The sequence below is a fragment of the Microcaecilia unicolor genome, chromosome 1 (genome assembly GCF_901765095.1).
Source record: "Microcaecilia unicolor chromosome 1, aMicUni1.1, whole genome shotgun sequence".
NCBI lineage: Eukaryota > Metazoa > Chordata > Amphibia > Gymnophiona > Siphonopidae > Microcaecilia > Microcaecilia unicolor.
Genome location: NC_044031.1, coordinates 151436866 through 151725223, shown reverse-complemented (window position 1 = coordinate 151725223; position 288358 = coordinate 151436866). Strand labels below are relative to the sequence as shown.

The window sequence follows — 288358 nt, the reverse complement described above, 5'->3', positions numbered from 1 at the left end:
AAATTTTAAAATTTGAGAGATTTTACTTTTGATATTGATATAATATATCCATTGTTTGAAAATATTGCTTATCCTGATTATGATGTTGATATTTTCAAAACTTAATAAAAAGAATTGAAACAAACAGAAAAGGAAGTGACTTGCCCATGGTGCCAGACAGCATCAGAAAGACAAGTAGGATCCAAACCCAGGTTTTTCTGGGTTTCAGATGGCTGCTTTATCCATGAGGCTAACACTCCATGTCTTTTAATGTATACGTTTTCATGCACATTTTGAGCATTATGACCACACTCATCTTGTACTTGTATGTGCCTGCCCATTGCTCTTGCTGTGTCTGATTTATGTAGGTTCATGGAAGTGGATGTGATTCAAAAGAAGGAACTTGTGTACTCTTTCAAACACAAGTGTCTGTCTGGGAAAAACGCATAAATCAGAAAGGAGAATCTTGATGGTTTTTGCTTGAGTAGCAAGAAGATTTTCTAAAAAAAGGTCTTGCCAACCATTCTGCTATATATAAAACCATTTTAGGACAAAAACACAGCTAATAAAGTGAGAAAACAACAACCTAAGAATGTGAAAACATGCTCCTTCTTTTCAGTGTGACAATAATGTGGATGATGAGACATTTCCAGCCTGCCATTAGGAATTTCCAGAGACGACTTGGATGTATGTTCAGTTATGGTCATTTCTCTGTTTCAAACCCATCATATAAATGTGAATAACACTATTATACTTCATTTCTAATAACTCATACAGGAATTTATTTCTCTCCCTCTCTCTCTCTCTCTTTCTTTTTTTTTTTTAACATATGAAATATTCTCTGCTGAATCCAGACAGAATGGTCACCTTGGGTTTGCTGGCTGTTACCAGGTCTTGTAGTCCCTGCAGTTCCCAGAAAGCTACAGATGGTCGACCCAGCAGGAAGCCCTTCCCCCTTCCTTAACGGAGCACATGGGAATACAGGGATCCTGGAACCAAAGTGTTCCTTCCCTTCCAAACCTCCTTTCCAAACTCCTACTGAGAGTTCAGGGGAAAAAAAACACTCCCCACATTGCTGGAAACATTTAAGCATTTATGCCAACCAGTGCTTTAAGGGAAGGAGGGGGAATTTCATAACTTAACCACTTCACGCCTGATTATATTAGTATATTATTATGGAAATGATTTCCCTTTTAGATCACAGAGATCGTTTCGATCAGCTTTTTTGAAGTTCATCGGTTGCATTTGAATTACCATGCGTGTTTTTCATTATGCAACAGTTTCAAATAAATAAAAAAAGATTTAAAGTCCTGAATAATTATGATTGTCACACATATAATAAGACAAAAATCAAAATCTTTCAATACCTAGGTTTGTTTGCTTGTTTTCTTTAAAACAAAAAATCAAAACACACTTCCAAGTCCTGTTTTCTAAAGGAATTTTGACATAGATATAGAAAAGGGCTCTATTCTTTTAATTGGCAAATGATATTTTTCCAGATGTACTCCAGCACACTGTTTATAGCATGCATGAAGATTTCTAATGTAAGAAAATGAAAGCAGCTCAAAAAATTCTCGAATCAATGGCTCAGTGCTGACAATTTCAGAAGTGTGCCATTTATAGTTAGTTGAGCATAGCCCTTGATAGAGACAGAGGTATGTCTTCCATGAAAGTTGTTGATATTTACATTTGGTAGACAATATTTATTTATTTAGTTATTATTTATTAAGATTTATTTACTGCCTTTTTGAAGAAATTCACCCAAGGCTGTATATAGCAAGTATAACTTGTATATATTTCCTTGTTAATGGGGGTTGAAAGAGAATTCAACATAGGCTGTACTTACAGCCAATCAACGTATCATGTGATTTACGTGCTCCAACTTCCTATTTATAGGGTACTTCCGCTATCAGCTGGAAATTAAAAAATGGAGGACAGATACAGACATACACTGGCGTCCTGAAGAAGAGTCAAATGGTGTGGTAGCCATGTTAATTCACTTTTATAGGTAATAAATAGAAATAAAAGAAAATAAGATGATACCTGATTTATTGGACTAACTTAATACATTTTTGATTAGCTTTCAAAGGTTGTGCTTTCTTCAGATCAGAAATGAGCAAATGTTGACAAATACCAGAATATATAAGTTAGCATAAAAGCATTCCAATGACAGTCTCCCAGGAAGAAGGTAGGGGTGGGTAAAGTAAGACACTGAGTGCATGTACTGTCAGAAAATTAGTAAAGGAAAGCAAATTTGTGATCTTTCGAATAGTGGCATGCTGCAACATTTGCAGAAAATACACCTTTCAAGCTAGGATCAAGGCAGCACACTGATAGGCTGGGGAATTCATTCAGCAGTGGAAGCAGCAGTAATAAAAATGCTATAGAAAAGAGTAAATCCAGCTATTTCTGCCAATGCCTTGGCTACATACTTCCACCAAAAAATTGAAGGAGATCATCCTACATTTCCTTCTATGCCCACGTTATTGTATTCTGGCATCCCCCTTCCCCCCAACTTCTGGACAAGACTGCCGTACTAGATCAACTCCCATGCAGGCATTACAGTTACTCTCATCCTTTCATCCCTTGTCTCTTCTATTTCAACTGCAATTAAATCAGTCCGATGTACTACTGCCCCCTTAATCCTTGCCTCTCTAGCCTGCTGGCCTTAACCTTCCCCATCCTTTACCCACTGATTCAGACCACGCTGACTTGCAGCTTTACTTTGGGTCAATTTCCCTCCCTATGAAAGGTGGCTGTTATACATTCGCCCCCCAAAAAGGATGATGTTGCCTGCTGACATTATCACCAACTATTGTCCAATAGGTAACTTGCCCTTCTGGTTTTACTGCAACTAATGGCACATGATGAAGACATTTCTGCCTTTCAAATTAATCAAACAGGATTCTGGACATCTTATAGTACTGAATCGGTTCTAGTGGCTCTTCTTACCACTATACAATCAGCTTTGAACCGTAAGCAGGCTGTCCTGCTCTTATCTATTGATCTATCATCAGTGTTTGATCTGGTGGACCATGCCTTGCTCTTGGAAAGATTACAGCAAATAGCTATTACTGGAGTTGCAAAGCAATGGCTAGAATCCTATTTGAGCCAACGATCATATCAAATTCTTTGGCGAGACACTCTGTTGGCACCCTATCCTATATCCATGGCTTGTTACTGGCCCCAATACTTTTCAACATATTTCTAGCCCCTTTAGCATTTCTCATTGTTGACTTTGGTTTTACTCCTTTTATTTACACCGATGACATATAGATTCTGGCTTCGTTCATTTCTGATGATCCCTCAGCGCAGGCAATTTTAGAAAAAATACTTCTATGGATTGAATTAAATTAGATGAAATTAAATCATTCCAAGTTGAAAGTTATATTATTTTCTCGTAGTTCTTTCCATCCAGAATTAACTCGATGGTGTCTCTTGGGAGATGCTATTTCCATCTCTGACTCCCTCAGGATTTTAGGGGAAACCCTTGACATAGGCCTCACCTTGCAAGCCACATCTCGATTGTGATATCTAAATGTTTTTACAGATTACATTAGATTAGATCTTTAATTCCCTTCTTGGAACCAGATGCACTTCATATTCTAATGCATGCTCTGGTCTTCAGTTTGTTTTGATTGTTGTAGTGCTTTATTTCAAGGGTTAAACAAATAGGAACTCCAACAATTGCAAATGATATAGAATATCACAGTAAAATTGATACTGGGAGAACAAAAATACGACCATGTCACCCCTCTGTTAAGAAGGGAACACTGGTTTCCTGTACAGTATCATGTCCAATATAAAATCTTGGCCTTAATCCATAAGACTCTTATATCTGATCAACCACCAATCCTGACTCAGTATTTGCTGCCATATTCTCCTACTCGGGATTTACGTTTTGGGACATAACATCTTTTGGTGGTGCCAGCTCCCTGCTTGATTTTACTGACCACCTTGTTGAAATCAATGTTTTCTAACACTGGGCCAGTTCTCTGGAACTCTCTCCCCATTGAAATACGTCAGCTACGATCTCATTCAGAGTTCAGAGCAGCTTTAAAAACTTACTTGCTTAGACAAGCATCTGGGAATACACTTTAATGCATGAACCTTTTCAGTTTTTCACTGCTAGGATGTGAAGCTATGACTGTGTGCCTTAGGTTTGATGTTTTTCTCTACCTCTCCATCTCTCCTATGGTTATTGTACTTCCTCTCTTGAAATCTCTTGTATTATTTATTTTGTGAACCACTATGATGGCATGTACCCTTTTGGTGATATATCAAGAATAAAAAAGTTTGAAACTTGAATTCAATGCTGAATCCCCAGCCTCTTCCCACATTGTGGTGGCAGAGGAGCAGGGTCAATGCTTGATTAAGTAGGCCCCAATGGAGGAGCTAGAGTGGTGATCAGCATTATTGTCCTGAGGCAAATGTCAGGAAGCAATGAAGTTGATGATATGGTGCATCAGGGAAATGATTGCCCTGGATGATAAGCACCAGAAGGTGGTTGAGAATGCGGGGTTCAAGAGGTTACTACATCTTTAGTCCCCAATTATCAAGTGTCCTCCAGCACACATTTTACTAGGCAGGTAATCCCCATCCTGAATTGTTGGAGCTGTGCTCACCTGTAAGAACAACTTTAAAGTTCAACAAGGTTTCATAAGATGAATTTGTTACTATTGAAACAGTTCATATAATTTCTCTTCTTTTACATCAAATTCTTAATATCTTTATTTTCCAAAATGCAACAGAAATCAAGGCAGAAGGTAGTAGTGAGTAGTTGTGTTTCATCAGTGTCATCTGAAGTAATCATGTAGGATGTTGTCACCAGGTAGAATTCCACCTGTCTGATGCTAAGGGCGTTAGTAGAACATTGGGCCATCCTTTGATAAAGATTGCTGTGTGCTTTGTTCTGTTCATTGTAATCTACCTTGATTCTGGATGAAATGGAAATGATTAAACCATAGCTATCAGAGACTGAGATTAGTAATGAAAGTTCTCTGGGTCATTAGGATTGGATATCAAATAGGGTACCTGGTCAAAATAGCCCTGACAAAATGGCACCCGAGAAAATAGCTCCAACAAAAAAGCTTCAAACAAAAAAGTTCCCAACATAATAGTCCCTGACATAACAGCCACTGTCAAAACGGCCTGCCCACAATATAGCCCTTGACAAATTAGCTCCCCGACAAAAGGGCCCGATCAGGCTGCCCAGAATATGGCATTGCATTTTTTTCCTAATAATCTTACCTTGCCAAACAGGATAAGGTTGGTAAGACTACGAAAATGGTGACAATATTGTTTTGTTTTTAAATTAGCATGTTGACGGAAGAATAGTTTCCTTAAACAGCAGAACAGATCACGAATACCAGTTGGTAGCTATAGAATTTTGTTGATTTATATATGTTTTATACGATGCTGGTAGGAGCCTTCATCTGTGAAGACTTCACTTGTAGTTTATTATCTTTTTTTGTGATGTATTATTTTTTTCTAGGGAGCTATTTTGTCTAGGGGCTATTTTGTCAAGGGTTATTTTGTGGGAGGGGCTTATTTGTCAAGGACTATTTTGTTACAAGGCTATTTTGTTAGGGCTATTATGTCGGGATGCCATCAAATAGCAATAGCAGCATGTACATATATGTATGTCTTATAATGTTGCCAGCTGTGAAAATACTTGCTCCAGTGTTAGGCCACATACAAACCTCCCCCCCCTCCTCCTTCCCTATGCTTTGGCTTCTACCACACCTTCTGTCATTACCTTCCCTGTCTGTTCCATGCAGTTCTACTGCTCATTCTGCTATCTTGGTTCAGTGCCATGCGTACTTTAGTTTCAAGTTTATTATTACCTACTATACTGCCATACAGACATGCCATCTAAGTGGTTGACGATATTTAATAGAAAAAGTAAAAAATATAAAGAAATAAGTAAATGAAATGAACACAAGTGAATATAAATGCAAACTGGAATGTGAGGGGAAGAGGGTAGAACTCGGGAATGTCCCAGGTAAGTCTAAGGAATGCAGAAAAGGACTAACTAAAGGCATTCTGAACCACAGAATTAACTGACCTACCATGCTTTTTTTCTTCTGCACTGTTTTGTCCCAAAAAGAAGAAAATGGGAAAACCCCAAAAATGAATTAAAAAAAAACATTTTCCTTCTCTTGCATTCTTGCATTACTGTCTTTGGCTTTTCATGCCACTGTTATGCTTTGCCCCAGTTTTGATGAGTTCATACCCCCTTAGCTGCAAATTATCAGTTGGGTGAGCTAGAGGCCTGAAAATTGAATGGGTCACAAGACTGAAGGAGAATTAATATCATTGAATCATCCTTATCTAAAAGGCTACTGCCATAAATGTGGTGTACCCATATTATAAAACAAACTGACTTGCTTTAGATATGTATTCTCATGATCAGCACTGATGGACAGTTATAGAGGTCTTGCCTTCAATATGTAAAGAGATGCAGACATAATTTTTTTTACCTATGCAACAATATCATGCAGAGCATCCACTGGAGAATGAGGACAGTCAGATAAGGACTCCATTCTACTTTTGACAGTTGGAAGAAACCACCAGAACAATTATTGCAGATAGTTATGGTCCCTCATTTTAGTCCCTTTCACACTGGATGAATTTCCCTTTTAAGTTCAACAAGGCTTCTTAGAATTTCTCTTCTTTTACATCAAATTCTTAATATCTTTATTTTCCAAACTGCAACAGAAATCAAGGTAGTTGAGCAGCAGTCAATGAATAAGCAAATCAGCTTTGCTTTCACTCAAGTTGAAGTAACCAAAGTTTTAGCTTCAGTAACCCTGCAATTCAGGAAAAAAACCCCACAGTCTTCAAAGAATTGCAAATATATATCATGTCTATCAATATTTTGCAGCCTGACAAAATCTTAGAATGAGGTCCTGGCTTTTAGCAGGAAACTGGAGACTTCCACCCTCTTCCCATTTATCAAAGAACCATTTAAAAAAAAAAAAAAAGAACTTTTCACCAGAGAAGTCTCCAACATAGTGTTTGCGCTGCACTTTTTAAAACACTTTGGACATATCTTAATTCAGTTTCATTTTTTCTTGTCCTGGATTCTCCTGGTTTATTTCTCAAACCATTAAGGTACACAAGGCTTGGGGTTTTGAGTCACAATCTATAAGTTCCTCCTGGCTGGCTTCTTGACCCAACAACCTGCCCTCCTCCTTTTTGCCTTAAGGAAGTATTTTATAGTGTGCCAGGGTAACTTTGCTCCCCTCTTGTCTCTCAGAGGCCACTAAGCTGCCTGATCCTTGATCATGTGTTTGAGCAGAGTATACACTAGAGAATGACATGGAACCAAAGTTTGTCCCCATCCCTGCCCCATCTCCGCAGACTCTGTCCCCGTCCTGTTCCTGCAAACTGTGCTCCATCCCCACCCCATCCCCGCGAACTCTGTCCCAGTCCACAGAAGCCTCAAACAGTTGATTTTATATTTAAATCTTTTTAATACAGTATAAAAAGGAACAATATTTGGTTCAGCCTTAATGCCAAATGTGACTGAAGCAAGATTTCAGAGAATTCCAACAAAATGCCATAAGTAAATACACATTCAGTTTCATAGTTTCTCCTGTCTTATAATAAATGTCTCGACTGGAGTGCCCTGCCTGTGATACCAAGCAACTGAGGTGCACAACAGAAAGGATCTTTTCCTTCTGCTCAGCATCAATTAAAACATCAATTAAAACAATTCCTTTTTTTTTGGTCATCTGAGACAGGGAGTAAGATCAAGGATTTTTCATAACAGCTATTTAAAAATGCAAATTAATTAATTAATAATAATAATAATAAATATGTTGTAAAAGTATGCAACCATATTTCTTCAGCACTGAAAGTAGCCACATGGGGAGCAGGGATCGACAGAGAGACAGAGCTCGGCTGGCTGGAGTCGGGGAAGGCAAGACAGCATGTAGTCAGTCATCAGCCAATAATTAAAATTGTTAAGATCATTCACAGTTGGGGGAGGGAGGCACCTTACTATGGTCTTCACAATGTCTGTGTGTTTCTCCTGTGCTCACGCACACTATGCTCTTTGATTAGTCCTCTTGGTCCTCTAGCCAAGTCCAAAGTCCATCCTCCACTCAGACTGCTCTACTGCCCGCTATTCTATTTCTTAACGCCACACTGAATAACCCACAAAATGGTATGCTATGGTGGTATGCTATTTCACAGTGTGGTGGCAGCGCAAAATGAAAGATGAAAAGTAGCCAATAAGGGTCCTCTTCTGTTTGATGTCATGCATGGTGGGCGGGGAGGGGACTATTGATGTGCCGCTCCAGGGAGGAGTTCGGGAAGGACTGTTTGTGTGCCTGCACACGTCCACTGCAGGCAGGGAGGAGCAGAATGGGAGGACAGGAGGCTGCATTACAGTCGGAAGTTACCTAGCGGTAAAACAGAGGTAAAGGTAGGCATCCATTTTACCATGGGTGCAGGGATTATTATTGCTCCTGTGGGGCAAGAAAATAATTGCTGTATGCATCTGCAGTAAACCACGGAAAAATTTTGCCATTCCTGTGGTGTAACCGTGGATTACCATGGTTTACCATGACTACCCGTTCCCGTGTCATTCTCTAGTGTGAACCTCTTCCCACCCCTTCTCCTTGAGAGACAGGAACCTAACTAGGGGTCAACTTTAAATCATTTCTAGGTGTTACCATCTTCCCAACTTGCCCTCTCCTTAATGTCTTCTCTGGGACTGGGAACCTTAAAGGTGTCTGACTTTTTTCACTGTTACAGCAAATAAGCTATTAAATGTGCTTTGTTATTCCTATTAATGCTAACAGATAAGTTAACAAACAGTTTGAAAATTATATATATATATATTTTTTGTTGTTACATTTGTACCCCGCACTTTCCCACTCATGGCAGGCTCAATGCGGCTTACATGGAGCAATGGAGGGTTAAGTGACTTGCCCAGAGTCACAAGGAGCTGCCTGTGCAATGATTACAGCTATGCTTCAGCTTGGAGAGCAGGTTTTATTCTTTATGTTGCCTCATACTGATGTTACTGGGGAGGTTCCAGCATATATGTTATTTAACTGTACAAAGAACTTGCCTTGAGTTTAGCAAACCATCTATTTATCCCAACTGACTCTATACTACCCATCTTGTTCCCATCTATATATCTGCACATGGCCCCTCAGCTATATGATAAGTTGTATTATAGAAAATCATTAGCATCATGTCTATTTATTTAACACATTTATATCCCACATTTTCCCACTTAGTTGCAGGCTCAATGTGGCTTACACAATGCCGGAGAGACAGGCTCTGTTTTGATAAAATACAAGTACACCAGTGGCGTTCCTAGCCTGGATGGCACCCGGGGCGGATCGCCGATGCGCCCTCCCCCCCCCCCCGGCTGCAGTGCGCCCCCCCAGCGAAATGACACCTCCCCCCCGTGAAGTGACACCCCTCGGGTACACGCCGCTGGGGGGTACCGCGGCGCGCGCCTGTTGGCTCCAAAAAGTTCGCTATCTTTGCTCGTTCACTGCAGCTCCCTCTGCCCCGGAACAGGAAGTAACCTGTTCTGGGGCAGAGGGAGCTGCAGCGAACGAGCAAAGATAGCGAACTCAGAGCCAGGCGCGCATCGCGGCACCCCCTAGCGGCTTGCACCCGGGGCGGACCGCCCCCACCGCCCCCCCTTGGTACGCCACTGAAGTACACAATATAGAAATCAACTTGAAAAAAGACATAAGTATAGAGCAACAAAGAAATAAAGAGGGGGTGGTGATAGAAGTCCAAAACAGTCCATAGGTTTTCTGTCACTGGAAGTAGAAAGTTAATTTGGGTCAGGGAGATAGGCCTTCTTAAACAAGTTGGTTTTCAGTAATTTCCTGAAGTTAAGATGGTTATGAATAGATCTATGTTGTTTGAATGTTCTAATGTGTGCTTATTGGATGTTTCATTAGTATTATCCTGACATCGTATTATATCTCTGGTATTTCAATTTCAGTGTTGTTAAATGTGTATATTTTTGATCCTGTTTCATGGTAGTCCTTTCATTGGGCTTCAATTTGCAGTCCTCAAGTTTACCTCATTTATTGTATTTATGTTTATATTTGGTCTTTTTTATTTTTGTTATACTATTAACAAAAATTGTACGTTTTATGTTAAACTGTCCCTGCTGTACACTACCTTGGGCGAATCTCTTCATAAATGCAGTTAATAAATTACAATTAAATAAAATAAAGCTTCTACTGCACCATTTTCTTTTCTCTAACCTTGCCATCCACTTTTAGCATTGCACATGACCTAAAGAGGACTTCTACTAAAATTTAGCTCAAGTTATTTGCAGCAGGGCCCATTTTATTCCTATGGGCCCTGCTGCAGATAACTCAAGCTAAGCTTTAGTAAAAGACCCCCTAAGTGATTTACGATAGTTTACATCCTCAGAAATCAATGTCTTTCTACAAAGATGCCAGTCTTCCACCACTACTTACTTTATATCTTCATTGCACTGCTACTGGTGCTGCTTTACCTTTCAGTGATGCCTTGGTGATTTCTTCCCCCCATCACACAGAGAGGAAATGACTTTTGTCCTTTATATACTCCATTTACCAGCTGTCATCTAGGGCAATGTGTCCTCCAGCTAAACGAATTTTATGCACCCAATTACCTCAGGAGACCTTGAATATCGATGCCACTTCTAATGTTGGCCTACCACTGAATTTCAAAGGCCTAATTTTTTGGGGGGAGGGGAGGAGGTGTAACCTATCCACCCCCTGAATACTAATACCCAAACTTTCATCCTCCTTTTAGTGGCCAATATATTATCATTTTGTTGTGTACATAATGTTTGATTTCCTCCATAAACACGAGTTGAATGACACAATGCTGCTATGGCAGCACCAATTCACTTTTTCATTTCAGCTGTTGAGGCAGCTTTCTTCACCTATACTGTGGAACCAAGGTATTTGAATTGTTCCATTTGTTCTAATTTTACTCTTTTCAGGTGTATGACCACTGGCAAGCCATAAGAACATAAGTGTTGCTAAACAGGGACACACCAAAGGTCCATAAGCCCGGTATCCTGTTTCCAACAGTGGCCAATCCAGGACACAAGTACATGGCAAGTTCCCAAATGTAGAAAGTGCTTTCATCTTCTCCGCAGTAATAAAAATATCTAGATTTAATAACGTGCATTACAATATTTAATGTGCATTATTTACTGTAAGGTCCCATGTTATGCACTGAGAAATGTGAATTAACAGGATTAGGGGCCCTTTTACTAAGGTGCGCTGAAAAATGGCCTGCTGTAGTGTAGGCGCGGGTTTTAGGTGCATGCAGAATCTTTGTTCAGCGCACCTGTAAAAAGGCCTTTAAAAATGTTTTGCCAAAAATGACATGCGGCAAAATGAAAATTGCCGCACATCCATTTTGGGTCTGAGACCTTACCGCCAGTCATCGATCTAGCAGTAAAGTCTCACACGGTAACCGGGCGGTAAGGACCTACACACGCCGAATGCCACTTGGCGCGCATCCAATACGCGCGGTAGAAAATAAAAATTATTTTTTGGCTGCATGTATTGGGCATGCGGCAAAAATGAAATTACCGCAAGAGCCACATGGTAGCCATGCGGTAACTCCATTTTGGTGCACGTAGGGCACATGTAGATGCTTACGTGGCTTAGTAAAAGGGCCCCTTAGCGTATTAATATGGTAGTGTACTTTAGTAAATTTAGCCAATAGCAATGGGGAAAATGCAGTACTGGGTTAGCCCGCTGTAAGTAAATGGAACCAGTTAGCATTTCTTCATGGGAATTAATTTAATGGAGATTTTCCTATATGTACAGGATAAAAGAAGAACCGTTAACAAATCAGGCCAATTATATCAGATCTGACCCAGCAGTATAATCATTAAACTCTGTTTATTCCACATTTGTAGTTTTAAATATGCCTTGCAAAGTATATACCACATACATATGGCAAATGAAGTATTGGAAAATCCTCATTTTGGACCTCTTCAGAGTTATGGTCCTATTGGCAAAGCTAGAATTCCAGCTAATGATCCAGAAGTAGGATACTGCCAATTCTAAGGAGCTCTGAAATATTTATGGGATTTCACTCCGGCTCAGTCTCAAACATAACACATGCTTTGCTCTTTCATTAAGAGAAACTGGCACCTAGAATTTAACATATGTTCCTCTATTCTACATCAGCTTCTGAGTACAAATATGTATTTTCCACCATAAATTTGTCCCTAAAATACCCTTACTTTGAAATATTGTGAACTGAGTCACTTTATTGCCCCCCAGGTAGAATTTGTGTTTTCAGAACTTTAGCTTCTGTGCTAAGATTGACATCTCATTATTATTATTATTATTAGAAGTAACTAACTTGCTAGTCTCACTCACACACACAAGGATTGACTCGGGCTGCACATACTGCAGCGGGACATGTTTATCCACTCCTACCCTAGCTGAGATGATATTTAACCATCTCTTTGACCTCATGTGCAACTTCCTTCAAATCAGTCACCTTACTTTCTAATTCTTCCTACTTTCTTATTCATCTATATGTTATAACTTTGCCTTACCCTTCACTACCAATTGTAATGTTCTATTACGTATTGTGTAGTCATTGCAAGTATTATACCATGCCATACTTTGTATTGTTACTTGAATATTTTTACTGCTGTAATTGGCTATTGCTCATGTTTGATCTATTCTTACTGAGTGAATTCCTTCAAAAAGGCGGTAAATAAATCCTAATAAATAAATTATTATTATTATTATTATTATTATTGTCTTTATTACTATAACTCTCAGTTTCTCCTATATTTCAGTGGTGTACATTTTGATCAACCTTAGCATGGCAGTTTGATGAGCATAAGCCAACATTTGGAAGGCTGGTATTTTTTAATGCTGGGTTCTTAAAATTATTTTAGAAACTTTGCATAGCAGCTGAAACAAGTAAAATCAGTAAGCTCCCTCTTTTGCCTTTCTAACTTTGGTTTTCTTTTTTTCACTTTTTGAAAAAAGTTAAAAGCCCATTTATTTAGGCTGGCATTTAATAAGGTGGAGATAATGAGCATCCACAGCAGTATGGTTCCAATATGGGAAGCTCCTTTTAAAATGAGCTCTTACGCTTATGTTTACTAAGGTGCGCTATTGGCGCGGTAGCATTGTTAACGTGCATTAATGGTTAATGTGCGTTAAATGTTAACACACCCATAGAAATGTATAGGCGTGTTAATGTTTAACATGCCTTAACTTTAAAGGTGTGTTAAAAACGCTAATGCACCTTAGTAAACATACCCCTTAGATTCCTCTTCCTTTTAAGTTCCAATACCAGATTCTTAAGCTCCTATTATTAGAAGTATGGACTTCTTAATTCTGGAGAATCATGGCCTTCCATAGGAACTCCAACCCCCCCCCCCCCCCCCCCCCCCCCCGCTCATTAATTGTGAATGCATTTACTGTCTGGCAAGAGAAGCATCCATCTCCCTCATAGATCCTAATTTCTGTCGCTATACAGTGCATAGCAGAGCTGCTGTCAAACCCCTTGAATACATGACCCCTTAAGCCTCACATCCCTGTCAGGTAATCAAACTTCATTTATGCTTTAAGCAAGTTATTGGGATATGGATAACTGCCTGTCAGAGTTTTGGTTTGGTCCATCTTTGGTTCAGTCATAAAGTACATCAACATTGGTTGGAAAAACACAAGGCACCAGAAGAATAGTATTTTATTTATTTATTTCCATACATTTGATATACCACTAGGACTACACATTCTATAAAGCATGACATAAGATACGCATGCAAATCCAGTCATGTTCTGGATTTGCACATGCAACATAATTAGTTAAAAAGCCAATCAGTGCTGATAATTGCCAGTTAACAAGCAATTATTGACACTAATTGGCATTAATTAGAATTTATATGAAGAACTGTCTAAGCTTATTCTATAATGTGATACATATAAATTCTAAGTCACGTGTGAAAAGGGGGCGTGGAATGAGTGTTTCTAAAATCTATGTCCATGCATAATTTACGCATCTGCATTTACACCAAGTTTTACTTGGCATAACTGCCCATGACTAAATTTAGTCACACAGATGGGCGTTTGGTGTATTCTATAAACCACACAGATCTTTAGGCTTATTCTATAAAGTACACCTGAATTTAGACGTACTTTATAGAATACACCTAGGCACATTTTATTTTGGCCCTGATTTTTTAGACGTGATATAAAGAATCGTCCAAAGTGGTTAACACTAAAAATGAAACATAGCAATACATGAGTTAAGAAGGAAGGAGAGTAATAGAAAGTAGGGGATGGGCTAAGAAGTGGAAGGGAAGACAGAAGAGAAGGGGTGTGCTTTCAAAGCTTGTATGAAGGAAATGAAGGTGGGTTGGTTTCTGATATGTGGGGGGAGATTGTTCCATAACCCAGTTCCAAGGTAACTGAAAGCAGATCTTGGGTTGAGGAGAGTTGTATGAGTAAAGGTGGGGGAAGAGTGAGGAGGTTATTTTCCACTGAGCGGAGTCAGCAGAGGGGATTGTAGGGGATAAGGAGGCTGCTAAGGTAGGAGGAGGCCAATGATGAAATGGATTTGAAGACAAGGAGGAGGATTTTGAACTTGATGCAAGCAAAAATTGGCAGCAATTGTTCTGAGCGGAGTAGCAGAGTGACGTGGTCAAATCTGTATGCATTAAGTAAAAGTGTAACTGCAGTTGATTGAACTAATTGTAGATGTAGTAGAGCAGCACTAATATTGGTAGGAAGATACATTGCACTTTGGTAAATATATTGGTCACTAATATTGCCAGTGCTACTGTACAGAACCATATCATGGCCACTTCTCCAGTCAGACATCCAAAAACTAGAAAGCTTCCAAATGCACTGCCTCCAGTGGATCCTTGGCATTACTTTGAGAGACCGAAAAAGGAATTAACACTATCTGCCAGCAATGCTGCAAGCAGCCAACCATAGCTGATGAAATCCAAAAACAACAGCTGAAATGGTTAGAGCACATTTGTAGAATGGATCCATTATGATATTCACAAAGCTACACTGGAGAGTCTATCTGCCCAGATGGAAAGTGCGCCAAGGAAAACTTGGATAAAACAAATTGAAACTGACCTAGCTCATTGTAGACTGGATTTGGAACAAGCTAAAATCTCATCAATGGACAAATCACACTGGAAAAACTTTATGTGGTTATGGTTAAACATAGACCAGGAGAGGGACCTTGGGGTGATAGTTTTGGAGGATCATAAGGCATTAGTGAGGCCCCATTTCAAGTTTTGTGTTCAGTTTTGGAGGCTGTATCTCTCTAAGGACATCAAAAGACTTGAGTTGGTTCAGAGGAAAGTGACAAAAATGATATGGCGCTTTTGCCAAAAGACTTATGAGAAGAGTCCTAAAGACTTTAATATGTACACCCTAGAGGATAGGAGCGATATGATATAAAAATTTAAATATTTAAAATGTATTAATATGGAACCCAATCTTTTCAGAGATGGGAAAGCAGTAGAACTAGAGGTCATGAGTTGAGGTTGTAGGGTGGGAGACAGGAGCATTGTCAGGAAATGCTTTTTCACAGAGAGGGTGGTGGATGCCTGGAATGTCCTCCCGTGGGAGGTTGTGAAGACAAAAATGGTGACAGAATTCAAGAATGTGTGGTATATATACAGAGGAACACTATATAGAAAAAGGATGAAATCCAATTAAAGCAAAGTTAAGGTGTCTTTTTACTAAGGCTCATTGGTGGGTATCACATTGTACAATTTCTTTTGATGAAGGTAGCATGAACCTCCCATGGCCATGCTCCATTTTTGGATCTCTGCATAAACTTTATGTGCAGATCTGACTGTGTAAATTTACTACTACTACTTATCATTTCTATAGTGCTACTAGATGTACGCAGCGCTGTACACTTGAACGCATGCAAATTTAAATTAATTACAATTAGCATCAATAATTGATTGTTAGAGCTCAATTATTCAATTAAATTGTGTGCCTAAATTGGGCATATGCCCAAATTTGAGAATATATATATATATATATTTATATATATATATATATATATATATATATATATATATATATACAGTGGTGGAAATAAGTATTTGATCCCTTGCTGATTTTGTAAGTTTGCCCACTGACAAAGACATGAGCAGCCCATAATTGAAGGGTAGGTTATTGGTAACAGTGAGAGATAGCACATCACAAATTAAATCCGGAAAATCACATTGTGGAAAGTATATGAATTTATTGCATTCTGCAGAGGGAAATAAGTATTTGATCCCCCACCAACCAGTAAGAGATCTGGCCCCTACAGACCAGGTAGATGCTCCAAATCAACTCGTTACCTGCATGACAGACAGCTGTCGGCAATGGTCACCTGTATGAAAGACACCTGTCCACAGACTCAGTGAATCAGTCAGACTCTAACCTCTACATAATGGCCAAGAGCAAGGAGCTGTCTAAGGATGTCAGGGACAAGATCATACACCTGCACAAGGCTGGAATGGGCTACAAAACCATCAGTAAGACGCTGGGCGAGAAGGAGACAACTGTTGGTGCCATAGTAAGAAAATGGAAGAAGTACAAAATGACTGTCAATCGACAAAGATCTGGGGCTCCACGCAAAATCTCACCTCGTGGGGTATCCTTGATCATGAGGAAGGTTAGAAATCAGCCTACAACTACAAGGGGGGAACTTGTCAATGATCTCAAGGCAGCTGGGACCACTGTCACCATGAAAACCATTGGTAACACATTACGACATAACGGATTGCAATCCTGCAGTGCCCGCAAGGTCCCCCTGCTCCGGAAGGCACATGTGACGGCCCGTCTGAAGTTTGCCAGTGAACACCTGGATGATGCCGAGAGTGATTGGGAGAAGGTGCTGTGGTCAGATGAGACAAAAATTGAGCTCTTTGGCATGAACTCAACTCGCCGTGTTTGGAGGAAGAGAAATGCTGCCTATGACCCAAAGAACACCGTCCCCACTGTCAAGCATGGAGGTGAAAATGTTATGTTTTGGGGGTGTTTCTCTGCTAAGGGCACAGGACTACTTCACCGCATCAATGGGAGAATGGATGGGGCCATGTACCGTACAATTCTGAGTGACAACCTCCTTCCCTCCGCCAGGGCCTTAAAAATGGGTCGTGGCTGGGTCTTCCAGCACGACAATGACCCAAAACATACAGCCAAGGCAACAAAGGAGTGGCTCAGGAAGAAGCACATTAGGGTCATGGAGTGGCCTAGCCAGTCACCAGACCTTAATCCCATTGAAAACTTATGGAGGGAGCTGAAGCTGCGAGTTGCCAAGCGACAGCCCAGAACTCTTAATGATTTAGAGATGATCTGCAAAGAGGAGTGGACCAAAATTCCTCCTGACATGTGTGCAAACCTCATCATCAACTACAGAAGACGTCTGACCGCTGTGCTTGCCAACAAGGGTTTTGCCACCAAGTATTAGGTCTTGTTTGCCAGAGGGATTAAATACTTATTTCCCTCTGCAGAATGCAAATAAATTCATATACTTTCCACAATGTGATTTTCCGGATTTAATTTGTGATGTGCTATCTCTCACTGTTACCAATAACCTACCCTTCAATTATGGGCTGCTCATGTCTTTGTCAGTGGGCAAACTTACAAAATCAGCAAGGGATCAAATACTTATTTCCACCACTGTATATATATATACACACACATACAGTGCACTCCATTTAAGTGCACATCGGATAAGTGCATGCTCTATTTAACTGCATGCCATACTTCGGTCCCGTTTTTGGCACCATCAATTTCTATGGGGACAAACTTCAGTTTAGTGCACCACTGATAAGTGCAAGATTTGCTTATATGCATGGTTTAAGACCGCTTCTCTGCAGGAAAGACTCCGCATAAGTGCACACATGGGATATGGAAGCCAATTGACACGTGACAAAGGGGCGGTAAATTTGAAAATGTCACGAGGTGCAAACTTGAATGAGTTTGCACCTTGTGACATTTTCAATGCTGACGAAAATGGTCTCTACTGGCGAGCGATCCCCTGCTGAATATCCCTGGTCAGCGGCTAGCAGATGGCCAGTTAGTTATATTGTCTGATATAACTGGCTATCCGCCTATTTTTAAAGCTAGTTTAGTAGCCATATTTGGTCATGTGAAAAGTTGGGATATCTTTGGTCAATTTAAAGATAACTGGCTAAGTCTGAATATCAACTTAGCCGGTTACCTTTAAACCACCCAAATAAACCACATATTCAATGCTGGTCACCGGAAACAGCCCGGCATTGAATATCCAGGCTCAGTGCCGACCGCAAGAGCTAGCCGGTCTAACTCCCGCGATTTCAATATTGCCCCCCTTGAGTTTAAGATACTGTGTTTTGTATTCAAAGCTTTGTATTTGAAATGTTCAGTGTATCTATCTAGGAAAAAATCTACATATTCTTCGTTATGAGCTTTACACTCGGCCTGGACATTATAAAGTTGTCTTCAACCAGAAAGCATACATTTTCTTACATCAGTCCATTTTTATGGAATTCATGGATGGATGGATGGTCTTCAGGAAATATCTTATTATTCTTTTTGGAAATTATTGTAGACTATGGTACTACTGAGTTATATCCTTGATTTTTTTGGAATGTATTTATTATCTTTTTGTATATATTTTGATTTTACTGTAAACCACTTAGGCACTGATGTATTTAGCAGTATATCAAATTATTCAATCCAGTTTTGAGGGCTATAGGATGATTGCTTTTCAGATTATTCCTTAGTACCATCCTAAGGCTAGAAGGAGTTGCTTAGTATCAGAAGCCACCTTCTCTCTATTTCTCTGCTCGTGTGCTAGTTTCTTGTAACTTAGAAAAATATTTTTCAGTATTTTCTGAATGGAAAAATGACTTTCCAGCTTATTTTCCAAAGAGAAAAACGCCTATAGTGCGACCTAAATCGGGAGATAGATGTTTGTCTCGCAAAGGCGCCCAAATCGGTATAATTGAAAGACGATTTTGGGCTTTTCCAACTGCATTCCATCGCGGAAACGAATAAAGTTGACGGGGGTGTGTTGGAGGCGTGGTGGAGGTGGAACTGGGGCGTGGTCATCAGCCGAGGAGAGATGGGCGTCTTTAGCTGATAATCGAAAAAAAGGCATTTTTACCGCGATTTTGGGTCTCTTTTTTTGGAACCTTTTTTTTCACGAACAAGTCCCAAAAAAGTGCTCCAACTGCCCAGATGACCACTGGAGGGAATTGGGGATGACCTCCCCGGACTCCCCCAGTGGTCACTAACCCCCTCCCACCAAAAAACCCCCACTTTAAAAACTTTTTTCCAGCCTGTATGCCAGCCTCAAATGCCGTACCCACCTCCATGACAGCAGAATGTGTTCGATCCTGTCACAGCCTTTCCCTGGGTCAGATGTGGCTCTCGGGTGCAGTACAGGGTCACATCAGCATTGCATTGTGGTGGGTGTAGGGTATTGGCCTCCGTGATTTCATTAGCTTGTGTTACAGTCTCACGATGTTGGTAGTTGGTAGGCTCTTCTCCCATGGTGCTTTTCCCCCTGCCTACTGGGTCAGAGTGTACCCTGTTGTGTTTCCTGTTGTAGTCCATGCAGTAGTGGCCATTTTTGTAAGCCAGTTTTAGTTCCCTTTCCTGTGTTAGCCACGTTAGACAACTTAGTTCTTCCCTTGAATGTGGCTGAAAGAGAGCATTGTACAGCATTCTGCCAGCTTGACCTACTGCTCATCTCAGTACCGGGGAGACTTGTTGCCAGTGGGGCACAACCTCTGATCTGCAGTTAACTGTGAGTAAATGCGGTTATTCCAATAAAGGACATTTTTGGAGAGATTAGTCTTCAGGTGTCAACTGGTGTGCCAATGTTATATAGCAGCAACCAGTCCTAGAGGCCTGCGTGTATGCAGGTCCCGGGAGCACGTTTAGTGGGTACCGCAGTGCACTTCAGCCAGGTGGCCCCAGGCCCATCCCCCTTCCACCTATAACACTTGTGCTGGTAAATGGGAGCCCTCCAAAACCCACTGTACCCACATGTAGGTGCCCCCTTCACCCCTAAGAGCTATGGTAGTGTTGTACATTTGTGGGTAGTGGGTTTTTGGGGAGGGGGGTTGGGGGCTCTGCACCCGTGGTAAGGGAGCTATGCATGTAGGAGCAATTTCTGAAGTCCACCGCACTGAGCGCTAGGGTGCCCAGTTGGTGTCCTGGCATGTCAGGGGGGGTGAGTGTACTACGAATCGTGGCCCCTCCCATGACCAAATGGCTCGGATTAAGACGTTTTTGCGCTAGGCGTTTTTAGTTTCCATTATCGCTAAAAAAAACAAACGCCCAGCTCAAAAAGTCAATTTTTTCGAAAATTCGGTTCGGCCTGCCCCTTCACGGACCCGTTCTCGGAGATAAACGCCCATGGAGATAGGCATTTCCGTTCAATTATGCCCCTCTTTGTGAATGATCCTTTCAGATATTCATAGTGGAAATGGAATTAGTAACTTGGGACAATATAGAGATGTACTAAAGCAATGGTTCCCAAACCTGATCCTGGAGACACCCCAGCCAGTCAGGTTTTCAGGATATCTACAATGAATATTCATGAAATAGATTTGCATGAGTTGGAGGAAGTGTATGCAAATCTCTCTCATGAATTTTTATTGTGGAAATCCTGAAAACCTGACTGGCTGGGGTGCCTCCAGGAACAGGTTTGGGAACCACTGTACTAAAGACTTGACAGCAAAAGTTATTTGGACCTATGATGAAGTGGACCCAGTAGAACAATTTGCTTCATTGGCATTACCGCACAGGAACCGGTAGTGTGGCTTGCTAAAAGAGGCCCTACATTTTTTCACAGTGCTTGTTTCCATCATCTTGAATATCCAGTGTATTATAAAAGAACAGCCACCTCTCCCAACAGGAATTCATATTTCAAAGTCCTTCATCAGGATTGAGGCACCTTAAAAAAGTAAACACGTGAGGAAACCATTCCAACCATCTTTAAAAATCTCCATAAACTTACAGTGGGATTACCCTCATAAGATTGTTAAGGCTGCCTTCCTTCAGGCGAGGTATGATCACCATGAATTGCTAATGCAATACATCCGTAAGGAAGAGGAAACAACTTTGACATTCATTCACAAATGCTCTCCTTTGTCCACCCAGGTAAACTTCATAATTTTGCTACACTGACACGTGATTGAACTTTAAATATTTATTTGGTGAAATTAGTGTGTGCCTTTCAGTGAGGTACAAATATAGGAAAGATGTTCAATACTATGATTCAGTTAAAAAAAGAAGAAATCAGGATGGGCAAGCATGAGGCATGTGGTAATTGTCTATGGTGTCAACACACCATTGGCGGAGAGAGTTGGAACCATCCTCTTACTGGTCAGACTATTTTTTTGCTCATTTTAAAACATCATGTTCTACAGCTTGGGTAATATATTTGATAATTTGTCCTTGCAATCTATCCTCTGTGGGTTGTACATTATGCCCCATCAAGTTGAGATTGAATAAACACAAGTCAAGAGTGAACACAGAATCTGAAGTGGCCCCACTAGTCAAACACTGGCAGGAAGCACATTGTTCCCTTGCTGATTTTAAATGGTGTGTAATTAATGCAGTTGACTAAGGGTGGGTGGGAGGGGATTTAGAATGTTATCTGAACTTCAAAGAACAGCGTTGGATTTTCATCTGAAATTCTGTCTCCCCGAAGGGTCTTAATGAAGAATTTGAAGGGTTATCCTTGATGTAAGATTGTATTTTAAAGCAGATGACATCATCATGCTTTTGTAAGGAAGAGTATAAAATGTGGAGTGAGACGCTGCCACCATATTCCCAATGAGGAGTACTGGCCACGCGTATTGGCCAATGAGGAGTACTGGCATTATGCTATATAAAGTTGTTTGTGATAAAATTTTTTGGGAAGTTTATAGAGATTTTTTAAAGATGTTTTGGAATAGTTTAAGAACAAGAATTGTCATACAGGGTCAGACCAATTGTCCATCTAGCCCAGTAGACAACCACTCAAATGTGGAAGAACACTCAATCCCTACGAGGGTTGTCAAAGAAAGTCCAGACAGCAGGTTAGACTGGCTCTTCAAGAAAAAAAAAAAAACAAAGGGAGATGCTTACTCAAAAATAAGATCTTTATTAAAAAATCATGAAACGACTCGACACAGTTGCCGTGTTTCGGCGCCTAAGCTCCTACCTCAGGAGTATAAAACATATAATACTGGTATAAATATATAGACCATAATACAAAACATAAACTCTCTGAACTTTCTTCCCACCTAGCCTAGTATCCTGGGCTAGATGGATCATTGTTTCCTAATATGTGTTTATTTTTTAGGTTCTGTGACCCTGATGAAAGACTGAAACTTGAATTCATGTCAGGAGAGCTGACTTTTCTTATATTATTCACTAGATATTCAAGATAAGTGAAAGAAGCACTGTGAAAAAAAATTAGAATTTGATACAAAAAGTTGAAAATATAAATTATTTGGAACTATGAGGAAGTGGACCCAGTAGAGCATAACAAGTTGCTTGTGCACAAAGGCCCATCTGAGGATCCATTTAAGCTACTACATGTTCTACAAATGGTGTTCTATTGTTGATATACTTAATTGCATGACTCCAGCAATACAAAATTTGAGATGTTCTTAGATTCATTTAGAACATAACCTATTGATTAATACTTTAGTAATGATATAAGGACAACTGATATGCAAATTAGATTAAAGGACGATGAATTAAGATTGTACAAAATTGCAGTACCATCTGGGGTTACGTGAACTGTAAATCAGTGTTACATACTGTAAGCTCCCATCTAGTCAAAATCTAGTACAGCTGTTTGTAATAAATTAAAATGAAATCCACAAATAAAGCAAAAAAACTTCTGTTTTAAAGCAATTGGATTCTTTCCAGTCATGTAGAAGGTGGAAAATGCTGATGCTCAAGAATATCTACTTTTGATATGAACTGAGAGAAAAATAAGGAAATCAATTTGTAAAACTCGGGTTATACTAGTGTTCTGATTTGGATTGTAGCCCAGTAGTTAAGGGGATGAGCAAGAAACCCATCATCACCTCCTAGTGTAGGTTTAAATCCGGCTGAATCTGTTCTCTGAGCACAAAACTGTGTTAGAAGGCTACACTAAGCTCTAACGCACACTCTAAAAAATATTTTTACTCCTGATGCAGCAACTAATGACTTGAAAATTATGACTGTGTTAAAAATAGGCATTGTCAGAAAGAAACAGTGAGCATCACATAAGTGAGATGCATCTATTTGCTACATCATGAGAGAACATCTCTCTTTCTGTCAGTGCATGAGCAGGGATTGGTGTACTCATTGCCAGGAAGGTCAGTAGAACTCCCTTTCCTCTCCTTTCCCCCTTCAACTTTCTTGTTTCCTACCTCCAATCTTCACATTCCCCTCTCCCCTAACCCCCTCCCTCCAATACTCTCGCTCTCTTGTCCTCTGTTCCGTAAAGAACCACAATGGTGACCCTGACCCCACAAAGGCTCCTCTGAATTCCATATCCCATAACTTCACAAATGGCCCTGGTAACTCCTCCCAGCACTCCTCACCCCCCCCAAAACTCCCAAAATGTCCCTGGTGGCCTCTTACAACTGTCTGAGGTAGCCTAAGTGGTCCTTCTCCTATACTTCTGGCCTCCCGTATGTATCTAAATTGGGATGTAGGCATGATGCCCACTCTTTCCTGCCTCTACAACTTCATCTTGAAAAATGGTAGTGCCTGATCATGCATCAGAATGCACCATGTGGGGTCCAGCACCCCCATTTTCCAAGATGGAAGCATAGAGGCAGGAGTGAGATGGCATCACTCTTACCTCCTAACTTAGAGGTGCATGGGGGCAGAGCAAAACGTATGGTAGAGGGGCCTGCTTGGGCTGCCTCATTTGAGTGTGGGATCAGGGGATTGGAAGATCTGTGGAGAGGGGCATGAGAACTATTTGTGGGCTTGGTGGGGTAAGGAGCTGGGGATCCAGGGGTTCTTGGATGATGTTTGATGATCTGAGGTGAAGTGCGGCACTTCACCTCAGATCACTCTAGGCTCTACTGCTGCATCTTCATGCCAGCTTGAGATTCACTGTTACAGAAAGGGTGAAAAACTGTGCTACACTTTAGTACAGATTTCTACATTGGTAGCAACTTATTAAGCAGCAATTTGCATGCATTTTGCATGCCCATTATGCTGCCCTTTAGTGCAATGGTTTTATGCTGATTTTCTCACACTAAGGGCCCTGTTTACTAAGCAGTGTTAAGGATGCATTAGCGTTTTTAGCATGCACTAATAATTATGATTTGCTAAATGGTAAGTTGCCCATAGGAACATAAGGGTGACTCTAGCATTTAACACACACTAAAAAATGTTAGCATGGCTTAGTAAACAAGGCCCTAATCTTTCTTCCTGCATTGGGAGTTGGAACATCAAGCATAAACCACAGCACAAATGGGTAGCACAGTTTCTGCATCAGTCCCTCTGATGTAGGAAGAAAGGTATACTGGGTTTAAATTCATCCGGGGTCTTGCATGCTCTACTACTGCCAGAAGGAATAAAAGTTCTGATTATTCACTAACCCCTGTAACTTCCAAATTTAATTAGGTTAAGTTATGCAGTAAAAAAAAAAAAAAAAAAAAAGAACATGAACTGCACCTCTCTGCTTGACTGACAAGGCAGGAGGATCCAGTCTTTGGGAAGGAAATTGGGCTCCCATAAATACCTAGCTAGGGGAGGGCTTTTGGCTTTGGCTTACAGGCCCCAGCCATTGTGGTCAGGCTTGGCTCTTACCTTACAAAATCCATCTACTTTATAAAGGGAGAGAGAGGATCCCTGGCCACTCGGGTCGAATTGCTTGAAGAAGTGAACATGGGGCAAAAAAAGCACCAGAGTCTACACAGAGCTGCTGCATTTGTTAAAGGAGAAACTTTGGACCAGAGATCCAGATTTGTACCCCCCCCCCCCCCCCCACAATGAAATCAAGGGCACGTCTTAACCATCTAAGAAACCACTGTGTTCCAGGGGAGAAGGATCATACAAAAGAGACCCTGTGAATAAAAGCTGAGAAAGCTTACAATCTCTGAATAAAGAACCAGAATAGCAAGGGAGCTCCCTCTGAGGCAGAGCCCAGCAGGGGAATAAAGATATATCAGTGCTACAACTTAGTTATATAAAGAGGGAATAATTTACAGATAGTTGTGCTAAAAGCATTTAGTCTGTTTTGCCTGAGAATCCAAGTTCTAATAAACCCAGATCTTAGTGTGGAACAAATATACTGCTCTAAACTGTTTATTTGGCTTAACGAGGAGTGTAGTGTTAAGTGGATTAAGTACCAGCTGGCCCCATAGCTTTACTAGCCCTGGCCCTGACCTTCAGCTAGTCCTACCCCCAAAAAATATATTTTTGTAGCCCCTCTGATACTCATAACCAACCTGGAGTTACATAAGCAATATATATATATATATATATATATATATATATATATATATATATATATATATATATAATTCAAATGCAAATGCTAATAGTGCTATGCATAGAACAAGGCAAGACCCAGTTCTAATTCTGTGCACAAGTAGATGCTGGAGACAGAGAGGAGCAGGACGAGAGACATTGACTAGAAGGCAAAAGAGGGAAGAGTCATCATGAGTGAAGTACAGAAAAAAAAAAAACCGAGCAGGATGAGTGAAATGAAGGGAGAAAAGAGTTAGTGTGGAGAGATATAGTAAATGAAGAAAGGCAAACCCCCCCCCCCCCCAGGCAAATAGATATGTAAGCCTATTGACTAATATGGTAAACCACTCTAAAATGATATGGGTCATGTTAATTTTAACCTGTGTTAGCGTACACAAGGGTCATTTCACTAAGGTGCGCAGAAAAATGGCCTGCACTGGTGAAGATGGGTGTATTGGAAGTGCGCAGGTCCATTTTTCAGACCTTTTTTTTTGGCCGAAAATGGACATGTGGCAAAATTAAAATTGTCACGTGTCCATTTTGGGCCTGTAACCTTATCGCCATCCATTGACTTAGCGGTAAGGTCTCACGTGTTAACCTGGTGGTAAATATCAGCACAAGTACAATGCCAATTGCCGCCCACTGGAAAATAAAAAATATTTTCCAGTGCACGTAGCATACGCATATAAAAAATGAAGTTACCGCCCGAGCCACATGGTAGCCGGGCAGTAGATCAAAATTGACACATGTAGGACACGCGTAGGCGCCTACGCAGCTTAGTAAAAGGGCCCCACAGTTTAGTGAATCAACCCTATTAAAATTAATAGGATGACACAGTTAACACACAGTTCAAGCTATGTTAAAGTTAAAATGACCCATGTTAATTAGTGAGTAGAGGTGATGATGGCATCTAAAAGGGAATGACTGTCTGGGTATGGCCTAACATAAAAGAAAAGACATGGAGAGTAGGAATGTACCAAATATTCATATTCGATTCAATTTGGCTATGAATTGTGCCCCAAATATATTATTCATATTCGGCCGAACAGTGGATTAAATTCAAACACGAATAATCCGGGCTCTACTGTGCTAAATCCTTCTGAAATAAACACTTGATCTCTGATTTCACACTGATTCTTTTATTATTTGTTATGTTAAAGTTCAATTTGATTATTCATATTTAGTATTCATATTCAGCTGCATAATATTTTTCATTATTCACATTTGGTCAAATAGTAAGATATGCTATTTGGTACAGCTCTAAAAAAGTGTGAAGGCAAAGGGACAAAGAGAATGGGAAAGTAGGAAGGACAATAAGAAAGAAAACTGGACCCAGAATGAGCAGAAAAAGCAGCACAATTTCTTAAGAAACTGCCTGAGTCTCCAGAAAATAAAGGCCAGCTGGAAAAAAAAAATGGGTAGGGAAAATGTCAAACACATTAATTTTAGGTACTGAGAAGAAAAGGAGTGAAGCAAGAGGGTTAATGCGAAAATTCTTGGAAATGAGCTAGCCAGCATAAAGAAGTTCTGATTGGAATGACCTGTGCAGAGGCCGCAGACAGCTCAGTTGGATTTACTCCAGGCTAAGACAGGACTAGATATATGCAGCTCAATGCTTCACCAGAGCAGAGGGATGCTGTCCAAAAATGTTAACTTGAAGATGACTTGCTGCAGGGCAGAAGTGAGGGTGTCTTTTTAGAACCAAAGGAGGCCAGGCTCCCACCAGGTCTAAATACTATTGTGAGGCCAACAATACAAATCTTGAATGTTTTTGGTCAGTATCTTGTATTCTAAAAAGATATCTCAGTAAAACTCCTCACAAGTCTCCAGATATTTGCCTAAAATTGACCAAAACTAATTTATTTGCAATATGGATTCACTTCCTTAAGGAAATAAATATTTATTTACAATAAGGATCCAAGCAGACAGAAACCATACATGGCAAATAAAGAGGAGAAAGAGAAATAGTAAAAAATAGTAAAAACAACGTACGACCACCTAAATTTCCGGAAAGAACTAAAAACAAACCTGTTCAGAAAGGCATATCCCACTGACCCAACATAAAGCCTGAGCACCTGCAACACAACAAAACCAAAAATCGTTATGGACACACCCCAACTTCCCTCTTCCTCCTTAGGTTCCCTAACATACCTACCTTACATGAACCTATTCTACTACAATAACACCTGTATTTGTTCATTCTGGAACTGGCGAACGCCACTATGGTACTATCCAGCTTATAATCGAAAGAGAAAAATGCCTATATTTTGACCCAAATCGGGAGATGGGCGTTTCCAACTGCACTCCATCGCGGAAACAAATAAAGTTGATGGAGGCGTGGTGGAGGCGGGACTGGGGCATGGTTATCAGCCGAGGAGAGATGGGCGTCTTTAGCTGATAATCGAAAAAAAGGCGTTTTTACCGCGATTTTGGGTCACTTTTTTTGGACCTTTTTTTTCACGAACAAGTCCCAAAAAAGTGCCCCAACTGACCAGATGACCACTGGAGGGAATCAAGGATGACCTCCCTGGACTCCCCCAGTGGTCACTAACCCCCTCCCACCAAAAAAAAACCCACTTTACAAACTTTTTTTCCAGCTTGTATGCCACCCTCAAATGCCGTACCCACCTCCATGACAGCAGAATATGTTCGATCCTCTCACAGCCTTTCCCTGGGTCAGATGTGGCTCTCGGGTGCACTACAGGGTCACATCAGCATTGCATTGTGGTGGGTGTATGGTATTGGGCTCGGTGATTTCATTAGCTTGTGTTACAGTCTCACAATGTTGGTAGTTGATAGGCTCTTCTCCCATGGTGCTTTTCCCCCTGCCTACTGGGTCAGAGTGTACCCTGTTGTGTTTCCGGTAGTCCATGAGGTAGTGGCCATTTTTGTTAGCCAGTTTTAGATCCCTTCCATGTGTTAGCCACGTTGGAGAACTTAGTTCTTACCTTGAATGTGGCTGAAAGAGGGCATTGTACAGCATTCTGCCAGCTCTGACCTGCTAATCTCAGTACCAGGGAGACTTGTTGCCAGTGGTGGGGCACAACCTCTGATCTGCAGTTAACTGTGAGTAAGCGTGCTTATTCCAATAAAGGACGTTTTCGGAGAGATTAGCCTTCAGGTGTAAACTGGTGTGCCAATGTTATACAGCAGTAACAAGTCCTAGAGGCCTGCATGTATGCAGGTCCCTGGAGCACTTTTAGTGGGTATCGCAGTGCACTTCAGCCAGGTGGACCCAGGCCCATCCCCCCCCTACCAGTAACACTTGTGCTGGTAAATGGGAGGCCTCCAAAACCCACTGTACCCACATGTAGGTGCCCCCTTCACCCCTAAGAGCTATGGTAGTGTTGTACATTTGTGGGTAGTGGGTTTTGGGGGAGGGGGTTTGGGAGCTCAGCAACCGTGGTAAGTGAGCTATGTATGTGGGAGCTTTTTCTGAAGTCTACCGCACTGACCTAGGGTGCCCAGTTGGTGTCCTGGCATATCAGGGGGGGGCGAGTGTACTACGAATCGTGGCCCCTCCCACGACCAAATGGCTCGGATTAGGACGTTTTTGCGCTGGGCGTTTTTAGTTTCCATTATCGCTAAAAAAAACCAAATGCCCAGCTCAAAAACGTCCATTTTTTCGAAAATACGGTTCGGCCCGCCCCTTCACGGACCCATTCTCTGAGATAAACGCCCATGGAGATAGGCGTTTCCGTTCGATTATGCCCCTCCACGTAAGCCACACTGAGCCTTCAAATAGGTGGCAAAATGTGAGATACAAATGTAACAAATAAATAAATACAAAAATAAGGAGAGAAACAAACTAAGGTGCCCTTTTACAAAGGCGTGGGAGGGCCAACATGTGGGTAGCCCTTGCCCAGTCGGCACTATCGCAGAGGTAGCATGTGCACCCAGCAGTAATTCTGAGTTTGGCATGCGTCAAATCCAGCGTTAGAAAATAATTTTCTATTTTCTACCGCGGAGGCGTTCTTGGTGGAAACCAGCAGCGTGCCCATGTTGGCGCATGCTGATTTGTATGTGCAATTTACTAGAATAATGACCCAGTTAATGCCAACAATTGTTTTTTTTAACAGGCAATTATTGGTACTAATTACATTTAATTGGGACTTATGCACATAAAAGGCCCGGTTTACTGAGCCGTGCTAATGTTTTTAGCGTGTACTAAAATTTAGCACACGCTAACGCTAGAGACACCAATATATTCCTATGGATGTCTCTAGCATTAGCATGTGCGAAAAACGATAGCACGCCTACAGCATGGCTTAGTAAACAGGGTCCAAAGTTAGGCGTGGGATCCACGTCTAAAATTTACATGTGTCCAGACAAAAGAGGTGGAGAAATGGGAGGGTCATGGGTGTTTTGGGGCAGATTGGGGGTGTAGTTTTGAGTTACTTGTGTAATTGTAGAATAACGGTGCTCTGCTGTAAATTTAGGCATGGGATTTGCACCATGTTTTCACTGGTGCAAATGTCAGTGGCTAAATTTACACGTGACCTCTCTGCTTAAATGTTAATTCCATAAACCACACTGGACTTTAGGCTTGGCTTATAGAATACTACTTAAGCGGTGGGGGGGGGGGGGGGGGAAGGGGGGTTCAGCACCAATTTTTTAGGTGCCATATATAGAATCTAACCCTTACTGCAGTTACATTGCTGCATGATAACTGATTAGCTTGGGATTAGCGCATAAGCTCTTACTACCTACAAAAGGGCTCACGCACTAAGGCTTAATAATGGTCACATGTAAATGGCAACATTAGCGCATGGCTTTTATTTGGAAAATGGGAAATTGGCCATTTTCCAGCTGCAACGGAAATGAGCCCCGTGTAGAAAGACACACGTAAAGGCATACTAAGGCCACTTTCTAGCACAGTTTTGTAAAAGGACCCCCTGGTGTTGCTTGAGAGATCTAATATATATCGGCTGACAATGAAAAAGGCCAAAAATGAAATAAACTATAGGGCTCCTGTACAATTATGTTGTTTTAAAAATGTGGTGCAAGATGGCACATAACTGTAGAGTAGTTGTGCTCATGGGAAAAGTGTGGTTAGAGTGTGGGCAGAGTCACAATTTATGCAACTATTTTATAAAATGCCTGCGTATGTGTATAGTGTGTGTGCTGTAATTTAGGCCTGCTCTCAAGCAGGTATAATGTCTGCACCTTTAATTTAAGCATGATTTCTGCAGGATTTGTGCTAGTATTTATAAAGACACATAAGCAATTAGGTGTCTTTATAAAAGAGGCTTAAAATAAGCACCTTCCTGCCCTATTAACCTTAAAGTGCATTTGCATGAGTGAATTAGTGCTTGCTAACTGCTAGGGCATGAGCACAGTAACTGTTTTGTGCAAGCATAAGAGCATGTATTACTTTCCCTGCTAAGTGTGTGGTGTAATTCTATAAATTGGCACTGGGATACTGCGAGCGAGGGTTGAGGTTGGGCCTACACAATAACATAGCTGGACAAAGTAAAACTGAAAATAAGTGCTTTATTCACAGAAAACCTGAGGCCTATTATGTTACAGGGACAGGAACACAGGGTGAAAAGTCTCTTTGGTTTAAAAAATATAGTCTTGACTAGGGCCTGTGGCTGACAGGGCCCAAATACAATTTGAGGCTGTTGGCTGCCATGCCCCAAACACAGCCTGTAAGCTCTTCTCTTTCTCTTTCTGAGTTCCAGGTTTGGCTCTAGCCAGACCTCAGGGCAAGCCTTAGAAGTCTCAAATTAACTATAAGTTGTTGAGGCATATGGTGGGGCTTCAACTCTTCCTTCCCTGGGCCTCCTTAAACCTAGTCTAGCCCTTACTTTCATACTTCCTCTTTCCTGTACCTTTGGCTCCACCTCTCCTGTCTCACTTCCTCCCTGTACAGGACTAATGGATTTAAGGTGGCTCAGATTATCTGAGGGACTATCCTTAAAGGTGAGGGGCAGTATTCTGTATACTCCCTCACAGGCACCTAAAGACAGGTGCCAATTGTACATATAAGGTATAGAATAATAGCAATTACAGATGAGATTGGCACCAATAATTGGCAATTATGGGCTTATAATAGCAAAGATGAATGCCCATTCTAGAATAGCATTGAGTTCTGATTTTGATGCCCAAATTTAGGCACCAGGAATTACGCCTGAAACCAATCTGGGTGCATATTCACGGTATTCAATAACACTGTGTGCAAATTTTAGGAATGCTCCTAATCTGCCTATGCATTTCTCATGGCCACGCGTCCTTTTGGGTTGCACATTATGGAATTTGGGTATACATTGTTATAGAATAGCACATAGCAAGATGTGCAATCAAATTCAAAGTGGTGCCAATTCATGTAAATTAGCACCTAATTATTGGCACATTAGCCAATTTAGTTGGTGCACATTTTGGATTGGTGCCCAAATATCAGACATCCAATTTTGGGCACCATGTAAAGAATCTGGAGGTATGTGTGTAAGTGCTAGATGCTGTTATACTTGTGAAGTTTCACAGAGCTCAATATTAGCTCCCGCTCTCTTTAATGTTGTTCTTGCACCTTTAGCTACATTTATTCATTCATTCATTGGGAATCATGGCTTTCATTTATGCAAATGACATCCAACTATTTTGTACAGTGTATCTTAGGAAGTCTAGTACAATCCAGGGTGTGAATGAGAAGCTGTCAAGACAGGAGAATGAGGTCCAAAAACAACAAAACCAAGGAGTCTGTAAAAAACTTCTGTTTATTCCAAATTGTAGATATAAAGTCCAATGAACAAAGTCAAACCTTGTAGTTAGAGGAGCACAACTCAACACGGCTGTGTTTCGGTAAAGGTGGCTGCATCAGGAGTCCAGTGCACTGCAACTAATGCTCCAGCCTCTGATGGTGAACAGCCAGATATCGCTGCCCATGAGAACCTGCTCTCTTTGCTCTTCATGTGAATGAGAAGTTGATATCCATTGCTCAATGGTTTCATAATCATAGGCTTAAGCTGAATCCTGATAAAACACAAGAAACATTTTTTTTTTTTTTTACGGGAAGCAGAAATGTCTTTACCATGTCCTTTGCTGCTAGATAGTTCTCAGGTTCTGTTGTTTTCTTCAGTGAAGATCTTTGGTGTCACCTTTGTCAACAAATTGACTTTCCATTCTCATATCTCATCTATCATGCAATGTAATTTCTTTTTGCTGAAGCAGATCCATTCAATTAGGTCATACTTTGATGATAAGACTCTCCGCATACTCCTTCATGCATTAGTTCTAAGCTGTTTAGATTACTGCAATGCCCACTTTTTGAACCATCGGAACACTGAGGGAAAGAGACTGCAATTAATACAGAATACAGCCCTTAAGATGCTTACTGGAGCAGGCCAGTGGGGCCATGCCATCTTTCTTTTACAGGCCTAACTTTGCCACCCCTCTTTTACAGTCCTAACATTGGCTCCCAATCATGGTGTGAATCACTTTTAAATTCCAATCTGTGGTTTATAAGATCTATTCTACAGGTCTTCCCTTATTCTTGTCCTGCCTGCTTGTTCTCTACATGCCAGGTTGCACCTTGCAGTCATCTCAGCAGCACTTGTTTGTGATACCTTCTTTCTAAGAAATGTATCATGCAATTGTCCATAAATATAGTTTTGATGTTTTAAGGTCAACTTTGTGGAATCAACTTCTGCTCTTTCTATTCCTTACCAAACATTTAAAATGGGTCTTAAGCCATTCTTTTTTTTTTTTTAGCAAAGCTTTCAGACCAATTCATATATTTTTAAGTTTGGGATTTGGGTAGCAGGATGGTGTCTGGGCAGCAGTGCACTTGATTACAGGGTCAAATCTTTACTATCCTATTTGGTTTTTATGGCATTCATGATCTTGTCATATGGATTTTATATATTATACACCACATAGATATATTTGATGCATGGTATATCAAATTTAATAAAACTTGAAACTATTCTATAACGTATGTGCCTGTGGTGAAATAGTGGATTTTCCAGCATGTGAATTATAAGACTATTTCATGAAGTGTATTTCTCTAGTTTGGCCAGCAGGTGGTGCATGTTTAATGTAAAGCAGTTATAGAGAGAAATGACTGTTCCTTCTTTAGTTTAACACAGTTTGTACCTCAGGCAATGGAGGGTTAAGTGACTTGCCCAAGGTCATATGGAGCAGTAGTGGGATTTGACCTGGCCACCTCTGGATTGCAAGACTGGTGTGCTAACCACTAGGCCAATCCTCCACTCCAATTAGCTCATTGTTCAATTAAATCACATGTGTAAATAGACATATGATTTCAGCATTTGGGGGTTGATGTCTATGAATACCATGGGGTAAAACCAGGACTGAAGTGGATTGTCTGGGGAAATGGAACCAGGTCACAGCTTTACTTCTGAGCTTAGTGTTTCTGTAACCCACTTTGATTTCAATTTTGGATTAAGTGGGATATAAGAACCGGAAATGAAAATCAAATGAAATGACATAGGAATGAAAATGAAACTGGTTGAGCATCAAACCAATACTATCCAATAGTTAATATTTTTATTGGACCATCAGTCTCAGTGTGTGTTCCTTTGAGCAGCAAAACGTTTTATAGACAAAACTATATCGTCATTGGTCCTTTGTATTTATATTTATGTTCAATAGAAAATTTACTTAGCTTTTGGCTTTTAGCTTGAGACAATGGACTCACTGCCAACACGACCACGTTTTGCAAGCTTCTTCATGGAAGCAGTCCATTTCAGTACTCAAATTCTCTGATATGAGATTTCAATATACATCTATTTCTGATCCTTTCAGAAAGAGAAATACTAACTGTACCTAAATATATGACACCTGCAAGTCTGAAGGCTATTTAAGTAGTGTACATTCAAGTACTATAGGTATTTTTCAGGTCCTGGAGGGAACACATTTACAAAAAAGCATCACAGTGGGATTTGAACCTCTGCCCCTTGGTTTGCAATATACCACACTAACCACTAGGCTACTCCTCTGTTCTACATGGATGTCTGTGTGGCCATATTTTTGAAAATGATGCCAGACAAACATTCTTGTCCCTGTTTTTTTGTCGTTCAAAAGTTGGATGTTTCACTTTGAAAAATGGCTATTCGTTTTGACATTTTTAATGCAAAAATATCCATCTCACAGTCATAATCAAATAGGAAATCTAGACATTTTTCCTGTTTTATTATTTATTTATTTATTCTTGTAGACCACTATTTTCCAAAAACAAGTTTCGGTTCAAAGTGGCTTATAATTTGCAGTTTGGCAAGATTTCAGTAAAGTTTCAAAGGAAGTAGTGTAGAACATCGGTGTCAGGCTGTTATAAAATGTTTTGAAAAGAAGGGTCTTCAGTTCTCTCCGGAACTGTATATAGTTAGTATTGGTTCTTATGGCTGTGGGTATTGAGCTCCACCATTTGGAACCCAGATAACCAAATCCAGCTATGTAGATTGTTTTGTAAGTTATGTTTCTGCAGTTGGGTAGGTGAAGAAGTAGGTAGCTTCTAGTTTCTGGGCTTATATTTCTTGAAGATAGTTCAACCAAATCTAGCATATATTCTGGAGACATTCCAAATATTTTGAAAATAAGGGTGCTAGATTTGAAGAATAATCTTGCCTTGAATGACAGTCAGTGTAGCATTTTAAGCAATGGGGTTGCTTTTTTGTATTTTGATTTTTAAAAATATTAGTCTTGCTGCAGTGTTTTGGACAGTTTGTAATGATTTTAGTGTGTTTTCTTTACACCCTACATATGCTGCATTACAATAGTCTAGTTTTGACAGTATCATTGATTGCACTATTAGTCGGAAAGATTGTCTAGGAAAGAAGTCTCTAATCCTTCTCAGTTTCCGTGGTGTTCTGAAACATTTTGATGTGATTGTACAGAGATAGATGTTTGTCAAGGATAACTCCCAATATTTTTAGTTGTGTTTTGATTTGGTATGTTTGATGGCTGAATGTGAATTTTTGGTAGTATGTGAAATTGTGTAGACTGGATAGAACCAGGAACATTGGTTTTGTCTCTGTCATAAAATGCCTAGACCCACCTGGGGTTACCCCACGGTCACTTAAAGGGTCTATCCCCAGCACAGCTCAGGTCTGCCTGCACCTGCCGCTTGTTCTCTACACTACCACCCTCTTCCCACTGACTGGGTCCCAACTGCCTCTGGGTGAGTCTCCTGCTCTCAAATTATCCCCAGTGATTTCTGGGTTACTGAGGCCACACTCCCAGTGGTCCCACAGTTGCCAGAAAGCACTTACATACCCAACACACAAATCATCAGGATTCTTTATCAGTTCAGACAGGCAAAGTAAACAAACTGAAAATTATTGTCTTAAAAATATTGAACAATGAATAGAAAAAGTGCAATCAGCAAACAATAACAGGTATCTGAAATATGGATCAATTATAACACTAACTAAACATTTGTTTACTTTCTAAAAGGTACCTGAAGAGATCAGGAAATATGCTGCTTACAGATTATCAAATGTAACTGATCACAGGGCCTCAGCAAAGAAATCTGTCTCTCTCTTCCCCTGGACTAAGACTGGGGAAAAAGCCAGTAAAATCCAAATGAAATGAGCTCCTGAGCCAATCAAAACCCAGAACACAATCTTTGAAAGTATACTGCAGACTGCCTTTCCAAAAGGCTTAAACAAGAAAACAGCTTTGGTTCTGTAGCAGCTTGAAAACATAAATATGCACTACCTGCTGGCCAAACTAGAGAAATATACTTCAGGAAATAAGGCAGTTTAACAGGCTTAAAACACACTGTTCTGTCAAAGTCTCTGTTTAGCTTGAGTTTGAAAGTTGTGGCCCAGTTTTCTATTGTGTCCAGACCTTTTTTGACCTTGTCCAGTATTTCTGTAATACTGTAGTTGAAAGCTATGTAGATGGTGACATCATCTGTGTATATGAATGGGTTGAAGCCCATTAATTCCAGTTTTTTGCCAAGTGGGGCCATCATAACATTGAACAGTATTGGTGATATTGGTGATCCACGTGGTACCCTGCACTCAGGTATCCATGAGTTTGATAGCTGGGTTGACATCTTTACAGCCATGCTGCCACTGTGTCGCTGATTCCCATGTTGTCAAACAGGGCCATTAGTGTTGTGTGGTCTACTAAGTCAAACGCCGTTGACATATTGAATTGTAGTAGTAAGATTTTCTGTCCTTGGCATATTAATCTTCTGAACTTTGTTAACAGAGTGGTTATGACCGTCTCAGTGCTGTGTTGTGGTCTGAAACCTGGTTGGGAGATATGAAAGATTGAAAATTGTGTCATGTAGTCCAGTAATTGTTGTGCTACCATATCTTCCATTGTTTGTCTGTAGTTTGTGATATTGCTGATGTTGCTAGAGGTGTTTTTAGGGAGTGGGGTAAGTACAAAGTCACCCTTGTTGGATGGGAACTGTCCATTTGAAAACATGTATGTAATGTGTTCAGTGAGGCATTCAGTGAACCAGTCTGGTGGATTTTTCATCGTATAATTAGGGCAGTTATCTAGCAGACAGTTTACATGTGCATATTTTGTCAGTAATGTCTTAACTGTGTTGGTTTTGGTTGTTTTAAAGTTGGACCAGATTCTGTCTGCCGTGACGTGAGTATCATTGGTTTTGCATTCATGTAGGAAGTCTGTGACAGATGTTTGTGTTTTCACAAGGTCTGATCTTGTCTTTGCAGTTTTTTGTTTGAAATATTGTGCAAGCTCATTTGTTGTTGGTGGTGTTTAAATTGATGCCAGTACAACTTGGGTTTTCAGTAGACTGTTCATAAGTTTGAATATGTTTTTCATATTAATCTGTCCAGGGTTCACATATGTGCTATAGTATTCTGCTTTGGTTTTCTTTATGTTATTGTTGTATGTTCTTATGGCTTTCCTCCATATGGTTTTGTTTGTGTCTGTTTTGTTTTTGGCCCATTTTCTTTCTAATTTCCCGCAAAGTTTTTTTTATTTGTAGTAGCTCATCATTAATCCAAGGACGTGGTTGTTTTTCATTTCTTGTTTTCATTTTGAGTGGTGCTATTTTGTTCAGTATGTTTTCGCTGGTTTCATCCCAATTTCTCATGAAGTGGATTTTGTTGGGTGATATGTTTTCATGTTCATTCAAAGCTATTGTCCAGAAGGTTTGATTGTCCACCTTTCCTCTGGGTGTGAAAGTGTGTGGTGTTTTCATTTCTCTGTTTTTGTTGGTCTCTTTCCATTGTAGTGTGAACATGAGCTTCCTGTAGTCACCATAATACTTTCCAGTTATGATTTTCTACTATATGGTTATTGTTGGCTGAGAATCTGTGAGCTAGTATGTCTAATAGGTGGTCTTTTATAGGGGATGAAGTGGTTTGTTCTGATTTAAAGTTCATTGGTTCAGGAAATCAATTAAAATTCTGTTATTGGTGTCTTGCTTTTGTTCTAGGTGCAGATTAATTTCTCCTAGTAGTAAGACATCTGATTGGGTTGTGCAAATGTTTGATACAAAATCTAGGAAGTCATCTTCTGCGTTGGTCCAGCTTCCTGGGGGATGGTAAAACATTATGACACGTGGAGGGGCATAATCGAACAGGGCACCTAAGTTTTCCTGAGGGCGTCCTCGCAGGACATACCTGCGAACGGGCAGGGAAACCCGTATTATCAAAACAAGATGGGCGTCCATCTTTCGTTTCGATAATACTGTTGGGGACACCCAAATCTCAACATTTAAGTTGACCTTAGAGATGGTCGATATAAATGTTGAGATAGTCGACCTTAGAGATGGGTGACCTTGGTTTTCGCCAATAATGGAAACCGAGGACGCCCATCTCAAAAATGACCAAATCCAACTCATTTGGTCATGGGAGGAGCCAGCATTCATAGTGCACTGGTCCCTCTGACATGCCAGGACACCAATCGGGCACCCTAGGGGGCACTGCAGTGGACTAACTGATGCAGTAACTGAACGGAAAAAGCCCTTCCTTTACCGATCCCTTAGCGATTAGGAAATTGCATGTAAATGAGCTGCTCACTATTAGCTCATTTGCATACGATTTCCTTCCTAAGGAGGGGAAGCCAGTGCAGAGCAGCCAAGCATTATGCGTGGCTGCTCTGTGCATGCCAAAGACGACTTCATACATGCAGGCAAGCTGCATGTATAATAGCTGTCTACAACCTTAGAAAATTGCAAGCCCAGGTGAAGACATCCAGGTGCTTGTCAGGGACGTCTTTTTTTTTTTTAGAGTATGGGTGAAGGACGTCCTTCGCTATGCCTCCGTCCCTGTGACAGCAGTTGAGGACTTCCAAAATGTGAGAAGGACATCCATGCCTTTGCTATGCCTCTGACACCCCTTTTATTTATTTGGAAGTTGGATCACAAATAGCAGTAGTGGGATTTGAACCAACCACCTCTGGATTACCAGACCAGTGTTCTAACCACTAGGCCACGCCCTTGAAATTTGGCTATCCCTGGGTGGGGGGCAGTTCAGGACATCCAAAATGTTTGAAGGAAGGACATCCACGCCTTCGCTATGCCTCGCTGACACATAAATACCTCCACCCCAGGGACCTGCATACTGCTGCAATAGACCTGAGTATGACATTTCAGGCTGGCAAAAAAAGTTTTTAAAGTTGTTTTTTTCGGGTGGGAGGTGGTTAGTGACCACTGGAGGAGTCAGGGGAGGTCATCCCCGATTCCCTCCGGTCATCATCTGGTCAGTTCACGCACCTTTTTGAGGCTTGGTCATAAGAAAAAATGGACCAAGTAAAGTCGCCCAAGTGCTCATCAGGAACGCCCTTCTTTTTTCCATTATCGCTTGAGGACGGCCATCTGTTAGGCACACCCCAGTCCCGCCTTCGCTACGCCTCTGACACGCCCCCGTGAACTTTGGTCATCCCCGCAACAGGAAGCAGTTGGGGATGCCCAAAATTGGCTTTTGATTATGCCAATTTGGGCGACCCTGAGAGAAGGATGCCCATCTCCCGATTTGTGTCGAAAGATGGGCACCCTTCTCTTTCAAAAATAAGCCTGATAGTTGACCATTCAGTGTGGTATTGGTGATTTTGCATGCCAAAATTTCAATTGCTGGGGAAGTATGTTTAGTGATAGGCTTAAGCGTTATGGTTATGATATGGACTTTATTTTTTGGACTTAGACATTTTTTTGAAAATTCCCCTCATAACTTCTCTATCTGTATATTTTTTGAAATGATATGGATGTTATTGGGTCAAAAATTCAATTGAGCAGAAACAATCTATGGTGCTATTTTCAAAAGAGAAAAACATCTCAAAAACAGTACAAAGCGGCAGATGGACATTTTTCATGGTTTCCTCTGTAGTGTGCTTAAATTACAAAGGGGTGTGTTAGGGGCACTTTGGGCAGACCTAGAACTTGGGCATTTTTCAAGGATAATGAAACAAGATAAAACCAACTAGGGCAAAAACTGGGTTGTTTTTATCTGGACCTGTTTCAATCATAACTGAGTCACAATAATGTTGCCCTAAATGACCAGCTGACCACTGGAGGAATTAAGGCATGATCCCCCCTTAGTCCCCCAGTGGTCACTGACCCCCCCTCCCAACCTCCAAAGATGTGACAGTGACAGTACATACTAGGCTCTGTGTCCGCTTCAGATATTATGGCCATTCCTATTAGAGCTAGTCCCAGGAGTAGGCTAGTGGTCAGTGCAGTGGTCTGTAGAGAAAGGGACCTAGGTCCATATCCCACACTAACTAGTACACTTGTGGTAGAAATTGTGAGCCTTCCAAACCCCACAAAATACCAACTACACCTATAGATAGGAGACACTTGCAGACCTGTGGGCTTTTGTACAGGTATACAGTTAGGTACAGTCAGTGGCATTCCGAGGAGCGCTGACACCCGGGGCGGATCGCTGTTGCGCCCCACCCCCCCGGGTGCAGCGCCCCCTGTGCAGCATGACCCCCCAGCGAAGGGACACCCCCCCAGCAAAAGAACCCCCCCCCGAGTGCACGCCACTGGGGGGGGTGCCGCGCGCCTGTCAGCGTAGTTGGTTTCCATGCTCCCTCTGCCCCGGAACAGGTTACTTCCTGTTCCGGGGCAGAGGGAGCAAGGAAACCAATGATGCTGGCCGGCGCGCGGCACCCCCCCAGCGGCGTGCACCCGGGGCGGACCGCCCCCACCGCCCTCCCTTGGTATGCTACTGGGTACAGTAGGTTTTTTTAGGTGTTCCTGGAGGGCTCACAATACAAAATAAGGATGTTAAGGTGGGATTTGTACCTGGGTCCCTTCATATGAAGTCCACTGCACTGACCCACCAGGCTGCCCCACTGCTTTTCTGGAATGTGTGTGTGTGGCCAGTTTACTGAGATCAAAATCCTCTGGAAAATAGTGATTTTCAAAACAAAAAAATTGACATTTTTCTAGTTCAAAACTTGCTATATTCAGGATAAGAATATTAGACATTTTCAGCAAAATGTCTACAACTGGACATCATATTGAAAATGCCCCTCATGGGTATATATGAGTGCATGCATTTAGATGCATATACTTATGTAAGCTATAGATCTGATGTAAGGATTCACATCTAAATGCTGGAGATACATGCGTAGTTTATAGTATTCTATAAATTATGCCCATGCTCTGCCCAGAGTCTGCCTATGTGTACAACTGCCTGTCTAATATGAGCTATGCAAGATATGTGTGTATTTAGAGACAAGCAGAGTTTTAGCATTTACATGCATATGCGTACACATATGTGTGCATATATCATTATTCTAGTCATTTACATGAATAATTGGTACATAACATTTAGTAAATGGCTCCCCTAAATGGAGGAGTAGCCTAATGGTTAGTGCAGTGGACTAAAAGCTTGGGGAACTAAGTTCAGTTCCCACTGTGGCTCCTTGTGATCCTGTGTAGATCAGTTAAACCCCTCCCCCCCCCCCCCCCCCCCCCCCACACCATCACCACCCACCAGGGACTGAAAAAGTAACTGTACATAATATATGTAAACTTCTGTTGTTGTACCACAGAAAGGCAGTATAACAAATCCATGACCTCTTTACCTTTATTCAAATTATCAATAGAAATCAAACAAAATAAAACATGGAAAAGAAAATAAGATGATACCTTTTTTATTGGACATAACTTAGTACATTTCTTAATTAGCTTTCAAAGGTTGCCCTTCTTCGTCAGATCGGAAATAAGCAAATGTGGTAGCAGATAGTATATATAAGTGAAACATCCAAGCATTACTTTGACAGTCTGACAGGGTGGGAGGGTGGGGGTGGGTAGGAGGTATGCATGGGGACATCAAAGCATTTCATTGATATTCTAACTGGATAGGTGAGAGGAGGGTGCTAAACAGGGAAATACAATTTTATGGTTTATAAGTTCGATTCCCACTTCAGGCACAGGCAGCTCCTTGTGACTCTGGGCAAGTCACTTAACCCTCCATTGCCCCATGTAAGCCGCATTGAGCCTGCCATGAGTGGGAAAGCGCGGGGTACAAAAGTAACAAAAAAAAATAATAATAATAATGGGCTAGAAAACCCAGATCCTTGTTAAGTCCTGTCTGTTGGGTGTCAAAATATTCAATCATTCTTATTTCAAAGGTCTTACGTTCCTGTATTGTTTTAAAGTTACCTTTCAGGATTCTAACTATGAAATCACTGGTGCAGTGTCCTGGTCTTGTAAAATGCTGGCCCATCGGGGTGGGAACCTGACTGGCACCGGCTATCTTCATGTGATGTCTATTCAGATTGAATCTTGTCTTAAGCATCTGGCCTGTTTCTCCAATATAGCATCCTTCGTTACATTTTTTACACTGAATGATATATACCACATTGGAAGATGAGCATGTGAAAGATTCCTTTATGTTGAATATTTTTCCTTTGTGAATGACTGTGGGGTCCTGTGAAATGTTTTGGCATAGCTTGCAGCTGGATATATTACAGGGAAATGTGCCCTTCTTTTCCTTTTCAGTCTATGTTGGGAGTTTACTTCTGATTAGCTTGTGTTTTAAGTTGGGTGGCTGTCGGAAGGCAAGCACTGGTGGGGATGGGAATATCTCTTTCAGTAATTCATCTTCCTGGAGTAGAGGCTGTAGGTCTCTTATGATTTTCCTCAGTTTTTCCAGCTCTGGGTTGTATGCAGGGCCGGTCTTAGCAAGTGCGGGGCCCTATGCAGACCAATCTGATGGGGCCCCATCCTAGCCCCGCCCCCACCCTAGCTCCAGGGCCGGCCATCCCTCCCTCCGAGCTCCCAGGCCATCCCCTGGGCTCCCCAGCTCCAGGGCTGGGCTCCCCATCTCCCTCCTTCCCAGCTCCAAGGCCCCCCTCCCTCCCAGCTCCAAGGCCTCCCAGCCTCCCACCCAGCTCCAAAGCCGGTCTCTCTCTCTGTCTCTCTTCCTCCCTCCTACCCACCCACCCACCAGCTCCAAGGCCCCCCTCTCTCCCAGCTCCAAGGCCTGTCTCTCTCTCTCCCACCCAGCTCCAAGGCCCCCCTCCCTCTGAATTTTAAAAGTTACCTCGTCGTCGACGTCAGAGCGGCCGTCAGGTAGCAGCAGCAGTGAAAAGCGTGAGAACTGCTGGGCGGCGCTTTGGGAGCCTTCCTTTCCCTCGCTCAGCTCTGGTCCCGCCTTCAAAATGAGGGCGGGACCAGAGCTGAACGAGGGAAAGGAAGACTCCCGAAGCGCCGCCCAGCAGCTCGCACGCTTTTCACGTCTGCTGCTGCTACCTGCCGGCCGCTCCAACGTCGACGATGAGGTAGCTTAAAATTCAGAGGGCGGGGGGACTGGAGCTTGGATGGTCGGGTGGGGCGACTTCAGGCGCGCCGCGCGGGGCCCCCTTGAGCACGAGGCCCTATGCGGTGGCCTCGCCCTAAGACCGGCCCCGGTTATATGTCACTACAAGGGGGATTCTGTCTGTGGCTTTTTTTTCTTTGTACTGTAGCAGATTTTCCCGGGGTGTTTTGAGGGAGGAGGCAATATTCTTGGAGATTATTTTGGGGTTGTAGCCTTTCTGTTTGAAGGATGCAGTCAGGGTTTCAAGGTATCTGTCTCTTGGTGTCATCTTGGTGATGGCATCAGAAACTGAAAAAAAGGATGGGAGGATGAAATTTATTATGTGTCTTCAGGCACACTGCTAAATAATTTGGGAGAGTGGAGGAGTGGCCTAGTGGTTAGTGCACCAGTCTTATAATCCAGAGGTGGGTGGTTCAAATCCCACTGCTGCTCCTTGTGATCTTGGGCAAGTCACTTAATCCTCCATTGCCTCAGGTCTAAACTTAGATTATGAGCCCTCCTGGGACAGAAAAATATCCATTGTACCTGACTGTAACTCACCTTGAGCTACTACTGAAAAAGGTGTGAGTAGAATAATAAAGCTCTGGCTTTTAGTTACTACTACTACTACTTATCATTTCTATAGCGCTACTAGATGTACGCAGCGCTGTTGTTAAAGATTCAGAGTATATCTACAGCTCAGTTATCATGAAGTCAATGTTCAGTTGCATGGTCAACATATAACTTGAAAGGTCTAACTCAGATGGTTTCAAACCATATGTACATTTAAAGGGTCTTTTACTAAGGTGAGCTAGCATTTTTAGCTCATGCTAAAAATCAGCTGGCACTAAACCCTGAGACACCCATCATATTCATATGAGCATCTCAGAGTTTAGTGCCAGCTGATTTTTAGCATGAGCTAAAAACACTAGCGCGCCTTAGTAAAAGACCCCCTAGGCGAGGCTATCCATTTAGATGGTGCCACTGAATATCCACATACAACTGAAAATTCCTGAGTTAAGCATTTTAAGATACATCTGCTATGTGTATGGGCCACTTGGATGTTTGCAGCATGCTAAAGAGCTGTTTGTTTTTGTTTTGTTTTTCACTTTACAAATCTTCAAATATATCAAATGTCTTTGAGCCTTATTTAATAACTAGAATTAACATTGTGATACAATGCAAACCTTAGTATTCTTAGTGGCAGGGCTGGCCCGATCATTAGGCAAGTCTAGGTGGTGGCCCGGGGCAGCACCTTCTGAGGGCCAGCAAAGAAAAGATATAGACAAAGCAAAACAATAAATCCTGTCAACCATACAAGTTCAAAGAACCGTCAGTGTGCACTTTTACTTGCAAAAGGCAATTTTCAGACAGCCCATATATCCCGCGTGTATGTGCGTCTGCATACTTATTGACATTTCCCTCTTAAGAATATATAAAAGATCCTATGAATTTCTGAAAACACAGACTGGGTTCTGATGAGAATACCTGCAGCCAATACTGCTGCTGTTCTTGGATTTGCCACAAAGGTCCAGGCATGGAATTTCCAAACACAGGGAATTATTTCTGTTTTCTTTTGAGATCAAGCAGATGCATAATTTGTAACTACCTCAGCATCTATATTTTTTATGTATGCAAAATAGGAGCCAGGATATACAGAAAATCATGTTTGTGTGCAAAGATCAGTTTCAAAGGAATGCTTAGAAAAGTTTGGAGTTCGGACAGCAAAGGCATGACTGAGAAAATATAATGTAAGTGGTTGTAGGCGAGGTTTAATTTAGAATCATCAAATATGATGTTATAACTGTAAATATTTAAAGAAGAACATAGGTTGTGTGTACTTTTACTGAGCAGCCTATTCTTAATTACTGTAAATAGGCAAAGAATATTTACACCAGTACTGGCCAAATAAGAAATGCATTCCCCAGTTCCACAGCCTGGGCAGACAAAATCGTATGCATCTACAGGAAAATGTAAGCTTTCAGCAGTAAAAATACATCTCAATAAGTCTCGATTTGAATCTCGCCAGAGAAGAAATTTAGGGGTCCATTTAACTAAGCTGCGTAGGTGCCTACGCACACCCCACATGTGCCAAATTGGAGTCACTGCCCGGTTACCGCGTGGCCCTTGAGATAATTTCAATATTGGCGCGCGTCCCCTATGGACGTCTGAAAAATATTTTTTATTTTCCTGACATGCGGCAACTACGCGTGTCAAGTGGAATTTGATGCGCATAGACCATTGCCACCCGGTTACCGCGTGAGACCTTACCGCTAGGTCAACGGCTTGTGGTAAGGTCTCAGACCCAAATTGGATGCGCAGCAGTTTTCATTTTGCCGGACGTCTATTTTCGGGGGGGGGAAAAAGGCATTTTTTGTATGTGTGCTAAAAAATATTTCTACACGTGCCCAAAACACGTGTCTACACTACTGCAGGCCATTTTTCAGCGCGCCTTAGTAAACGGACCCCTTAGGAAGTCTATTCCAGACATCTGGGCAGCAAGGTAAAAAGCATGGTGCTAAGAATTAGTCATCAGAAGAAGGGCAAAGATAAAGTAGCTTGCCTTATGAACACAATTTGGGAAGAGGAGAGTAAGGGGAAAGAAGAGAGGATGCAGAATAAGGAGTTGCAGAGAGAATGCACTTTTGAGTAGTTCAAGAAGTCTGAATTGTATGTAGAAGCAGATAGAGATCCAATATAGTGATATGAGCAGAGGAATTACAGCATCATGACAGCATGTAGATAAATTGTACCATGATTTTTGAACAGACTATACTGGAGATACATCATTCAGTGGTAGACCTGTGAGGAGCAGGTTACATTAGTTCAAACAGGGATGATAAGAGAGTGGATAAGGATCTTGGTAGGATGTTCAAAGAGGGAGGGATGAATTATAGACATGTTCCAGCAGATATTCAGTCTGCAGCAGGCAACATTATTTTAATTGCTGACTGCTATGGGCAGAATTAGATCTGGGCACTCCATTCCAGGCCCTATCCAAATGCCAGTAATGAATATCTGACTCTTTGGCGGCTTCTGGAAGGTCTCTAGATACTGGTGATATTGAATGCCAGTATTCGGATAATTATCCAGACATAGGGCTCCTTTTACTAAGTGGTGGTAAGCCCAATGTGGGCTTACTGCCACTGTACAGGAAGTAACATCGTATCAACTGCCTTAAAGCAGCTCATGTGACAGGTCTTCTGACCCCCACCACTCCATACACATTTCAAGTAGTATTGCTCCTATCTCTACTTCCCCTCCCTCACCCCGGACATACATTACAAGAAGCCTCACTCCAATCCTTTCTCCCCCTCCCTGACACACATTTCAAGAAACCCCGCTTCTATCCCCTTTTCCCTCCACCCTGACACACATTTCAAGAGGCCCAGCTCCAATTCCCTCTTCTTCCCAATCTTAACACACATTTCAAGAACCCGTGGCTCCCATCTCCTCTTCACCTCACTCCCCAACATATATTTCAAGAGGCTCTGCTCTGATCCCCTCTTTTCCCCCACTCCTTTGACACACATTTCAAGAGGCCCTGCTCCAATTCCCTCTTCCCATATTTCAAGAAGCCCCAGTTCTATTCCTCTCCCCCTACTTCCTGGACCCTCCAGTTCCCTCAGTGACTTACCCAGAAAGGATTCCTGGTAGTCTAGTGGGATGGAGCAGGATAGCAGCAGCCTCACAGTACTACCAATAAGGGCAGCCTATGCCGAGCATATTGAAAAGTTGGAATAGAAAGCCTACAGAAATAGCTAAGTTCACAGTTATATCCATCATAAAGTTTTAATGAAAACATTGAAATATTTGAATAAGATAAAAATATTATAGAAAAAAATCAAAAACAACATAAAAATTGTTTATAATAAAGAGCGGAAGGAGGAGGTTTTTGACTGATGATGGCTATATATTGATTTGCCTTAAATATGTCAACAGACTAAGAAGACATTGATAGTACACTGAAGTCTTCCTCCAATTAATCCTAATCAGATTAAGTTGATTGTATTCAGCATTTCTAATGAATTAGCCTATTGTTCTACTCTGTTGTTATTTGAATAAATCCTTGGTTCACAGCAATATCAAACCTGGACTGATTAATTGAGAAGGGAAAGGAGTAGATTTTGGTGTCAACAGATTCCCAGTTTTACTGGTCCTGATCTGGAACCCAGCACAAATTCTCAGAGAGTTAAACCTACAAGCAAAAACTACTTCCCTGAACTTGGTGTGCCTGGTCTGCCAAACAGGCCAAAAAAAGGGCTGGGGGTTCTTACAGTTTTCATCAAGACTGTGAAACTGAATATTTACATAAAACAATCAATTCATGATCTCTATATTTTCATTTCAAAATTTTAAGGCATTATGTCATTAAAAAAAAATTGACATTCTAGACTATTACCAAACCCAGTGACTGACTTGCCACATCTACTTTTTACCAAACACTCAAGTTTTGTGCAACTAGAATTTGAGTGCAACACTGGAACACTGTGTAACTGAAAACCAGAGATGGGTAGTAGCAAACTACTTTGTTACAGTACTTAAGTACAACTGGCAGTACTTTTACTTGTATAGTTACTTTTTTTGCAACAATTTTTACTTGTAACGACTTACATTTAAGCTGTACTTTTGTACTTAATAACAACGTACAAATTTGGAAAGTAGTTTTTAAAAAAGTATTTTCCATCTCTCCATCTCCCCCTCTACAGGATTTCCAAATGATGTCAGATGCAGCTTGCAGCTGATTGAGTCCGACCGTCCATGCTCGCACTAATAAACTACCATGGGAGACGTGCGGGGACCCGGCTCTCTGTGCACTGCCGCTACTGCTTCCTGCGCCAGGCCTGCCTCCTCTGATGTACACTTCCAGGACTGGCATAGGAAAACTAGTGGTGCTGCAGAGAGCCAGGTTCCACCTGTCTCCTATGGTAATTTCTTAGCAGAGGCCCAGCGGAGGTGCACAGGTTAGTGAAGACTGAACGGGTGGGAAAGAAAGAGAGAGTGTGACAGAGAGAGGTGGAGTGATACTGGATAAAAGGGGGAGGAGAGACAGAGGCTATGGGCTGGAGAGAGAGAAATTGGGCAAGACTGGATAGGTGGGGAGGGACAGAGAAATGAGTCAAGACTGGATGGGAGGGGAAGGGGAGAGAGAGAGTGACAGAGAGGTGGGACAATACTGGATAAAGGTGTGTGTGTGTCGGTGGGGGGGGGGGGGGGGGTAAGAGACAGAGGCTATGGGCTGGGGAGAATGAGAGAAATTGGGCAAGACTGGATAGGTGGGGACATAGGAGTCAACTTTTCAAAATGATTGGGGATGCTAAACCCAATAGAAATTACCCCTCCATGGACACAAGGGGTTTGCTCAATTTTGGGGTACTAAAGCATCCCCAGCACCCACAAAGCTGGAACAGATTAGTGTTGGAGTTGGTTATAGTGGAAGAGGTGAAGACAGAAGAAGAGAAAAAAATGACACATGGACAAGAAACCCTTAGAAAGAGTTAAAAGAAGACAGGAAAGCAGTAACCAGAGATTGGGACCAACAAAATTAGGGCTCTGTTTACTAAGTCGCGTTAACCATGTATGCGTCTACAATATCCCTACAGGCGCCTACACGGTTAGCGTGTGCGCTAATTGTAGGTGTGTTAAAAACACTACCATGCCTTAGTAAACAGGGTCCTTAGAAAAATTAAATGGCCGGACAGCAAATGTAGAAAAAATTATTTTATTTTTAATTTAGGATAAAGTAATGCAGTAACGGTGTTAGTCCACTTTAAAAGTGAATAAATATAAAGAAAAGAAAAAAAAATAAGGTAACACCTTTATATTGGACTATATACATTTTTTAGCTAACCTTTGGAGACCAAGCCCTACTTCTTCAGGTTGAGACAGTATACTGCTGTAATAGTATATTTGTCCTGACTTAAGGAAAGAAGTTTTCGCCTCTAAAAACTAGCCCAAAAATGTAATAAGTTAGTCCAATAAAAAAGTATCACTTATTTTCTGTTTTTGTTTTATTTGTTAATTTTTAATGCAGCAATTGAAATATGTAAATTTTTGAAATTTATATCTGCTCTCTTTATATTTTGCACAGTACAAATGGACGTGTCACTGTTTCTGTTTCTTTGGTTTTGCACTGTATGCAGAGTATGGCTTCTCGGGGGTTCAGTTTAATTTTTGTCTACATATTTCTATGTTTATTTTACGGTTACTTATTCTATACTTTATGAGGGGCTACCTCTGTTCATGTGCGAAAAAGGCTGGGCATGCTGTTAGCATCAAGTGTTTGTGTAGGACTGATTTCTACTAATCCACCTTGCTTTGTTTTCCAATAGGTGTATTAATGTTCTTCTGTCCACTGCAGTGCTCAAGGTGTTTTTTTTTCTAGGGAGGACCTTGTGTGACCCCCCCCCCCCCCCCTTTGGAAGTTTGCTTGTAAGCATACTAGATTCAGTGGTCCAACTTGTTAATAATACTTTTTACTTTGTAGTAAAAAAAAAAAGTAGTTTTAAGAGCTGTACTGTTTCACTTTTACTTGAGAGTTTTTTTGAATAAGACTTTCTACTTTTACTTCACTACTTTTGAAGCCAGTACTTTTACTTTACTTTTAAAAATTAATGAACCCATCTCTGCTGAAAACAAGAAACAGTGGTCAAGCATGATTTTCCATTATTTTGCTTGGGACAGAAGTGTGAGAATATTTTTGCATCAGAAATGAAAATAGCACAAAATGGCATTGTTATCAGTGTATATTTTAGCATATAAACACTCATTTTTATTTGCTGGTGATTTCAATGAGAGATATTATGATGAACAGAAGACATACCAGTGAAACCGCAGATCTGTGGAATTTTTACTTAGCTGTTCTGGGGCACATTTTTGTAACAAAAGGTAATATGGAGAGACAGAGTGCAACAAAAGGATAACAGGCAAAAGATAAGAAAGAAACCACAGTGAAGGAAAAAATGATAGGAAGCAAATGGAACAGAGATTAAGAATTAAGAGAAATAAAGAGATGAGGAGGTAGTAGCTTGGATTATAAGTAAACTGGCAAAGGCTATATGTACAAAAGGAAAATGCAAAGCAGGAAATAGCCACAGGGATAGCATTAAAAAATCAGTGCAATTCAGAAGAGTGAAGAAGAAAAGGAACACAGAGCACGGGTGGACTGAGAGTACTCTGGGCCCCGGGCACTGAGAATACTCTGAGCCCCCCCCCCCCCCCCCATCCCCCTGCCATGTTGCTACTTCCACCACCAGTTCCCCCATCACCATCATGCTTCCTCTCTCCCATCGTGTTGCCTCTGTCCCCCCCACCTTGAAGAGCCCTGGTGGTCTATTGGCTGTGGCTTCTTTGGGGGCAGGTAATAAATCCTCTCTTTCCTGACCACCCGCTGCCTCTACTCTACCTGGTGCAGCACCACGTCTACTTTTACCTGAGTGACCCACTGAAATATCCAGATATCTGGGGGGGGGGGCTACATACACATGGGGGGATTCAGAATTGTGGGGGAGAAATTTGTGTAATAATGTTGAGATCCCAGGGGAGCCTGGAATTGAGAGAATGAATTTGTAATGGTGTTGGGGTTCGGGGGAGGGGGAGTCTTGTCATTTTGTGGTGACTTAGCTATGCAGACCCCAGCACAGAATATTGCCAGCACCTGCATAGCTGTCTGCTCCTCCCCGACTCCACCCTCAGATTGCCCCTCTCCAGCCCATTTCAAAAATGGCTGTTCAGAGCCAATATTCATTGGCACTGCCCTATTACGTGTGCCGCTGAATATCGGCGGCTGGTCCACATAGTGCAATTTAAGCCGGCAGGAGCCTCTCCTGTCCACTTAAATCACTTTGAATATTGCCCAACTCATTTCTAACAGGGCACCTTCACTAATAATGTGTGTTAATCCATATTAATGGCTCCTACAGTTTACTGCAGATTAGTGAATCAGCCCTAAAGTGCCTATTCCAGCAAGTTAGAGGAAACATGCCAATTCTCCTTTCAAATATATGTCATCCTTTTGGGACCTAATAAAACCTTAGCTCTGATTCATAGAAAAAATAATTAACACTTTATAAACAGTCTGGCATGTGGCTGGCCTAAGAAGCAAAAATCAGCATGTAAAGGTAAAATAACACTTCTCATCATTCAGAATTTCTTCCTGTGAGGTTGTATAGAGCAAACCATATCAAAGAAACCCCTTACTTGAAGTAACAAAAAATATTTTATCTTTCTGATGGAAAGAACTTTTCAAAATAAACTATACCCATTTGGAATACCATTTCGACCACCAAAGTGGCTTTAGCTGGAGGCAAGGTTAAGAGACACTTGGAGAAAATATATCCTTTTCTAAAGCCTTGGTCAGTTAAGAGCAACACCCTTCATTCTCATGATATATCCTTGTCCTCACTGAGAGAATGCTGTAGGGAAAAAAATCCCCAAAATATATAAAAATGCCAAAATTTCAAGTCTTGTGTATGGATTGCTTAAAATCTTGCTTCCAAAAAGTTGAGTTTTTCCTTTTGCAAGTACAAAAAGTTTGTTTATACATCTAAGAGTTATCCCCTTTCCATCACTGACCTGATGAAAGGATAACTCTTGAAAGGGAGAGGAATGGCCAGTAGGTAAAAGGAGGTGATGATGCCCCTGTATAAGCCTCTGGTGACACCTCATTTAGAGTACTGTGTACAATTCTGGAGACCACACATTCAAAAAGATATAAACAGGATGGAGTCAGTGATCGTTGTCATAAAATGTATGGGGACAGACTTAAAGATCTCAATACGAATACTTTGGAAGAAAGTTGGGAGAGGGGAGATGCACCATAAATGCAGAGGAGGCGAGTCTCTTTCAAGTGAAAGGAAGATCTGGAACGAGGGGGCATAGGATGAAAGTGAAAGGGGATACACTCAGAAGTAACCTGAGGAAATACTTCTTCAAGGAAAGGGTGGTAAGTTCGTGGAACGGCCTCCTGGTGGAAGTGGTAGAGATGAAACAGTATCTGAATTCGAGAAAGCTTGGGACAAGTACATAGAATCTCTAAGGGAGTGACAGGGAGAGCAGATGGCATGGATGGGTAGACTGGATAGGCCATATGGTCTTTATCTGCCTACATTTTTCTATGTTTCTTAAAGAAACTTTAAGAGGCCCTTTTATTAAAGTGTGTAAAGCATATAGGACTAAATTCAGTAAATAGCACCCAAATTTGGGAGCCAAATAAATTCCCACTGAGCGTTATTCTATAAATGGCTGTCTATAGAATAGCAACTTTTAGGCCTGAGGATATACATCAACTGAACTCTGATGTAAATCCCCGTGTCTAAATTAGGCACAGATTCTATGAATTCTAAAATAGTGCTCAGTTCTTTAGTGAACACCCATGACATGCCCATGCCCCTCCCATGGCCAAGCCCCCTTTTCAGTTGTGCACTAAAAAATTGCACACATCTTTATAGAATAGCACTCAGCAAGATGCATGCGTAAATCCAATTGTTACCAATTAATGCCAATAATCGATTGTTAGTGCCCAATTATTGGTGCTAATTGGCTCATTAAATTAAATTGCATGCACATATTGTGCATGTGCCCAAATTTGTGAGCGCTATTTTAAATGCCATTTATAGCATTCCCCTGAAAATGCACAGTTAACACCTGGAAGGAAGCTACCACGCAACCGTTTTAATGGGTTTTGCATTAGTTTGCCTGCTACTGTGCATTAAACCGTGGAAATGTGCACACAAGATTATAGAATGAGGGCAATTCAATAAGTGAACACTTCCTTTTAGGCACCCTGATGCCATGCTGTGAGAACCCATTCCAGGGGCGTAGTCAGACTTCGGCGGGAGGGAGGTCCAGAGCCCAAGGTGAGGGGGCACATTTTAGCCCCCCCCCCCCGCCGCCGCCGACCCCCCGCCACTGCCGTCACCACCACCACCAACTTTGACCCCCCCTGCCGATGACTCTTTCGACCTCCCTCCCGCCGCCAACCCTCCCTTGCCGCCGCCGTCAGCTACCTTTGCTGGCGGGGGACCCCAACCTCGGCCAGCCAAAGTCCTCTTCTTCCGGAGCAAGGCTTGGTTCTGTTTCTGTGAGTCTGACATCCTGCACGTTGTACGTGCAGGACATCAGATCAGCCAGCAACGCGGCCGCTGGCTGATCTGCAAGGCTTCGTTCTGTTTCTGTGAGTCTGACGTTGTGCAGGACATCAGACTCACAGAAACAGAACGAAGCCTTGCACCAGAAGAAGAGGACATCGGCTGGTGGGGGTTGGGGTCCCCCGCCAGCAAAGGTGGCCAACGGTGATGGCGGCGGTGGGGGAGGGTTGGCAGTGGGAGGGGGGTCGAGAGGGTCATCGGCAGGGGGGGACAGGGCCAAATCTACAGGGGCCCAGGCCCCCGTGGCCCCACTTAGCTACGCCACTGACCCATTCTATAACAGTATCCGGCCACCACTGTTCTCTCTAAGCTGAGCGGGAGTCCTCCATATACAGTCCTGTCAGTGTGTGTGTGTGTGTGTGTGGGGGGGGGGGGGGGGTGCTGTTTCACTATCACATTTTGAATAGCGAGGGACAGGCAAGTTCTGCAGGGAACCTGCCTGTCTCTAGCCATTGAAAACACAATATTGAAACAGCACCCCCCCCCCCCCCCCACTAGCAAACATGCAGTTGGAGCTTAGAGAGAACAGTGCCTGGAACCCTTTAATGTATCCCGGAAGGAGTGTGTCTAACATTCCTTTCCTACTCTTCCCCATTATCTCTTGTAGGTTTTCTGCTGTATTAGCTTCATTTTACTGCATTGGCGTCTGCCTCTGTGGTGCATTGTAAGCCACATTGAGCCTGACACTGTTGGGAAACTGTGGGGTACAAAAGAGATAATAAATAAATAATATGCCCTCACTTATGCCAGCCTTAGGGCTGGCATAACTGAAGTTGCCTAAATGTACAGGGACTACATAACTTGCAGTATTCTGTAAGTTCCACATGTAAATAGGAGCCCTGCCTAGATCTCACCCTTGCTCAGTGGTGTGCTGGTAAATGTTTAACAACAGGCTCTCTCCCCAGTCCCCCTCTGCGCCCCCCCCCCCCAAATTGCAGAGCTGGCTATAGCCGGGGAGAGAGCCTGGGGGGGGGGGGCAGTGACAATGCATTCCGCCAGGAAAAAAAATTAAATGATTCCATGTTCCAATCTAATTCATGTTTAATGTGCGATAAAATGCTATAAATAAGTAAATAAATATAAACTTTTAATGTTGAGCACCTGATTCTCAAAGTGAACATATTCCAAACACTATAATGAAAATAAAATGATTTTTTTCTACCTTTGTTGTCTGGTGACTGTTTTTCTGATCATGCTGGCCCAGTATTCGATTCTGCTGCTATTTGTCCTAACTCCCTTTCCAGGGCTTCCTTTCCATTTATTTCTTTCCTTTCCTCCTTTCTTCTTCATTTCTGGTCCTCAGCTTCTGCCTATTTCTTCATCCATGTGCAGTTTTTCTCCTCTCTTCCTTTCCCCTCATCTCATCTCCTTCCTCACTCTTCCCTCCCCTCCATCCATGTCCAGCATTTCTTCTCTCTCTCCCCTCCTCTCCCCTGCCCTGCATGCACCCATACCCAGTGACCCTCCTTTCCCCTGCCATCCATCCACCCATGTCCAGCAGTGACCCTCCTCTCCCCTGCCCTCCATCCACCCATGCCCAACAGTGACCCCCCTCTCCCCTGCCCTCCATCCACCCATGTCCAGCAGTGACCCTCCTCTCCCCTGTCCTGCACGCACCCATACCCAATGACCCTTCTCTCCCCTCCATCCACCCATGCCCTGCGACTCTCTTCTCTCCACTGCCACCCCCTCCTGAGTTGTTCAGCGAATTCTCCTCCCTCCCTCCCTCCGGATCTGGTCCCTTACCGACTCCTTGTCCTTCTAATTCTTCGGGGCAGGCAGTCTTGCCTGCCCATTGCCAGCTGACTCTCCCCCGCTGCTGGTTCGTGCTTTAAAATGGCCACCGAGACTTCGGCAGAAGTCTCGCGAGGCCGCCTCTGGAAGTCTCAGCGGCCATTTTTAAAGCACGAATCAGCAGCGGGGGAGAGTCAGCTGGCAATGGGTAGGCAAGACTGCCTGCCCCGAAGAATTAGAAGGACAAGGAGTCGGTGAGGGACCAGATCCGGAGGGAGGGAGGAGGGAGGGAGGAGAGCCAGAGCCGGCTCGCAATTTTTAACAACCGGCTCGCAAGTCGGTAGAAAGGTTAACAACCGGCTCTTGTGAGCCGGTGCGAGCCGGCTCCAGCATACCACTGCCCTTGCTCCACCCCTATATATGCCTGCTTGCAAGTGCACGCTATGCCACTTAGGTGTGCTGATACGGAATCGCTCTTAAGTGGAATATTGACATTTATGCACGCAGACTTGTCAGTGTCAGCATTCTGTACATTTACATGTGTAACACATGCATCAATGAAAGCATCCTTTACATGAATGGTAAAGAACTTTTTTTGTGTACTAACTGCATAGGAACATCCTGAAAACGCTCCCAACAGTTAGCGCACAGGTGCACTCAAAAGGCAATCCTAGAACTGAGTAATTGCAGTTAGGCACACCTTGTGCACATAAGCACACAGAAAAGTGTCACTCATGCATATAAGTGCACTACATACTATTCTATAAAGGCAAGAGGGCATACACATAGTCAAAGCATGGGAGGGGCATGGTCAGCACTGCCAGTTACACATACGACTTACAGAATGCTATTAGTTATGTGTGTTGCATACCGTGCTTAGGTGCATCCATTGATACAGATGTCGTTATACAGTAGACTCTCTCTCTCTCTCTGCGATGTTGAGGCACCTACTGTGTATTCATAGAAAAAAATAACTTTTGTAAAGCTTTGAAAACCTGTTTTGAATTTTTTGGTAAGATATGAACAATTTTAGTTTTTACGTAATGTAGTTTTTGTTTTAGATTGTTATTTTTTCTTGTTTTGGAATTTCTTATGTAACTTCCATTTTGTATCAGCTCCTTTATCTGTATCTCACCTTGAATCTCAAATTGAGGGAGTGGGCGGGTGATAAGTCTACTATAACGTAACATAACATAACTTATTCATTTTTGTATCTAATAAGGAGTATCGTGTGCCTGGAGAGTGCCCTGTGTGACCTACTCTCCAAATGCTCCCAGCGCTCCCCCACCCTGCCTACTGTTGATGTGCTATCAAGGAAAGCCAGTGGATGGGGGTACAATTTATTTATGCCCCAGCTTCCCTTACACCCTGTGTGCCTCCACCCAGCTTTGGCCCTGCTTCTAATACACACTGTGGTGCTCTCCTAAATGAGGATCATTATTTTTATTTGGATTTTTATTTTGTTGTGAATTTGAAAGTTAATGGTTTGAGCTAGTGGAAAAGGAAATGAAAGCTTAAAATAATGTATGTACTATTGTAATTATAGTGTGGATTGTGGGACACCATGGGGCCCTTTCACTAAAGTGCAGTAAAATTTGGAGTTACTGCGGCTTAACGTGAGACTTTTCCGCACGATATAAATTACCTCCATCTTCACAAGGCTCAAAAACATCTCCTAGGATGTGAGGAGGACTCCCGAGTGTGGCAAAAATTGCCATTTAAATGATCTCCACATGTTCCTTGTTAAGAATCTCTCTTGATTCAGCTCTGGATAATTCATTTGTGGAGCTTAGTACATAAGTACATAAGTAGTGCCATACTGGGAAAGACCAAAGGTCCATCTAGCCCAGCATCCTGTCACCGACAGTGGCCAATCCAGGTCAAGGGCACCTGGCACGCTCCCCAAACGTAAAAACATTCCAGACAAGTTATACCTAAAAATGCGGAATTTTTCCAAGTCCATTTAATAGCGGTCTATGGACTTGTCCTTTAGGAATCTATCTAACCCCTTTTTAAACTCCGTCAAGCTAACCGCCCGTACCACGTTCTCCGGCAACGAATTCCAGAGTCTAATTACACGTTGGGTGAAGAAAAATTTTCTCCGATTCGTTTTAAATTTACCACACTGTAGCTTCAACTCATGCCCTCTAGTCCTAGTATTTTTGGATAGCGTGAACAGTCGCTTCACATCCACCCGATCCATTCCACTCATTATTTTATACACTTCTATCATATCTCCCCTCAGCCGTCTCTTCTCCAAGCTGAAAAGCCCTAGCCTTCTCAGCCTCTCTTCATAGGAAAGTCGTCCCATCCCCACTATCATTTTCGTCACCCTTCGCTGTACCTTTTCCAATTCTACTATATCTTTTTTGAGATACGGAGACCAGTACTGAACACAATACTCCAGGTGCGGTCGCACCATGGAGCGATACAACGGCATTATAACATCCGCACACCTGGACTCCATACCCTTCCTAATAACACCCAACATTCTATTCGCTTTCCTAGCCGCAGCAGCACACTGAGCAGAAGGTTTCAGCGTATCATCGACGACGACACCCAGATCCCTTTCTTGATCCGTAACTCCTAACGCGGAACCTTGCAAGACGTAGCTATAATTCGGGTTCCTCTTACCCACATGCATCACTTTGCACTTGTCAACATTGAACTTCATCTGCCACTTGCACGCCCATTCTCCCAGTCTCGCAAGGTCCTCCTGTAATCGTTCACATTCCTCCTGCGACTTGACGACCCTGAATAATTTTGTGTCATCGGCGAATTAATTACCTCACTAGTTATTCCCATCTCTAGGTCATTTATAAATACATTAAAAAGCAACGGACCCAGCACAGACCCCTGCGGGACCCCACTAACTACCCTCCTCCACTGAGAATACTGGCCACGCAATCCTACTCTCTGCTTCCTATCTTTCAACCAGTTCTTAATCCATAATAATACCCTACCTCCGATTCCATGACTCTGCAATTTCTTCAGGAGTCTTTCGTGCGGCACTTTGTCAAACGCCTTCTGAAAATCCAGATATACAATATCAACCGGCTCCCCATTGTCCACATGTTTGCTTACCCCCTCAAAAAAATGCATTAGATTGGTGAGGCAAGACTTCCCTTCACTAAATCCGTGCTGACTTTGTCTCATCAGTCCATGTTTTTGTATATGCTCTGCAATTTTATTCTTAATAATAGCCTCCACCATCTTGCCCGGCACCGACGTCAGACTCACCGGTCTATAATTTCCCGGATCTCCTCTGGAACCCTTCTTAAAAATCGGAGTAACATTGGCTACCCTCCAGTCTTCCGGTACTACACTCGATTTTAGGGACAGATTGCATATTTCTAACAGTAGCTCCGCAAGTTCATTTTTTAGTTCTATTAATACTCTGGGATGAATACCATCAGGTCCCGGTGATTTACTACTCTTCAGCTTGCTGAACTGACCCATTACATCCTCCAAGGTTACAGAGAATTTGTTTAGTTTCTCCGACTCCCCCGCTTCAAATATTCTTTCCGGCACCGGTGTCCCCCCCAAATCCTCCTCGGTGAAGACCGAAGCAAAGAATTCATTTAATTTCTCCGCTACGGCTTTGTCCTCCTTGATCGCCCCTTTAACACCATTTTCGTCCAGCGGCCCAACCGACTCTTTGGCCGGTTTCCTGCTTTTAATGTATCTAAAAAAATTTTTACTATGTATTTTTGCTTCCAACGCTTCTTTCATCTATTGCCCTTGAGCTTACAATATTAAGGATCTGGAGAAGTTTCTTCACCATACAACATACAGGGCTACTTAGGGCCCTGTTTATTAAGATGCGCTAGCATTTTTAAAGTGCGCTAAAATTTAGCATTCGCTATTGCAAGAGACACCCAAATATTCCTATGAGTGTTTCCAGTGTTAGCGTGCGCTAATTTTTAGTGCACGCTAAAAATGTTAGCGTGCCTACAGTGTGGCTTAGTAAACAGGGCCCTTAGTCTCTAAATAACTCTCACTGTTAGAAACCACACACAAAATTTACTACAATTCTGAATTAAGGAGCTGCTGTAATGAGGAACAATAGAGACATACATGGGGCTACAATTTTGGTTTGCTTTCAGATTTTGTCTTCCCCCCCCCCCCCCCCCAATTTTTAGATTCTTTTCTTTGCACGTCCATTTTCACCAAAACCTTTAACCCATTCAAATCAACTTTACACAAATAAATTCATATGTTAGCACTTTTTTATAATGTCAATCAAAAATGTGCTCTTATAAATCTAATTTTGTGAGACAGAAAAATAAAAAATCCATACACACTACCCCCTCATCTTTCATTCTTAAATGAACCATCAGAAGGTGGTTACCAACACCTTTATATCCTCAGAGATATTTTTTGTTATTTAATAAAACACCTATCAATTTTCAAAATTCAGTTTAATGGATATTATAATTGTTTAAAAAAGAACATTAAAACATAAGAATAGCTACACTGGGTCAGACCAAAGGTCCATCTAGCCCAGTATACTGCTTCCAACAGTGGCCAATCTAGTTCACAAATACCTGGCAGAAACCCCAAAAGTAGCAACATTCCATAATACCAATCCCAGGGCAAGCAGTGGCTTCCCCATGTCTATCTCAACAGCAGGCTATGGACTTTTCCTTCATGAACTTATCCAAACATTTTTTTAAACCCAGACACACTAACCATTGTTACCACATCCTCTGGCAACAAGTTCCAGAGCTTAACTATTCTTTGAGTGATATGGAATTGATTCTCAGGTCAGATCTTTCACTTCCTGAAATGACTGGTACAGGGAATACTGTACAGTTAGACGTCACAGCAGATGAAGAAATCTTAGTTATCACACAACAGTGACACATCATGACAGAATTTAAGGCCAGTGACAACAAGGTTCCAGAGGATTCCCAGTACATGGCCCTGGCTGTGTTAGGTATCTTTATATTTAGGAAAGGTACAGTCTCTGATAGAGAATGTATCTTTGTTTTCAGAGTTTGCACTGTGACAGCTTTCTTTTTATCTGTGTGTAAAGGGATAGTGTGCTATGCAGTGCAGCAAAGCAGTAGAAACTGTAGTCTAAAAATTGATGTGCTGTAGGAAGACAGCCACACACACACACACACACACACACACACACACACTGTTGCAACCCTTTCTTGCCTGGTGAGCATTAGGCAGGTTCCTGCCTCCTGTTCCCGATCTTGCACAAGGCACTTTATGCCTACTGCTACATTTTACCTCTGCCTCCCGTTCCTGATCATGCACAAGGTGACGTCACATCCTGCTACCTACTTGAGCTCCTCACCATCTAGACGCTTGTGCTGCAGGCACGCCGTCCTGCTCCTTGGGACACCCTTGTCCATGCCCTCTCTCTTGCCACTTTTCTCACTTTCATTCCTGCCCCTTCCTCTTTAATCATATCTCAACACCCCGGGTCCTTCCTTCATGAAGCCATGCCCCCTGTAGATCGCAGTTATATTACCTACCAAATCCTGGTGATCTGACCATATTGCCCCCCCCCCCCCTCTCTCTGGCATCCCCAACCTGCTTTTCACTATCTCACCTCTTAACCGCTTCTCCACTCCAGTCCCTCTCGTTCTCGTGTCCCCTCTTTGTCACCGCTCAAATTAGGTTTTCTTAATGCTCACTCCCTCTGTTATAAGGGTCATCTCATTTCCAACCTTATCACCAGGTATGGTTTTAGACATATTGTGTGTGACCGAGTCCTGGCTTCAGCCCGGTGATACAGCCTCACTCTTGGAATCTGCCCCCCCCCCCCCCCCAGTTTCTTTTACTCGCATACCCCACGCCCTTCAAGGTGCAGTGGTGGTGTATCATGTATCTACTTATTGACCCTTGCGGTGACCTCTTGCCCATTTAAGCCCCTGGCCATTTCTGATGCCATCATTTTACGTGTTTCACATGCCTCTTTTCATTTCCACCTGGCTGTTGTCTATCACCTTCCCCTCTTCTTCTGCTTCTGCTTCTATCGAGGAATTGTCGGCATTTGTATCTGAATGCTCTGCCTTATTTTCCTTGTTTTTACTTCTTAGATATTTCCATATCCCTTCCCCTCCTATGTCTGATTCTTTTCTTTCTTTGACCTTCAGTTTAGGCTTTACCCTGCATGTTAATTTCCCTACTCATTCCTCTGGCAATATCCTTGATCTGGCTTTCTCCTCTGATACATCCTATCTCTCACCTGTGCTCATGTCATACTTTGCCCTGGACAGATTTTTTTTAGTGGGTTGATATTTAGAAACACTAATGCATTTGGCAATAATAAAGACCACATAGTACATAAATACTTTTTTAAAAGATATATTTGCAGCACCAAAATATATATATTCAGATATTTAAGGGGGGGAGTTATCAAGATGCAGTGAAAGGTACACCTTGATTTACAATGGTTGACTACTGTGGTAAATGAATAACATTGCTTCTGAGCCACTTCACAAGCAGCATTGTTCCAGTGGCCTGAGAACATTGGGCCTCAAAGCGCTGGTCCGATTTTCCTGGTCTGCATCACAGCTTTCCCCACTCCCCAGATCCAAGCCCCCACCCCTTTCCCAAGCCCCCAATTCCCCAATCACATCCCTAATTCCCACCAATCTAAGCACCCACACCCCAATCACTTCCATAACTCCCCTGGATCAAGGCCTCTACCTCCTCCCCCCCCCCAATCAAAGCCCCCATCTTAAGAAAGAGCCTATCATTATTTTTATTAGTAGTCATGTGAACATTGGGCAGGAGCAATACCGTTATAAGGAAATATGACTCCTAGCATTAGTAGCATGAGAGTATCACTAGGGGCACCATTTTGAAGATGACACTAGCCATGACAGGAGCAACTGGGGATTGCTCTGGCCTGATGACCACTGAATCATCAACAAAAATAATGGTAGGCCCTTTTACAGGGTTGAGGTTTCTTAATGAGGGGTTAGGCTCCTTGATCAGGGGGGTTGGGGATGTGATTGGGGGTGCTTGGATCAGGGGGATGGGAGCTTGATTGAGGGGTGAAGGATGTGATCAGGGATGGAGGGTCATCACCACAGTCCCTTTAAGTTCTGGCTGGGAGCTCTGGGCCATGGGCTTTGAGGTGCAATGATCTCAGCATAATAAAATAACCCCAGATTATGGCTGGAGTTATTTTACTATGATTTTCTGACCATAATTCAATTTGTGATATAGATCCAGTGCACACCATAAGTCGCTTTATGGTATTTAGAGGAGAAGTTATCAATGTGGGCTTCTGGTAAGATAGGTTATTTTACCATCAGTTGTGCTATTTTAGCACAGGTTCCTATTTTATGCAATGAGACCCTGTGCTAAAATAGTATAACTTGTGGTAAAATAACCCATCTTAAAGGTAACCCATGTTGATAACTTGCCCCTTACATAGTAATGAGCTGCTTTACATGCATTAGTATGCTTTGCGTCTTATTACTACGTAACCTGTGGTGACCTAAATATCACTGAAGTATGAATAGCAAGTTTAAATGGATATGGTTTATGTTTAAAGTTTATTGCACACAGTTTATTATTCCACTTCAATGAAAATATCAACACAGTTTACAGTACAAAATCATTCATCAGAAAACAGAACACACATATACACATAAACACCATATGAAACCACAACAGGAGGGAAAGTGAATCGGAAAACCATACAATCCTACAAATAAATGACCACTTAAAACACAAGGGAAAATCTTGATTTTAAAAAGTCTAAAACTCAACTCAGACTTCATGTCCTCAGCTGCAAGGTTCAAAAAAATAAATAAATAAAAAACCTCCTCAAACTCATGTTGAAGAATAAAAAGATTGCTTTAAAATCCATACTTTGAGGCCAATTTTAAATTTCTTATAAGATATCGCCTGTCTAAGTTCTAAAAGTGCCACAATGCTAAAGGCCGTGTGGTGAGAAATCAAACCAGAATTTTTTAAGGGACAAAGGGGTCCTTTTACTAAGGTGTGCTGAACAATAGCCTGCGGTAGTGTGGGGGCGTGTTATGGAAGTGCACAGATTGATTTTTCAGTGCACCTGTAAATATGCTTTTTTTTAAATTTTGACCGAAAATGGACGTGGGGCAAAATGAAAATTGACTGCATTTTGGCTCTGAGATCTTACCACCAGCCATTGACTTAGCAGTAAGGTCTCACGTGTTAACCAGGCAGTAAAGGTCTACACACGCCAAATGCTTTTCACCGCCTGGTAGCGCTGCAAGCCAGAAAATAAAAATTATTTTTTGATGTGCGTAGGGGATGTGCGCCAAAAATGAAATGACTGCCCAGCACACATAATAGCTGGGCGGTAACTCTGAATTGGCGTGCATTAGGTGCGTGTGGGTCCTAACACGGCTTGGTAAAAGGACCCCATAATCACTAAGAGGTTGTTTTACAAAGGTGCACTGAAAAATGGCCTGCAGTAGTGTAGGCATGGGTTTTGGGTGCACGAAGAATCATTTTTCAGCACAACTGTAAAAAAGGCCTTTTTTGCCAATAATGGACATGTGGCAAAATCAAAATTGCCATGCGTCCATTTGGGTCTGAGACCTTACCACCAGCCATAGACCTAGCGGTAAAGAATTTGGGCGGTAATGACCTATGCACATCAGATGCCACTTAGTGTGCGCCCGCTATGTGCGCCAGAAAATAAAAAATATTTTTCAGACGCACATAGCAAACGTGCACCAAAAATGAAATTACCGCCAGAGCCACACGGTAGTCAGGCAGTAACTCCATTTTGGTGCGTATTGGGCAGGGGCGTATCTGCGTGGGGCCTCAGGGGCCTGGGCCCCCGCAGATTTCGCCCTGGACCCCCCTACCGCTGCCAACCCTCCCCCTCCGTTGCTCGCCTACCTTCGCTGGCGGGGGACCCCAACCCCCGCCAGCCGAGGTCCGCGTCCTCCTGCCGCTGCCGGCTGCCTTTGGTCCTTTAATTCTTCCATTGAAGCTGGCGCCGACGAAAGTTTCTTTTGAGTCTGACGTCGCTGCACGTTGTACGTGCAGGACGTCAGACTCAGAAATTGTTTCTGAGTCTGACGTCCTGCACGTACAACGTGCAACGTGCAGCGACGTCAGATTCAAAAGAAACTTTTTCGTCGGCGCCAGCTTCAATGGAAGAATGAAAGGACCAAAGGCAGCCGGCAGCGGCAGGAGGACGCGGACCTCGGCTGGCGGGGGTTGGGGTCCCCCGCCAGCGAAGGTAGGCGAGCAACGGAGGGGGAGGGTTAGCAATGGCAGCGGCTGGGGGGAGGGGGATCGGCAATGGCGGCGGCGGCGGGGGGGGGGCTATAATGTGCCCCCCCTCTCTGGCCCTGGCCCCCCCTACCGCCGCAGTTCAGATACGCCCCTGGTATTGGGCACACGTAGGTGTTATGGTATAAGCCAATCATCAGAATTAAATGTGTAGCATGATGTTGTGTTGGATCAGATACATATATATATATTTGTGCAGCTTTTAGCAGAACTGGCTTTCATTCCAAAAGCCCTCTTCCCTCTCCCTTTGGGGAATATTTACAAGACAAAGGTACTGCTGCAGTGGCAGGGACCTCACCTTGCCTTTTCTCATTCCTTAAACAAAAGAGCTTCCTCTGCCCTCCCACCTAACAAAAGATGGTCTAAGGTGGGCACCTGAATACCCCATTGAAAACAAAGAACTCAGGAAAAGCATAAACAGGACATTTGCTTGTCAAAGGTATACCTGCCCCTCCCATCAGCTTTCAGACATGTGCAGAAAGGAAGGACTTGTAATGTGTATCTGCCCCAGAGACTGAGCAGGACATCAAAAGACCATTTGCCAGCAAAATCCAGACTGTAAGTCTCGTGATGTCATAAGACATGAGACCAAGACTCAGGGGTCGTGTGCAGACATGAGACCAAGACACCACAATGCTTTGCAAATGCCCAAGGGTCGTGTGGAAACCAGGACAAAGATCCACATGGCATATCCTCCTGCAGCTTGCAAGGTATAAAAAGACAAGCTGTTTCCCAAGAGTCAGACTCTCTTCAAGCAACTCAGATGATCCACTTACTGCAGAAGCCATGTTCCTGTCCTGCAAATATGCGCTTACCTAATGCTGTTCATACTGTGTAACAAGGACTTGTAAGTAACATAACTTTTGATCTAGACCTGCTACTTTGTTCTATTTTATGCACAAATTCTCTGTTCTAAGATCCTTTTTAAAACCTACCTCTCGTGTGCAATTGTATATTAAATCAACCTTTTTGAAGCTAAATACGGTCTCTTTGTGTTCTGAGTATATGGTATCTTTTATATATACTTAATTTATTTAATTTATTGCAATTATCACCTTTGGTGATTGGTGGAGAAATTAATATCCTAAAACTTATAAATACAGCACCTGCTCTTAAATTATAAACAGTAGCGAGTTGCTCTCGAGCTATTTTCCCCAAAATAAATCATTTCTTGTAACATATTGATAGGCACCTACATGGCTTAGTAAAAGTGGACCTAAAAGGTTTATCTCTGCTGAGCACAAGGTTTGAGATAGCTGGTATGTGAGAAGTAAGAATGTAAGTAAACCGAAAACCGAAAATAAAAAAGCCAAGTGTGTCATAATCAAAATGTTTAACTTTAGTTGAAAGAAGACCATGAGTCAATGTTACTCCTGCATTAAGACAGTAACATGCTCAAAAGGTTTTACATTATACTGCAATCATATGACTGTATTCTGGATCAACTGGAGTCATTTGAGTTGATACAATGGACAAGCAATCAATAAAAAGGTACAGTAATTGATTGATACATTGATGTTCAGCGATCCGATTTATTCATTGAAAGTTATTGTTCTTTATGTGGGTCTCAGTTGCAGCTAAATGTTTTCTTTCTCTATAAAGTCACGCCTCCAGATTGTCCTACATATCGTTGATTTCAAGTTATATGGCACCAATGCTGCTAAAAATTGATATCTAGGATCACAAAAATCTTGTAAAACACAGAGGCAGAGACTTATGAATCATGTTGATATTTTTTATGCCAACAAAAGGGATTATCGAAACTTGCCTAATCTCACCAAAGGTAAAATAATACATTTAGGACTGGATTCAGTAAATGGTGGCCACATATGGATGCCAAAAAATGACTGCTGAGTGCTATTCTATAAATGTCACTCTGAGTTGGACACTGTTTATAGAACAGAGCATAGCACCGGGATCTGCATCCAACTATGGGCAAGAGGATTTACATCAACAGAAACCTGGTGTAAACCCTCATGTGTAAATTAGGCATGGATCCCCAGAATTCTAGACTACTGAGTGCATCTTTAGTGAACGCCTCTGACCCGCCTATGCCCCTCCCATGGCCACTCTGCCTTTTCAATTACAGACCAAAAAATTTGAATGCACATCTTTATAGAATAGTGCACAGCAAGATGTGTGAGCAAATGCAAATTGTTGCCAATTAGCACAAATAATTGATTGTTAGTATCCAATTATAGGGGTTTATTTATTTATTATTAGGATTTATTTATTTATTAGGATTTATTTACCGCGTTATTGAAGGAATTCACTCAAGGCGTTGTACAGTAAGATTTGGCTCATTACTCAATTAAATTCCATGTGCATACTGGTGCATGCCCAAATGTGCACATGCAAGTTTGAACGCTATTTGTAGAAATCAGGGGATGTTGTTTTGCTCTAGTTGAGTGGAGGTATTTGTGGAGGTGGAAGATAGGGTAGGGAATGCAAACAACACATGCTACTATGCAGATTGTTTTTCAGAAAAAAGGTATTTCTAGAAAAAGCACTTTTCCCTTGAAAGCTATTTCAAATGGAAAATATGTGCACATTTCCCTTTCAGAACAGGTATAAAACCCACAAGTCAAAGTATTTACGGATTTTGCATCTACTCATGGACATTTGAAAACTGCACCCATAAAGCATAGTCTGGCAGCTACACTTGGCAACTTTTGTGCAAATTGATTTAATTACCAGTATTTAGCCAGACATTTTGAAAAATGTTCTTTTCATGAAAATATTGGTGTAATTCTACCATTATATCTAATGGAGGAAAAACCACAACTCATTCTAAAATGTTTTAGCAGAATGTTTAGGGATTTGAAATTAAAGAATTATGAGTAAATCCAAAGAACTGTCACTTCTCTGGCTTTTTTATTTTTATATTTTTTGCATGAAAAAGAAAGCAGTGTTGAAGCTGTTATATTGAAAACAACAGGACCTTTGTAATAAAGCTTGATGTGCACAGTAACAGATTTTGTACACACTGAAAATACTGTGCTATGGAATAAGGTCTTCTTGTCACGTTAAGATGGTCCCCCATCTTGATGTGGAAATTTGACCTTACTATGTACCACAGACCTAAGGGGTCCTTTTACTAAGCTGCGGTAAAAGTGGCCTGCAGTAGTGTGGGTGGGTGTATTTGGCACGTGCTGGGTCATTTTTTTACCGCTGCTAGGAAAAAAGGCTTTTTCTAATGGGGACAGTAAATGGCCATGTGCTATAATTAAAGGTAGCGCGTGGCTATTTACTGCCTGAGCCCTTACCACCACACACTGACCTAACAGTAAGGGCTCACGTGCTACACACGCAGTAATCATGCAGCACGTGCCAATGTGGCTGTGCTGCCAGCTACTGCTGAGAACGCCCCCTGTGGTTCCAGTCTTTCCCGATCCTATTTAATTTTACATTATCCAGATTGCCATGGCCTCAAATACAAATCTACCTACGCATCAAGCTTCTCCTTCATAGGAACTCAGATATGGAATGCATTGCCTAAACTCTTAAAATGAACTCAGAATCATCTAAACTTCAGGAAATTATTGAAGACCACCCTGTTCAAGAAGGCGTAACATCCAGACGTTACTTAGTTTCTTTCTTTTCTGTTCAGCAAAATGTATGGACCCTAATGCTTTTCCATTATCTTTTATTATCTTTGTTGTCTTAGACGATACGTTTACGATTAATTTTTTACTATGACATTGTTTAATGATATTATACTGAACTGTAGCCTACCCATGTTATTGTGTAAGCCACATTGAGCCTGCAACTAGTGGGAAAATGTGGGGTATAAATGTGTTAAATAAATAAATAAATAAATAAAATAAAACAAATATTGCTACTGCGGGAAACAGCATGTGCCAACTTCAAAATTACCACTGGGTGGGCATACTAACCAGGCGGTAGTGTCGATTTGGTGCATGCTACACATGCAGTAGTCTACCACTGCTTACTAAAACGGCCTCGAAATGAACATGAGAGAGCATCAGATCCAGATATGTAAGCTGGCAACTTTGGCAAATGCCAGAAGGGTCAGCCCAACTTTAAGCCAAAGGAGCTAAAACCAAGGCGAAAATATAATTCGGCAAAGAGTTTACAACTTGGATTTGGTTTGGTGTGGTGTAAATGCCAGGACCAATATTCAATCCTTATAATTGGGGTATATCCTATGTAAATAAGACTTCAATGCATGTATAGCATGTAGTGAGATCATCACCGTATCAAGGCTTGAGCAGGTGGTATGGCCACACAAGACACAAGCAAGGTGGAGGCACCAAAATTTCTCCCTAACTATTGACTTCAATTATTGGACATAGTACAATGAGTGTGGTGGGGTCACCAGAGGGCATATCGCAGAGGGTATGATTCCATCTCAGTACAGTCCTGAGTATGATATGCACTCCTCATGCATGATTTATCATGGGTTTGCTAATGTCGAACATTTAACACTTCTAAACTTCCTAGATCACTGCTTATCAATCTTTTTGTAGTCATGACCCTATTGTTGTGGCCACATAAAATTGTGTGCCCCCCCCCCCCATCCGGAGGTGCAGAATAATGATGCACCTATAGAGATCTCATCCAGGCCTCTAATGAAACCATGTTGCCTAAGGTCTATTGGATTCCAGAGACCTCACTATTCTATATTTTAGATCAGTTTCCATTAATTTATTTACCGCACAGGTCAGACTGACTGATCTGTAATTCTCAACCTCCTTCTTTCTTCCACTTTTGTAGAGGGACCACATATGCCCTTCTCCAATCCTCCAGGACCTCTCCCAACTCTAGAGAAGTATTGAAAACGTCAGACAGTGGACCCGCAAGAACTTCCTTAAGGAGCCCTTTTACAAAAGGGTTGGTGCGCAGCAACGGACTTGCCGTGCACCAGTCCAGAACTACCGCCAGGCTACTGCAGGAACCCGGCAATAGTTCACACCCGCAATATGTGCCATTTCCGGTGCTACAGGAATTTTAAAACTTTTTTTGCAACACTGGAACTTAACCGGCGATAATTGGGCAGTGCAATGTGCTGTCTGGTTACCGTCGGGTTAGTACAGGAGTCCCTACCACCATCTGAATGGGAGGCAGTAACAGCTCCCCACTGAAATGGCTGTGAAGTAAGTGGTTCATTTACCGCATGGCCATTTCTTTTTGTCAAAAATGGAAAGCCTTTTACCCACTGAGGTAAAAGGGGGCCTCAGCATTCTGCTTAGTAAAAGGGCCCTAAGTTCCTTCAGTACTCATGTATATTTGCCATCCTACCCCATCACTTTTTTCACTTTTTGTTTAGTTAGTTCCTCGTGACCAGAATCCTCTGAAAATTGTTCAGGGTCTTAGACACTTTCATTCCTCTTTGTATTTTTCTTCTGTCCCAGCCCTTCATCTGTGAACACAGAACAGAAGTATTTGTTAAGTAATTTCACCTTAGCCTTATCAGTTTTTGCATATTCCTCCCCTTCACCTTTGAGTCTCATAATGCCACTTTTGTACATCTTCCTATCACTAACATATCTAAAAAAAAATGCCCTGTCCCTTCATTTTATAATATTGGCATTTTTTTTGTTCCATTTGCATCTTTGCTTTCCTGACTACTTTATAGATGTTAACAAATGTACAATGGTTGCTCCTGCCACACGTAAGTGGTGCTTACATGTGCATTCCTGTATATATAAAATTAGTATGGGAATTAGCCACATCTCAACATGGATGTCTAAATTCTGATTTCTACATTCTATCTAAAATGGGGCTGCTCATTTACACAATAGCCCTTTGTCTTACAAAATAGTTATGTTGAAATGTCTAGGCATTCAAGATGAGCTATCTAAAACAGACTCTAAATTGAATATTCTGATATCATAAGCTCTTAAGGTAATTTTTCCAATTTGTAAAAGTAACAATTGTGTTGCATTTAATGCTTGGTGGAATACAGTATGTCTGTGTACAATTCTAGTCACCGGATCTCAAAAAAGATATAGTAGAATTAGAAAAGGTGCAGAGAAGGGCGACAAAAATGATAAAGGGGATGGGGCAATTTCCCTATGAGGCAAGGCTAAGGCAGCTAGGGCTCTTCACCTTGGAGAAAAGACGGCTGAGGTGAGATATGATAGAGGTCTAGAAAAAAATGAGTGGAGTGGAACAGGTAGACGTGAATCACTTTTTACTCTTTTCAAAAATACTAGGACTAGGGGGCATGCAATGAAGCTACAAAGTAGTACAATTAAAAGAAATAGGAGAAAATATTTCTTCACTCAGCGGTAGTGTAGGCATGGATTTTGGGCACGCGCAGATCCATTTTTCAGCGCGCTTGTAAGAAATGCCTTTTTATTTTTGCTGAAAATGGATGTGTGGCAAAATAAAAATTGGCACATGTCCATTTTGGGTCTGAGAGCTTACCGCCAGCCATTGACTTGGCGGTAAGGTCTCACGTGTTAACCAGGTGGTAATGACCTATGTGCATAGAATGCCACTTGACGTGCATAGCTGACGTGTCAAAAAATAAAAATTATTTTTCGGACGTGTGTAACAGATGCCCGTCAAAAATGAAATTATCGCAAGGGCTATGTGGTAGCCAGGTGGTAACTTCAAATTGGTGCATATAGGCACCTATGCGGTAGTAAAAGGGCCCCCCAAAAAACTTTGTGCACAAATTTATATACACAGTTTTTTTGAAAGAAGAGGCCCAGTTACACCTGCCATAGAACTGGCATAAATGGGGGCACCTAAATGTAACAGACACTTACAGTATTTTGTAACAAAATGATGTGTTTCCTGACATATCACAAGCAATATAGCAGAAATGGAGGCAATTTTTATTGCTATCACTTGTCCCCAAGGGGCCCTTTCCCTAAGCTGTAGTGAACACTAACGTGTGTGCTTCCCACATGCTAAAAAATAGATTTTGGGGCCCTTTTACTAAGCTGCGTTAAAATGTGGACAGTACTATCCCCAGCACGGGTCTTTCTCACGTGCTGAGGCCAGTTGTAGTGTGACAGTAAAATGGCTGATTTTTTTTATAATTCCCGTTAATGACCATGTGCTAATTTTCCCATTAGCACAAGGGCACTAGTGAGTGAGCACTTACCGAAACCTATTTTCTAGGTAGTAAGGGTTCACAAACTGACCATGTGCTAATCAGTTAGTATGCAGTGATGTAGCTGCACTAACTGATTAGCACGGTACACACCTACTCTCCACCCCAAGACATGCTCCCAGCGCTAAAAAATAAAATCTAATTTGTAGTGCCTGGGAAGCAAGCCTTGATCCCAAAACTACCACTGGAAGCCTGAGTGAGCCCTGTGGTACTGGTTTTACAATGCGGTAAGCATGCGTTAGTGCTTACCACAGTGTAGTAATAGATCCCCTTTATATTTTAGCACTGGGGGGCGTGTCTTGAGGCAGAAAGTAGACTTTACTAATCGGTTAGCACAGCTACATCACCACACAATTACCGATTAGCTCATGGTTAGCACATGAGCCCTTACTGCCTAGAAAATAGATGTCAATAAGTGCTCACATGCTAAAGGCCATGTGCTAATGGGAAAATTAGCACATGGCCATAACAATGGCAAGAAGTTGATGACTGTGCATATTGCTGACAGGAGAGAACCCCTTGCAGGTCCTGGTGAATGTCGTTATTAATAGTGGCCCTTAGGAGCACTCCACCTGTATTGACAGAGCTGTAACGGTGAGGCGGCATGATCTATATGTCCCATCTATGTAGGGTTAACCAGGCTATCTAGCTGTTGTGCACTGAAGCCCATGAACAGGGGCGTAGCTAGACAACAGATTTTAGGTGGGCCTAGGCCAGAAGTGGTTGGGCACCAAGTGTTCTCCCTCCCCCCCACACCACCACCAAAAACAAAATATCTCAGCTGGCGAGAAAACGCTTCTTTCCACCTTGACACTCTGCAGCAGGCATACGCTGAAGACTGAGCATGCGCAGGTGACAGTATCAAGGAGGGTAGCATTTTCATTACCATCAGGGGGAGGTCTTCAGCTGGTGGAGCTGGGGATCCCCACCAGCTACCACTAAAAGTGTACTACTGTTGGGTGGGCCTGAACCCTAAGTGGATGGGCCCTGGCCCACCCAGGCCCACCTGTGGCTATGCCACTGCCCATGAAGCTGCCTTCTGTAATATCAAAGCTATTGCTGAATGCTTATAAAAACATAAGCATTGCCATACTGGGACAGACCGAAGATCCATCAAGCCCAGCATCCTGGTTACAAGTACCTGGTTACAATCTAGGTTACAAGTACCTGGCAAGATCCCAAAACAGTACAATATATTTTATGCTGCTTATCCTAGAAATAAGCAATGGATTTTCCCAAAGTCCTTCTTAATAATGGCTTATGAACTTTTCTTTTAGGATGTTATCCAAACCTTTTCTTAAACCCCACTAAGCTAACTGCTTTTACCACATTCTGTGGCAATGAATTCCAGAGTTTAATTAAACGTTGAGTGAAGAAATATTTTCTCTGATTTGTTTTAAATTTACTACTTTGTAGCTTCATTGCATGCCCCCTAGTCCTAGTATTTTTGGAAAGAGTAAACAAGCGATTCACATCTACCCATTCCACTCCATTCATTATCTTATAGATCTCTATCATATCTCCCCTCAGCCGTCTTTTCTCCATGTTGAAGAGCCCTAGCTGCTTTAGCCTTTTCTCATCAAAGCAGCCAAGAGGTCCTCCTACTCGTTTGCCATTAAGAAGAAGGATGAGCTGGAACGAGTGACAAATTCCAATCAAATTGTTTGATATTCATCCTGTTCAAATAACTTGGCTGAGTTTTGTTTAAAAAAAAAGTGGCCTGAGCACATGAGAAAGAACCATGCTGGGCATAGCACTGGCCACTTTATAGAGTATAGCTTAGTAAAAGCCCCCCCCCCCCCCCCCCCCCAGGTTTGTGCCAATTTAAGATTACTTAAGTGTTCTGCTTTCCATTCAAGCATATCTTAAAGTATAAGCAAGTTTCATATATATTGTATGATCTCTTCTGTGTGTCAGCTTTTGTTTATTAAGTGTTGCCTTTCTGCTCCTACCACCCATTCTTTCGAGATGTCCGTCATTGATCCACCTTGATACTCATATATTTATAGATGCCAGTGTTCACCCTCTTGAGTCACCTGTTTGATTTTTCTTGCTTTTTCTCCTTTAAAGCTAATCCTTCTCTCTGTCAGTGGACTAATGTGTGCAGAATCATTGTATTTATCCTTTTTTTCCAGAAGCTTATCCACTTTTATTTTTCAGCTTAATTAGCTTCCTTGATTTGGATGAGCTTCTTAATGATTTTGTTGTTTCATTAAAACAATGCATTACTAGCATGATTATGTTAAAATGTGTAGAAAGAAAGAGGAAAAAAAGATACCCCAAATTATGAATGATATTAGATTGTAAGCTCTGTTTAGTACGGACTGTCTCATATTTGGTTTTGTACAGTGCTACATGTAGAAATGATAAGCAATATATTAAAATATGAAGGCAAGGATTACATAATAAATGAAATATACTTTGCATCTCAAAATAATTTACAAACAAATTAGTCATTCTTCCTTTGCTTATGCCATCAGGGCAGGATTCAGTAAATGGTACTGAAAAATGGGCGCTGAGAAAAATCTGTGCTCACTCAGTGCTGTTTTATAAAGAGTTCTCAGGATTGAACGCTCTTTATAGAATAATGCTAACCCCTAGATTCTATAATAGAGCACCTAGAGATCCATGGTGAAATACAAGCGTATTCTGTAACAACGTACGTAAATTAGCTTAACAAGCCAATCAGTGTTCACAACAGCAGTTAACAAGCAATAATGAGCACTAATTGGCAATAATTAGAATTTACACACATAACTCACTAAGCGTATTCTGTAACACAGTGCACCTAACTTCTAATGTGTGCAGCCAAAAAGGGGCATGATTAAAGGTGGGGAAATGGGTGTTTTGTGGGCATTCCAAAATGTACACACATGTTTTTGTTGGTGTAAACGGATGTGCGTAGTTTTAGGTGCTGGGAAATTAGCTAAACATATACTATATGTTGTGCCTAAATCTAGGTGCCACTTATAGAATATGCTTAGGTGAAAATGTTTTCTGCGCGGATTTGTTAGGTGCCATATATAGAATCCCCCCTGTTAGCATGGATTCCTGTGCCCAACTTTGGACACGCAGACTTTTGTTAACTGAAACCTGGTGTAAATCCTGGTGCGTAAGTTGGGTGCACATTCCCCAAACTCAGTAACACTGTGTGTACATTTTTGGAGCACCCCTTACTCACCCATGCCCCTCGCATGGCCACACTCTCTTTGAGTTTGTATGCAAGAAGATTTAGGCATGGTTCTTTATAGAACTGTGCATAGGCAGTTGCACACAGAACTCCCAATTAGTGCCAATTAGCACCAATAGTTGATTAATCACTAAAACCTAACCTGTTCAAAAAGGCATACCTCACCGATCCAACGTTAAATGCCTGATCCCTGCAACACAACAAAACTAAAGTACATAATGGACAAAACTCAACTCTTCCGATGTATGTTTCCCCAATGTGGCCATGCCACATGAACTTAATCTTACCATAACATCACTTTGTATTTGTTCTCACCGGAGTCTGCAAATGCCTCTCCGGTACTATGTAAGGCACATTGAGCCTACAAATAGGTGGGAAAATGTGGGATACAAATGTAAGAAATAAATAAATAAATTATTACTAACCAATTATTGATTGCTATTGGCTCATTAACTAACTTAGCTGCACGCACATCTCAGGATCATACCCAAATTTGGATGACCTTTGTAGAATCCGGTGGTAAATGTAATAAGTACGTAAGTACATAAGTATTGCCATACTGGGACAGAGCGAAGCCCAGCATCCTGTTTCCAACAGTAGCCAATCCAGGTCACAAGTACCTGACAAGATCCCCAAACAGTACAATAAATTTTATGCTGCTTATTTTAGAAATAAGCAGTGGATTTTCTCCAAGTCCATTTTACTAATGGTCTATGGACTTTTCCTTTAGGAAGCCATCCAAAACTGTTTGAAACACCACTAAGCTAACTGCTTGTACTACATTCTCTGGCAATGAATTCCAGAGTTTAATTACAAATCGAGTGAAGAAATATTTTCTTTGATTCATTTTAAATTTACTACTTTGTAGCTTCATTGCGTGCTCCCTAGTCCTAGCATTTTTGGAAAGAGTAAACAAATGATTTACATCTACCCGTTCCACTCCACTCATTATTTTATAGACCTCTATCATATTACCCCTGAGCCATATTTTTTCCAAACTGAAGAGCCCTAGCCACTTTAGCCTTTCCTCATAGGGAAGTCGTCCCATCCCCTTATCATTTCCGTCACCCTTCTCGGCACCTTTTCTACTTCCGCTATATATCTTTTTTGAGATGCAGTGACCAGAATTGCAATCTATTTCTCTGAATCTACATCTTTGCTGTTAGGCACAGAACAGTTCTACTCAGTGAGTATATTTAGGGTTAGAGACATGAAAAATGCAGTTTACGCCTGTGAAGTGGTCCACTCATCTTTCTTCTAGTGTTGCATGAGTTTCTTCATCACTTCAAGACAAAAAGAAATGACCAGTACCTGAGCATTGTGGTAGCTGGATAACCTGCACTTGAGTCTAAGAAGGAGAGTGGGGTGGAGCACTGTGCCTATAAGAGTCCTGCCCTTCTATAGTAAGCATTACATCCTGCTTTAGAAAGATAAGCCAGAAATCCTGTCTGGCATTTGTACTTTGGTTTCATCTCAACAAGCTGTGGACACATCAAAGTAAAGAACACAAAGCTCCTACAATAGATGAAATTGCTCAAAACAGTCATATCCTCTCTCTTTCTTTGAAGATCATGACATGGCTAATAGTTTTTGGTTATAATAGTCAGTCTCTTTGGAATTGAAATATAGCACTGTTATTTGGTAAAGTCACGCCATCCAGTAAGATGACCTGCAAAACAACATTATTATGGCCATCCAAAATGGTGCTGTTTACAAAGTTGTCTGGGTGTTTTTTTATGCTTAGAAGTGGTCATAATTCACACAGCCCTCAGCAGAGCATCTGAAATTTGCCTCCCGAGGTTTGTGCAGCTTCTAAGTTAAACAAAAATAATTGGAAAGGCATCTGTAGCCTGCTTCCATTTTAAAAAGAATTACTTATCTTAAATCCTCTGGGCTTTCCCAATTAGAAAATAACTTTTTGACTTAATATCCTTCAATTGTTAAAAACTTGCGTCACTGAGAGATCATAACGAATCATGGAGGTCCCAACTCTCAGCACATTGGCATTTGATTGTGAAGGAATGTGATTGTTCCACATTTAGACTGGAAAGGGTTAGGAACTCGGCTTCCCTATGTGCTTAATGAATGAAAGGAAAATTGCACCCCTGAGCCAGAGTCAATGACCTAACTGAGTGAAAAATGTTTTCAGGTTAACAAGGGCAACTGTTCCTTACCGTAATTCCCACTGGAGGTGAATGACAAAATTCAGTAATGCTAATAATCTTCTAGTTGCCCCTCTTTCTTTGAGGAAAAACAGCTTACTTTGTATTTTGGAAAATATTATGGTAAACTCAAACACAGTGCTACTTCAAGGGGAAAAAAGAGTAACCAAAATGCTTGATTTATTTATTTCAAAAGTTTTTTAAAAATGCATCTGTCATCCCTAATAAAGCAAATAGAATGGCGAAAGAATGTAGCAAAATACAGATTATCAAACACTAAAATAAAACCTAGAGATGTATATAATATAGTAACTTGAAGATATTTGATCCTCTTGGAGAGCATAGAATAAAGCTTACAGTTATTTACTAAGCTTATATTTCAAATACAATTTTTACTTTTTACTTTTCAAATATTTAAAGCACTTGATAAATTGTGTTAATACCTTAGTACAGGGGTGGTCCTCGAGGGCTGCAATCCAGTCTAGTTTTCAGGATTTCCCCAATGAATATACTTGAGATCTATTTGCATACACTGCCTCCATTGCTGAGATAGCACTGGCTTTATATACTTTTGAGGATAGAAGCACATTGTGTCACTAAGTGAGATTATGTAGTGACAGTGAAACTGGTGGCATATATATATATATATATATATAAAGTTGCACAATAATATATTGAAATAACAGCACCAGTTTGGTAGCACTTGTATTGGGACTTAGCATTTTTATAAAATACATAGGAGCAACCCGATGAATGAGATGCTACACCACTATGTCACAGTAATTTACTGTGCAGTATTCTTAGTGGGATTATCTGAGGGTGCTCTTTAAGCAAATTAATATTTTTTTAAAAAAAATATCACTGGTTGAAGATTATTGTTCTGGTTCTATTGAGAGTCCATTGTATGAAAACATATCTCATTCATATTCATTGGGGAAATCCTGAAAACCAGACTGTGTTGTGGCCCTTTAGGACCGAGGTTGCCCACCTCTGCCTTAGTACAGTGTATGAAAATAATGCACAGCTTTAACCAGCAAGTAAAATCAATTCAGTGCATGTCAAATACGTGAAGGGGCCTTTTTACTAAAGTGCATTAAGTGGAAGTGTTCCACACAAACGTTAATGCAGGTTAAGCAGGTAACACACATTTAAAAATCATTAAAACATAGGGCTATGTGTACTAAAATGTACTAAGAAGTTAGCATGGGATTTAACCTGTGCTGTTAGCACTGACCCATGTTAATACCTAATACATGCTAAAAAAGAGCCAGCACATTAAGGGGTCCTTTTATTAGGCTGCAGTAAGGACTAATGTGTGCTTACTGCAGCTTCAAGGGCTTAACGCATGGTGTACTGAGGTGTCCCGTGGTAAGTTTCAAATTTCTGTGCATTACCCATGCGTTAAATTATATTTTTTATTTTTTGGTTGAGAGGGTGTGTCTGGGGCAGAGAGTCGGCATTTCTGCGCTAATCAGTTAGCATGTTAGAATTGCTGCGCGGTGGATTAGCACAGCATTAGCACATGAACCCTTACCACCTACAAAATGGGTGGTAGTAAGGGCTCATGCACTAATTTTTGTTAATGGCCGCATGCTAATGGCAACATTAGTGCATGGCCATTAATTTGGAAAATGAAAAATCCACCATTTTCCGGCTGTGTTTGAAAGACTCACGTAAGAGCACAATAAGGCCACTTTCTACTTGCAGCTTTTTAAAAATATCCTGTATGAACTGCTTAGTGCAGCAGGGGACAGGGATTAGGTGGGGAATGGGGAGATGGGGCGTGGACTGCATATTGCACTTAGGAGCCCCTTTACTAAGCAGCATTAAGAACACCGCAGGCTTGCCACACACTAATTCAGAACTAGCCCTGCAGTAGTTCCCACCCCTAGTGCACGCCATTTCCAGCACTACAAAAATATGTCCTAACCCAGTTACTGCCGGGTTAGTGCAAGAGCTCTTACCACCATTTCAATGGGTGGCAGTAAGGGCTCTCCACTGTTAAGTGCTGTAAAGCTTGTTAACATTGTGGACACTTCTTTGCAAATGCCATGCAAGTGCCTTATCACTCCTAAATGTAGAAACATGGAAAAATGAAGGCAGAAAAGACAATATGGCCTATCCACTCTGTCCATCCATGCCTTCTTCTCACCCTGTCACTCCCTTACAGATCCTATATACTTGTTCCAAGCTTTCTTGAATTCAGATACAGTACTCACCTCCACCACCTCCACCAGGAGGACATTTCATGAATTCATCACTCTTTCCATGAAGAAGTCTTTCCTCAGGTTACTTCTGAGTCTGTCCCCTTTCACCTTCAGCCTATGCCCCTTCATTCCAGAGCTTTCTTTCAACTGAAAGAGACTCCCTCCTGTGCATTTATACCACATAGGTATTTAAATGTCTCTATTGTATCTCCCCTCTCCTGTTTTTCTTCCAAAGTATATATATTGAAATCTTTAAAGTACATAAGTATTGCCATACTGGGACAGACCGAAGGTCCATCAAGTCCAGCATCCTGTTTCCAAAAGTGGCCAATCCAGGTTACAGAGTAGGGCAATGAAAATGAAAAATGGGATGGGACGACTTCCCTGTGAGGAAAGGCTAAAGTGGCTAGGGCTCTTCAGCTTGGAGAAAAAATGACTCAGGAGAGATATGATAGAGGTCTATAAAATAATGAGTGGAGTGGAACAGGTAGATGTAAATCATTTGTTTACTCTTTCCAAAAATGCTAGGACTAGGGGGCACGCAATGAAGCTACAAAGTAGTAAATTTAAAATGAATCAAAGAAAATATTTCTTCACTCGATGTGTAATTAAACTCTGGAATTCATTGCCAGAGAATATAGTAAAATCAGTTAACTTAGCAGGGTTTAAAAAAGGTTTGGATAGCTTCCTAAAAGAAAAGTCCATGAGCCTTTATCAAAATGGACTTGGGGAAAATTCACTGCTTATTTCTAGGATAAGCAGCATAAAATGTATTGAACTGTTTTGGGATCTTGCCAGGTACTTGTAACCTGGATTGGCCACTGTTGAAAACAGGATGCTGGGCTTGATGGACCTTTGGCCTGTCCCAAAGACGTCCAAATTCTAAGGCAGGGAGAAGATCATTTTTGAAAAAGATGGACATTCATCTTTTGTGTTTGAAAATACCATGGACGACCTTGGATTTGGACGTCTTTGATTTTCGGACATTTTCAAAAACAAAAACGTCCAAGTCTAAAACGTCCAAATGCAAGCCATCTGGACGTGAGTGGAACCAGCATTTTTAGTAGACTGCTTCCCCTGACATGCCAGGACAGCAATCGGGCACCCTAGGGGGCACTGCAGTGGACCTCATAAAATTCTCCCAGGTACACAGCTCCCTTACCTTGTGTGCTGAGCCCCCACAACCCCCCACAACCCCCCAAAACCCACTACCCCCAACTCTACACCACTTCCATAGCCCTTACAGGTGAAGGGGACAACTATATGTGGGTACAGTGGGTCTCTGGTGGGTTTTGGAGGGCTTGCTGTTTCCTTCACAAATGTATCAGGTAGGGGGTTATGGGCCTGGATCCACCTGTCTGAAATGCACTGCACCTACTACTAAACTACTCCAGGGACATGCATGCGCTGGAATGGACCTGAGTATGACATCTGAGGCTGGTATAGAGGCTGGCAAGTAATGTTGTTCATCACAATTTGGGGGGTTGGGAGGGGGTTAGTGACCACTGGGGGAGTAAGAGGAGGTCATCCCCAATTCCCTCCAGTGGTCATCTGGTCATTTTGGTCACCTTTTTGTGCCTTATTCATAATAAAAACAGGTCTAGCTGAAAACGTCCAAGTTTTAGTACTGGACATCTTTGCTTTGTTCCATTATGGCTCAAAGACATCCAAGTCTTAGGAACGCCCAAGTCCCGCCTTAAACACATCTCCGATATGCCCCCTTGAGATTTGGACGTCCTTGCGAAGGACTTCAGAGAAAGACGTCCTAAATCAGGTTTCGATTATACCAATTTCAACGTCTCTGTGAGATGGACGTCTAAATGAGTCTGTTATGTACTTAGATTGGTCACTGTTGGAAGCAGGATACTGGGCTAGATGGACCATTGGTCTGACCCAGTATGGCTATTCTATGTTATATACACTGTGGTAAAAGGGGCCTTTAAGTGTCCTTGGTGAGTGGATTTGCTGTGTGCTGATGCCCCTATTACTGCAGTGGGGTTTTTGTAAAAAATGCAATCAAACATATAAAAGGCGAGTGTCGTACTCACTCGCAAATGCGCAGTAGAGACTTCCCTCTCTGCCCCGCCCCTGCATCAATACATGATGAGGGGGGCGGGACAGAGCGGGAAGTCTCTACAGCGCATGCTGCAGACGTAGTCGCAACCGCTCCGCCCTCTCCCTCCCCCCACCCGGAGTCGCCGCCACCGCCGCCCCTCCACCTGGCCCAAGCACTGTCTTTCTTATTGAACTTACATCGCACCACGCAGACGCAGCAGGCACATCAGCAAAGCTGCCGTCGGGACGGGCTTCCTTCTCTGCCTGTGTCCCGCCCTCGCTGCGTCACACGAGGGCGGGACACAGGCAGAGAAGGAAGCCCGTCCCGATGGCAGCTTTGCTGATGTGCCTGCTGCATCTGCGTGGTGCAATGTAAGTTCAATAACAGACAGTGCTCGGGCCGGTGGGGGGGGCGGAGCAGTGGCGACCTCGGGGGGGGGGGGCTCGGAACCCCCCCATTCCAAAACTAGCCCGTTTACAAGGGCTCAACGGCTAGTAAGTATATATTTGCCATGTGGCCATTTTAAGGGGAGACTCTTATTGCGTCCTAACCCAGTGGAAAAAGTAAAAAATAATTTCAGGCGTGCCAGAAATGGTGCGAAGTGGTAGCAGCACTACCACCGGCTCCTGCGGTGAGCTGGCGGTAGTGCTGAATTGGTATGTGAAAAATTGGCGGTAGTTCTACAGTCACTTTATAAAAGGGTCCATTAATACAGTATAGCAAATCAGTTAAAAAATAAGTAAATAAATAAGAAATAAAGAACAGGAGTGGCATGGATAGCTCACAGTCCAAGAACATTGAATAGCCACCTGACTTTACTGTTTGAGAGGATTTGGATTTTCTATTGCTCATGCCTTTTCAGTATTGGTCAAAGTGAGTTACATTCAGGTACAGTAGGTATTTTCCTATTTGTAGAAGGCTTACAATCTAAGGGTGGTAGTTATCAACTGTGTTATGGTCATAACATTGAGGATTAGTCTAGTGGTTAGTGCAGTGTGCTAAGAACCTGGAGAGCTGAGTTTGATTCCCACTACAGTCCCTTGTGAATCTGGGCAAATCACTTAACCTTCCATTGCCACAAGGACAGAGAAAGTATCTGCATATAATATATGCAAACCACTTTGATTATACCACAGAAAGGCAGCATATCCAATCCCATTACACTTGCTTAAAAGGATTACTAACACAGAGACCCCAATGCTCAAAACTCCAGTGCTGTTCAGAACAGCGCTGAAAAAGAATGGTTCATGGTATGCAAATTTTATGCACGCTGTTAGCGCTGCACATTGGGAAGTTAAGGATGGGGAATGTGTGTCTGGCACACGTGCACAAGAACTGTGCAGTAAGAACAGCTCTTGTGCGCATGCCTAGTCAAACTGGGGACCCATGCTATTAAGATCTGCAGAGTTATCTCATGGTTTGTTTTGTAGGGAATAATCTAAAATTGCTTTTCTGCTCACTGCATGATCACAGCCTTGATTATAATTGATTGACTTGAGCTGCAGAGTTTTGCTGATCGTATCGATCAGAGAGGAATTCTTAAGTGCATTCAACTTCTATACCAGAATTTTCTATTTTAAAGTGAGGAGATCGGCATTCACTTTGAGTATACGGGGTTATCCTGCTTGCTGTGTCTGTACTTTTTCTGCAGTGTATTTTTATATATTGCACTGCCCAATACCAGATGGCGTTTTCTGTTCATATCTACTGAAGCCTGCTGATGCAGGCCTATTAGGCCGAAACATGGCTCCTGTCGATTCTTGGATGCTAATAAACATTTGACACCTTCGCATCTTCTGGCTATTGTTTTTAGTGAACACTGCAAACCACATTATTAACAGTTTAGGGGTATTGCATAAGAACCTTGATGTGGAGGAGTAGCCTAGTGGTTAGTGCAGTGGACTTTGATACTGGGGAACTGAATTCAATTCCCACTGCAGCTCCTTGTGACTCTGGGCAAGTCACTTAACCCTCCATTGCCCCTGGTACAAAATAAGTACCTGAATATATGTAAACCACTTTGAATGTAGTTGCAAAAACCTCAGAAAGGCATTATATCAAGTCCCATTTCCCTCTTATTTAGACATGGCATTGTGGCAATCCATTGACTTTTAGTTTTACACATTGAAATATGCACAGACATGATAATGGGAAGATTTGCACCAAGGTCAGATCCCGTGGCTTTTCTAAATATATACCAAATGTTTTTACATATTTCAGTTGTATTAAGTAGGAATAGAGAGAATACACTTTTTATTAGTGTTTTATTTTTAAACCATCGCTATGGAGATTAGTGTGCTTGAATATGCATCCATAGTAATGTGCAGGGTTTTCTGCCATGATTAATATTAAGGTACACATGCTGTGATGTTTTTATTTTTTAGTCCCTTAGAAGTATTTTTACTATGATTTTTATAAGATTGCTGTAACTCTGTTGTTGGATAGTAATTTTATACTGAGTGGACAGAAATACATTGGTGAGAATGAACTCAATTATATAAACATTTTTTGTTCACTAATTATCATTTCAATAGAATGTTGCTCACAAATGGTTGATTTCCATGTTTAATCTTGCACTTTGTTAAAATTATTCACATGAGGTTTCTTCCTTTTTTATTACTTCATTTGTAATCCTTGAATGTTCAAATATTAAATATACACATCACACATATGATATGCGTATTTTTAACTTGTGTTTAGTTTGTTTATTTATTTATTTATATTATGTTTTCCAGTCTGTCTCAGATCTTACAATAAAGTTTTTAACTCCCCCAATCAAGGCAATCCCCAATTCAGACTCCCCCTCCCCCGCTTTGAGCATTCCACCTTGCCCCTTGCCCCTCTATGCCTGCTTAGACAAAAAAGGAAGCAAAAACAAGTCTTCAGCATATAGCATACCCCTAACATAAATTCATATTTCGAGTAAAAACTACTCTGCATCAATGGGACACAACCAGTCCTCAAATAACTTCTATCATTAGGTTCCCAGATAACTGCTGTTCTAACCACTTGTCAGAAAACGTTTTGCATTTTGGTCTGTTTATTGGTATAAAATTTCCCATAATCCACTCAGTTTTGATATAATGGTCCTCTATATGTTTTGAAAATATCTTCTGCAAATACTAATATTATATTTGAGTTGCTTTTTGATATTGTAGATTGTTATTTGCAATCATTAATATTTGGGATTTTTTGTATTCAGTATTGTCAGTTATTCAGCATATATAATCAGCACCAGGGTTTACCTATAGGGCACATGGACATGTCTGTCCACATTCTGCTCTAAAGATGTGATGACGTTAATGAGATCAACACTTCTTTTTACCATATAGTATCAACTTTTCAGCTTCACCTTCTCCTAAATTGATGGATGAACATACCTAACCTAGCAATGGGTATGCCTTTTAAACCATAGCAGCAGCATTAAGTTCTCACTACAGATGCCTTGAATTTTTATAAGAGAAGTGGTCAAGATATGAGTCAACTCTCTATAATCAACCACTTAGGATTCAGAACAGTTGTCTAAGCCCAATGAATATTCCTTCACCATCTACATAGTTCCTTTGTACCAATTATGTAAACAATAGACTCTCTGTGTGTCTGCTGAGAAGCATCCAGAATCTGGTACTTTTCAATATCTAGCTCCTTTCAGATAACTGCTCACAGAATCAGTTATCTGTCAAGTTCATCAGCCTACTTCACCCATGTGAATTGTCTGTCAATGTAGATGCTCACCTTTCCAGTATATTTTTAATACTGTAGTTCTACTGTTAGGTTTCAATTTACTATTTTCAAGTTTACTTCATTTATTGTATTTATGTCCTCCTAGTGGAACTGGTGGAGACAAAGACAATATCTGAATTTAAGAGAGCTTGGCACAAGTACATATGATCTCTAAGGAAGTGATGGGGAGAGTAGATGGCATGGTTGGGCAGACTGGATAGGCCATGTGATCTTTATCTGCCTTACTTTTTCTCTGTTTTTATGTCATTCAAAGAACATCATTCTAATGCTTGAAAAGTCCTTCGTACTCTCACCTGCTACATAAAAAAGAACTAGTTGATTTAGAAAGTCAACTCAGCTATTTGTTTAATTTGAACCAAACAGAACTGGAAGGCCAGTTGTAAAAAGAGCCTTAGAAAAACTGCTTCTCTGTTGCATACAATTTTGCTGTGAAAAAACCACATATTCTTCTCAGCTCTAAGGTCAAATCATATCAGTGGCGTACCAAGGGGGGGGGGGGCAGTGGGGGCGGTCCGCCCCGGGTGTACGCTTCTGGGGGGGTTGCCGCGCCTGTGGGCTATTCGTTTTCATGCTTCCTCTGCCCCGGAACAGGTTACTTCCTGTTCCGGGGCAGAGGGAGCATGAAAACAAAGAGCCGGCAGGTGCGCGGCACCCCCCCCCCCCCAGCGGCGTGCACCCAGGGGGGGGGGTTCGCTGTTGGATCGGGTTTTTTTTTCACTGGGGGGGGTCGCGCTGTTCCGGGGGGGCGCTGCACCCGGGGGACGGGATGCATCGGCGATCCACCCCGGGTGTCAGCCCCCATAGGCAGTGTTGCCAGGTGGGCGGTTTTACCGCCCAATTGGGCAGTTTTCCGCGATCCGCCGCGGGAAATTTTTGCCCACGGCGGGTTGCGGGTTTTTTTGGCTGCTTTTTGGGCTTCAGGGCGGTTTTTTGGGCGGCTTTTTCGGCCGCGGGGGCTGGGTTAGTGACATTTTTGGGCGGGGTTAGTGACATTTTGGGCGGGGCTGATGACGGGGGAGGCGGGGCCGATGACGGGGGAGGCGGGGCCGGTGACGGGGGAGGCGGGACCGGTGACGGCAGGGGCGGGGTTGATGACGGCGGGGGCGGGGGTGATGACGCGGGGGTGGGGGTGTCAGGGGCGGGGTTTGAGTTTGGGCGGGTTTTGGGTGGTTTTTATGCTGGATTGGGTGGGAAAAAAATTTTCCACCTGGCAACACTGCCCATAGGAACGCCACTGAATCATATCAAATTAGAGTTAGAGCAACTATAGTAGACTTCTTGAAATCTGCCGTATTCACTACAGTCTTCAAGGCAGCTACCTGGTCCTCTCTTCATACTTTCAAACTTCATGCTACTGTTTGGATCTGGCTTCAGCACAGGATAGCACCTTCAATTAAGCAGAATTGACCTTGTCCTTGTCACCTAATAACTCTCATACTTCACACTGCGGGCTGCTCTAAGGACTAAGAAATACATTACATAAGGCTCACCCACCTGTGTGCCTGACAGTTTTGCTTGTCGACAGAAATGTTGCTCACTTGTAACAATGTTTTCTATAAACAGCAGGATTATAGGGCACACAATCCTTCTTACCTCCCTGAGAATTGTCTTTGTTGAGCTTGAGAACCAACTGAGTAGCTGAGAAGACTGATGTGCACAGGAAAGGCTGTGCATGCTTAGAACTTTGCATAAAGTGTAGTATGGGGCCATATAGGGCCACTGAAAATAGATAAGGCACTCACATGTTTAATATCCACTGCTAAATGTATAAGTGCTTTTGAATATTGGATCATAACTATATGTATTGTTTTAATATCTGAATCATACGCTGTAAAACAATTCTCTGCTTTCCAGTATATCAGCAGATTGATGATGTTTGCATCAGAAATTATTGGCACAATAAAATCTTTTGCACCTTTTTATTGGCATTTCCAGTTTCTTGTCCATTTTAATCTGTTGACACATTTTCCATTTTCATGATCATATAAATCAGTAAAACAAAACTCCTCTGAAATATTAGTCACAGTTCTCAAGCAAAAACTATTCTAAGCACAAAAATAGGCCTTTCACTATCCCTAACACTGTCTGAAGGACTTAAAGTTCTTTCAGAAATCAAGATTTATTTTTAAAGTTCTGGACTGCAGACAAATCCTCTGTGGTTCTTCTTTATTGGTTACATCTAAGTAGTAAGCCAGCTTAGTTTACTGAGGCAGACACAATCAAGGGGCAGATTTCTACATAGTAACATACAATAACATAGGGGTCATTTTACTAAGGTGCACTGAAAAATGGCCTGCGCTGTTGTAGATGCGTGTATTGGATGTGTACAGGTCCATTTTGCAGTGCGCCTGAAAAAAGGCCCTTTTTTGGGGGGGCCAAAAATGGACGTGCAGCAAAATAAAAATTAGTGCACATCCATTTTGGGCCTAAGACCTTACCGCCACCTATTGACTTAGTGGTAAGGTCTCATGAGTCAACCAGGCGGTAATCGTTAGCACACGTACACTGCCAATTACTGCCCGGTTAGTGCCACACAGAAGAAAATGAAAAATATTTTCAGACACGCATATCAGATGCACGTAAAAAATAAAATTACCGCCCGGGGCTCACAGTAGCCGGGCAGTAGTTTGAAATTGATGTACATTGGACATGCCTAGGCGCCTACGCACCTTAGTAAAAGGGCCCCATAGTTAATGATGGCAGATAAAGACCAGCATAACTCATCCAGTCTTTACAGAAAGGCAGCCAGGGTAATACATGTGACTCTGTGCAGGGTACCCCCTCTCCGTCTTTCGTGTGGTACCTGACATTTGGTGTAATCTGTTCCCCCTCTCTACCTCTTTCCTTTTAATTCTTTAAAGTGTGAAAGTTAATTAAGTTTCATTTAAGTGGAAATGCTCTACACTTTTATTCCATCTTCATGCAATATAGGGAACCTCTGATTTTATTCATTGCCTTTTTGAATTCCATTACTGTTTTCAGTTCCATTGGTTATGGGTAGAGGGAACCTTAGAAGGATTGTTGCTGGACATGGGGAACAGAGAAAGAGAGGGAGAATAGACACTGGTTATGGAGGAAAGCTAAAGAGAGGAGGAGATGCTAGGCATAGGGCAAGAGAGAGAGGTGAAAGAGAGACTGAGCTCAAGGGACAGAAAGAGAAAAAGGGGAATGCTGGGCATGGGAGTACAGCTAAAGAGAAGTGCGGCAAGCAGGGCATAGGAGGAGCTAGAAAAAGAGGAGAAATGCTGGACATGGGGAGGGGCTAGAGAGAAATAGTGCCAGAACAGCACGGGGCTGTAATGCCCCATGATCAAAGCTAATAGCATGCACATTTATGTGCGCTATTAGCTCTGATCACGTTTGGCAATTAAAATTCAATGCGAAGAAATGCAAAGTGATGCACTTAGGGAGTAGAAATCCAAAGGAGATGTATGTGTTAGGCGGGGAGAGTCTGATAGGCACGGACGGGGAGAGGGATCTTGGGGTAATAGTATCTGAGGACCTGAAGGAGACGAAACAGTGCGACAAGGCGGTGGCAATAGCTAGAAGATTGCTAGGCTGTATAGAGAGAGGAGTGACCAGCAGAAGAAAGGAGGTTTTAATGCCCCCATATAAGACGTTGGTGAGGCCCCACCTGGAGTATTGTGTTCAGTTTTGGAGGGGAGTAATGGGAAGGCGGTAGAACGAGAGGACATGAAATGAGATTGAAGGGGGGCAGACTCAAGAAAGATGTCAGGAAGTATTTTTTCACGGAGAGGGTGGTGGACGCTTGGAATGCCCTCCCGCGGAGGTGGTGGAGATGAAAATGGTAACGGAGTTCAAACATGCATGGGATATGCATAGAGGAATCCTGTGCAGAAGGAATAGATCCTCAGAAGCTTAGCTGAAATTGGGTGGCGGAGCAGGTGGGGGGAAGAGGGGTTGGTGGTTGGGAGGCGAGGATAGTGGAGGGCAGACTTATACGGTCTGTACCAGAGCCGGTGATGGGTGGCGGGACTGGTGGTTGGGAGGCGGGAAATACTGCTGGGCAGACTTATATGGTCTGTGCCCTGAAAAGGACAGGTACAAATTCAAGGTAAGGTATACACATATGAGTTTGTGTTGGGCAGACTGGATGGACCATGCAGGTCTTTTTCTGCTGTCATCTACTATGTTACTATGATACTTCTACGGGTTGATTGTGCCTGGGCATGGGCCCAAGGCACAATCCTCCTGCAGGACTTGTTTGACAGGTGCAGGATTTTCTCCCAAACCTGTCAAACCTAGGCTCCCCCCCCCCCCCCCCAAAACACAAGACCTGGAGGTCCTGTGGACTTGCAGGAGTTTTTTGACAGGTCCATGATTTTTTCCCAGACCTGTCAAACCTAAGCCCGCCCACCCAAAAACCCTGGTGGTCCAGTGGGATCGCTAGCTTCCCCCCTCCCACCCCCTACATCGAATAAAAACCACTATCATCTAGCTAGCCTGTCCTCTCTCCCTCTCCCCCCCCCCCCCCAGCAGGTTGCCTCTCCATAGTAGTAGTAGTTGGAGGAGTGACGGACTAGCACTCCCTCCCTCCTTTTCAGCTGCCTTCTCAAAATGGCAGCATCTCACCCTTCCTGGTGCATCCTGGGATATTGCTGGGTAGGGTTTAACCCTTATATGGAAGTTAAGCCCCACCCAGCGTATCCTAGGATGCACCGGGCAGGGTGGGATGCCGCCATTTTGGGAAAGTGCCCAAAAATGCTAGTCCCTCCCTCCTCCAATTACTACTATAACAGAGAGGTAGGTCACCAGGGGGGAGGAGGGAGAGGAAGAGAGGGTGGGCTAGCTAGATATAAGCTAGCAGTCCCAATGGACTACCAGGGTTGTTGTGTCTTGGGGGTCCACTGGACCTCTAGGTCTTGTGCTTGGGTGGGCGGGCTTAGGTTTGACAGGTCTGGGAGAAAATCCCAGACCTGTCAAAGCTCTTCAGTGGGTCTCCTCAATTCCTCCCTCACTGGCATACCCTAACACCAGCTCTGAGCTGGCGTAGGATTTGCAGTGGAAGCAGCGCCCTTGTTTGGTACGCTGCCCGCTGATCATGAGGGAGGAATGTGGGAGACCCTTGTTTGCATGCATTTGCATGCAATTAGCGTTCAGAGCCAGCGAAAGTGTTATTTCATGTGCTCGCTGGTCCTGATCATCAAGCGGGAGCAAACGTGGGCGCTATTACAGTGCTATTGGCCTCTAGCGCCCATGTTTGCTTCTGATCATTGGCCCCAAGATGAGGTATTCTGTAAGCATAAAGTTTATGTGCAGGAATGGCATTTGCAGGTGCAATCAAGACAACTGCCTTGGGCTGCCATGCCACAGGTTGCCCAAAACATGCCTAAAACTGAGGAAAATACAATGTGCTAATTAGCTTTGGTGTCTCACTACAATTTCTGCCTTTGGCCCCTTCATCTCTAACAATGATTCTATTTCTATGTAAGAATCTGTAGTAGTCCAGCTTCTTCAGTTTTCCCAATAGGTACATTGATGTTCTAGGCCCCACTACAATATTTATAGTGCTTCCTTTTCTTAGGTGGGGAAAGCAAATTGAATGTTAGGAACTAAGAAAGGAAACCGAATGTTAGTACTTATTAGGAAGGGTATAGAGAACAAAATGAGAATATTATAATGTCTTTTTATTGTTCCATGGAGCAGAATTAGAAAAACAGAGAAGGGTGACAAAAATGATAAAGGGGATGGGACAATTTCTCTATGAGGAAAAACTAAAAAGCCCTTCAGCTTGGAGAAAAGACCAAAAAGTCTGTTTATAGAAAAGTAAGCTTCAGCAATCCTTTTTGATATCACAGTTTGGACATGACTTCAACTGCCTCCTGCCATTGTCACTGTTCTTTACCCCCTCTCCCTGAAGTTTGCAGTCCAGATGGCGCCAGCACGGTGGCACCTCTCTTCAGTGCTGCCTTGCTGCTATAGCTTGAAGCTTTCTCTTCAGCTGCTGTTGCTGCTGTTCCTAGGGAAGGTAAGTAAGTAAAATTTTAATTGCCCCAAACTACAAACTCTTTGCCTACTTTTCTGTAGACAGAATTTGTTTGTGCTGTGTCTGGCAGGGATCCCTAAGCCCCACCAGACAAAGAGATTGTCCATCAGTGATCTCTCAACTGCTACTGCCCTCATGCATGCGTGAAAACTGAGCAGGGGGGAGGGTACGAAGAGCAGCCAGATGGAGATAGTGTACAGTAGAGTCTCAGGTTATCTGACTTTTCACTTATCTGACAATGGGTTGGTCCCATTTACGTCAGATAATCGAGATTACTGTATTCTGAAGCGGTGAAATAACTATCCAGGTACCAGCACTAAATATCATCAGTACTAGACATCTGGGTATAAGCCAATTGCTGGAAATTATTTATTGCTGTTATCTGAGTACCATCTGGCACTAAATATCTGGGTATAACTAACCACTGACAGCGGTATTTGCAGTGCGTTTTTTCAATAAAAAAGGTGCTGGTACTCAAATGCTAGGACACCCTTCAGAAGTGGGGTGACCCACCCCATAATTGTCAGGCCCCCTGCAACCAGTCACAGAATCTATGACAAGGCAGAATTGGTGTGTAGAGCCTGAGCTCTTTCATTAAATCTTGGGGTCCATGGGTCAATTTTAGCAGACAATGGAAAAGGTGCCGGTACTCAGTACCCCCAAGTACCCCCTCAAAAAAAGAAAGCAATGCAGACCTTGGAGTTTAAATATCAGGGAGTTAGTATTTAAAATCTGGGGGAGGTAGGCAAAGGACCTTCCTTAGGTTCACTTAATTCATTCAAATATTTATATACTGCTTAGACCTAAGCAGTTTACAGTTTACATTTTACAACTACTGGGCCTGTCCCTAGTGGGCTCAGAGTCTAACTAGTACATTGTAATGCTGTTGTACCAGGGGCAATGGAGGGTTAATTGACTTGCACATGGTCACATGGAGCTGTAGAGGGAATTGAACCTGGTTCCCCAGAATCTCAACCCATTGCTGACCATCAGGTAGCAGCAGGAATTGAACCCAGTTCCCCAGGTCCGCAACCTGCTACACTAACCTTTAGGCCACTCCTCCATGGGCAACAATGGTGGACACACGACCACTGAGAAATGAACAAACATCAGTTCAATTCCCATGGGCTACCGCTATCAATCTAAACTGATTTGTACTGAGTTGTAATGTGACTTAGGTACTCTTTCCACACTAGACTGTGTAGTATAGCTGTATTCTAAAAGCAGGAGCACTGCTAGATCTTTGTTCCTGGAAATTAATGCAATAAATACCTTGCAAAGTCTGATTTATCATGATTTGTAGTCCTGTAACTAAGAATACATGAAGAATACATAATGGTAGATCATATTTTTTGACAAAAGAATGCTAGACATATCTTCATGAATTATCCTAAAAAATAACAAAGTAAATCTTGTTGAATTCAAAGCAAAGATACCTGTACTAAACATCTAAAATGAAATGTTATTGAAAGCAATTGTTATAGCCAACATAAGTTTTATTTATTTATTTATGGATGTATGAAATATATTTCTGCATACGGCAAAACACCCATTTGGCATGAAGATCATAATATTACTACATTACCCAGATTAGGCCCGGCTCCTGCCTGCTTAAATTGCCTGTGTAGGACTATCTGGAGGCACTTGACTGGATAGTGCTGCTGAATATCCCCTCTAACTGCCTAAACTGAAACCAGCTATATTGTGGGTGGTGTGGGGGGAGGAGTCGGGGCAGAGTCAGCACATATGTGGTTAACTCTACAGGCACAACAAACAGGAAAGACCTACACATAGACAGTACAAGCAAACAAAAGTAGAGGCTGGCCAACAGACACTCCAACATAGGACATGGTGCTTAAAGGACACTTTATTTGCTTTTTGGACAAAAGGACCCAATATGGTCCGTGTTTTGGCGCAATCAAACGCCTGCCTCAGGGGTCACGTTAGTGTTCAAGAAAGTCTTGAACAAATAAAACTGGCCAAAGGACTCAGAAGGGTAACTATGTATGTTTAGTTTTTCTCCTGAACGGAGTCCTTTGGCAGTTTTATTTGTTCAAGACTTTCTTGAACACTAACGTGACCCCTGAGGCAGGCGTGCGTTTGTGCCGAAACACGGACCGTGTCTGGTCCTTTTCTCCAAGCAGCAAATAAAGCATCTTTTAAGCACCATCTCCTGTGTTTATTTATTTATTTGTTGCATTTGTATCCCACATTTTCCCACCTCTTTGCAGGCTCAATGTGGCTTACAATACATAGTGAATGATGGAGATATATGATATTTAAGAAAATATACATTTTGTATTACAAAGGATCTTGGGTAACATAATAGTTACAGTACATGATAGTAGTTTAACAAGCAAGTATTGTAAGACAGTCCTGGATATATGTATAAGGAATTTACGTTTGTTGATCTTTGTGGTATGCCTTGTTAAAGAGCTGGGTCTTCAGTAGTTTGCGGAAGTTGGCTAGTTCATAGATCGTTTTTAAGTTGCGCGGCAGCGCGTTCCAGAATTGTGTGCTCAGGTAAGAGAAGGTTGACGCATGTGTTAGCTTGTATTTTAGACCTTTACAATTGGGGAAGTGAAGATTAAGGAAAGTGCGGGATGATTTTTTGGCATTCCTGGGTGGTAAGTCTATCAGGTCTGACATGTAGGCTGGGGCTTCTCCGTGAATGATTTTGTGAACTAGGGTGCATATTTTGAACGTGATGCACTCTTTAAGTGGGAGCCAGTGTAGCTTTTCTCGGAGGGGTTTAGTACTTTCATATTTTGCTTTACCAAATATGAGTCTGGCTACAGTGTTCTGAGCTGTCTGAAGTTTCTTGATTATTTGCTCTTTGCAACCAGCGTAGAGTGCATTGCAGTAGTCTAGGTGACTGAGTACCATTGGTCAGGGCCGTGCCTAGGGTCTCTGGCGCCCCCCTGCAGACTATCAGTTGGCGCCCCCCCCCCCCCCCCCGTGAAAATGATCCCGACCCCCCCCCCATGAAAATGATCGCTCACCACTTGCCACACTGAAAGGAATTGTCAGCAATATTTTTAGAAACAAATTGCTATACATTGCAAAATAAGATAGCAGATGTAAATTCTCAAAGTGGACATATTCCAAACGCTAAAATGAAAATAAAATAATTTTTTTCTACCTTTGTTGTCTGGTGACTTTCTTTTTTCAATCATGCTGGTCCAGTATCTGATTCTGCTGCTATCTGTCCTCTTAACTCCATTTCCAGGGCTTCCTTTCCATTTATTTCTTTACTTTTCTCCTTTCTTCTTCATTTCTTGCTCTATATCCATTTCCAGCAATTTCTCCTCTCTCCCTGGGTCCTGCCCTCCCATCCATGTCCATTCTTGTCCCTCTCTGCCCTTCCCTCCTCCATCCATAGCCAGCAATCCTCCTCTCTCCCCTCCCCTCCATTTCCAGCAATTTGTCCTCTCCCTGGGCCCCCATGTCCATCCTTGTCCCTCTCTGCCCTTCCCTCCTCCATCCATAGCCAGCAATCCTTGCCTCCTCTCTCCCCACCCCTCCCCTCCATTTCCAGCAATTTGTCCTCTCCCTGGGCCCCCATGTCCATCCTTGTCCCTCTCTGCCCTTCCCTCCTCCATCCATAGCCAGCAATCCTCTCTCCCCTCCCCTTCCAGCAATTTGTCCTCTCCCTGGGCCCTGCCCTCCCATCGATGCCTCTCTGCCCTCCCATCCATGCCTCTCTGCCCTACCCTCCACACCCTGGGGCCTTTAAATCTTTTACTTCCGGTCGCAGCAGCGTCAGTTAAAGTGGAGCGCTGCCGACGTCTCCCTTCCCTTTGCGCTCTTGGTTCCCTCAGTGTCCACCTTCTTCTGACGTCAGAAGAAGGCGGGACACTGAGGGAACCAACGAGTGCAAGGGAAGGGAGACGTCGGCAGCAGTGGCGTAGCTAGGGTAGTTGACACCCGGGGCCGGTCATTTTTTAACCCCCCCCCCCCCCCAAATCCAGTACTAGGCATACCGAGAATACAAAACACTCACGACCTATAGAGCAATTTTACCATACCATAAGCAGTCGTTTCTACAAGTCACACAAGGAAAGCATCTTAGTGAGCACTAGAACATCAATTCACCTATTGTAAAACGAAACCAGACAGAATAGTACAGATCGTCGATCCTGCACAGTCAATGCCAACTGAAAGCCATGTCTTTTTCACAAACACAGATACACCCTAATCCACTATAGAATAAGTAATCATAAACTTTCTATTTAGACAAAAATTAAACTGAACCCCCGATGCCAGACTCTGCATACAATGCAACACCACAGAAACAGAAAATGTCTCCTAGTACTGTGCAAAATATAAAGACAGCAGATGTAAATTTGAAAAAACTAACAAATACCAATCACCACTTTACAAATTAACAAATAGAAATAAAACAATTACAGAAAATAAAATAATACCATTTTATTGGACTAATACATTTAGCTTCCAGAGGCCAAAATCTCCTTCCTCAGGTCAATACAGTATAGTGCTGTTACAGTATCCTATCCTGATCTGAGGAAGGGGGTTTTGTTCTCTGAAAGTTAAGTCAAAATGTATTGAAATTAGTCCAATAAAAAGATTACCTTATTTACATGTTCTATTTATAAACATTTATTAATACAGCTAAAATACTATATCCTAAAGCAAAATAATAAAAATATATATTTACTGTTTGTTGTCTCTGGTTTCTGCTTTCCTCATCTTCTTTTCACCATCTTCCTTCCATCCAGCATCTGTCTTCGCTCTCTCTCTGCCATCCAGTGTCTGCCCTCTCTAATGTCCCTTCCATCCACATCTGCCTCTATTTCTGCCTCTTCCATCCACCATCTGCCCCAGTCTGCCATCTCTCTCTCCCCCTTCCATCCACCATCTGCCCTCTCTCTCTCCTTTCCCTCTAGCATTTGCCCTCTATCTCTGCCCCCTTCCATCCACTGTCTGCTCTTTCACTCCCTTCTATCCACTGTCTGCTCTTTCTCTCTGCTCCTTCGATTCACCATTTGTCCTCTCTCTTTCCCCCTCCCATCCATTCAGGGTCTGCCCTCCCTCTCACTCCCCATTCCATCCAGGATCTATCCCCCCCTCTCTCACTGCCCCCTCTTTTCGGCTCCCAGCAGTGGCATAGCTAGGGTAGTTGACACCCGGGGCCGGTCATTTTTTAACCCCCCCCCCCCCCCCCAAATCCAGTACTAGGCATACCGAGAATAAAAAACACTCAGGACCTATATATAGAGCAATTATACCATACCATAAGCAGTAATTTGTACGAGTCACACAAGGAAAAGGAAAGCATCTTAAACACTACAGTGAACACTAGAACATCAATTCACCTATTGTAAAATGAAACCAGACAGAATAGTACAGATCGTCGATCCTGCACAGTCAATGCCAATTGAAAGCCATGTCTTTTTCACAAACACAAATACACCCTAATCCACTATAGAATAAGTAATCATAAACTTTCTATTTAGACAAAAATTAAACTGAACCCCCAATGCCAGACTCTGCATACAATGCAACACCACAGAAACAGAAAATGTCCCCTAGTACTGTGCAAAATATAAAGACAGCAGATGTAAATTTGAAAAAACTAACAAATACCAATCACCACTTTACAAATTAACAAATAGAAATAAAACAAATACAGAAAATAAAATACCATTTTATTGGACTAATACATTTAGCTTCCAGAGGCCAAAATCTCCTTCCTCAGGTCAATACAGTATAGTGCTGTTACAGTATCCTATCCTGATCTGAGAAAGGGGGTTTTGTTCTCTGAAATTTAAGTCAAAATGTATTAAAATTAGTCCAATAAAAAGATTACCTTATTTACATGTTAAAGCAAAAAAAATAAAAATATGTATTTTATTTACAGTTTGTTGTCTCTGGTTTCTGCTTTCCTCATCTTCTTTTCAGTCTTCCTTCCATCCAGCATCTGTCTTCGCTCTCTCTCTGCCCTCCAGTGTCTGCCCTCTCTAATGTCCCTTCCATCCACTGTCTGCCCTCTCTCTCTGCCCCTTCCATCCACTGTCTGCCCTCTCTCTCCCTTCCATCCACTGTCTGCCCTCTATTTCTGCCCCTTCCATCCACCATCTGCCCCAGTCTGCCATCTCTCTCTCCCCCTTCCACCCACCATCTGCCCTTTCTCTCTGCCCCTTCAATCCATCTGCCCTCCCTCTCCCATCCATCCAGGGTCTCCCATCCATCCAGGGTCAGGTCTCCCATCCATCCAGGGTCTGCCCTCCCTCACACTCCCCCCTTCCATCCAGGGTCTGTCCCCTCTCTCTCTGCCCCCTCTTTTCAGCCCCCAGTTCAGCCCCCTTATTCCACTTGCCCCTAGTTCCAGCCCCAGCCCACATCTCCCACCTGCCCCCCTTTTCAGCCCCACTATCCCACCAGTCCCCAGCCCTTTTCTTCCATTAGTCCCGAGCTTCAGCCCCCAGCCACTTCTCCCTATCCCCTTTTCAGCCCCCAGTTCCAGCCCCCTTCATCCACCACATGCCTTGCATCCCCCCTTTTCAGCCCCAGACCCATTCTCCCACCTGCCCCAGGCATGGACCCATTTTCCCTCTTGCCCCTTGTCAGACCCCAGTTCCAGCTTCAGACCCCTTCTCCCATCTGAGCACTCCCCTCTGAGCACCCTCACCCCTCCCCAATCCCCTTCTTCCCTCTGAGCACCCCTCTGAGCTCCCCCACCCCTTCTCCCCTCCGAGCACCCATCTGGGCTCCCCCACCCTCCCCAATCCCCTTCTCCCCTCTGAGCACCCATCTGAGCACCCCTCTGGGCTCCCCCCCCAATCCCCTTCTTCCCTCTGAGCTCCCCTCTGGGCTCCCCAATCCCCTTCTCCCCAATCCCCTTCTCTCCTCTGAACACCCCTCTGGGCTCCCCCACCCCTTCCCAATCCCCTTCTCCCCTCTGAGCACCCATCTGGGCGGGCTCCCCCACCCTCCCCAATCCCCTTCTCCCCTCTGAACACCCCCCACCACTTCTCCCATCTGAGCACTCCCCTTCTCCCCTCTGAGATCCCTCACCCCTTCTCCCCTCTGAGCTCCCCCTCTCCCATCTGACCCCCCCCCCCCCCGCCCCGGTCCCAGTCCCGGTCCCATCCCCCCTCGTGGACAGCCGACAAAGCCCTTGTCTCCTGCCATCACCCTTCGTTTTTTTTTTATCCATCCATTGCAGCGACACAGGCAACGCTTCGCGTCTGCCCTGCGTGTGCTGTAAAGAGAGAAAATCACCTCGCTGGCGTAGGGCCTTCCCGCGTTGTGTCCCGTCCTCGAGGAAATAGGAAGTTACCTCAGAAGAGGGCGGGACACAACGTGGGAAGGCCCGACGCCAGCGAGGTGATTTTCTCTCTTCACAGCACACGCAGGGCAGACGCGAAGCGCTGCCTGCGTCGCTGCAATGGATGGAGTTTTTAAAAAAATGAAAGGTGAAGGCAGAAGACGAGGGCTGTCCGGAGCACCCCCCCCCCACCCGCTGACACCCGGGGCGGACCGCCACCACCGCCCCGCCCTTCCTACGCCACTGGCTCCCAGTTCCCACCTGCGGCTGCCCCTAGTTCCAGATCCATTGATTCTCCCATCCACCCCGCCCCAGGCATGACCCCATTCTCCCTCCTGCTCACTTTTCAGACCCCAATTCCAGCTCCATGCCCCTTCTCCCATCTGTCTCCCACCCAGTCCCTTCTGCCCATCCAAGTCCCTCTCACCCCATCTGTCTCCCACCTAGTCCCTTCTGCTATCCAAGTGCCCCCCACCCTCACCCCATCATCTGTCCCCCACCCAGTCCCTTCTGCTATCCAAGTGCCCCCCACCCTCACCCTATCATCTGTCTCCCACCCAGTCCCTTCTGCCCATCCGAGTCCCCCTCACCCCGTCTCCCACCCAGTCCCTTCTGCTATCCAAGTGCCCCCCACCCTCACCCCATCTGTCTCCCACCCAGTCCCTTCTGCCCATCCGAGTCCCCCTCACCCCATATGGCTCCCACCCAGTCCCTTCTGCTATCCGAGTCCCCCCCACCTTCACCCCATCTGTCCCCCACCCTCACCCTGCCTCGTCTTCTCCCTGCCACCTGGTCTTTAAAAAGAAATTGCCGACGCGATAGCGAGCGCAGCACCTCGTGTGCAAGTAAAAGAAGCGGATTCGATCATCTCATTGGGCCTTCCTTCACTGTCCCGCCCTAGAGGAAATAGGAAGTTGCGTCAGAGGAGGGCGGAACAGTGAAGGAAGGCCCAATGAGATGATCGGATCCGCTTCTTTTACTTGCACACGAGGTGCTGCGCTCGCTATCGCGTCGGCAATGTCTTTTTAAAGGGCTGGTGCGGGGGGTGGGGTGCCAGGATGAAGAGCAGCGGGAGCGGCGGCACCCCCCTTTCTGGTGACACCCGGGGTGGACCGCCCCCACCGCCCCGCCCTTGCTAAGCCTCTGGTCGGCAGCGCTTTCACTGACGCTGCTGCGACCAAAAGATTTAAAGGCCTCGGCGGCGCGGGGCGAGGGTAAGCTCCGCGGCGGCGCCCTCCAGAGGTGGGCACCCCCCTGCGGCGCTTACCTCGCTTACCGCATCGGCACGGCCCTACCATTGGTTGTACCAGGTGTTGGAGTGTCTGTTGGCCAGCCTTTACTTTTATTTGGTTGTAATATTTATTTATTTATTTATTGCATTTGTACCCCATATTATCCCACCTTTTTGCAGGCTCAATGTGGCTTACAGATATTCTAATATTCTATATTATAATATATATATTATTCTAAATATAATATAATATTCTAAATATTATATAATATTCTAAACTTAACAGGATAAGGTAAGTGGACAAATCAGACCACACAAAATACAGTCCTATCTTTGTCCGCTTTTACCTATACAATTAAGGGGTGAATTTTTGCCTTAATTGGATAAATGCCATCTGTCAGCACATACCTGGATATTCAATGCTGATACCTGGACATGACCCAGCACTGCATCTTGGGCAGCTAAAAACTTGCATATCAGAGGCTGGAAAACATTGCTCACTGCCTCTGACTGAATAATTATTCCATCCTTATAAATTTAAGCCTGCCATTTATTTGCACAGATTAATGAGCCAAATTTATGTCTAGTGTTGAAAATCAGTCTAAGCTCTGAAAATTTTTCCTTATCCTAAATCCACCCCTGTTGCTACTCACTTTTTATGATTCTAAAGTTAGTAGTTTAGTGACATTTTGGGGTCAATATTGAACATAATTTAACTGGCCAGAAACAGCTCCTGGCCAGTTAAATGGCCTCTTTGGGGCTAACTGGTCATTTTCAACAACAATAAATGACCGATTAGCATTTAGAGCAAAACAGTTATTGGGGGGAGGGCGTTGTGGGGCAACACATTATCCATGCAAGAACTCCTTCATCTGATTACACAAGTGATCCTGGATTATCCTTGGATGGTGATCATGGGAGATTTCAATCTACACAGGGTTCAAGGGGAGCAGGTAGTTGCTTGAAGGTTTCTTAGGATTTTGTCAAGGCCCTCCTCTTTATTGGGTTAAAAGAGTCCCATATGTCTGTGTCAGCTAACCTTGAGCGCACAAACTCACCCTCTCCTGACACAGACATATGGGACTCTTTTAACCCAATAAAGAGGAGGGCCTTGACAAAATCCTAAGAAACCTTCAAGCAACTACCTGCTCCCAGGTAGTTAAAATCCCCAGGGCGGTAGGAGCAAAAACAGGGATGTTGGGGGGAGAAGAGGGCGGGCAGGTGGACATGGTAGCGGGAGGGCAGGGGAGAGAGGAGCATCGAAGCCATCGATGGATATGGATGGGAAGTCAGGGCCCAGGGAGAGAGGAGAAATTGCTGGACATGGAGAGGAGGGGAGGGCAAGGGAGAGAGAAGAGTTGCTGGATATGGATGGATGGAGGGGGGCAGAGGAAAGAGGAGAATTGCTGGATATGGATGGATAGATGGATGGAAGGCAGGGGAGAGGAGAGTTGCTGGACATAGGTGGATGGAAGGGAGGGGAGAGGAGAGGAGAGTTGCTGGACATGGGTGGATGGAGGGGAGGGCAGGGGAGAGAGAAGAGTTTCAGGACATGGATGGAGGGGAGGGCAGGAGAAATTCTGGACATGGATGGAAGGGAGGGAAGACAGGAAGGAGATGCACATGGATGGAGGGAAAGGGAGAGAGAGAAGAAATGCTGGACATGGATGGAGGAGAGGGAAGAGAGAGGAAGTGAGATGAACATGAATGAAGGGGAGAAAGGAGAAATGCTGGACATGGATGGCAGAGAGGGAAGGGAGAGAGAAGAAATGCTGGACATGGAGGGAAGAGAGAGGAAGGAGATGAGATGAGGGGAAAGGAAGAGAGGAGAAAAACTGCACTTGGATGGAGAAATTAGGAAGAAGCTGGATCTACTGGACAGTCAAGTCTGCGGAGGACCAGAAATGAAGAAGAAAGGAGGAAAAAAAGAAATAAATGGAAAGGAAGTCCTGGAAACGGAGTCAAGGGAACAGATAGAGAACAGCAGAATCAGATACTGGGCTAGCATGACAAAGACACCAGACAACAAAGGTAGAAAAAATTATTTTAATTTTAGTGTTTGGAACATGTCCACTTTGAGAATTTACATCTGGTATCATATTTTGCAGTGTATAGCAACATGTTTCTTTCTGTTTTTCTGGTATTGTGCTTTTTAAAGAATTTGAATAGGGGTTATCTTTGTTCTGCATATATGACTGCAAGGCCAAGTGTCTGAATAGGGATCTGTTTGTTAGGTTCTGAGATTTTGATAACACATTGTTTTTCAGAGTTGGCAAGACTGTAAGTTCTCCTAATTCCTGGTCTGTATGCTAATTTGGTTTGTGTCATTTTGGGTATACTGCAGAGATTTGTTTTCCTGGTAAAGGGCACCATGTTTTGAGAATCAGGTTCTCAATGTTAAAAGTTTTGTATTTATTTACTTATTTATGGCATTTTATCCCACATTAAACATGAATTAGATTGGAACCTGGGAGCATTTATTTTTTTTTCCTGGAGAGAGTAATGCCTTGCCGCCGCCCCCCCCCCCCCCTCAAGCTCTCTCCCCGGCTATAGCCAGCTCTGCAATTTGGGGTGTGTGTGCGCAGATGTGCACAGGTGGGCACAGAGGTATCACAAGGATCGATACTGTCACCTATTCTATTCAATATCTACCTGAAGCCACTAGCCAAGCTGATTCTGTCAATGGATACTCAGTTCTACATCTAAATGCATGTTGTGAGGCTACTCATACCCATTGAACCTGACATCCACAGCTCTGAATAAACTAACTACCTGTCCAACATTGATTCAAGAATGGGCTAAAAACAACAAACTGCCTGAACCCAAGTAAAACTGAACTTCTATGGGTCCCTAACACAAGTGGGGACATACCTGACATCAAAATCTCTTTAGGGAAATATGAACTCCCCCTTAAATCACAAGTCAGGAACCTTGGAACACAGTTCAATTCAACACTTACTGTGATCCCCCAAATCTAAGCAACCTTCAAGAGCAGCTTCTATCACTTGTGACAACTATGCTGCCTGTTTCCTTACATTAAGGTAAACCTTGTCTCAGTTGTGCCATGATAACATCAAGACTGGATTATTGTAATGCACTCTACACTGGTCTGACTACAAAGGGTTGATTCAGAATGCTGCAGCAAGCCTACTAGAAAGTTGTAAGTGATGGGACTACATCACACCATTTTTGCATAAACTTCACTGGCTACCAGTACAATACAGAGCCAAATTTAAAACTCTATGCTTGACCCTCAAGGCCCTTAAAGGAAATGGCCCAGAGTAGTTGAAAAATAGGATCTCCCTCTACACACCACCAAGGTCACTAAGGTCCTCCCAAGGAGTATACCCTAACCATACCCTCTCCAAAAGACATCACACAATGTGATACCCGCAAGCTAGCCTTCTCTGGAGTAGCCCCCAAGCTTAACTAAAGACTATCTCTTCAACCAGGCCTTTAACGGAAGAAGTAAATGACACTGGCTGCACATGTTTATCCACTCCTACCCTAGCCAAGATAATGTTCAAGCACCTTTCTGACCTAACTTGCAACTCTCTTTAAACTAGTCCCTTATTTTCTTACCCCTGTTTCTCTATCTTATCTATCTATATGTTCCATCTTTGCTTACACCCTATGCTGTCTATTAAAATGCTTTATTGTGCATTGTGTTGTATCACGAAATGCCTAGCCACTCACCTGGGGTTACCCTGCGGCCACTTAGTGGGTCTATTGTTTATTGTCTTAAAAATTGAACAGTGGAACAAAGTGAAATTAGCAAACAATAACAGATAACTGAAAGTGGAGGAGTGGCCTAGTGGTTAGGAGTGGCCTAGTGGTTAGGGTGGTGGACTTTGGTCCTGAGGAAGTGAGTTCGATTCCCGGCACAGGCAGCTCCTTGTGACTCTGGGCAAGTCACTTAACCCTCCATTGCCTGCAGCATTGAGCCTGCCATGAGTGGGAAAGTGCAGGGTACAAATGTAACAAAATATGGATCAATTATAACACTAATTAAACATTTGCATACTGTCTAAATAGTACCTGGGAAGATCAGGACCTATAATTCACTGAGCCTCAGCAAAAAGATCTATCTCTCTTTTCTCCTGGGCTAAGACTGGAGGCAAACTCAGCACACTCTAAAGGAAATGACCAATCAGAGCCTTGTCAACAAGATTTAAAAGTATATTGCTACTTGCTTCCTGCTTGTGTTATAGAAAAAGAACATTCAGTTCCCTATAACAGCTTTACAGCAAAGAAACACCACCTGCTGGCCAAATAGGAGATATCAAAGCAGGAAAATATCTAATACATTTTGGCTAGAGCAAGTCAGATGACCCAGCCCAGGCAGTGTTTCCTAGGAAATGACTCTCCTGACTGTTGCTCAGAAGAGCAGAGGTAGCTGAGAGAAGCAGATGTGCTGTGCTGGGCTGATTGCACAAGTGTGTACAAGGGCCTGAATTAATTGGGTGATTGTGAGGAAAAACATTTTAAAATAATTTGTGAGATATTGAGAGTGTTTTGAATGTGATTAATAATGATTTTAGGGAAGTTTTGGGTCCAATACTGGGTAAAGGATTTTAAATTTGAGTAGATTAGAGTGTGGGGAACAAACTAAAATAGAACATATTGTTTGTTTTACAGAAATAAGTGCCTGAAGTTTGGCTGAGCTGGTTTGAAGTGAGTGAGTCTAGGACACTGAGCTTCTTTAAGTAGGTGTATGAGAGCAGCTGCCAGAATATGTGTGTGTCATGGAGAACAACTGAGCTCTTCATTACTGCAAGGAATCAGTTTTAAGAATAGGATCTGGAAGGAAGGGCATACAATAATTACTTTTATTTACTCTAGTAAGGAAGGCCACAGTATATGACAATAAAACCCAGATTAAAGCAGCTGGAATAGGGTAAGAAGAGAGGGTTTTACCTCCTTTTATTTTGAGAAAAGCTAGGTTAATAGCTACTGAAGAAGATCAGCAGAGATCACCACTGACTTTGGGCCCCCATGCAAGTGAGACCAAAGTGTTTGTGTAACAACAGAGCTCTACAGCTAAGTATAATTGCATCAGTACTACACCAGCACAAAATTTTGACAGAGGAAAACATAGTGTAAAACACTTACCTGAGCCAGGTTCTGGGTGGGACACAGTTCCTGAAAGAGAGGACAAAAAAAAAAAACAACAACACAAAGACTCAATTCTTATGTTAGTTAAGTAAGAAGATTGTGACTTTATAAAGAGCTTATTTTTAAAGTAGAGGAAAAATACAAGTTTAATACTTATCTGATAATCCACTTGGTAATTGCTCCAAGAATCTTGTATGTAACATAGTAGATGACGGCAGAAAAAGACCTGCATGGTCCATCCAGTCTGCCAAACAAGATAAACTCATATGTGTATACCTTACCTTGATTTGTACCTGCCTTTTTCAGGGCACAGACCGTACAAGTCTGCCCAGCAATATTTCCCGCCTCCCAACCACCAGTCCTGCCTCCCATCACCGGCTCTGGCACAGACCGTATAAGTCTGCCCTCCACTATCCTCGCCTCCCAACCACCAACCTCTCTTCCCCCACCTGCTCCACCACCCAATTTCGGCTAAGCTTCTGAGGATCCATTCCTACTGCATAGGAATGTCTCAAAGTTAGTAGAAATACTCTGTGGGGAAAGCAAAGTTGTAAAGCAAGTTCAGCTGAACTCACACATTTGAAAAGACTTTCTTGGGTTAAAATTGTATTCTTTAGTTTTTAAAAGAAATTGTTTTGAACACCAAACACATTTAAGTTTGCAATAACCTTTATATACAACTAATTGGTTCTGAGCTTTATTTTCTGGAAAAATCCTGAACTTAGTTTCCTTTTCCTCTTCTTAGTTTTGAGTTAGGAGGATGTGGATTATTTGTCCTCACCTGTTTTAGATGTGCAGCTTGAGCTATTAGGCATGACTACTAACATCAGGTACTGTAGAGCTGGATGGACTCTGAAACAGAGTGTGGTAACAAATTTTTGATGTAATTTGCGGGATTTTTCCAGATTTGGTGGGGGGGGGGGGGGTAATTTGGCCTGTTTTTCAATTAAGGGGTAAAATTGGTTCTCTGAATTTTCTACCACTTCTTGGGATCTCTGAGGTTCAAGTAAAAGGAAACGTTTTGCAAATTTTGTTGTGCTAATAAAATAAACATGTTGGATATTTTGGTGTGCCTTATTTTTATGGGACCTTTTATGTGAAGTCCGCTGCAGTGCCCCCTAGGGTGCTCCACTGCTCTGCTGGCTCCCTCATACATCCTAATGACTTGTTTCTGTACATTTTTCCAATGGACTTTTTTTTTAATGGTTCAAAATGGTCGAAAAAGATAGATGTACTGAGCACAAAAACATCTAGCAAATGACCATTTTGAAAACAAAAAATTGGAAGTTTTTCTGGTTTGAAAATGGCCATGCTCATTACTGGATTTTAGGACGTTTTCCACAAAACGTCCAAAATTGAATTTAGATGTCCTATCAGAAATGCCCCTCTATATGACTTATAAAGTATCTGAAATGGATGGGCATTCCTGATCTGAAGGAGAGAAGTATAGAAGTAAGAATTAGACATTGATTATTAATATTAAAGTGGCTATATAGGCAATCTGTACAAGCTGTCTAAACAGGGCTGTGATTATGTAAAGGCTAGGTTTGATTACTGTAATTCTCTGAACATTTGGTTACCAACATCAATACTTAGGAGAATACAGTTATACTTAGGAGATTACAGTTGTTACACAACATAGCAGCCATGGTAGTAGGACGTTTGGGGATTAGAGATCATGTTTCCTTTCTTCTGATATATTTTACTGGTTACCAGTTCAGTGCTAGTGTCAGTTCTAATTGTTATTGCTGATATTCAAAGTAACAAAATAGACCATGTTCAGAACATTTGAATGGGAAATTGTTTTGCTATGCACCTATATGCTAACTTAGATCTTCCTTGGACAATTAATCATTCCTTCTAATCATGATACTCATTGGCAGACAACAGAGAGGATATTTGTTTTTTCCTTTGGTAGGCTATCATCTCTGAAATAACATACTAAGGGAAATTAGCAGGAGAATAATTCAGTCTATCATAAATAAATAAATAACATCACAGTTATTCACCAAGCATTCTCTGTATCTGGACTGGTTTGTTAGGTCAGGTAGTAAAATGGAGGGGTCAATGGAGTGACTGATTCTTCCTTTCTTTGCTTTTATTTTCTTTATAGATGATTTTGTACTAGTAATTATTATTGTATTTTAGCACATTGTTTTATTGTAGGACATTGGTTGATAGGTTATATCATGATATATTGTTATTTACACGTGCTTATATAATCTGCCAATAGCTACTGGTAGTAGTGGTCAATAAATGTAAAGGAATAAATAAATGCAGAGACAGCTTTGTGCAGTATCCTGTGGCAGCTCAGGAGTAGATTGTGTCATTATGTCGTAATTATGCAGCACTTTTCCATAATTTTTGTTATTTTGAATATTTAAAATGGTAGCACTACTTAGCTTCATAAAATTAAACTGGGCAGGATTCAGTCCATGGTGGTCAGTGGTTTTAAAGCTCCTGACAGCCATGGGCTGAATTAGACCTAGGTATTCAATGCCAGGCCATGTCTTGGCACCGCCATTGGGATATCTGGGTCTTCAGTGGCCCTAGATGTTATGCAGGTGTTGGCTGATATTCAATGCATACCTAACTGGACATAAACAGGACTGCTTTTATATTTAAATTTGTTTATTGATTTATCAATTAATCAAAATAAACTACATCCACAAGAATAATCTTACAGTAACACAGCTCCATATGCAAAACATTGTTGTTATATACATAGGTTTAATACATTTAAGGTTAGCTTCCTTAGACCACAACAGGTGGGGGCACACTGAATTTAGGGAAGATTTCAGAAAGAAAAAAAAACTTATGTCCAAACTTGACGAGTGCATGTCTCTATTTATTCTATCTAACATCAGTTCTGTTGTTTAGCATCCAGAAAAAACTTGAGCTGCTCCGGTACAAAGAAAACATGTTTGACCATCCCTATTTTCACTATACATTTACAGGGGTATACTAACAAAAAGGACCCTCCCAGCTCTCAAGTCTTTGATTTTAAGTTCAAAAATGCTTTCCTCCGTTGTTGTGTTTGTTTAGTTATGTCTGGGAACATCAATATCTTTGCTCCACCAAAAGGAGTTTTTACATTTCGAAAATATAATCGTAGTATGGAGTTCAAATCTTGTTCAAATACAAAGACCACAAGAAGAGTGGCCCTTTCTGTCACATCCTCTAGGGACTGCTCCAATATTGCGGAAATATCTTTTAAACCTTCACTTTTATCCTCTACCATAGGACATTGAGCTCCACCTCTTATTCCTTCAATATTTCTCTTAGGAATATAAAAGATTTTACTTATTGGTGGTATAGTCTCTCTCGACATTTTTAAATTCTCCATTAAATATCTACGAAATAAATCCATTGGGGTATATCCTAATAATTTTGGAAAGTTCAAAAGTCTTAAATTCAACCTCCTATTGAAAATTTCAATTTGTTCAATTTTTCTCTGTATAACAATTCTTTCTTTTATCACTGTTGATTGAAACTCTTTGAACTTTTCCATTTCTTTTTGAAGCGGTGTCACGCACGTTATTAAATCAGATTTAACAGATTCCACAGTAGTTTTTAAGTCCTCAAACTTTTGATTTAAAAGACTTACTTCGCTGGAAGATCTTTGAAGGGTTTGGTCCATCTTAGTTAGCATCTGCCAAATTCGTTCTAGATTTAACTCCGGCTGATTTTCTGGGGCCTTCATTCGGGCCTCTTCTCCCAGCATTTTTGTCTGCGTCGGTAGTTCCCCACTGAATCGCATCCCTGCTTCACTTCCGGAAGGTGGATGTTTCTCCTCAGTTAGGAGGGACTGTCGGTGCAGGGGGGGAAAGCGATGTTTCTTCGCTCAGCAGAGGGTCCTCTTCCCTGGGAATCGCCGCATCGAGTTCCTCTACCCTGCTACTCTGAGAGACTCCGGAGAAAAAGTGCTCCAAGGTTGGTTGTTGTTGCGGGGAGGAGGCCGAGGTCGGAGGGGGAACTGACCTCACCATCCCCTTCCTTTTCGTGTGAGGCATATTTGTTTCTTTGCAGAATATGTGAAGAAAAACAACACAAACTCTCGGAGCTAACTTAAAACGCCTCCGGTCACGTCGCCATCTTGGAAACGCCCCCACAGGACTGCTTTTTATGTGGTCATGTCTGCCTGGTTAGGTATGGGGGTACCAACACTGAATATTGCCAGTGCCCCCATAACTTCCTAGTCTACCCTAACTCCACACCCGGACTGCCCTGGCATACCCAGGTTTTGCATGGGATGTTTACAGATGATATTCAGCTGCACTGGCTGGTTAAGTAAAAATATCAACAGCCGGCCTGCTCAGTGTGGTTTAAATGGGAAGGAGCCTCTCCTTCCCACTTAAACCATGCTGAATATCATCCCAAAGTTATTTCCAATCTAGCATTATGTCTGAATAATTTATGATGGCATTTTAGGGAGATTCGGGGTTGTGAATGTCAGATATCACTGTGAGGGATGGGATGAGGAGGCACCATACCCACACCCACACCCTCTTCTACCTTCTCCCAGCTCCTCTTTCACATAAAGCCTAATCTCCTGCTTTCAACCATACACTATTCCCCAGTGCCTCTCTGAAAAAAGCCCCATCGCCTCTGACCATATCCCACCCCCTATTTATGATTCCTTTAACTAACCAGCCTCATTCACCAGGTTATTTCACAACTTCTGCCAGTCTCTTTATCAAATCCCATCCATTTCACATAGCCCCATCTTATCTTTTTTTTTTCCTTGCCCCAAGATGATCCAGTGGAAGAAAGGCCAAGGAGAAGAATGGCAGTACACAGGCTGTGTCTTCTTCATCCACTCCCTGGACCCTAACTCTTGCTCTGAACTGCAGGGGACACTGCATAGTCATGCCATTCAAAGCAATCAGGCCCTGGGCAGCAGAAGAGAGGACATGGCCTGACATGTTGCTGCTCTCCATCTCCTCTGTCTGTTATTCAATCAAATTTCAAGTTTATTTATTACCTATTATCCCACTCATTGAACAGGCCTTCTGAGTGGCTTATGTAATCATTCTAATACAAGTAAAGGCAAAGTAGGAAAAGAGAAAGTTAAATCCATAAAAGGAGAGTGAAAGCAAGTACAGCCATGCCTGAATAGAGACTTCAAGCATTTGCCGTACAGCTTCTGAGATTAGTACTCAATACCTTCAAGGTAAGGAATAGACGTGCCTGGAGACCTGTCGTGAATTTCTCAAATGATGGTTCTAGCCATAGAAAAACAAAGACAGCATGAATCAGTGCTGGTGGGGAAAATTAACTTAGGGAAGGAGAGCAAAGTTACCAGGTGGGCGGTTTTACCGCCCAATTGGGCGGGTTTTCGCCAGCGGCGGCGGGAAAATTTTGCCGGCCACGGGATGCGGTTTTTTGGGCGGTTTTCCCGTTGCCGCTGTGCGAGTTCGGCAGTTTTTTCCGGGGCTTCTATTGGTCCAATTTGGTCCAATAGAAGCTTTTCCGGGGCTTCTATTGGTCCAATTTGGTCCAATAGAAGCTTTTCTGGGGCTTCTATTGGTCCAAATTGGACCAATAGAAGCCTTTCAGGGGCGGGGTTGACGTCAGGGATGATGTAGGGGGCGGGGCTAGTGACATGGGAGGCGGGGTTAGTGACATGGGAGGCGGGTTTAGTGGCACGGGGCGGGGTTAGGTGATGCGGGAGACGGGGATTGGCTAAGGGCGGTTTTTGGGCGGGTTTATGGCTCGTTTGGGGCTGGGAAAATTTTTCCCAGCTGGCAACCCTGAAGGAGAGGAAGGAGTGAAAAGCACAACACCTCCACTTCTTGGTTCAAAGAAGAGCGACCAAAATTACAAAGGGGATGGAACTGCTCCCTTATGATGAAAGGCTAAAGAGGTTAGGGCTCTTCAGCTTGAAAAAGAGATGGCTGAGGGGGGATATGATTGAGGTCTATAAAATTCTGAGTGGTATAGAATGGGTAGAAGTGAATCGATTTCTCACTCTTTCAAAAAGTACAAAGACCAGGGGACACTCAGTGAAATTACATGGAAATACTGTACTTTTAAAACAAATAAAGAGGAAATATATTTTCTCTCAAAGAATAGTTAAGCTCTGGAACTCACTGCCAGAAGATGTGGTAACAGCAGTTAGCATATCTGGATTTAAAAAAAAAGGTTTGGACAATTTCCTGGAGGAAAAGTCCATAGTCTGTTATTGAGCTGGACATGGGGGAAGTCAGTGCTTGCCCCGGGATTGATAGCATGGAATGTTGCTACTATTTGGGTTTCTGCCAGGTACCTGTGACCTGGATTGGCTACTGTTGGAAGCAAGATACTGGGCTAGATGGACCATTGGTCTGACCCAGTATGGCTATTCTTATGTTCACCCCAGCCCAACTCTTGGTCTCAGATGGTGACTCCATGAGGCCCAGCAAATGCCACCAGAAGGGACAGCTTTTGAGGCCCTTCCTCCAGATGCAGAATCACAAGAAGCCAGTGTGTGCCTTTGGCAATATAATTTAAATGAGAAATGGTGTTTCAATGAAAATATGCTTGGCAATAGCCTTCTTTCCAAATATTCCATATGGAGTAAATATTTTCAGAAAGGCTTGATTTTCATGGCGGTAAAGTATGAGCAGCCACATCTTGGCTCTAGGTACATGCTCCATGCGGACATCCTGGTTTGAGAATGCTCAGGGTGCTTCCTCCACCTGTACCAGATGTGCATGATATCATCTGGGCCAAATATCTGAAAAGGGATAATGAGAGGGATATCATTATAATAAGGCTAATAATGTATTTTGCAGGTTACAACTAGGTTTTGTGCAAAATTGCTGAAATATGCAGCCTCTTTCTTCTCCAAATCCAGCCAATATTTTAATAGCAGGTCATAAATTTCTTTAATCTTTCAGCTTGGCAAATCTTTGGCCATGAATTCTTTTCAAAACAATAGAAATTTGCGAATTGGGGCCAAATAATTTGTCTTTAGGAATGTGCGTAATTACAAATGCTGGTCTCAAAACTGATGATTATTACAGTGTTATTTCAGCTTTCAATTTCCAAAAAAGAAACAGTGTGTGAATATCCTCATTTCGCCATACTAACAAAAATTTTTTTTTTTAAAAACCCCACTGGGATTATGACCAGGACGGAACTGAAGAAAACAAAGGCATTTTCCCATTCCAACCAATAAAAAGCTTGACCAAAGAAAACTGGACATCGAGGCAAAGAAATAAAACTCAAAAACAGCATTAATGCAAGTGTCAGAAACAAACTACTGTACCATTTTACATAATTTTTATGGAGAGAGAATATTTTTAAAGGGGTGATTTTATCAGGCATCTCTGCAATGTAAAATAGTATTTTCCTATCAGAAATCACTTTTTTCAAAGAATCCTAAACGTATCCTTGCGCTAAAAGATAAAACCTATTTTTTAGCGTGGGATTGGCAAGCACACATAAACCCTGTAGACACTTAAGTTTGAACTGGTCAGAGGCATTCCTGGGGACAGGGTGTGGGAGAGATTTGCATTTATGTGCATATTTGGTAAAATATATGCATAAGTGCATAAAATATACTGGCAAGTGAGCATTTACCCAAAAGGAGATGTGTGGTCCCTTTTCATGGAGTAATGTGTGGGCACTTTGGATAGAATAATTTTATAAACAGTAAAGCATGTGCATATAGTAATTTCTCTCTCAACTCTGGTGTGAATTATGTTCATTCTTTCTGTACAAGTTAGATCTGTTATCAAATGACTGCCCAAAAGCCCATAGATGCAATTAGAGTCTAGGATGACATTGACGGAAAATTTTAGAAAAAAGTCACTGTTACAGCAGGTTCCACTGGTTTGATCAAAAAGAACTTCCAAGTACACCTTGGTATGTTGCCTGAATATATTACAGCATATGAAGTACAAAGGAGTCATTTTACTAACAAATTTAGTGACCCCTTTACTAAGCTGTGGTAAAAGGGGCCCTGCGCTAGCAACGGTGGCCATTTTTGCCACGTGACAGGGCCCCTTTTACCGCAACGGGAGAAAATTAGAAAAAATGAAATAGCCGTGCGGTAAGTTTGTTCTTTCCACCCACCTATGTTGGAGGAGCACTTACCTCCACCCATTGAGGTGACGGTAAGGGTTCCCGCACTAACCCGGTGGTAACCAGGAAGCGCACAGCACTACCCGTTTACTGCCAGGTAACCCCCTGCAGAAATATTTTCCATAATTACCGCTAACAGCAGAAATGGTGCACACTGGGTGGCGGAACTACCACCGGCACTCACATTGGGTTGGTGGTAGTTCCAGATTGGCATGTGGCAAGCCCATTGCCATGCTCCAATCCTTTAGTAAAAGGGCCACTTAACACATGCTAAATGATAAGATGCCCATAGGAATATAATGGACATTTTATCATTTAGCGTGCACAAATCATTAGCGTGCACTAAATCCATTTCTGCACCTTAGTAAAAGGACCCCTTAGAACATAAGAGTAGCCATACTGGGTCAGACCAATGGTCCATCTAGCCCAGTATCTTATCTTTTTTTTTTGGTTACATTTGTACCCTGTGTTTTCTCACTCATGGAAGGCACAATGTGTCAGGCAATGGAGGGTTAAGTGACTTACCCAGAGTCACAAGTAGCTGCCTGTGCAGGGAACCAAACTCAGTTCCTCAGGACCAAAGTCCACCACCCTAACCACTAGGCCACTCCTCCACTTTTTCCAAACAGTGACCAAGTCAGGTCACAAGTACCTGGCAGAAACCCAAATCGTGGCAACACTCCATACTACAAATCCCAGGGCAAGCAGTTGCTTCCCATGTCTGTCTCAATAGCAGACTATAGACTTTTTCTCCAGGAATTTGACCAAACCATTTCAGGTACACTAACCGCTGTTACTACATCCTCCAGCAAAGAGTTCCAGAGATTGTGAGCCTACTAGGGACAGAGAAAGTACCTGCATATAAAACATGTAAACTGTTTTGGTTGTACCACTGAAAGGTGGTCTATCAAATCCACAATCCCTCTTTTTTAAAGAGTAAACAAGAGAGGATTACAAGTACATCAAGAAACCAAACCAAGCCAAAAAGCACAAATGGACCTCTAGGAACAGGACAAAGGGAGACTTTATTGTAAAGACCCGATATGGGCCATGTTTCAGAGACCAAGCACCTGCGGCAGGGGTCACAAAAGAATCCTATAATGGTAATTTTAGCAATGACACCACTGTTGGTACTTCAAATTGAATCCTAAGTGCTCTTGTAAATAGTCACACAATCTTGAAACGTCCTGCCTAAAATCTGAGATTAAAAGTGCTTCTTAAGTATAATGCAAAGACCTCAGTCCTGAACGCCAAGAGCATTATCTAGAAAGAGTGCCAAACTAGCGAACTATTTTTAAAGATAATTTGGGGGGGGGGGAACATCATTAATAATGTGCACTATTTGCAAGGAGTGTGCACTATTAGTAACACAGGAAAAAGAAACAACATTTCTGGATTCGTTTCCTGTTGTTTTGGGCTTTAAAAAAAACACTACATTTCCTATGTACATCCTTAGAAATTAGCACACGCTAACAATTAAAACACTATTAGGCTTATTTTCTAAAGTGATCGCCGGCCATTTCCCGACATAAATTGGAAGATGGCCGGCGATCTCTCAAAAGCGGCGAAATCGGTATAATCGAAAGCGGCTTTTTTGACAGCATTGCTGCTTTCCTGTCACCTCGCCGGTGAAAGTTCAAGGGGGCGTGTCGGCGTAGTGAAGGCAGGACATGGGTGGGCATGGGCGTGGCTACCAGATGGCCAGCTTTCGCAGATAATGGAAAAAAAAAGCGGCGTTAAGCAGTATTTTGCCGGGTTTACTTGGTCCTTTAATTTTCACGACTAAGCCTTAAAAAGGTGCCCCAATTGACCAGATGACCACTGGAGGGAATGGGGGATGACCTCCCCATACTCCCCCAGTGGTCACCAACCCCCTCCCATACAAAAAATTAAAATAAAACACTTTTTTGCCAGCCTCTATGCCAGCCTGAAATGTCATACCCAGCTCCCTGACAGCAGTATGCAGGTCCCTAGAGCAGGTTTTAATGGGTGCAGTGCACTTCAGGCAGGCAGACCCAGGTCCATCCCCCCCTACCTGTTACACTTGTGGTGCTAAGTGTTGAGCCCTCCAAACCCCCCCCAAAACCCACTGTACCCACATGTAAGTGCCCCCCTTCAGCCATAAGGGCTATGGTAATAGTGTAGAGTTGTGGGGAGTGGGTTTGGGGGGGGATTTGGGGGGCTCAGCACCCAAGGTAAGGGAGCTATGCACCTAGGAGCTATTTTTATATTTTAATTTTTAGAAGTGCCCCCTAGGGTGCCCGGTTGGTGTCCTGGCATGTCAGGGGGACCAGTGCACTACAAATGCTGGCTCCTCCCACGACCAAATGCCTTGGATTTCGCCGGGTTTGAGATGGCCGGCATTTTTTTCCATTATCGCTGAAAAACAAAACCGGCGATCTCAAACCCGGTGAACTCTGGAATTTGGCCGGCCTAAACCGTATTATCGAAAAAAAAAGATGACTGGCCATTTTTTTCGATAATACAGTTCCGGCCAGCTGTTGCGCCATCGCCAAAATAGATCGCCGGCGATCTATTTTGCCGGCGACGTTCGATTATGCCCCTCCATGTTATGCAGAGCAATTCTCACATGGCACAGCTGACACAGCTTAGTAAATGGGCCATGATGTTTCCCATGAAGGGCAAAATCTAAGCATCATTTGAAATATGCTGCTGTAGATGTTAAAAAAATTAAAGCACAGGCAAAATCTACATATTTGGTACAATACAAGTATTAAAAAGAGACCTAGCAGTAAATTTCAGAGACTAAGATCATACCCAACATAAAAGTGGGCTCGATAGCACAGTTTGGTAAAAGAGGCCCTTTGTAAGCAACCAGGTTTCAACATTTTTTTCAAAAATTTCTATAATCATTTTAAAATATTGTCCACATTATACTTTGCCAATGCCCCCATTTACTAAAGTGCACAATCCCCTAATTCTATAAAAGTTGCCAAAAATTGTGTGTGCAGATTTGGGCATGCCCCCAATTTATGCGTGCAATTTAATTGAATAGAGCACAAATTAGTGTCAATAATTGGAGTTTTAACAAGCAATTAATGACAATAATTAGATTTAATTGTTTCTCCTGAATGTAAATTTTGACACGGGGCATGCAAATAGGAGGGTCATTGGGGCCCTTTTACTAAGCTACAGTAAAAGGGGGCCTGCGCTAGCATTAGAGTGTGTCTTTGACGCTGCCGGTTAAGTTCTGGCGCTACAAAAATTAAAAATATTCCTGTAGCACTGGAAATGGCGCATGCTGGGGGTGAGCACTACCACCAGGCTCCTGCAGTAGCCCAGCGGTAGCTCTGGATGTCTTGCAGCAAGCCCGTTGCTGCACACCGACTCTGTAGTAGAATGGCTACATTATGTTCTGTTGCCATACTGGGACAGACCGAAGATCCATCAAACCCAGTATGCAGTTTCCAAAAGTGGCCAATTCAGGTCACAAATACCTGGCAAGATCCCAAAACAGTACAATGCATTTTATGTTGCTTATCCTACGTACGTCTGCACCACATTCAGTTGGAACAAATGGCTGCTTCTAAAGCTAGGCGCAAATCCTGGGTGTAAGCACTATTGTATAAACCATGCCTAACTTTAAACTCAGCTTATAGAATAGCACTTTTTTGGTGCTGATTTTTCTGCACCATTTATAGAATTCACCCCAATATGTGCTGCTAAACTAACTTCCATATTATATTGGGAAACACTTTTTCCACCAAGTGAGGGACCCTGTCCTCCAACATAGCATTAGCATGTGAAACACAGCTCACACTGAAGGAAGCCATTTTGTGCATTTTGATCCTGTGTTGGGACTTTTTCTGGTAACTACCTTCTCACATTTAAAATTCCTGCCAGTTCTTTGCATTTATCTAAGATGTTTTAAAGAGTATATAGTCCTTATACACAGAAACAGCACGTTACCAGTGTTTTCTGCTCTGAGTATGTCATTATGATACCTCCAGATATTACAATTCTTAATGCAAGTATAAATAATAAGAGAGCTCTCCTAAAGTATACAGGGTCCTTTGTAATAAAACAAACAGTTTCCGTGATCTTTTTTTCCCATATACGGTAGTGGTTTGCCGCACTGGACTCTTGTTCTTAGGTTTACAGTGCGTCTTTGTTTTACTTTGATATATGGGCAAAATAATCCCAGTTGGAGACACTGTCCTTTGAGAATTCTGATTGATGAAACTTTCATTCTTCTACTTCACGCCCTTAACAGCTGTCCAACATTTATTTTACATACAGTTATTCAAAATAAGCAAATACAATTTTTTTTAAAGTTTGGCTATTGATTTTTTTCAGCAAAATATGGTTATGGAAAAGAATCTAAAAATAACTCCAATTCACAATACATGGATTCACAATGGAGATTTGTTGGTCGAAAAGGTAATAAATAAGCTAAAAGCAATTTAAAACCTGCACACTATTTTCACAGTGCAGGTTTTAAAAATTCAAAGGTTTCCTGTATATAATTTTAATAATAATGTGTGAAAAATAAGGGCTATGAACAAGCGATAGTACACAAGGCAGTGGGAACGGAGGAAGGCTAGACAGCACTCAGGAACAATACAGTTAACATTTAACTGCTTAAAATATGCAAAAGTGACATAAAATAATTGCTCAAAAATAGCTCCCTTAGGGGCCCTTTAGCTAAGCTGCTGTAGGCGCCTACGCACACTCAATACATGCCAAATTGAAGTTACCACCTGGTTACTGTGTGACTCTTGTGGTAATTTCAATTTTGGCACGTGTCCACTACGCACGTCTGAAAAATATTTTTTATTTCTGGTGCGCGGCAGCTATACATGTCAAGTGGCATTTGACACGCATAGACCATTATCGCCCGGTTACCGCATGAGACCTTACTGCTAGGTCAATGGCTTGCGGTAACATTTCAGACCCAAAATGGACACGCGGCAATTTTCATTTTGCCACATGCCCGTTTTCGGCAAAAAAAGGCATTTCTTGTAGGTGCACTAAAAAATAATTCTGTGTGTCTACACTACCACAGGCCGTTTTTCAGCACACCTTAGTAAAAGGACCCCTTAGTCATTTAAATAACAGTTGGCACAGATGTTTTACTTTTCCGAACAAAGAGATTCAGCCTTAAACGCTGTCATTTCCCTTACAGAGTATTTGTCTTTTTTTGAGAGTACTGCTCTTCACATTGTGCATTTGTACACACATGTACGGTCTTTCTAAAGACCCCCTCTGTTCTTTATACATAGCACACTTTTTGACATACCCATTGTCAGACTCCTGAGGCAGGCACATTACATGCCTAAACACGGTGCCATGTCGAGTCTTGAGCACTGATATTACATTTAGTGTACATCACTGTACTTTTAGTATATTTATTTTGTTGTAAATTGTCTTATTAATGCTATTTTTGGAGCAATTATTTTATGTCACTTTTGCGTATTTTAAGCAATTAGATTTTAATTTTAACTGTATTGTTCCTGAGCGTTGTCTAGCCTTCCTCCATTCCCACTGCCTTGTGTACTATGAAAAATAAGGCCTCCGTTTAAAAAGCCACACTAGTGATTTTGGTGCGGCAAATGCAACAAAGCCTATTCAATTCCTAAGAGCTTAATCACATATTCCACACCAGAATCGCTAGCACAGCTTTTGTAAAATGAACCCTAAATGTTTTCTTTTACATAATAATAATAATAATAGTAACAACAGTTTTTATAGACCGCCCAAATCAAAAGCTCAGGGTGGTTTACAATATAAGAAAAAAATTATAAATTTTAATTCCCAATAATAATACTTAATAAATGAATGAATTTAGGGCCTCTTTTACCAAACCACACCGGTGATCCCAATAGTAATGCCGACAAAGCCTTAGTAAAAGGGCCCCTGCGCTGATAACAGCACTTAACAAGCAATAATGAGCATTAATTGGCACTGATTAGAATTTAGGCACATAACTCGCTAAGCGTATTCAATAATGATGTGTGCTGAACTTCTAATATGCACAGGCAAAAAGGGGCGTGTTTATGGGCGGGGAAATAGGCGTTTTGTGGGCATTCCTAAATTTACATGCCTAGTTATAGAATATAGCCTAGTGCGCCTAAATCTATGTGCAGGGATTTACACCACGTTTTCATTGGTGTAAATGGATGCACGTAGATTTAGGCTCTGAAATCAGTGCCAACTAAGCATATTCTATAATCAGAACCTAAATCTAGATTATATCGATTATAGAATACGCTTGGTTGGCACTGATTTCAGCATCAATTTTTTTAGGTGCCATATATAGAATCTCCTCCTAAGTGTTGGAGGTGTTTGCAGTATTTTGGGAAGGCTGTTTTGCAGTTAACATGGAGAAAGAGTTGCTACCACGCATTAGCTGCACAGCAGATAACAAATAAAGCAGTTGCCCGCACATCTTGAAGTGGTATTAACTGGTCTCCATTGTCTTCCTTGTTTGCCGTTAATGTATGATAAGAAGCTCCACACTAACTGCAAGGCATAGCCCCTATTTATTCCCTGCTCCGACATTCTATTTTTCATAGCAGCTGCTTAATGCAGAAATTAGTAAGGGAGTGCAGGGCAAACATTTTGAGTGGAGGAGTAGCCTAGTGGTTAGTACAGTGGACTTTGATCTTGGGGAACTGAATTCAATTCCCACTGCAGCTCTTTGTGACTCTGGGCAAGTCACTTAACTCTCCATTGCTGGTGTAGATGTGTGTATTGGACACACGCAGCTTCATTTTTCAGCGTACCTGCAAAAAAGGCTTTTTTTTTTTTTTTTTTAGCCGATAATAGACGTGTGGCAAAATGAAAATTGGTAGGCGTCCATTTTGGGCCTGAGGCCTTACCGCCACCCATTGACTTATCGGTAAGGCCTTATGTGTTAACCAAGCGGTAATCGTCAGCACAAGTACAATGCCAATTACTGACGGGTTAGCGCCATGTGCCGGAAAATTTCCGGCGTGCCTACTGGACGTGTGTAAAAAATGAAATTACGACTCGGGCCACGTGGTAGCTGGGCGGTAGTTCTAAACTGGCATGCAGGCGCCTATGTGGCTTAGTAAAAGGGCCCCTTAACCCTCCATTGCCCCAGGTTTAAAAAAAGAATAGGGGGCCTTTTACTAAGGTGCGCTAACAGATTTAGCGCCTGCTAAATGATAAGATGCCAATCAAACATATAAACGGCGAGTGACCGTACTCACTCGCAAATGCGCAGTAGAGACTTCCCTGTCTGTCCTGCCCCCGCGTCAATACGTGATGATGGGGGGGGGGGGCGGGACAGAGAGGGAAACTGCGCGAAGGGGAGGGAACCGCCGAGGTTGCCACCGCTACCCCCCGAGGTCGCCGCCACTGGTACCCCCCCGGAGTTGCTGCTGCCGCCACCCCTCCACCCAGCCGTCTCTTAACTATTCAACTTACATCTCCGCAGCAGGCAGATCAACTGAGCTGCCGTTGGCCTTCCTTCCCTGCCTGTGTCCCGCCCTCGCTGACGTTACGTCACACGAGGGCGGGACACAGGCAGAGAAGGAAGGCCGACGGGAGCTCAGCTGATCTCTGCCTGCTGCGGAGATGTAAGTTGAATAGCGACGAGACGGGCCTGGTGGAAGGGCGGCAAACTCGGGGGGAGGAGGGGCGGCGACCCACCAGCCTGTTTTAACGGGCTCAACGGCTAGTATGAATATAATGGGTGTCTTATCATTTAGTGTACACTAATTATTAGTGTGCGCTAAATCCATTAGCGCACTTTAGCAAAAGGACCCCTCAGATTGTGAGCCCACTAGGGACAGAGAAAGTACCTACATATAATACAGGCAAACTGCATTGGTTGTACCATAGAAAAGTGGTATATCAAATCCATGATCCCTCTTTTATAAAGATCATTTGGCTGAGGAAGGGCAACATCATTAATAGTGTGAACTATTAGCAAAGAGTGTGCACTGTGTGTGACACAGGAAAAAGAAACAACATTTCTGGATTCTTTTCCTGTTGTTTTGGGCTTTAAAAAAACACACACAAAGCAGATCGTTGATGGATAAAAATGATTTTAATAATAAATTAGAATATGCATACAATAGCCCGACACAGGCCAGTAGGGCGAAACACGGCCTGTGTCAGGCTATTGTATGCATATTCTAATTTATTATTAAAATCATTTTTATCCATCAACGATCTGCTTTGTATATTTTCCATCTTGGAGCTTGCAGATCGTCTGCCCCTTTGTTTCCTTTAAAAAAAACACTACATGAAACAATATTTCCCATGTGCATCCCTAGAAATTAGCACATGCTAACAATTAAAGCACTATGTTGTGCGTAGCAATTCTCACACGGCACAGCTGACACAGCTTAGCAAATGGGCCGCGAGGTTTCCCATGAAGGGCAAAATCTAGGCATCATTTAAAATATGCTGCTGTAGATATTTAAAAAATGAAAGCACAGGCAGAATCTACATATTTGAAATAGGGATGCATGACACCTCTTACTTTTTATACTTTAAGCAGTGAAATGAATGCCAATAGATAAAAAGAAAGAAATATAAGGAGACTATCTTAATATATTTCTTCTCTAGATTTTGGGAGCTGACACCCCTAGTTCCCAAAACCTATCCAACAAAAAGGAATCACCTTATAATATTTTGTTGCTTTGTTTTAATGTAATCTTTATATCATATTCTAGTGGATGAATACAGCAACCACACTCATTCTACTACTACTATAAATCATTTCTATAGCGCTACCAGTCGTACGCAGCGCTTCACAATTGAACTTGAAGAAAAGACAGTCCCTGCTCAAAAGAGCTTACAATCTAAATCTGGACAGACAGACAGGACAAATAAGGGATAAGGGCAGGAAAGACAAAAAGGACACATAGGGAAGGGGACTATTGAAGAGAGGAAGACAAGATAAAGTTTACCAGCAAGTGTCAAGTTACTACTACTATAAATCATTTCTACAGCACTACCAGTTGTACTCAGCACTATGAAATCAACAGGGAGATCCTGTGTCAGTTTCCTTGCACTGTTAGAAAATAGTTCATCTTTTGCTCAAAGCTGCAGGATACTGCACTATCTAGAAAAAGATAGAAATCCGTAGGGAAGACAATCATAGCAATAAGAACTCCCGGCTCATTTGCTTCATTTTAAAACTAGCAAGTTGAGGAAAAAAAAAGTCCTGAAGTGTTTCTAGAAGATATTTTGGCTGGCATTTGGTTTTGATTTGATTTTGTTTTTCTTTCCTGAATTTCCAGGAAATAAAATCCTTTTGGAAAGAGATGCGCTATTTCTGTATCTTTTATTTTATTTTTGTAAGTTTCCTAGTTCAGCCAATCACTGCTGTGTCTGTCCAATCAGCTGTATTTTAGCAGCAGCAAAAGACACCACTGCCATCTTCCCTCATGCTTAGTATGGAGTGAGAAGAACTGAATGTGAGTTACTGCTGTATATTTTGCTTTGCAATATTCTTTATGAAAATGGACATTAATATTAGGTTTTCATTTTAGTGAACCTCTTCCCTGAAGAAGAAAAAGGTTCTGTTTTTGAAATTTGAAGCTAAGTAGCTTTATTTTTTCCTGCAATGTTATTTAAACAAAAAATTCTTGAAAAATTATTTTGGAGCAATGGCGATTCACACTCGGCTGCTTAAGATAAGCTGATTCTGCAGTACCTGTGTTGTTATATCTGAAGATCCATATTATCAAAATGATATGTTTTGCAAAGTAATTAGATATGTGAGTTGTGTATGATGCTGGGAATAATTTGGGGCATGTTTTAAGGACATCAGACGTGCAGGACATCAGACTCACAGAAACAGAAGCCTGCGTGGCTGCGTTGCTGATCTCCAAGGGCAGGCTTCTGTTTCTGTGAGTCTGACGTCCTGCACGTACGTCAGACTCACAGAAACAGAAGCCTGCCCTTGCAGATCAGCAACACAGCCACGCCGGAGAAGAGGACCTCGGCTAGCAGGAGTTGGGGACCCCCGCCAGCAAAGGTACCCGACGGCGGCAGTGGCAGGAGAGGGTTGGCGGCGGGAGGGGGGGTCGAAGGGGTTGGCGGCAGGGGGGCCAGGGCCAAATCTACGGGCGCCCATGCCCCCGTGGCCCCACGTAGCTACACCCCTGCCTTTAACTAAGGCACATAGGCGCCTACATATGCCCAACGTGTATCGAATTGGCACTATCACCTGGCTACCGTGTACCCCGGGTGGTAATTCCAATTTTGGAGCATGCCCAAAACGTGGTAGAAAATATTTTTCTATTTTCTACTGCATGGTGCTTACCTGGTGGTAGTCGGCAGTTGACGCGCATTGAACGCTTATTGCCCAGTTAGCATGTGAGACCTTACCGCTAAGTCAATGGGTGGTGGTATGGTCTCAGGCTAAAAATGGATGTGCGCTGGTTTTAATTTTGCCACACGTCCATTTTCTGACACAAAAAATGCCTTTTTTCCAAGCGCACTGAGGAAATGGACTAGTGTGCATCCAAAACACATGCCTACACCAGCGTAGGCCACTTTTAGGCATGCCTTAGTAAAACAGCAGTAGCACATTGGTTATTTTAGCACATGCTTCTGCAATTTGGTTTCAGGAAGAAAACATTCAGCTGTATATGGTGCCAGAAATTGTCCTAGTCACATCAAGATATTCTGTAATCATTTTGGGGGTGACTTTGGAAACTGACCTCTGCCTTAGGGCCCTTTTTACTAAGCCACGCTGTAGGCATGCCAGCATTTCTAGTGTGTGCTAAAAATTAGCGCACAGTAATGCTAGAGGCATCCATATATTCCTATGGGTGTCTCTAGTGTTAGCCCGCTAAAAACACTAGTACACCTTAGTAAACAGGGCCCTTAGTTATCAATCCAGTAGGATATGGAATTTGATTCCAGCATTAATATGGACAATGTTTAACTGTTATTTTGAATATTATTGAATACCTATTTGTTCAACAAATATTTTGGTATGGAATTGTGATTTGTTTCTTAATAAGTATTTCATATGTGTTTTTTGGGGGTTAATTTTTTATGACCCACTTTGATTTTCTAGTAGAAATAGGCAGGAAACAAATGTTAGAATGGAATTGAACTCAACGTGTAATTAAACTCTGGAATTCGTTTCCAGAGAATGTGGTAAAGGCAGTTAGCTTAGCAGAGTTTAAAAAAGGTTTGGATGGCTTCCTAAAGGAAAAGTCCATAGACCGTTATTAAATGGACTTGGGGAAAATCCACTATTTCTGGGATAAGCAGTATAAAATGTTTTGTACTTTTTTGGGATCTTGCCAGGTATTTGTGACCTGGATTGGCCACTGTTGGAAACAGGATGCTGGGCTTGATGGCCCTTTGGTCTGTCCCAGTATGGCAATGCTTATGTACTTACGTAACTCCAAAATATGATTTAAAGAAGCATGCACATAACAACAGATTACCCTGACACTATGCAGATTGAACTGGTTTCCAGTGGAAGGGATATGGAATTTAAGATTCTTTGTATTATGCATAAGATTGTATACAGGGGCTCACAAAAACATATTTGGCTGATATTTGGTCAGATATGTTCCAACCAGACCAGTTTTGCTCTTCTCTATTGAGGTTGCCATCCCTGACACAGATCTGGTTAACTATTGTATGAACAACTACTCACAATGGACTCCACTTCTGGAACCAACCTATGAACTGAATGAAGAAATCAATTATCATTTGCTTAAAAATAAGCTTAAAACATCGCTGTTGGCTGTAGGGAAGCAAGATGGGTTGCCAGAAGGAAACACTGAGAGGAAGTTCCTGGGCTGCTTCGATTTACTTTTCTGTTGTGCTCATTTTCCAGGAATTTATATGTCCAAGCGGCGGGATAAGCAGCGTCCTTTCCCTGCTGAGACTGTTGCTCCTCTTTGTGGCCCAGTGGATCACTTTTTGTCGTCAAGCATTGAAGCAGGAGCTGCTGCTTTGCTGTAGGTAAGGCCGCTGGAAGAGGAGCTCCCCTGCATGCGGGAAGCCAATGTCATCTTCAGCCCTGAACTGCGGTTGCTGCCGTCTATGCCGGCACAGAGAGATGCCCTCAGTGGACTCCAGATTCCTTTGCAGGAAGAATCTCAGGAGCCTGTAGTGGGGACAGAGGATGTAGGATCTGCTTTATTTTTATTTTTTTATTATTACATTTGTACCCCGTGCTTTCCCACTTGGGAGTCTTACTGGCTGGTGAGACTCAAAGAGGAAACAGCATTTTGGCTGATCAGCGGAATGGAGTTGGAGGTCCGGCTCAGAGATGATCTTTGCAGTCTCAGGAAGAAGTGACCAAAACAGTTTTACCAGCCAAATCATCTGTTATAAGAAGAGGCAGCTCCCTGCTCAGCAATCTAGAACCCGATGATGGGCAACTTCTCCTACTTTTCAGCAGCAGAGGAAGCCCTCTGGGGTTCCAAACTGCTCAGGAGGGAGCTACCTCTTCTTATAACTGGCTAGGCCTTGTACAGAGAGAGGAAATTCCAACTTGGCCTAACAAAGGAGAGAAGCTGAAAAGCGTGGAGGCCAAAGGAAGGTTTGGCAGTGATGGTCTAACTATAGTAGCATTCCATTTGGGATATTGTTCAATGTTTTACAGAATAGAACCGATTTATGAAAGCTCATAAAGAAACGACCCCTGATGCAGGTTTTTTTTTTTTGTTATTTTGAAAATTGCCATTTTCAATATGTTTTTGTGCTCAGTGCGTCTTTCTTTAGGTACCATTTTTAAAAAACGTTCCTAGGGAAAAACGCACAAAATGGAGCCATTGGGATGTCTGAGGACTAGCATTTTTTAGTAGTCTGGCCAAACAGACATCCCAGCAGAGCAGTGAAGCAGTTAGGGGGCACTGTAGTGCACTTCACATAAAAGGTTCTAGGTATAACTTTCACTGTACCCCCTCCAGGGCCAGAAAAAAAAAACAGTACCTCATTGTGCACCACTAAAATAGCACTGAACTGCAGGTGTCACCTGTATATGGATACAATAGGTATTTAGTGGTTTTTGGAGGGCTCACACTTTCCACCACAAGTGTAACAGTTAGAACAGGATATGGCCATGGGTCCCTTTCTCTATAATCTACTGTATTGACCACTAACTTACTCTTGGGACCAGCTTGCTGCTCTAATAGGAATGGCCATTATATCTGAAGTTGTCATAGAGCCTGGTATGTACTGTCACTGTCACATTGGGGGGGGGGGGGTTGGAAAGGGTCAGATACCACTGGGGGATTAAGGGGGGAGTCATGCCTTAATCTCTCCAGTGGTAATTTAGGACATCTTTTTGTAACATAGTCGTGCTTGAAACAGATCTAGACAAAACCGTCTCAATTTTTTACCCTAGACATTTTGGTTTTGTTCCATTATGGCTGAAAAACATCTAACTTTTGGGAACATCCAAATCACATCCAATGCACATCCCCTTGAAATCTGGACGAACTGTGGAAAAAACAAATCAAATCAGAGTTTTAAAAATCGCAACATAGACGTTTTGGTGAGAAAAACATCCTTCTGCTGCTTTATAATGTTTTTCAGACATTTTTCTCTTTCGAAAATGAGCACCATAATGTTTTTTGCCAGCTTTTTTATTTTTGATACAAATTAGAAAAAAATCCTAACATCTTTAGGAACAAGCTCAAAATGTGGCTGTTCTCACAGTGGAATGATATTATATCTCTTCTGTTTTAGTATCTGTTAATATTGTAAATTTTGTATCAGGGTTCTGATTATTATTATGGCATATAAAATGGATATTTGATTTGATAATTTATATGATATACAGTGGTGGTAAGGCAGTATTAAGCATATTTTTTATAAGTTATTATGTAGTCTTGTCTCCTTTTTACTGTAACATGCCTCAACAATTTTTGGATAGAAGTGGACTATAAATGCTGATTGAATTTTAAAAAAGCAGGGACGTTTAAACATAAAAGCAGGGACAAAATAAGGACCCTGTTTACTAAGCAGTGCTACTACTACTACTACTTAACATTTCTAGACCGCTACTAGGGTTAAGCAGCACTGTACAGTTTACCAAAGAAGGACAGTCCCTGCTCAAAGGAGCTTACAATCTAAAGGACGAAATGTCAAGTTGGGGTAGTCTAGATTTCCTCAATGGAGGTATAATGGTTATGTGCCGAAGGCGACATCGAAGAGGTGGGCTTTGAGTAAGGATCTGAAGATGGGCAGGGAGGGGGCTTGATGTATGGGCTCAGGGAGTTTATTCCAAGCATAGGGTGAGGCGAGGCAGAAAGGGCTAAGGGCTAAGGGCACATTAGCATTTTTAGCACATGCTAATGATTAGCATGCAATAAATACTAAGAGATCCTTTTACTAAGGTTTGCTGAAAAATGGCTTGCGGTAGTGTGGGTGCGGGTTTTGGGCATGTGCTGATTCATTTTTCAACGCATCTGTCAAAAAAGGCCTTTTTTAATGTTTGCCAAAAATGGACATGCGGCAAAATCAAAACTGCCACGCGTCCATTTTGGGTCTGAGACCTTACCACCAGCCATTGACCTAGCGATAAAGACTCACATGGTAACTGGGCGGTAGTGACCTACATGCATCAAATGCCAATTGGCACACATCTGAAAATAATTATTCTTTGGAAACGCATATCGGACACATGCCAAAAATGAAATTACTGCAAGAGCCACAAGGTAGCCAGGCGGTAACTCCATTGTGGTACGCATTGGGCCCATGTAGACACTTAAGTGGCTTAGTAAAAGGGCCCCTAAGTCACCCATAGGAACATATGGGCGACTCTAGTGTTTAGCGCAAGCTAAAAATGCTAGTGCCGTTTAGTAAGCAGGGCCCATAAGATGCAAGGAGATGGTCATGATTCTGTGAGGTAGGAGTGCAGGTTCTGGCTCTTTCTATAGAACTGTTCAGTTCTCTTAGAATTTTAAATGCTACAGGAGACTGGGTGGGTGGGGGGGAGGGTCAATCTGAGTCAAGCAGGCATCTGATGACCAGTGGTACATTGCATCTCTTCTCCTTCCCACCATAGCTCCTTCTTTGTCTCCTCCTCCCTCTATTCTTCCCTCTTTACACTCAAGTCTTCCATCTTCTCCTTTCTTGATCCTCCTTTTTTTTTTCTTCTCACCTCCAATATCCCTTTTTCCTTTCCTCTCCCACTACTTAAGCCCCCCTCCCCCCCCCGCATCAACAAAACAACCACAAAATAATTTATTCAGGCACAAAACTGAGGGACTGTTTTTTACATTACTAAATAAATTTACAGTATTTAATATGAAAATCATTCAAATGTATGCAAATATGCTATCAAGGTTCAGAAATATTGCTACAGAATTCTTTAATTCTATTACAGAATAGACCCACTAGTTCACAGGTAACAAAAAGCTGTGATATTAGCAGTTTCTATGACTTGTCCAAAATATGCAAAATATGCCCCCCCCCCCCCCACCTTTATATGACACATATTTTATTCACCAAATTAGAAAAATGTATGGAAGCAAATGTTCTAAGTCCTAATTTAAGTGACAAGTACAACTGGCTGTCAGTGAAACACTAACACAGTGATCTTACTTGGTACAGGTTTTTCCTCTTTTTCAGAAAAAAACAAAACAAAATGAGTAACTATTTTATGATTCCAAGTTTCCTTGTTTAGTACAGTAATTTGCATGTTTATAACTACTAATCTATAGCAGGGCAGCTTTCAAAATCCAATATAACATTTGAATGTGCTCAGAGCTCCCTGAAATTTCCTTTTTTCCTCTGTGCAAAGTGTTGATTTTTACTTTGAAGAGATGCTAAGTGGGAAAGCTATTAACATGGGCTACTATTCAGATGGGTTATTTTACCACAGTGACCTAGTTACTAATAACCTGGGTTAGCAGTAAAAATAACCCATCTTGACGGAAGTCCATGTTGATAACTTCTGCCCTAAGATGTGTAGCTATAATTATGGTCTATGGGTTTATACAACCACTAAGTGTGTGTGTGGGGGGGGGGGGGGGGGGGGGAGGGAGTTATCAATGTGAGCTACTGTTAAGGTGGGTTATTTTACCACATGTCATACTGTTTTAGTACACGGTCTTATTGCAATAAAATGGGATCCTGTGCTAATTTTAGTAAGAGTCCCATTTTGTACAATGAAAGCTAATAACTGGGGTTAACAATAAAATTACACTTCTTAACAGTGGCCCACATTGATAACTTTCCCCCCTTAGTGGTTTACTTTGTACAGATAATAAGCTGCAGCTATATATTTGGTTATACTCCACTGCAAAAAACTGTACATTACACTAACCTGCGAAATTTGAAATCCTCACCCTGAGCACACCCTGACTCAATCCCTTTTTGGTCTGACAAATCCGTATGCATATCTATTTTTGTGGGGAGGTTTTTAACCTGTTGGATTTATGAAGTTAAAAGCAAATTATAAACATAGAAACCTTTTGAATATTGACCCCTGTATATCCAGAAACCTTTAGGTACTAGCGAAGGGTAGATCAGCTTTACAAATGCTTGATTAAATCAACAGTGCTGGTTTCTCCAAGATGACAACTGAATTGGCCGGTTTTTCTGTAGGACACATAAATTACTAGTGTAAGCTGAGAGTCACTGAGGGAGGAATTCTGTAAAGAGTGCTTAACGGGGTACTAAGAATTTAGCACCAGCAATCCTGATGGGTAAGTACTGTTACAAAATACAGGAATAAGGTGCCATTGACACATGCTAAAGGATCTTCATTAAAACAAGAAAATGAGGAAAAGACCTCAAACAACCCACTTGTCACTGACATCTTCATAGGGAAAGGGGCAATGGGACTTGATATACTGCCTTTCTGTGGTATTTTGCAACTAGGAGTGGCCTAGTGGTTAGGGTGGTAGACTTTGGTCCTGAGGAACTGAGTTCAATTTCCACCTCAGGCACAGGCAGCTCCTTGTGACTCTGGGCAAGTCACTTAACCCTCCATTGCCCCATGTAAGCTGCATTGAGCCTGCCATGAGTGGGAAAGCGCAGGGTACAAATGTAACAAAAAAATATATACAGGTACTTATTATGTACCTTGGGCAATGGGGGGTTAAGTGACTTGCCCACAGTCACAAGGGGCTGAGTGGAAATTGAACCCAGTTCCCCAGGATCAAAGTCTGCTGCACTAGGCTACTCCGCCACATAGCACCCACCAGGCTATTATATCATCATTGGCCAAAAACCTCCTGCAAGTATATTTTAATCTTTTTTAATGCACAAAAATCATCATATTTAGGTCAGTATATGAATGCCAAAAAATTGTATAGCACCTTAGCTTCTTGTCTGATCCGGCTGCTTAACTCCCAGTCACATAACTCTACAGTGTTTTGCTGAAAGTGATTTTGAGATTCTGGAAAAGGGTTTGTATATTTGGAAGCCATTTACACACGAACAAGCAGCCGCAATCACTTATACCACGTCTACAGCTGGTGTAAGTGTTCCTGCTATGTGGCAGCATATTTGCACATATCCGGTAGAGGCACCCATTGCCTGTCCATGCTCCGCCCACATAAATGCCTCTCTTTCACATACGTGCTAAAATTAATAAGCGCATATGTTATAGAATAGAATCTAGCACATACGTGGGTAAGTGCCAATGTGTGGTACCTCTTAAGCAGCGTACAGTATATTATGTTATACCAGTTCTTGAATTTTGCCTATACCTATTAAGATCAAGGAAGGAATACATACAGTAAACAAGAGCTGGATCGATCTGTACAGAGCCTGCTAATGATTAAAACAAATAACATATACTAAACATTAAGTAAACCCGTCCTGATGAACCATAAATTTTATTTATTACATTTGTATCCCGTGCTTTCCCGCTCATCGCAGGCTCAATGCAGCTTACATTGTAACAAGAGAATAAACATTAGATAGACCTGCCTTACAAAAGAAAAAAGTTTTCAGGTACTTTCTAAATTGAAGATAATGGGTACAAGACCTCAAGGACACTGGAAGTTGGATCCGGAGATTAGCTAGTTGATATTGGATAGACAGAGTAAGATGTTTGATATGTACTAGTATTCTGTAACATATTTGGTGCCTACCTGTGGGCTTGAACTTATAGAATTGTCTTTCACGTGTTCTAGTACCCATGCAGACAATTTGAATGAATTTTGATGAATGGTTCAAGATTTATTAGTGAGGAATTCACTTATGGGGTGCAGGTGAGCAAAGAAATATTATATTCAGGCTGATGATCTTAGACCAATTAGGGATTTTTTTTTCTGAACAAGACGAGGCTAAAAATATCCAACTGGTTAATAAGACTGAACAATTCACCATCAAATTCAAACCAGATGAGTTTCAGTCTGGTGCAAGTGTGATGGGAAATGTGAAATTTCTGCACATCCACTGGGAAAATCCACCCGACTTTTCTTGACAGACCTGGAGGAAACCCTAAGCAGATCAGCAATAATTCTGAAAAAAATGTATCTGCTGTTTACCATAAAACTTGTGGATTTCCTTGGGTTGAATAAATTGGCTGAAAACCTGCAAATGTTCCTGAGTTCACCAGACCTCTTTCAGAGAGACAAATCCTTACTCCTTATGTTGATTTAAGGACACTTAACTCTGATAAAGACTGATAAAGGTAATAAACAGAAATAGAAGGAAACAAAGAAAATAAAATAAGATGATACCCTTTTTTTATTGGACTAAATACATTTTTGTAAAGCTTTCAGAGGTAACCCTTCTACTTTCCACTGGCAAATGTATGATTTGCATACCTTTTCTCTGCTGAAATGGTCAGATATGGAGTTCTAAATTCAATCCTAGGCATTTTTCCTTATAGTCACAGCCTGGAAGGAAGTCCTTACAAATCTGGCTTTGTGAATGAAAACCAGACAATTATTGTCACACAAAAAGTTGCTCACTAAAAGCTATTAGTTTATTATACATTTAATGTGAAGCAGAAGGAAGGAAGCATTTCTATTTCTCAGTGTTTTAGTAATGAAAATCAGGTGGGTTTTCATTTTCACTTGCTAGATTCTGACATAGGGCTTATCCTGTGGGGGAGATATAACTCTTGTGACTGAAGAGACTATCCTACAGAATGATGACACAATTTAAGTTAATTGAATGGGATATTAATATTAATCTCTGCTTCCGAGAATGCAGGAACAAAAGTCACTGGGCTGTATCACTTTTCCTTCAGATTTGTTCTCTATGTATTTATTACTCTGTAATTCACAGGGAAGTGCATTGGTTAGCATGTATTCAGTTTATTGGCACAGCTTAAACATTTTGAGTGCATGAAAATGATATTCTAATGGGTATAGTTATTTTCATTATACTGAGCAATGAAGCAAACTGGAAAACAAATGCCTGAAAATTGGGGAAAATTCAGAAAATGACCAAAACAAATTGTGCCATTCAGTTCCAAAAAGTAGTTGTTCCTGAAACAATGGTTCCAATAGTTAAAAAAAAAACATAAAGATTACAGACTGATCAAAGCATAAAAATGGAAACCCTACCTTAAGTTTGTTTTTGCTGTACCAAAATATAGAGTCAGAGGTGCAGGACTGCAAAAAGGGGCCGATTGAAATGCAGTTGAAACAGGCATTTTTTTTTTTTCTAAATGCTACCATAATGTTTCTGTATCAGTTCACAATATATTCTAAAGGATGATCAGTTTTGAATTCTTCTTGTTTTCATTGAGCAAGACCATTAACACTTTTTAAAAATCGCGCTTAGACCCCTAAATTTGGAGTTCAACAGTGGATAATTTTAAGGAGGATGTTTTGCTACTTAAGTCAAGAATTACAACCTTGGAAATTTTTTTTGTGTGTAGGGGGGGGGGGCAGAAAAGCACAATTATGTGGAATGGAATTTAGAAACTCTCTTGTTATCGTTTCTGCGCGTTTAAGCAAAATACCTCCATTTTGGGCTGAAGTGGCAAAAAACGCGTCATAAAAGTTCAAAGGCCGCATAAAAATGCCGTGACCTCGAGTGCATTCCTTCGGAGGAACAACTTTGTGGTCCTCAAAGAGTGGTCCTTAATTAAGACACGGCACCACCAGATATGGAAGCCTGATTTGATAGAACTGGAAGGAAGGTGCCACGAAAATTCCGAATCTGTGAGATCTCACGAGGCTTCTCCAGTGTAACATATTGTTACAATTATTGCTGCGTAAATCTTCCAATTACATAAAAATGTCCATTTGCTTCTCCGAGACCTTCAAAGTCAGAAGTTCTCGTAGAGTGGATGTCCTTGAAAGTCCCTTTTCTAGACTACTGGCAAGCGTTCAGAGCATGAATCAGCCTGCCTCTCGTTAACGGTGTCAGTAGAAAGAAACTGGTGGATTTCAGCCCCTTACTCGTTACACACACACAAAAAAAATGCAGTAGCATGTCTGCAGTTTTGATACAACTGTTGTCTGCGAGAAAATAGTTTGGAATAAAATCAGGAAACTACAAATAAACAAGAAGGCCCACCTCTCCTCCATCATCACGTTAGCAAGGATTATTAGTGGGAGGTTCGGTCCAGAGGGGGGAAATGAACACGAAACGACGAGTCGTGCTTTTTCTTCTCCTGCAGATTGTTTTAATTACAAAATGCGGGTCTTTTCTCATTCCTGTTCTAAAGGATGAGATATATATGACTTCCCTAATCCACAATACAGCACATCCTATCAAGCATTTTAGTGTTTTATTCCCAAGGCTACTAATATATCCACAATAAAATAAAGAGCATTGCTTGGCTATTTTAATCTTCTCATTTGTTTTGAAGTTTTAAGCTTTGCTTCCTCTCTCTTTCTCTTTTCCTCGCTGCCAGGTCTATTTTTCCCTTCAAGACTTCAAGTTTCCCGGTGCCACATTTTCCCCCCTGAATGATTGACAGGGACAGGTTGGTAAAGGAGTTTCAGGTTGTGTTATTAATCCTGGGCACTGCAGAGCCATAAGCAGGCCGATCCCCGGGCAGAAAAAGCAGTTGCACCTAGATGAAAGTGTCTTTCATAAGAACTCACTCAGAGAAGCCAACTGAATACTGTACAACTGAGGTACTGAAGGCCTTTCCTGCAGATCTGGCACTTTTTAGCAATCAGTGCACATTTTGCTTTTGTATTAAAGCATGCAAGGCCCGATGTTCTTAAGGGAACCAAAGAAATGCTATTAAAAAAAAAAATCCTGGGGCATCTAGCTCGGGTTTTTTCACACTTGGCAAGCGTTCAATTCGAGTACCCTCACCATTTTTTTTTTTAAAGTTTAGAAATTGAGCATCCAGTTCCTAAATCAGCAGAAACAGTTGTGCGGTTTGACCAACTGCTTCAACGTTTGTTTTATATGGTCTTAAAAACACATACGAGGAAGAAAGCGAAAGGAAACAGATGTTTTTAAGGGCCCGGGTTCCACTGTTCTCAAACAAAAGATACGCTATGAATATTCAAATTTTATGTTCTGATTGCACTTTTTACAGTTTATATCAGAGAAAGCAAATAGGCACAGTACAGAAAATAAAATGGCCACAAATACTCTCTCTCTTACAGTTGTGACTACCTAGGATCAAGCAGCTCTGTCTGCCTCTCCTCCTCCTCCTCCTCCTCTATCCCACCCCCTGCAAGCAATAAGCAAAGATAAAGGGGAATTATTTCACCATAAGCAACAACAATAAAAGAACGTCAACGCTGTTTTAAGAAGACAGTGAAGGAAAATGCAGTCTTACCGCTGAAAGACTCCCGGTAGGGTTCAGGTTCAGTCAGACAGACACTGCAAAGCAGGCTGGAACAGCTGCTAGACAAAAGTTTAGGAAGAAGAAAAAAAAAACCCAAGAAGAAGAAAGCCTGCAAAACTAATTTCCCTCAAAATAGGGTTCAATTTCCGCCGAAGAAACTAGCCCTTGGTATTCTCTGAATTTGGGCTTTTCCAATAGCAGGCAGGCGTATCCTCCTGTGCACTACAGTTTCAGACTATCCAAGGGAGCCGGGGAGCTTTTAAAATTTACAGCAAACAGATTTGCAAACATTAAATTCAAATTTATCAGGAGAAACTGTTTTAGCGGCTGGGTTGATAAATGCTTGATTATAATTTGAACCAGATGAATACTTCCCCCAGTCAAGTCTCGCCACTGTTATTATGAAGCATTGCAAATGTATTAACACGCTCTCGGTATATGTTATGACAAGACATAGGTAAAAACGCGGTGCGAAGAATACAAAAAATGGCCATAGTAATTTGTGTTTGCTTGTCATCCCTTGACGATGTTCTAACTGTGTGTAGATGATTCCCGTTGTGGGGAAAATAAGGTGCCTGCTACCTCTCGAGATATACGATGATCATTTCCAGCAATTTAGTCCTTACTTTCCTTTCAAACAAGGCACGTGTAATTGGTTTTAAACGCATTCTATCGTGAGTGCGGATAATTTCAAACCAGCTTCAAACTGGTCTGTAGTTTCATGGATGCTCAGTGTTTCCTCTCCCCCCTCCCCATGAAAATTATGGGACCATCAAATCGATACTGTACGATTTGGACTGGTGAAAAGCTGATTAATGAGCCCCACACCTAGATAAGGAACGAACCTTAAGTTAAAAACGTGTTCTGTGTTTCTAACACTCGGGGCGACAGCTTGCTAGGGTTAACTCAAGCGGGCGAAAGTGACACATTTACGGTGGTTTGTTAACAGATAACAGGAGGGGAAAGTGATGTGTTAACAGTCCATAAACTCTGAGCACAGAACTGCTGACACTTGGAAATCTACCACAGAGAGAGCTGGAAAGGTGCTCGGAGTTAGACTGCTCATTCCACTTGGCTGCTTTGAGTTTGCTTTTTTTTTTTTTTTCCTCCCGATTACTTTAAACAAATCAGAATTGATAAATGCCCACCGAGGTTGTCCTAATGATCAGACCCAACAGAACTGTAGTTAAGTCAGGCTTCCAAGAGTGAGGAAGCCCGTGACTGGTATTTAAAACATTCAGCTTTTGTTGGAGAGGGAAGGTCACCTCAGCTGGCTGAAAAAAACAACTGCTGATTTTTGGACAGAAGAAATAAGGTAGCTCCTCAGCCTTTATAGAAAATAGTTTTTGCACAGAACGGTACTGCCAAATGTCATTAAAAAAACAAAAACTAAATGATAAGATCCGATGATATAAATTGTTCCAGTGGAAAGCAGGCAGAAAAATGTGTGAAAAAAAAAAGCCTGCAAAGAACTGGGAGCCTTTAGTCTACCAGAAGTTTCTGTAACATCGGGAAATGGGGAAACAATTATCAAGAAAATTGTTCAAGCAAAAACTTTTGCACAAAGTAGTAGAGAGGATATTTTTAGGAAAGGGATAATTTAAGTCTTGGACCGTCATCCCACTGTTCTTTTTGCCCCCTTTTTCACTTGAATGTCTTTTTTTTTTCGTTATGGATTTCCCGCCCTTGCAGGATGTGGAGCCTTTTTGCTTTTTGCTCATGTTTGATTTATTCTTATTGTACACCGCCTTGAGTGAATTCCTTCAAAAAGGCGGTAAATAAATCCTAATAAATCAATAAAATGCTTTTATTTTTGAATCTGTTCAAACAAACGGACTTGTAGGCTACCCCCCCCCCCACACACACACACCCAAAAAAAAAAAAGAAAGACCCCCTTAAACCTGGCAGTTTCTTTTCCTTGCAGCAATAAAATAAACGGACAGAGCTGGTCAAATCATCCTAGAGTTCGGAAACGACTGCCCTATGTAATATATACAAACATATCCAGTTCTTTATGCATGTGCTTGTGAGGTGCAGGTGCACATAATTGAGAAGATATGTGGATTATGTTAGAAAACATCTCCACATGTAAATATCTGTATTTACGAATGCACATTCAAATAGTGATTTTAGAAAGCTGCTGTTTGCAAGTAGAGATCCACACCACACAGTGATTTCATGCCGGTTGGTTTGGGCATGGTTTACATAATATATTCTAAACAGCATATAAATGGACCGTTTTGGACTCTCTTACCTTTCCCCTTTTCCCCTTTTTACCTTGTTCTTTCTAACCTCTCTGACTTCCACAATATATTGTAATTGTATAACTACTGGACTGGTGATAGCCTTTTGTTTTATTGTAAGCCACATTGAGCCTGCAAACATGTGGGAAATGTGGGGTATAAATGTGATAAATAAATAAATGAGTATGGCCATACTGGGAAAGACCAAAGGTCCATCAAGCCCAGCATCCTGTTTCCAACAGTGGCCAGTCCAGGTCACAAATACCTGGCAAGATCCCAAAAAAGTACAAAACATTTTGAGGAGTGGCCTAGTGGTTAGAGCACAGGTCTTGCAATCCAGAAGTGACCAGTTCAAATCCCACTGTTGCTCCTTGTGATCTTGGGCAAGTCACTTAACCCTCCCTTGCCTCAGGTACAAACTTAGATTGTGAGCCCCCTTGGGACAGAGAAATATCCAGTGTACCTGAATGTAACTCAGCTTGAGCTACTACTGAAAAAGGTGTGAGCAAAAGCTAAATAAATAATACTGCTTATCCCAGAAATAGTGGATTTTTCCCCAAGTCCATTTAATAATGGTCTATGGACTTTTCCTTTAGGAAGCTGTCCAAACCTTTTTTAAACTCCGCTAAGCTAACTGCCTTTACCACATTCTCTGGCAACGAATTCCAGAATTTAATTACATGCTGAGTGAAGAAACATTTTCTCGCATTCATTTTAAATTTACTACATTGTAGCTTCATCACATGCCCCCTAGTCCTAGTATTTTTGGAAAGCATAAGCAGACGCTGCACTTCTACCCATTCAACTCCACTCGTTATTTTATAGTGCAAAAATCTATCCTGTTGCTCCCACTTTAGAAAGGGAATATTGGTCTATGAAGGAAAAAGAAATATCTCTGTTGGTTTTACACTAGCTCAGATCCGGGCATAGATTTTTAAATAGTATTCCTTTTGGCTGGAGCTTTACAGGAGGAATTAATGAATCTTTCTCCTTAATCTCCAATTAAAACAAAATTCTGTCTCCAAAATGTAACCAAATGAAATTGCTTTAAAACATGGGACAGAGACCTGTGGACGTGCTGCTACACACACATGAAGGCAGCAAAGTTGCCACTTCCATATGTAGAGAGAACCTTTGAAAGCTAATCAAGAAATGTATTAAGTTATGTCCAATAAAAAAGGTATCATCTTATTTTCTTTTCCATGTTTTATTTTGTTTGATTTCTATTGATAACACTTCCATATGGAAACTGCTGGGTTCTGGCTGCTCATTTTATCCATGTGTATATTTCTCAAATGGCTGCTCCCACGGGTCATGCTGGCAGGGTATTCCTGCACCTCTGCAGGTATTTCACAAAAAGCTCTGGGTCTGCAGAGCCTTTACTAAAATATTACCAGCCTGAGCACATTCGGATGTCTCAGTTCTGATCTTTAAATTCTCTCTAAAATGGGCCTTCATACTTTATCAGGCACAATGTTCAAGACTATGCACAATTATTCACAATTTGCTAATTGCACTAAGGTAGGACAGTTTTAGGAGAAAGTGTGAATAGATATGATGCACTTCCTTCACTTTCTCTTTTTCTTGCAGCCTTGTGCTTGTTGGAGCACAACAATTTGTACTATTGAAATAAACTTAGGGCATCTTTTACTAAACTGAGAAAAACCCTCTTAAACAGTATTCTAGAAGCTACACCTAAAGTTTGTCACAGTTTATAGAATAGTGCTTAAGTGTTATGGTCACATGCAAATTAGGCGTGACCATTTGCACCAACAAAAACATGGTGCAAATATCTGTGCTGAAATTTGCATGTAGAGTACCCTTATTCTGTAATTGCATGAATAACTGAAAACCACAGTCCCTTTGTGCCCCGAAATGCCCATGACTGTCCCCTTTCCGTGCCCCCTTTTTCAGGCCTCGTGTGAATTTTAGGCACAGATCCCATGACTAACTTTATGCACATAACACCCAATTAAATCTAATTAGTGCCAATAATTGCTTAATAATTGACATTAATTGGCTTGTTATTCTTCCCTTCTTTCCCCCAGTATGCATATGACTGTATGGATATTATACTGTCTTGTTTTTAATGGAATTCCTTCCTTTGCTTTTATTATTGCTTGGATTGTACTTTGCTTGGCTTGCATTTGCATTAAGGGTGGTTTTATTTAAATGCCAATAAACATAAACTGCACGTACAAATCGGAAACGTGCCTAAGTTTGCGTGACCTTTTCTGGTGACCTTTATAGAATCAAGTGATTAATGTGGAAACCATTGTGTGCTGTTAACTCATACATGGGCTAATAGCTGACACAGTGGCATGATACATTGGGAGCAATTCTATAAAGGGGTGCCTAGGGGTGTCCAACCTCGGTCCTCGAGGGCCACAGTCTAGTCGGGTTTTCAGGATTTTCCCAATGAATATGCATGAGATCTATTTGCATGCACTGCCTCCATTGTATGCAAATAGATCTCATGCATATTCATTTGGGGAAATCCTGAAAACCTGACCTGGCTATAAAGGAAAGGATGCACTTAGCCATAGAACCCGTGTAAATGCTGGTGCCTGGAGGTATGCGCATACCTTATAATAATATGTGTGTGCCCACCATGCTCCACCCATGCTCCACCCACCTGAAAAGCATGTGCTGTCAAACATATGCATGTACTTGCTGAATAGCACAGGGGTAGGCAACTCCGGTCCTCGAGAGCCGCAGGCAGGTCAGGTTTTCAGGATATCCACAATGAATATGCAGGAGATAGATTTGCAAGCACTGCCTCCATGGTATGCAAATCTATCTCATGCATATTCATTGTGGATATCCTGAAAACCTGACCTGCCTGCGGCTCTCGAGGACCGGAGTTGCCTACCCCTGGAATAGCACATAGACAAAACAATGACCATTTACACACATACTTTTCTTTTCATGCTTAAATTTGGTCATTTGACTATTGTCACACTGTCAACAAAATTATATCTTTTTTGTTAACCTATACCTGTTGTACACTGTCTTGTGTGAATCTCTTCATTAAAGTGGTTAATAAATCCAGGTGTCAGACTTAGTGGCTACTTACGTAGGAGAAGGGCTACAGTATTGGCATGTCCACTCAATTATGCTGATTAGTTTTTTTACCCCCTTTAGTGCACACTACAAAAGTGGAATGGGCTGAAGCATGGGTGGGAGCTGGATAGGGAGTCCGCTATTTGTGCTATTCTGTAGAGATCCGCATGTAACTTCTACAGCGTGTATCTGTAAAGGGGTGTGGCCAGGGGCACGTTGGAGTCATTCTCAAAAGTTGCACATGGAATTAAAGAATTAGGTTGACCCATGCCTAGGTTAGATATTTATTTATTTATTTATGAACATTTATACCCCACTTTTTTCCACAGGAAGCAGACTCAAAGTGGGCTTACAATGCACAGATGAATCAATTTACAATTACATTGGATAGGTGAGAAAGAACAGGGTAAGAAGGAAAAGGGAAGAAAGACTATGATGGATGGTGGAAATCCAGATGCTGAGATGGACTAGAGTGGCTCAAACAGTTCTCGGCAAGGCGATTCACATTTGGGAAACTGTAGCAATACCCAGGAAGCGCAGATGAAGCACAGAAGAAACAGCAGTATGCGGCCAGGAGAGTGGTAGTGAATCACCAGAGGCAGACGACAACAGCTGAAGGCGGACAATGCCGGCGGGGCCCAGGATGTCAACGGGCCCAACAACACCACCGCAGAGGAATAGGATCTGGCATTTATATCAGTTTTTAGCAGGTGTAAGTCCTATGCCCCACAGTTAGGTGCAGATCTGCACCTAAGCATGATTCTGTAAAGCATGCACACCTTTCATGCTTCCCCAATGCAATTTTTCCTTGAAGGGAAAGGCACTGCCACAGATGGGACTTCAGACGCGTTTGACTCCCTGAGCTGTTTAAGGGGTCCGTTTACTAAGCTGCAGCAAAACGTGGCCTGCGGTAGTGTGGGCACATGTTTTTGGCATGCACCGGGCTGGTTTTTATCATGTCTGGGAAAAAGGTTTTTTTTTTTCAATGGGCCAGGAAAAGGTCCTATAGTAAATTGAAGCGCGTGCCTATTTACAGCCTGAGACCGTAAGGCCACCCTTTAATCTAGCGGTACAGGTTCACATTCTATATACGTGGTGACCGGTCAGCATGTGCCAACTGCTGATTAATGCCGGGAATGCTGGACACAGTAGGAAATAAAAAAAAATATTTGTCCTGGCAGTATGGGCGCATGCCAAATCAAAAATTACCAACAGGGGGCACACTAGCCTGGTGGTGGTCTCATTTTGGCACACACTGCATGCGCGAAGAGCCTACCATGCTTTTGGATTTTTTTTTTTTTTGTTACATTTGTACCCCAAGCTTTCCCACTCATGGCAGGCTCAATGCGGCAGGCAATGGATGGTTAACTGACTTGCCCAGAGTCACAAGGAGCTGCCTGTGCCAGGAATTGAGCTCAGTTCCTCAGGACCAAAGTCCACCACCCTAACCACTAGGCCACTCCTCCACTCACTTGCTTTGCTTAGAATCTGTTCTTTGTTTTTTTCCCTTTTCTTCAGAGAATTCTGATTCTTGCTCCCTCTTTATTTGTGGACAATATAGAGCTAATTTACATATTCCTTGAATTTATTTTCCTTATTGTGGTTTAGAACTATCCCCCCTGTTTACTAAGCCGCACTAGTGGCTGCTGTGTGCTACTTTGAATGGGCTGTGTCAGCTTAGTAAACAGGGGCGTATGTTATGAAGCCCCTTTATCATGATTCAAATCTGTTTTGATGTAATTTACACAGCCAGCTTCTCCTACATAAGCGCACAACTATGGAATGGGCTCCCAAAAGCTGTGAAAACAATCCACGGCCACTTGAACTTCAGGAAATCACTAAAAACCTATCTCTTCAAAAAGGCCTACCCCAACGACCCCACATAACCCTCTTCACCTACCAACACAGCATGACTATGATTGAACAGGACAACACACAATCTTCATCCATTCCAACCCTCCACTTATACCTCATGCAATCACTATATAACTTTGTATTTGTTATCCACCGACTGGGCAAACGCCTTTGACGGTACTATGTAAGTCACATTGAGCCTGCAAATAGGTGGGAAAATGTGGGGTTAAAATGCAACAAATAAAATAAATAAAATAAATACAATTAAAAAAAAAAGCATGGGCACTTTTTATAGAATTGCATTTAGCACTGGTTATTTAGGACATGGAATTTTGAGTGCCAATTACTGGATTCCCTTTTTCATGTGCAGCATGTTACCTGATAACCCAGAGAAGTTAATGCCACCTCAGTAGGTGGCATTAAATGCATGCCTGTTACCTGCAGGTAAGGTAGATATGAGCATTGTGTCTGGGAGGATGCTGGGCTCACCCCCCTGCCTTCATTTTGACTATTAATCCAGTAACTGGAATATTTTGATATAATAGGCCCAAAAGATTAGAGGTAGATTGAGAGATTTTATTGTATGGTCAAGTTTGCTGACTTCTAAGCTTCATTTCATCAGGTAAGATCTGCTGTTTCATAAGACAATGAGTGGAGGAAAGGAGAGCATAGTATAATTTGCAGGGGGGGGGGGTTAGAAACGAAAGGAGGAATTCCAGCTTTAGTTGGTTTAAAACAGTGTGGGATGGGGAGGAGAGTCTAATCCTAAGGAGATGTTTCACATCTGTTCATTATGGCATTACATTTGCTGCATGCCATTACCATATGCCACATATGGACAGGTTAATGTTTTCCTTTTCCTTTTTTTAAATCATTTTCGGTTTATTGTCGTCTTCTCCCTTTTTGGTTAGGGGCGTACATGCATGAGCAATATTTGGTTCCGTTGGGTTTCTAAATGCTACATTGCAGACAAATTCCTTACACGCCGGGAATACTTCAATTTGACAAGTGGGCAATCCATTTGTGGAAAAAACAATAAAAGTTTCTTGCATTGTATACGCGGTTTGCAAAAACACAAAAATTATACATCTTTGTTTAAAACGAACTTTTTTTTTCGGCTTCGGCACACTCCAAACTTTTTGCGGGCTGGTTGGGCTGTGCTAGATTATTGCGGTTTAATATACTTTTTCCTTTTTGTTGTTGTTCTGTTTAGCTGTTCTCCTTGTATCATGTAGAGATTTGTTTCTCTCTTACCTTTTAAAAACGTGCTTGACACTTATGAAATTTTAAAAAGAAAAACCCTGTTATGAGTTTTTTTGTCCATGTTTATTTATTTTTATATTCGAAATTACAGAGTGAAAATTAACAAGATGGTGCTTATACAGCACGAAAAAAAATACACAGATATCACAATAATAATACAGCTGTTACGTTAATTATCATAGGCACAGCATCATGCGTTAACAAATCTCTACAGTAAGGCTCGACTCTGCACGTACTAAGGCGGACTGTGTGTTGGCTATTCTGCAGCTGAAATACGTTATTAGTTAGAATTAATCACACAGAGTGAGACAGAAGACAAAAACGTTGCTAAAGAAAGCTGATAAATAAGGGGGTTGAAGTTGTCAGTGAATGATGCTCTTACGCTTGCCAGGGTAAGACGAGTCACAAGTTGAATGCAGCGCAAAACTAAAAGGGATCCATTAGCTGCCCTGAGCTTTAGATCTACCTAGCAAACTTCAATGCGCCCTGGCACTTGCTTTAGGCGCTGTGCCCTGTGAATTGCCTTTCCCTCATGACAATTCACTGTTAATGTAGATAATATCTTGATACAGAAGCCGATCTTGGCACTAGGCTATATTAGTGCAGTGATTTAGACAGAATTCGTGTCTGTGCTGAGGTTTTGGAGGAAGTTTGCATGTGGTCAATGCTGAGCTCCTAAGCCAGCCCCCGGCTCACGTTACATACTATTTATAACATCTCTTAGCTGTTTCCCCCCTTAAAGCAGTTCTCCGGGACCACCTTCTGTTGGCTTCAGCCTCTCCCACTCTTGACATCTGAGTAGCTCTGTGAAAACTCCTCTTGGACAGAAAGCACTGCTTCATGCAACAGAGACGGGTCCCTGGGCTGAAGACCTGGATTCTAAACTGCGCTCTGCCTTGCTGTCTTTGGAGAAAAAGTGTTTTCCAGTGAAAAAACTGATAAAAGGTGCTGGAGTTGGGAATCTTTGCTAGCTCCTTTGCCCTGGGATCTGAGACTCGTATGCCATGGATCATACCCTCTTTGGCTGCCTCCGCAGCCCCCATGCCACTGCCCAGAGTTTGCACCACTTCTCCCAGTCTTCTCTTACTCTCCACGGAAGGTCAGACCACATGTCCTATCCTGACTTGGCCACTTCTTCACCCTCTTGTATTATAGCTGGTTATCCCAATGAGGAGAGCATGTTTGGCAGCCAGCATCACAGAGGGCACCACCACCACCACCACCATCATCACCATCAACAGCAGCACCACCACCACCATCAGCCCCTGCAGTCCAACTGGCACATTCCTCAGATGTCTTCTCCCCCCGCGACTTCCAGGCACAGCCTGTGTCTGCAGCCAGACTCGGGACCCCCGGAGCTGGGCAGCAGCCCCCCAGTTCTGTGTTCAAACTCTCCCAGCCTAAGCGCCAACACGCCAACAGGGGCAGCGTGTGTGCCTGGGGACTATGGCAGGCAGGCTCTGTCCCCTGCGGAAACAGAAAAGAGGATGGGCAAAAGGAAAAGTGACAGCTCAGGTAAGAGCATTGCCTTTATACTATTGCTCTAGGAGCATGCGCCGGTATACGCACAATGCTCAAACACGCACACGTGGGAAATACAAAGGAAGCGATCAATCGGCCAAAGAATCTGCATATGCAAATGATAATGAATGTCTTTTCTGGTTTTGGTTTGTGGTGGAGCGCCTGTGGGGGGACGGCAGGCGAGTACGTATCCAGCCACCGTAGGGGACTTCACATTTTCCATTTCTGTACTGTCTAGTCAGTTCCCAGAGATTATTGTCCCAGAAAAAAAGAAGCAAACAGGATTACTCGTGTCTTGAAGAACGATGAACATATGCTAGGTCTCATAATCACTTGTCAACCGATTCCTTCCAAAGCAACATGTTTGCTGTTCCATAATCTTGGCAAAGAAGGTATGATTGATTTCAGGTTTTGTTTTGCGTGTGTGTGAGAGAGATTGTTTAGGAATTTCCTTCACTTTGATCAAAGCTCCCTTAGCAGAGCTATTGTTCTGCATCAGAGTGCTTCCAGTTATTGCATAACACTGAATTGTGTCGTACATGTGGCCAGAGATCCATGGGAAAATGTAAATGCAGATAGAGTTGATTTCTGAGGAAGTGCTATAAACAAGAAAAGAAGAACCAAACACGTTGGGATTAGGGTTTTTCATATACACCAGGTGTACCCTACTTTTTTGACTGCTGAAGCAATCGGCAATGTGACATATTTAGGAACAACAGTCTCTATTAGGAGGTAAACTTGCAAAGAAGGGAAGGAAGATGAGCCAACAGATGGCTTTGTTGTTGCTCTGAGCACTGAGGTTGCTGGTCTTTGCCAACTACCGATTTATAATGCCCAAGTTCTGGAACCTCTTTACTTCTACAAGAGCACGATTGTAGTTGCTGATCCTTTAGAGACTAGGTGAGTCACAGGTAGCCTATAAATCGCTTTATTTTACAGCATCACTCCTTTTAACATACATAATGCTTCTTCCATCATCCATCATAAGCACTACCATTCGAGAGCAACCATAACAGAAGTGATTAGATATGGGCAACATATCTTCAACGTTATGCTGTTAAAACAAACAAACAAACAAAAAAGTAGGCAATTGAGGCAACTAAGGTTTATGTTGTATATTTTATTAACATAGGAAAGATTGCCCCATACAATTGTGGAACACATGTCAGACTATCCCCCTTTGGCTGTCTTTCAGAGCATTGGCTCCTCCTATAACTCAGGGAAGGAAGTGTGTGAAATGCAAACAGAACATGTTTACTGTAAACATGTGTGTGTGTGTGTGTGTGTGAGTGATTCCTGGGGCATTACAGTCTTCCCTGTACAAAAATGTGCAACAATATCAAATCTCTCTGTTGTTTCCAGGTTTATTTACATTATTAACCTAGCCCTTGTACATAAGAACATAAGAATAGCCATACTGGGTCAGACCAATGGTCATCTAGCCCAGTATCCTGTTTCGAACAGTGACCAATCCAGGTCACAAGTACCTGCCAGAAACTCAAATAGTAGCAAGATTCCTTGTAGAATATTGCCTAATAATATTTTCATAGAATTGCTAGAAAATAATTCTCCCTGTCTGTTCCCTTATCACTTTATTTCTGATTATTGCATTGCATTCTTGTCCATTTGAAATCAGCAAACGTTTTTAAGTAACTTTAGATCAATGTATTTTGTTCCCAGGTTTATCCTGGCAGGAACAGAGAACAGAATACAGTGCACCAGTACATTGTAATGTGTCATAAATAAGAACTATATATTAGCTCTTAGTAATATAAAATAAAATGAGGCTAGATAATTTTTCAGTGGTACAAGTCTGAAAGACTGCTTTTTTTCATATATTATAATGCACATTAACTTTTTCTCATATTATACCCTACAGTAATTTAGGTACTTACCATTCCTCTCATTATAATTGTATACCACTGAAACACTTTTTAAAATCAAAATAATTTCATTAGTACAAAATGAAAATCTGCTTGGATGTCTGAGTCATAAATCTCAATAAAAGCGATCTAAATGCAAACTTTTCCCCAAAATGGATTAGGTGATAATAATGGATTGAACTTATAAAAACTTAGAAACATGAGAGCAGATAAGGGCCAAATAGCCCATCCAGCCTGCCCATCCAAAGCAACCACTATCTCCTCTTTTCCCTAACAGATCCCATATGCCTGACCCATGCTTTCTTAAATTCAGACATAGTCCTTGTCTCCACCACCTCCACCGGGAGGCCTTTCCACGCATCCACCACTCTTTCCGTGACAAAGTATTTCCTTTACCTCCTGAACCTATAACCTCTTAACGTCATCTTATGCCCTTTCATACAAGAGTTTTCTTTCATTTGAAATTGACTCACCTCCTGTACATTAATGCCACAGAGGTATTTAAACATCTCTACCAAAACCCCTGTTTCCCGCCTCTCTTCCATCATATACATGTTGAGGTCTATAAGTCTGTCTCCATATGCTTTATGAAAGAGACCACAGACCAATTTTGTAGCCGCCCTCTGGACCGACTCCATCTTGTTTATTTCTTTTTGTAGGTGCGGTCTCCAGAATTGCACACAGTATTCTAAATGGGGCCTCACCAGAGACTTAAACAAGGGCACTATCACCTCTTTTTACCTGCTGGTTATTCCTCTCCCTATGCAACCGAGCATCCTACTGGCTTTGACCATCACCTTTTCTACCTGTTTGGCCACCTTAAGATCATCAGATATGATCACCCGCAAGTCCCGCTCTTCTTTCGTAAACAGAAGCATCTCACCCCCTATACTATAACCTTCCCTTGGATTTTTGTAACCCAAGTTCATGACCCTGCAGTTTTTAGCATTAAATCTTAGATGTCAATAACTGGACCATTCTTCAAGCTTCACTAGATTTCTCCTCATGCCATTCACACCCTCTGGGGTGTCCACCCTATTATAGGAAAATGTGTACAGTTGTTTCTGCACATGAAGAGCCACTGAAATATTTTCAGGGTTCATACTGCTATTACACACAGAAGACTATTTGTCAGTCAAGTAATACTGAATGCATGGTAAACTCAACTCCTATCTCAGCATATTATGAGATAGTGACATCAAGGGATTGTACAATGAAAGGTTATTGCAAATAAGGCCCAATTAGACCCACCAGTGTTTTTCTGTTATATAACAGGAAATATCTAAGCCAGTTGACCAATCTTATTTTTTAGCTTTTGCAGATCCTCTGTTTGGGAGGGGTGAGAGGGAAGGGTTGAATAAAATCCTCAAAGTATGCAGTTCAGATAAGTGAACAGTGCACATGGCATATACAGCAGATAATAGTGAAAACACACGCGTTACATTGAAAGCACATTATTTGAAATGTGTCGTGTTTCTAGAGCACTTTTCATTTAGGACACATCATTGCGAAAGCAGTGGTTTATTCACAGCAAAATCTGTTCTGATACATGACATAATTATATATGATTTCATTTTGTCCTGCTATCTATCAAATGCCCTATAAGCTTAAGGTTAAAAAGCAATCTATATTTACTCATGGAATGCTGATATCTTCTACAATCTAGTGCCGTAAAATTAATAGACATTATTTTGGGGGCCTTACTGAATAAGCACTTAGAGATAGTGGGATAAGTCTTAGAGCTTCTCAGGGTTGCTAAATCTAGTTTTGCTTTTTTTTTTGATGATGATAAGTGGACTTAGTTTCCCAGTGAAAGACCAAATACAACTACTGGGAGTGAAATTAGATGCGGAATTAACTGCATGGACAGATCACTGCTCTTGTGAAGGTCTGCTTTTGACATGTCCGCCTTCTCTGCAATGTACACCTATATTTATCTGAGAAAGAGCTAGCTTCAATGATTCAGGCATTGATTTTGGGAGGCATAGATTAATGCAATGCACTGCATGCAGGGGAGCAAAAAAAGTTTTCCTATACGTGCAAAACATGGCAGCTCATATTCTTGAGGGTTTAACATTACTCAATGTTACTCTCTAGTGTTATAGGAATTATGGTGGTTACCAGTGGCCCATAGAGTGTCCTTTAATATTTTGTCACTTTCTAGCCCTTAGGGCATAGCAGGAGGACTCCCCAGGGTATCTTAGAGACTGATTAAAACATATCTCAAGGAAAACATTACACTCCTTAGGAGACCTTTTACTGATTCAGCCCTCTCGTTGGAGCTTAAAAATACAAACACTCATAAACAGACTTTCTCCTTTGTTGCCCCTTTGTTGTGGTCCTCTGTGCTGAGAAAACTATAGCTTGTGCAGAAGTAGCCTATGTTTAGGAAACTCTGCAAAAACCTCTTTTGAATTAGACTTTCTATGCTAATGGGGTTCCAGCATGACAAGGATGAGCAAGTCGTATATTTAAATTCTAAAATGTGCTTGTCTTGTTTTACACTGTTTGTTTTATGTTTATATTTGTATGTTACTACTACTACTACTATTTAGCATTTCTATAGCGCTACAAGGCATACGCAGCGCTGCACAAATATAGAAGAAAGACAGTCCCTGCTCAAAGAGCTTACAATCTTGTACATTGCACGCTGCCTTCAATTCTCTCTGTGGAGTACAGAACTAATATGTATTTATTTATTTAAAAATACTTAAGTGTCACTTGTGAATAGAACTCATCGTTAATGCAGCAAACAAAAATCAGTTCAAGTGAAATAATTGTGGAAAATACAAATGGTCTATGAGAAATCGCAATTAGTTATCCACAGTTACTTCTGAGTTCTTTTAAAAGAAATATAAGCTCCACACTTGCAGGCAATCTGTGTAATCAGTCCCTGCTTTTCATTAAAATAATAATAGAATCCCATTCTCCATGAGTTTACAGCCATTGTAAGCCTCTATGAGAAACTACTGGCAAATTGAGTCAACATTCATATAAAAAAAAGTGAAATAGGAAATGCTGATTAAAATATTTAATTTCCACTACAGCATTAATTTGTCGCTTAACTTTATTTGTCACGAAGGAACAATAATATCTGAAAATGTGTATAATAAAAAAGTGTGCATGGCTTGAATATACTGTATTTGATTTATTTGTATCATGTGGATGTCCATGAAAAAGCCAGTCTAATTGTCACATTTACAGAGATTTCTGAAGCCCCGTAATATACAGCATAACTTATACCTGTAGGGTTATGCTGATCCTAAATAACGTGTCGCAATTGTTATAACAACCCTATATAGTTTATTATTTATTTCAGGCTTAGTATACTGTCTTTCACTAGAACAACCAGGGGTAGTTCGCAAAATGCCAATTACAAGAAAGCTGAGAAAAAGAACTCCAGTCAATCATAGTATTAGGAAAGGGTGAAGAAAGCACCATGATTTCAACATTACAAGTTGGTTGTTAAGCCACTGATAATGTCTAAATAAGTAGTTAGGATTCATTTATCCCTTTTTTGACGACATTCACCCAAGGCGGTGCATAGCAAGAATAAGCTGAATATAGGCAAAGGACAATTACAGTAGTAAAAATATTCTAATAACAGCACACATTATGGCACAGCATTCTCCTTACAGCTGCATACGTCTAGTAGCGCTATAGAAATGATAAGTAGTAGTAGTAGTAGTGTTAACACAATATGCATCAAAACATTTTAATAGACAGCATAGGGTGTAAGTGGAGGAAACATATAGACAGATATGATAGAGTAGCAGGGGGTAGATAGAAATAAGTGTGACTAATTTAAGGAAAAATTGCACATGAAAAAGTGCAGGAAAATGATTTAATCTAGAGTAGAATTGGATAAGCAAGTCCTGCTATTGTATGTGCAACCTGTGTTAGTCATCATGTGTGTGAGTAGCTAGTTAAGACCCCTTTTACAAAGCTGCAGTAGCATTGGCGTATGGATTTTCCGTTTGCTGAGGCTCCCTTTTATGCAGTGGGTAAAAGATTAAAAAAAAAAAAGGAACTAGCCTTGTGGTAAGTGAACCACTTGCCACATGGCCATTTCCTGGGGATCCCTTACCACCACGTATTTAGGAGGGAGTAGTGGCTCCCGCACTAAGCCAGAAGTAACTGCGCAGCGCGCAGGGCTTCCCGATTACCTCCGGATAAACCCTGTTGCTAAAAAAATAAAAGTACTTTTTTCAGTGCTGGAAATGCAATGTGTTGGGGGCAGGCACTGCCACCGGACTCCTGGGGTAGCCCGGCGGCAGTGCCGGATTGGCGTAGGGCAAAGAGGCGGTACAGATACCGCCACTTTGTAAAAGGGGCCCTAACTGCATACAAATTTCAGAGCTTTTGTTTTTATACATACTGACGATATTTAATTTGATCCCAAAATACAGCAAGAGAAACGGTCACAAGTACCCGGAAGAGTCACAAAAAAATAACAAGATTTGACACTTCTTAAACTCAGAGAGATAAGCAATGGATTTTCCCGGGTCTACCTTAATAATGGTTTACAGCCTTCACCTCCAGGAAAAGGAATTATTAGGAAAGGAATAGAGAAGAAAACAGAGAATATCATAATGGCTCTGTATCGCTCCATGTTGAGACCACACCTTGAGTATTCTGTGCAATTTTGGTTGCTGTATCTCAGAAAAGACGCAGTGAAACTGGAAAAGGTGCAGAGAAGGGCAGCCAAAATGACTGAGGGGATGGAATGACTCTCATATGAGAAACATCTAAAGAGGTTAGGGCTCTTCAGACTGGAGAAGAGACAGCTGAGGGGAGATATGATAGAGGTCTATAAAATCCTGGCAGGAGTGGAATGGGTACACACGAATCAATTGTTTACTCTTTCAAAAAGTACAGACTAGGGAGCTTTACTTAGTAGCGCACGAATATGAGAAAATATTTTTTCACTCAATATATAGTTAAGTTCTGGAACTCAGTGCCAAAGCAAGTAGTAAAACTAGTTAATGTAGCAGGGTTTTATAAAGTTTTGGAAAAATTCCTGTAGGAAAAGTCCATACACCATTATTAAAGTAGACATGTGGAAAGTAACTGCTTATCTCTGGGTTTAAGTAGCATGGAGTCTTGACACTTTTTTGATTCTGTCAGGTACTTATGCTCTGAACTGACCACCACTGGAAACAGGATACTGGGCTAGATGGAATCTTGACCTGACCCAGTAGGGCATTTGTTATATTCTTGTGTTCTTATTTCTATTAAAAATATCTATGGAAAATGTTGTCTAATCACGGCATCAGTGGAGTTAAGCTCTTTAACCTAATTCGGATTCATTTAGATCAAGTTAATGAGACCTGGAAAACAATAACCATGAATATTCTGATAAAATTTGGAACACTGAAACTTTAATCATTATTTATTTATTTATTTATTATTAGGATTTATTTACCGCCTTTTTGAAGGAATTCACTCATGGCAGTGTACAGTAAGAATAAATCAAACATGAGCAATAGACAATTATAGCAGTAAAAATATTCAGAAACAATACAAAGTATGGCATGGTATACCTTTATGATTTTTTAAAAATTTGTTTCTTGGGAATCCATATAATCGTAAGCTACCTAAAACAGTTGTCTTTATATTTCAACTGCACTTTCTCCCTTTTCTACCTATTAAGATGTTTCATTGTATTATCTTCATATCTGTGCCTACTAAAGTGTTTTATTTGTATTTTGCTGACATTGTGATATCATATGTTACATGAATGTTCTTCCATGATTCCTACTACAATGTCATTTATATTCTGATTACATTTACATATTTCTGTTATATGATTGTTTTACAGTGCTGTTAAATATGAATATTTCTGATACTGTTTCATGTTAGACCTATTGCTAGGATTCAATTTGCCACCTCCAAGTTTACCTCCTTGATTGCATTTATGCTTATTTTAGTTCATTTTATTATTGTTTATTTATTTATTACATTTGTACCCCGCGCATTCCCACACATGGCAGCTCAATGTGGCTTACATAGTAACAATATAAAGAATTACAAAGTTGTAAGAAGAATATACCGTTTGTAGTGAACACAAAATTAATAGGGTTAACGGATAAGTAAATTGAACATAGGAGGAATAGGGAGCAGAAGGAATTGAGCGTTGGGAGGTAGATGTAGGAAGATGGAAAGGAAGGGATATGGGGTAACAAAAAGGATAATGGGAACATGGTCAATTTAAAACAAATATCAATAAGACATTTACACTATTATTGTTTATACTTATAGTTTTATGTCAAGCTGTACCTGCTGTACACTCCTTGGATGAATCTCGTCATAAAGGTGGTTAATAAATCCCAATAAATAAATAAATAAATAAATACATAAATAACTTTACTATCATACTATTGGACTATCCTATAGCATAATCAGTTTTCAATGCTTACTATCCAAAAATCCACAAATGGAAGATATAAAATTCAGTATTTTACTCATGATCCTTTTAAAGCATCTTCGTATTAGTTTTGTTCCTAGCCTGTCGGATATACTAGAATCAATATGCCTTCTGTTGCATGCCTTAAACATCTTTATATTTGAGTATTTATTTGTTTCAACACTAGTAGAGGTTCCAATAGAAATAACAATTTTTAATCTTGGCCCAATAAAACATTTTTGATACATACAGTTTGCAATCACTAATACACAATCTGCCATTCTGTATACCTCTGAATCATTCTGACACATACCTACTAAATTCCATCTGTGCCCGCTCAAAATTTCAATCCATTGGTGAAATTCACTATGGGTCAGATGTTCTAAAAGGTTTTTCTCATTTTGTGTCTGTGAGAAAATGGCTTAATACCATGAGTTTCACCAAGGTCTCAGTTGTGTAAAGGTTGGAAATAATATCACTGAGAAAAAACTCTGCAAAACAGAGATACATACCCCATCCCTCTCTCAACCTGCCTAAATATCTTCTGTTACATCAGAAAAATGTCCTGGAGCAAATTTACCTGCATAGTTGACTATTTACATGTCCCAGAAATGTTGTAAGATAGGATTTATGTGGGCTTAGCCTCAGCACATATGGAAAAAGCCCTGGAGAACTGGGCTCATAGACTGTTTTTTTTTAAATAAGAATTTAAATTTACAAACAATAACATAACTTGCCAGAAATACAGAGAAAGTAATACACAAGAATTATTTCAATCAAGTAATTCTGTACCCTTCCTTAGACCACAAAATAGGGAGAGTGAAACAAGACAAGGAGATCAATTAAACAACACTAAACAGAAAAAAACATGGTATTAACCTGATTATCCCCAGTTATTATTTATGTGAATCATTATTCCACATTGATCGTCTGGTTGGCTCTTCAAACCCAAAACGGTGTATATTCAATTTATTTTATTGGAAACATACTTATTGTCCAATATTAGTAGATATAATACACCTAATTTCATTTTTCTCTTTTAAAAATCAGGCTCATAGACTGTTTATGTTTGCAGGTATAGTTCAGTACTTTCAGAAAATGCATTTTCAGTAGATGCATTTTCAAGCAGAGCAGATACCTCTAATTCTCAAAATAGTGCATGGAGTCACGTGTGCAATAAGGGTAGTTTGGGCTTGGCATGTGGCACATTGGGTCTACCACTGGGATTGCCAAGGAGTCCAGCAGTAGTCTCATCTTGCCATGTGCCACTTCCGGTGCTAGAAAACACATTTTTATTTTCTAGCATCATGGGGTGTGCCCGGCGGTAATTGGCCAGCGCTGTATGCTGCCCAGTTACCCCCAGGTTAGTGATAGAGCACTTACTGCCTCTTAAATAGTAGGTGTTAAGGGCACCAGCTGTAATTGGCCATGTAGCAATATTTTGCTTACCACATGGCTATTTCTCGGTTCTCTTGAAAAAAAGCCCTTTTACCAACTGAGGTAAAAGGTGTCCTCAGCAAACAGCAAGCAAACACATGCACCGACACCACCGCAGGCCATCTTTTAGCAAAAGGGCCCCTCAATTAGTTAATTGGCCCTTGATTGACATTTAATTGGTGATAACTATCGATAAATTGCCTTCTTTAGCACTAATCGGCACTAATGTGCAGTTGCACATGAGTTATGACCATATTTTATGTGTAAACTGTCTAGCACGTAATGGCAAAAGAGGCTTTCATGTGGAAGGAGCATGGGCAGGTCATAGGTGTTCTCACTATTCCAATAGGCACTTTATAGAATATTATCAGTTACCCAGTCGAGGTGCTGCATTTTTAGTGCAGAAATTTAATCTGCTGTAAACGTGGCATAAGTGTCACATATAAATGTTGGCACAGAAATGCCAACTTATACAAGTATTCTATGGAAAATATGCACTTAATTGCCATTATAGAATTCATGCTTAGCTCATGAAATTTAGATGCCTAAGTTTAGGTGACCTTTCTTGAATTGACCCCATGCTATATGTGTGAAATGCAACAAAGAAAAGAGTAGGGTAATCTGGCGCTTTCAAAAAACCAGGGGAGACGTATACACGATAAAAGGTCTTTATTAAAGAACATCAAAAGATATAGGTGTCATTGTAGACAATACGCTGAAATCTTGTCCCCAGTGTGCAGCGGCGAGCAAAAAAGCAAACAGGATGATACAAATTATTAGGAAAGGGATAGTAAATAAGATCAAGAATATTATAATGCCTCTATATCACTCCACAGTATGAACTCGAGTATTGCTTTCAATTCTGGTCGCCATATCTTAAAACAGATATAGCAGAAAAAGAAAAGATTGAAAGAAGAGCAACCAAAATGATAAAGAGGATGGAACTCCTCTCATATGAAGAAAGTCTAAAGAGGTTAGGGCTCTTCAATTTGGAAAAGAGACGGCTCAAGGGAGTTATGATTGATGTCTGCAAAATAGAAAATAATTTTCTACTGCAGGAAACTGTGTTTGCCAACTTTGGAACTATCACAGGGTGCCCAGTGATAGGGTTGATATGGCATGAGCTACCCATGTGGTAACCCTACCACGGCTTAGCAAAAGGGTCCCTAAGAGCCATACAGCCCTTGGGTATACAATGGGCTACATGGCATTTAGCACACGCCAGTCATTAGCATGTGCAAATCTGTTAGCACAGCTTAGTAAAAGGACCCCTAAATATGCAATTCTATACTAAACTGGTATATATCACCTTGGGATGTGTCATTTGAAACACTGGAAATGTCAGTGGTATTTTCCATGTCGCTTCATATGCTTTAACCTGAAACAATAGGAAAAAAAAACTTGAAATGTGAAATGTATTTTTCCTCATATGATTAATAGTGCATAATATTAATAAAATTGCCTTGAAATGAAAATACAAATAAAACAAAACAACATGAAAAACCCACAAGCAACTCAGGAAACTAAACAAAACAAATATTTTAAACCTGCACTGCTCTAGTATCACCCACAAAACTATTATGAACTGAGCTGAACAGAAAATTTAAGAACAGTTTGAAAAAGTGCAGTAATGTCTGTACGACTCCAGTACAGCACAATGTCATTGCTTATAGTATCTGTTCATTTAGGATAATATTTAAGGATATAGTATGACTAAATATCTGCATTTTTTGGTAGCGTAATCACATTCATTCTGAAGAATCGTATTTTCTGCTTGCACGCTTGTGGTTGTGAGTGGTCTACACAGCATGTCAGGTCATACGATAATTGATAATACTTAATTACATTCCATTTAATAATATTTGTACTGCATCTGTAGCACAACAAAATGCAAAACCAACATCATTATTGTCACCAATATACTGGAATTGCTGAAATTTAATTCACGAAGTAGTCCGGTAGCATGAAATCTAACTTATACATTCACTTCTGCATCCTGTTTTGACAGGCTTAGCTTTTAAAGTGCAACACCATCCAAAACAAACGCTATCATTTTACTGTATGATTGAAAAAAACAGTAATATTTCACTTCCATCAGTACAAAAAAAAAATCACCATCTAAGGCAGAATGCCCTCCAGCCTTTTTCTATCTGCTGATGTTCCATTTGGTATACAGATGGCATGGAGATGCAAATGGTTATTTCAGAGAAAAGAAGGGTGCCAACATATGAAGCCACAGCTCTGGAATTTACTCTGGCGCTCACAGTCTGGTCAGATTTGTGAAAGGTGCAAATACTGTTTGCCTCTAATGACTTTCAATGTCAGTACTAATGAATAGTGAAATTGGAAGTATGTAGGCTTCATGTTCACTGAGAGCACAAGATACTTCCAGAACTTCATGGGCCCTACTGCAGATACCTCGAGCTAAGCTTTAGTAAAAGACCCCCTTACTTGGGTTTTTCCTTACTCTGTGTATTCAAGTGGAGCACTGTGTCTATGGGGAAAATCAGGCCCTTAACCTCTGAAGGCCTTCAGGAATGATCAGCGATAGCTATAACATGGGATAATATGGAGTGCGCTTGAATCCTAGGGGGGTAACCTTCAGTGAGTAGTTTTTGAAAGTGCAGAGTGCTTGGATTTTTCACCGGGCTTAAAGAAGTGCCTCAGTGTCTGTTGCAGGAAGGGATTAGCAAGTCAACAAGCAGAAAATAAAATGTATGTCACATTTAAGCAAAAGAAAAAAAAATGTATTTTGGACTATCAAATGCCCAGTTATTCCCTTAAGTCTGTCTCCATTTGTGCATTTATGTATCTGTAAAATGAATGATACAGATTAATTCCCAGAAAGTAAAGATGACATTGATATATAATAGTGGCTTGAGCAGCATGCAATTATATTAATAACCTAAAATTAAAATGTTTTTATTCAAACATTTCAAATACAGAAAAATAGTTTCCTTAATCCACCCATTTTGTAGGCAGCACAGGCTCACATGCTATTCCAGCGCTAATCTGTTAGCATGCATTAATGATACTGTGCTAACTGATTCACACGGAAGGGCATAATCAAACGCAAACACCCATGTGTAAGAACGTCCATCTCCGAGAACGGGTCGTGAAGGGGTGGGCCGAATCGTATTTTCAAAAAAGATGGACGTTTATCTTTAGTCTCGAAAATACGGTTTGTGCCAGGCAAATGCATTGGATATGGGCGTTTTTGAGATGTGGGTGTTTGTTTGAGCTGGGCATTTTTGTTTTTCAGCGATAATCGAAACTGAAGCGTCCCAGCTCAAAAACGACCAAATCCAAGGCTTTGGGTCGTGGGAGGGGCCAGGATTCATATTGCACTGGTCCCCCTCACATGTCAGGACACCAACCGGGCACCCTAGGGGGCACTTTTAAAAAATAGGAAAAACATTAAATTACCTCCCAGGTGCATAGCTCCTTTACCTTGGGTGCTGAGACCCCCAAATCCCCCCAAAACCCACTCCCCACAACTCAACACTATTACCATAGCACTTAATGGTGAAGGGCGGCTCCTACATGTGGGTACAGTGGGTTTTGGGGGGGATAGAGGGCTCCCATTTACCACCACAAGTGGTACAGGTAGGGGGGGATGGGCCTGGGTTCGCCTGCCTGAAGTGCACTGCATTACCCACTAAAGCTGCTCCAGAGACAGGACTTGTTGGTGCTGTATAACCTTGGCACAGCAATTCACACCGTAAGACTAATCTCGCTGAAAGCGTCCTTTATTTCAATAACCGCGTTTACTCACAGTTAACTGCAGATCAGAGGTTGTGCCCCACTGGCGAGTCTCCCTGGTAATAAGATTAGCAGTACGTCAGAGCTGGCAGAATGGTGTACAATGCCCTCTTTCAGCAACATTCAAGGTAAGAACTAAGTTCTGTAACGTGGCTAACACACGAAAGGGATCTAAAACGGACTTACAAAAATGGCCACTACCTCGTGGACTACCGGAAACAAAACAGGTCACAGTCTGACCCAGTAAGCAGAGGGAAAAGCACCATGGGAGAAGAGCCTACCAACTACCAACATTGTGAGACTGTAACACAAGCTAGTGAAATTACGGAGCCCAATACCCTACACCCACCACAATGCAATGCTGATGTGACCCTGCAGTACACCCGAGAGCCACATCTGACCCAGGGAAAGGCTGTGAGAGGATCGAACACATTCTGCTATCATGGAGGTGGGTACGGAATTTGAGGGTGGCATAGAGGCTGGGAAATAAGGTTTTTGCAAGTGGGTTTTTTTTTGGTGGGAGGGGGTTAGTGACCTCTGGGGGAGTCAGGGGAGGTGATTCCCGATTCCCTCCGGTGGTCATCTGGTCATTTAGGGCATTTTTTTGGGACCTGTTCGTGAGAAAAAAGGGTCCAAAAAAAGTGTCCTAAATTCTCGCTAAAAACGCCTTTCTTTTTTCCATTATCGGCCGAGCGCGCCCATCTCTGCTCGGCTGATAACCACGCCCCACTCCCGCCTTCACCACGCCTCTGACACGCCCCCGTCAACTTTATTCGTTCCCACGACGGAGTGCAGTTGAAGACGACCAAAATCGGCTTTCGATTATACCGATTTGGCCGCCCATGGGAAACGGACGCCCATCTCCTGAACATGGGCGTTTTTCTCCTTTCGAAAATAAGCAGGACAGTCATGCTCCCTCTCCTCCCTGCAGACATGCCCTCTCAAAGAAAAATGCAGGATTTTTTTTTTTTTTAGTGTGTAGTTTATTTATTTATTTAGATTTTGCTCACACCTTTTTCAGTAGTAGCTCAAGGTGAGTTACATTCAGATACTCTGGATATTTCTCTGTCCCAGAAGGGCTCACAATCTAAGTCTCTACCTGAGGCAATGGTGGGTTAAGTGACTTGCCCAAGATCACAAGGAGCAGAAGTGGGATTTGAACTGGCCACCTCTGGATTGCAAAATTGATGCTCTAACCACTAAGCCACTCCACTCTACAGATGTGTATATTGGGATTTTACCAAGTAATCAAAAATAGGAAAAAGCTCTCATAATAACAGTGGCACAGAAAAAAGTACTTGAATCTATCCCACTAAAGATCCTTTGGAGTGTATCTGTTCTAATTTTGAAAATAAAACAAGGGAAAAGCCTCAGAATTCTCCAACCTCCAGCATATATATATATATATATATATATATATATATATATATATATATATACAAGGCTTCACATTGAGAGCCATAGTGCTCTTCTAACATCGGAAGGGGTTATCATCACAGACAGAAAACTCCTTGTGTTTCAAAAGGTAAAGGATACTAAAAGAATCCACAGAATCCAAAAATGTGTGTGTGTGTGTGTGTGGGGGGGGGGGGGGGGGGGATCCATATGAACAGAACTAATAATAAATTGAACTTAACTTTTACCACAGGACACCTCAATGCGTCTCATAGTAAGCATGTGCTAGCGCTTGCCACATCTTAGTAAAACGGCCCCTATGTGTTGTGATATAAATTTTTAATAAACTTACCTTTTGTTAGAGGACATGTTTATGGCTAATCCTGATAAAATAGGAGGTTATATAGGAAGGCCTGAGCTGCAGATATACATGTAAATAGCAATGTTTACACACATAAATACTCATAATATAAAAAGCTACTTCAGACAATCACTATCTATCTATCTATCTATCCACATCACATACAGTTTTGAAGGGGGCATGTTCTGAGCAGATTTTGGGTGAGCCACAAGTATGCATGTATTTCCAATCTTTCAACAGCAATATATGACCTCTTAGGAAAAGACACCGGCATCTCTGACTGCTATGAGGCAGGCATAAGTCATTGGGATCTAGAATTTGTACAAGTGGCTAAGAGGACAATTGTACTTAACTACTCTAGGGGTCCTTTTGCAAAGTTGTAACAAAAGGGGGCCTGTGCTAGTGTTGACTCTTGTTTTTGACATGTGCAGAGGCCCCCTTTTACCACAGCGGGTAAAAGGCAGGGTTTTTTTTTTTTTTAAAGAAATGGATGTGCAGCAACTGCTTCACTTTCCGCAAGCCCATTTTGGGTGGGAGCACTTGCCACCCATTGAGGTGGCAGTAAGGGCTCCTGCACTACCCTGGTGGTAACCGGGCAGCTTATCATATATAAATGATAAGTAATACAAATGCAAACTAAACATTGACAATTAATTGAAACATGAAAACGTGTACAATATACACAAGTTAAAGTGACACCATTTTCGAAAGAGAAGGGCGTCCATCTTTCGACATAAATTGGAAGATGGACGTCCTCCCAGGGATGTCCAATCGGTATAATCGAAACCCGATTTAGGACGCCCCCAACTGCACTCCGTCGCAAGGATGGCCAAAGTTCAAGGGGGCGTGTCGGAGGCATAGCAAAGGCGGGACTTGGGCGTGCCTAACACTTGGACATCCTTGACCCATAATCAAAAAAAAAAAAAGGACGTCCCTGATGAACACTTGGACGTTTTCACCTGGACCTGTTTTTCTTATGACTAAGGCACAAAAAGGTGCCCGAAATGACCAGATGACCACCGCAGAGAGTCGGGGATGACTTCCCGTTACTCCCTCAGTGGTCACTAACCCCCTCCCACCCTCAAAAATATGTCATGCCAGCCTCAGATGTCATACTCAGGTCCGTGACAGCAGTATGCAGGTCCCTGGAACAGTTTTAGTGGGTGCAGTGCACTTCAGACAGGTGGACCCAGCCCCCCCCCCCACCTGTTACACTTGTGGAGGAAACAGCAAGCCCTCCAAAACTCACCAGAAACCCACTTTACCCACATATAGGTGCTCCCTTCACCCGTAAGGGCTATGGTAGTGGTGTACAGTTGAGGGTAGTGGGTTTTTGGGAGGGTTTTGGGGGGGGGGCTCAGCACACAAGGTAAGGGAGCTATGTACCTGGGAGCAACTTATGACGTCCACTCCAGTGCCCCCTAGGGTGCCCAGTTGGTGTCCTAGCATGTCAGGGGGACCAGTGCACTAGAATGCATTGGCAGAGAGTGCAGGCACATCTGTGCTATCTTCTTATGCATTTAATGCAAGCCTGTATGGTAACATTATATTCCAGTATTCATCATATTTACCTTTGTTTGGTCTCTTGTTTGGCATTGTGTAATCCACAGGGTGCAGGGAGGGTTGTATTCTACAATGCTCTGCCCTTCTCCTGAAATCCTTTGCCCTTGCAGTATGGGTTTGTAGTCCACAGGGTACAGGGAAAGCTGTAATCTATCCTGCTCTGTACTTCTCCCCAAAATCCCCTGCGCTTTGCAGTCTTCTCCCCAGGCCACACCCGTGGGTCAAATATGCCTCCTCTCCTTCCTTGGCTTTAGTCCTCCTCAAACACCCAGCTACAACCTAGGCAGCTGCCTGGTCCTGCTGCCCAGGCATCAGTCTCTCCCTGGAACCCTCCCCAGCTGCTCTCCCCTAGCCTTTGCCCATTGCCTGAGACAACAGTTCCGCAGTGGGGCGAGTTTCTCAGCGTCTAGACTTCCAACTGTATCAAACTTACAGACTGAGGCAGTCACTTCTCCAAGTCCGCCTTTCTCTTCCCTCCCTCCCTTCCACCCCTGGAAGGGAAACGGAGTAACCATGCTCTTCCACCCCCCCTTTCTCCCAGGATTCCCCCACCTTGGTCCAGACACAGAGCACACTTGCTTCTAAACAGCAATTTAAACAGTTCTCTGGTTCTCCCCTTATTTTTCCTTTAACCCAGTCACAATAAACACACTATGGCTTGTTCAGCTTCAATCCTTGCTCCACTCCCTTCCCCCTATCAGGCAAGGGAATGTAAGGGTCCCACCCTTTCTCTGTCAGCACTAACTCCTGACAACCTCCCACTTGACCCAGGTTGAAACCTTAATTCATTAGTTCATCTCTGAGGTAGCCACCTTTTCCCTCCCTTCATTAGGCCAGAGAACCAAGTTGCCATCAGCACTCTTAGCTCTTTACCTTTTACTCAAGCCAGAGCAGAGAAGTCCATAGGCTCCTCTTCCACAATCTCTCCACTCTCTTCTGTCCCACCCTCCACCGGTTGCCAATCCATAGGCTCTTCTACAATCCTCTCCTCCAGCTGCCCCTCATCCACCTGATTAATCCTTCTCAGAGCCTCCTCCCTCCCCTTAGCATTCCGGGACTGGTAGTGCGGATAACTCTTCCTAGCTCTACTCTGTATCTCCCTCAAGGGCTGCTGGGAATTGTAGTCCTTGGGTCCCCCTGTTCTCTCTGAGGAGGGTGACCAGCTGCTTTCTCTAACCTGTTTGATCCTTGGGGACCGGAATCTATGGGCTCTGTCCTCCCGTGTGGGTTCAGGACACCCTAAAGGAGACCTTCTCCCTCCTGCCTTAGCTGTTTCCCACTCTATGCCCCCATACTCTTCACATTTGGCACCAGCTTTGAATAGCTAGTAATGTTATTCATTAGTTATAAGCATTCACCTCTGCTTCTCTTCTGGCTACAAAAAATTTGAGTTGAGCACTATTTGTCAATTCCTGAGGGGTCCTTTTACTAAGCTGCATAGGCGCCTATGCATGCTCAACACGCGTCAGTTTGGAGTTCTTGCCCGGCTACTGCATGTCCTATGCAGTAATTTCATTTTTGACATGTGTCCGCTATGCTCGCCAGAAAATATATTTTATTTTCTGGTGTACGGTGAAAATTGGACGGTAACTCTGACAGCCCTTGTAGGCGATTACCACACAGTTAACACAAGAAACCTTACTGCTAAGTCAATGGCTGGTGGTAAGGTCTCAGACCCAACATGGACGCGTGCCAATTTTAATTTTGACGCATGTCCATTTTCATCCAAACAAAAAGGCCTTGTTTACAAGTGCGCTGAAAAATGGATCTGTGCTCATCCACAACACGCACCTACACTACCACAGCCCATTTTTCAGCACACTTAAAGGACCCCTGAATTAGGAACTGGAAACAGCACAGTTTACTGATATCATGGTCCTTAAAATTGTGCATCGCCAAACTTTTCTGTTTCTTTTTTTTTTGTAATATCAAGGTCACTTGTGGGCTGGCCTTGTAGGTCTGTGTTCAGTTCAATTCTTCCTTTCTAAACACAATAGAAACTACGGATTCCAATTAATATCTCAGAACAAAACAATCCATTCCTCTATAACTGACAAAAAGTAAAGACTCAGAATTTATCCTCATCAAAAATAGTCCAAACTGTTAAACAACAACAACAACAACAACAACAACAACAACAACAAAATGGTCCTGGATCGAGTTACTGACGTTTTTCCTCCCTTTTCATTGTTTAACAGTTTGGACTATTTTTGATGAGGATAAACTCTGAGGCACTGATATTCAGACTGCAGGAGATAGCTGGGTTGTCTCCTACGGTTGGCGCTAAATCCAGATATTCAATGTCGCTCCATTTCTGGTGATCGGCACTGAATATCCGGTTTAACTTTGGCCGATCTGATTTTAACCGGCCACGCTGCTATTCAGTGCTGGCTGCTTAAAGTGAGACCAGCCAAAGTAATTCTAGATATTGTTATGGCCAAATATGGCCGCCAAACTTGGCTGGTTGGGTTTTAAAAATCGAGGGATAGCCAGTTATATTGTGCGATATAACTAGCTCTCTTTAAGCTGCTATCCAGCGATATCCAGTGTCTCATACCTGGCTATCCGGCACTGAATATTACTAGATAGCCACTTAAGTGCAGTTTTAGTGGCCTTTTTGTTTTAAATATCGGGCAGTGAGTCTTTACTTTTCATAACTTATAGATAAGTAAGTTCTTCTTTTCCCCAGATCAGCTGAAGATGCTATGGATGTAGTGTTCACAGTCCCTGGGAGGAAGGGACAACTATTCTCTGTCCAAAAGGAAGACTATCTTCTTCTTTCTGATTTTGGCAAAAATGATTGAAGGGATGGAACTCCTCCCATATGAGGAAAGGCTAAAAAGGTTAGGGCTCTTCAGCTTGGAAAAGAGACTGCTGAAGGGGGGGGGGGGGGTATGATTAAGGTCTATAAAATCTCGAGTGGTGTAAAACAGGTAGAAGTGAATCGATTTTTCACCTTTTCAAAAAGTACAAAGACCAGGGGACACTTGATTAAATTACATGTAAATATTTTTAAAACAAATAGAAGGAAAGAGAATTCACTCAAAGAATAGCTAAACTCTGGAACTTGCTGCCAGAGTAACTGTTACTGTTTAACACACTTTAGTGAAAAACCCCTATAGAGTTTTAAAAAATGTAAACCATATGCACACAGTTCTTTTTCTCTTTTGACCCTTCCCCCTCCCCCCCCCCCCCCCCCCCCCACCTTCAAATTTCAGTTTTTATTTGCATTGATTCAGTATCCTGGGGTCTTTCTCTCCTCCTTCTGTATTACATCTCAATAATTCTATTTTTATCATTACTTCTCATGTTATTTAATACATGTGTTTTTTTTGTGGACAGAAAGGCAAGAGAGGGAAAATATGATAGAGACATTTAAATATCTCCATAACATAAATGCACCGGTGGCTGACCTCTATCAATTGATAGAAAGCTCTGGAATGAGGGGGCATAGGATGAAGGGGAAGGGGAATAGACTCAGAAGTAATCTAAGGAAATATTTCTTTATTGAAAGGGCAGTGGATGCATGGAGTAGAGGTGGGAGAGATGAGGACTGTGTTTGAATTCAAGAAAGCAAGGGCCAGGCCGCCAGGCAAAGAGAACCTGTAGGGAGTGGAAAGGATCAGAGAGCTTATTAATTGGTATTCATGAACAGACTGGATAGGTTGTATGGTTCATGCTATAAATAGCACTGGTGGTGTAGCCCTCAGCCCCACTGGATAGAGATAGGGGAGAAAAAGCTATTATCCTATTTGTCTTTACTAAGATAGGAAACCTACAAAATTGTTTCAACATGGACAATTTGTTTTAATTTCCTCTGCTTTCTCAGATGCTGTAAACTAGGAATGTTCAAAAGCCTACCCAAAGACTTACTTTTGTACATCTTGTGGAACTGCAGGGAAAGATTAGCCCTTGCAGTTCATATTCATACGATTTGAATTTTGTGTGCTTTCATTTCTATTTCTAAATGAAGCCTCATAGGAACCAGGCAGTAAAGAATCCCCTTTAGCTAGACAAAACACAGCACTATTTTTAGTACTAACAGTTTTATTGCTGCCTTGTAAATATGCTACCTGTGCTAAAGCCAAGGCAAACACCCTAATTCCTTTGCAAATTAGCTTTTCACCTTTAATAGCTCAGAAGAAAGATAGGGAAAAGAAAACTCAGAATAATAAGCACAAATAAGCAGGCAATTGTTTCAAGTATATTCATAGAATCCTGCAGTAGCTTAGTGATGGATTCTGTTGTAAGGGTTCAACAAAATCCTGCAGCAACTTTATGGACTATTTGCTTCAATTCCACATAGTACATTATGCAATATGCTTGAAAAATCAATTTCAATGAAACTTAAAATTATTTTACTTCCTTTTTTGTTTGTCATTTTTTATTGTTTCTATAATTGCATTCTGTTTTATTTTACTTTCATCAGTGTTTGTTCCCTTTTTATGGTTTCTCTTTCCTAACCTACTTTATCTTTATACCTCTCAGAAGTTCTTTTCATTCCCCGATGCCCTCCATTTTGTAGTCTGTTTCTTTTTCTAATCTTCCTCTCTCCCTGTTTTCGTTTCAGTTTCTTTTCCCACCTTTCCTAACTCTCTTTTTCTCTCCTTTCTCACCTTTCCATCCTCTCCCTCTCTGCAAGCGTGTCATCTTATGTCTTCCTACTGTCCAAGCTCTTTCTTGATACATCTTCATCTTTCTCTCTTCTGACCCCTAGTGCTCTTTCATCTTCCAATCCCACCATCAGCCAGTGCATGAGGCCTGTTACACACAGGTCAGCAGCATATGTGGAAGAGGAGAACATGGACACAAGTATAGGAGGTTGGTAAGAGGCACCTGAAATAAGAGGCTTCCCCGGAGAGGCAGTCAGTGGCCAAAGTAGGAGGTGTAGGCCAGTGAACAAAACATAAGGTATAAACAAATAGTCAGGGGTAGGAGAAGAAGGCAAGGGGCCATGGTCACATGAAGGAGGAGTCAAAACAGGAGATGCGAGAGCACATTCATAGCAAGTACAACTGGTGAGATGCAAATAGAATAGAAAGAAATAGGAAAAATTTGCCCAGAGCAGGAAATGACCAAGAAGATGCAGGCAGAATCAAGAGAGTCTTGAGCCAGAATCACACCCTATGTGACACTCCTTCTAGCAACCCTACCCCACCCACTATGCTGCGGTTACTGCAGGAGAGAATATGGACGGAGAACAATTTTTGCACTCTCATCTCCCTTGTACACTTGCAATGCCCCATCCACACAGCCCTTGATATGGTCCTGGGAAGCATGAGAAGGATCCATGGAGGGACAGCTGGAGTAGTGGTGTAGCTAAAGTCTGGAGCAGAAGGTGCAGACTGATGGCCAGTAACTAAGGTGAACACTCAGATAGGCAAACTACACCAGTGAGAGGTGACCAGATTGTAAGGTGCATGGCATAAGGATAGGTAGAGGGCCGGGCTAGTTATCTGACTAGAAACATCAGAAGGCCAAGAAAAATGCTAGCCATTGCTGGAAAAGAGCAAAGTGTAGTGACAAGAAGATTTATAAGATGCATGCAGCTGCTTTATAAGCTTCAAGTGTGTGTGTGTGTGTGGGGGGGGGGGGGGGGGTAAAATCTGCAGCAATTGCCGCAATTGTGGAATTATGGGAAATTTTGCACCCTGTGCTAAACTAAAATTAACTTAAAAATCAAATTAGTACCATGGAACTATGTGCTTCCTCCTGATAAGGGAGGTCTTCAAAGCACATGTAATACAACACTTACTGTGTTCATCCTTTAAAATATACCACAAACTACCTATGCACAACAATATTTTATTTTAAATAGAAACATGGTATAAAGAAAATTAGTTTAAGTATAATCTCCTTCTCTCTGTGTTTAACACACTGAGCAGTGGCTGGATATTAGAGAGCTCCAGAGCAGGTATCACAGCCATAGAGAAAGTGAGCTCACAAAGACGAGCTGTCTGAAAACTGTAGTAGCAGAGTAGCGATGAAGCTCAGTCACAGATAGAGGTAATTAAGTACCCAGAACCAGTTTTTTAGACTGCTGGTAAACCAATGAAAAAGTCAAGATTGTTTGCAGAAAGAGACGGTTGGGAGGGAGGGAGGAAAGGCAGAGGCTTATGTTAGAGTAGCTCCAGTAAGCCACCAGCATGCAAGGAGGAGCCCTTAGGTGGAGAATGCATGGTCAGAACCTAAAATAAGGTAGAAGCTGTCAGTGTTCTAGAGCAGTGACAGAAGGCAATGTAGTTACTTTATGAAGTGTTTTGAGTAGAAGCCAAATATACCTTGGTTGAGAAGATGGTCAAAGAGCTGTGTGTATGCTAGGCATGTTGCTGACCAGGGGCTTAGACGTAGCAACCAGATTTAGGAACATACTTTTCAGCTGAGATTTCATTTTAATTTATATGCTTAAAAGTTATGCTCATAAATTTAGGGCTGTCATTCGTTTGTATTAATACACATTAGACTACTGTAATGCTCTTTATTCTTGATTATTCAAATTCAAAAAAGCTCCAACTGTTAAAGAACACAGCAGTAAGATTCATTTTTAGGCACTTGAAATTTGCACATGCCAGTCCGTAGCTGATTTCAATTAATTGACTGCCTGTTAAAGCCCGGGTTGATTTTAAAATAGCTTGTTTTGTTTTAAGATATTGCATGGCCTTGCACCATTTTTACTATTTAAACTGCTTACTTTCCCTTCTTTAGATCAAACACTTTGATCTACAGACCAACTTTTATTAGAATACCCTACAATTAAGGGTTTAATCAGGAAAGAGATATTAGAAACTTCTATTATTTTCTGTTCCATTCAGATCTGTAACAGTCTCTCTCTATCTTTGAAACGTCAAGCTTCTTTTCTCTGTTTAGAAGACATCTGACATTGTATTTGTCTGAGAAACACTTGTAGCAACTTTGAAAATGTTCTGTATTTCTTTATTTCAATTGATTGTATTGTCTTTTTTATGTAAGCCACTCTGTACTTTTTTAGGGAACTAGTGGGATATAAGAGCTTAGCTTAGCTGAGTTTATTTTATAAGCCTAATACTGAAAATCAGTACTAAGCTCCTCCTAAATGTAAGAGTTTAGTGAAATTTTAAGTAAAAATTTATATACTCAGCCCTAGTAAATTTTAAATTTATGAGCATAATTGTCAAAGTTAGGAATATACTTCCTTTGAATATCTGGATGTTTGATGTCTGACGCTACAGGCTGGAAGTTATGAGTTAAAAGCACAACCTGAGAATTTTCTGTTAGATCTACAGGATGTGGTTGGGTAAAAGTTGTGATCTGAGGAATGTACTTTGGAGAAAGTTGTACAAGTAGATATAAAAGTGGCTGTGTGTTAGCTGTGGAATTATTAATGCCTCTTATAAAATTACCCAATCTATAAAAGTAGGCATATTTTGTGTAGCAATTTCTCAATGTGGAGTTTTTTGGGCAAATTGTGGGTAGAATTACAATTTACAGTATACACATTTGCTGTACTTTATAAAATATAAGAGATCACAGATTTTGTAAATGAATTATATTGGGCATTCACTAGAGTAATTTGAGTAATTGCATTTAAACTCATATGAAATACATTTCATTCTAATTTGTGCTAAGTCTCATTGAAGATTAAATTTAAGGGAGCAAGAGAGCTCATAACACTTACAGAACTGTGATGAATTCAAAAGCCTTACTGCAGTGAAGTAAATGAATGAATGCCAAGCAAGCATCACCTTTCCTCTCTGTGACATACACCTCTCAGTACTGATTTTTTTTCTAATGCATTAAAATCTATAAACTTAGGCAGTGTGTCTAAAATGAGCAAATTTGTACAGGTTATTTTCTTTTTCTTTCTTTCTCTCTCTCTCTTTTTTTTTTTTTTTTTTACAATTTGTTAATATCATACACAGCTGTGCCAAAAATGATACCAAAATGAACATTCTTGCTTGGAAAGATCATGTTTCATGCAGACTACTTAAATTTATTCAACAGTTAGAAAACATGTTTGATGAAGATTTGTACATAACGCAATATTGTTTTCTTGTGTGAGACTGCACAGCAGTCCTCTCAACTACAGCACATACATGAGCATCTCTGAGCAAGGAGGGGCATAATCGAAAGGGACGCCCAAGTTTTGCTGAGGACGTCCTAGCAAAACGTTCCGGTGGAGGGGCAGAGAAATCTGTATTATTGAAACAAGACGGACGTCCATCTTTCTTTTCGATAATACTGTTGGGGATGCCCAAATCTTGACATTTAGGTCATCCTTAGAGATGGTCGTCCCTGGACTTGGTCGTTTCTGATTTTCGGTGATAATGGAAACCAAGGATGCCCATCTCAGAAACAAATGCAAGCCCTTTGGTCGTGGGAGGAGCCAGCATTCATAGTGCACTGGTCCCCCTGACATGCCAGGACACCAACAGGGCACCCTAGGGGGCACTGCAGAGGACTTCATAAATTTCTCCCAGGTACATAGCTCCCTTACCTTGTGTGCTGAGACCCCAATCCACCCCCCCCAAAAAAAAACCCCACCACCCACAACTGTACACCAGTACCATAACCCTTAGGGGTGAAGGGGGGCACCTAGATGTGGGTACAGTGGGTTTCTGGTAGGTTTTGGAGGGCTCACATTTACCACCACAAGTGTAACAGGTAGGGAGGATGGGCCTGGGTCTGCCTGCCTGAAGTGCACTGCACCCACTAAAACTGCTCAAGGGACCTGCATACTGCTGTGATGGACCTGAGTATGACATTTGAGGCTGGCATAGAGGCTGGCACAAAATATTTTAAAGACGTTTTTTGAGAGTGGGAGGGGTTAGTGACCACTGGGGGAGTAAGGGGAGGTGATCCCCGATTCTCTCCGGTGGTCATCTGGTCAGTTCGGGCACCTTTTTGTGCCTTGGTGGTGAGAAAAGCAGGACCAGGTAAAGTCATCCAAGTGCTCGTCAGGTACGCCCTTTTTTTCCATTATGGGTTGAGGACGCCCATGTGTTAGGCACACCCAAGTCCCGCCTTTGCTACGCTTATGACACGCACCTGTGAACTTTGGTCGTACTTGCGACGGAAAGCAGTTGGGGACACCCAAAATCAGCTTTCGATTATGCCGATTTGGGCGACCCTGTGAGAAGGATGCCCATCTTCCGATTTGTGTCAAAAGATGGGCGTCCTTCTCTTTCGAAAATGAGCTTGAAGGTGACTAAAGTCTCATCCAAAATGTTGAGCCAATTTTCCATGTCATGGGTCCATAAGCAGACTGAAAAAGTTATATGTTTGAACTTTTGTAACTTTTTTATTTTTTTCACATAAAATGATGGGGTTTCCAATTGTTGCATCACAAATTGTTTTAACAGAATTCATCAAAACCTATTTTTTGTTTCTGGAGACTTCAGTCACCTTTTCGCAGAGATGATCACATATGTTCAAGATTCTTTTCCAGTGTACTCTTAGCTTTTTTTGTTCAAAGCTATTTTAAATAAGCTTAAAGGGCAATTCTATAACTGGGGGTGTGCAGTTATGCATGCCTTCTGCATGTAAATGCACAGAAAAGTATCACTTATGTACTATGGGAGGAAGTCTAAAAATGATGCCCAAATATGGGCACTGAACAAAAGCCACACTAAGCGCTATTCTATTAATGCTGCTCCAAGTTGGGCACCATTTATAAAATAGATGTACCTCCGAGATCCACACCCAATTTTTAGGCACAAGCGCATACACCAACTGAAAGCTGGTGTAAATCCTGGCATGTAAATTAGGCATGGATTTCCCAAATTCCGTAATACTGTGTACATTTCTAGTGAATGCCCCTGACCCACTCATGCCCCTTCCCACACCCCCTTTTCAGTTGTGCACTAAAGAATCTATGTGTGCATCTTTATAGGACAGCGCTTAGCAAGATGCACGATCTGATGAAGGGCAACCTTCGAAAGCTAATCAAGAAATGTATTAAGTTATGTCCAATAAAAAAGGTATCATCTTATTTTCTTTTCCATGTTTTATTTTGTTTGATTTCTATTGATAACCTTAAGAGTGGACTAACACGGCTACCACACTCCTCTACTCAAGATGCACGTATAAATCCAAATTATTGCCATTAATGCCAATAATTGGTTATTAGGGCCCAATTATTAGTACCAATTGGCTCGTTAACCAATTAAATTGTGTGTACAAATTGAGGGCATTCCCAAATTTGCACATGCAGTTTTGAACACCATACATAGAATCTGCCCTATATGATATTCTGTAACATATAGGGCATAGGGACAGATTCTATATATGGTGCCTGAAAAATCCACACGGTAAAAAAATTTGTCTAGGCGTATTCTCTAAAGTACATCTAAATTTTATAGAATGGGCTTAAATTTCTGCTCGGTATATAGAATACGCCAAGTGCCTCTCCATGCAACAAGATTTGGTCATGTCCAGTTATACTATGTTTTACTTTCTACAGTATGTAGCTTTAGGCGCAGAGGGCCATATTCTATAATAATGGGTGTAAATTTATGGAATGCCCCCAAAACACCCATTTCCACACCCATAACCATGCCTCTTTTTGGTTGCACACATTAGAATTTAGATACACTGCATTACAAAATACACTTAGGGCCCTGTTTACTAAGCCACGCTGGAGGCGTGTTCGTGTTTTTTCCATGCACTAACGATTAGCATGCGGTAACTGAGTAGGCACCCACAATATTCCTATGGGTGCCTACATAGTTAGTGTGCACTAATTTTCTGCACACGCTAAAAGCGCTACTGCACCTTAGTAAACAGGGCCGTCAGTGAGTTGTGTGCATAAATGATTGCAATTAGTTCTCATTATTGCTTGCGACGTGCTGTTATCAATGCTGATTAGTTTGTTAAGCCATTTAAGTTACGTGCATTGTTATAGAATACACTTGGAATTTGTCACGGAACACTATATAGAATATGGGGGATAGTGCATAATTGCAAGGAGGCGTGGATGTGGGTGGAGCCTGGGTCAGTCATGGTTGTGCCTCCAACATACAGGGCTGCCTAGAGGCTGAGCATGTGCCTGAGGGGGAAAAGCAGCCACTTGGCATGGTAGTAGAAGCTAGCGAAGAGCAGCGCTGGAGGGGGCCCAGCGTCAGAGTTTTCTCTGTCCTGCTCCTGTCAGGACCCAATCACTCGGGGCCCATCAGGAGCAGGAGAGAGAGACAGACCCCGGTGCCGGGACCCCCTTGGAGGCTGGGCCCAGGGAATTTTAACACCCCCCCCCCTCTCGGCGGCCCTGCCAACATACACACACAATTTATAAAATACTACAAGCTACACGCTTTGCATGGTACACTCAGGCACACCTATTTACACCTGGCATAAATAGTTATGTTTAAATGTTGGTGCACCAATTCAGGTTTACGCTAGTATTCTGTAATAACATCTTAGTGCACAGATCAGGAAACAAAAGTGAAATAAAGAGGAAAGGTGAGCACAAAGAAAAACTTTGTATTGAAGATGACACATTAATCTGCCTGCTTTGTACAGGGCAAAGGGTAGGGCGGTCATATTGGTGGATGGGGCACTTTCTCCCCTCCCCTTAGATTGGGGATGATTTTATTTCTTTTCCTTCCCCTGCTGTCACTCTTTTGCAATACACACTCAGCCACACACTCCCTCTCATTCCCACCCTCCAAGCCTGACACCATCAGCTTGAACCTGCCTACCTTTTATAGCTGTAGCTGCAGCATGCTGATACAATACAATATGTTCATGTTGAAACCTTTGTATTTTTTGACCTATTCTCATCACTTTGATCTATTCTCATCATTTTATATTTCATGATCTATTCTCCTCACTTTTTTATATTTCTTTCTTTATCCTTTCCAATTTCTTTCTTGTTTATTTTTTTTCATTGTAATTTATTTTCATTTCTCTAGCCTTTCTTTGTTAAATCATTTTTCCCCTTTCCACATTTCTCTCCCCTTTGATTTGTAAGTTTCCTTTTTCTATTATCAATTTTATTCTCTCACCATTATCTCTAGGCTTTAGTACCTTGTTTTCATCTTTAGGTTCCATTTTTTTTTAAATTTTCTTTTTGTGTTTCTCTTTCTTTTTTTTTTTTACGTGTACACTTCCTGCTCTCCCACATATATCCTTTGCTTCTCTCCTCCCCACAAACTCACCCTTCCCACCTCTTCCTACTTTGCTCATCCTTCATCACTTATAAGTATTGCCATACTGGGATAGACCGAAGGTCCATCAAGCCCAGCAACCTGTTTCCAACACAAGTACCTGGCAAGATCCCAAAACAGTATAATACATTTTATGCTGCTTATCCTAGTATAAGCAGTGGATTTCCCCCAAGTCCATTTTAATACTGGTTTATTGACTTTTCCTTTAGGAAGCCATCCAAACCTCTATCTTTCCAAGAACCAGACTTAAGATGTTGGTGACCATAGGCAGGATAGGAATGTGGTGGAGAAGGGAGGTTTCTTCTCCAGAGATCATAGAGCATGGTTCTCAACCAACTGGAATCAGGTTTCCATATAGTCCAGGTATTTGGTGCCAGCTACCTGTGGTACCCTAGGCAGATGCCTATGTTGCCTATGCCTAAGTCCAGGCCTGATCCCACCTTCCTTCTCTTGTTCCACTTTTGCCCTTTCCCACTTGCTTCTCCTCCTCACTCTTCTTTCATCTTCCTCCCCTATTATCTCTCTCCTTTCCACCTTCCTCACCCTTCCTTTCCTTAAGCCTGTTCCAATCTCTCCCCTTTACCTCCAGCAGTGCCACTTTTTGTCGTCCAGTATCTCCAATATGTCTGTCTATGGCCGATAGAGTGCACATGGGTATGTACCTTGCATTCCAGTAACAGAGACCATTCTAGACTTCTCCAAAGTATAATTTACAGATATTATTTTCTCTTTCACCCAGGCCAGAAGAAGCGTTTAATAGTAGCCTGAATCATTTTGAGGGAATCATTGTCCACACATGCCAGTCCCTCAAATTATAGCCATGAAAAACAAATGAATGAATGAATGAATGAATGAATGAATGATAACGGAAGGTGATATGTTGAAGAAGAATGAGAAGAATAACCAAATGTATTGCTATAAAATTATGGGGCCCTTTAAAAAAGCTGCGGTAAGCACTAACGCATGATTACTGCAGCAGAAAATGGTGTACTGTGGGCAGGCTGAGGCATTCTGGGGTAATTTTGGGATGTGCACATGCTACCTACATGCTAATTTTTTTTTTTTTTTTTGTGGAGGGGGTGTATCTGAAGGTGGAGAGTGAACTTGTTCTATGCATATCAGCACAACCACAATGCTGCACTAACCGAATAGTGTGTTTTTAGCGTGTGAGCCCTTACTGCTTACATAATGGTGGGTGGTAAGGGCTTATGCACTAATGGCCAAAAGCTAATACCCAAATTTGTGCATGGCCATTCATTTAAAAAATTGAAAATTCAGTCATTTTACCCCAGCGGTAAAATTGGCCTTAGAGTACAGGAAAGACACATGTAAGGGCGCACTGAGGTCACTTTTTATTATTGTTTGGTAAGTGGGCCCCCTATATCTGGTAATGGGTACAAAAAAACAAAGTCCTTTATATTTGTTTCAAAATGTTTGACATTTAAATTTTGAATGTCTTACTTTCTTAGTATTGAAATTCATTTTAAAGAAAAAGTCGAGAAAAACTGGAAAGGTAGGCTAATTAGGAAATATATAATTGATAGATATTGTAGTTTTGGTTCAAATAGGCTTGAATATTTAATAGTTACTGTACAGTTTCAATTGCATAAAACATTATAATAATATTGAAAATAATTACCTTTAAAAATTTTAGAGATATTGATAGAATTTTTGAAGACCAGCGTTGTTGTTGTTGATGATTCGTTGAAACCCTTTACTCAGTGTGCTGCGGTGGCTAAGAAAGCAAATAGAATGTTAGGTATTATTAGGAAAGGAATGGAAAACAAAAGTGAGGACGTTATAATGGAGGAAAGGAGGAACAGGGGTGATATGATACAGACGTTCAAATATTTGAAAGGTATTAATCCGCAAACGAAACTTTTCCGGAGATGGGAAGGCGGTAGAACGAGAGGGCATGAAATGAGATTGAAGGGGGGCAGACTCAAGAAGAATGTCAGGAAGTATTTTTTCACGGAGAGGGTGGTGGATGCTTGGAATGCCCTCCCGCGGGAGGTGGTGGAGATGAAAACGGTAACGGAATTCAAACATGCGTGGGATAAACATAAAGGAATCCTGTGCAGAAGAAAGGGATCCTCAGGAGCTTAGCCTAGAATGGGTGGCAGAGCTGGTGGTTGGGAGGCGGGGCTAGTGTGGGCAGACATATACGGTCTGTGCTGGGGCTGGTGGTTGGTAGGTGGGACTAGTGCTGGGCAGACTTATACGGTCTGTGCCGGGGCTGGTGGTTGGGCGGCGGGGATAGTGCTGGGCAGACTTAAACGGTCTGTGCCAGAGCCGGTGGTGGGTGGCAGGGATAGTGCTGGGCAGACTTATACGGTCTGTGCCAGAGCTGGTGGTTGGGAGGCGGGGTTGGTGGTTGCGAGGCGGGGATAGGGCTGGCCAGACTTATACGGTCTGTGCACTGAAGAGGACAGTACAAATAAAAAAAGTAGCACATATGAATTTATCTTGGGCAGACTGGATGGACCGTGCAGGTCTTTTTCTGCCGTCATCTACTATGTTACTATGTATCGCTCCATGGTGCGACTGCACCTAGAATATTGTGTTCAATTCTGGTCACTGCATCTCAAAAAAGATATAATGGAATTAGAAAAGGTACAGAGAAGGGCAACAAAAATGATAAAGGGGATGGGACGACTCCCCTATGAGGAAAGGATGAAGCGTCTAGGGCTCTTCAGCTTGGAGAAAAGACAGCTGAGGGGAAATATGATAGAGGTCCATAAAATAATGAGTGGAGTGGAACGGTAGACATGAATTGTTTGTTTACTCTTTCTAAAAATACTTGGACTAGAGGACATGCGATGAAGCTACAAAGTAGTAAATTTAATACGAATCAGAGAAAATATTTCTTCATTCAATGTGTAGTTAAACTCTGGAATTCGTTGCCAGAGAATGTGGTAAAGTCAATTAGTTTAGTGGGGTTTAAAAAGGCCTGGATGGTTTCCTAAAGGAAAAGTCCATAGACCATTATTAAATTGAGTTGGGGAAAATCCACTGCTATTTCTGGGATGAGCAGCATAAAATGTACTGAACTTTTTGGGGGGAACTTGCCAGGTATTTGTGACCTGGATTGGCCACTGTTGAAAACAGGATGCTAGGCTTGATGGAGCTTTGGTCTGTTCCAGTGTGGCAATACTTATGTACTTAGAGAACAGGAATCATTAATCTGGATCTTGAGGGACAGAACTCTGCTGGGTTTTCAGGTTTTCCGTAATGAATATGTATGATAGGTATTTTCATACAATAGTCTGCATGCAAATATAAAATATAAAATCATTGTGGCTATCTTGAAAACTAGACTGGTTGCAACCCTTGAATGTTGGATTTGAGGCTGCCTGAGCTAGAGGAACTGAATTTTAATGATTAACGAATGTTAATTACTCTTGAGTGGGTTAGATTGTAAGGTGTACCTGCAGTTGCACTACCATCGCAGTACCTATCACCTATCAACAAAAAGCATAGACAAACTTAGGAGGTCATTTTAAAAGCATCTAAACATGTAAATAGCAGCATTTACATGTGCAGATTGACTACACATGTCAAAAGGTGATTTCAGAAAGCCACTATTTACATGTCTAGCTCCCCAAGACTGGTTTCAATGGTGTGTGGTTTAGGCAGGTCTAAATTTTATGCATGTATTTCCCATTATGCAATTTTCAAGGGGGTATAGTTTAGGTAGACTTAAATTCTATGCATATATTTCCCATTGTACTTATATTTCACTAATTTCTCTATTGGGTTTTGCAACTGCTCTGAAGCAAGGGCAATTTTTTTAAAAAATACTTGTTTCGGACAAGGGCATAATACAAAAAATTAAGGGTGTAATGCTTTTAATCCTCTATGTATTACCCGTTCCTTTAATTTGGGAAAATAAATGCACCTTTTGGTGGATTTTCTTGTTAATTTGTGCCACTTATCATATATATTTTGTAAAATCAGCCAACTGTACATATAAGTGCCGGCACCAATATATGGAAGTTGTGAAATTGTACTTCCATGTATTGGTGCCAGCACTTATACATGGAAGTTGCCGTGTGATACTGTTCTTTTTTAAGATCAGTGTTCTTACTGGACATGCTAGCAAAAACACATGTATTTGCTGGCATCCTTATGCAAATTTTACAAAAGGCTCCATGTTCAACAGAACCTTCTGTAACATAGTGGTGGAACACAGCATATCCTGACCTGGACATCTGAATAACTAGTCTCAATAACTTAGGTAAAATGGACCTTCACAAGTACCTGAATATAATTCGCTTTGAGCTGCCAATGACAAGGTACCTAAATCTTAACAAATTGATAAACTTAATAATCAATAAATTGGTTTCACATCTCAAATATCAACCTGCCTGTTTCTTAGATCTGTTTCTTCATCTGTTGGCTTGCTCCTTAGAGCTCCATTCTTTATTTTCTCCTAATTTGTTTATTTCCCCCTGCATTTTGGCATCAATGAGAACAATCTCATTCTTTTCAGTCTATTCTTGTATTGCTAATGCTAGTCAATGCCATCCATGCAGTGGGTTCTCGCCTTACAGAGCTTTCCTGAGCCTCAGAAGTGAAATAGAAAGCAATATGAAAACAGAAGCTCTCGATATTTTTATTTTGTTTTGACTGGCAACAAAATCAAAGAAAAGTTTTCCTAGGATTGCTGGTTTAAATATTTGTTTTTACAGAATATACTTTGGCGTTTTGGCAGAGCCTGCTATAGTTAAAGTATAGCCTCTCTGAAGGCCTGGACTGTACCAGGACTCTATTGATTGCCTGCTTGAACAGCATTATCTTTGACCATGATTTTTTTATAGTATGGTTAAGACCCTGAATCAAATGTATGAGGTATTTATCCATTCCCCTTCTTCTCTCCCCCCCCCCCCCCACCTTGATGTCCACTTAACCAATAAATCTGTAGTCATTGACTGGTCTCTGTTTCCTCTGAAATAAACAAATCACCATTAGGGCCCCTTTGAAACAACAGACTGTCAGGAAACCCAAAAGCCTCTTTTGCTTGGTCCACTGAGATAAGTACTAAGTGGTAATGAGCTGCAACAGAAGGAGCCTCTGTGCTTTTGCACCTGTTCAACTGCTCAGTAGATTTGCACTCAGCGGGAATTCCAGCAGACCTCAAATCACTGCATTCAGTGAAATCATGCTGTGCAGCCAGAGGAAAATCAGCTGCCAAAGTCCCTTGGAAACTATGTGGAGAAAGTTGGTTTCAATGAAAACATGTGGCATGCATGTCGTTCTCTTCTGATGACTTTTCCAGGGCAAGCAGAAACTTTGTGCTTTCAGAACAAGAATAACAATGTTGCCTCACAGCGGTTAGCTCTCTTTGGCATGATGTTAAGTATCATGGTGAGCATAAGCAGTAAATTTGAGAGACAGATAACTCCAACATACCTGGCTTAGGCATGAGGTTCAGTACTGTCATGGTATGCACTAACCTATTTGGAGACATTACACTGGTTGGTACCACTGTATCAGTGATTCTCAAACCTGTCCTGGGGAACCACTAGCCAGTTGGGTTTTCAGGATATACACAGTGAATATGCATGTTGGAAGCAATTCTATGAATTGGCAATGATGTGTGTAACTGTGTTAAGTGCCATTCTATAAAGATGCATGTAACTGATCTGGTGCATAGGTGCTAGGGGGCATGCCAATGGGTAGAGCATGAATAGAAGCACCAACTAAAATATGTACCATATAGAATCCTCTATTTTGCGTGCACCTTTGCCACAGTAATGTACCTACAGTCACATCCCCCCAAATTCTATATAGCATGCCTAGAGAGCCGCACTGAAATCCAAGCATATTCTATAGCAATGGGCATAACTTAATTGGCTTAACAAGCTAATCAGCATTGATAACAGCTCTTAACAAGCAATAATGAGCGCTAATGGCACTAATTAGAATTTATATGCACAACTTGCTAAGCACATTCTGTAATGCAGTGCACCTAACTTCTAATGTGCGCAGGCAAAAAGGGGCAAGGAAATGGGTGTTCCAAAATGTATATGTGTAGTTATAGAATATGGCCCAGTGCACCTAAATCTACACACTAGGATTTGCACCACGTTTTCGTTAGTGTAAATGGATGTGTGTAGTTTTAGGCACCAGGATTTTATATACTGTGGCTAACTCTAGGTGCCACTTACAGAATATGATTATTTATTTATTTATTTATTTGTAACATTTGTATCCTACATTTTCCCACCCATTAGCAGGCTACATAAGTACATAAGTACATAAGTAGTGCCATACTGGGAAAGACCAAAGGTCCATCTAGCCCAGCATCCTGTCACCGACAGTGGCCAATCCAGGTCAAGGGCACCTGGCACGCTCCCCAAACGTAAAAACATTCCAGACAAGTTATACCTAAAAATGAGGAATTTTTCCAGTCCATTTAATAGCGGTCTATGGACTTGTCCTTTAGGAATCTATCTAACCCCTCAATGTGGCATACAAAATACCGTAAAGGCGAACGCCAAGTCCGGTAGGGGTAAACAAATATAGATTGAAATAGGGGTCAGGTAAAGTTAGGGTTAAAGGTACAATAAGGGTCAATGATAATAAGGAATATATAATGTCCAATACGATCTAAGATTATGTTGTGTTGCAGAGTTGATGCATTTAAGTAGGGTCAGTGGGATAGGCCTTGCAAAACAGGTAAGTCTTTAATGATCTCCTGAAGTTAAGATGGCCGTAAATCGTTTTCACAGTCTTTGGTAGTGCATTCCACATTTGTGTGCCTAAATAGGAGAAATTGGATGCATAGGTTGATTTATATCTGAGTCCTATGCAGCTCGGATAGTGGAGGTTCAAATAGGTACGTGATGTACTAGTTATAATTCTGGTCTGAAGATCTATCAAGTCAACCATGTATCCTGGAGTTGGATTAGTGATTTCTGCACCGATGTTTTAGGCACCATATATAGAATCTACCCCATCATGCCTTTGATAGGCATAACTGATGATGCGTTCCATTTTTGGTGTGCCAAGGGTGGTTTACATTAGTATTCTATAATGGAATATTGGTGCCAAGGTTCTGTTCTAGAATTGGAATGCAGCTTGCACCAAAAGGGTGTAAAAATTGGTGCACAGCTTTATAGAATTACCCCTGATATGCTTACTACTTTCATTATATACAAATCCCTCTCATGCATATTCATTAAGAATATCTTAAAAACCCAACCGGCTGATGTTCCTTAGGACAGGTTTGAGAACCACTGCACTAGAGATAATGCTATAAGATAGCTTGCTTTTTGGATTTAAATTTATTACTTGCCTTTTGCAAACCTGAGCTCAAGTTAAATTACAAGCAGACGTATTCTTATTATTATTATTATTTCAAACTTATAGCCCGTTGTATCCAATGATCACAGTAGATTACAATTTAACATTCAAAATCAATTGAAACAAAACATTGCAAAGCTAATACAATGCAAAAACTAAAACAACAAAAAATCAAATAAAAACAAAAATAAAGTATAATACTTTCGGGCTCATTTAAAAAACTAAAACATCTAAAAAGCATCATAATGTGGCAGAACATTTTTCTATTAAAAATGTCCAAGTTGCGAATTTCAGTGCCCAGATTTTAGTTTTGCTTCACAGTTATTTCAAATTTCAAGGGCTCATGTTTTGGGTGAGACATGGACGGCACATTTTTCTGCAATAATGGAATAAAATGAAAATGTCTAGCGCCAAAATTAAGATTTTTTTGGCTAGACCTGTTTCAGTCATGACTAAGTACCCAAAAGGTGCCCTAAATGACCAACCAGCTTATAATCGAAAGTGATCGCTGGCCATGTCCCGACACAAATCAGGAGATGGCCGGCGATCTCGGAAAAGCGGCGAAATCGGTATAATCAAAAGCTGCGTTTTTGACAGCATCGCCGCTTTCCCATCGCCTCGCTGGCGAAAGTTCAAAGGGGCGTGTCGCCGGCTAAGCGAAGGCGGGACATGGTCGGGTGTGGGTGTGGCTACCAGATGGCCGGCTTTTGCCGATAATGGAAAAAAAACCCGGTGATAAGCAGTATTTCGCAGGGTTTACTTGGTCCTTTTATTTTCACGACCAAGCCTCAAAAAGGTGCCCCAACTGACCAGATGACCACCGGAGGGAATGGGGGATGACCTCCCCATACTCCCCCAGTGGTCACCAACCCCCTCCCACACTAAAAAAATAAAATTAAAAACCTTTTTTGCCAGACTGTATGCCAGCCTCAAATGCTGTACCCACCTCCATGACGGCAGAATGTGTTCTATCCTCCGACAGCCTTTCCCTGGTTGTGATGTGGCTCTCGGGTGAGTGTGACACCTTTTCTGTTAGGTGCACTGCAGAGTCACATCAGCAATGCATTGTGGTGGGTGTAGGGTATTGGGCTGTACTCCCATGGTGCTTTTCCCCCTGCTAACTGGGTCAGAGTGTGCCCTGTTTTACTTCCGTTAGCTCACGAGGTAGTGGCCATGTTTGTAAGCCAGTTTTAGATCCCTTTCATGTGTTACCCACGTTAGAGAACTTAGTTCTTACCTTGAATGTTGCTGAAAGAGGGCATTGTACAGCATTCTGCCAGCTCTGACCTACTGCTAATCTCAGTACCAGGAAGACTCTTTGCCAGTGGGGGCACAACCTCTGATCTGCAGTTAAATGTGAGTAAACGTGCTTATTCAAATAAAGGACTTTTTCAAAGAGATTAGTGTTCAGGTGTCAACTGGTGTGGCAAGCTTATACAGCAGCAACAAGTCCTGTCCCTGGAGCACTTTTAGTGGGTACCGCAGTGCACTTAAGGCAGGCAGAACCAGACCCATCCCCCCCCCACCTGTAACACTTGTGCTGGTAATGGGAGCCCTCCAAAACCCACTGTACCCACATGTCTAGGGTGCCCAGTTGGTGTCCTGGCATGTCAGGGGGACCAATGCGCTACAAATGCTGGCTCCTCCCACGACCAAATGGCTTGAATTTCGCCGGGTTGTAGATCGCCGGTATTTTTTTCCATTATCGCTGAAAAACAAACCCGGCCATCTCAAACCCAGCGAAATCCACGCCATTTGGCCGGGCTAAACCGTATTATCGAAAAAAATAATGGCTGGCCATCTTTTTCGATAATACGGTTCCGGCCAACTGTTGCACCGCCGCCACAATAGATCGCCGGCAACCTATTTGGCCAGCGACGTTCGATTATGCCCCTCCAAATGACCACTGGAGGGATTCAGACATAACCCCCTCAGAGCCCCCTAAGATGTGACAGTGACAGTACATACCATGTTCTATATGGTCATTCCTATTAAAGCAGCAAGCAGGTCCCAGAGTAGCCTAGTGATCAGTGCAGTGGACTATAAAGAAGGGAACCCAGGCACATAACCCACTCTAAATGGTACACTTGTGGTGGAATATGTGAGCCCTAAAAAAACCCCACTAAATACCTTCTATGCCTACATATAGGTGAGGGACTGGCAGAATTCTATAACTCCACGTGCAAATTTTTGGAATGTTTCTACCACGCCCCTGGCCATGCCCCTTTTTGAGTTGGGCACTAGTGCACGGGGTTATAGAATAGCGCACAGGAAGATGCACATGCAAAATCTAATTACTGCCAACTAACTGCAGTCATTGATTGTTAACATCAATTTATTGCTGGTTAATAGCTTGTTAGCATCATATATAAAATCCAGGGGAAAGTGTGTCAGTGTTGGAAGTAGGATTTGAACTCTGACTTCTCTGACCACTAAGTAACTTTTCCATGCCAATTATTGAAATAACATAGCAGTTACCAGGCAAATTACTTTCTAAGGGGCCCTTTTACTAAAGCCTGTCGTGTGCTAACAGGATCAGTGCTCACTAAATTCTAAGAAGCCCATAGGTATATAATGAGCTTCTTAACAATTAGTGCACACTAATGTCCATTAGCTCATGTTAAGCTTGCACTATGTTTTAGTAAATGGCTCCTAAGAGCCTGATATACTAACATTAATTGTGCTTTTTAACATAAAAAAGCAACAATTAATACAAGCTATTCTGCTTGCTAACATTATTTAACTACTAGTGGAACCAAGTCCATTTCGTCAACAATGAAACGGGCCCTAGGAAGGCTCTTGTGTAAGAGTTTTTCTCTCTCTCTCTGTCCCCTGCCCTCCCCTCCATGTCCAGCAATTCTTCCCTCCCCTCCCATCCCATGCCCAGTGATTCTCCCCTTCCCTGCCCTCCCATCCGTGTCCATGATTCTCTCCTCTCCTATCCTCCCATCCCATCCATGTCCATCGATTCTCCTCTGCCCTGCTCTCCCTTCCCCTCGATGTCCCAAGATTCTTTCCTCCCCTCCATGTCCAGCAATTTGTACCTGAATGTTCTCTGGCTGGCTGGCTTCCGTTCCGTTCGTAACATCCTGATGTCAGCTCGCCTCCAGCGTTCCCTTCCTTCTCACTGTTCCGCCCTCCTCTGACATCATTACGTCTTTACGCGAGGGCGGGACACTGAGGGGGAAGGGAACGCTGGAGGCTTGCTGATGTCAGGAGATGTTACAAACCCAGCCAGCCAGCCAGCCAGAGAACATTGGAGGTACAAATTATTATATAGGATTGCAAAGTTCACCACAGAATCTATGCAAAACGAAGCAATGAGTTGCATAATTATGTGAATCAGTTCATTACCTATATTTACATCTTATAACATGCCACTATCCACACAAAATTCAATGCAATGCTAATGTGCAAGAATCATAGCTACACCTTAAAGGAGTGTAATTCCTCAACTGGGGGCGGAGAAGGGTTGCATTAATGGCTGCATGAATATACACATTTTTGCCCTTGACATTTAACTTGTGTGTGTGTGTGTGGTGGGGGGGGGGGGGGTAATTCAGCACCAGCACCTGGAGCATTTGGGAGCAACAGTATAGCCAGCCCTCTAATTTTGGGGGTGCCCAGGGTGGACTTGGGGGGCAACACATTCCTCCTTCTTCCTTTCTTCACGCCCCCCCCCCCCCCCCCACATACACATATGCAAAACCTACCTACCTATCTCCTCCTGACCTGCCCAGCGCAGTGTAACTGGGCATGATCCTCTCCTGCCTAGTTAAATTGTTTTGACTATTGGGCCCTTTGATCGCTTAAAAAGAAATCATAAATTAAAAGTTTAAAATTAGCAAGTCTGAAAATAAACTTTAATGAGGACCGACAGGTATACTCTGGGCTGAAATGAATTAAGTTTTCTGGTGAACTATTGTGCAGGCCAGCCCTGTACCCCAGATAAACTTAAAAGAAATTTGATCAGCCTGAAATGAATACTCGCCAATACTAGTAGGAAAAAATGCATTATATGCTATGATCTACACGCAGAGACTAAAGCTGGAAAATATTAAGCAAGAGTTGTGGTAATTAGGATGTGTTGGTTTTGAAAGTGACATTTGCAGACTCTACTCATTACTTGCTGCTTTCTGGCTACCTACTAGTTGTGTTAATTCATTCTTGTTAAAATCATGTACTTCCTGTTGCTCCAAAATCGGCCTACCGCTCCACAACATCTGGAATCATTCCAGTAGGTTTTATCATATAAAGATGTCCAGTATTAACTCTTATAAGAAACCATCACTTCACATCTTAAAGAGCTGAATGTTTGGGCAGTCACTATTCAATCAAGTTAGAAGGAGAGGGGAAAAAAATCCTAAAAATGTGCATATGTTCAATGGTGGCTGCTAAACCGTAATGTATAAACCCTCCATATGTGAATTCTCAGTGGCACTATGGAGACAATTCGATAACTGGATGCTGTGAGGTTGGGCAGTAGGATCCTATTCTATAATGGAACTTGCATTATAGAATACTAATGTAACCCCATTTCTGTGTGCCTAATGTTTAGGCACCTGCACTTACACTAGCCATTGAGCTGGTGTAAATGCATATGCCGAAATGTGTCAGGGACACCTGTAACTTACAATATTCTGTAAGTTACAGACATAAGTGGGAGCCTCGCCTGTGTCCTGCCCATGCCTGCTCATGTGTACACCCCCCCTTGCAATTTTGCATTATACAAGATATTTACTAATGCCCATATATGCTCAGGGCTGCTGAGAGACTAGGCCGGACCCAGGGCAAGGCTGCCCAGCCTCCACCCCCTGCCACTGCTGCCCCCCCCATTGCTCCCCCTGCCGCTGCTGCCCCCCGTCACACCCCCGCTGCTGCAGTCCCCAGTCTCACCTGCCTGCCTCCATGGCTCCGGGCCCCCTGAATTCAAAGTGGCAGTCGCAGATTGCCTCTCTTGAGTTGCAGATCGCCTCTCTTCTGGCCTTCCCTCCATGTGTCCCGCCCTCGTCTGATGTAACTTCCAGTTTCCGCGAGGGCAGGACACAGGGAGGGAAGGCCTGAAGGGAGGCGATCTGTGACTGCTGCTTCGAATGCAGGGGGCCCGGAGCCGAGGAGGCAGGCAGGTGAGACCGGGAACTGCAGCGCTGGCGGCCCTCTTTGGAGGCCTGGGCCCTGGGAATTTTGCCCCCCCTGCCCCCTCTCTCGGTGGCCCTGTATATGCTAGTGTTCTACACATTTAAGCGCACAATGGCCATTTAAATGTTAGAAACCAGTTTATAGAGTTGCCCTTCACATGGAGACTATCACTGAAAAGCAACCCTGGCAGTATCCAGACAGTGCTGCAGCAGAACAAGGGTAGATTCTATGGATAGATGGTAACAGTCAGTATCCATGTAGCTATATAGAAAAATTTCTACATATATCTATATGGATAGTGGCTGAATATTGCTGGCTATCAGTATAGATGTGGTGCTCACGATTGTATACATACGTTCACTGCCACCCTGAGGGTTCATAAACATCACAGATCATATTAACTACAACATTTGAATATGGGCCTGTAAATTTTGTATGTTCTGATAGAAGTTAAAAACTGGTGTGATAATTTCTCCTGGACTAACAAAATGCCTACGTCCAACTTGTTCTTGTTGTTCATGGCCTTGGGTGAATTTCTTCAAAAAGGCAGTAAATAAATCCCAAGTAAATAAGTAACTAAATAAAAGGAAAGCAAAAATGATGTCATGGAAGTTATAGTACATGAGTCTCCAGAGGGGCACATACTGAATTACTTGTTCATTCTTTCCAAAAATACTAGGACTAGGGGGCATGCAATGAAGCTACAAAGTAGTAAATTTAAAACAAATTGGAGAAAATATTTCTTCACTCAGCATGTAATTAAACTCTGGAATTCATTGCCAAAGAATGTGGTAAAAGCAGTTAGCTTAGCGGGGTTTGAAAAAGGTTTGGCTAGCTTCCCAAAAGAAAAGTCCATAAACCGTTATTAAAATGCACTTAGGAAAATCCACTGCTTATTTCTAGGACAAGCAGCAGAAAATGTATTGTACTGTTTTGGGATCTTGCCAGGTACTTGTGAGTTGGATTGGCCATGGAACCAGGATACTGGGCTTGATGGACCTTCGGTCTGTCCCAGTTTGGCAACAGTTATGCACTTAACAGAGGAATATGTTAAGTACATAAGTACTTAACAGAGAAATATCTCATTAGGCATGTGGGAATCTGTGAACTATCCCCCGATATTCAAAAGCATTTAACCAGCCAGAATCAGCACTTGGCTATCCAGCAATATACAGCAGAGGATAGCCAACTATCTCCTGCAGAATATCACTGGTTAACGGCTAGCAGATAGCTGGGTATATTGACTGATTGAATTAGCTATCTGTTGATTTTTAGCCCCATTTATGAGCTATAGTTGGCCGCATCAATATAGGGGATATCTTTGGCCGGTTAGCAGTTAACCGGCTAAGTCTGAATGTCGACATTACTACTACTACTACTACTATTTAGCATTTCTATAGCGCTACAAGGCGTACGCAGTGCTGCACAAACATAGAAGAAAGACAGTTCCTGCTCAAAGAGCTTACAATCTAATAGACAAAAAATAAAGTAAGCAAATCAAATCAATTAATGTGTACAGGAAGGAGGAGAGGAGGGTAGGTGGAAGCGAGTGGTTACAAGTGGTTACGAGTCAAAAGCAATGTTAAAGAGGTGGGCTTTCAGTCTAGATTTAAAGGTGGCCAAGGATGGGGCAAGACGTAGGGGCTCAGGAAGTTTATTCCAGGCGTAGGGTGCAGCGAGACAGAAGGCGCGAAGTCTGAGTTGGCAGTAGTGGAGAAGGGAACAGATAAGAAGGTTTTATCCATGGAGCGGAGTGCACGGGAAGGGGTGTAGGGAAGGACGAGTGTGGAGAGATACTGGGGAGCAGCAGAATGAATACATTTATAGGTTAGTAGAAGAAGTTTGAACAGGATGCTAAAATGGATAGGGAGCCAGTGAAGCGACTTGAGGAGAGGGGTAGTATGAGTAAAGCGACCCTGGTGGAAGACGAGACGGGCAGCAGAGTTTTGAACCGATTGGAGAGGGGGAGGCCAGCAAGAAGCAGATTGCAGTAGTCTAAACGAGAGGTGACAAGGATGTGGATGAGAGTTTTGGTAGAGTGCTCGGAAAGAAAAGGACGGATTTTACGGATGTTGTAAAGAAAGAAACGACAGGTCTTGGCGATCTGCTGGATATGAGCAGAGAAGGAGAGAGAGTCAAAGATGACCCCAAGGTTTCGAGCTGAGGAGACAGGGAGAATGAGACAGCCATCAACAGAAATAGAAAACGGGGGGGGGGGGGGAGTGGGGAGGTGGGTTTGGGGGGAAAAATGAGAAGCTCGGTTTTGTTCATGTTTAATTTCAGGTGGCGTTGAGACATCCAGACAGCAATGTCAGACAAGCACGCTGAAACTTTGGTTTGGATGCAAGGTGAGATATCAGGGGTAGAAAGGTAGATTTGGGAGTCATCAGCATAGAGATGGTAGGAAAAGCCATGGGATGAGATTAATGAACCAAGGGAAGAAGTGTAGATAGAAAAGAGGAGGGGACCAAGAACAGAACCCTGAGGTACGCCGACAGGCAGAGGGATAGGATCCACCAGAGCGAACACTGAAGGTGCGGAGGGAGAGGTAGGAAGAGAACCAGGAAAGGACAGAGCCCTGGAATCCAAGTGAGGACAGGGTATCGAGGAGTATGCTGTGATCGACAGTGTCAAAAGCAGCGGAAAAATCAAGAATGAGGATGGAATAGAGACCTCTGAATTTAGCCAGTAATAGGTCATTGGAGACTTAGATGGTTATCTTCTAACTGGCCAAAAATAAACTGGATATTCAATGCCGGTCACTGGAAATGGCCTGGCACTGACCATCCGAGTTTAGTGGTGACCGCAGGGGTTAGCCAGGCTAACTCTCGCAGTCTGAACATCAGCCCCTTTGTGTACAGTAGGCATGTGTCACAGTAACACAATAGTACAATAGATAACAGCAAAAGATAAATAATGAGCTGCACCAGTCCAGTTATTCCTGTTAATAGGAACTATGTACGAACAAGATGAATGTGAAGAGACCATCATGGCCTTAAGAAGTATCAACTCCAACAGACCCTGGCTTAGGAGTGGGGTTCAGTCCTGTCATGGTATATGTAGAACTAATATGAAACCAAAACTACTCAGTTTGCCCTAAAGCATAACAGTAATCCTAGAGATTATAAAGAACATATTTTAAAAACAGAAACCTCGCTAGCCAGGGCACCTACAGTGATGGTCTTCCCCCTTAAATGACTTTTATCACAGGTTTCAATTATCTTCTGAAACAAACTGCAGTAGAAAACAACTCCAATTTGGAGAAAAAAAATCACTGCAGCCAAAAAAAACAGGAGAATATACAAACAACAATAATCTACAGGGTTAATGTCATATGTATCACACTGGAAAATATACAAAATGTTACTTGTACACAGGAAAAATTCCACTTAGCTTATCCACCCTGGTGGCCACCACGTCCCACAAACATCTGCAGAAATACCCAGGCGGGCAAAACTCCAAAAGTAATTCCACTGTAGCAATAATGAAAAAACAGAAAGGTCTCACTAAATAACAAGGAGCAAAGGTATAGGATAGCAGTATTAGGGAAAGTCTGCTAGAGAGAACAAAGCCAAAAATTCATCATGCAGCAAATAGCTTTTGAGTAGTATGGATGGGCTGTCATTTGCAATGTCATTAAGCAATGAAAACAAGCAGAAAAAAAAACCCTAATAAATTTTGTTTTTTCATTTCCATTAACGTTGAGCACTATTTACAAATATAATTACAAACAAAGAAAGCTACTATTCTTAGTAAGCCTCCGTGCTTTCCAATACCAATATACAGAGTAATGGTGCCAATAAACCTCAGTAAAAATGCACTGTGTTTCGTTATTTTAACCACAGTGTCTTGTTTGCTGCAATCCTCGCTGGTTTCTGACCACCACTGCCCTGTATCATTTGTTGTTAATATCCTAAAGGTGCTCTTTAAGTAATTTTCACTATTGCTTGCTTTTAAATACTTTTTAATACTCTTAGTGACTATATACTCATCTTTTGAGTGCAATATTAAATCTAGTCGGCTCGGGGGTCGCTTCCGACACGGCACATGTTTCGCTATGTAGTTTTATCAAGGAAGACCCCTGGACTATAGCCTTCTAGCTAGTTACAGATATGGCGTCCGTGCATGAACCATTGTGCATGTGCAAACCACCACATGTGTGCAGTCTTTTGAAAAGAGGATGCTCTGTCTATAAAAAGTTTGCATACTTGATGACATTGCCCTTGAAGCAAAAATGAAGATTAACCATAGCAAACTGAACAATGCTGCCAACAACACAGGAAACAAAACAAAATGGGGTTGCCCATCCTCACTGAGTAGGTCCCTGACAGGGCTCCCACAGGATCCTGGGGAAGATTAGAAATTAGAACGGAATCACAACAATGTGGAATGTCTTTCATGGCAAGTGACTTGTTTCCATGAAAGACATTCCTCAAGTCTAAAGCCAAGAGACCCATAAGTAAAAGGGAGTCTCCTGAAATGTGCAATGTCTAGATCAGGCCCACAAGAGATACTCAAGTAAAAGAGACCCCCTTTTACTAAGGCACACTCACGTTTTTAGCGCGTGCTAAAATTGGGCGTGCGCTAAACGTTTAGCACATGCCCAATTTTAGTGCGTGTTGAAAACGTGAGCTCGCCTTAGTAAAAGACCCCCCAAAGAGTTACTCGAGGGAAATAGGGAAACAATCAACCACCAAAATAGCTCAAGGACGTTACCTTTGGCATGTAAGAAGAGAGATACCAAATAGCATTCCCTGGCTATGAGCATATTATTGCATCATGGCCTCCTCAGAATGCTCAGATTAAAGAGAGTTCACATGAAGCTTTTGTATTAGTTTCAAGGGCCACTCTGAAAATGATATTGTTCTTGTGGATTCCATCTTGTTGTTGATTAACGTTTTGTAAATAAAGCCAGACCGTCTGGGACTGTGATGGTTGTGTAGTCTGCAGTTTTGGAATCATCAAGCAGGATTTCAATGCACGCAAAAGAGTGCATATTATCCATTTCCACTCAAGGTACACTGTATCACCTGATCTTATTTAAAAGCCCCAATATTGTTTTAAGAAATAAATGCTATATAGACGTCTGTTGAAGGACTGACCATTCTAGTACTTTGAAGCTGAATAATAGTACTGAGTGATAATTTTCTGCTGAGCGTAAGCCTTTTCCTGGCTTTAACAAGAAAAGCCATTAGTACTAGGCAAAGCAAAAAAAATTGCTTCTGTGAACAATCTGGAAAACAACTTAGCAAGCCATCCACAAGCCAGACATCTGAGATGCTTCAGGAATTCTGATAGAATGGTGTCATATCCTGGAGCAGTACCCGATTTCAAGTCACTCTGCACCTTGCCAACTTCCATCTTTGTGGATTCCTCAGGGAAGCAACATTGTGGTGCTTCCTGGCAAATCTCCATTCATCATGGAGCAGTCACTTCTTTTCCAGTCCACCACCATGTAAGGGCTTTAGGATGTAGTTACTGACATACATTAATGGAATAACACACAATTTTAGCCACACAGTTTATTTTACCTAAACACACATTAGTAGATCTCAACGCTTATTAGTTAATAATGAGATGCAAAACACCTAATTATTATGTAAATCAAGTAATGCAGCTTACATTGAACCTTGCAAGCTGCATTATTCATAGAAAAATAATGCTAACTTAAAGTTAACATATGGCCTGATTCTCCTGGTAAGTGAGGCATCTTAAAGGGGACAGACCCCTTATCATCCCTAGCAAAGACGCCCCCCACCTCTCGGATAACATCTTCATGCTCCCTCACTTCCCAAAGACCTCACCCTGTTGAAGAAACTCTGATCTCCTCCCTCTAGCAAAAATCACCCCCCCCCCCCCCCCCCCCCCCCACTGAAAGCCACCTTCTGGACCTACTGGCATAATTTCTGCTGACTAGCAATGAGAGAGAGGCAGGAGCAAGCTGTTGGAATTAACATGGAACCAGTTGATCCCTTGTGGTACATTAGTGTACTACCACTAGGGATAAAGCTAGCTAGCTAAGAAGCATGTGCCCTTATCTGTTTCTTGAACCCTAGTGGCAGTACGGTGAACTATTGCCAGAGATCAACCACAGTCATTTTGAACCTGGCAGCTTAGGGAGCAGAATCGACTGGAGATCATTCTCCTCCTACCATAAGACACCTGAGATTGCTTCAATAGCTTGGTATTAGATTTTGGAGGGGGGAGAACATTTGGGGAAGGAGGAGCAGGCAGTCCATAGCCTGAGGAAGTATTGGGCAGCATATAAGCAGGAAGAGTTGGAGTTATTTTTCCACAAATAATGTAGCTTGCAAAATCCAATCCCACTCCCAGCACACAACTTCTTCAGTCCAATCCAACATATAACTCCACCCTCATTTTGACCCCCCCCTCCCCCCCTGCCCCCTAAGCTCATAACTCCTCACTGGTCTGATCCTCTCTACAACATCAACATCAAACCCCACTCCATAAGTACAAACCTCACCCTGAGCACAAACATAAACCCCAATACTGAGTCCAACCTTCCCACCAGCCCTTCTCCCCCAGGACTTTCTGATATTCTAGAGGCCAAGGGCAGGAGCAGTACCCCTCCATTTCTGCCCTGGGACTGTGCCAGGTCCAAAGAAAGACCAATGACCCCTTATATGGAAAGATGGTCTCTGGCAGTAATAACGTAGTTCTGGGCCAGGAGAGCCCTGGGTGCTCGGAGTGAGTTCATCTATGGCTGGAAGCAGCTTACCAGTCCTTATGTAAATGATGACAAATAAAGATCTGTATGGTCATCCAGTCTGCCAAAAAAAGCAGCCAGAGTTGTACTTGCTGCTCTGTGTGGGTTACGCCCCTCCACACCCTGTTTAAAGCTTGAAGGTTGTTTCAGTTTTGCTCTGATTCCATCCTATTTCTATGTAGGGATCATCTGTGTTTATCCCACACATTTTTGAATTCTGCCACTGTTTTTGTCTCTACCACCTCCACTGGGAGAGTATTTCAGGCTTCTACCACCTTCTCCATGAAAATGTATTTCTTGATGTTGTTTATAAGTCTACCACCCTGCAACCTCTATTCATGTTCTCTAGTGCTACAGCTTCCCTGCCTCTGAAAAAGATTTGTTTGTATATCAATAACTACTTCCAAATATTTAAACATCTGTAACATATCTCCCCTGTCCCTCCTTTCCTCTAGGATATAAATATTCAGGTCTTCAAGTGTCTTCGAATATGTCTTTTGGTTCAAAACACATATCATTTTTATTGCCTTCCTCTGAACCTCTTCGTCTTCTTATGTCCTTGGCAAGATACTGTCTGTAAAGCTGAACACCGTACTCCAAGTGAGACATCGCCAATGACTTATACATGGGCATTAGCACCTCCTTTATTCTGCTGGTTATGCCTCTTGTGTACTTTTGGCTTTGGCCACTGCCTTGTCATATTTTTTGCCGCCTATATATATTATAAGGCTCAAGAGTTTTAATCTGAACAACTTCAGTGTTCCATTATATATAAATATGTATAAAATAATGACCTTTTGGAACTTTGACATAGACATCCTGTTATAAAGTCATCTCATAGCAAAATTGTTTAGTATATCTGTTACAGCTGGTTAAAAGTCAGCATGAAAAAGCTTGTCTCCTTGAGCTCTTTGTGGGCAGATATTCTGATTGATCCTCTTCTGCTTTTTAATTCTCTGGGGGTCCTTTTACAAAGGCGCACTGAAATATGGCTTGTGGTAGTGTAGGCACGGATTTTGGGCATGTCACAATCCATTTTTTAGCGCACCTGTAAAAAAGGCCTTTTTTTGCCGAAAATGGATGTGCGGCAAAATCAAAATTCCCATGTGTCCATTTTGGGTCTGAGACCTTACCGCCAGCCATTGACTTAGTGTTAAAGAATCCGGGTGGTAATGACCTAGGTGCATCAAATGCCACTTGGCGAGTGTCCATTATGCACACCTGAAAATAAAAAATATTTTTCAGATGCGCATATTGGACCCATGCCAAAAATGAAATTACCGCATGAACCACATGGTAGTCGAGCAGTAACTCCATTTTGGCGCACATTGGGCGTGCGTAGATGCTTACACGGCTTAGTAAAAGGGCCCTTCTGTGCTTATTTGGGTGCTGCCTTTGGCTTGCTCTTATTGGTAATCTCTTCCTGGGGCTGCTTTTACCTCCTGTCACCTTCTCATTTGCCTTGCTTCTTTCTTGTAGGTGTTGAGGCATGACTGTTCATAGGTAAGTGAGAGGAACTTGGTCTCACTATCTCTGGAGGCCCGAGGTTCTTTATCTGCCATTTTTTATTTACAGTTTTATTGAAATTGCTTTATTAATGACCCTGGACCTCTTAGCTCTTTGGTCTTTAATTTCTTTTCTTAACTCCAACACACTGCGCCATTGTGCCATTGCTTAAAATATTTGTCAAAAAGTCAAAAGAAGGGAAGTCATTCACACCTGGCATCTGAAGCCAGACTTTTATAATATTTTAAACACAAAGGAAGCTCAAAATACATTCATAAAGGGACCTAGACTTCCAAAATATTGTTAATTTGGAATCTACGCTATGTATTAAAATATTATTTGGACAGCTGAGTGCTGCTTTGCTGCTCTATGAGCTGCTGTGGATGAGTGCTCTCCTTCACAAGTCAGTTCCCATCAGAAACAAACTCAGATCCAAGCTATCTATTTAAATGTTTCCCAGCTGTGGAAAATCTCTTATTTTTTCTTGAAAAGAAAGAGGTATCCTGCTTGCTTTGGTTAATGTTCCATTTCAATCTCATAAAAAAATTACAGACCAATATAAAGGTTTACTCATGCAAATATTTATGGTTAAAACTTGAGTGGCTGCTACATATTTCTGGCACTCCAGAGGCATATAATGCTTCAGAAAACACTGGGAGAATCTTGCATAAGGATGTGCATTCATTTCATGTCATTTTTAACCTGAAACAACAGGAAAAAGACCAAAAGGATTAATGTTTCGCCCATGGGAGAAAGCGGCTTGTAAGCTACTTCCAGCTGTGGTTGAACTAATCCCAGGTATTCCAATGCTGTGGCATGTGCATATCCCAGCATTAAATATCCGGGTATCTGCGCTGACCTGGAAGTTAACCAGGCACCAGCTGATATTCAGACTGGTGCCCCAGTTAACTCAGTTCATAAATTTAGGACAATCTATTTGCTGCCCTTGCTTAGGGGCCCTTTTACTAAGTGGCAGTAGGCCCACTGCAGGCTTACCATGTGCAAATCTGGAGCTACAGCTGGCCCAATGCGGGCGCCAGTAGCAGTTCTACCCCCAGTACATGGTATTTTCGGTGCTAGCCGAAATATTCAAAACATATTTCTGCATGGGGTTACCCAGCGGTTACTGCCGTGTTGATTTGATTTGCTTACTTTATTTATTTATTTTTGTCTATTAGATTGTAAGCTCTTTGAGCAGGGACTGTCTTTCTTCTATGTTTGTGCAGCGCTGCATATGCCTTGTAGCGCTATAGAAATGCTAAATAGTAGTAGTAGTAGTAGTTAGCATTGTAGCCCTTATTGCCCACCTCAATGGATGGTGGTAAGTTCTCTCCCCCCCCCCCCCCCCCCCGCATGGCCACGTGGTAAAAGCAATCTTACCGCATGGCCATGTCTTTTTCAGTCTTTTTACCTGCTGCATTAAAAAGAGTCTCAGCGTGCAGCAAAAACGGCCCCCATCGCTGGTGCAGAGCCCTTTTTACCGCAGCTTTGTAAAAGGGCCCCTTAGCCAGTTAACGGATTGAATATCGCTGCTAACCACCTAAATGCTAGCTCTGTCCCAGCACCACCCCATAGCCAGATAGGGAACAGCCAGTTAGTGGAGATATTTAGTGGTGCTACCCAGTTAAGTGCTACTGAATATCGGTGGCCAGCCAGCTCAGTGAAGTTTGACCAGGCAGGAGCCTCTCCTGCCCAGTTAAATTCTTTTGAAAACCAATCCCCAAATTTCAAGTTTTTCCCTGTGTCGTTAATTGAGCATACTATTCCAAACAGTGTGCACTTTAAGAATGGTTCATGTTCTTCATGACCCATCTACACTCTTTGAAAGCAGTATGCACTATATGCAAAGTGTGCATACTGTTTGCAAAGAATGTGCACTATTTTTTAATAGTGTGCATTCTTTGCAAATAGTCTGCACTCTTTCAGGAGGCACTATTAACAACATCGCCCTCTGAAACAAAAATGTCAAAAACTGCAAAACGAAACAAGAACTAAAAACAGCATGGAAAACTAAATAGAAAAATTTTGCCTTTGCACACCCCTATCGTTAACTGTAATTGTGCGTTGATGCATTTGGACGTTAGTATTGTAAACTGCTTTGTGACTGGAATAAGAAAAATATGAAGATAAATAAAATAGATAAATCTAACATGTAAATCTGAAAAGGCTGAATCAGCTCAGGGAAAATTAGAATTACTACTGTTGCTATGAAAATGTCATAATTTGTAAAGTTATATAAATATAAATGATTTTGAAGATAAGAGATACCGGGAGCTTATATGAAAGTTAAGTGGATTATTTATTATTTTTTTGCACTTGAATTTAAATGTTTTCACATTGAGTTAATGGAGTAATGATTATAAATGTTAGTGTGAGCTATTTTTGGCAGATTGGTTTGCCTTACGCTCCATTTATATGATGGTCCTTTTATATTTATATCATTTTTATTACCTGCTGATTTATTTATGAACCCAGATTTATTTTGATATCTATTTCTTGCATTTTGTTTGTCTGTGGTAGTGCTTGATTTGGAGATTTTTTTTAAATCTCTATAATTCATAAAAAGTCATAACTGATCATCCAGAGAATTGTGCAATGTCTGCTCGTTTCCCTATGGTGCTTTGAAATAAAAGAACTGGTGTATAGTAGTTACTGTTCAACGTAATATAAAACTTTATACAGTATGGTGGGAAAGCAGCCTGCAGGGCCATTCCAAGCAGCCTTTAAATTCATAAAATAATCATAAAGCCTCTGCTAACTGCTTTAACAAATCTCAGGCATCCATAGAAGGGATGGCATATATGATCCCAACATATAGGAACAGAACAACAGGGTGAGAACCAGGGAAACTGGGGTTCAGATCCCACTGACCCTTCTTGTGATCTTGAGCAAGTCATTTAATCCTAGATTCTATATAGTGTGCCTAGAGATCCACACCGAAATTCAGGTGTATTCTATAACAACGCGCACAACTTAATTGGTTTAACAAGCTAATTAGTGTTGCTAACAGCACTTAACAAGCAATAATGAGCAATAATTAGAATTTACATGCACAACTCGCTAAGCGTATTCTGTAATGCAATGCACCTAACTTCTAACACATGCAGGCAAATGGGGCGTAGTTATAGGCTGGGATATAGGCATTTTGTGGGTATTCCAATATATGCACATAGTTATAGAATATGGCCCATAGTAAATACAACAAAATTAGGGGAAAAGGTAGACAAAGACTGAAAATCAATAGGACTAACAATAAACTGACAATTCACAAAAAGGAAAAAAAGGGAAGAAAGATTCAGTGAACAGACAGGAAAAACAGGGGGGGGGGGATGCATAAGGGGAGGGGGACAACAAAAATCATCACCAGATGAGCTGCAGTGAGAGGGGCAAAGCAAACAAGATGTGTGGACAGATAAAAATAATAATCTTAAACTGACATGGGAAAGGCAAGAGAAAAATAAGACACCTTTAATTGAGAGTTGAACTTAACAAAAGAGGTTTCCATCCTGAAGGGAAGTCCTGGTAGTGTCTAGATACAGCTGATGAAAAGGAGGGGTATATAGAAGATGTTGTTGTGACGATCGGAGAGCCCTATTAGTTGACTAAGGAATGAGATGGACAGCCAAAAAAGAGGGGCAATCTAGAGATCGTTTCGTGAGGATAAGAATCTTCAAGGGTATCCAGTAAGGAACTGGAAGTCAGTGTTCGGCAATGAGAAGCAGAGTAACATGATCCAATTTCTTTTTGTTATAGAGAAGCTTAACAGCACTGTTCTCTACCAACTGAAGTCTATGTATTTGTGATTTTGGGAGACCAACCAAGAGGGAATTGCAATAATCCAATTTAGATAAGACCAATGCATGCAGATAGATATGTAAAGAAGAGAGTTCTAACAAAAAACAATGGAATGTATCTGCCTAAAGGTAAAGAAACATGAGGAAACTTTAGAGATGTGAACATGAAATGAGAATTTTAGTGGATGAATGGTATGGGAGAGGTGTACTTTTAATAATATAAGCAGGAGGAGTGATAGGGGATGAGTTTGAAGAGAGCAACATTGCAACAGATTTGAAAGGATTCAAATGTAATTTATTTTCAGAAAGCCAATCAACAACTAAATCAAGCTTCTTAGAGACAGAGCTGATACTAGAAGAAGATAAATCAAGAGGCAAAAGAAGCTGAATATTATCTGCATAAATGATAAATGTGAACCCAAATGATTGAAAAAGGAGATCAAAGGAGCCAGAAAAATGTTAAATAGAATGGGTCTGAAAATGGAACCCTGTGGAACACCGGAGTATACGGGTCGAGAGGAAGAGGTAGAACCTAAATGATGAACCTTGAAAGAGCGACCAGTGAGATAAGAATAAAACCAGTGAAGAGCAATACTTGAGATATGAAGATCCACAAGTCATTAAAGCAGAAGAGAATGGTTGACTGTGTCAAAGGCTGCAGTCATATCAAGAGAAAACAAAATCCACCTCCATCAAGAATCAATTTCATGTAGTTCATCAAATCAAGAATTGTGTGTAGAATAGTAAGAAGGAAATCCTGTGTGACGGGGATGTAAAGTATTGGTCTTATCGAGATAATCAGACAACTGAACTGAAACAATTTTTTCACCTATTTTGACAACAAAGAGTGGATATCAAATTGGTCTATAATTCATGATTAAGAAAGTGTTGCCTTTAGAATCCTTGATGAGAGGCAATACAACATCCCGTTTACGAGAGGCTGGAAAAAAAAACAGTGGTCAGACAAATATAGAATCTGGGGGTTAAAATATAATTCTTTACTGAGTGCCTGCACACTTTTGATATGCTAGCTCATATGTTGGGAGTCCAAATAGACAATCAACTTACAATAGAACTCTAGATTAATAAAGTGATTAAAATTTCCTTGGGTCGAACGGGATGATATATACTGTAATAGAATGTATAGTGTTATGTAAGAAATATTTGGACCATGCAGTCATTATTGTTCATGATATACTTAAAATTTAATAAAGAAATTTCAAAAAAAATATTTCCTTGGGTCTTTTAAGGAAGCTAAGGATTGTTCATAAATATTTTGAAATGCAGGCTTTTGGTGTATTAGTACAAGCGCTTAAATTATTGCACGTGAATTACTGTAATATTGTGTATCTGGGTTGTTTTAAATATCTTTTTAAAAGACTTCAAATGGTAAAGAACACTGCAGTTAGATTGATTTTTTTCTGCTTCTAAATTTGATAACATTATTATGAAAAATTGCATGGGCTTCCTATTGAAGCTCAGGCTCAATTCAAATTATTGCCTATGTTTATTAAGGCGTGGTATAGGTGTGTTAGCATTTTAAACATGCGCAAATGGGTTATGCGCATTAAACACTAATGTGCCCATAGAAGTGTATAGGCGCATTACCATTTAACGTGCCTTAACTCTAAATGCACGTTAGAAACACTAACACACCTTAGTAAACATACCCCACGTGTTTTAATATTTACAATTTTTATATGATTTTGCCTCACTTGATTTAACTAATTTGATCAATTTATCTGTGGGTAGGAAAGATCATTCTTTCCATAATCAATATCTTATTATTTTCCATATTTAAAGCAATTTAAGTCTTATAAGCAATTAGTGTCATCCTTTTTGTACCAAGCAGGCACCCACTTACAGAATTATTCCCACAACCCTCCATTGCCTCTGGTACAAACTTAGGGGCCCTTTTATAAAGCTGCAGTATGCACTAACATGCTTACCACAGCAAAAACTGGCTTACTGTGGGGCACTCTGAGATGTCCCACAGAAAAGAACTAAATAAAATTTATTTTTTGGCGCAAGGGGCGTGTCTGGGGAGTGGACAGTGGGCATATACTTCACTAATTGGCTAGCACGGCTACATTGCTACATGCTACCTGATTAGCGCAGGTTTAGCAAGTGAGTCCCTACTGTCTACAAAAGAGGTGGTGGTAGGGGCTCACACGCTAATGGAAACGTTAACATATGAGAACCAACGGGAAGTAGAGGGTGACACAAAGACTCTCAAGCTGGGAGAAATCCAATGCAGACTCTTTATTAAGCATCAACAAGTAAAGGACCTGACACAGGCCTGTGTTTCGGTGGAAAAACTGCCTGCTTCAAGGCCTATTTGGAGAGGGCATCTCCCTGTTTCTCTATTGGGCTCATTTTTGAAAGAGAAGGACGCCCATCTTTCAACATAAATTGGAAGATGGACGCTCTTCTCACAGGGTCGTCCAAATCAGTATAATCGAAAGCCGATTTTGGACGTCCCTAACTGCTTTCCATCGCAGGGACGGGCAAAGTTCAAGTGGGCGTGTCGGAGGCATAGCGAAGGCGGGACTTGGGTGTGCCTAACACTAGGATGTTCTCAACCCATAATTGAAAGAAACAAGGACATCTCTGATGAACACTTGGATGACTTTACCTGGTCCTGTTTTTCTTACGACCAAGGCACAAAAAGGTGCCTGAACTGACCAGATGACCACGGAAGGAAATCGGGAATCACCTCCCCTTACATCCCCAGTGGTCACTAACCCTCTCCCACCCTAAAAAAACATCCTTCAAAATATTGATTGCCAGCCTCAGATGTCATGTCATACTCAGGTCCATCACAGCAGTATGCAGGTCCCTGGAGCAGTTTTAGTGGGTGCAGTGCACTTCAGGCAGGCGGACCCAGCACCACCCCCCCCCCCCCACCTGTTACGTTTGTGGAGAAAACAGCGAGCCCTCCAAAACCCACTACAAACCCACTGTACCTACATCTAGATGCCCCCTTCAACCCTAAGGGCTATGGTAGTGGTGTACAGTTGTGGGTAGTGGGTTTTTGGGGGGGGGTTGGGGGGGGGGCTCAGCACACACGGTAAGGGAGCTATGTACCTGGGAGCAATTTATGAAATCCGCTGCAGTGCCCCCTAGGGTGCCTGGTTGGTGTCCTGGCATGTCAGGGCGACCAGTGCACTACAAATGCTGGCTCCTCCCATGACCAAATGCCTTGCATTTGGTCGTTTCTGAGATGGTCATCCTTGGTTTCGATTATCACCAAAAATCAGAAACGACCAAGTCTAGGGTTGACCAAATCTAGGAATGACCAACCTGCTTATAATCGAACGAGAAAAACGCCCAAGTTCCGACCTAAATCGGGAGATGGGCGTTTTTCTCACAAAAACAAATAAAGCGGTATAATCGAAAGCCGAACTTTGGACGCTTTCAACTGCACTCCGTCGCGGATGCGGACAAAGTGGACGGGGGCGTGTCGAAGGCGTGTCGAAGGCGGAACTGGGGCGTGGTTATCACCCGAACAGAGATGGGCGCCCTTCGCCGATAATGGATGCGTTTGTAGCTAGAATTTAGGGCACTTTTCCTGGACCCTGTTTTTTCACGAATAAGGCCCCAAAAAGTGCCCTAAATGACCAGATTACCCCCAGAGGGAATCGGGGATGACCTCCCCTGACTCCCCCAGTGGTCACTAACCCCCTCCCACCACAAAAAAATGATGTTTCACAACTTTTTATTTTCACCCTCAAATGTCATACCCTCCTCCCAGGCAGCAGTATGCAGGTCCCTGGAGCAGTTGTTAGGGGGTGCAGTGGACGTCAGGCAGGTGGACCCAGGCCCATCCCCCCTACCTGTTACAATTGTGCTGCTTAATGCTTATTAGTCGTCCAACCCCCCCAAACCCACTGTACCCACATGTAGGTGCCCCTCTTCACCCCTTAGGGCTATAGTAATGGTGTAGACTTGTGGGCAGTGGGTTTTGAGGGGGATTTGGGGGGCTCAACACACAATGGAAGGGTGCTATGCACCTGAGAGCTCTTTTACCTGTTTATTTGTTTTTGTAAAAGTGCCCCCTAGGGTGCCCGGTTGGTGTCCTGGCATGTGAGGGGGACCAGTGCACTACGAATCCTGGCCCCTCCCACGAACAAATGCCTTGGATTTATTCGTTTTTGAGCTGGGCACTTTCCCTTTCCATTATCGCTGAAAAGCAAAAACGCCCAGCTCACACATTGGCGAATAAAACATGGGCGTCTATTTTTTATCGATAATACGGTTCGGTCCGCCCCTTCACGGACCCGTTCTCGGAGATTAACGCCCATGGAGATAGGCGTTTCTGTTCCATTATGCCCCTCCAAATCTTGTTTCGAAAATACAGGTTTCCCTGCCCCTGGATGGGGACATCCTCATCAAAACTTGGACGTCCCTTTTGATTATGCCCCTCCACGTAACATTAGCATGTGGATATTATTCAAAAATTCCAAAAATTGGCCATTTTACCCTAGCAGTAAAAGTGGCTTTAGCACATGAGAATAACTTGCATAAGGGCACACTAAGGACACATTTTACCGCTGTTTGGTAAAAGGGCCTCTTAGATTGTAAGCCCTGAAGGATCAGGAAAACGCTTACTATAACTGTAACGCACCTTGGCCTACTACTGAAGAAGGCATGAGCTAAATTCAAAAATTTTCTCTACCCCCCCCCCCCCAATCTACCCTAATTACACCCATCAAAACCAACTGTCAAACAACCCTTCAGACAAGCATCTGATTATAACGTAGTAACTTCATTTACTTTTCTATAAAAATATCTTCAAACTGCTATCCTACCAAAAGATTATAGTTATTTGCCAATTATGAAAGTGCAAAACATTAAGAAACTTTATTTATTTTAACTGATGTTTTCTCACTCCCCAAAAGTAATTTATAAAAAAAATTGTTTATTGTTTATAATTAATCTTAGTAATACCACCTTCATTGTCAAAACAAATCAAAGTGGTTAACAAAATTTAAAATTACAAATAAAAAGTAAAACAGAATTTCAGACTATGATGACAGTAACTTCCAGTCAATAAGATAAAACAGATAATCATTCAGACTTAATTGTGGAATCACTGTGCTCAAAGCCGGCCCTTCCGCTTATACAGGTTCACTTAAGAATAACCATTGGAGAAAGTTGATTCAAAAATATGTTTGTAACAAAGAATGAAACTCAGTAAAGGATAGTGCAGAAGGGAATTCTATAAGGCAGGAACCAAAAAATAAAAAAGCTGACTTTCTAGTTGATTCCCATTTCATTCTTGAAGGACTTGGAACAATGAGTCTATTGTCATTTAGAGGTGACAGGGTGCATGCTGGTGCATATGGAAGAGATAATAGATACAGTGGTCTGCCTTCATGAAAAACCTTATGTATTAGTGTCAGTATTTTGAATGTTACTCTATACTATGCTAGGAATTTTACAAGTTACCAATGCCTACCACAGAAATGGATGTTGATGCCAGGTATAGGGAGGAGAAAAGTTACTTGAAGATAATGGAATATAAAAGAAGGAAAAATAGAGACAGAATTTAAGACGAAGTAATTGGAACTGGTCATTCATGAATTCCACACATAGTATGCGGCCATACACCTAGGTGGAGAAATATTCTAACAGAATGCCTCTCATGTGCAGCAGATATGCTCATAAATTACACTTATATTATAAAGAAAACATATGTACAATATCTTAGTTAGCACAACTGGCACCATGATTGTAGCATCTGTCTGGGTCTTGACCTGGACAGGCCTTATAAAATTACCCCCTCCCCCACACACACACAGGAAGTAAATGCACATATTTCCACCTGTGGTAATGTTTCAGTTAATTTTATATATGCTTGCTTGCATTTTATAATCTAGGCACCTAAGTCACAATTCCATTCCTGGCAGTGCTTCTACATGAACAAGGTAGAATCATATGCTTAGAGCAAAGGTTAGTGAACCTGTCCTGGGGAGACTCCCAGCCAGTCACATTTTCAAGATATTCATACGGGTGACATACATTTGCATGCAGTGGAACCAGTACATACAAATTTAGCTCATCACTATTTATTGTGGGTATCCTGAAAACCTGGCTGGATGACAGGTTTGAGAACTCTATCTTAGAGGATGTAAGCACATACTTTCTGCATGTGTACTCTGGGGGAATTTTATAAATTTATATCTTGCTCACAACTTTTCAGTAGTAGCTCAAGGTGATTTACATTCAGGCACACTGTGTATTTCCCTGATCATGGAGGGCTCACAATCTAAGTTTGTACCTAAGGCAATGGAGTGTTAAGTAACTTGCCCAAGGCAAGAAGGAGCAGCAGTGGGATTTGAACTAGGCACCTCTGGATGTCAAGACCAGTGCTCAAACCACTAGGCCACTCCTCCACTCCTAGCTCTGTGTGGACAGTTGATTCCACCTTATTTGTTGCACACAGAGACACTCAAAGTTATAACTAGAGGGATTAGAAAGAATTAACCTCTCTCACAATATGCTAATATATCAACCTAAGCATTTATTGTACTTTTGTATTATGTACTAGACTTCTACAAATCTAAATTTTGTAACCGTCTTTTTAGCAATATGTAAGCCACATTGAGCCTGCCATACGGTGGGAAAATGTGGGATATAAATAAATAAATAAATACAGTCTTCCTCATCTTCATAACACAGCAGCTTCTGATGGGGCACTTCGATCATGTCCTTCTGTCCTGCATGGTGTGGGAAGAGGGCACCTGGACTGTTGCTGCGCTCTCTCTCTCTTTCTTTTTTGAGCCATGCCTACAGCAGCCGGTTAAGAGAGGGAGCCACTCAGCACAGCAACCTGCTCTGGACAATTAGGTAGCAGAAGAGAGGGTCCAAAAGTACACAAGTCCAATAGGCAACACAAAAAAGCACAAAAGGGCCTCCAAGGTTGGAACAACGCACAAACTTTAATGGAAGGAGTCCCGACACGGGCCGTGTTATGGCACTCAAAGCGCCTGCCTCAGGGGTCAAGAGTGACGCCTTGAATACCAATGAGCGTGCAAACCGTGTTATGTAAACTCACTCTACAATTTGATACAAGAACTTCAGCAAGTAGCAGCTGATTCCGTGAACCGCCGCTGCTACTTGCTAAAGTTCTGGACAATTAGGTATCATACACCTTGAGCATCTGAATTTGGGTTCTTCTTTTGCTGAGGGCTGAGGCAGGCAGGAAGTGAGCATGTCATGTGTTTGTCACATCCATTGTCCCCCAGAGCAGATGAGGTTGCAATAAGTCTAGGTTTCTGCCAGGTACTTGTGACCCGGATTAGCCACTGTTGGAAGCAGGATACTAGGCTAGGTGGACCATTGGTGCAACACCTGAAAAAGACCCACGGGAAGCGCCATGGTTCCTAGTTTAAGGGAAGCCTAACTTTGCGTAAGGCATCTAGGGGCCCTTTCACTAAGTGCTAAATGCTAACATGTGCCTAGCATGGGAAAAAAGGCCTATTGCAAGACACATTAAAATGGTTTACAGTAGTTTGCTTCATAGCACACGGTTATTGTGCGCAATTTATTTTTATTTATTTTTTTGGAAAGGATGTGGCCTGGGCATGGCATGGGTGTGGAAGGGACTTAGAAGCGCTATCCAGCTAATGCATACACATTAGTACATGCTAATTGGATAATGCAGACCTAATGCAGAAGCATTTAGCACCTCTTAGGAGACAGTAAGTGCTTCATGCTAATGTTTTGTAGTTACCATGTGCTAATGTGAACCTTAACATGTGGCCTGCAAAAAAAAAGAAAGAAAAGAAAGAATTTTAAAATAGGCTACGGTAAATCTGGGCTTAACGTGCAGGAAAGTCCTGTGTTAGCACACACTAACAGTAGCTTAGCAAGGGCAGGGTGGTGGGGATGGGGATGGCCTGCCCTGAGTGCAGGCAGCAAGGGGTTGCATGGAGCAGGTGCACGGCTGTCGGCTCTGCTGGTCCCCTGCCCCCTCTGCCTTGAGGGCACAGCGGCAACCCGCCCCAGGTGGGGATTAAGTTAGGAAAGCCACTGCGCACTAAGCTCAATAGAAGGTCCCCTTGTTAGGAACTAGGATGTTCAAGTCATGATATTTACCATTTTCTAAATAGTTTACAAAAGGCTCACTGAATGTGGAGCCATTTGTAAAATATGTATGAGGGCAGTGGGACAATGGATTGTATTATGTAATATGAGAATAGCTTTTCCACAAATAATCACATTCAAATAGAGCAGTAGCACGTGGAGTTTTGAATGTGTAAATGGTGATTCCACAGAACTATGTGCAAGTGCCAAATTTCACTAAAATGGACAACCAGACAGAACCAATTAAAGAGCAAAGTGGAAAAAAAGCCTTTATTAAAAACAATAGGTGGTTTTAAACAGTGCAGAGTTAAACACAGTTGCCACATCAATCCCCAAGTCTGAATGAGTAGTTAGCAGACAAGCCTGCTTCAGATCAAGTGTGAACGACGACAACAACCAGTTTTTTTCATTGCAAAATCAGAAATACTCAATTTTCTGACCCACCCACAACATGCTACAAATCTACACGTGTAAATATTTACACGTGCACTGGTCATTTATATGTGTAAATGCTACTGCTTACACTTGGAAGAGTCTCTTAATTATCCAATTATAGTTCTACACCTCCAAGATAGTTGGATAATTTTCTTTGTGGTCCCATCTGATTCCTGATTCTGGGCTGGGGTTGGAACGAGGAGCACCAGATGTATATAAGCCTGGTTTTATATTATTAATTCTTGTCTAACCTATTTGAAGAGCTCCTTTCAACTTCTTTTAAATTAGATATTGTAAACCATCTAGAAAGTCTCCTAATTGGGCAGGATATCAAATTTTCAATAAACTTGGTAATGACAAATAAAGAAGCTTATAAAATGATCTCCGTACTGCACAACACATAAGCTAGGTTGTAACAGACAACAAAGGAATTTGCCCTCTTTTGATCAAGATAGGGAATGACAGCTGCGATAACCTTTCTTCTGGAGGCCACAATGCCGAGACCTCTAATGTTACAATAGTAATTAGTCAAAATATTATTGTTATACTGAAGGCAGAGAGCCTTTCCTTCTGAGGGCTGAACTTTTTAGACCTTTATAATTACAGTACATGATTTATTCTAAAATGTTCTTATCATGTGAACCAAGAGATTTCCTTACTGCGAACGCCGCAGTTGCAGGACCTTTAAAGTTATAAATACTAATTCATTGTTGTTATTAGGCCACTTTTGTCTGTCTAAAGGATGCACTTGTTAGCATTTAGAGCTGGTTAAATTATTCCACACAGTGGAAGTCCTTCTTAGAACTGAAAATAGAGTATTGGGCTCAAGTCAATGGCACTTTCTCATCTTGGAACATTTACCATGAAAGTTATCACTGAAGAGAGTGTTAGAAGCTCTCCAAAATCATTTAAGACCACAAAATAGATCCTTTTACAAACAGAACAAAATATATCATAATTGTAGCTTATATGACTTTTCCAGTATTCAAAGGACATATATTTAAGAATTGCAATTTTATTTATAAACCTTGAATAAAATTTGGAAACAATTTAAAATATAGAAGTCTCTCTATTATTCTCACAAAGTAAAAGCTGTTAGCTAGCATGCAATATTTAGTAAGCGGTCATCGCATTTCATATCATTATCAGATATACAGTACCATAGTATTTTTATAATAAAAGATTATTTTGTGTGTGTAGTGTAAAGAGTGAGGACCCGATATTGAAAATGCCCGGTTAGCACCCAAGCCGAAAACAGCAATTTTGGGGGTGTTCCAGGGACTGAGCTGGCACTTAACTAGCTAAGATAACTGCATAATTTGGACTGCATAAAAGGCAGTCCTACCTTTATGTCAGAGACAGGATGCTGGGCTTGATGGACCCTTGGTCTTTTCCCGGTACGGCGGTGCTTATGTACTTATGTACTTCATAGCCAGTTAAGTGACGAATATCACACTTCACCGGCTATGTTTTCCCCGGCACCATATACCCAGAAATTCAATGATGGAGCCAGGACATGGCCTGGCTTTGAATTCCCAGGTATAACACCAGCAGTGGTCAGCAAAAGCTGATTGCCGCTGACTGAATATCTGGCCCTATTTTTCCAGGAACAGTGAGATTATGCATGTAATTTTACAATATGACATCAAGGCAACAAGTGCACCTTTATAAACTCCCCCCTGAGGCAAGTATAAATGTGTGTATGCATCAGCCAGGAAGAACTGGTGCAAAGGCACATAGGAGGAGATTCTATATATGGTGCCTAAAGAATCAGTGCTGAAATCAGTGATGACTAAGCGTATTCTATAATCGGCGCCTAGATTTAGGCACCGATTATAGAATAGGTTTAGCTGATATCTCAGTGCCTAAAACTACAAGCATCCATTTACACCAATGAATATGTGGCGTAAATCCCAGCACATACATTTACAAGCACTGGGCCATATTTTGGAACGCTCATTGCCCTGCCCATAACCATGTCCCTTTTTGGCACACTTAGTTACAGAATATGTTTAGTGAATTGTGAATGTAAATTCTAATCAGTGCCAATTAGTGCTCATTATTGCTTGTTAAGTGCTGTTATCAGCGCTCATTAGCTTGTTTAGCGTATTAAGTTGTTTGCATTGTTATAGAATCCGCACCAATTTCAGTGTGGATCTCTAGGTTTGCTATATAGAATCTGGGGAATATTGTTTAAAATATGTGCATAAGACGTTTAAAAAGCATTGAGGGCTCCTTTTACTAAGCGGCGGTAAGCCCAATGCGGGCTTACTGCTATCTATACAGGAAGTACCGCAGTGCTACCACAGCAGCCCAGCGGTACTTCCCACCCCTAGCGCGCCGTCATTTCAGGTGCTACAAAAATTTATTTTTGTAGCTCTGTATTGTACCCAATGGTAATTGGGCAGTACTGCATGCTGCCTGGTTACCACTGGGTTAACATGGGAGTCCTTCCCGCCTCCTCAATGGGTGGCAGTAAGGGCTCCCCCCAAAATGGCCATGCGGTAAGTGCTTTACTTGCTGCCCGGCCATTTCCTGTAGGAAAGTGAGACTTCCCTTTTACCAGCTGCGGTAAAAGAGGTCCTCGGCGTGTGTATAAAACATGCACTGAGGCTAGCGCCGGCCCCATTTTGATGCAGCTTGGTAAAAGGGGCCCTGAAAATGTATTGTTTTCCCATTGTTTTTCCACTTGTTGATCTATAGTACCCTTATGAATTTCCATTGGATCTATTCCGTCCTTTTCCACCACTTACCACCATATTCCATTGTCAACACAGCTGCATTAGTAGTTCTGTCCTGTTAAATATTAACAACACCTCTCCCTCACCCCTCCATTGTGTCTTAGGTAAAGTGCAGCTCCCTGAAATGTGTAGCTTAGCTTTTATTTTAGATTTGGTCAGTTTATATTATTTACTTCAATTGTAACCTTGGCCTCCTAATATGTGCTCCCAATTTTCTGACTTCCCTGGTTCAAATATTATTGTATTGTGCACACTTAGCTAAGCAACTTTATAGGTGGGATATCAAATAAAGACAAAATTATAACTGCGATCCCACTCCTCCTATTCCCTGCCCCTAGGAACACCTACCTGAATAACACAGAAAAGTAAGCATATCAACCAAGTTGAGAGTAATTTGAAAATGTTATTCCATTGGTAACACTAGAGCACTTATGCAAAATACTTGCTAGCTTCAAATACTGGTGTATTTACTAACAAAGATGATCCCATAGCGAGTTAGTGTCCAGTGGATATTCAGCTTGGAAAGAAATTGCTGCTCCCTTTTTGACTGTAACAGTCTGTAGGTTCTATCATTGTGTAACCCCTGATGCAGCCATTATAGGCAAAACATAGCCACATCAGGTTGTGTGATCTTCAGTAAAAGGTTACTACCCTGCATACAAGATTTTAGGTATTTCTTTTTCCATTTGAGTGCACACTCTTTCTCCCTTATACATATATGCCAATTTACATGTATAAATGTTTTTATATGGTGGTGTGGATGAGTTTGCACTTATGCACAGACCTTTACATTTTCAAAAGTATGCATGTACACTTTCCAAAAAAATCTAATAACAGCTGTAAATGTGTATGGATAGCTTTGGTGGGGATAATTTTCAAAGGCAACATACGTACCTACCAGGGCAGTACCGAATATTTGTGTTTGATTCAATTTGGCCCCGAATAGTGCCTTGAATACATTATTCGTGTTTGATTTATATTTGAATATGAATAATCCAGGGCTCTACTGTGCTAAATCCTACTGAAATAAACACTTGATTTCTAATTTCACTTTGTTTCTTTTATGATTTATGTTAAAGCTTGATGCCCATTATTTGTATTCAGTATTCGTATTCAGACGAATAATATTTGTCATTATTTGTATTCGTATTTCTCGTATTATTTGTATTGTGTTCAGTTTGCACCTTGAGTATTGCATTCAGTTCTGGTCACCATATTTCAAAAAAGATATAGTGGAATTAGAAAAGGTTTAAAGAAGAGCAACCAAAATGATAAGGGGGATAGAACTCCTCTCGTATGAGGAAAGGCTAAAGAGAGTTAGGGCTCTTCAACTTGGAAAAGAGACGGATGAGGGGAGATATGATTGAGGTCTACAAAATCCTGAGTGGTGTAGAACGAGCAGAAGTAAATTGATTTTTTTATTTGTTTCAAAAGTACAAAGACTAGGGGACACGAGGAAGTTACATGGAAATACTTTTAAAACAAATAGGAGGAAATATTTTTTCACTCAGCAAATAGTTAAGCTCTGGAACTCTTTGCTGGAGGATGTGGTAACTGCAATTAATGTATCTGGGTTTAAAAAAGGTTTGGATAAATTCCTGGAGGAAAAGTCCATAGTCTGCTATTGAGACAGACATGGGAGGCAACTGCTTGCCCTGGGATTTGTAGTACGGAGTGTTGCCACAATTGGGTTTCTGCCATGTATTTGTTACCTGACTTGGCCACTGTTTGGAAAACAGGATACTGGGCTAGATGGAGCATTGGTCTGACCCGGTATGGCTATTCTTAAGTTCTTATGTTCTTATATGCTATTCGGTACATCTCTAGTACCTACGTTCCCTTTAACAATTGGTATAAAGTACGTGGGTATTGTTCTGTGCAGGCTGTCTGAAAGTTACCTCCCACAGTGACACTGGCATTTGTAGCCACAGTGCTACAAGTTCATTTTCAAAGGGAAATGTGGCTAGCTTGCTCAGGGTATGTGTTTATACCTGTGTACTTTGCAAATGCACAGAAGCAAGTGCACAACATGTTGGTAAAAGCCCAGGTGGGCACTGGAATATAAAATCTCTGTGCATACTTTCATTCCCTCAACCAACTCTGCCCCTTTTTGCTGCACTATGAAGCAGTATATTGATTTACCCACATACATGGGGTACCATGTCTGGGGACAATCCATCCAGTGGCTCTTACCCCCAAAAACCCTCAAAGCTTTTAGTTTTCTCCCAGTCCTCACCTTCTCTTCACTCAGCACACATGCACTATAGGTTCTTTCTTGCCTTTCAATACCTAGGTGTATATTTTCCCTTTTCCACAAATACTCACAAGTATAGGGTGCTTCAACTAGCTTTTCTGTAAACTAGTGCAAACAAGTGTTTCTTTGAGGTAGTAGGTTTTTTTTTTTCCTAAAGTTATACAGCATTAAGCAAACACTGTATTTTCTATGATCCCTTTCAGAATTAGTCAATTCTGGTAGGGTCTGGCTTCCCAAGTACTGAGCCAGCATATTTCCTTTTTACAGCACTTCACAGTCCCTCTCCTGATCATTCTACACAGCCAATCTCCAGCTGGGAATATTTCCCCACAATACTTTTTCCTGTAGTCAAAATATATTCAAGTTCCAGGTCTGGGCATCTCTCATTCCTCTCCAGTGTGCAGCACATTCCTTTTCTGTAGTCAGGCAGAGAGGTACGCTAAACCCTGACTGATACATGTACTTCATACAGGTCAATACTTAAGACTCCAGGGAGGCTTCACATTGGACTCTAACTGACTAGGCCCAAAGGCTGAGTGTTAAACACAAGGACACACCATTACTAAGCCCTAGACAACAATCCACTACAGAAACTATTCAACAATCCACAAGCACTCTGTTCAGTATGCAGAGACGCCAAGGGTGGCCCATCCCAAAGCTGGAGATTCACCACTGCTAATCTGGAGATTGAGAGCCAATGAGTGAGGTTTTTCTCGTGGGCCCCAGCCATGATTAAAACCAGTTCTATCAGAAGCACATTCCAAAAACTAATATATCCTAATCGATAACAATAAAATAAAATTATTTTTTCTACCTTTAGACACTTTATTTTTCTTATTCTATTGGCCCTAGTCTCTGGTTTCTTCTTTCCTCTTTCTTCTCTTAACTGTCTTTCCAGAGTCTCCTTGTCCATTTGCCACTTCTTTTCTCTCCATATCTGCCATCCATCTTCTCTCTGCATCACTATCTACCTGACCCAGCATCATCACCACTGTGTCCTTGCCTATGTCTTCTCTCCATGTTCAGCTTCTCCCATCTCTGTGTGCCTACTCTTGCCCTGTCCAGCATAACTCTTCTGTGCCCCTATGCCCCCCCCCCCACATCCCACATGCCAGCATCTCTCCCTCTCTTTTCCTTTCCTTTTCTTCTATCTCCCTCCCAGGGCCAGCATCTCTATCTTCCCTCCCTCTGCCCTGCCCTCCCAGAGGTCCAGCAAGTGTTCCTCTCTCTTCTCTCACTCTTGTTCTGTCTCCTTTGCAGGACCAGAAACTCTCTTTCTTCCTTTTTTCCCTGCAGGTTCTGGCACCTCTCTCCTTTCTTGTCCCCCCCCCCCCCCCCCCCCAAGTCCAGCACCTCTTTCTTTCTCCGCAACCCCTCTCATTGCATCTCTCTATTCCCTACCTGACCTCCTGTCCAGTACCTCTCTCCTTTCTTGCTACCTCACCCCCCAATGCAGAACCTCTCCTTGCCCCTGATGCAGAACCTCTCCCTCCTTGCCTTTCTATGCAGAACCAGTTCCCTACTTGCCTCCCCCAATGCAGCAGTGTTCTCCCTCATTCTCACACTCCCCCAGCCCCAGTCCAGCACCTCTCTTTCAATCTCAAACTCCCTACCAGTGCATCCTACCTTCCAACTTGTCTTTGAGGTTGCCCATGACAAGCCCTGCAGCTTCCCATCTCCAGGGTCCTACCCCCTTCTGATGCCGTTTCCTGTTTATTCCAGAAGGGCGAGATGCAGTCAAGGGAGAGAAGTTGTGTCAGAGGGGGCAGGATGCTGGAGAAGGAAAGCTGCGGGTATGAGTTTGAAAGTAGGATTGGGGTACTTTGAGATTGAGGGAGAGATGCCAGATCGCGAATGGGGAAGAGAGAGAGACATGCTGGGCCAGGCAGAGTGGGAGAGATGGCAGACCACGGGCAGGGGTCCAGTCCCCAAATACATGTGAAGAAGGTTGCTTGGCATGTGAGGTCAGCTGAATGTGTGTGACACATGCCTAATATGGGAAGGCAGAACCACTACAGCCATTCCAGGTGGGGATGCTGTAACAAATGGCACATGCCTCCTTTCTACACTAGCATGGTATAGTCCTGGAAACAGAAACATACTGGAATATTGCCCCCTAAGGAACTTTCGTTTTATGATGGTTACCTGGGTAAATTTCAGGTACAATTTTTGAATGTACCCTTTATATACTAACGAATGTAAATAATAAATATATCAGTCATACTCATGTCAATATATATTTTTCTTATAACATTTTCATGCTGTTAGATTCCTTTCTTCTCTGCCATCCTTTCCACTTTTATGTGCAGAACTGTTCTTCATAACCTACATGATATTTTCAAATCATGCATTTACAAAGGAGAAATACTTCCAGGTAAAACTTTCACTATGCCACCTGAAACAAGGATATTTAAATAAGTGTTTGGGGCCCGCCTGATGGCTCAGATAACAAGTGCTGTGCACTTCCACAGAGAGGGTCCCTTATTCAACCCCTGGGCTTGGTATCCTGAAAAGTCACGTTCATGTGGACATTGTTTAGGGGTGACACCTAGTGGCCAGTTTAATGACCAGTGATTGCAGAGCTCTGGAATGAGACCTGGTGAAGGACTGCCACTATAATTATCAGAATAATTTTGGGGGTGGAAGGATATACAATAGAAGAAAAATATCTCCCAGTAGATGTTTGAACAAAGCTTATGGAGTAAGGCCCAGCCCTGCTTCCAGTTGACCTGGCACTACAAAGGAACAGGAGGAAACTGATGGGTATGAAAACAGTTGTGTATGGATTTGTTCTATGTTGTGTATATGCGTTGTATATTGTAATAAACAAAATGTTTAAAAAAATATGAAAATCACCATGGCAGAATTCAAATGTCCAGTTGCATCAGGGAAGAACTCATTCAGTTCCTTTTTTGTTTTTAGATAGATCGGTATATTTCAATAGGATCACCATGAAAGCATTACTCACAGCAGTGTTAGAGGAAGCAAATTAGTGCATATTAAACATACATATTGTCAAACAATGCCTCAGTGCTTTTCATAATATCCAACCAGGGTTAAACCCATTGGCATCGGAGTGTCTTACCAAATAGTGTTCAGGCCCTGCTTGCACCTGCTCATATATTTCTACACTGGCAACCACCCACCCATCAGTTCTGCCTCTGCTTCCCTCTGGGCAAGAACGCCATCCTTCAGACTACTCCATGGAGGTTTCTAGGGACATTAAAACCCAAGATCATATAGTTCCTAGAAATGCATCTACAGATCAACTACAAAAACTAAAGTTGGGATTATTGACCAATCACAGATACAAGGCTAACGAATTATGCAGTGTATTTGGAAAAGTATGACAGTGAGTTGTAAAAAAGAAAAAGTATAACCAGCAACCAAAAAACATGGAAAAGAAAAAAAAAAGGAATTGTACAGTATACACAACCTACTTACTTTAATTACCTAGTGCCCAGGGAAGTCCCAGGAGATCTTTCCACAGGATTCTCTTCAAATTTTGGACATGGTCCCAACAAAGTTCTGGTCAGCTGTGCTTCTAAGTCAGGATGGGAAGCTTTTAGTAAATATGGAGCTATATATCTATAGAGCTGCTATTGAGCAACCAATGATAGACCCCGGTGCCAACTACCATACAGAGTATTACAACCCTGCAACTCCTAGGGGACACTGGGAAATAAGCTCTCCAAGCCTTTTTCTGAGTGACATTTTTGCAGGGCAAGAACAGCTACTGTTAGGCTGCTCCCCTACCTGTCAGTTAAAAGATTGCAAGGAAATGAACATTTTAATGGGAAAACAAAAGGTCTCAGTACACAGAAAACCCTGGGAGGGGCATTTTCGATAGAACGTCTAAATCAGAATTTGGACGTTTTACAAAAACATCCAAATTCTGAACAGGAAAGAAGGTCTTTTTCGAAAAAGATAGATGTCTATCTTTTGTGTTCAAAAATACTATGGACGTCTTGTGATTTGGATGGGTTTTTTGTTCCATTTTCAAACAAAAAATGCAAGGTGTCTAAAACAGAGGAGGAGTGGCTTAATGGTTAGTGCAGCAGGCTTTGGTCCTGGCAACATGGGTTCAATTCCCACTGCTACTCCTTGTGACTTTGGGCAAATCAAATGCACAAAGGGCATTTTTGGATAAGACATCTAAGTCTGATTTTGGACGTTTTTTGTAAAACGTCCAAAATCAGAACAGGAAAGGTCATTTTCTACAAAAATAAGTCTATCTTTTCCTTTTGAAAATGCTGTTTGGAAAAACAATTTGTGATTGGCAGAAGACATACAGGAAAACAGAAAAGAAGAAACTGGAAACAAAATGCTTGGAAAAATAAAGTACCCAGGCAACAAAGGTAGAAAAATAGTGTTTTATCTGAATTTATTTGGTGGAATACATTAACTTTGGGAAGTGTGCATCATAAGTACATAAGTACATAAGTAGTGCCATACTGGGAAAGACCAAAGGTCCATCTAGCCCAGCATCCTGTCACCGACAGTGGCCAATCCAGGTCAAGGGCACCTGGCACGCTCCCCAAACGTAAAAACATTCCAGACAAGTTATACCTAAAAATGCGGAATTTTTCCAAGTCCATTTAATAGCGGTCTATGGACTTGTCCTTTAGGAATCTATCTAACCCCTTTTTAAACTCCGTCAAGCTAACCGCCCGTACCACGTTCTCCGGCAACGAATTCCAGAGTCTAATTACACGTTGGGTGAAGAAAAATTTTCTCCGATTCGTTTTAAATTTACCACACTGTAGCTTCAACTCATGCCCTCTAGTCCTATTATTTTTGGATAGCGTGAACAGTCGCTTCACATCCACCCGATCCATTCCACTCATTATTTTATACACTTCTATCATATCTCCCCTCAGCCGTCTCTTCTCCAAGCTGAAAAGCCCTAGCCTTCTCAGCCTCTCTTCATAGGAAAGTCGTCCCATCCCCATTATCATTTTCGTCGCCCTTCGCTGTACCTTTTCCAATTCTACTATATCTTTTTTGAGATACGGAGACCAGTACTGAACACAATACTCCAGGTGCGGTCGCACCATGGAGCGATACAACGGCATTATAACATCCGCACACCTGGACTCCATACCCTTCCTAATAACACCCAACATTCTATTTGCTTTCCTAGCCGCAGCAGCACACTGAGCAGAAGGTTTCAGCGTATCATCGACGACGACACCCAGATCCCTTTCTTGATCCGTAACTCCTAACGCGGAACCTTGCAAGACGTAGCTATAATTCGGGTTCCTCTTACCCACATGCATCACTTTGCACTTGTCAACATTCAACTTCATCTGCCACTTGCACGCCCATTCTCCCAGTCTCGCAAGGTCCTCCTGTAATCGTTCACATTCCTCCTGCGACTTGACGACCCTGAATAATTTTGTGTCATCGGCGAATTTAATTACCTCACTAGTTATTCCCATCTCTAGGTCATTTATAAATACATTAAAAAGCAACGGACCCAGCACAGACCCCTGCGGGACCCCACTAACTACCCTCCTCCACTGAGAATACTGGCCACGCAATCCTACTCTCTGCTTCCTATCTTTCAACCAGTTCTTAATCCATAATAATACCCTACCTCCGATTCCATGACTCTGCAATTTCTTCAGGAGTCTTTCGTGCGGCACTTTGTCAAACGCCTTCTGAAAATCCAGATATACAATATCAACCGGCTCCCCATTGTCCACATGTTTGCTTACCCCCTCAAAAAAATGCATTAGATTGGTGAGGCAAGACTTCCCTTCACTAAATCCGTGCTGACTTTGTCTCATCAGTCCATGTTTTTGTATATGCTCTGCAATTTTATTCTTAATAATAGCCTCCACCATCTTGCCCGGCACCGACGTCAGACTCACCGGTCTATAATTTCCCGGATCTCCTCTGGAACCTTTCTTAAAAATCGGAGTAACATTGGCTACCCTCCAGTCTTCCGGTATTACACTCGATTTTAGGGACAGATTGCATATTTCTAACAGTAGCTCCGCAAGTTCATTTTTTAGTTCTATTAATACTCTGGGATGAATACCATCAGGTCCCGGTGATTTACTACTCTTCAGCTTGCTGAACTGACCCATTACATCCTCCAAGGTTACAGAGAATTTGTTTAGTTTCTCCGACTCCCCCGCTTCAAATATTCTTTCCGGCACCGGTGTCCCCCCCAAATCCTCCTCGGTGAAGACCGAAGCAAAGAATTCATTTAATTTCTCCGCTACGGCTTTGTCCTCCTTGATCGCCCCTTTAACACCATTTTCGTCCAGCGGCCCAACCGACTCTTTGGCCGGTTTCCTGCTTTTATGTATCTAAAAAAGTTTTTACTATGTATTTTTGCTTCCAACGCTAATTTCTTCTCAAAGTCCTTTTTTGCCCTCCTTATCTCTGCTTTGCATTTGGCTTGGCATTCCTTATGATCTATCCTGTTACTTTCAGTTGGTTCTCTTCTCCACTTTCTGAAGGATTGTTTTTTGGCTCTAATGATTTCCTTTATCTTACTGTTTAGCCACGCCGGCTGACGTTTAGTCTTTTTTCCCTTTTTTCTAATACGTGGAATATATTTGTCCTGAACCTCCAGGATGGTGTTTTTAAACAGCATCCACGCCTGATGCAAGTTTTTTACTCTGCGAGCTGCTCCTTTCAGTCTTTTTTTCACCATTTTTCTCATTTTGTCGTAATCACCTTTTCTATAGTTAAACGCTAGCGTACTTGATTTCCTAGTTTCACTTCCTTCAATGCCAATATCAAAACCGATCATATTATGATCACTGTTATCAAGCGGCCCTCGTATCGTTACCCCCTGCACTAGATCATGAGCACCACTAAGGACTAAGTCTAGTATTTTTCCTTCTCTTGTCGGCTCCTGAACTAGCTGTTCCATGAAGCTGTCCTTGATTTCATCAAGAAATCTTATGTCCCTTGCGTGTACAGATGTTACATTACCCCAGTCTATATGCGGGTAATTGAAATCCCCCATTATTATTGTGTTGCCCAGTTTGTTTGCGTCCCTGATTTCCTTTAACATTTCCGCATCCGTCTGTTCGTCCTGGCCAGGCGGACGGTAGTACACTCCTATCACTATCCTTTTCCCCTTTGCACATGGAATTTCAATCCACAGTGATTCCAAGGAGTGTTTTGCTTCCTGCAGAATTTTCAATCTATTTGATTCAAGGCTCTCGTTAATATACAATGCTACCCCTCCACCAATCCGATTCACCCTATCACTACGATATAATTTGTACCCCGGTATGACAGTGTCCCACTGGTTATCCTCCTTCCACCAGGTCTCAGAGATGCCTATTATATCTAATTTTTCATTTAGTGCAATATATTCTAACTCCCCCATCTTATTTCTTAGGCTCCTGGCATTCGCATATAGACATTTCAAACTATGTTTGTTGTTCCTAAGTACATCATGCTTAGTACTTGACAGTATTAATTGGCAATCTTTTGTCTGATTTTTATTGTTATTTAAAGATACCCGATCTACTACAATCTCTTTTGCAACCTCACTATCAGGATACTCTATCTTCCCTGTTATGGTGATATCTTTGAAAGATACCTTATCCCGAACCATGCTCTTTTGAGCGACTGTCGGCCTTCCCCCCATTTCTAGTTTAAAAGCTGCTCTATCTCCTTCTTAAACGCCGATGCCAGCAGCCTGGTCCCACTCTGGTTAAGATGGAGCCCATCCTTTCGGAATAGGCTCCCCCTTCCCCAGAATGTTGCCCAGTTCCTAACAAATCTAAAGCCCTCCTCCCTGCACCATCGTCTCATCCACGCATTGAGACTCTGGAGCTCTGCCTGTCTCTTGGGCCCTGCACGTGGCACAGGTAGCATTTCAGAAAATGCTACCCTGGAGGATCTGGATTTCAGCTTTCTACCTAAGAGCCTAAATTTTGCTTCCAGAACCTCTCTCCCACATTTTCCTATGTCATTGGTACCCACATGTACCAAGACAGCGGACTCCTCCCCAGCACTATCTAGAATCCTATCTAGGTGACACGTGAGATCCGCCACCTTCGCACCAGGCAGGCAAGTCACCAGGCGATCCTCACGTCCACCAGCCACCCAGCTATCTATATGCCTAATGATCGAATCACCAAGTACAACAGCTGTCCTAACCTTTCCCTCCCGGGCAACATTTGGAGATATATCCTCGGTGCGAAAGGATAATACATCCCCTGGTGGGCAGGTCCTGGCTACAGGAGTACTTCCTACTTCACCAGGGTGATGCTCTCCTTCTAGGAGACCTCCCTCCTCCAAGGTAGCACAGGGGCTACCTGACTGGAGGTGGGACTTCTCTACAACATCCCTGTAGGTCTCCTCTATGTACCTCTCTGTCTCCCTCAGCTCCATCAAGTCTGCTACTCTAGCCTCAAGGGAACGGACACGTTCTCTGAGAGCTAGGAGCTCTTTGCATCGGGCACACACATATGACACCTCACCAATTGGGAGATAATCATACATGTGACACTCAATGCAAAAGACTGGATAGCACCCCTCTCGCTGCTGGACTGCTGACTCCATCTTAGTGTTTTTTGAGTTTTTCCGTAATTTAAAACTTGCTAAAGTATTAAGGATATCAGCCTATCACTAACTTACAGTTCCTCCTTTAAACCCCAATCTTCAAGTTCCGAAAGCACAAGCAAAATTTGTTCACTTACCAGAGAAATATCCTCTTCTCCCAGAACTTATTAGAAGGAAAGCTTTCGCGCGCCTAATGGCGCGCGGCACCTTGAGCAGAGGCCCCGAGTGGATCGGACCTGGGAGTCACTCTGGCGAAGATATCTTTGTATCTTTTTTCAGTACAAGAGGAAACGCATTTCTGTTTTTATTTTTCCTATGTTGTGGTACATACCGAATTTGACTTCTTCGGTTTCCCAGTTCAGTTTTTGTCTTTACATTTCTAATTTGTGATCCCTTCTGTATTTGGTGTGTGACCGGGGTGTAGTATTCTGTTGGCAAATAGTTTCTGTGTAGAATTCTGTAGCAGTCCCACTTGTTCTGTTGTACCAGTGGTAGGTGTATTGGTATTCTAGTGCTCTGTGTATTGTTTGTTGTGCTGCCTGTTCTTACATAGGGTTTTTGTTTAAATCATAGGAATCAGTGCTACTGTTCTATGGTAGATTTTCTACATGTATGTTGAGCTGGAGGTGAGTTACATTTAGCTACAACAGGTATTTTCTTGCCTCTGGAGGCTTACACTCTATGTTTGTACAAGAGGTAATGGAGCAGCAGTGGAATTTGAACGCTGGCTTCTCTGGTTCTCAGCTCACTTCTCTATTAGATTAATCTAATATAGATAATGCCTATTCCAAACATGTTGTGTAACTCTGCAGTAAACCTGGTGGCCATTTGGCAACATATAAAAAATGCGATAGCCAAATCATCTTATGGTTGCCAGTAACCACAGGATTTCTGTTACAGTGCTGCTGAACATAACTGTTCACATGGCCAACAGGAAGATGCTGGACTAGACAGCTAGGACTGACTGGGAGCCAAGTTTTAAAAGTACCTGCATATATTTACAGAATACTGTAAATACTATTCTGTTTAATAATTAGTTTTATTGTGGTACAGTATATGGATGTTTTTGGCACATAATTCCCTGGAGTGTATTCAGTGTAAATACCTTCAGTAATAGAGATACTAGGGGGAAATGACTAGTGCAGGTGCACCAGAGACACAGTGAAGGGGTCCTTCACTGCTGTATTCAAAAGTGCCCTCGCTGTCCCTTTGCTGCTTACATAGGTGCTGCCTTCACACTAAGGATTTTACCTAGCTCTGCCCTGCCCCAACCCCACTCTAGGCCCACCTCACTCCATCTTAGCCTCTCCAAACAACTGAGTCACTGACCACACATATATGCCTATGAGGATTTTAACCCTTTCCTCTCTCCTGGCCCTTCAGTCTCGCACTGGCGCCTATTTTACAAAAGTCTGCTCCCCCTGATGTCAAAACCTGGCTACATCTCTGATTTGGATGTTTTATTGTTTGGTCCATTTTCAAACAAAAACCTTTGAAATTCAAAATGTACAAAATACACAAGAAACTCTACAATAGAGTGAAACCGTTCATATGTTCTAAGTGTGGTAAAAGCTTTTGTTGTAATGTTAATCTCAAAGCGCATCAGAAAGTCCACATGGGAGAGAAACCATTTGCATGTATAGAGTCTGGTAAAAGCTTTGGTCAGAAGGTAAACCTCACAATGCACCAGAGAATACACACAGGAGTGAAACCATTTACATGTCCTGAGTGTGGTAAAAGTTTTGGTTGGAAAGAAAGTCTCACATGGCATCAGAGAATCCACACAGGGATGAAACCATTTACATGCACTGAGGAAGTAAAAGCATCAGTTGCATTGGGACAGGTAATTAGGGAATGTACACTGTTGCTATGAAGTATGGAAAATAGCACTCTGGTAATTAGATAAATATAATGAGACCTCCTTTTTATTTATAGATCCGAATTCAAAGCCCAAATCTACTGATAAACAATAGACACAAGGCTCAGTGTTATATAAAAAAAAAAATAGAAAGCTTGGCATCAGGTAGAATAGTGGAAAAGTGACATCCCAGGAAAGCAATAGGGCATCTTTGGGGACATTGCAATGGACTGTATAAAATGCCCCCAGGTACACATCTCACCATTACTCCCTTACCTTGACTGCTGAGCCCCACAAAACCCACCCAAAACCTACTACCCCCAACTGTACACCACTACCATAGCCCTTACAGGTGAAAGGAGCACCAATATGTGGGTACAGTGGGTTTCTGGTGGGTTTTGGAGGACTCACAGTTTCCTCCACAAGTGTAACAGGTAGGGGGAGGTAGAAGCCTGGGTCCACCTGTCTGCAATGCACTGCACCACTACTAGACTACTACAGGGACCTTAATGCTATTCTAATGGACCTGAGTGTAACATCAGAGTCTGACAAGTAATATTTTTAATCACATTTTTGGGAGGGTTGGAGGGGGTTAGTGATCACTGGGGGGGGGGGAGGGGGGGAGTAAGGGCATCTTTTTGTGTGGAGTGGAGAGGTAGCCTAGTGGTTAGTACAATGGATTTTGAGCCTGTGGTAGTGGGTTGAATTTCCACTGCAGCTGTTGTTTATAAAAACAGGTCTAGCTTAAAACGTCTAAGTTTTAGTCCTGGACGTTTTTGTTTTGTTCCATTATGGCTGAAAGACATCTAAGTCTTAGGAACATCCAAGTCCCATCCTGAATACACCCTTGGCACGCCCCCTTGAGATTTAGACATTCTTCTGATGAACTTCAGAGAAAAACGTCTAAAAAGAGGTTTCAAAAATACTGATTTTGGACGTTTTTGTGAGATAAGCATCCAAATGCAGATTTATGTCACTTTTTGGATGTGTTTCTCTTTTGAAATTTTTTTTTATTTTTGTTACATTTGTACCCCATGCTTTCCCACTCATAGCAGGTTCAATGCGGCTTACATATTATATACAGGTACTTATTTGTACCTGGGGCAATGGAGGGTTAAGTGACTTGCCCAGAGTCACAAGGAACTGCCTGTGCCTGCAGTGGGAATTGAACCCAGTTCCCCAGGACCAAAGTCCACCACACTAACCACTAGGAATGAGCCTAATAGCGTTCTAAATGGCCAGAAAAGGCTCTTGGCCATTTAAATAGCATGTGCAGGGCTATTAAGGGCTATTCAGAGGCATTTAACTAGATAGTGTCACTGAATATCCCCTTTAGTCACTCACCCCCCCCCCCCCCAGCCTACCTAAAGTCCGTGGTGGTCGAGTGGGTGTGATGGAGAGCAGGTTGAGAGGGCGTATGGACCTGGGAGGGGTCCTTTGCTAGTTGGGGGTGAGGGAGAGGAGGGAACTTGTCTCCTCATCAAGAGGCTGGGATGGGGTCTTGGCTCACCAGGGGGTGGGAATATGGATCTTACCAGGGGGGGGGGGGGTCTAAGGTACCTCTTCCATATTATGCAAATCCCAGCTGATATTCAACTGGGACCTGTAAAAGACAGTTATGTGGACCCTGACTGAACATTGGCTAGTAGCCATATAAGCTCTGGCGCTCAGCACAACTACAATTAGCCCCAGATATTCAACGTAAGTGTGTGGGTATGACCTGGCACTGGATATTCAAGTTTAATTCTGCTCATGGTGGTCAGTATTTAAAAACAAAACACTAATCACTTCCAACTGAATAACCACCCCTTTGTTTCTTCACACATATTTTAGACTGCGTAACAAGTAGTGGAAAAGCCTTGAGTTATTGTTTTACCACTTTATTTTTCTTTTGGGCTTTTGAGTTGCAACTGTCAGCCAGCCTGCTCTATTATTTCTGTTATTAAGACATTACAGAAATAAAGGTCACTGATAAGAACTGGCACATTTCTTCATTTAGGAAAAGTGTATTTAAAACTCATTAGACAATGCTTTCCTGTTTCCTTTGTGTGGGGAGAGGGGACACATTTCTTAGAAAGAATTGAGGAAAAAGGAACCATCACACATTATTGTGTGATACCGTAGAATGATATCTTAAGAGTTGTTTTTTTTTTTTTTTGGAGGTGGCTGAGGCAACACTAGTCCTCAGCCAGTGGGAAATTTTAAGGGTTTAAGGGGCCTATTTATCAATTTAGCAAGCATTTTCCCATAGATACGTGGGGGAGGGGTATTAAGGTGGGCTACTATGAAGACATGTTATTTTGCACTAACTCTTGCCATTTTAGCACAGGTCCAATTTTATGCAATGAAACCTAGTTACTAATAACCAGGACCGCCAAGAGGGGGGGGGCAGGGGGGCAAAATTCCCTGGGCCTGGGCCTTCAAGGGGGGCCCGGCGCCGGGGTCAGGCTGCCGGTGCTGCAGTCCCCGGTCCCAACTGCCTGCCTCCTCGGCTCCGGGCCCCCTTCATTCAAAGCGGCAGTTGCAGATCGCATTTCTTCTGACCTTCCCACCCTGTGTCCCGCCCTCACGGAAACTGGAAGTTACATCAGACGAGGGCGGGGCACAGGGAGGGAAGGCCAGAAGAGACCTTTGTGCCTGCCGCTTTGAATGAAGGGGACCCGGAGCCGTGGAGGCAGGCAGGTGAGACCGTGGACTGCAGCAGAGGGGGGAGCGACAGGGGGCGGCAGTGGCGGGGGGGGGGGGCAGAGGCGGGGCAGAGGGGGCTGAGGCGGGCGGCCTTGCCCCGGGCCCGGCCTAGTCTAGTCTCTCGGCAGCCCTGCTAATAACCTGGGTTAATAGTAAAATAACCCGTCTTAAAAGTAGCCCATTTTGATGACTTTCCCCCACAATAAGAGAAAACCTTCAGTGACCAGGAACCTAGCAATTGTGCTAAACTTCCTAACGCTGAAAGTCACAATCTTTCTGTCTTTGTTAGTCTAAACATACTGTATTATGTTTCTGTTCAGAGCTGCAACTATTCAAAATAAATGTATATTCATTTGGTGAGCAAATTTCAAACACAGTCCTATGCACAGAGTCTTTTTTTTTTAAATTGCCCACCACACATGCATGTTCACTTATGTGCACATAGCCAACACAAGCCTAAATAATATATGTGGTGGCATGGGGAGGTGAGGAGTGGTCACAGAATTGGGGTGAGGGGGAGTGTACTTAAGTGCCTACATTCAAGATTTCAAAAAGTATTTAAGCTATTATGGAAAATTGCCTAGACAAGTAAGAAGTGCAAATATGTGTCTTGATTTTTACAAAGTCTGTTTTCATAGGGGAAATTTTATTACTGTGACTAAATTTATAGCTATGTGAACTTTATTTTGTTTTTGAACCAAACCAGTTTAGGGCTTTTTTATAGCAACATCAAATAAAATCCAATATTGATTTGGGTATTATAATTTTATTTATTTATTTTATTTATTTGTTACATTTGTATCCCACATTTTCCCACCTTTTTGCAGACTCAGTGTGGCTTACATATAACCGTTAACAGTGTTAGCCGATTCCGGTCTGAACAAATACATAGTATGAATGAATATAAAGTGATATTGTGGTGGAATGACAGTGGCGTAGCAAGGGGGGGGGGGTGGAAGGGGTGGTCCGCCCCGGGTGTCAGCTCAGGGGGGGGGGGTGCTCCCTGCCAGCTCCCCCCCCCCTCGGTGCATCAACACCCCCTGACCAGCTCCCGCACCCTACCTTTAAAAAGAATGTCGGAATCCGAGGTGAGACGCAGCCCCTCGCGCCTGCCCTGCACGTAAAAGAAATGTGGACTGTCGGGCCTTCCCTCGCTCTATCTGTCCCGCCCTCCGCTGACACAACTTCCTATTTCCGCAAGGGCGGGACAGATAGAGCAAGAGAAGGCCCGACGGTCCACATTTCTTTTACGTGCAGGGCAGGCGCGAGGGGCTTCACCTTGCCTCGGATTCCAACATTCTTTTTAAAGGTAGGGTGCGGGAGCTGGTCGGGGGAGGGGGTGTCGATGCACCGAGGGGGGGGGGGGTGTCATCGTGCTGCACCCGGGGGGTGCAACGGCAAACCTCCCCGCCCCGGGTGGCAGCCCCCCCTGCACTGTGGAATGAGGTACATGTATGGTAGGTACAGTTAGGGGGAACTTAGAGAGGGAAAGGGGGAAGAAGAGTCAGGTAATGTCCATTACGGTCTTTGGGTGCATTGTGTCGCAAGTGACCATTGGGTCGGTGGGGTATGCTCTTCTGAACAGGTCTGTCTTTAGTGCTTTCCGAAAATTTAGGTGGTCGAACGTAGTTTTTATTGCTTTTGGTAATGCGTTCCATAGTTGTGGGCTTAGGAAGGAAAAGCTGGATGCATAGGTGGATTTGTATTTGAGTCCTTTGCTGCTTGGGTAATGGAGGTTTAGGTATGATTGTGCAGATTTTGTGGTGTTTCTGGTTGGCAGGTCGAAGAGGTCTGTCATGTATCCTGGTGCCTCGCCGTAAATAATTTTATGAACTTAATGAATTTAATGGAAAACATTGGTTCTCCTATGTTGGTTAATTGGTGTATTAGTTGATTTCAGTATAGCCTTGCCTTCTAAAGAAAATGTTCTGTTTCTTTCAGTTTTGTGATTTGAATTTCTTGAAGGTCCATCAAGCTCAGTATCCTGGTTCCAACAGTGGTCAATCCAGGTCACAAGTATCTGGCAAGATCCCAGAACAGTAAAACAGATTTATGCTGCTTATCCTAGAAATAAGCAGTAAAACGGATTTATGCTGCTTATCCTAGAAATTCTAGGGTTATCCTAGAAATAAGCAGTGGATTTTCCTAAGTCCATCTTAATAATGGCTTATGTTTACTTTTAGGAAATTATTCAAACCTTTTTTAAACCCTGCTAAGCTAACTGCTTTTACCACAGTCTCTGGCAATGAATTCCAGAGCTTAATTACACATTGAGTGAATAAATATTTTTTTCCGGTTTGTTTTAAATTTACCACTTAGTAGCTTCATTGCATGCTTCCTAGTCTTAGTATTTTTGGAAAGAGTAAGCAAATGATTCACATCTACCGATTCCACTCCACTCAGTATTTTGTAGACCTCTATCATATGTTCCCTCAGCCATGTCTTCTCCAAGCTGAAGAGCCCTAGCCACTTTAGCTTTTCTTCATATAGGAAGTTGTCCTATGCCCTTTATCATTTTCATTGTCCTTTTCTGTACCTTTTCTAATTCTGCTAGATCCTTTTTCAGATTTGGTTGTTTGTAAAGTCGGTTTTCAGCACCATTAAAGGCTCTTTGCATTCTATAGGAAGTGATACATTTTAGTAGGTGGATATTCAATTACCGACTCATAACTCGATTTTTCATTTCTGCCCCTGACAAAGAGGCTGTGGTGCCAAAAAATGTCGGGCTTTTTATAAAAAAAAATGATTATGAAGTCTGAATATATACACCTGAGACCATTTCTGTTTGCATTTAAATAAAACTGATTTTGAGCCTTTAGATATTTTGCTGCTTTTTTCTCTCAAACCTTTTTTAAGCCCAGAAATATGCTAAGTAATGTAACCACATCTCTTGTAACAAGTTGCAAAACGTAACTATTCAACGAGTGAAAAAGTATTTCCTCCTATTTGTTTGAAATATATTTCCATGTAATTTCACTGAGTGTCCCCCAAGCTTCACCCACATGTGCACCCTCTTGCAGTTACACGCTATAACACTTTCCCGCTACCTTATAGATAGTGCATCATGCACTAATGGCAATTAAGATGGGAGAAATCAGCCACAGGAAGTGGAGGAATGCTCTATCCCTACGACCGTAATACACACAAATCAAAGAGTATCTATTTTTAGACTCCTGAGGCAGGTGCCTTTGCACTAAAATACAGTTGCTGTGTTAAGTCTTTGGTGTAATTTACTACTACTACTACTAATCGTTTCTATAGTGCTACTAGAAGTATGCATTCCTGTACACATTATATGTAGGTACTTTCTCTGTCCCTAGATGGCTCACAACCTAAGTTTTTGTACCTGGGGCATTTTGAGGGTTAAGGGGTCCTTTTACTAAGGTGCTCTGAAAAATGGCCTGTGATAGTGTAGGTGCGTGTTTTGGATGCGTTCAGAATCACTTCTCAGCACAAATATAAAAATGCCTTTTTAAAAATTTTGACCGAAAATGGACGTATGGCAAAATGAAAATTGACTTAGCGGTAAGGTCTCACTTGTGAACCAGGCAGTAAAGCTCTATGTGCATAGAATGCCTTTTGCCACGCACCAGAAAATAAAAAGTATTTTCTGATGTGCTTAGGGGTAATCCCAAATTGACGCGCGTTGGACATGCATGCGGCTTAGTAAAGGAGTTTCTAAGTGACTTGCCCAAGGTCCCAATGAGCTGCAGTGGGACTTGAACCCAAAGTGCCAGGATCAAAGCCTGCTACACTAACCATTATGTCACTCCTCCATGCAATAAATCCAGGCATACAAGTACTTTGGCATTTCCTTTGTGATTTTTGGAAAAGCCAACCTACCCTACTGTTTGATTTGAATGACAATTAAGGTGCCATGCAAGGGCACAAGACATACATAACTGCACGCACCCAGGTATAGACTTGCCCATAAGGTCTGTAAATATCTCTGGGCTGCCTATACATTACCAGCAGTTGACAGCCCTAGCTGCTGCTTCCTTCTGCCACTCAGCCTTTAGGATGGGATCTATAATCACCACTCATCTGACCATAGCAACATTTTTAATGGCAGCCAGTAAAAAAAGTAAAATTGTCAGTTAAATTCCCCCCCCCCCCCCAGCAAAAGGGTAAACAAAAACTAAATCCTATAACTGTAAAAATATTTCTTAGGAGTTTATACCACCCTTTGCCCCCAGCTCAGAAACATTAATAGAGGGATTTCTGCCTTCCTATATCTTACCTCTCCAAACACGCTGCCACCTTCCACAACACAGACATTATCGGGTAAATTCTATAGGTAGCGCATAAAAATCGGTGCCAAAAATGAAACACACGTAGTGTGATTCTATAAAGAGTATGCGTCCATTATAGAATCACGCTTAGCACTAAGCTCTGCCTAACTATAAGTGCCTGCAATTAGGCCTATTATAAGGCTTGATTCTATATCAGTGCGTATAAAATCTAGGAACAGTGCGGGGAATTGATCATTGGGTGCCTCTGTCTGGTATGCTGGTATGGAATTTGTTATATTTTCTTGTCCTGATTTTCTAAGTAACAAATGAACATAATAGCCATACTGGGTCAGACCAATGGCCTAGCTAGCCCAGTATCCTGCTTCCAATAGTGGCCATGCCAGGTCACAAGTATCTGGCAGAAACCCAAATAGTAGCAGCATTCCATATTACCAATCCCAGGGAATTTGATCCAACTTTTCCAGATTGCATACTCATGCTTTCTGTCTGTCAGAAACGTCCCTATCTAGTTATGCACCTTAGGATTTAGGCATACTCCATTATAGAATTGGATGTGTACATAAATTCTAATTATTGCTAATTAATGCTGTTAATTGGTTGTTAATTACCAATTATTGGCGCTGATTGGCTTGGTAATCAATGAAGATGTGCACACAATTTGGCCGTACTTCCAAATTAGCATGCACAACTTAAGGCACCATTTACAGAATTAGGGCACATGAACATAGGCTGTTATAATGCTTTATCAGCTAGGATGGCCTTCTTACTTCCTAGAGTCACTGTTCTGAAAAGTGAAGCAGAAATATGTGCAAAACTAACCTGTATGGAGAAACTGCCCCAGGGAGTAACCATGCCTTATGGCAAAAATTGACCTTGCCACTTACTCTTCTTGCCTTTCTTTTATAGCCAGTTGCTTGGTATCACCAAACAGCACAGTATAGCTGTCAGCTTTGTCCAAGCAGCACAGACACATGAGATGTTTTATCATTCATAGCTTATTTTTTTTATCATTTATTATTAAATTTGAAATATCAACTAGCTTTTACAGTTCAAGCTGATTTACAACAATATAATAAAATATTAAAAAAGGAACTCCATAAATAAGATAGGAAAGACCTAGATGCAAACATACAAGAAAGCAAGCAAGCTTCATAACACATTCAAGGTGGCAACTTGAAACACACAGAAACAACTAATGAATTCTGCCCTCCTCCTTAGGTTGTTCACCAAAGACTAGAATAAAATAAGTTTTTAACAAGTTTTTAATTTTTTTTTCTAATTTACCTGTGCTCTAATAAAGGTAAGAAGGTGATTCCAAAGTGCTGGGGCTAACCAGAAAAACACTGTCATGGGTACTGTCCCATCAAGCCTTAGCTGGCGAAGAAGTAACCATTCTATGGTTACTCCTTCACCAGCCTTCATTCTAAGGCCTTGCTTGCTACATGATGCTTAGGTACTGGGACAAGTGGTCATAGTAGGCCCTATGTTTTTGCCTTAATGAAAGTCTACAACAGCAACAGTCTTGGTCACCTCACCAACCAGTCAACACACATACACACAGCCTTTCCTGCAGGTGGTGTCCCAGCACCCTTACTGAGATGAGAACCACTACTGTCAGTGCATCCTTCTGTTGACAGGTAAGTTTAGCATTTTTTTGTCTTCTGTCTTCGTGTCTGAGAAAAAAAGGGTTTGCACTCTTTGTTGATGGGTCACTAGAGTGAAAGTGAATATTTTCTCTCAAGTGTTACTGTGATTTGCAGTTGCTGGACTTAGCTAAATAATGTTTCCTTACTTATCTTTTCCAGACCAATCCAGATCCTGTGAAGTGGCTATTCTAGTCCAGAATCCAATTTGCCTTCTGGATACTAGGGAACAACAATTTAGGGTGCAAGAGATTTCCTGATGGTTTATGAAAGATGGTCATGCTCAGCACCTCATTAAGAGACCAGGAGCTCTCCTGATTTGCTGTTGCTTCACTTGCAGGGTACCCTAGCTGGCTGATGATAGGGTATCATCTGAGGCAGCCTTACTCCTCTCTTGCCCACCACCACCACCATCAACCCTGCCCCCTGGACTGTTCAAGGTACTGGCAAGGCTAGAAGTGGACTTGGAAGTGTAAAATCAGAAGATTATCTCTGCATAATTAAACACAATCACCCTACATTTCCTTCTACACCTCTGTGGCTTTTTTTCCAAGCCCTACAGCAACATCTAGAAGCGACAGTTCTCGCAATACTCATCAAAGGTCTTTATAAAGACCACCACGTTTCACTTTTCAAATATTCTTTAATGAAGATAAAGATGGTCAGACACATTTACCAAGAATCCTGAAGAAGGCATTTTCAGTGCCGAAACATGGTACCATGTTGAGTCATCGTTTACTAAAATTTGTTATTCATACTTAGCGTTTTTGGTCTGTTGTGAAGAGCCTGACTCTGTTCCGACTCTTTGTCTCTATGCAAGATTCCCTGTGGGATACTGGTGTTTGCTCCACTTCTGTGGCGTTTGGTTTTTTTTGCGCCTTAGAAAACAAGGGCATCATCCCTTAGCAATTCCACATATAGAGCCGGATTCAGTAAATGGCACATAAAAATCGGCACTGGAAAAAATTGCCACACAGTGCTATTCTATAAAGATCGCTGAAATCAAGTGCAATTCCTGGTGACCAATCCGCACGCACATACCTGGTATTCTGTAACACTGTATGCAAATTTTTAGAACACACCTGACCCGTGCATGCCCCTTCCATGGTCACGTCCCCTTTTGAGTTGCATGCTATGGGATTTGGATGCCCAGTGTTACAGAATAGTGCAAGCTAGTTGGGCATGAAAATCCTAATTGGTACCAATTAACATCAGTAATTGATTGTTAGCACCAAATTTTGTAGTTAATTGGCTTATTAACCAATTAAGTTGTGCACACATCTCAGGATCACGCTCTAATCTTGGCATGTAAATTTGGCTACCCTTTATAGAACCTAGGGCAGTGATGGCGAACTTTTCAGAGACCAAGTGCCAAAACAGCAACCCAAAATCTAATTATTTATTGCAAAGTGCCAACAGGGCAATTTAACCTGAATAGCAGAACTTTAAAAGCATTTGGCATGCTTTTGAATAATTAATATGATTTTTGCTGTTGCATGCATGCTGATAACTCCCTTCCCCTCCATCCATATGCATCTCCTTCCTGTCTTCCCTTCCCTCCCCTCCATCCATCCAAAAATTGCCCTCCCCTCCATCCATCCATGTTCAGCAACCCTCCTCTCTCCTGCCCTCCCCTCCAGTTCCCGCCCCCATCCATGCCCTGCATGTAAATCTTTTTTATTACCTCCGTTGAAGTGGCCGCGTCTTTGAAAGCCCTGCCTGTCTCTAGCCTTCCCTTCGTGAGTTCGTTCCCCCAGAGTCAGTCCTGCCCTCGCAGAAATGATGTCAGAAGGTGGGACTAACTCTGAGGGAACGAACTCATGAAGGGAAGGCTAGAGACAGGCAGGGTTTTCAAAGACGCAGTGGCTTCGACGGAGGTAATCAGTGCCGGCGGGGAGGACATGCGCGGAGATGTTGGGTGGGCGGACCTGGAGGGAAAGTGGTTGGGCCTGGGCCCATCCATGCCCGCCCCTGGCAACAGCGCACGTGCCAACAGAGAGGGCTCTGTGTGCCCTCTCTGGCACGCATGCCATAGATTCACCATCACTGATCTAGGGGATAAGTCCAGCCTTTATTCATGTGGAAGAAGTGCCTAGAATGTGTGTAAATGACCAAAATATGGCATATATGCTGTATGCGAGCACACAGACATGAAAATTCCCAATATTTCAACTATGTACTATTCTGTAACCTGGTGCCTAAATGCAGTGGCACATACATTGCAAATGGGAATTCACATGAGTGGAGCATGGGCAGGGAACCTATATACACAAATTATAGACTACTATGGGGTGCATTTACTAAGGTGCACTAATGGATTTAGCATGCACTAAATGATAAGATGCCCATTATCCCTAGGATTCTATATAGCACAAATCCAGTTCAGTTAGCAAGCCAATCAGTATCGATAATTACCACTTAACATGTAATTATTGACACTAATTAGAATTTACGAACAGAACTGTCTAAGCATATTCTATAATGTGATGCATGTAAATTCTAAGTTGCATAGTTGAAAAGGGGGTTTGACCATGGCTGTGGAATGGGTGGGTTATGGGCATTTCTAAAATCTACGTGTGTGGTTATAGAATACACCCGGTCCACACGTAATTTAGGTGTTGGCATTTACACCAAGTTTTACTCGGCAGAACTGGAACAGGCACTCGGCATATTCTATAAACCTCGCAGAAATTAAGGCTTATTCTATAAAATATTTTATATAATACGGTTAGGCATATTTGATTTTGGCGCCGATTATTTAGGCATGATATATACTACTACTACTTAACATTTCTAGAGTGCTACTAGGGTTACGCAGCGCTGTACAATTTAACAATATAGAATATAGTCCTATATCTGTTGGTGCACCTTAGTAAAAGGACCCCTATCATTTTTGTATGTTTCTTGGTAGTCTAGGTGTGAGCATTTATACCAGCTCTATGGGTGGTATTAGATATTTGCACCTAAAATGGAGGCACATATTTGCTCTGGACTGCTAAGTAGGCAGATGCATATCTTTATAGAATAGGCACAATGTTTGCACCTAAAAATAGGCTCACTGTTGTAGAATTACCCCCATAGTGGCTGAACTTGAAAAACCTGAACGTATAAATAGCGCTAATTAACTTGTAATGTTGCAAGACATTTTTGTTTTACTTTTAAGGCAAAAAGAAAAAGGATTTCCCCTTTAATCCCTTTATAAAGGCCTTGTAAAAACCAGCGCTTTTAGGAAAATATGCATATCTTGGAACTGATGCAACAGCCGATGGGAAAATGAGTTTAAATATACATGTATTCTTGGCATATGCATATTTCACCAGTCAAACCATTCTCTTGTCATATCTCTGCATCCCAATCTATATGTGTAAAAAGTGGCTTTCTGAAGTTGCCATTTATACATGTATCCAGTGCTGCTATTTACACTTGTAAATGCTTCTAAAATGGCCTCTTTTATGCCTTTTCTATTCTGTGCATCCTGCCTATACATTCTTTTTTATATTTCTTTATTTATGACATTTATATCCCACAATATTCCTGTCCATGGACAGGCTCAATGTGGCGTACAGTAGTTAATAAGCAAACAACAATATCACTTTCCCCATTTCTCTTTGTACTCCTTACTACCAAGCGCCTGCAGCAGCCTCTCAGAGGAAATGGTGTCCTGCAATTCAGGCCTGTCAGCAGTGGAGGTGACGGAGGCTGTATGTGCTGTCATCTCTTCGGTTTGCAGCTGTTGCCCTTTGTGCTGTTTTTTAAACACCCCGAATGACTGCCCCTTTATGATCTCATTCAGCCTTATCCGGATGTGCTGATGCTCCAGTTTCAGAAACAGCCTACACAAAGTCATTGACAATTAACAAGCTCTGAGGTCATCACCCACAGTAGACCAAAATTGCAAGTCACAGAATGATTATATTACACTGAAGTAAATGGTATAGGAAGATGATACAGCACTGTGAGTCAATTTAGTATGAAACATTTTTTTCTCTTAGTTTATAGTTACAACAGGCCCATAGTTGCTTTCTTCAGTTGGCATTCCAACCTTAAGCTTAGATTTGTAACACATCTAAATGCATACGCAGGAGTTCAGAACTGTGGATAAAGCTAATGTCACCACTGTATACATGGCATAAAAAAAGTAATTTGATCTGCTTGTTACAGTACAGTATTTTAGTTATATCCCTGTCTGCAGTGTGATACCAAAGGGGAAGGGAAATGGGACTTGATATATCACCTTTCTGTGGTATTTTGCAACTACATTCAAAGCAGTTTACATATATACAGGCACTTATTTTGTACCTGGGGCAATGGAGGGTTAAGTGACTTGCTCACAGTCACAAAGAGCTGCAGTGGGAATAAAACCCAGTTCCCCAGGATCAAAGTCCGCTGCACTAACCACTAGGCTAACATCCATGGCTACCTGAATGAAATGATATGTGAACCTTGATAGGCACACCTGGTTTTGTTTCTAATTGTGCAAATTCATGAGAGAGAAAGAATGCTATTATTTACTTTTTCAAAATGTGATTTTCCATCCTTTGTTGTGGACATCAACGTAGATAACAATAAAATCCTCCACAAATAATCATTAAAAAAATCACCAAAGATATATCCCACAATAATAGAGCTCCAGAATCAGAACCCTAATTCTTCAAAACTGTACCCTGCCCTCCCTCACACACACACACACACACAAACACACACACATACATACTATCAGGGATCTATTTAAGTGATAAGAGTAATCAATTTACAGACTCAAATGCCTGGGTACACAGCCAGGCTTTTTTTTCTAAAACACAGTAATTTTTATCACCTTCCAACACATAGGCAACTGTGCTGCAGAACACAAAGCGAAAGTAACTGAACAATAGCTGACTGGTAAATATTAAACATATTTGTGATAGAGAAGAGGTAGCCAGAAGTTCTAGCTATGTAGATCTAAGACCCTTACTGTGCTCTTACTTATGGAGATGAACTGCTAATATTTTATCTATTTCTTTATTTCTATATTTTATCATCCCCAATGAGAAATGCCAAGATTGGCTTAAACCATAACATTCATATCAAAAGTAGAGCAAACATTTAAAAGACAAGACCTACAGGCTTACATTGCTCAGGGCCACCCAATCACCGATATTCAGCGGCACTTAAGCAAGCAGTGCTGCTGATTATCGACTCTACTGGTCATCAAAAAAGTGGTTAGGTCAGGGGTGGTACAGGGAGCAGCGTTGGGGAGGAGCCACCAATTATGTCAGTACCAACAATATTCAAAGCCAGCATCCACGTAGCTAAAGGGGCAAATTTAGAACATCTGAAAAGCTGCCCTAAATTCTGGCACATGGATGCCTGCTGAATATCAATCAGGATCTGCATAACAACAACAACAAAAAAAACCCTGCAGAGGCTTTCCGATCCCTGCTTTCTGGTCCCAATCTTCCTTCCACTTCTCATGGGACTCCAAGCCCCCTTCGCCTCCCCCAACCATGCAAACACCCACACCACTCCCAATTCTCCAAGTATAGCCCTTCCCCCCTCAAACCTATCTGTAATCCCTAATTCTCCAGTGGGGGACAGTGGGACAAGGATGAAGCCCAGTTGCTCCTGTCCCTAGCAGCTGCCTTTTCAAAATGGCTGCTCTGACCTCTAATGGTAGTCTTGCGGTACTCCGGTAGTACTGTGAGGCTGCTGTGAGAGGCTGACCTCTGCCTACTGAATATTGACCCGCTAGTATTTAGCTCCAACTGGCAGCCATCATAGATTAAGTAAGACATGTATAATACAGCCAAATATTTTCTTGTGGTAAGTAATCTGCTCATCTTTTTTATGTTAGATTATGTTATGTGTGTGTCTATTTATAACCTTCCTTATACCACAGCTCAAACCAAGGTGCTTTGAAAATTAATCAAATACACAATTACCTCACCCTTTTCTCTTGTAAAGTGCCACTGGATGTAAACAAGCAGCATGTGGCTCTTGGCATTTTTTCTGACAAGGTTGAGGGGGAGCTATCATTTTTACAATCTGTATTTACTCCACAATTTAATATATTCTGGAGCCACTACCTCTTAATTTGTAGGCATCTCATTGCTTTCAGCTTCTAGCTTGACAGACACTTTCACCTTATTTCATGCAATAACATGTTTGTATGGTGAAGTGTGTTAGCTCCCACAAAACAAAAAAGGAGGAGAAAAAAAACCCCTACATAAAAAGCACCTTGGGAAAAAGTAGGGGTGACCAAAGAAATTCCCTTGAAGCTGTTTTATTTTCTTTTACAGTATCCTGTTTTTGGCGCTGAATTTGAACTTTGTTACAGTATCATCTTCCTACTTCAAATTACAGTTGACAAAGCATTTTGACCCCTAAGGCAGGCGGGTCTCCGCCGAAATATGGCTCCGTGTCAGTTCTTTGGAAATATAGGTGCTTTGTCAATAAAGTATTGTTCATCTATACTTGGCTGCTGAAAGTTCTTTCGCCCACCTCTATTTTTTTCCCCCTGAAGTGTGTTAGTTCCAACATGTATTAGCATATAAATCATGCAGTCTGTAAAGATAGCTGCACTAAATACAAATAAGAGTCAGGTCTTTAAATGTTTTTTTTTTGTTATATTTGCTGAGTTTTGTTAACGTTTGTTTTAATTTTGTACCCAGCATTTGATCCAGTTTTTAGTTTGTGGTTCCATGAAACTCATGCGCACACGTTCATACTAGTTAGTATTTTATGAGGTCATTTATGCATGTAAGTAGCCACTTATTTCTAAAATACCAGCAATCATGTGCATTCTCAGTACCTAAAATTAGGTGGCTCTTCATGAAATCGCCTCCTTACCACTGGATACTATATATGGCGCCTAGATTCCAAGAGGAGATATGCGTGTAACTTAATTGGTGTAACAAGGTGATCAGTGTTTTTAACAGCACACAAGCAACGAGAACAAATTGGCAATAATTACAATTTATGCGCTGAAATCGCTAAGTGTATTCTATAAAGAACTGCGCCTAAATTGCAAAGCATGCAGTTCAAAATAAAAGCATGTTTATGCACGTATTTATGGGCATTTCATGGGTGTTTCAAAATGTAATTACAGAATACAGGTAAGTGCACCTAAATCATAGCTTTACACCAAATTTTTAGTGGCGTAAATGGACACACGTAGATTTAGGTACTATGGTATCGACTAAGTGTATTTTTTACACTGCACCTAAATCATATAGAATACACTTAATTCCGCACGGATTTTTTAGGTGTCATATATAGAATCTGACCTTTAGTGGGTAATTTCATGTCAACGCATAAAGGAAGGGCATATTTTTTCCTGTGCAGTAGCAAAAAATTTTCAAAATGAAAGTATTGTGCATGAAAGTTACCCCAGGGTATTTATGCCCTCCCATTTACACTTGCTCTTTATCATGCATAAATTTCCCAGTTTAATTTATTCACATACATATCTGCTTTCATCTCTCCTTAACCTTTCACTTGGAATATTTCCATTCAGTTCATTTGTATGGTATAAATTTGTCGAAGTTTACATGCATGTAGGAAGCACAGTTTTATAAACATTTATTTCTATGCATAATCCCCAGATTCTATATATGGTGCCCACAGTTGCGTGCCCAACTTTGGGTGTACTTCCGAGATGTATGCACAAATAAATTGGATAATGAGCTCTGAACTTATGGGCAAATGCATTTTAACTAAAACTCAATACATAAAAAACACACAATGTCTCATCCTCTCATCCCAATACAACGCGAACAACCCCACAAATATAAACACCCCAGATTACACCCTCCTCATCTCAGACAGCCTGAAAATCTCCAGCATTACAATCAACCACAACCTTACACTAGAGAGCCATGTGAAATCTACAACAAAGAAAATGTTCCACTCAAAGTGGAAACTCAAACGCGTGAAAGCATTCTTCCCGGTGGAAACATTTCGTAAGCTGATACAATCAATGGTTCTAAGCCATTTAGACTACTGCAATGGAATTTATGCGGGATGCAAAGAACAACTCATAAAGAAACTTCAGACTGCTCAAAACACAGCAGCCACGCTTATATTTGGAAAAACGCGATTCAAAAGCGCCAAACCCCTCCGAGAAAAATTGCACTGGCTCCCAATCAAAGAATGTATTGCTTTCAAAATCTGCACCCTGGTTCATAAAATTATCTACGGCAAGGCCCCGGGATACATTGACAGACCTTATCGACCTACCAATCAAAAATACAACCGGAACATCACGAACATATCTAAACCTCCACTACCCAAGCTGCAAAGGACTCAAATACAAATCAACTCATGCACCCAGCTTTTCCTACATAAGCACACAACTATGAAACGCATTACCAAAAGCTGTGAAAACAATGTATAACCACCTAAACTTCCGGAAATCACTAAAAACTTACCTGTCCAAAAAGGCATACCCTGATAACCCAACTTAAATACCTGAACCCTGCAACACTACGAAACCAAAGCACGTAATGGACATAACGTAACTCTTCTTTTATACGATTCCCTAATATGTCTGTTCCACATGAACCTCATTCTATCACAACATCACTGTGTAACTGTTTATTCTGGAATTGGTGAACGCCTTTACAGTACTATGTAAGCCACATTGAGCCTGCAAATAGGTGGGAAAATGTGGGATACAAATGTAACAAATAAATAAATTGGGTGCTAACAACCAATGTCCTGACGATCTGGTTAGCGATCTGAATATTACCATTAACCAGATAACCTCTGACTCCGCCTACAGACCAACCTGGCACTGTCTGGACAGTGAGGTGAAGAATACAACAAGCAATTGTGCACAAGTGCTGCCAGACAAATGCCAGTAATGAAAAAAATAATCACTCTATATTTTTTATTATACAAGTAGAAAAGACCTCAGAAGCCCGAAACGGGTAACGGTCACAAGAAAATGGTTTTTCTGTTCTGTTGGCATATCATCAATCACTGCTCTAAAAAAACTCCTTGAATTTTTTGAAACTTTTTAGATGATTTTTCATTCAATAATCAAAAACATAGAATATCAGCACTTAACCAGTTAGCCTGACGGGCCACCATTTCACTTGTAAAAGCTTCCTCAGGGGTTCATGCTACTTAAAGACTTCAAGCTTGACAGACTTCTGTTCTTGCTTGAAAAATTCAAGGAGTTTTTTTTAGACCAGTGACTGACGATGTACTGACAGAACAGAAAAACCATTTTCTTGCAGCCATGACCTGTTTCGGGCTTCTGAGGTCTTTTCTTCTTTGTGTAATAAAACATATAGAGTGATCATTTTTTTCATTACAGGTATTTGTCTCACAGTGCTTGTGCACAATTATTTGCTGTATTCTTTACCTCACGTCAGCACACAAGCACATTATTGCACATTGTATTGTATTATACTGTCTGGATAGTGACAAGGCAGTCAAAGGGAATATTCAGTGGCACTATCTGGTTAGAAGCACCTGCTAAATACATAAGGTGGACTGCTAGAATCTCATTCCAAAAGAAATTAGAAGCATAAGCTCCTATCTTCTATTCTGAAAAACTTTAAAAACTTATCTGTTTAAAAAATATTTCTGTATGTAATCATTTTTTTTATTACATTTGTACCCCGCGCTTTCCCACTCATGGCAGGCTCAATGCGGCTTACATGGGGCAATGGAGGGTTAATTGACTTGCCTATTAACGTTAAAACCTTATTCTAATTATATGTAAGCTGTTACTCATTATTTAATTGTAAGCCACTTTGAAAGAATGAATAAATAAATAAATAAATATGGGGTCCTTTTATTAAGCTGCGGGAAAAATGGTCCTGCAGTAGTGACAGTGATTAGAGTGTGATTAGTGTGTGATTAGAGTGTGAGCCCTTACCACCTGCAAAATAGGTGGTGGTAAGGACCCACACACTAATCTTTTTTTATAGCCATGCACCAATTGCAAAATTAGTGTGTGGCCATTAATTCTGAAATTGGATAGTCGGCCATTTTCTATCTGCAATAACAATGGCCTTAGCACATGAGAAAGAACCTTGTAAGGGCTCGCTAAGACCACTTTTAAGTGCAGCTTAGTAAAAGACTTGACTTTTCAAAGTGATAGAAGCAGAATTACAAAAACTTAAACTGTAACTTGTGAAAAAGAACAGTCAAATGTATTAGAAAGAGGCAAATGAGATAACAAAGGTGCATTTATAATAAAAGATGAGTCATTGAGATGGTGCTGAGATATATTCTTCAAGTGGCGCCCAAGACTTTTTGAAGCTACAGAGCTGACGGGATTTGAAGGCGACGGTTTCTTCTTATTTTTTGATGGTACAAAGGTGGTTCCACCATTCGTGAACATTAAGTTGAGAGCTGTTTTTCCAGTGGGGTATTATAGGGAGATTAAGAGTTGATGAAGAATTATAACATTGCATGAGGGATTCTCAGGGAGTGAGAGGGAAAGGATTGTATTCATTTTTTTCCAAATTTGAGTCCAGTAGGTGTGAACAGGGGTACACTCAAATATAAGACGTTTTAAGTTCCCATTAGGTGCAGAACAAGACCAGCATAGTGATGAAAGTGTTGATCTAGTTATTTTAGCTACTTTAGATGGTGTCCAGTAAGCCTTGTGGAGAACAAAAAATGATGATTGGGTTTTACCCGCTGAAAGGGTAGGTCAGTTGGATTTAGACAAAAAGGTCAACCAGTCTTTGTCTCCAAGTTGGTGATTCAAGTCAGATTCCCAATATTGTTGAAGCTTAGCACATGGGTTTATAAAAGATTTGCGCAAGCTTTTATATAGTCTCAAGGCTTTTTTTATTGCCCAGATAGTGCGGCAAATAGTTGTAAAGTTTGATGGAGTGTTTTGGTCTTTAATCTTAGACATTAAATTGTGTGAATTAAAAGATAGTGTAAGCTTCAAATGCAGGTAAATCATTCAGGGTATACAAAGATTCAGCAGAACATAAAGAGTTACGGTGAGTAATTTGAGACAATGACCATAAACTTTTTTTTTCTTTTTTTGCCATAGCAGCCAGTTTAAAACTGAATTATCTATTTTAATCAAGGAGTTAAACCAGAGACTAGTTTCTGAGGGGGAGGAATTATTTTTTTTAAGTAGCTTTTTAAACGTGTTAATCGAAGCTGCAGTGAAGAATATGAGAATTTGTCCATTGACAGAATTAAATGGAGAGGGAAGGGAGAGACTAAGCTTGTTTCAAAATTGAGCCATCTGAGAAGATTTTGAGGGCAGCCATTGTGGGCTTGGGACATTTTAAAGGCAAGGTGATATGTTTTAAAATCCAGGAAGTTAATACCTCCGTTAGTTTTGTGCATTTTAAGTTTCTGAAGAGCAATTCTAGGAGTTTTACTTTGCAACAGGAACTTTGAAATTTTACTTTCTATTTTTTTTGTGAAGTGAGGAGGGGAAAGGAAAAAGGACCATACTGAGGATGAAATTCAGTTTGGGAGTAAGAACCATTTTAACTGCCTCACCAGGAGAGATAAAGTGGAGTTCATTTATCTAGGGTCGAGGTAACTATACATAGAAGGGAATGATCCACATTTTCCCCATACCAGATTCCTAAGTACTTAAGGCTATTGGGTTCCCATTTGAAAGGGAATAGAAATAGATGGTGTTTCTGGACCAGAGGAGACAGTGGTAGCACAACAGATTTACTCCAGTTGATTTCATAACCAGATAGTGATGAAAAGGAGTCTATATGAAAGAAGAGATGGGAGGGATTCTGTAGTGGTGTATAGAAGGATGTCATCGGTGTGGATTGATAATTTAAATTCTTCTGTACCAATATGGGCACCTATAATGTTAGGGTTATGTCTAATAGTCATTGCTAATGGTTCTAAAGTGAGATTGAATAGGAGTGGGGAGAGCCTTTATTTATTTAAAATTTTCTCACACCTTTTTTCAGTAGTAACTTAAGGTGAGTTACATTCAGGTACTCTGGATATTTCTCTGTCCCAGGAGGGCTCACAATCTAAGTTTGTACCTGAGGCAATGGAGGGTTAAGTGACTTGCCCAAGATCACAAGGAGCAGAAGTGGGATTTGAACCGGCCTCCTCTGGATTGCAAGACTGGTGCTCTAACCACTAGGCCCACTCCTCTACTCCACTGTACCTCTTTTCAGGGGGAAGGGGCTGGAAGGAGTGGCATTAACAGCTATGGAGGCCATAGGGTCATCATATAGGAGACGGACCATGTTTATGAATTTTTCACCTAGTCCAAACCATCTCAAGGAATGGAAAAGGTATTGCCACTCTATCTTGTCAAATGCCTTTTCTGCATCTACAGAGCCTGTGATTAAGGAGTCAATGAGATGTTGAGCGTTTGACAGGACATTCCAAAAGAGTTGAGTGTTGTCATTTGGGAGACTTTGAGGGGCATAATCGAATGAAAACGTCTGTCTCCATGGGCGTTTATCTCCGAGAACGGGTCCATGAAGGGGCGGACCGAACCGTATTTTCGAAAAAAATAGATGTCCATATTTTATTTGATAATTTGTGAGCTGGGCGTTTTTGTTTTTCAGCAATAAAGAAAAATAAAAGCGCCCAGCTCAAAAACGAATAAATCCAAGGCATTTGTTCGTGGGAGGGGCCAGGATTCGTAGTGCACTGGTCCCCCTCACATGCCAGGACACCAACTGGGCACCCTAGGGGCCACTTTTACAAAAACAAAAAAACTGCACCCCCTAACATCTGCTCCAGAGACCTGCATACTGCTGCCAGGGAGGTGGGTATGACATTTGAGGGTGAAAATAAAAAGTTGTGAAACATCATTTTTTTTGTGGTGGGAGGGGGTTAGTGACCACTGGGGGAGTCAGGGGAGGTCATCCCCGATTCCCTCTGGGGGTAATCTGGTCATTTAGGGCACTTTTTGGGGCCTTATTCGTGAAAAAACAGGGTCCAGGAAAAGTGCCCTAAATTCTAGCTACAAACGCATACTTTTTTTCCATTATTGGCGAAAGGCGCCCATCTCTGTTCGGGTGATAACCATGCCCCAGTCCCGCCTTCACCACGCCTCCGACACGCCCCCGTCAACTTTGTATGCTTCCGTGATGGAGAGCAGTTGAAAACATCCAAGTTCGGCTTTCGATTATACCACGTTATTCGTTTTTGTGAGATAAACGTCCATCTCCCGATTTAGGTCGGAACTTGGGCGTTTTTCTCGTTTGATTATAAGCAGGATTGGGGAGTAAAACCATTTTGAACTCTTTGTATGATGAGGGGAAGAACAGTCTGGAGTCTTGAGGCTAGGATCTTGAAAAAAAACTTTTGTCAATATTTATAAGTGATATGGGCTTGTAATTTTCTACTTTGTTGTGATCTTTGTCAGGTTTAGGAATGACAATGATTCTTGAATCCATGAAGGTGCCTTTAGGAGAGTCTTCTGAAAGGAAGAGATTGTAAAGTTGGAGGAGTTTGGGAACAAGAATATCAGAAAAAGCTAAATATAATTCTATATTGAAGCCATTTTTATCTGGTGATTTGATTTTGGGGAGTGCTTTCATGGCAGTAAGAATTTCCTGTTCAGTAATAATCTTGTCCAGGGAATCTATAAGATTTTGGGGGATTGTGGGAGGGGTCAAGGATTTGGTGAAATCTTGGAAGGAAGAGGAAGAAAAATCCATTTCTGAACTGTATAATTTTTTTATAGAAGTTTTGACATTGTTGAAGTATGGCTGGGTCTGTAATGTGCAAGTTGTCTCATGCATCAATAATCTGGGTAATTCTAGATCTGTTATGCTTAGACTTTAGGTACTGTGCAAGCAAACTGCTGGATTTATTGTTTTCAGCATAGTATAACAATTTTTGAGAGTGGATGCAAGACAGAGCCTCCTGCGAGAGTAGAATATTGTATTCTTATTTAGTTTTCTGTAGGACAGAGTATGTTGAGGAACACCTGTCAGATATGCATTGATTTTCCAGGACTTTAATAGAGCTCTGTAGTGATGGTGGTGGTCAGAAATGACTGATCCAGGTATTTTGGCATTTACAATTAAGGAAAGTAATACAGAAGAAATAAAAAAAATAGTCAATCCTGGAGAAGATGTATTGAGGTGGCGAATAAAAAGTGTATTCTCTCAGAAAGGGATTTCAGATTCTCCAGGGGTCACATAAACCAAATATCTCTTTAAGGTTATCAATAACTAGCATGGAGTTATATTGCCTTAAGGGGTATTTTGATTGTCTAAGATTTGGTCTTGAATTTGGTTAAAGTCTCCTCCCATGATGGTGTTGGTAGACTTAAACTGTAAGAGAGTTATAGAGATTTCTTGGAAAAATTTAGGGAAGTCAGAGTTGAGGCCATAGACATTGAATATAACATAAGAGATATTTGAAACTTGGATTTCCATGACTATCCATCTACCTTCAGCATTAGAGGATTGTCGTGTGATGGTGGTGGGAAAGTTTTTCTTAAGGAGAATGGTGACCCCATTGCGCTTGTGTTGAGCAGGGAGAAGGCAGCTAATACAAACTGATTGTCTTTAAATTGTTTGTCAGCTTCAAGTAAGTGGAACTCTTGGAGCATGATGATGTCAGGATTTATGGATCTGAGATATGAAAATAACTTTTTTTTCTTTTAATTGGGTTGTTTAGCCCATTAACATTTAGGGAAACAATATGCATTATTGGGGTGGGATGGGTAAGTGTGTGCCAATATAGTAGTATGAGCATATATTATAAGGGCAGATTTATTAGAGGTGAAAGGCAGCATACAATCTTGCACCATTGTAAACCAATATATACAGCAAAACATTTGGAAAACGTGAATTTTTTTTTTTATCTATCCACATAAACAGAAGACAAGACAGAAAACTTCTGAACAAAGTATGGGTAATGGAGGTCTAGGAAGGAGGAGCTCCTATTAAGCATTTGAGGAGTACAATAGTATGATTACGAAAAATAGTGGATATACATGATATAATACTTAATGAAGCAACATGAAAATATAGAGCTAGAGGTACGTGCTGTAGCAATGTGAATGAGTAAAATTAACAGAGGTTTAATAAGTAATGTTTGTTAGGTCTACTAGGTAAGTAATTTGCTGCGTTATTAAAGGAGATACAGAGAGCAATTGCATCATATATGAAGTGTGGATGTTACTTAATATACAAAAGCATTGTGAAAGAAAAACAGGAACAGTGAAATAACTTCAAACATTAAGACAGTCCAGAAAAACTTGGAGAGCCATTGGATCAGTGAAAGATCGTATAGAATTATGGACCATGATTCTGAATGTGGCTGGATAGTAAAGTCCGTATTGGGGCCCAAGCTTCTTGAGTTGATCTCTGTAGGAAAATAAATTGTTTGTCAAGAAAAAACATAATTTTAGGCCACTGTGCTGTATTAGAGATTTAAATTTCATTGTATGCAAAATTGCGAATGTATGCTGGTAAAGGAGAAGATAGAGAACTATGGGCCTTGGAAATTTCTCGATCACAACTTTCGATGAAGGAACGTGATGGATGCGTTTTATCTCCAGGGGTGACTCGAGATTCAGGTCAAGCAATGAGGGTAATAGCTTTTTGCTCCTTCACAAATAACTAAAATACAGACATTGTTCCTACAAGATCTATTATTGAGATCCTCAGTTTTCTGGGGAAGCAGCTCTATTTCTTTAGCTTTGTGGTGGAAGGCCGTAATGTCTGTTGATTTTGCAATGCACTTGTTATCAAGTGTCTCTACGTGTCTGGCAATTTTGCCTAAGCTCACTCTGTGATTTCTTTTCTCATTTCATTAAGGGGCCCTTTTACTAAAGGGTTTCTGTGTGGCAATGGGTTACCACATGGCACCTCAGAACAACTGCCAGCCCAATGCGGGTGATGGCTGTAATTCCACTAACAGTGTGCACCATTTCTGGTGCTAGCGGAAATAGGGGGGTTACTTGGAAGTAACCACTGCCCGGTTACTGCCAGGTTAGTGTGGGAGCCCTTACCGCCACCTCAATGGGTGGTGTTAAGTGCTCCCCCCGAAAATGGTCACACAGCAAGTGCAAACTTACCACATGCCCATTTCATTTTTGGTTATTTTCACCCGCTGTGGTAAAAGGGGCCCTGGCACATGGCAAAAACAGCTGCTGCCACTAGAGTAAGGCCCTTTTTACCACAGCTTAGTAAAAGGGTCCCTAAGTGAGTTAAAGTTGTCTTGCAGGAGGACTTTGATTGAATGAATTTCACTCATAATGGATTGTAGAGAGATGACAAACTCCACTTGGAGCGATATTTTTTCAGGTGATTGTAACATGTGCTTCTGCCATTTAGAAGGTAGAAGAGAGAGCAAGTCTGAATTTGCTTTTGGGTTTCTTGAAGCCATATTCGAGTGCAGTTAAACAACTGAAAAAGTCCTGGATATTTTAAATTATATGCCTATGATCACATGATTTTTAGATCAGAGGTGAGGAGCAAACAGATCAGGTATTCATCTTCCTTCAAACTTACCAGTGTCCCCCTGAACCCCCATAGCACTAACATGCATCCATATAGAATTGTGCTTAAGACAGTTGCGCTCATAAGTGCTAATTCCCTCTACATTTATGTGTGCTAGGAGCGTGTAAATGAAGGTTACACAGTTATAGAATTGCTTCATGATCTTTTAGCTGGATTAAATAGAGGGATCTATAATAAAGATTGTAGATTCCCCAATTTAATGAAGATGTATAAGTTAGCAGAGCAAAACAGGACACCTGGGTTTACTATTATGCTATGTCGCCCCTGTTCATCACCTGCCCATTCAGGAGGTGCAAAACTTAGTTGTGACTTTAGTGTGCATACTTCATAACTGCTCACTTTCAAAGTGAAACAATGCAGGTCATTTCCCTTTGACAAACAGTGACAAGCACTGTACAAGGGTGCAAGCAATGAAAACTATTCAAAATTGCTCCTTAGAAACAAGGGAAGTGCTAAGGCAAAATATATTGTTCTGCAACAGAAAGAAAATTAAAAGCAGGCCAAGCAAAGTTAGTGCCACTTGTTCAGAACAGTAAGGGAGAGCATACAAGAGAAATATCTTACTGTGCATGATATGTGATGAATGTGTGCTTTGGGGAAAACAAGGATCACCGTTTAAGTCCTGCTGGATGTACCACTTTTGCCTTCACATTTATCATAGGGCATAGGGAGGCAGGTCAGAGTAGAAACAAAAAAACTTCTTGCCTCAGTTACAACATCTGCCGAACAGATGGTAGATGATGTGAAACCGGCCAACTTATCTTCCAAATGTCACCCACCCATTTTCCACCAAAAGGAAAGCGGCCACTTGATGTGAACAAAAGCCTTAAGTTTGGAAAGAGATCTCCCAGTGCTAACTCTCCGGAGACCAGAAAGGAGTGTTCTTAAAAAAGAAGTACTGAAGATCTACAACTTGGCAAGTTCACATTCAGACAATCCAAACCCCACTGTTTGGACAGGAAAGGAGAAGGAAAATGAAAAAAGGCCAAGACGGGGCAATGACCAGAATAAAGTTTGAACAAACCCATAGAAAACAAGTCTGTGAAGAAAGAGAGAGAGAGAGAGAGAAAGAGAGAGAGAGAGAGAGAGAGAGAGAGAGAGAGTGATAATTAAAAACTTCTAAAATCACTATAATAAAAAAACACCTAATTCCAAGTTCATCATCTTTCTAAACACTTACATATGTAGTATATTCATTCTTATATAAAGCCTCAAACCTACTCACGGAGGATCTTATGCAGGAAAGTGACCCCCTCTGGGTTCAGGGTCATGGTAAAGCTGCTCACAGCATGGTGCACAAAGGAAAACAATCCATTTTACCCAGGGGAAGGAGTTCTTGTCACTGGACCTTGGTTCCCATGAATGTTGGCATTGACTTTTACACTTGATTGAAAATAACTTCACCACTTCATCTCTGTAGATGATCTGCTTCTTCTTCTTCTTTTTTTTTTTTTGTTTAGCATTGACTTATAGCTCACATTAACCCCTTTGATCCAGCTGTAAATCAAGTGGTTGTAGAAAAGCAGAGACTGGTCACATTAGTGGACACTGCTGCAGCCCAGAGTTTCTCAAGGACCTCCCAGCACTACCCCCATTGCATACAAATATTTCTCATGCGTATTTATTTTGGATATTCTGAAACCCAGGCTAGTTAAGGCAGGGGTGCCCAACACTGGTCCTAAAAAGTTGTGAATTGCTCTGATTTTCAGGATTTCCACAGTGCTTTACATCACATAGATCTGCATGCCTTTCCTTGATTGTATACAAATATGCATATTCATTGTAGAAATCCTGAAAGTCAGACAAATTAGCAGCACTCAAGGGTGGATTTGTGGACCCCTGGCCTAGAGAATACTCTAGTAATGGCTTAGGAAGCATTTTTTTTGTGTTGAGATTATGTTCAATGTACACAGCATCTTCTCTACCATGCAGAGGATGAAATATTGTTCCAGACCTCTGTGTTGCTGTATAGAATGATTAGTGCTTTCCCCCCTCCCTCATCTCTTTCTAAAATATTTTGCTATGGGTGAAAATGGAAAGAGGTGGAGATGCAGAAAAGTCTTCCCTTCTTAGCTGAAAAGTGTCAGTATAATTTCTCTAGTTTAAAAATAAAAGGAACATATAAGTCAGTGGGCACCCCGACGTAATAACCCTGAGAAAATAGCCCTGACAAAACAGTGCTGTAACAAAATAGCCCTTGACAAAATGGCCCAGAACAAAATAGCCCTTGACAAAAATGGCCCCTCCCACAAAACAACCCTTGACAAAATAGCCCCCTAGAAAAAAATAACACATCACAAAAACAGATGATAAACTACAAATGAAATCTTCACTGATAAAGGCCCCTACCAGCATTATATAAATCATATATAAATAAACAAAATTCTATAGCTACCAAATGGTATTCATGATCTGTTCTGATGTTTCAGGAAACTATTCTTCCATCAACATGCTAATTAAAAACAAAAACAACAATATTGTCAGCATTTTCTTAGTCTTACGAACCTTATCCTGTTTAGCAAGGTAATTAGGAAAAAAAATGCAGTGTGCCGCAAAGGTAAGTTCTCCCCCTGTCTGGTACTGTTCGGGTTACTTTGTCAGAGGCCATATTCTGGGCAGCCTGATTGGGCTCTTTTGTCGGGGGGCTAATTTGTCAGGGGCTATATTGTGGAAAGGCTGTTTTCATAATGGTTGTTATGTCAGGAGCTTTTTTGTTTGGAGCTTTTTTGTCGGGGCTATTTGGGGGAGGGGAAGCTTTTTTATCCGGGCCATTTTGGCGGGGCTATTTTGACCGGGTAACAAGTCAGTGTTTCTCAACTCTCTATTGGAGACACACCTACCAACTGGGTTTTCAGGATTACCACAATGAATATGCATGAGATAGATTTACATTAAAAAAAAAGTACAACCTTGCCTGAAGACACCAGAAGGGCTAAAAGAGAGAGAGAGAGAGAGAGAGAGAGAGAGAGAGAGAGAGAGAGAGAGCAGAAGCAACAGGTATAACAAAATTGATTTATTGTCAAACAATGATCCTAATCCAATGTGGCCATGTTTTGACCACTACCTGCATCAGGGGTGTGATGTATAAAAATAAAAACTAATTAAAAATAACAAATAAATACCCCCAAAACCTTTAAAAACAAGCCATACTGGTTAATAATGATAAAAATAGTATCAACATAAAAAAATTATATCATTGAAATGAATCTGATATGCTAAAAAGAATAACATAATGAATAAAAAACATATTTGTATATGTTGAAATTATAACTAATTAAGTTAAAAACAAATCTTAATTTGGTCATGTTAATTGAAAACATTGCCAGAATGTGGCCATACTGTACTAGCATGACCAAATTTTTAACACATCAGATGCAGGTCAATGATTATGGGCTCCTTTTACAAAGCGGTGTTACTGATTAACATGCCTGCGCTAGCATCAGTGCGTGTTTACGATGCACGCTGAGGCCCCTTTTTACTGCAGTGAGTAAAAGGCTGGCTTTCTTCCCCGTGAGTAAAAGGCTGTCCATTTTGGGGAAAAAGAAATGGCCATATGGTGAGTCACTTGCCACATGGCCATTTTATTGGGAGCCCTTATCACCACCCATTGTGATGACAGTAAGGTTCCCACGCTAATATGGCAGTAATCGGGCAGCGATTATTGCTGGTTAAGTTCCGGTGCTAGAAAAATAGGTCATATTTATTGTAGCACCAGAAATGGTGCATGCTGGGGTGACAACTACCACAGGGCTCCTGCAGTAGCCCAGTGGTAGTTTTTTTTTTTGTTACCTTTGTACCCCATGCTTTCCCACTCATGGCAGGCTCAAAGTGGCTTACATATTGTATACAGGCACTTATTTGTACCTAGGGCAACAGAGGGTTAAGTGACTTGCCCAGAGTCACAAGGAGCTGCCTGTGCCTGATGTGGGAATTGAACGCAGCTCCGCAGGACCAAAGTCCACCACCCTAACCACTAGGCCACTCCTCCAGGATTGGCAAGTTGTAAGCCACAGTGGGCTTACCGCTGCTTCGTAAAAGGGTCACTTAGGCATTTATTTAAGTTATTTTTAGACATATAAGTTGCCAAAAAGTGGTCATGTTGGGTTAGGATCATTGTTTGACAATAAATCAATTTCACTGTACTGGTTGCATCTGTTTTTTGATGTTGCAGTTGTTTTTTGGGTTTTTTTTTTTTTGGAGGGGGGGGGGGGTTCTGGTATCTCCAGATCAAGTTGTACTTTTTTTTAAATCCAATTTGTGGTGAATACTTTCTCCTTTTGTATGTTTCCTTGAAAAAGAGTTGCATAAACATGTTTCTAATATATGCAGATTTAATTGTTCCATACTCATTGTGGCAATCCTTTAAAACCTGACTGGCTAGGTGTGCCTCCCAGAGTGTACTTTGGCCTTATGTATATTTCAAAGAAAATTCATGTATCCAAAGTTTTCTTAAGTCTTAGAAATACTGTGGTACACCTCTTTGCAGCAAGTTTAAAATATTGGTAAATCACACCCTATGTTTTTTTTTAAACTAGCCTGATCTTATGTTGTTTTCTGCAATATTAGACAATGGTAAGAAGGATTAAGTTGTAGAGAATTCACATGTATGACCTCATACTTTTATCTTCTTCATTTCAGACTCCCAGGAAGGAAACTACAAGTCAGAAGTTAATAGTAAACCCAGAAAAGAAAGAACAGCCTTTACCAAAGAGCAAATCAGAGAGCTGGAAGCTGAATTTGCCCATCACAACTACCTGACTAGGCTGAGAAGATATGAGATAGCAGTGAATCTGGATCTCACTGAAAGACAGGTACTGATCAATAAGTAGTTATAGGATCTACAGGCTTTAGGTTTGTGTACTAAACTGCAGTATTTTCAGCTAGTTCTGCTGCATGACTTACATTCCGCCAGTGTCGTTATGCTCATACTAGCCCTCTCCTCAAGTCACTTCACTGGCTCCCTATCTGTTTCCACATACAGTTCAAACTCCTCTTATTGACTTACACGTGCATTCACTCTGCAGCTCCTCAATACCTCTCCACTCTTATCTCTCCCTAAAGTCCTCCCTGGGAATTCCGTTCACTGGGTAAATCTCTCTTACCTGCACTCTTCTCCTCCACCACAAACTCCAGACTCTGTTCCTTTCATCTTGCTGTATATGCCTAGAATAGACTTCCTGAGCCGGTACGTCAAGCTCCATCTCTGGCCGTCTTCAAATCTAGGCTAAAAGCCCACCTTTTTGATGTGTTTAACTCCTAACCCTTACTCACTTGTTCAGTACCCATATTTTATCACTCCCACCTTAGTAATTCCCTTATCTCTTATTTGTCCTGTTTGTCTGTCCTAATTAGATTGTAAGCTCTGTCGAGCAGGGAAGTGTACAGCGCTGCATATGTGTAATAGCGCTATAGAAATGATAAGTAGTAGTAGTAGTAGTAGTTACCTATATTTGCAAATTAGTTCCATAATAACCTTCCTCAATAAATTTCATTTATTTTCCCAGTTGTGGCAGCATGTACTGGTGGTCCCCAAAATTAGTCCCATAGAAACAGAGAAACTAAGGGGTCAGCATTCAAAGTGATTTAAATGGACAGGAGAGCCTCCAGCCTGTTTAAATTGCTTGCATCCACCCAGTCACTGAATATTGGCACTCATCGATTGTTCCAAGTGGGAAGGTCAGAGGTGGTACGGGGGCGGAGCTAGGATTATGCAGGTACCGGCAATATTCAGTGCCAGCACCCGCATAGCTGACCAGGTATGTAGGACCATACAAAATGCATTCTAATTTTGCTCAGCTGACACCTGCATAACTTCTGGACCAGCCAGCACAGCAGAAGGTGTCATCCTCTTCCTCCCACCCTCCTGGCAAAGTTCCACCCCACACCTTCTGATAAGTAAGCAAATCCCTCAAATACCCCTTTGGGCATCTCAGCGTTTACCGCCAGCTGATTTCTAACGTCAACTAAAAACACTACCGTGGCTTAGTAAAAGACCCCCACTATTTGCAAAGATGGCGCACTCTTAACAACATGGCTAAGAACACCTCCCCCTTTTCTTGGAAACAACATGATATGAAAATGTTCCTGCTGCCCATCTCTAGTGTTCATACAGGTTTTAAATTTTTGGTGAATCAAAGAAATAGGTTGGGTTTATGTGATATTGCTTTGAACCCTGTAGCCTGCTACCTCCAAGATATTCCACTATTCTTTGGATTTAGTGGTGATGCCACAAATTTAGAAACCCTTTTACTAAATCCACTAAGAAATGGACTTAGAGCATTTGAATGCTGGACTTTCCCAAGCGCTAAGCCCATTTCTATAACATATCTAAACTATGGATTTTTTTTTTTTTTGCAGGTCCTGTGCTAATTTTTCCATTAGAACATGCAACCTGCAAAATTATTAATGTGGGGGTACTTACTCCCTCCTACTTAGGAGGTGCTAAATGCTCCCACATTAAGTCTGTTTTGTCCAGTAAGTGCACACTAATGCAAATTCACTAGCTGGATAATGCTTTCACACCCATTCCACACCCATGACATGCCCCCTCCTGAAACATTTATTTATTTATTTATACCCCGCCTTTTGCCGCAGTTTAGCAGCCCCAAAGCAGCTTACAATGAACTAATGGAATAATTACAATGAGAATTGAGAGGGTAGAAGGAACAGAGAGAGGAAGGAAGGAAGGGAATATAAATACAATCTTAAAGCAAATAAATAAGTAGGCAGGGAAATGAAAGCAAAAAAGAGGAGGAAGGAAGGAAAAAATAGATTTTCACAGATTATGAAAAAAATAGTGTGCAATTAGTGTGTGCTGACAGGCAGATTATAAGCAAATGTTGTAGAATATTTTCTTGCATACGAAGGGCCTTGATTACTAAGCAGCGCTAAGGGCACGCTAACATTTTTAGCATGCGCTAAATGCTAAAGACACCCATAGGAATATATAGGTATCTCTAGCATTTAGCGCACAATAATTTTAGGCACACGCTAAAAATGCTAGCTCATCTTAGTAAACATCTGCATTAGAGCTTAGCGCACTTTAGTAAAAGGTCACTAGTAAGGTCAGACTGACTGGCCTTTGTTTACTTGTCGCTTCCCTATTTCCACTTTTGTGAAAAAGAATGACATCTGTCCATTCCAATCTTTTGGAACCATTTATAGAAAACAAAAGCATTAAAAAAACAGAGAAAAATGAAAGCAGATAAAGACCATATGGCCTATCCAGTCTGCCCAACCATGCCATCTACTCTCCCTAAGAGAACCTATGTACCTGTCCCAAGCTTTCTTGAATTCAGATACAGTTTTCGTCTCCACCACCTCCACCGAGAGGCCTTGCCATGCATTCATCACCCTTTCAGTGAAGAAGTATTTCCTCAGGTTACTCCTGAGTCTAACCCCTTTCACCTTCATTCTATGCCCCCTCATTCCAGATCTTCCTTTCAACTGAAAGAGACTTGCCTGCTGTGCATTTAAGACCCACTACTTTCAATTCTGAATCCCTATGGGAAGGTATATCCTTATTGGAATGATCTCGCTCTATGCAGTTGCAAGCTATTAATGAGAGGAGTGTGGTAGCCGTGTTAGTCCACTCTTAAGGTTATCAATAGAAATCAAACAAAATAAAACATGGAAAAGAAAATAAGATGATACCTTTTTTATTGGACATAACTTAATACATTTCTTGATTAGCTTTCGAAGGTTGCCCTTCTTTGTCAGATCGGAAATAAGCAAATGTGCTAGCTGACAGTGTATATAAGTGAAAACATTCAAGCATTACTATGACAGTCTGACAGGGTGGGAGGATGGGGGTGGGTCGGAGGTACCAGTGACTTCACAGTGAGAATCCTGAAAGGTAACTTTAAAACCATACAAGAACGTAAGACCTTTGAAGTCAGAATGATTGAATATTTTAACACCCAACAGAAAGGACTTAACAAGGACCTGGGGTTCCTAGCCCATTATAAACCATAAAGCTGTATGTCTCTGTTGATCACCCCACCCCTCACCTATCCACACCCATCCTGTTAGAATATCAATGATATGCTTTGATGTCCCCATGCATACCTCCGACCCACCCCCATCCTCCCACCCTGTCAGACTGTCATAGTAATGCTTGAATGTTTTCACTTATATACACTGTCAGCTAGCACATTTGCTTATTTCCGATCTGACGAAGAAGGGCAACCTTCGAAAGCTAATCAAGAAATGTATTAAGTTATGTCCAATAAAAAAGGTATCATCTTATTTTCTTTTCCATGTTTTATTTTGTTTGATTTCTATTGATAAGCTATTAATGAAAAACTAGCAGAAACATTGCAAAATGCAGCTGGGCAGGCTCAGGAATAAGGTTAATTAAAACAACGAGTTGCTACTGTGGAGGACTCCTTGAAAGTGGTTCAGCAACATGGGGAAAGGTTTATGAAAGATTCTGTGGACATGCATAGGAAATTAGAAAATTTGGAAAATGCTGTGCGTAAGAAACATCGTCATGTATTAAACTTTCCAAGGATGCCTAATTTTTCCCCGCAAGATTTGTTCAAGAACTTTTTTGATTATGACTGTTAAAATTCCAGCACAGAATATCCCACCTATGCCTAAGGTGTTCTCTCGCTCTTCAGCAAAGAAAAGAGTTTCTGAGGAGCATTTACAATCTCCTCAGCTGTCAAAGGATAGCCTGGATTTGATTCAATTTCTGAAAACATCAAATTCCACTGGATCTCATATAACTGCAACACTGCTTGTAATATTAGTACTTAAATTGGATAGAGACTGGCTTTAGTGAATGTTTTTCAATGTTAAGGACTGTGTTTATATGAACTCTCGTATACAGATTTTTCCAGACGTTTCTAAGTCAACACAGAAGAGGTGGCAACAGTTGTTGTAGCTTCGTCCTAAAATTCAGCAACTTGGTGGTCATTTCTTCCTCTATTTACCTTGTAAATGTTTGATTAAAATTGGAGGTCAGAATTATATATTTTTTGATTCATAGCAATTGACAATGTTTGTTACTAACAGAATTGTCTACTGTTCCTCAGATAGTCCAGGAATCTGAGCTGTCTCATGATATAGAGACAGTGTATCTTTTCGAGCATAATAGACGGTGTTTGAAAGGCTATTCCTCAATTTTTTTTTTTTACCTCTTGATTTGTGTATGGGTTTGTTCCCCCCTAATTGTGGGCTGGTGGGAGAAGTGGAGGGGCATTTTCAAAAGGGACGTCCAAGTTGCGAGCGGGGAAACCTGTATTTTCGAAAAAAGATGGACATCCATCTCTCACTTCGAAAATACCATCAGAGACGTCCAGATCCTTAAATTTGGACATCCCTAGACATGGACGTTTCTGACTTTCAGTGATTTTCAAAACCAAAGACATCCATGTCAAAAACGGCCAAATGCAAGCCATTTGGTCGTGGGAGGAGCCAGGATTTGTAGTGCACTGGTCCTCCTCACATGCCAGGACACCAACCGGGCACCCTAGTGGGCACTGCAGTGGACTTTATAAATTGCTCCTAGGTACATAGCTCCCTTACCTTGTGTGCTGAACTGCCACAAACACCCCCAAAATCCACTGCCCACAACTGTACACCACTACCATAGCCCCTACGGGTGAAGGGGGGCACCTAGATGTGGGTACAGTGGGTTTCTGGTGGGCTTTGGAGGGCTCGCTGTTTCCTCCACAAACATATCAGGAGGGGGGATGGCACTGGGTCTACCTGTCTGAAGTGCACTGCACTCACTAAAACTGCTCCAGGGACCTGCATGCGCTGTCATGGACCTGAGTATGACATCTGAGGCTGGCATAGAGGCTGGCATGACATATTTTTAAAGATGCTTTTTGAGGGTGGGAGGGGGTTAGTGACCACTGGGGGGTAAGGGGAGGTCATCCCTGATTCCCTCCAGTGGTCATCTGGTCATTTTGGGCACATTTTGTGCCTTATTCGTAATAAAAACACTTCCAGATGAAAATGTCCAAGTGTCAGGGACATCCTTGGTTTTTTCGATTATAGGTCAAGGATGTCCAAGTGTTAGGCATGCCCATGTCCCGCCTTTGCTACACCTCTGACACGCCCCCTTGAACTTTGGCCATCCTTACGACAGATTGCAGTTGGAGACATCCAAAATCGGGTTTCGATTATACCGGTTTCGGACGTCTCTGGGAGAAAGACGTCCATCTTCCGATTTATGTCGAAAGATGGATGTCCTTCTCTTTCGAAAATAATGCTGTTATTTGGGGCCCTGTTTACTAAGCTGCGCTGTAGGTGTGCAAACATTTTAGTGCATGCTAAAAAGTTAGCGCACCTACAGCGTGGCTTAGTAAACAGGGCCCTGAATGTAATATCGTGGTGTATATTTTTACCTCTCTAGACTGTATTGTGATACACTTCTTTCTTTTCTTAGGAAGTTTATGCTTGTAATTTTTATGTGAAATTTAAAAAATAATTTAAAAATAATTAAAAGGATTTGCTCATACAACTAGCTGTGTGCTATTCTATTATGCTCAGTGCTTATCTGAAAAGGGGGCATGGCCAATGGTGTGTCGGGGGCATTCTGAAAATTTATACCTGGAATGACAGAATAGAACCTTACTGTGCTTAATGTGGGTGTTAGCATTTACACCAGGTTTTAGCAGACCCACGTCCTGTGCCCAATTTAGGTGCAGGATCTACACTAAATGCTATTCTATATAAGGCATGTGCCCTTCAGTGGCATAGCTACGTAGGGCCATGGGGGCCTGGGCCCCCATAGATTTGACCCTGGGCCCCCCTGCCAATGACCCTCTCGACTCCCCCTTCAGCCACCAACCCGCCGCCGCCTATCTTTGCTGGTGGCGGACCTCAACCCCCGCCAGCCGAGGTCCTCTTCTTCCTTCCTGCACGTAGGTGCAGGATATCAGAAACAGAACAAAGGAAGAAGAGGACCTCGGCTGGTGGGGGTTGAGGTCCGCCACCAGCAAAGATAGGCGGCGGGGGAGGGTTGGCGGTGGGAGGGGGGTTGAGAGGGTCGTCGGCAGGGGGGTCAAAGTTGTTGTTGGTGGCAGCGGGGGGGGGGGGGGGCAGCAATGGCGGGGGGGGGGGGGGGGGCTAAAATATGCCCCCTCACCTTGGGCTCTGGACCCCCCTCCCGCTGAAGTCTGGCTACGCCCCTGGTGTCCTTTATAGAATAGGAAAGGAAAAGGAATGGGACTGTGCTTACAGTCAAAGCAGTTTATATATATACTAGTAAAAAAGGCCCGTTTCTGACACAAATGAAACGGGCGCTAGCAAGGTTTTCCTCGGAGTGTGTATGTTTGGGAGAGTGTATGTGAGAGTGAGTGTTTGAGAGTCAGAGTGAAAGTGTGAGTCCAATCCATGCTCCTTTGTCACCTGGCCCCTCCATTTTTCCCTATCCAGCATTTCCCCTCTCTGCCTGAGGCCTGCCCTGCAATCCATATCCATCCATGGCCATCTGTCCCCTCCATTCATCCCTATCCAGCAAGTCCCCTCTCCCTGAGTCCTGCCCTTCCAATCCATGCTCCTCTGTCACCTGGCCCCTCCATTCATCCCTATCCAGCAATTCCGCTGTCTGCCTGAGGCCTGCCGTGCAATCCATATCCATCCATGCCCATCTGTCCCCTCTATTCATCCCTATCCAGCAATTTCCCTCTCTCCCTGAGTCCTGCCCTCCCAATCCATGCCCATCCATGCTCCTCTGTCCCCTGCCCCCTCCATTCATCCCTTTCCAGCAATTGCCCTCTCTCCCTGAGCCCTGCCCTCCCAATCCATGCCCATCCTTGCTCCTCTGTCCCCTGCCGCCTCCATTCATCCTTTTCCAGCAAGTCCCCTGTCTCCCTTCCATGACCCCCCCTTGCATCCATGCTCCTCTCTCTCCCATGTCCCAGCCTGGCCCGCCCTCTTCTCCCCCCCCCCCCCTTCGCATCCATGCTGTCGTTTCTCCCCTGCCCTCCCGCTCCCATTGTTGTACTTTAGTGGCCACCCTCTTCTCTCCCCCCAACATGTTTTTTTTTTTCTTGTTTTTAAATTTACCTCCGTGGCGGTTCCGGCAGCGAAGCGTCAGGGAAGGAGGCGGCGCTCTCGACGTCTAGCCTTCCCTTCGCTGTGTTCCGCCTTCTTTTGACGTCATCCTTGACGTCAGAAGAAGGCGGAACACAGCGAAGGGAAGGCTAGACGTCGAGAGCGCCGCCTCCTTCCCTGACGCTTCGCTGCCGAGCGTTGCGATTGGTTGAGTGTCATTGCTCCGCCCTCGACGTCATCACGTTTGACGCGTGGGCGGGGCAGACACAATGCGATCTCACCCCCTTCACTTAGAATGTTGGCTAACTAACAGAGGCTTCATTAGAACGTTGGAGGTGCGTTTTATATAGAGAGATATTCTTCTTTGTACCTGGGGCAATAGAGAGTTAAGTGATTTGCCCAGAGTCACAAGAGCTGCAGTGGGATCAATCCCAGTTTCCCTGGTTTCCAGGCTACTGCACTAACCATTAAGCTACTCCTTCATTCAGCATAGCATAGTGCTCACTTTTTTTTTAGTGCCATTTCTACAAATTCCCTCCTATATGTATATCTCACTTCTTATTGAATAAACATTGTGCACACTGAAGGGGTAGATTGTTGATCTTTTGAATGGCCTATCATATAGAGAAGGACATTTGTTTTTAAATTTTAGATTGATGACCCCTTTCATATAAATTAAATTGTTTGGATTTGTTAAATTTGGCTTTCCATCAGTTCAGTTTGTTCAAATGTTTGATTAATGGAAATTATGAATTATTTTTTGGAATAATTAACTGTCAGCTTGTCTTCCTTAGTAGATTTCTATAGCTGTACAGTTCTTTTTAAGTTTCTTTGTGTAGTTTAGGATTTAAAAAGTTAGCAGATCTCCATTCCCCTTCCATCCCTCATCCACCTCCACTTCTCATATATCCAAAGCTTGAACACAGAAGTGGTGGTAACAGTAGCAACAGCCAGCACAGGGCCCTGAGCTGTAACAGAAAACCCACACAGGAGGAGGGGGCAGGGCCCATGAATGTTCACCAACTCAGGCTCCATGTTGACTGGCACCACTGGTCATAATCATAGTGGCAGTCCAGAGGGTAGACGAGCAGCTCTGTTTCTGTGACCTCATCCACTGGACCACATTTGGGGTATCGACCCATAGTTTGGGATGTGGGTTCTTGGTAAAAGTACTTACACATAGTTTCAAATTACCTATAAACAAAAAAAGTAGAATTTGCTAACAGAATACTTAGAGTAAGTTTATCTTTAGCATGATGACACACTGTACAATCCGTGACAGAACTGTGCAGCCAGATCAGGTATCTTGACCTGACTTTACAGTTTCTAAAAATATTATACTTCCATTAAAAGCAGAGCAGTTTCATCTAATATAATATTCAAGATACAACACCTCTCCCATGATTTGCTTAAAGCAAGGCTTTCTAAACATTTAATAGTTTAATAGTAGTAGTAGTATAATATACACATGAACAAATTTGCATGCATTAGAAAACTTGAATGGCTGTAAGGCAAGCTGTGACAAAGCTAGCACTCGGGGCCCCATAGAGAAACAGCTAATCCCTGAACTACGGTTCCCTGAAGCCCTTGCAAGCAGGCGAGAGGAAGGTAGCCCCAAAAGGGTGGAACGGATTTCCAACCCCAGCAGGGGGAGCAGTGGCTCAGTGCTAGGGGAGCCAGTTACTCCCTTCACCACTAGAGGGAGAAGGGGAGGTGAAACTCAGTCCCTTAGCTGCATTGCCGGTATATAATTCCCTCCTGCTGTGAGGTGGGGGGGGGGGGGGGGAGAGATTTCTGGGTGGCTCCCAGCCACCAGGAGGGAGAGGAAACTGATTGAGAGAGAAGCTGCCATGGAGTAGGTGGAGAATGGAAAGGGCCTGCCACTGGATCTTCCCTGGGGGGAAGAGTAAGCTGCCATGGAGTGTCAGAATGTAAATGTAGCCCTGATCAGCACATGAAGGCAGTGTGAGAGGCCACAGGGGTGTGGTGCTGTGAGGTAGGAGGAAAGCTGCCAGCCCTGTTTGATACATGGTCTTCCTGGGTGCTGTGAAGAGGACAGGGGCATTAAGTAGTGGTTTCCTTTGAAGAGACTGTTTGTGAAAGGGTTGAATTATTGGAATGTATAGAACAGCAAGCTGAACTTTGACTGAGCCCTTCTGAGGGAGAGGGGAGGTAGTGTAAAGGAAGTGGGCCTGAACTGTTAAGGAACTGAATGTTGGCTGGAATTGTGAACCCGGCCTGAACCCTGTTTTGTGAACTGCATTTCAATTTTGAGAGTGGAACTGAATTGAGAATAAAGCACTTTAGTCCTAAATCCATATGGCAGTCTGGTTCTTTGCTGGAAACCTGTGAGCTTAACTGGGCTACCGGCCCCAACCCAGAGCGGAGGAAGCAGACCCCTTTACAAAGCAGGAAACATTGCTTTCTAGTTCTCCAGAAAACAAAGCACAATGCATTGAGGTGCATTACCAAAAACTAATTAAAGTACAGTTTGAACTGCAGCCTAGCTGGTTAAGTTGTGACTGAATATTTTCCTAAACTGATCTGGTTCTAATGTAGTCAGCAAGATTTAAATGATAGTTGCATAACTTTATCAGCATAAATATTTCAGTGCTTGCTAAGTCCCTCCTTTCTCCCTACGTAAACATACCTCACATAATACCCATTCTTTTTGTTTAGCAGCTAAATATAATGAAACTAGGTGGCAAGGTTTAGCTGATTTTATTGGTTGGGGAGGGGGGTGACCCTGACAGCTAGCTAACAGTTTTAGCTGGCTGCATCCATTTGAAAATTGACCCCATGGTATTTTATGATTACTGTCCCATTGCATGATTATTTAAGACCATCACACAGAAAGCAGTGAATGCATAAGTACATATGCATTGCTGAACTAGGACAGACCAAAGGTCCATCAAGCCCAGTCAGTATCTTATTTCAAACAGTGGCCAATCCAGGTTACATGTACCTGGCAGGATCCCAAAATAATATAATAGATTCCATGCTGTTTATCCCATGAATACACAGTGGATATTCCTCAAGTCCACCTTAATGCTGTAATGGTTTATGGACTTTTCTTCCAGGAACTTGTCCAAACTTTTTTGAAACTCTACTATGTTAACCACTTTTACCACATCCTCTTGCAATGAATTCCAGACCTTTATTATGCATTGAGTAAAGACACATTTTCTACAATTTGTTCCAAATGTACTATTTAGTTACATCATTGTGTACCCCCTAGTCCTTGTACTGTTGAAAAGAGTTGATTCACATCTACCAGTTCCACTCCACTCATGGATATAAGTCTACTGATAACTGGACAAATTCATACTGCTGTAAATTTGATACTTTATACATTATAAATATAAGCAGAGAAGATCAGAAACAGAATATGCTAGCAGAGAAAGACTGCTTGGTTTACCAGTTTACCCAATAGTTGCCTGTCTCAAATCTTACTCAGTCTCTAGTCTCCTCCTTTCCGTTTCACACCATTAAAATCTCATCTTAGGCATGTTTGAATTCTGACACTATTTTTAGTTTCTGACCTCTCCAAATGCATAAAAATATACAAAAGCAGAGTTATGAAAACAGTGAAGCATGGCAAACACTTCTATAAGATGCTCTTACAGAGGGTCTATGTGGAGCCTCTTCTATGAATGAAAGTCAATACCTGTTTTCCTTTGTAGAATACTTGCATAGCCGGGTATATATGTGCATATATGTTAAGTGCATACACTTATGCCTTGCACTAAAGCCAGTGGCGTAGCTATGTGGGGCCTGGGTCCCTGTAGATTTGGCCCTGGACCCCCCTGCCGATGACCCACTCGACCCCCCTCCCGCCGTTGCCTGCCTTTGCTGGCGGGGGACCCCAACTCCTGCCAGCCAAGATCCTCTTCTTTCCGCAAAAGGCTTCCTTCTGTTTCTGACGTCCTGCAACAGCAGTCAGTGTTTTGACCACTGTTGGCATCCAGTTTTTCCTACATTAGCACACAACTGTGGAACGCACTGCCAAAAGCCTTGAAAACTACGTACGATCACCTAAACTTCCGGAAAACACTAAAAACCAAACTGTTTAAAAAGGCATACCCTGCCGATCCAACATAAATGCCTGATATATGCAACACAACTAAAACAAAACTAAAGTACATAATGGACATAACACAACTCTTCTATTATACGATGCCCTAATGTGGCTGTGCCACATGAATTTTATCTTACCACAACATCACTTTGTATTTGTTCACACCGGAGTCTGCAAATGCCTCTCCGGTACTATGTAAGCCACATTGAGCCTACAGATAGGTGGGAAAATGTGGGATTCAAATAAATAAAACATATTCAATGCTGGACCATGTCAAGCCACCTGCATTGAAGATCCAGGCGTATGCAGCTGGCTTACACTTATGTGGTTAAGTGCAGTATTCAACACTTAATTGCATAAGGTGAAGAGTATAATGATAGGACTAACTCTGCCCCCAGACCGCTCACAGATTAGCCAGTTTCAGTTTAGGTTTTAACCATGGATATTCAGCAGCACTAACCAGATAAGTGCCACTGAATGACCTCAGTTAGCCCCTGACAAGTGATTTAAATGGTCAGGAGCCTCTCCTGGTCATTTAAATTGCTTTGAATATTGAATCCTAAGGTGCTGATGAGCCCCAGGGCAGGAGACCCACCACTCAGGGGCAGATGCTCAAAAGTCACCATTAAATACCATTTGAATTTATAGTTGAGCTTACCAATTTTGAAACGGTGACCAATGTTAAAAGGATATCATAAGCAAATAAGATGCATGGAAATTCTATAAGTGGCTCAGTAGGGAAAGCGCCTAGAACATGCACAGAACAGTCTCTCGGTAAGCACTGATGTTCTGTGCATGCCCAGGAAAAAGGGCGTGTGTCTAGTGACATCATTCGGAGTTCCCCCTTTTTTTGTTCCATGACAACTTTCTAACACTACTGCTATATATGTGGGACACGCACACACATAATGGCACACGCACATGGCACATTTCTCACACACGAGCAGATACTATTAAAAATATTCCATCACAATTTTAACACTACTGTAATGTGCAGGACACACACACACATAATACACATGCACATACTATTAAAAAATGCAAGTAGATTGCTCCACCGAAAACTTTGCACATTAAAGATAGGTGCTCCTTTCTGTGCAGTGCATGAGTATGTCTGTGCACTGCACAGAATGCTCATTTTAATACTAATGAGCTCATTGTAATACATTTGCATAGGATTTTGGTAGCTGCTACAGCAAACAGTAAAAGCAACACAAAACCCCTTTGTGCATTAGATGCTAAATAACTTGCATGCTAGACCGGCTACAACCAGTCTAAAGCAAACACTGCAAGCATAGTAAGCTTTGAGCAACAGGCCCTGAGTGTACTACATTTTCCTCCTTACTGGTCTCCTCTGGGGGAGGAAGGCAAAGACTCCTGTTTTTATACTTCCCTCTAATACTCGATGATCTACCGCTATTGGGCTATGGGACCCAGGCTATTCCGCCGGCCGCTGCACAGGAAGGTACACCATGGTACTGTAGGAGTATTTCCCTGTGTGTCTCACCTTGCGGGCCTTGGCCTGTATAATCCTATGACAGCAAATGGAGACTGTAAACTCTGACCCGCACATCTCTGTGTCAGCAAGTAACAGCTTTGCAGCTTGTGGAAAATTCCAGCAGAAGCTCAACACCAAGGACATGCTGTGGGCAAACCAGGCCCCCCTTATCTCCCTGAGAGGCTGGCTCCAGCAAGGCGGGTGAGAAACAGAAAATGCATACCAAAATGTAACAACTTGAAGGTCAAGAACAACGAACTGTTCTTGCCAGGCAGTGAGCTGAGGAAGATCCAGTTTGGTTCCTGCAGCCACCGGACCAAGAGGTACGGGGAGAGCGGGAACAAAGAAGAGTGAGTAAGAAGCCTTGGAAGAAGGTGGAGGTGAAAAGAAGACCAGTGAGACCTACTAAGGTCCACCAACTGATGAACTGTGTATCTGGAGGAAAGTATCGTGGTTCAGCTGTACCTGCCCTGCGTGACCTGTGACCACCTTATCTGCTGCAGAGTTCCCTTCCAGCTGCGACTGAGACTCGCTGTGAATCCAGCTTGAGTCTGTGAGGTGTCCCGTGCCAGCTCCCAAGAGACACGACCCTGAGGTCTGGTGAGAAACACGGAGATTCATTTCCTACTAGTCGGGGGCTAGTTAGTGGTATTTACCTGAGCAGAAGGCTGGTGCTGTCGTACTTGTGATTAGGAGAAGCTGCTAATAACTGTACTACCTCGTAACATAGTGTGACTGATCAGTGGTGTAATTTTACCTGGTAACCAATAAGAATTAGTGTTTAGTAGTGTGACGTATGAGTGTAATTTTTATCAGCCCGTAATTTTGTAATCAGCCAAAGCTTGCAGATTTCTATTTTGTATACCTTAGCTCTATTTTCTTACCTGACATACTATAATAAATCTAATATATATATCAGCCTACGGTCTCAGCTACAGTTCTTTCTAACGGAAGTATTTGGCTAGGTTCCAAGGTTCCCACCCCTAGACCTAATTCAGGATTATTTGCTTGCAGATAGTTCTGCTTAGGGGAACCTGGACACAGGTAATTTATTATCTGTGCAATTATCCTACAGTACCCTGCGACATAGACATGTATGATTGTCTCCACATGTAAATGGTGATTTCAGAATACTGCTCTTTACCCCATGTAGATGCCTCAACATGCACAGTTTTAGAAGGGATGTGGTTTGGGTGGTCCAAAAATGTTTACTTGCACTGTCCATTTTACAAGGGGAATAAAAGGTGAAGGTAGTTCCCTGTATGCAAGTACAAACTCACAAATGACTTATGGGGGCTGCCATTTGGGTGATGGTTTCTTGGCAGACTATTAGTGGGTGGTTTGCCATTGCTTTCACCAATCATTTACCAGCTAGAAGTTGATGAATGGCTGAGTTGGCCAAAAGCTGGCTACCTGACAAAAATCTCGGTGCAGGATTTGAATTCAGGTTGTGGATACAGTGGGCAAATGACCTACTGATTGTACCACAGGGCCTCTCAATGGGACTACAAATGTATTTAAAAAATGTTCCTGTCAGCATTAGTTTTGGCATTGTGCTTGTTTCAGAGAGGGCTGAAAACCAGTAACTGAACAGAGCACTGTGCTTATCCCTATGGCAAATTTTGTCAGCTTAAGATTTGCCTGTCAGGGCATCACCCTTTAATTGGCTGCAATTGTATGTATAATTGTCCAAAATTTGAGCCTGATACATATGAGACCTGATATTCATCAGCATTTAGTTCCTGCCTGGTAAGTGCCACTCACCAGAGCCCACCACTGATTTTCAGTACATTCTCCAGATAATACTGCAGAAAATCAATACTGACCACCCCAGCACTATCCAAATAGAACCAGGGAGATCTGAGAATACAGCAGTCCTAACTTCTCTGGATGCCAGTGCTGAGTATCAACCATACCTGGATAAATTTCATCAAGCCGCTTATCCCCAGATATTCAGCACTGGTATCTGGGTACAGTTCAGTACTGAATATCTGAGTATAACTTTATGCACTACAGTTGGTGTTTTAAAGCAATAACGACTGCAGATTAAGATATCGGGGGGATTATTATCAGCATTTATATGTTGGAGTGGCAAACATACATTGATGCCATTCTTTTTTACGCACTTGGGGGTTTGTGAAATTGATGTTACTGATGTACATAAAGGGAAATATACATGCATATGCCAGTGTCCTCATGTGTTTTATAAAAGGCTCTACATTCAGTTGTTAAATACTTGGAGAAATGTGAATGCTGTCATCTGGAGATTCCATTTCCCGGGTAGAGCTGTAAGTCTATCTAGGTATGTGGTTAGCCAGTTGGCATTGCAAGTACATTACTAACTGGCTAAGTCATAAATGCACCCTGGGAATGGCTCTCAGGCTCATTTTCGAAAGAGAAGGACGCCCATCTTTCGACACAAATTGGAAGATGGGTGTCCTTCTCACAGGGTCGCCCAAATCGGTATAATCGAAAGACGGTTTTGGGCGTCCCCAACTGCTTTCCGTCGCGTGGATGACTAGAGTTCACATGGGAGTGTCAGAGGCGGGACTTGGGCATGCCTAACACATGGACATCCTCAACCCATAATAGAAAAAAAAGGGCGTCCCTGACGAGCACTTGGATGACTTTACCTGGTCCTGTTTTTGTTATGACCAAGTCATAAAAAGGTGCCCGAACTGACCAGGTGACCACTGGAGAGAATCGGGGAAGACCTCCCCTTATTCCCCCAGTGGTCACTAACCCCCTCCCACCCTCAAAAACATCATTAAAAATATTTTGTGCCAGCCTCTATGCCAGCCTCAAATGTCATACTCAGGTCCATCACAGTAGTATGCAGGTCCCTGGAGCAGTTTTAGTGGGTACTGCAGTGCACTTCAGGCAGGCAGACCCAGGCCCACCCCCTACCTGTTACTCTTGTGGTGATAATTGTGAGCCCTCCAAAACCCACCAGAAACCCACTGTACCCACATCTAGGTGCCCCCTTCACCCGTAAGGGCTATGGTAGTAGTGTACAGTTGTGGGGAGTGGATTTTGAGGGGCTCAGCACACAAGGTAAGGGAGCTATGTACCTGGGAGCAATTTATGAAGTCCACTGCAGTGCCCCCTAGGGTGCCCGGTTGGTGTCCTGGCATGTGAGGGGGACCAGTGCACTATGAATGCTGGCTCCTCCCATGTCCTAAGGGCTTGCATTTGTTCATTTCTGAGATGGGCGTCCTTGGTTGCCATTATCGCCAAAATTCAGAAACGACCATGTCTAGAGATGACCATCTCTAAGGACGACCTAAATTTCAAGATTTTGGCGTCCCTGACCGTATTATCGAAATGAAAGATGGATGTCATCTTGTTTCGATAATATGGGTTTCCCCGCCCCTCCACTGGGACGTTTTGTGAGGACATCCTCATCAAAACTTGGGCATCCCTTTTGATTATGCCTCTCTCTGATTCATTATGATTTTGTGCTCAGTGTACACAAGTTTGTCAGATCACAGTTCAGAGCTGGAGGTACGGGTTCATCTGGTTAAATTTATCTGACTAATTAAGAGTTAAAGACCCATTCCTACACTGTGAAAACGCTAACTGAACAGTTAAAATAGATTGGATGCACTCATCAAATTCTTAAAGACCTGAAGTTAACTTATGCACATGATGCAAAAAGAGAAGCTCAGAGGCATTTCCTATACTTCTACTTCCTCTACAGAGACATGCTGAAAGCAATCTGAGCTATTGATAGACAGGCAAGCGTCAGTTATGAAAATGCACAGCTTAACACCTGTCCTAGGACACAGAAATAGCATAGCAGACACTTTATGCTTTCTTATACTTTTTCACAGTTCATGAAAAGCAAGAGAGAGGTACATGAAGGGAAGGAATGAGGAATCTCGACTAAAATATTTTTGCCCAATATTCAGCTCCCAGGTGCCAGCAGTCAGTACCTGGAAAAAATCAGTACTGAGCAAGTTGCTGGGTTTTATAAGAACTTTGAAGTGAGATTTTTCCTCCTTAAAAAAAACCCATTCAAGTCTGTATTCAAGGTTTCTTTTCCTTTTGTCGGGGCCAGAGAACGGAACAAACTGCCTTTGAATTTGAAGCTGGTATCTACTTATTTTTCTTTTAGAAAAATGTTAAAAACTTACCTATTCAAGTAATAATTTTGATCTATTTTTAAGACTTTTGGATTTCATATCTGTTTTTGGTTTACTGTATTATGTAAGCCTTATTATTGGAGCTGCTTCTATTTACTGTAAACTGCTTTGAATACTTTTGGAATATTAGCAGTATAGAAAACTCCAATAGTACAGTATTCTGTAAAGGTCACAGTAGGTTCATGTAAATACAGGTTTATTCCATTGTGGATTAGACATTTTATGTTGATCATATGCACCCTCACAGACAGTTTAATGAATGCAGTGTTTGATATTTTCAGTCAGATTAGATTCTGTTTTGTGGAGTCTTGATAGGTTCTCCTGATGAAGGCTCTCCAGCCGAAACACAGCCTGTGTTAAGTTTCTCTGTTTGGGTCTTGTATCTACATGTTCTTCACCCATTAAAGGAACTTTTTTGCAACATTTAGTCACCTTGAATTTTTTTTTATTTTTATATTTGGATTTATTAACTGCCTTTATGAAGAGATTCACCCAAGCCGGTGTACAGTGGCTACAGTTTAACATAAAACTTACAGTTTTGTTAACAGCATAACAATAGTAAAATAACCAAGTATAAAGAAGAATACAATTTGAGAACAGTAAATTGAAACCTAATAACAGAACTACCGTGAATCAGTATCACATATTTAACAGAACTGGAATTCAAATATCAGAGATATAATACAATGTTAGCATAATACTAATAATACACCTAATAAGCATGCATTAGAACATTCAACTAACATAGATATGATGGTAATGATTTTCTACAATACAGTTGTCATCTTCCACTCTTGGCTTGGTTTGCTTACATTTTTGTGTGGAAGGTTTTTGATTTTCTCTTGACTTTGGACACAATGCTCCTTGTATGCCATGCCCTCTTTCAAGATGTGCACTGTGGGAGTTAGGCACTTTGCGCAGTCAGATGTGTGCACAAATATTAATGAGTGCCAATGAACATCTTTGTGGGCATATTCTAAAAAGAGGTGCACGTACATTCCAATGTGTGAAGCCAAAAAGGGGGCATGACAATGGGAGGAGTGTGGACATGCCATGGCAATCAATCAAATCTATGCTCATAGTTACAGAATTCGGAGGAGCGCGTCTAGATTTAGGTGTAGGCATTTATACCAGCTTTTCACTGATGTAAATAGCTGAACCTAAATCTAGGTGCACCCACCCAACCTATGAACTAATCTGTAAACTGCATATGAATTTAGACGCAGCTTACAGAACACCGCCAGGTGCGTAAATCAAATGCACCTAGATTTTAGTTGCCGTGTATAGAATCTAGCCCTAATAGGCTAAGTTTAGCGGTTAAGATAGGCCTGCTATTTATGCTGCCTATCTTTAAATGCTAAGCACTGAATATCAGCTTGACCGGTTAAGTTGCCGCAGACAAAAATTGAAACCAGATATTTGTTAGTCGCCAGATATGGCTCGGCATTTAATATCTGGGGTCAGTGCTACCGGTGACAGGTAACCGTATTGCCTGCCCCTAACTGAATATCAGGGGGATTATATCTATCTCATGCGTGTATGAATTCTCTTACTCTTTTGGATCCTATCAACTCTGCTAAGTCTACTCCACCACTCTGTGAAAAATATATTCCCACATTCCTTTTAAGTTTCCCTCCCTACAGTTTCATACAAGGGCCCCTCATCCTTGAGTATAAAAGTACTTAATTGGAATATTTTTAAAAAAAACATCAATAGAATGTTCTATTTTATAATTCATTTCATTTTTTAAAAGAAACAAATGAAAAATAGTTTTATTTTTATTCCCTTATGCTTACAAGTTCACAATTTGTGTCCACTATGAAACAAGCAAATAAAAAGAATCCTACCCCTACCCCCTCCTCTATGAATTTACCCCATTCTGTGTCAGGAAGGAGGCAGGAGTCCCCCTCGGTCCCTCCTGCCTCACCAGTTCTTGGTCAGATAGTACCATTTTGATTATGATATCGATGGGGCAGGAGTGACTGGGGAAAGGGGATGGGGAAAGACACTTGATGGGGGGAGGGGACCTGGGGAAATAGGGAATGGGGAGAGGGTTTCAGCAGTCTTTTATGCTAACTGCATTCCATGTCTTAATTGTACAGCTGCTAACATGGAATGCAGTTAGCTACTTCTCTGGAGTTGTAGTTAACTGTGCCAATTTATTGGCCATGTTAGCAGCTTTAGCAAATAGCCCCCTTTACTATCAATGAGCTGCTTTGCATATCTGTACTTTAAAATTGCAAGTTACTGACAGAGCACCAAATTCAGTACACCTCATTAAACAGGTCTTTTATTTCTCTCAGTATTCTAAGATATAGCCCATCAGGTCCCAAACTTTTGTCTAATTCCAATTGTACCAATACCTTGAATATAATTCCCTCATCAGATGAAAATGAATTCACTCCACAGTCTCCTATGTCCTTCCTTTATGACTTTGGTCTGTCAGTCTCTCCTTCTGCTGTGAATATCAAACAAAAGTACTTGCTTGAAATATTGCTTTCTTTAGATCTTCCTCTTCACTAAACTCATCCTCATGTCTGTATTGACTGGATAATATAATCTACTGTCTCACTGCCGCCCTGTGTTGCTTCTGTAATCTTGCCAAAACTTCATAAACATAATCGATAGGGGGTGATTTTAACTTGGTTTATAACCCAGCCTTGAATGGATCCCATCCAAGGGGAGACCCACAGATTTATCCTTCCAAAGGCTTGCCTCTGCTCTCATCTGGGCAATTCTTGGTGATTATTTCACGTGGCAGACAGAGCTATACCCATCTCTCTCAGATTTACTCTACCCATTCGAGAATCAATTGCATCTGAGATTGGTCCATATGGAGGGGCATAATCGAACAGGGACGACCATCTCTAAGGGCGTCCATCTCTAAGGACGTTCCGGCAAAGGGGCGGGGAAACCCGTATTATCGAAACAAGATGGGCGTCCATCTTTTGTTTCAATAATACGGTCGGGGATGCCCAAATCTCAACATTTAAGTCAACCTTAGAGATGGTTGAATTGGTCAACCTTAGAGATGGTTGTCCCCGGTTTTCGGCCATAATGGAAACTGAGGACGCCCATCTCAAAAATGACCAAATCCAAACCCTTTGGTCATGGGAGGAGCCAGCATTCGTAGTGCACTGGTCCTCCTCACATGCCAGGACACCAACTGGGCACCATAGGAGGCACTGCAGTGGACTTCATAAATTGCTCCCAGGTGCATAGCTCCCTTACCTTGGGTGCTGAGCCCCCCAAACCCCCCAAACCCCCCTAAAACCCACTCCCCACAACTGTACACCACTATCATAGCCCTTAGGGATGAAGGGGGGGCACCTACATGTGGGTACAATGGGTTTTGGAGGGCTCACATTTACCACCACAAGTGTAACAGGTGGGGGGGATGGGCCTGGGTCCGACTGCCTGAAGTGCACTGCACCCACTAAAAACTGCTCCAGGGACCTGCATACTGCTGTGATGGAGCTGGGTATGACATTTCAGGCTGGCATAGAGCCTGGAAAAAATGTTTTAAAATTTTTTTTAGGGTGGGAGGAGGTTGGTGACCACTGGGGGAGTAAGGGGAGGTCATCCCGATTCCCTCCAGTGGTCATCTGATCAGGTCAGGCACCTTTTTGAGGCTTGGTCATGAAAAAAAAGGGACCAAGTAAAGTCGACCAAATGCTCATGAGGGACACCCTTCATAGGGGGTCGGTGGCCCAACTGTTTGTGGAGCCTAAAGGGGGTGGGGTTAGGGGTGGGGCCAGGGGTGGAGCTTAAATCCATAATTGTCTGATAACACACAGAAAAAAAATAAATAAAAATAAAAGTCACAATTAATACCTTTTATTAAATTTAGATATTAGATATGTATCATATGTCAAAGAATAAAGTGGTTGCTCAAAGCATATTCTAAGCACAATCGCTCAACTGCAAACACTATGCACAACTTTGTTCAAAAACACACTCAGAACCTTACTGTACCATAAATATTACACTGGGCAGAACCTAATACACCAATATACCACTCATACGGAAAATGCAGACCGTAAACAATATGAAACAAGGGATTATATCATCACAATTCTCATGTAGAGCCACAAAACACCCTAATTCATATTTAATGTGGGATAAAATGCCATAAATAAGTAAATAAATATAAACTTTTAATGTTGAGCACCTGAATCTCAAAGTGGACATATTCCAAACATTATAATGAAAATAAAATGATTTTTTCTACCTTTGTTGTCTGGTGACTTTTTCTGATCATGCTGGCCCAGTATCCGATTCTGCTGCTATCTGTCCTCAGTACAGGTCAGGAAGTCATCCTCATTGAATATCTCCCTGGCAACCCAAGACCCCTCCAGCCAACACCCTTTGCTCTCCCAGCAGTAAGGTAAACAAACCATAAACCAATTTCTACAACTGGTTACACAAGGCTAGAGGGCTTTCACTGCAGCTCCTGCTGTGAGGATGGAGGTAAATCAACAATTTAAACCCCTCAGAGCACAGCAGGGGAGGCTTAGCCTCTCCAAGCCTCTTATACTGGGTGCCTATGACGCCCTTCTTTTTTCCATTATTGGCTAAGGACGCCCATCTCTTAACCACGCCCCCGTCCCACCTTCGGAACACTGCAGACATGCCCCCTTGAACTTTGGTTGTTCCCGCGACAGAAAGCAGTTGAGGATGCAAAAAATCAGCTTTCGGTTATGCCGATTTGGGCAACTTCCGAAGGACGCCCATCTCCCAATTTGTGTCAAAAGATAGGCATCCTTCCCTTTTGAAAATAAGCTAGATGGTATTTCTGGCCATGCACTGATTTGGGTATCTTTAGACCTTGATCCTTTAGATCATAATGAGCTTCGCTGGAAATTTCCCGTTGAGCTTTATTGGGACCCATTGTTCAGATCTTTTATTTTGGAAAAATTGAATAACTATAAAATACATAATGCAGCACATATGACCCAGCCGCTTGTTTTCTGGGATGCGGCTAAGGCTGTGCTCAGAGGTGAAATTATAGCCTATGCTGCCCATCATTAAAAAAAATGACAGACAAAGAAATCCTATGATTTCAGAAGCAGGTAATCAAAGACAGAAGTCAGCAGCTGCCAAATCTGCTCTTTTAGCCTCTCAGGTGGCCCTTAATACTTTATTCAATTCAATTTAGGTCTTACATACTGCTAATATCCCTTGTTTAGAGTTCACTGTGGTTTACATCATTAGTGGAACAACAGTTACAGTTTTAGAAGTTGGACAATGGGTGAATACATTCTTATTGGATAGATAAGATGTTGTAGAGCATTATACGGTGTGATTATAGTCTGTGTTAGATCTGATATTTCTAAAGTCCATTAGGAGTTCAGTGTTCGGCGAGTATTACATAGCAGTCTTTGGGAAGAAGAAAGTTTATAGCTTCTTTTGGAAGCTGAGGTAGTTATTCTCTGCTGTGATAGCCAGAGAGAGTGAGTTCCATAATGCGATCCCTGCCACTGAGAAGAGCGAGTTAAAGATCTTCTGAGATCGGATTCCCTTGTGAAACGGTGGGGCTAGGATCAATTGTTCTTTTAGTCTGCTGGAGAGAACAATGCAAATGGATGAGATGTTAGTCAGGAGTGCAGAGGTAGCACCTTGAAGAATCTGAAAGATTAGGTAGGCAACCTTAAACTTCATTCTTTTAGCTGTTGGTAGCCAGTGTAGTTTTGTAAGGTAAGGTGAAACACTGGTGTATCTGGCGTTGTTTTTTGCAGCTGTAAGGTGGCTTTCTTTTGTACGCAGTTTTCTGAGCATTGGGAGGGAATAGGAAATTACCTCATTTACTTCTGTTTAACTACATTAGCATACTATCAGGCTCATTTTCAAAAGAGATGGATGTCCAAAAAGTGACATAAATCAGCACTTGGACGTCCATCTCATAGAGATGTCTAAATCGGTATAATTGAAACCCAATTTTGGATGTCTTTCTCAGAAGTCCGTCACAAGGATGTCTAAATCTCAAGGGGGCATATCGGAGGCGTGTTTAAGGCGGGACTTGGGCGTTCCTAAGACTTGGATGTCTTTGAGCCATAATGGAACAAAGCAAAGATGTCCAGGACTAAAACTTGGATGTTTTCACCCAGACCTATTTTTATTACGAATAAGGCACAAAAAGGTGCCCCAAATGACCAGATGGCCACTGGAGGGAATCAAGGATGACCTCCCGTTACTCCCCCAGTGGTCACTAACACCCTCCCACCCTCAAAAAAATATGCTAGCCTCAGATGTCATACTCATGTCCATGACAGCGCATGCATGTCCTGGAGTAGATTAGTAGTAGGTGCAGTGCACTTGAGACAGGTGGACCCATGTCCATAACTTCCACCCTACCTGTTATATTTGTGGAGGAAACAGCGAGCCCTCTAAAACCCACCAGAAACCCTCTTACCCACATATAGGTGCCCCCCTTCACCAGTAAGGGCTATGGTAGTGGTATACAGTTGGGGGTAGTGGGTTTTGGAGGGGCTCAACACACAAGGTAAGGGAGCTGTGTACCTGGGAGCATTTTATGAAGTCCACTGCAGTGCCCCCTAGAGTGCCTGATTGCTGTCCTGGCATGTCAGGGGGACCAGTGTACTAAAAATGCTGGCTCCTCCCACATCCAAATGGCTTGAATTTGGACGTTTTAAACTTGGTCATTTTTGGTTTCGAAAATGGCTGAAAATCAAAGACGTCCAAATCCAAGGACGCCCGTGGTATTTTCGAAAATGAACTTCTCTCCGCCTCTGAATTTGGATGTTTTACAAAGACGTCCAAATTCCAAGCTAGATGTTTCTTTCAAAAATGCCCCTCTATATGCCCTAATCCTTGGTGCGCTCATTGTTTCCTGCACTACAGCCTTCTGAGCATTCCGTGCTAGTCAATGCAGGTGCTAGTGTGGTACTAATGGCCTTTAGCTCCCGTGTTTGCTTCTGAGCATTGGGGCCTAGGAGAGCTAGAATTAACAGCTATTTCTAAATCAGCAATTGTGGGCTGATCTGTTAGGCACATCTGCTTGTTGGCTTGCTAGCTTAACTTCCTTTCCCTTAGTTGACAAGTTGTTTACTCATTTGTGTCTCTGATGATTATGCTGTTGCCTAAATAGACTGAGGAATATGCAACCTCGTGCTGAGCATCTCTCTGGGAGCAGGCACCCAAGAGATTCTTTGTCTCATTTATTTTAGGGAAGACTGGAATAATCACAGGTTGGGAAGCAATACTTGAGTGGCTGGAAAGTTTATGTTGTTTCCAAGGAGAGCATGTTAATGTTGACAGCAGATATTCATGATAGGTGAAACTCTGACACATCAGCTTATGGTGTAATTTTATAAACTTTTTCCAGCATTTAAAGCCTGTTTTACACATAGTAAAGGGCTTCTATAAAATTGCATAACTGCATACATGTACATACACAAAGCCTGCCCCTATGTTCATGTGATTTGTGCATAGGTGTTCCTGGGGGGCATAGGGGCAAACCAGGGCACAGTTGTGATATATGCATGTATTTGATAACATGTGCAAGTTGATTCATAGAGTACATGCACACATTTACATCTGACTTGGAGCCTGAATAACTATGTGTCGGCATTTGTGCTCTAGTTGGACTAAATCTGGGCATCCATTTTACCAAGGCACATGGTGGAGGAATGATCAACGTGGGCTACTGTTAAAACGGGTTATTTTATTGTTAACCCAGGTCATTAGTACCTAGAGCACGTTGCTTTAATTGGGACCTGTGCTAAAATAGCACAAGTTAGTGGTTACATAACCCATTTTAATGGTAGCCCATGTTGATAACTTCCCCCCATTGATGTCTATTTTTACCTTTATAAAATAGGCACTTTTTTTTGGACTTTTTACTTAGATGACCTGTTATTAAAAACAGTCTCTATACTAACATGATAGGTCTAATTGATGATTGCTAAATGATCTATGTTTCTTCAGAGATCTCAATAATATCTTAGCAATATCTTTGAAAACACTGCTATAGGTCTTTGCTATTCACTCCCAGTCTTCAAGATCCTCCAACAGACCAGGTTTTTAGGATATCCCTAATGAATGCTGAACATATTGTGATTCCTAGATAACTAGTTCTTTTATTTGTGAGCCGCTTAAAACTGTTTCAGCTGTTAGTGGAATACAAGAAATGTAATGTAATGTTATGTTTTGTTATGAATATGCACAAAAGAAATTTGCATGACTACTACCTCCTTCAAAGAACTAATTATTAAGGTTCCAATGGTAGCCAAAAGAAGCACACAGAATTTTCAGGAGAAGGGGCATCACAACAAGGCTTTATTAGTAAGACCCAACATGGTCTGTGTTTTGGTGAAACCGCCTGTGTCAGGGGTCTAAACATAAAAACATCTGAAAATGAACATATATGAACGTACATTAAAAGGATGCATGTAAAAACTGATACATTAACAAGAAGGTACAGTAAAATGAAAATCAAAACAAAGAATATATAGAAATTGATATACAAATTTTAATATACAAACTAAACAACAGAAATTAATGAAGCATCAAAACCAATGGTTAATACCGTGTTTCCCCGAAAATAAGACACTGTCTTATATTAATTTTTGCCCCCCAAAATGCACTAGGTCTTATTTTCAGGGGCTGTCTTATTTTTCGGGGAAACATCGGGGTTGGCCCGCCCTCCGTCGCTCCCAGAACTAACCTTAAACGCCTCCTTTCACCTTCGCAGCAAGCAGCAGCAGGGCAGGCCACTCCTTCCTTCCATGTCCCGCCCTCACCTGACATAACGTCCGCGAGGGCGGGGCACGGAAGGAAGGAGAGGTCTGCCCTGCTGCTGCTTGCTGCGAAGGTGAAAGGAGGCATTTAAGGTTAGTTCCGGGAGCGACGGAGGGCCGGCGACCTAGAGGAAATAGCATATGAAAGGTTTTTTCTCTTATTACCTCCAAAATGCTACCTATGACTAAGCACTATGATTTCTTTAGCCCAACATGCTCAGTTAAAACCTAAAGTCAACTCTATATAGGCAGCATATGAGTTACTTCTTTTGGCTTGTCACATAGAGTTTAACATATTAGTCTGTTGAAATGGTATAATCCAATATGGCTTGTATTTATTCCAGGCACTGTAGAGCTTTGTTAATGTTTAAATATTATTCTTACTATTTTCATCTCATGTTGTATGTATATCATGCACTGTACAGAGACTCAAATATTGAGAAACCCCTATACCGATATATTATATAGCACTGTAACATCTTGTAAAGAATACTTTAGACATAATAGTGAAATGTAATGAATTAAGGGTTGTAGTTATTAAGGTGTGTTATGGCCATAAAGTGCTTTATTTACCTCTTAACACTTGTTAAAGGGCTATAATGTATGTTATATTACCAAAATGCAGGTTAATTTACAGTACCGTGGGATACACAGTAATGAGATGCAAAGCATGCAAATGCCTCATTACTATTTAAATTGAATAAGTCAATAATAAACTGGTACTATTTTTCCTGGCAGCTCGATGCACTTGACCACTTCTTAAAGGAAGCTCCCCCTTCCTGCTGATACTCCTCCATCACATATCCCTCACCTCAAAGACCCGCCCCCCACTAAAATCTTCCATCCAAAGGCCACCCAATCAAATTCTCTTGCTTCATAGACCAGCCATGATCATTAAAAACAAAAAAACCCTTAGCACCCCCCCCCCCCCCCGATTACTTTTTCAAAATCCCTAGTGTCTAGTATGGTTAGCATGCGTGAACAGGCTACGCAGAACAGAGCCACCGAGAGGGAAGCAAGCTTCCCTGGGTGCAGTGCTAGTGCTGCCCAATTTGTGGTTTGAATGGATTCATTCGCCAATTCATTTTTGGTGAATCGATTCAAATCGATTCCTTTTTGTAAAAATTGAGGCCTCCCAGTACCTTTTAAAACAGTAGTTCTCTTTGCCAGCAGAAAGCATGAGCAGCCAGCGACTGATATACACTGCTCATGCCAGCTGTACAGCCTTCCCTGTGATGTAATTTCCTGTTTATGCATAGGTGAAAACACGCCAGAGGGAAGGCTGTGGAGCTGGCGGGAGCAGTGTGTATCAGTCACTGGTTGCTTATACTCACTGCTGGCAAAGAACTGCTGGGCCCTTGTTTGCCCCAGATCTGGCTAGGTCTCTCAGTAGCCCTGCCACAGAAAGGCGTTAAAGATTTTTTTTTATATATTTTGCTTCTAACTTGCATGTTACCAATTTTTGAGGGGACATGTTATAGGTGGAGAGTGGGTGTTCCTGCTTTATCCAACTAGAACATCATGATTAGCATGTGCTGCCTGGATAACATAGCGTTAACATGAGATCACCTAGTGCATCTTAAATAGGAGGCATAACCTGCAATAAAATATGGGGTCAATATTTAAGCCCCAATGGAGGTATCAAAATTGGAACTTGATTTTTGGAGATACATTATCTTCTTTTTGCTTTCCATCTCACTCCTGCATGCTGCTTTCATGTTTCAGGGCCCGATTCATGATAGCAGAAGAAGGATGTGATTTATATTTAATATAATCTCTAATTTCCAAATTTGCTCAGAAACATTGCAGAGGACTATATGTTACTGTATTTCTTGCTTGATCTATGTGAATCTTGTAAAGGTCAGCCAAGGGTGCACCCTTTTTTCTGTCTCATTAGTATTTGTAGTTTGTACAGCTCATTTTTTTTATTAGATTTGGGTTCAAAGCTTGTCCTTAATTCTTTTGAATTCTCTGAGGTATGTTTCATAGCTAGACTTTTACATTGACTATGAGGTTTACTAACTGGATCTTGCCTATATTTTTCTGTTCTGTCTACATGTTGCACACTTTTCAACTTTTGTATTTCTGCTAGAATTTCAACTTTTGTGATGCAGTTTTAGCTGTAACTTGACAGTGCAGTTCTTCACAATAGGATTTCCCGAAGCCCAGATGAATTCTCGCAATAGCAGCACTGAAAGGGAATGGATTCTTATCTGTGATTTAGTCATTATAGTAGAGATCTTTGTTTTGTTAATATCTGTGTTATTGTACCTCAGGTTACTGAGATTCTAGAGAAATTGCCCTCCAGAAAGAAAGAAAAAATGATTAAGTTTTTTTTTATGTACCTTGAATAAAGATGTTTTGTGCTGATCCAGAACTCTTCTAGGCAACTGCCTGGTTTGCCCTAAGTTGTTTAAATTGTTTTCTCTTTCACTACATAAGACACTAGATAAGACATACAATGTTAGATTTCTTATTTGGGACCAATATTTGAGAGTGCAAACTTGCTCACAATTTATTGTTCTATATTACCTGCAGTATAGAACTTACTTTTCACTAATTTGCAATTTTGAAAATTTGATGCTGGTTTGATAGTGTGGGTTACGATTTAAAATGGAGAAACCTTGTGAAGAAGTTGGAAGCAATTTCCCAATTAATTTTGGAAAAACTTTAGGTAGACAGTAAAGGATATTTTTAAACAAATGAGAACGGTTCTTTGTAATATGAGCTGAAAATAGGCTTGCCTAGTTGTGTGAACTCTTTAATACTGTGAATAGTCCAATGGAATGAGGGCACGTTAGTATAACAACATGTATAGACAAGATATGCAAGTTAGCTAGAAAGAATGAGAAATGTGACAATATGTGGAAGTGTTTGAACAGGGAGATGTATATGAATTATAATATACGACTAGCAATTGATTCTATTCTAAATTAACTATAACTAGATTTGCTTACCGTATAAAACCAGAGAACAACAATGATCTTATGTCATTTTGTTATGGAACTAGGCAGACATTAAGTAGATTGCTTCATTTTATTTTTGGAAATTATGACCTTTCTGACTTTACGCCTATAAACAACTATGCAGTTTTCATTGTTTAATCGTTTGCTTGTTTTCATTCAAAGCACCCTTATTTATTCTACATTTGCCACCTTTCAGATGCATCATGTTACTAATGAATTGAATTGAACTATCATTATCTGGATTGTTTAATTTGCTGGAAACCGTGAGATGCTCTCCCTTGAGCTCCAGGCTTACATTCCCCAGCACCTGATGGAGAAAATTAAGCAGCATAAACAGTTGACGAGCTGCAAGGAGCGGTACATGATTACATCCAAGAAACAAAAAAAAACCCTGTGTCTAACCTCTCTCACATGCAACTCCAAAGGGGATGTGGCCATGGGAGGGGCATGGGCGGGTCGGGGCATTCCCAGGATTTAGGCGCTATGTTGCCTAAATTGGCACCAGACCTACACCAGATTTTAGCAGGCATAAATCTAGCACCCAAAGTTAGCCATGGCAATCACACTAAGCTAGTATTCTGCAAAGGGTGCTCTATGCAGAGCACCCTTTGCAGAATACTAGGTCTATAAAATGATGAGTGGAGTGGAACGGGTAGACGTGAATTGCTGTTTACTCTTTCCAAAAATACTAGGACTAGGGGGCACGCAATGAAGCTACAAAGTAGTAAATTTAAAACAAATTAGAGAAAATATTTGTTCACTTAATGTGTAATTGAACTCTGGAATTCTTTGCCAAAGCATGTAGTAAAAGCAGTTAGCTTAGCGAGGTTTAAAAAAGGTTTGGATAGAATCCTAAAAATGGCTCTATTGTGTACTGTGCTCTTGTCATTAGCAGTAATTGCAGTCTTTTTCCTGTAATTGATTAAACCACCAGAGAGGACAACAGCTCTCTTTCTGGCACTGGGCTACCCATCTCTTTGTTTCTCATTGTGTTTCCTAGGTGAAAGTGTGGTTCCAGAACCGGCGAATGAAATGGAAGCGTGTTAAGGGAAGTCAGCAAGGGGCCGCAGCCCGGGAAAAAGAACTGGTAAATGTCAAAAAAGGAACACTGCTCCCCTCCGAGCTGTCTGGGATTGGTGCAGCTGGCCTCCAACACACAGCTGATTCACTAGCAAATGACGACAGCCATGACAGTGATCAAAGCTCTGAGCATGCACACTTATGATACAATAAGGAGACTAAACAACTCGGCTCCATTCTCAGGAAAGAAATGCTACAATAGCTGGCCATTATACTCAAATATTGCCTATGTGCACAAGCAACTGTGGAAGTGTTTATTCTTTTTTGTTGTTGCGATTTCTAATTACAATTCAAGCTAATTTTTCTTTGCTTTTCTGATTTTTACGAGAACAATGCTACATGCCATGTTTTTAAAAGTGCCTCAACAATCAAGACACGGAAGAGGAGCTGGCTTGGAACATTCCAGATTTTTTTGCTGGCCATCTGAATAACAGAGGACCGATATTGTTGCTTTTGCTTGCACTGAAAATTACCTCGCTCTCAATAGCAATATGCTCCACTTTTCATATGGAAAAGTGTAGAGACACCAGTCGCTGTTTCAAGGATAAGAAATGTATTTTAAGTCTGTGTATAGTTATCTTGCCTCATTTTCCCATTCTCATTACGTTTAGTAACGCATTCATGTTATTCGTTGGCAGAAGTCATGCTAGACCACAACTTTAGCTCTCATATTTTCCTTCGCCAGGCTGGCCCATAGAACAATCTACAGTGTTCAATAAAGTGCATCCTTGTACAACAGAAAATAATGAATCTTCTGTTGCATTTACTGTTTGTTGTTACTAACAGGGTTTTATTTAACTTTATCTAACTCTTCAATTCCTTTTCTTATATCTGAAAAAACAAATACCCAACGTATTTTACAATCTTATCTCAGAAATAGCTATAAAATTTTCTGTTACCAGCTACAAACACATTGATGATATAACTAAGATTAAGAGATGTAGTTATCAACTTAGGCCACTGCTAAAACAGGTTATTTTACCATTAAGTAATGCTATTTTAGCACAAGTCCCATTTTATACAATCAGACCTAGCTATTAATAACTGGGGTTAACAGTAAAATAACCCATCTTAACAGTAGCCCACATTGAAAACACCCCTCCCCCCCCCCCCCCCCCCCCCCCCCCCCCAATGAATAAGCTAAGGGCAGAGAAGTAATCATATAGGCTACTGGTAAGACAGGTTATTTTATTGTTAATCCACATTATTAGTAACTAGGCACATAGAAAGAGTGTGAAAAGGAACTGAGATGCACCAAGATGTCCTCAAAGTCCCTCTGTTCATTCTCTTGAGCTTCTGAAGAAGAAGAAAATACCACGTATTTGGTTTTGCAGACAATTAGAGCAGTGGCGATTTTCTTTGTGAAGAGCTAATTATAGCAAAGAACTTTCCTAAAGGAAGTGCACAGTATTTTCCTTTCTTCTTCAGAACCTTAGGAGAGTGAACAGAGATTTGGCGTTCCTAAGGAAGCACACTGCAATTTCCATTTATTTTTGGTCCAGAGGATTGTATCCAGGTGGGGGAACAAAGGGATTTGTTGTGTCTGTCTCCCCTAAAGCACCTTAAGGATGAAACATAACGATGTTGGGCTTTATTTCAAGAAAGGTTTTGAAGACTTCTTCCTTTTTTGCCTTGGACGTTGTAGTCTCATTCTCATGGAAGGAGTGTGCCTGCTTTTATGTGATCTGTTTCAGGCATTCCCACGAAGTATAGTATAGGCAGAGTGGAGGCCGAGTTGTAATGTATGCACATATTTTATAAAATATGCAGCTACACACCCACATCTGCACCTTTTTTGAAGCAGGTGTAAATTTATAGAGGAGTAGAAACCTAATGGTTAGAGCGGTGGGCAGAGAACAAGGGAAGCCTGGCCTACTCCTAGTGATCTATGGTAAGTCACATAACTCTTCACTGCCTCAGTTATAGACTTTTGTGAGCCCCTCGGAAATAGGAAAATTCCTACTGTACCTGAATGTAACTCACCTTGAGTTACTACTGAATAAAGCATTAGATAAATAGAAAATCCCTTCCCTTTGTATATGGGCATTTGTGTGCTATTGGAGCTGGTTCTGGAAACATATCTTATAAAAGCACATAAGCCCCTCTGTTACCTTTATAAAACAAACAAAACAGATGTCTTTTGGAATTTCTCGCATAGGCATCCTGTTATATAACATTACTCTTTACTGACAGCATCATTACAGGAACATGAATCCATTCTCTCTCTCCCCCTTCTTTCACCCCTAATCTGTCCTGATTTTCTCTCCCTTTGACCACCTTCCCTTCTGATTTTCTTTTTTTTAAAGTGTTGTTAACCACCTGGAAGCCATTTTTGGCCTGTCACAGTATATTGTAAATAAATATATATAAAAAAATAATTACCTCCCATGAGGGCATTACATTGCATTTTCCAGAAGCTTCCCCTCCATCCTCCTCTCTCTATAGCAGACTCTTCCATTCTAAACCAGAGATTTGTAGGTAAGGGAGGAGGAGAAGTGGCTGCAGATACTGAGGGTACAGTGTTTCTTATGCATCCCCACAGTTTACTTCTTCTGAAGAAGGATCAAAGAGAGGAGTTTTGATACAAGGATAGGAAAAAAAAGTCACCATATGGAGACTGGAGAAAGGTGCAACTCATCTGTGTGGAGAAGGGACACAGTATTTCTGCAGATGCTTAAGGCCTGAAGCACTCACATCCGTAATGCCTATGACAGTAAAATACACTTTCAGTAACAGACCCTCAAGTAAGTAAAAGAGAATACCAAAAATAAAGTATAGTTATTTTGCTTGTACTTCATATAAAAACTTTAATACTAAAGGATCCTTTCCAAAACTTGTTGCATATAATTTTGCAAGAAAAGTAAGAACATATATGAACACAAGAATAGCTATAGTGGGTCAGACCGATGGTCGGTCTAGCCCAGTATCCTGTTTCCAACAGTGGCCAATCCAGGTCACAAGTACCTGACAGAAACCCAATTAGTAGCAACATTCCATGCTACCATTTCTGGGGCAAGCAGTGCCTTTCCCCATTACCATCTCAATAACAGATTATAGACTTTTCCTCTAGGAACTTGTCCAAACATTTTTTAATCCTACATATACTAGTCGCTGTTACCACATCCTCCTGCAGCGAGTTCCAGAGCTTAACTAGTCTTTGAATGAAAAAATATTTCCTCCTATTTCTTTTAAAAGTATTTCCAAGTAATTTCATTGAGTGTTCCCTGGTCTTTGTACTTTTTGAAAGAGTGAAAAATAGATTTACTTTTACCCATTCTGCACCACTCAGGGTTTTATAGGTCTCAATCACATCCCCCCTCAGCCTTCTCTTTTCCAAGCTGAAGAGCCCTAATCTCTTTAGCCTTTCCTCATGTGGAAGGAGTTCCATCCCTTTCATTATTTTGGTCACTCTTCTTTCAACCTTTTCTAATTCCGCTATATCTTTTTTAAGATATGGTGACCAGAATAGAACACAATTTTGGGTGGGCAGGAGAGGCTCCTGCCTGCTTAAATCACCTGCTGCACTGAATATTGTCTCTGACCAGCCCCAGAAATAGTGGGTAGGTCAGTGGCTATATAGGGAGCAGCATTGGGAAAGAGCCATAAGTTATGTGGGTGCCAGCAATATTCAGTCCCAACACCTGCATTGCTAAGTGGACACATGTAGGAGAACTCAAAGGCTACAGGCACTGAATATTGGCTTGCATAACTATTTTTCTTTAAAAACTGCCCTTCAATCCCCTTCCTAGCACTGGAAATATAACTCCACCTCCCTCTAGGCCAGACTAACCTCCTCCTCAAACAGCTCCCCAACCCCTCCCACTGACTAGGTAGTCCCCCCAGGCCTACCTGAAGCCTTGGTGGTCCTAGTGGGGTCCATGGGGGCAGGAACAAAGCCTCTTCACATTTGCTCCTTGCGGCTGTTGTCTGAAGCCTTGAAGTACTATAATCAGGCAGGAACAATCAGGACTCACATATAGAACTCTGCCCCTAGCAAAGATAGTAGTAACTCTCTTGACTTCCACTCTCCATCCATTGCTGTGGCCCTGAAACCTTACCTTCCCATTTTCAAAATATTCTGAAAAGAACTCAAGAATATATGGAAACCAATATCTGAAAGATGGACTCAATCTGACTGATAAAGTCCTTGACAATCCATAATTAACAATTCATGACTCAGAACCAAGCCTCTGAGCCATGTAACAAACTTTATCATCTCCAAATGTATCCTCTTCCTTAAACACTCCACTGCTTTCACATTCAAAGCTCCATATTCAAAGCTCTAGGAACAATGTGCGACCAAATTAAACATACCTCTGGAAACTGATCACAAATCCAAATCAAACCAAACCCTCTTTCACCAGCCTGATTAGGTCAACCCCTTTAACAGAATACAAATTATCCCCCCCCCCCACCCAATTTATTAACAACAAATATGGAGCAGCCAACCAGTGCCAGGCCTGAAAAAGACAAAGGTAATAACTAGTTCCAAAGCATCCAATGAACACCCAGCCAATATATCCAAAATCCTTCTGAGGTAAGGCTCAAACGAGCTACCAGGCATGACTTCTTGGCCTACTTCTGAGCCCAGAACAAATAAGAATGGTCACTGATCCAAATAACGATCTCTTCCATCTGATGAAGTGGAATGAACACTAAAAAAAGAAAAACCAAAACCAAACACCAAACACCAAAATTCGTTAGCACACATAAGACATAGCATGCAAGGCTATGTGGTAAATTTAGAACAAATCAGTAAAAATATTTGTTCACTCAACATTTTATTTATTTATTTATTTGTAGCATTTGTATCCCACATTTTCCCAACAATTTGCAGGCTCAATATGGCTTACATGCAATTAAATGTTGGAATTTGTTGCCAGAGAATATAGTAAAAGCAGTTAGCTTAGCAGGGTTTAAAAAAGGTTTTGACAAGTTCCTACAAGAAAAGTCCATAAGCCATTGTTTAGATGGATTTGGTAAAATCCACTATTTAATCCAGAGATAAGCAGCATAAAATCTGTTTTTACTCTTTTGGGATCTTACCAGGTACTTGTGACCTGGATTGGGAATTGTTGGTAACAGAATACTTTGCTTGATGGACCTTCAGTCTGACCCAGTATGGTAATACTAATGTTCATTTTTTTTTTTTAATTGGAGATTTTCAATATAATACAAGGAACATATAAAAAGAAAGAAAATATATATCACATAATATAAATAAATATATGTTTTATGAAGCCCCACATCAAGGAGAATACCAAACATAGACTTGTGGAGTAAAGACAGAAAACTGAAAAGAAAATACAGGCTATAAACAATTATTAGAACTACTCATACTAACCCCAATACTATATCAGGTAACAGAAGGTCCTAAATCACTTGACTTATCCCTGACTGGTTTCCCAATCAGAAAAGTTTCAAGCTATATGAGATCTAAGAAAACATAATGATTATTTTCATAGTCAACTAAGAACTTACAAGGAAATTATATAAAAAAAAGAAGAGGCACCTGTTGCCAAAACCTTAGACTTAAGTTGCAAAAAAGCTTTCCTACATAACTACATTGGCCTAGAGACATCTGGAAAAAGCATGACTGCCTGACCACAAAAAGGCAATTTCTTCTTAGGAAAATAAGCTCTCATGATTGCTAGTTTTTTGCTCTTTCGATTGAAGAGTAATTAATAAAGTCACTCATTTATTAATGACATCCTGTGGGGACATCCAAGCTACCTGGAGAGTTAATAACATACAACCCACCTTCTTTCATAACATCTTTAATCTCTCTAGGCAAATAATACAAATTTACCACTGAAAACATTTCAAAGTTAGGCAGTTGGGAGCTGCAGTAAATCTTTCAAATACATTTTAAACAATTCTATAGGAGACAATAAGTAACTAGGAAATTCAACAATCTAATATTCCATGCACAGGTTAAAACACAATTGCTTTCATCTGCCTATGAATCATTATATTATCTGTAGTCACAGCTGATAAAGCAGTATGGACAGGCTTAAATTGAGAATCTAATTTAGACACATGTTGCTCCAAGCAAACTATACCATTATCAATTTCAGAATGCTTCTGAGAAGTAACTTCAGAATACTTAGATAACAAAAGCAAATTATCATGCAATATCCTCTCCATACAAAAAACAGCAGAGCCAATCTATTTTAAAGAAAACTCTTTAGCAATACCAATGTCAGTAGGCTGTGCTGTGGAAGAAAGAGGAGCTAACAAAAGGGAATCTGAAATTTTATCAGGACAGGCACAGGTAATCTATTCGAGGACATAAGAGCGATCTCCAATGGAGACACAACTTCTCCTAGAGATTTATTACCTCCATTTCTAGAAGGAATATTCATTTCCTGAGACAACAGACAATGCTGGTTGGGGGGTGGAGTTCGATCACCTGAAGATAAAGAGACCAGAGAAGGACACTCTGTATTCACAGGTCCAACAAAGAAAGATTCTCCTTTACAAATGATGATCCATAGGTCCTCCTACATTTGCAACTACTGGTTTCACTTTTGCAGACCAACCTCCTTTCCTTTTCCCCAAGTGAATAAAGGAACAGCCCTCCACTCCTCACTGCTCAGGGTGCTCCAAAGGGGTAGATCCTGCTGCTATGGTCATGCTCCTTCAGGCACTCACCCATGACCACTCACCTGTGACTGCGTCCTGTGGTAGAGCACTAGTCTGATTCACTCAGAAAGGACCTTCAGTGACATCAGCAGGAAACCCTCTGGCTGCGGCAGTGCCTGTATGATGCTCAAAGTGACTCCTCTAAGCTGCAGTTATTTCCCTAATGCTAAAGTTCTTACCTGCATATTTTCTGAATAAGTACAGGAGACATAACCTGGGTTGAAGCAAATGAAATGGACCCAGTCTTAAAAGAATACAGCACAAACTTTAACAAATTTAAACAGCAGCAAACTAATATCACGGCAAAAGTGACTAAGAACGCAACAACCACTAAATTTCACCCTCCTACCTACATTTTATAAGGACAGCAACTGCACTTACAAGACACATAACAAGCTCTGGGGCACCCTGCACCACCACTCTCATACCTTTCCCTAACTGATCGTTTTAGACCAATGAATCTTAAATCTAACTTTTTAAAATCATAAATCTAAACATTACCCACCAAAGACCCCTCTCACCCACTGCTTTCTTTGTTAAAGCCACTAATTCACCAACCCAGAATGCTCCAAAAGAAAAAGGTACTCAAAACAAAGTGACTGTAAGGAAAGATACAAATTCCAGACAGCACCTCAAATAATGCCTGCAAGGTCTCATGGCAAATAGACTGATATAAGGAATGAACCATTACTGAGCAGTGTGAAGGAACTCCTGTAAAATTTCTTAATCCAATAACTTCTGGTGGGG

General features: G+C 41.8%; 1 protein-coding gene across 1 annotated transcript; it reads left to right on the top strand.

Annotated features, from left to right (window-relative positions):
• Nucleotides 1-143298: 143298 nt before the first annotated feature.
• On the top strand, nucleotides 143299-281691 carry MEOX2 (mesenchyme homeobox 2). The gene is made up of 3 exons (XM_030189957.1): nucleotides 143299-144058; nucleotides 251067-251239; nucleotides 280887-281691. The coding sequence occupies exons 1-3, from the start codon at nucleotides 143548-143550 to the stop codon at nucleotides 281109-281111; spliced, it is 909 nt and encodes a 302-aa protein (XP_030045817.1). The 5' UTR covers nucleotides 143299-143547; the 3' UTR covers nucleotides 281112-281691.
• Nucleotides 281692-288358: the final 6667 nt, after the last annotated feature.

Coding starts and splice junctions, on each gene's coding strand:
- MEOX2 (XM_030189957.1), top strand. CDS start 143,548: ATGGATCATACCCTCTTTGGCTGCCTCCGCAGCCCCCATGCCACTGCC. Junction 144,059..251,066: donor AAGGAAAAGTGACAGCTCAG/GTAAGAGCATTG, acceptor TCTTCATTTCAG/ACTCCCAGGAAGGAAACTAC. Junction 251,240..280,886: donor TGGATCTCACTGAAAGACAG/GTACTGATCAAT, acceptor TGTGTTTCCTAG/GTGAAAGTGTGGTTCCAGAA.